Raw genomic sequence first — 217,953 nt, 5'->3', positions numbered from 1 at the left:
TTTGTGCTTACAAGTTAAAGGAAGTTAAATAGTGCATTTAATTGTAGCTACGTTATTAGTATAAGAGAATAAGCACACGTATAAGTCTTTAATTTAATAAGTTTCGCCTTTATAATTAATTTTATAAGGTCTTTTATTAATGTTTTACTAAGTCTTTTAATCGGCCTTATATAAGCTTATATTACGTAATTAAATTATTTAAGTTATTTAAGTACTTATTTACACTTATAATAGGTTATAGCTTATAATACGTGTAATTAAAATTACTAGTATTTTAAAAGCATTTAATTAGTCTATTTAAATTAATTTACTACTTATTTAAAAACCTTATTATCCTTAAGAAGTAAGTTACGAGAATTAGCGAGTAACTAGATCGCGATACCACGTATAGAGTTATAGGTGTATATATATCGCGTTTAAGCTAATAAAAATAGTAGTTTTACCCGGGTAATATTTCTATTAAGAAAGAATTATTTAATCTCTTATAAAAGGCACTTTTTAGCTACTATAAGAATAAATTTAAATAGGTATAAAGACCTAATAATATTTATATTTAGGAGAATATAAAAGAATTATAACTACGATAAAACGAACTAAAACTAAGAAAGAAATTATAAGTGAATTATAAAGATAATTTAAACCATTTAATTAAGTAAAGAGAAATTATAATAAGACGAAAATTATTATAATTAAGCTAAAAATAAAGAGTTATCTTAAAGGTCTTTAATTAAAATAAGAACGTATTTACCCTTTAAATATTAGTAGACTTATAGTTAAAAAGAAAACTCTTATTAAAACAGCTTAAATTAATTAAAAAAGAACTAAAAAGGGAAAGAATTAATTAATTAATTAAAAGAATATAATATTTCTTATAATATTCCTAGTAATTATAATCTAATAGTTAATTATAAGAAATAGTGCTATAACGTTTATTATTTTAGCTTATAAAATTATTTTTATAATAGAATTATCTTTAAAAGAGATATAAAAGGTTATTCTTAAGTTAAGTAAACTAATATAAATATCTCTTAAATATAATTAATTAAATAATTAAGAAAGATTTAAAAGAAAAGATTTTATTAATTTATTTACTATTAATTAATAAGAAGTTATTAAGAAAAACTTATATTCTTATTAATAATACTCTCTTTAAGAATTTAACTTAAAGAAAAAAGAGCTTATAATTAAAAAGCTAAATGTTTTAAGATTAATTAATTTTATTATAACTTATAATAGAAACTTATTTAAAGCTATAAGCTAATAAAACCTTACTTTATTTACTAGTATAAGCTTTAACTTTAAGAGATTTATTAAAATCCTTAAAAAAGCCTTAAGTAAATAAGAAATTTTAATTATATTTTAAAAAGCCTTTAAAGTTAAACCCTTTAATAAAAAAAATATCTTTAACTTCTTAAAGAAATTTAAGGAGAAGATAATGACCTTAATTATTTTAAAGAAAAAGTAAATAAAGATATTAAAACGTAATATTACTTCTTTTAAAAGAACGTGCGTTAAAACTCTTATAATTATTAGTAATTAAAATAAAGCTAAGAAGAAACTTCTTTTATTTTATAATATAATTAATTAAAATTAAATAAAGATTATAATAAATAAGTTAAAAAGTCTTAATACCTAGTATTTAAAAGAGATTTTTAAGACCTTTTATTAGCTATACCTTTATTAAAGCTTATAAAGTAAAGCTAAACCTTTTACGTAAATAAAATCTATCTTTTAATTAAATACCTTATATAAAGCTTTACTTAATTATTTAATTATAAGCTTTATAAATAAGAAAGAGTATTTATAAAGTAAGATTATCTTAAAAAAGTATATTATACTTTAAAGTAAGCTAAATAAGTATATATAAGCTAGGCTTAAACTTATAAATTATAACTTAATTATATTAAAATTAAGGTACTTACTTTAAGACTAAAAGTATATCTTAAAGATTATTTATAAACTAATAAGGGGTATCTTTAAGGGTAACTTAAATAATTATAAGAAGTAAAGCTTATATTAAAATAAATCTATAATTAAAAGAGTAAATAAAAATTAAAAAAAAGGTAAAAAACCTAGCTTTATTATTAATTCTTCTTTTAATTAAATAAATAAAATTATAAAGTAGCTTAAAAAGATAAAAATCGCGCTAATTAAGTAAGTTAAAAGGTAAATTAACCTAAAAGAATAACTTAAGTAACGTTAAAAGAACTTACTTTAAGAAAGTAATAAGCTTAATTAAAGTAATTAAAAATTAATTTAATTTAATTATATTTAATTTAAGGATAAAGAATTAAATAATAATAACGCTAATAATTACTTTAAAATTAATTATATTTATATAAAAGAATAATAAAAAATTTAATACTATTATTATAATAATATAAAATATTTCTTTAAGAAATACTCTTACTTAAAGTATAATTAAATGCTTAGCTTTACCTAATATAATGTAAACGCGCGCGTTCTTATAATTAATATTAAAGTATAAAAATATATTATATTATTATAACTTTTATTTTAATTTCTTATTATTAAAAGCTATATAAAAAGGCTTATTATACTTTAAGTTAAACTATTTTTAAATACGTACGTTTATATATACTTAAATTAAATAAAACGCTTTAAAAATACCCTATTAAAGAAATAAAATATACTATAAAAAGAGATTAAAATACTATAAAAGAAGTTAAAGTAAATTAATATATTTAAGTAAATACTAAAAAAGAGTAATTCTTATAATTTACCTTTAATTAAACCCTTATTTATTATAATAGTTATAATATTTAAAACGTATATAATAAAAAGCGCTTAAGCTTATAATTTTAAATTTAAAGTTAACCTTTTAGTAAACGTAAACGCGTATAAGTAAGTAAAGCTTAAAGATAATTTAAATAATACTAAGAATAAAAATAAAAAGAGTAAAATTATAACTTAAAATAATAAAGTTAAGCTAAAAACGGTTAAACTTATTAAAGATAAGGCTAATAGGTAAGTGTAAATAACGTAATTAAAGGGAATCGTTTAATTAAGAGAATTATAATATAATTACATAAAAAAACGCTCTTTAAAAAGATTAGCGTTTTATTAAAAGACTTATATTAGCTACTTTTAAGCCTTATAACTTTAATAAAAAACGAAATTAATAATCGCGTTAATAATATTAATAACGTTAGGTAATATAATAGAAAATTAATAACCCTTTTAAAGAAACCTATTAAATTCGCGAATAAAAATACTTTAAAATTAAATTAAGTGATCTTAATATTTAATATAATATTAATTATAAAGAATTATATTAAAAACGGTTAAAATATAATAAGAACCTTAAATAAAGAAAGTAATATACTTTTAATAAGTGTAAACGCGAAACTTTAAGTATTACTTATAAAAAGGCTTTAAAATATACTTAAATTAATTAATTATTAAATTAACTTTTAAGTAAACTTAATTCTATAATTTAAAGGGATTCTTAAGTATACGTAAAAGTTATTATACCTATAAGTGTAACTTAATTATAAGAGAGTATCTCTTATATATACCTTAATAAATAATAGCTTATAAGAGAATATTATTAGTATAAAGTTTACCCTTTAAATAGGTTTAAAGATATATACGCTTATAAAAAATATATTTATAACTTTATTTTCTAATAAAACTATATATATATATAAGAAGATAAGAACTTACCTTTACCTTAAAAATATATAAACTTTAATTCGTTTATATATTATATTAAATATTATTTATATTTTATTAATTTTAAGTATATTATTTATAAGACTTACTTAAATATTATTTAATTATAATAAAGAGAGTAAAGAGTTACTTATTTAATGTAAATTTAATATTATACGTATTATATTTTAAGTAGTAAGATTAATTATATAAGAAGTATCAAATATAATTAATAAAATATAATTAAAAACTTACTTACTTATAATAGAAATACTAAAATTTTTTAAACCATTTAATTTTAATAATTAAAAGGCGTTAAAAAGGTAAGAGAATATACAAGTAAAAAACCGCTATTTACCTAATATTAGAATATTAAATAGGGTTAAAATAATTAAACGTTATAAATACTATGTTAAATATAAGAAATATATAATAAAACGCTAGCTTTATTTAATTTAAGGAAGTTAAACACGTTAGAATAAGTGTTAAATAATAATTAAACAGCTATAATATAAGCTAAGATAGACCTAATAGTAGCTAAATACACTAAAAATAAGCTAACTTATTAGGCTTTTACTAGCTAAAATAAACCTAAAACATATAAAAAAGGGTTTATATTAATTAATTTATAAGCGATTAATACTATTACGTAAACTATAAATAATAAGGTAAACTTATTCTTAAATTTAAGACTTTATAAAAGTAAAGTTAAATTATTAAACGTATTTTATAATTTTATACACGTAAGTATATAAGTTAATTATTATAATTATAAACTTAACGTTATTAAAATCTTAATTAATAACTTAATTAAAAAGATTAAAGAGATAAAAATTTATAGTAAAAGAAATAATATAATAATATTAAAAAAAGTATTAAAGAAGAGAGAAAAGGGAGTTATTTACGCGTCTTTAACCTTTAATAAAGAATTTAATACTTATAATAAATTCTATAAGTTATTAAGAGAAGAACTTAAAGAAGAGTTTATTTCTTTATTTATTAAGAAAAAGAAGAAAATACTAGTTTTAATAGTTAAAAAAGTATATTAAAAATAAAGTAAGTAAATAAAGGTAATAATAAAGAAGCTTTAAAAGGCGTAAGTAATTAATCTTTAAATAAATATTATATATAAGAGAAAAGCTAATAGAGTGTAATTAAAAGATAATATTTTATTAAATAGGTTAACCTTAAAAGGTAATTATAATTAAAAAACTAAGAAATAAGAATAAGTTAAAGATTAGGTTAAAAAAGATAATAAGTACTTAAAATATATTATAAGAAGATTCTTTAAATAATTAAGAGAATTTAAAGTAAGCTAAAAGATATTTAATTAAGTGCTTAAAGAGGTTAAAAACTTCTTATAATTAAAGAAAGCTTATATTTTTAAGATTATTCTTAAAAACTATAAACTAACTTTTACGTAAAACTTATTTTATTATAGTAAAGTAAATTCTATTATTACGCTTTTTTAAGTTATTAAGGTAATTAAGTATAAAGTATAAAGAGTAAAATTAATTTTTATATTACTAGAACTTTAAGCTAAATTAATTAAATTATTAAAGAAAAAGATAAAGTATAAGTATTTAAAAGAAAGCTATAAGTTATATTAAAACCCTTACTTTTTAATAAGAAAGAAGAATAAAAAAGTGCGCTTTATTCTCTTAATAATTAATTATAATAAAATTATAATATAAGATACCTATATTTTATTAAAAGTAAATAAATTTAATAAAAGATTTAATATATATAAGATTCTCTTTATTATAAACTTACTTTTAAGCTATAATTAAATAGCTCTTATAAAAGTAAGTAAAAATATAACTATAATCTTTACGTTAATAGGTTTATTATAATTATATATATTATTATAAGAAGCTATAAACTTAATAGCTTAATTTTTAAGAATTATAGAAAGAATTTTATATAACCTTATATTAAATATATACGCTCTCTTTATAAATAATATAATAATAAGAGAACTTATAATTACTTATAATAATAAAGAGATATTATTAAGAGTAAGAAAATTTATATTAGAATATTTAATTAATATTAATAAAGTACTTATAAACTTTAAGCTAATAGGTTATATTATATTAATATTAAAATTAAAGTTTTATTATTAAATAATTATTATAATAGAATTTATTTATAAAATATATAAATAAAAGCTTATTAAAGCGAGAATACTTAAGATTTTAGAATAAAAAACGTGTAAAAATTAAAAGAATATAAGGTTCTTTTAAGGGTTAATAAATTACTATAAGGTATAAATTAAAAGATACACTTAAATAATAAGCTTAATTATTAAACTTTTAAGAAAGAATATAAAATAAAAATAAGGTAAAGCTTAATAAATAATAATAAAAACCTTAAAAGATATAATAATAAAAGCTTTTATTCTTATAATACTTAATTTCTTAAAGAATTATAAAGAGATTATATTAATAATTAATACTAGTAATATAAGATAAGAATACGCTTTATTATAAATTATTAAAGAAAAGTATTATTTAATAAAATATAAAAGTAAAACGTAAATTAAACTTAAAAAGAAGTATAATACTATAAAATAAAAGTATAAAGCTATTATTTATACTTTAAGAAAGCTTAAAATATATTTATATAATATTTACTTTATTTTAAAGATTAACTTTTAAGTTTTAGTTTATTAAATTAATAGAGTAATTAATAACGTATTAAGCTTATTAATTACTAGATAAATTAGCTATATTTTATTATTTAATTTTACAGTTAAATATATTCTTAGAGTAATTAATAGAATTATAAATAAACTCTTAAGAAAAGGGTTTAGCTTATTAAATTAAATAAATTAAGAAGTTAAAGAAGATATAAAGAATTTTATTAACCTTTATTTAAACGTATTAACGTTTAAGTTAAAAAAGTATAAAGATTACTTATTAAAATACCTTTAAATTATAAAATTTCTCTTAATTTTAAAGAGATTAATTAATCTTAAAAATAATAAATATAAAAAGTTAAGAATAAGAGTTAAGTAATTCTTTATAGAAAATAGCTAGCTTTAAAAGAAATTAATTAAAATAATAAAGAGACTAATATTAGTAATTAATAAAGCGAACTATTAATAATTAATAATTAAAAAGATCTATGAAATTATAGGCTATAAAGGTATTAAGGTAATCTATTAAGTATAGACCTCTAAATGTATTGTATTTTTTGTAGTTTTTACTATACTGTATTGTATTGTATTGTATTGTAATATATTACAATACATTACAGGATACGAATACCTATAAATGTATTATAAGGCTATAAAATATCTAATATTATAAATAAATGCTTATATAAGCATATTATATATTAAAATAAAGCTAAAAATCACGTGATTTTAGATCTTTAAAAATTAACCTTAAAATGTGGATATTAAGCGAGATATTAAGCTTTAAAGTTATGTCTTAAAATAAAAAGTAAGTAAAGCGGGGCGAATTTTCAATTGCTTATAACTTTTTAAGATAATAACTTATAGTAATAACAAGTGGGGCATTTTAAAGAGCTAATTTAGCTCTTTTTAATGATATAAAATTTTCCCTTATAACCCTTATAATTAGCCTTATAATCTTTAGTTTAAGAAAACAGGGGTTTTTTTTACTTATAATACATTTATAGGTATTTTAGTTATGTAATGTAATGTATTTAAATACAATACACGAAAATACAATACAATACAAAATACAATACACAATACACTTGTATTTACTATATTTGTAAGAGCTCTAATTAAGTAGCTAAATAATAGTATTAATAGCAAATAATATAAAATATAATTAAAGAAATAATAGTGTATTATAAAACTTACTAGTAACTTATACTATAATAACTATAAGAGATATTAATACTAGTAGCCCTTAAAAACCCTATAAGTAAAATATATATTAATACTTAATATTTACTATTTAATTATAGTTTTAATTACCTACTTAAAGCTAAGTATAATCTTATTAATTAAGTTAAAGTAAAATTAATTCGTAAAGTAAACGTATTAATAATAAGAAAGTTTTTAAATAAGATACTTATTAGATTTAAAGTTTATAGGTATATTATTTATAATAGTAACCTAAAAATATAAGATAATTTAAGGGAAGCTCTTAAGAATATTAAAGCTTATAAAATTTAAATATTTAAATATAACTTAAAAGCTAATATAATTATAAAAGCTAGGTATTAATCTTTAGCTTTAACTATATTTAAAATAAAAGAATTAGCTAGGAAATAATACTAGTATTTAATAAGAGTACTATTAGTAAATAAAACGGCTATTTAAGCTTTTTATAGGAAATCCACGTTTTATCTTATTTATAAATAAAAGCTTATATTACCTTTAAAAGTAAGTTTTTTACTTAAAGGCTAATTAAATAAAATAAAATAAAATTAAAATAAGATCTCTTTAAAGTAAGGGTATACTTATTATAATAAAAAGTAAAAGATATTATAAAAGCTAAGGAAAAAGTGTATAAGTTTAAGAGAAAATTACTTAAACGAATTAACCGCTTATAAGCTAGGTTAATTAAGAGAGATAAAGATTAATTAAATTTAAATAACCTTATACTTATTTATAACGTTTAAAAAAGCATTAATATATTTATAATTAAAAAGCTTATTATAAGATAAAATAACCCGTTTAAAATCGTTAATTATACTATTATTTTAAGGGCTTATTAAATTAAAATACTAGATAGGGTTATATTAAGTAAAATAATTTTAAGTAATTATTTAAAGAAGTTTACGCTTAATAAAAACGGTTAATAGTTCTTTATAATAAATAATTCATTATTAAGGGAATAAAAAGAGATAAACTTAAACGCTATAAAAAGTAATAAGAAGATTAAGAGACTTTACTTAAGTTAATTTACCTATAATATAAGTAATTAAATAATTAAGATTAAAGATAAGGTTAATTTAATTAAGAATTAAGTAAAGAAGCTTAAAGATAAGAAGGTAAAGGTTATACTTTCACTTAAATAATACCTATAATAGTATTTTAAGATTAAATTACCCCTTATTATAATTAAGAAAAGAGATAAGTTTATCTTAATAAATATATTAATTAATTAAAGCTAAGAATACTTATTTTAAAGATAAAACTATTATTCTTAACTATTTTATCTTAAGAAGAAAGTTATAATTAAAGTAAAAAATAAGAGACAAAAGAAGAAAGATTAATAAATATATTAATAATACTTAAGTACCCTTAAAAAGTAAGAAAACATTAATTAAGAAGAAATAAACGCTTAAAATAAGAGATAAGAGATAATACTTATATTAAATATAAGTAAGCTAATAAAAGAATTATTAAGATAACTTAAAAATCTAAGAACTTACTTTTATTTTAACTTATATAAATTAATATTAAAAATTATAAAAGTTTAATAAGAAATATATAATTTAACTTTAAAAACTATATAATTATTATATAAAACCTATATAAGTATAACCTTAATATAAGTAGTTTTAATTCTTTATAATTAAATAAAGCTTAAAAGTATTAGGTTTTAACTTAAAGATAAAAGCTATTTTATTATTATTTATAATTAATAATATTAACTATTAATAGACTTAATTATTTAATAATTAACCTTAATTATAAGTACTTAAAGCTAAAATAATTAAGGGTATAAAGAGATTAAATAATCTAATATATTATAAGAATAATTATAAGTTAAGAAGGTAATTATTAAATTAATTTATTATATTAACCTTAAAGAGAGAAGCGAATAAGCTTTATTACTTTAAGATAAAACTTCTTATTAAAAAGCTTAATATTACCTAAACCTTTTATAAATTATAATTAAAAAGAGATACTATAAAGTAAATTAAATAAGCTAAAAGAAGTAAGAGGTATTAGTATTAAAGAAAAGATAATATAAGTATTTAAGAGAGAGATAAAAGTTAATAAAATAAGATATAAATTAATTAATTATATAAAGTAAAGTTAAAGTACTAGTAAAATATAGCTTTATTTCACTTATACCTTAAATTTAACGTTCTTTTTTATCTTTTTATTAAGCTTTTTAATTACCTTATAAGTAATAGCCTTAATAAGTCTTTTATTATTATAAGAATAAGAGTAATTAATTATAATATATAAAGTATTCTTTAAAGTAATATAAGAAAAGATATTTAAATTAATATATATTTTAATAATTAAAAATAAGTAATTCTTTTTAAGAAAAGGCTTAAATAAAAAACTATAATTAAAATTATAAGGCTTATAAGCTAAGTATAAACGCTATTTATAGAAAGTAATATAAGAGCTATTTTAAGAATAATTATTATAAGACTTATATAAATATATTTTAAAGAATACGTAATTATAAAAAGAAGTTATAACGTATTCTTTAAATATAATAATAGTTTTTTTAAAGAAGTTAAAGTAATTAAAGTATAAAATATAATTTAATCTCTTATATAATAAAATAAGTAAAGTATAAACGCGCTTAAGGTAATTAATTATAGCTAAAAGAAATTAACTATTAAGATAAGCTATTTTAGTAAAAATAAGAACTATATTATAAGGCTAATAGTAGAGTGTTTTTTAGTATAAAAGATTATTATCTTTAAGCTTATTAAGAATAAACTAGCGGAAATAATTAAAGAGTTTTATCTTACTTTAATAATTAGCTTTATTTAAGGGAGCGCTCTTTAAAGGCTTTATATAAATAATTATCTTAATATATATAAGAGTATTACCTTATTTAAGGTTATATTTACTATAAACCTAGAAGTAAAAGGCGTGTTTAAGTTAAAGAAGATTAATATATACTTAAAAGAAACCTTAATTAAATAAAGAAAAGTAAAGTACCTAATAAATAATAAGAGAATTAGCTTAAAGCTTACTATTATAATCTTATTAAATCCTAATAATAATAAAGAATATAAATTTATCTTTAAGAATTATCTTTAAGATAATTAAGATAACGTTTAAAAGGTTCTTATAAATACAATAAACTTAATTACTTATAATTAAATAATTAAGGGATAAAAAAGAGAGATATTAAAAGAAGAGAGTTATAAAAGAGAAAAACTAATAGTTAAGTAATATTAAGTAAAAAACTATATAATAATTTATTATAAAGTTTAAATAAAGCACTTAAAACTATAATCTTATATATTATAAGTATAAAAAAGTGCTTTTTATATCTCTTAGGTATTTAATTTTCTTATCTTTTATATATATTAATATCTTTTCTTCTCTTTAATATAATATAGCCTTTATATCTTTTCTTCTTAAAGCTTTATAACCTTTAATATTATTATTATTAAGAGTATTATAAAGCTTTTTTACTTATTATTTCGTATAATATTAGGTTTAAGCTATTAAAGATTAAATCTTTTAGCTTACTTACCCTTTAAGTTCGCTTATAAGGTATAAGAAATCTTATAAGAAAACATTTAAGTATTAATTAAATTAAGTATTTAAGCCTTTTAAGCGTTTTTAATTAAAAGAGATACCTTTTAAGAAATTAAACTTATAGAATATTTAATTATAACCGCTTAAATATAAGTATAAGTTAACGTTATTAAATTAAAAAAGAATTAAGTGTACTTATTTTTAAAGACTAAGAACGTAACTATTATCGTATATAAAAGAAGGTACTTTATATATACTAGTAAGTTCTATATAAAAAGAGAGAAATTACTTATTAAGTAAAACCTTATTAACCTTTACCCCTTTTAATTATTATTATATTAACCCTAAAAGTAATAGAATTATAAGCGTAAAGTTTATAAGAACTTAAAAATCTTTAATAAGTATTATAAAAGATTATTACTTATATTTATAATAACGTTTAAAGAGTTATAAGATAATTACTTAATAAAAATTTATAAATTTATAGTTAAAAGTTACGTTAAGAAAGGGCTAAATTATTAATTAAATTAATTTAAACTAATAATAATAGGTTATATTATAAGAAGAGAAATTAAAAAGGTTCTTAATATTACGTTACACTTATTTATTATATAAGCTAAGTAACTTATTAAGTAAGAACTATATAAATTAATTAATAATAAGATTAAGAGACTTAATAATACTCTAGTAAATATTATATATAATATTTAATATAATTTATAGGATATTTATATATACTAAAAGAAAATACGATTCTTTATAGGGTTTATATACTTTTTAAGCTATTAAGTATACTTTATATTTAATTATAAGCGTAAAATATTATACGTATTTAACTCTCTTATAAGAGGTAAAAATTAACGTTTTAAGTAGTTTATTAAGAGATAATAATAAGTGCTTTAACTATTAAATTACCCCTATAGGTTTAATTATATTTTAGTATTATATATATTTTAAATGAAAAATTAAAAATATAATTACATGTACTTAGTATTTTTAATTAATTACTTTAAAGAACTTATAAGCTATTACTTAAATAAAATAATAAAAAAATAAGTTAAATTAAAGAATATTTATACTTAAGAAATAATAGTACTTAAAGAGAAAACCTTAATTAAAAGTAATTATAAATTATATTTAAGAGATTAATTATATATATTAAAGAAAAGTTACGTTATAAATAATAAAAGAGTAAATAAGGTCTTATAAATTTTATAAAATATAATCATAAATAAGCTTAAAGTATACCTTAAAGTAATAAGAGAGAAAGATAATAATCTTAGATTCTTAGGTTAAAGTCTTTATAAAAGTAAAGGTAAATTACATGTACTTATAATAAAAAAGAATATTATTACACTAATTAAAAGCTTTATTTTAAAAAGCACTTATATTAACTAATAAAAATATAATTATTTAAGGTTAATTAAATAAACTATAACTAATAAGAATATAATTATATTTAAAATATAATATTATATAAAAAAAACGTAGCTTAAAATTTTAAGAGAATACTTAATTACTTATAATAACCTATAATAATTAATTATTAGGTGTAAGGTTAATCTAACTATTAAATACTTTAAGGTTATAAGAGATTAAATAAATAAGAAAGTTATTAACCTTATAAAAGTCTTAAAAAAGGTTAAGAAGAATATTATTATATTAAACCTAAAAAAACCGCTTTAATAATAGAGTTTTAATAATTTTAATTAAGAGAGTAATAATAAAGAGAATAATATTTAAGGTCTTATAACTTTAAAGCCTTTAAGATTAATATTAAGAAAACTAATAAATTAACTTCTATTATTTAATATGAATTTATCTCTCTCTTTACTATTATCCTATAAAAGTTCTATTAAAGAAGAGAAAATAATAATATTAAATTAGCTTTTAATTATTAAATAACTCTTTAATTACTTAAATAACCTTAAAGAAATTAAAAAAGCTAAGAAAAAAGTAAAAATTAACGTTATACTATTAGCTATAAAAAATAAATACTTTAATTATAAAGAAAATATCTAAGAAGTAATTTTAAATATAATAACCTTTAATTAAAGTAAAGCTCTCGTAAATTAAGTAAGGTATTATTACCTCTCTTTAACTTAAAAGACTATATATAATATAACGAATCTTTTATAAGAGTATATACGAGAATAACTAGTATATAATAGGTTATTTATAAGTATAAGCTTTATAAACTTAATTTTAAAGGGATTAATATAAAAAGAGTTCTAATATAATATTATTAAATACTATTAATTATTTTAAAAGGTAACTATTAAATTTATAAAACGCTACTTTATAAGAGCCTTTAAGAGACTAGAATATTTTAACGTTATAAAGAAAGAAAAAAAGAAGATTAAGCTAATAATATTAAAGACTTTAAAGTTAAGTAAAAAGATAAAAGAGCTAGAATTATAATTAAATAATTAGTTTATAAATTAGAAAATTATATAATAGATTTACTTAATTATTATTACTTATAATTAACTTATAAAAGTAATAAGCTTTACTTATTTAAAGAGAATTTATATAATAGTATTTATACTTATAAGTTAAAGAAAGTTAAATAATACATTTAATTATAATTACGTTATTAATATAAGAGAATAAGTACACGTATAAGTCTTTAATTTAATAAGTTTTACCTTTATAATTAATTTTATAAGGTCTTTTATTAATGTTTTATTAAGTCTTTTAATTAGCCTTATATAAGCTTACGTTATATAGTTAAATTATTTAAGTTATTTAAGTACTTATTTACACTTATAATAGGCTATAGCTTATAATACGTGTAATTAGAATTACTAGTATTTTAAAAGCATTTAATTAATTTATTTAAATTAATTTACTACTTATTTGAGAACCTTACTATCCTTAAGAAGTAAGTTATAGGAATTAAAGAGTAACTAGATCGCGATACCGCGTATAGAGTTACAGGTATGTGTGTGTGTCGCGTTTAAGCTAATAAAGTAGTTATCACTAAATGCATTAATCTTAATCACCTAGATTTCTAAAACGTCGTTTATAAAGCTATTTAAAAGTTTAAAGTTTAAAATATAAAGGGAAAGAAGTCATATAAGCAATCTAGATCTAATTCTTAGGGCTAATATAAATCCTAATCTTACTTTAGGCATAATTAGGGGAAATTTCGGCCGAATTAAAACGGAGAAGCGCCTTAGCTATACGGCCTAAATCACGTTAGACTTGAACTTATATCCTGCTAATTAAGGAAAGTACCATTAAAAAGTGCTCACACTATCGCAATGTAATATGGGTCCCCGGTACTATCTATATACTTATAGATACTAAACAATACTAGGTTATAGGCGCAATTCAAGTACTCTTCTGTACCTGCGGTACCTCCCCACTCATATTTTTAAGAGAGAAAGAGGCTCAACCGAAAGCAATAAGTGCACATAATAATATGCTTCCCGGTGGGTAAATATATTTGGCAACAGACCTTCATTGTAAGGAATACATAGGCGGGTTAGGGTTACGCCCTGCGCGTAAATCATGAGGCCCGTGCGTGTCTCTCCCATGGGGGGCTATGTGCTGAGCCCTTGGCGGTCTCACCCGGGACTGATGGGATCGTCTGAGTGTAGCATTGACCGCTTGGCGACGGGCGTCTTTGCACCGGCCATTCCTCCATTCGACCAGTTCTTCTTCCATACTCCTCAAAGGTACGGGCTGCCAATGACATCTACGAGAATGTCCCGCGTCACCACGCCTTCCTCGCCGAGCACTGCACAGGAAGCGAGCACAACCACCCCCCCTTATCCCATACCATATGTCGCAGCTTCAGACCGACTCCCAGAGCCGCTGCCGACAGATGCAACCATCAGATGCTCTAGCAAAGTCCTTAAAGCCGGTTATGGTCGGCGTATTGTTCGTGTCGGCGAGCATTTCGTTGTCAAGTACGGCGTTCTCGTTAGCTTGACCGAGGGGGAGAACATGCTCTTCGTGCGGGAGACGTGCGACATCTCCGTGCCCCAGGTTTTCGCCCTCTATTCACGGATAGATCCGAGCGGGGCCAAAGTGAGTTACATCGTCATGGAGTATATACGCGGCAAATCCCTTGACAGCCGTTGGGACACCATGAGTGCTGCGGACAAGTCGAATACAAGTCAGCAGCTACGGCTCATGTTTGACAAGTTACGGAGTATTCCCTCTCCTGGATACTTTGGATGCATTGGACGGCGGCCTATGGAAGAATGCATGTTTTGGACACTCGAAGAGGACAGCGTGGATGCCATCAGTGGCCCATTTGACTCCGAAACACAGCTTAACAATGCCCTTGTGGAAAAGTATCTCTACAACAGCGGCATGCCTTCCAAGGCCAAGTTTTACCGCCGCGTCTTGCCCCTCGTGCTTTACGATCACGCGTCCGTATTTTCTCACGGGGACTTTCAGCGAAAGAATGTCCTTGTTGGAGACGACGGCAACTTGTCCCTGGTAGACTGGGAATCGGCTGGCTGGTATCCAAGCTACTGGGAGTACGCCTTGGCCATGTTTGCTTGTGGGGGCTGGCGTGATGACTGGCACGAATACGTCGCTAGCATTCTGGACGAATACCCAAACGAGTACGTGTGGTTTGATATGATGAGGAGGGAGTTGTGGTCTTGAAGGGCTCTGATCTCTGTTGAAAAACATGATTTCAAATCTAGGCCGTTTCATCGGCTTGACAGTCTCAATCCCGTTTCCTTTGTCGCACGCTGCTGAAGACCGTCATTTGCGTGACAACTATTGTCATCAGAATCATCTTGATCTTCGCATGGCAACTATAGCATGTAATAAAGTATCAATTGGTATTTTAGTACGCTATTTATATATCAATAGAATAAATTAAAAGAGCGTAGAAAATAGACTGCTCATCATGCTGTACTATGAGCCCCCAAATGCCAGTGTCTCGTTCCCATTGTCCATGTCAACACTCGTACCGTCAAGTCTCGTCCACCGGCTTTACACGGCTCGAGTCCCAGAAGCCAAGCATGACCTGACAACGATGCACTCATCGTTGGGGCCATTCACACCCTGAGGAAAGCACGCTATCTCCTCGGGCATGGTATCTCTGTGCCCACAGGATCACAAACCTTATGACCACCCGTTATGCCGTGGGTATAGCATTTGCCTGCAAAACCCAGTTAGCAAGTCCCTTTTCATCTTTCCCTATCCGGTGGGCCGTACGATCAGCGTTGCAGTAACAGTAATTGCCGATGCCCCTGTCGGGATCCGCGCTGTTCGTACCATCAACACTTTGAATTCAAAGCAAACTCTATAAAGGCTAGCCTACTTACTGATTTACGCAAATAAACTGCGACGCAACAATGCCAAACGAGAAAGTGATGAGTATTGCAGTGTCGAATTTCATCTTGAACCAGACGTCAGATGCATACAAGTATAAGACGACGATACGTGAGGAAAACTAGTCCGGTGGAGAGCCGTGTGCATTCCTAGTCTATGCTGCATAGGTAAAACGGCTTACATTGACCATCGGCCAAAGCCCAGCATCTTATAGTAAATTTACGCCCGCCACTACATCCTCACCCGGCCATGGTCGACGAGTTTGGAAACGTCATGTATTGGGGTGTACAATGCACTGTGGCCACCCTTTGTGATGACCAGACTTCAAAAACTGTTTCGTACCACAACCATGTAGCCAACCAGACACATTACAATTGCCCCAGGCTGTGGCGGGCTGGGCAGAGACGCATTATCTGTAGGCAATAAATACGTACCATGTGACCTGCAAAGGGGATCCGACTACACAAACCAACAGAATTGCCGTAAAAGGACAGCTCGTACCACCAACAAGCGTCCTCGTTTTATTGTTCAACAAGCAAATGGTATTCTATTAGCCATCGATTTCAGCTGAATCTCTCGGCTGCACGACTTGAGCTAGATCTCCATGACCTATGGTTTCTGTACTACGAGGCAGCCAAGAACACAGCCTATGACCATCCGGTCATGGATCGGCTGGCTTTCCAAGGTATTCAGGCTCGGGAACAAGGCATCCTGTCGAGGCACCGCACCAACTTTTGGGGGGTGATGCTGTGGATGGCCAAGAAGCAGTTAAGCCCGACGGCAAGAAATGAGCCGATCTACCATTTTTTGTCCAGGACATGACAGAATTTCGGGCTCAAGGCTCTGCATCCATGGGACCAAGCAACCGTGAGATTCTGGCCATGCTCCTTGCCAGACTCGGGTCTGTGGACTTGTCAGATGACAGACCCCGTGGCATGGTCCGTATTACTCTTCGGGAGACTCTCGAAACGCATCGTCCCCTCAGTAGCTTGGCGAGCTTGGCACGACGGGAGAGGGTGAGCAAGACACGTCCAAAAATAGATCCATGCAAGACTTGACAATCGAGGAGCCTCTTCCCGCGGCCAATGCTTGGCTCTTTGAATGCGGGCGGAAGCTCATGCAACTGTGTCAGCGACTCAGCGGCAGTGGAACAATTGCCCACATAACGTCGGACGGCTTTGCCTGGACAACAACGCATCGGGCGCCATTCAAAATGCAGACCTGTCTGGTTTCACAGCTGAAAGATGGTCGTTTTGGCTGCGGCGGCTGCAGGATGTTGAGCGGGACGCAACCCGAAAGGTCGACAGCAGCCTGGCAGCATTTGCGTCAAGGGTTATGGATAACATGATGCTCAGGCTGAGTGAAGCAGATTCTACAACTAGGAGGACTTTGAAAGCCTCAATCACTACGCTTGGGCACCAAGTCCACGTTCAGCAACTGGGCCGGGGCTTACCACCTCCTGCTGGGCTCTGGCCGTCGTACACAAATGCCGGAAATAAAAGTCGGCTTTATACCTCGAATATAAAAGAAAAATTGGCAGTAGAAATAAATCGGAAAAGAAAAAAGGCGGCAAAAGATTATCGTCGCATCTATGCCCAATAAAAGGAGGAATTATCAGAGAAGAGAGTGTGTGTTGAGAGTCATCGAGAGCATGAACTTCATTATAGAGTCCCGCCTGGTTGTAAGTTGCAGTCTATTCGCTAAACCACGCCTTCAAACGCCTCATGTTGCTCTCCGATATCAAAACCTGCTCAGATGGGGATCCGTCGGCATTGCGCCGGAATGCCAACCTAAGAAGTGCGCCAATCGTACATGCCGTTTCAGCCAGAACTCGTGTTCTGCCTCGACCCTCTTCTTCAATTCCAGAAACGGTCCAAAATTCCTCCCAGAAGGTGTCTTGCAGCATCGACTTGCATGCGTAGTCATGCCATCCGTCGGTTGTCAGAAACCCCGTGGTCAAGAGAAGGACGTCTAAATCCATGCCAAAAGGCATAACGGCCGCCAGAGACCAGTCGACGATGCCTACAATCTCCAACTTGTTCTCGTCGACTAGAATATTCGTCACCGAGAAGTCTCCATGTGTGAGGACCTGTGGGTAGTCCTGACCGAAGAGAGAAGGCAGGGCCTCAATGAGCTTGGGCAGCATCGAGTCTGGCAAGATGGACGATGGTAGTTGTTCCGCAAGTCGTGCTAGTCTTTTACGGATTCCGTCTTGTTTCTCGGCTTGGATTTGGTGGTCGACCGGCTGTGGAAAGGACCTAGCATCGTGCAAAGTACCTTTTTCTACGTGAGCACGGTTGCCTCTGAAGGGTTCTCGGTTTGGATAGGGGCTTACCGAGCCAGGTGCTTGATAAAGACTCCATGTTTTTCTTCTTCATCGGGGTCCATTTCAATCTGGAAGGGCAAGATTTCAAGACAGCACAAGCCTCGTAGGTAGGGCATGGAGTAGATGGATAGAGGCGGATCAGCGCCCTCGACATTTCCGTGGTAAGTCGACTCGGGTACCAGGTCACCGTGGATCTCCTTGGCAAGTCTCACCATGCCCTCGTCAAGATGGGCTCCTGGCTCCCTGAAAGATACAATCAGGTCCTGCCGTGGTCCAGAGAACCCATTGCATACGACAGTGTAGCTCATGGAGCCTGGGCTGTGCACCTGGCTGACCGTCGATGCGCCAGAAACGACTTGTGCAATTGCGTTGCATTGTACCTTGGACGGCGAGATGCGGCCATGAAAGAAGCGGTCAGTGACTTGTTGGGCCCAAGAAGCCTGCATGATTGTCAAAGAGTGTAGGTTCGGACCAAGCGTAAAAAGATCGTTTGTTGCGGTCGAGGTCAACTCACGCGAGTGGGGGTATTTATGTTTGGACGGCAGCACTTGCTGTGACCAACATGCATAAAAACCAGGCAGCAACCCCTCAACTCACTTATCCTGTTATGAAAACGATGTCAATGGTGGTGAGTCGTGACCATGCACGGACACCATATGGTCCTGGGGTGGTTTTCACGCTGCTGGTCAACCACCAACGGCCAGCAGTTTATGGCGCTGCTAAGCATTACCCAGGTATAAATCACTGCAATTATCCTCACGGTAGGTAGGGTCAAGTCACAACCTGGAATATCAATTCAGACGACCACTTTGGAAGCTTCTTTGCTCAATAGACTTGCCTCCGGTGCCTCCCTTGACCATCGAAATGGCCGCAGTTCAAATCGTCACGGCCGTGGACATCCCCGGCATTCACCATGCGCCTACCGCCCAGGATTTTGCAGAATGCCGAAATGTGTATGTTTCCACGTCACTTTCTCCACCTCCTTGGATCCCCTGTGCTCTAATCGTTACCCTGTACCAGATGTCGGCACTATTCTATTTTACACATGCAGCTCCAATAGTCTTCCTCAGCCTGAAGATCAGCCCGAGATATCCGACACGGCGTTAATGAGCTTGGGCGAGCTTTTTGTTCGTCATGGTGCCCATGATGCCTTTGGCATACATCTCCTTCATGCCCATTTTCAGATCCCTATTGATACCGCCTTGTGTGGCGCCCAAGTCAAGATCTCGGACAATTCCGAGTCCTGCTGGACCAAACCTCTTTTGGCAAAGGAGCTGGCCACAAGGACCAAACCCAGACTGAACTCCTTGTCGGGCCACAGAGCACTCTGATGATGGACACTAGCCATGTTATCGGGCTCAATCCCGTGCGTATTACCACAGGCTGGTCCTTCCGCGTCGCAGAGGATGGGATCATCTCCTGCAAAGGAAATAATGTGTATGCCCCCAAGAAGAACCACACTCATGGAGTCTTCCAGGATACGAAGCATCTTCCCACCCTGGAAGAATTAAAGGAAGTTCTTCATCAGCAAGGAATCATCGCCTAATGGTTCCCATCTTTACCCCCTTGGTATTTCTTGGACAGCCTGGACTCGACAGCGACGTTCAAGATGGGGCCATGTTGTGTTCTTTATGCGTCATAGGATGGAGAGATTAAGAGGATCAAAGTGACCCATTCAACGAGCTATGTTTTCGCCTGTTTAACTCTGCCACCGCGCACTAAGGCGACCTATGGCAGAAATACAGCAACAGTGTTCCAAAGTATCTAGTCCAATTCGATTCCACTCCTTTAGACAGATAATCAATACTCATTCGTTCTCCCCTGCACCAAGAGAAATTCACCTGGTCAGCTCTCATGATGCCTTCGTGCCCAGTGACAAGATATTCTTCTTCCACTTGTAGTTTCGCCAAGGATTAAATGAATAGTGCCGTTCACACATGCAGCATCAATGGCAAGTCTGGTTTTGCTGATTGGCCGTCTTTAAATATACAGCAAGCTCAAGTAATTTATTCTCCTAATGTAGGGTTATCTAGCCACATCTGAATCTTGATGAGAGCCGAGGTGTCGTGTCGCGTCTCTGATGTCGTATAATCCTCCATCTCGCAATCCATCCAGCCTTGGGTGCCACGGCTGCTCGACAACTTCTCCCCGATTCTGTGGGCCGAGCCAAAGTCGATCAAGACGGGCCTCCCGTCTTTTGTCACCAGGACATTTCTCGGGTTCAGGTCGTTATGAGCCCAGCCAAGTCCGTGTAGGTGATGAATTGCAGACTTTAATGATTCTATGAAGTCTGCTTTATCCTCGATAACATGACCATTCTCTAGGTAGCTGTTCAAATCGCAGGGATGTCGGTCGAGCACGATTCCAGTGATGTAACCCCGTCGTACATGGCAGCCATGGTATCTGACAATATTTGGGTGAGGTCGGCGCGCAAGCACCTCCAGTGCCTCTGCCTCTTCAGCCAACTCCTTGGCGAGGAGATGGACGACTTTGTGCTTTGAAAAGACGTCGTACAGCGCCAGCCTGGGCCGTTTAATGAAAACTTCTGGTGGGAGCTCGCCCGGCGCCTTGGTGAGGTTGAGGTCTCGCGTCCACCGCGGAAAGATTTCCTCGTCAGGAACTCGAGCAAGGGAGCGGCTGGCGTCCCGTATGTTGATGTCCGCCTTCTGTACATTCAACTGGCCGTAGTATATCATGTCGTCTTCCACAGCGGCAAACATTGTATATTGGAAGTCTCCAGTGTCCTCGTGCACTTCCTCAGACACCCAGAGAAGTTCCTCCCAACTGGCAATTTGCGGCACCATGGTGGAGGTGGGAACGGTCAAGTGGTACGGGATAAAGCAGCAACGGAGATTTGTTCTGGCAGGGCAACCAAGGGAATGGTAACCAGTCACATGTTGTGCCCACGAATTACTGTTAGAAAGTGAATGGCAATTTACTAGGTATCTCGACGACAAATATTCGAGGACGCATGACATGAATCAGCATGGCACGACCAACAAGACGCTGCCCGGCACCACTGCGAATGTCGGTTGGGCGACTTGACTTCTTGAGCCGTCTTCTTCTCACCGCTAGACTGGGGCTCGGGTTCGCGCTCATCGTTCACAGACAGCCCGTGCTCCGTGCCTGCTGCAAGTATCTTCTTCCTCACTCAAGGCTCTATTTGCGCTGGGGAGAAATCAAGTGTCTAGGACATTATGCTCAAGCCAGGAGAGTTGAAAAAAAAACCGCATAACAGGTCTTGATTGGATTGACAAAGGAGAGGATTATGTGCGTCTTCAAAAAATGTTGCCAATCTGCCAAAGTGGACGACCTCCTACAGATGGAGATGGTATTGCGGTTTATATGTCGGTGTTTTGTTACAAGAAAAGCAGCGCTTCGGTTATATAATTTAGTCATTATATCTTATGTGCTAGTACAGTCACTAGACAAAAGTCTCGATAATAACCCATTTTTACACCAAAACTTATACTTTTTAAGTATAAATAAACTAAGATTTTTATACGTAAATAAATTATTAAAAACTTTAACTTAATAAATAATTAATTAAGGTTTAAGATTATTATTTTTATATCATTTTCATTATTTTTTAAAGCATAGAAATTTAAGCTTAAAAAACGAAAGAATTAAAGATTTTAATTATACTAGGTTATAGACTTATAGAAGACTTTATAGGGGATAAAGAGACCAAAAAAATTTACTTGTATATTTAACCTTTAATTATAAGAGAAGTACTTTATTTATAAGTATAAAAATTATATATTATTATAATTATTATAAGAATCTAATATAATCTTAATTTTTATAAATTTTTATTAAAAAGTTAAGTAATAATTAATTAATAAAAGTAGTGAGTTTAGGTGTAAAATCGCTAATTATCGTGACTTTTATCTAGAGTATTAACAAGAAAACTATATTTTCAATTTTTAAAAAAGCTTAAATATTTAATAATAAATTAAATAAAATACTTGAATTATAATAATAAATACATAAATTAGCTAATATTATAACTAACTAGCTTACGTAAAAAAGTGGACTCTTTTAACTCCTAATAAGCTATAAAATTAGATTATATAATTTTATGAAAAATCACTATATTACACTATACTATAAAAACTACATTTGTAGTTTTTAAGTTCTAGGCTTATAAGAGCTTATAAAAACCCACTTTTTTATATAAGCTTATAGTATAAACTCATACTATTTATCCGTAAAACTTATAGTCTTATAAGTATTTTATTAGATTTAATATTATTTATTATATAAAAAACTACAAAAACTACAAAACTACACTACTTCTAATGCTCTGCTTTTATCCACCCACTGTATCCCCTAAAAGCAGCGAAGACTACAATTATGTAGCTGCGGGGATAAGCAACCAATTAAAAGCTTAATTTTACATGGTACCTTGATCCCTTAGTATTTGATATGATAATATAAGTACCCATAGAAATCTAATCACGAAACGCTACCTCATAAACGCTATAATCTTCACTATTATTAATGTATGTCACTTGACGTCACCAGCTGCTACCCGGGGCCCTATGGATACTGTGACCTAGTTGTAGTCTTCGCTGCTTTTAGGGGATGTAAGCTAGCCAAGTTCCTACTAGCTAGTGCCAGGCGAAACGGCTAGCGGGAGTACTCGGTCTGGTACTTTAACTCGGACATGATTCGTCATTTCGGGTCGACGAGAAGACCACCAGTTACAAGCCCCGCTTCTACCCCTCAAGTCGGCGCCGCCCGCCGCCGCTCAAGAGCTCCATCGCGGGACAGCAAACGCCCTCTCTACCCGAGGGCCGCCGCGTGGCTTCAGTCGCAATTTAAGCTGGCCAGACCCTTCTTGTCGTTTCCAAGCGTAGTACTGCGTCTTGATCTGCTCCGTACATACGCATCGCAGCCTGTCCACCATGCCGCCCACCAGTTCGTCCGTCTACCAAAACGCCGACCTGTTCAAGTTCCCCTCACGGCGGAGCGTTGTCCACAGCACCGACGGCATCGTCGCCTGCACGCAGCCGCTCGCAGCGAAATGCGGCCTCGACGTGCTTCGAGCAGGAGGCAATGCGGCTGTACGTGCGCCGTGTGTTTCTTGAGTCTTAAAAAAAAATCATCCACGTGCTGATATAAACTATAGGATGCCGCAGTCGCAGTTGGTACGCCAGTCGACACCCGCCATGACAATCGTCTAGTCTAACTGCGGAAAACATATTGCAGCCGCCGGCCTCAACATGACGGAGCCGTGCTCGACAGGCATCGGCGGCGACATGTTCATCCTCTTCTGGGACGCGTCCGCCAAGCAGGTCAAGGCCATGAACGGCTCCGGCCGCGCAGCCGCCAAGTCGACCCTCGACGCCGTCCGCAAGCGCCTCAATATCCCGGACGACAAGCCTGATGCCGAGATCCCCAAGACCAGCGCTCTGGCCGTGACGGTGCCCGGTGCAGCCGCCGGATGGGTCGACGCCGTCGAGAGGTTTGGCAGCGGCAACGTCGACATGAAGCGTGTGCTGGCGCCGGCTATTGAGCTTGGCGAGAAGGGGTTCCCTGTGCACGAGGAGGCCGCACACTATGTAAGAGAAGAAACGACACACCGTCCTTCAGACTAGGGCAAGACAATGCTGATGAGGTAATGCAGTGGGGTGCTTCCGAAGCTCGCCTCAAGCAAGCGTCGCCCAACTTTGCAGAGATGCTCAAGGTTGACCCCAGGGCCCAGGGAGGCGTCCGCGCCCCTCGCGCTGGCGAAGTCATGAAGAACCCGACCTTGGCCAGGACCTTCCGCACTCTCGCCGAGGAGGGCAAGAAGGGCTTCTATCAGGGCCGAATCGCAGAGGAGCTCGTCGCCGTTGTTCAGAGTCTGGGCGGGCTGTTGGAGCTCGACGATCTCAAGCACCACCTCGACGTGGGCAGCGAGCCCGTCGAGCCCATTTCTCTCGAGTTCCGAGGCCAGGGGACCGGCCACGACGGCGGCGGCGTGGAGCTCTGGGAACACCCTCCCAACGGCCAGGGCATCGTCGCCTTGATGGCCCTGGGCATCATCCAGGAGCTGGAGAAGCAGGGCAAGATCCCGACCTTTGGGCCGCAAGACTTCAACTCGGCCCCGTACCTGCACGCCATCATAGAAGCCCTGAGGCTGGGCTTCGCAGACGGCAGCTGGTTCGTCACGGACCCCAACGTCACCAAGGTCCCTGCCCGGGGGCTCATCTCGCAGGAATACCTCGCCGAGCGAGCCAAGCTCTTCGATCCCGCGAGGGCCGTCCTGACCCACGAGCACGGCAACCCGCCCTTTGCCTCGCCCGCCCTGTCCAGCAGCGACACGGTGTACTTTACCGTCACCGACTCGCAGGGCAACGCCGCGTCCTTTATCAACTCCAACTACGCCGGCTTCGGAACCAGCATCATCCCCAAGGGCTGCGGCTTCACCCTCCAGAACCGCGGGTCCAACTTCTCCCTCAACCCCAACCACCCCAACAAGCTGGAGCCCAGGAAGAGGCCGTACCACACAATCATCCCCGGCATGGTGACCAACCTGCACGACGGATCGCTGCACTCGTCCTTTGGCGTCATGGGCGGCTTCATGCAGCCCCAGGGCCACGTCCAGGTCCTCCTGGGGCAGCTCGTCGGCCGGCTGAACCCCCAGCAGGCTCTCGACGCCCCGAGAATCTGCATCGGCGGCGGACTCCCCGAGAGCGGCGAGGCCATTGACTGGACCGTGAATGTCGAGGAGGGCATGCCCGAGGAGACCATTGAGGGGCTGAGGAAGCTCGGCCACAAGGTAAGCGTCGTGACCGGCACGGCGAGGGGGTTGTTTGGCCGCGGGCAGATTATCCGCCACGTCGTTGACCCGGTCGACGGAACGCGCATCTGGTCTGCGGGCAGCGACATGAGGGCCGACGGTGCCGCGTATCCCCTGTAGAATTTTGCAACGTGCAAGGGGCTGAGCCGATGGTGACTATTTTGTAGAGAATGAAAAACAAATTGAGCAGCAGCTAGATTGACGGCCTCGTTTCCATGTAAACAACCTATATTCAGGTATCACAGAGGAGCAAATTCTTCCCCTTCTTCACCAGAGTAATCGTACACGGGGTTCGCCTTGGACCATCTATATCGTCACAACATGTAAACTGCTCTCTTGCTGATGAACCCTTTCTTCGCCATTTCTCGCCAGTCTATGTTACGCATCGCCCTCCATGACCAGAACGTCCTTTTCCTCGAAAAACTTGGCCAGCTCGCCGTTGGTGTGCATGGTCCGCAGGATGTCGCAGCCGCCGACAAACTCCTTGTCGACATAGAGCTGCGGAATGGTCGGCCAGTCGGAGTACTCCTTGATGCCCTCGCGCAGCTCGGCGTCCTCGAGGACGTTGAAGGCGGCAAACTTGTCGGGGTTGACGCCCTGCATGCCGAGGATTTTGATGACGGTGGCGGAGAAGCCGCACTGGGGCATCTCGGGCGTGCCCTTCATGAAGAGCACCACGGGCGCCGACGCAACCGCCTTGTCGATGGCCGAGCGGGTTGCCTCCGAGAGGAGGCGCGCCTGCAGGGGCGTCAGGGGCGAGATGGGAGCTCGGAACGGGATGGGCGCGCGGACGGCTGGGCGAGCAGCATGTCGCAGCAAGCTCTGGCGAGCGTGCGAAAGTTAGCCATGGCCGGATGCCAAAAGGGACGCAGATGGGGTTTTGCCAATGGGGGGCTCATGTACGTACGGACGCAACGCTTCGGGAAAACATGCCGACCAAGTGTCTTGCCTTGGGGAGAGGTTATTTTGCTTTGTGATGGGACGGGCGATGATGTGCTGTCGAGGGCAAAAAATGGGCGAAATCTTGCCCGGCTCTCACCCACCATTGACCAACGCCGGCGCCGGGCGTTGATGTCATGGGGGAAGGCGGAAGCTGACCAATCAGTGCTCATGTAATCAGCGCCGGTCCACCGATGCCGCCTGCCAAGTGATGAGTCTGGTTGGTGGTCAACGGTATTATCAAGCCGTTGTTGCTCTTGTCGAACAATTCATGGGCGGCGGCTAATCATTTCAACCTTGATTTTTGCGGCAATATCATTGACAGTCGTGTTGCAGCTTCTTCTCACGTCACTTGAGCTGTATATATCAACACGCACGGAGTAATCTGGCTTCAAACTTGAGGACTTGCTCACCAGGGACACCTCTCTCATTCGAGTCCAGCTCACCGTACATACACACAAGCACAACGCCATGTTGCAAGCATCAAGAAGTGGCCCCGATGCGCAGGCGGACACTCCGGCCGGAAACGTGGCCCTCGCACGCAACGACGGCAAGAAGCACCTCCTCATAGCCGTCTCCGGCTCCGTCGCCACCATCAAAATCGCCAACATCATCAACGGCCTCGCCTACCACAGCAACCTCTCCATTCGCCTGGTCCTCACCGCCTCGGCAGAGCACTTCCTCAGCGGCCAGTCCGACGAGCAGCCCACCGTCGCCGAGGTGCGGCGCCTGCCCAACGTCGATGGCATCTACACCGATTCCGCCGAGTGGACGAGGCCCTGGGCGCGCGGCGCTCCCATCCTGCACATCGAGCTGCGGAGATGGGCCGACCTGCTCATGATTGTGCCCCTGAGTGCAAACACCATGGCCAAGATGGTGGCGGGCATCTGCGACAACCTGCTGCTCAGCGTGGTGAGGGCGTGGGATCACGACGGGTCCATTGACGGCGTCAAGAAGAAGATTGTCGTCGCCGTCGCCATGAACACGGCCATGTGGAGGAACCCGCTGACGGCCAAGCACATCAAGACGCTGGAGGAGGATTGGGGCGGCCATGACGGCTGGGTCGAAGTTCTGAGGCCCGTGTCCAAGACCCTGGCCTGTAACGATGTCGGCGAGGGTGCCATGGTGAGTTGGCAGGAGATTGTGTCGGTGGCCGAGGACAGGTTGGGCCTGGAGAATACAGATGGCTTCAGGACATGACGGGGCGAGCAACTGCTAACGAGCTGAATGAGTCTATGAACATTTGCATCAATACATGGTTATGGTTCATTCTTGCAGTGTGCCGAGTGTGAGCGCTGGTGGCCAGCTGTCTGCCAGCTGCCGGTCCATCATGACTTTTTCTGCTCCATCCGGTCTCCTGCTCTCTCACACATCATCAACATGCAAATTCTACAAGAAACCAACTCTTCACCTCTTCACAACTCCGGCTCCGTCACCCCAACACACACCATGTCGCCCCCCCTTGACGACTCTCCCGAAGCAAGCTCCTCCACGGCGGCTGAAAAGGCAATTTCCACTCTCCGTGCAAGACTGCGCAGCGAAGACCCATTCCCTCCTCCCTTGCACGCCTCCGCATGCTCGGCCGCCGAGCCGTACTTGAAGAACAATGACATATACAAGCAGCTACGAGCTACCTTTTCCTCGGTGTCCGGTCGCCAAGCAGCGCCGCATCACACCCCCGATAGAGGAAACATCATCATGAACAATCTAGCGGGTAGTCATGCCAACCCCCCGCAACACTCTATGGCTCGAAAAACTAAGCATCGCAGAAACATTTGCTCGCTCCGGCGAAGAGACGTACAAGTTGGCCGTGTCCAATATCCAGACCGTCCACAAATCCATCTCCGGCCAAATCGACGCCTTTCACGCCGAATCGGCATCGGCGCTGAGCGATGCCGCCGCTCTCTACGACAACATATCGTACCCCTTGTCTAGGACGATATGCCACTCTAAAAACTTCCCACGGGGAACCATTGCGCAGCACCTGTCTGTGCTAAAGGACAAGATGAACGCCGCAGAGAAGCAGCTGGCGTCTCTGCACGCGGAGTGGATGGCGTGTGTCGACCAAGAAGCAAAGATTATGGCGGTGACGGAGGTCGACGACGATTCAGACTCGGCCAAGGAGGTCGACGCCCTGGTGCAGGAAATTGACGGCATAGTGAGGGACAAGGCTGCTGAACTCGAGCAGATGGACAAGGTGAGTGGTCTATTGGCTCGTGGGCTTCGTGCCGGGTCTAACGGGGCGGCAAAGGAATACCGTGACTTGCTGTGGAAGGAGTCGCAAAAGATGATGCAGGCCATGATGGCGGACTAGATGGTGTTGCATGCTGGCTCTATGAGGGGCCCAGATGTAAATATTGTTCGAAGCGGAAAAAATGCCAACATCATGTCTAGGTACTGGACTAAAGAGGTGGCAAGAAGTATCATGACGCGATGGGACATGTCGCACAAGATGATGAAGCTGCAATGGCAGACTGACTAGTGTTGAGGCCGAATCTTGACAGGGAGATAGTCTTTGCTGAATTAAATGCTATTATTTATTACACTGGCGCAATTGAACGGGCAGCAAGAAATATAACGTCGTGTAGCTTGCTATCCAAGTCACAAGAGACATGGGCTACGATGGCAGAACAAGCAGTATTCATGCTGAATCTTTTACGGCTAGGTGTCGTTCTCGCTCTATCAAATGCACGATACCACTCACCCTATAGTGATACCAGCCCCACCCAGCCCCCGAGAGTTAAAAAATAGCAGTCGGGGTCAATGGGGTAATGTTAGGGTTAAGGTTAAGAGTCAAGTGGGCGACGGACTGGTTAGAGTTAAAAGTGGAGCTATTATTAGAAAAGTAGTGCGACATATCATTTCATCATCCGCCTCAGCCCTACCAAGAGCGGCAAAGATGCCACGACTCATTTTGAGAGTCGTAAAGAAAGATGGTCTTGATACCGACTCCTTCATCAGACATGTAGTCCTGCCACGTCCATCGCCGACACCTCGTCTACGCAACGACCATCAATCTCAGCACAGTGCCAGGGGTGAAATCTTGATCACTGTCATTGCACATCTACCAATCATGCCATGCCACGTCCAAGCAGCCGGATATTCGCCCCAACTCCAACTATGCGAAGAACCAAAAAGAACAAAAAAAAAAAGAACCATCGTTCCAACATACTATAAAAAGACACCGCTATTCAATAAAGAAACCTATATTCCCGTGAATCGCTTCACTCTTTCTTACACCCCGTCGGGCAAACGTTGTACACGCACGGCGTTACGTTACTGCTCCTTCTCGGGAATGACGACACCCCACTCGTGCTGCTCGCGGCCGTACATGATGTCGCCGATCCACGTCTTGATCTTGGTCGTCACCTCGCCGGCCGTGCCCTCGGGCCCCATGGGGATGTTGATATCCTTGCCGCGGTGGTGGATCTGCGAAACAGGGCAGATAAAGTACTAAAAAAAAAAAGCAGCGTCAGTCATGAAATTCCACATGAAAATATCCAAAATCTCAAGGGAGGAGAGGGCTTTTCATACAGCAGTACCAGCGGCAAAGGATTCCAGAATACGCCCCTCGGCATCCGCCTCGACGAGCTCGTCAATGGTGTACTTGCGCTCCGTCACGTCAATCTCGCCGGCCATGCGCTCGCGCACAATGTCCAGGCAGCTGCGGCGCGTCACGCCGTCGAGGATCAGCTTGTCGTCGAGCGGGGCGGTGATGAGCTCCCTCTTGCCGTCCTTGCGGACCCAGACGACGAAGAAGTTGGAGGCGCCGGCCTCGGTGCACTCGCCCCGGGCGCCGTACAGCCAGAGGACCTGGTGGAAGCCGCGGCGGCGGGCGTCCTGGGTGGCCATGAGCGAAGGGCCGTAGTTGGCGCCGACCTTGGCGTAGCCGAAGCCGCCGACCCAGGCGCGCACCATGTCCTCGGGCGAGGTGTGCAGGCGCATGCCGCCGGGGGGCGAGTCCATGCGCGGCATGAAGGTGACGATGATGTAGAGCATGGCCTCGCGCGGCGCCTGGACGCCCAGCTGCGACTGGGTGCCGATGAGGGTCGGCCGGATGTAGAGGAAGTGGCCCGGCTGGTCGGCCGGCAGCCAGCGCGGGCCGTCGACCGACAGCAGCGCCACCATGAGCTTCTCCAGCTCGGCCGGCTCGAAGAGCGGCAGCGAGATGCGCCCGGCCGACATGTGCATGCGCGCGCAGTTGCGGTCCGGCCGGAACACGCGCAGCTTGCCGTCGTAGCCGCGGAACACCTTGAGGCCCTCGAAGCACTCGGTGGCGTAGTGCAGGCACGACGCCGTCGGCATCAGGCTCAGGGGCCCGTACGTCTTGAGCTCCGGCGCGCCCCAGCCCGTCGAGGCCTTCCACGTCGCCGTCACCATGTGGTCCGTGGCGATGGTCTCGTCGCCGGCGTTGGCCGTGGCCTGGTCCGGCACGGGGCGGGGAGACTTGGTCAGCGAGTAGGTGAGCTTGGAGGCGTCGAGGGGGGTCTTTTGCCCGCCGTCGCCGTTGGCCATGCTGGCCTCCTTGCGCTGGATGGCCGCGGCGGTCAGGTTGACGTCCTGCTGGGGGACGGCAGAGGGGGCCATTTTGTTGCCGATTGCTGGTGCTGTGTTGGTCTTGTTGTCGTTGTCGTTGTTGTTGTTTTTGCTGCGTGGTTGGTGGTGGTGGTGATGTCTCTGGATAAGACGACCTTTTATCCGTCCTGCCAATGTCTCAGCACAACTCCCGTTTTCAGATGTTTCCCAGCCACTCGCAACTACGAGGAAAACAAGGTCACATGAACCAATTCCACTCACAAGATATGAAGCAGTTTCCGTCCCGTCGGTGGATGAAAGAAAGAACAGCAATTTCGGCGAGTGTGCAGTGGGAAGAGGAAAGGGTAGAAGAAAAAGAATGGCGGTTTAAGAGGAGAATGAGTCAAGCCGAAAAAAGTAAGAAAAGAAGCCACACTAGCACCCGGGTATCACTATGTGTTAGTGCCGAAGGAACCGGGGTCAACCGTCCCCATCACGGCGGAGTCAACTGGGGACAATGTGTGTGGACGGCTAGCAAAGGGCGCGAGTCTCTTTATCTGCCTCTCTCTCTCTCTCTATGTCCCGCCTTTCCTTTTTGGCCTTGCATACCCCGTATACATACTTTGTTTTTTATCTTTAATTTTTTTTTTTTTTGAGCGCCGCACCCTTGTCCGCGGCATGTAGTCGACGCTTCGCCTCAGTCTCGCCAGGTGTGGGCGGTGGCCAGTACCTGCTTTTCCGTGGCACCTCCATTTCCGGATTGCTGGGGCCGAACCAAGAAACGCCTCTTCAACACCGAGCCCAACTGCAGCAAAAGATGCCACCTACACATAGCTGCAGTCGGCACTCGAAAGCCCAACAGGGAAGGGCCGAGTGCGCGTCAGGATCGAGTACGTAACGAGACGACCAAGGAATCCTGAGGAGCCGCCCCCCCGCGGCGTTCGGCAGACCCACCCGTGGCTCGCTCAATCGGGGAACAGAAGTGGCCAGGTGACTCGCTGCCAAAGCCGCAGCGTGGGCAGGCGCGATCCAGGTCCTCCGATGCCTGCCGCCCCTCGACGGGCTCCGCGAGGCCGTCAAACTCGGCTTACATGTAACATGGGCAGCATGCCAGTCCTGTTGACCTGTGCACATGGTGAGAGGGGGCCCTTCGGCCCGCGGGAGGAGCGCACATTGCAGAATTCAATTTAAAAAGGGGCGAGCTTGCCATGGTGTACAAAATAAACAATAATGCCCCCATCACCCATCCCATCTTTTCCTTCTCAACCTGTGCACCGTCGCAATCACGCTTCCGCAGCTGTGCAACGCCGGGCCGGGTCAAGCGGTGCGGAACCTCGCCGTGGAGTCGAGGAGTCGACTATCGAGGCCAGCAAAATCGACCAGCCCCACGCCGCTGCGACACATGGGGCTACCGTTTGACGCATAATGTGGTTGAAATGCTCAAATATGCAAATGTTGCCAATGCTGCCCATTTCATTGTTGTTTGTAATGGACCGAATCCCCCAGCTGCTGCCCAGTGCCACGGCACGGTGTCCGAGGCGGCATGCCATAGAGGCGGTGTGTATCATCAGCCCAACAAGCAAATACCAACTGTTTCCTGGGCGAACTTTGTCTTCCAGATGGCGCCGAGACCGCAAGGGCGTAGCTTGTCACGACGTCTCCATTGGAGGGCCCAAAGCAGGGCGGAATTGCCTCTCTACAACACCGCCGCGGATAGCCGCGCTGCCTTATCTCGATAGACATGGAACTTTGAATGGCCCACCATGATCATGCTCAGTGCACTTTGCTCACCCACCCCCATCACTGCAATCCAAACAAGCTTTACCCCACAGCCAATGCAATGCCGCTTTTAGTCATAAAGCAAAAAAGGGCACCAAAAAAAAAAGAGAGAACAAAGACATGGAGAGAAGGAGGTCGTCTTCATTCGGAACCACTCACTTAGCACAGATCATTGTCTTGGGTGGCACGAATACGTAGCTGTTGGCCAATGCAAAATGGCAAGCAGTCGCTGCATCTCCGTAGACAATTGTTTTGGTAATCGAAAACAGACTCTTGCCAACGTGACCACTATTTTACGACCACGGTTAACGTTGCCATCCAACCCCAGACCATTCATTCATTCCAAGGCTGACGATGCATGTGCGGTGGCCGAACTCTTCTCAGTTCCGCCCAGCCACCGAACATTTCCTTTCCAGCGACTGCCACATCATCACCGCCCTGCCTTCACCATCAAGTTGACGTTGCTGGCATTTTTTCCCCCTTTTCCTCTATCCGACATGCACAAGTGGCCCTGTTGAATGAAGCCGACCCCTCCTGTCACCTGCCCTTGCCTTCATGTCTGGCCTCTACGACTTTTGTTGCGAGCCATCCAACAAACGCTTGTAGTATCCTATCCGAGTACCACACAACACAAACAAACTCCGATCCAAATGCATGGGTAGCTGCATCATGTGCTGGTGATGCTTGATATCCGCGTGTGTTCTCACCGGCACCCTGCAATACGCCATATGCAGCTCGTCATCAACCGCTGCAGTTTCACAACCTGGGGGCTTACGCATTGGTACCGGTGGCACCCCCAGCACCGCTGCTCTCGGCTTCTCTGCCGCGTTGCTCCTCTTCCAATATTTCACGTTGTCTAGCCGCTGCTTCCACTTCCGCCTTGACACCTTTGGCTCGTTGTCTCGCCTCGTAACGATCTCGGCTCTTCATGATGCGTTGCACGATCTCGCCGGCATTGACTTCAGCAAAAGCATGATGCCCAATTTCCCTGTATATTCCCATTTCCTTGGGGGCAGTATACGGGTCGTACGTAAGCGGCATAAAGGCGGTCGGGCCGTGGTAGATGGCATCCGGAACGCCCCATGGAAGCGACTTCAAGTATGACTTTGTCGGTGTGAACGGGGCGCCAAACACGACAGCGTTGATATACTACCGCAAAAAGTCAGGACACTAGCAAACATAGGCGAGCACTGCGTCTCACCCCGTTGGTTATCGGGGCCACGACGAGATGGTGCATTACATACCTTGCATTGCAAGACGCAAAGACCGCGTTCAAAAATGTTCATAATTGGGTAGTTGACACCCTTCCACTGATTAATCACTTCATCGTCATGAACTCCGACAACGACAAAGGCTGGCTCGTAATCTTTGCCGCCGTCGCTCGTTCGCTTGCTCTTGGCTTCGTCAGAGAACCAACCCGACTTGCGCGCCAGTTGCTCTTCCTCGACGCCTACTTTTCGTAGAAACTCAATGTGACCACTGGAAAAGAGGTCGAATCCCCCATCTACATAAACAATACGTTGCCCTGGCCGAGGGCCGATGCCGGGGAGCAACTTATCAAATGACCCCGTCTCTTCCTCGGTATCCTCCGCCTTGGCCTGGTTTGAGGCATTCCAGAACCATACCTCAGCGCCAGGGGCCTTTGCAGTCTCATCTGTTGCGTACAGCTTCATGCGCTCCAGCATGGCTTTTCCTTGGGCTTTGCGTTCCTCGGGGCTTCCATATCCCTCCTCGCCAATGAGCATCTTTTGTAGAGAATGGATAAAGTGTGTTTTCGTGCACAGCAGCATGCGGCCAACGAGATCCGTCGTGGAGATGCCCGGAGAGCGCTTCACAACTTTGAAGCGACCGGCCTGTTTAACAAAGCGGTAGCAGTCGTTTCCGTCGCTGTCCGAAGTAATGTCATCTCCATGCACGACATATTTGCAGCCGTAGTGTGTGATATAGGGAAGTTCGGTGACGTATGGAGCATGGCCAATTGCCTTGGTGACCCAGCGACAAGCATTCGCGGCTGCTAATCTATGCCACATGTCAGAAAGTGATGTATGCCTGGAGCTGTGAATAGAGTCCACGGATGGCAAACCTCTCCTCAAGGGTCATGACCGTTGGTCCCTTGTTGGCCAGAATTTCCTCATCAGAATGGACACCGACGTACAGCTCGTCGCCGAGCTGTCTGGCTTGAACCATGGCTCCGGCATGGCCTGACAACAGCAGTTAGCCCATGAAAATGAAGGCATGCCCATTAAGAGCTTGTTTACATACCGTGGTGGAAGAAGTCCCAGCAGCCATCAACCCATATGCGGCCGTCAAACAGCTCAGGGGCAGGGTCTCCTTGCGGCTGCCCCTCCTTGCAAGCCGTGCTCATGGTGGGGTAGTAGTTGGTGGCAGTTGTGAAGAGATGGGAAAGGGGAAGAGAGGCGCCTAAAGGACGCAGACACACTTAATCGCGTCCGTTACGGCTGATAACTGGGTCCGCGGTTGGAGTCGTGGTTTTCACGTTGGGAGATATTTAGAGACGTAGTGGATTCTCGATGGCAAAACATCCATGTCTGGTCAAATTAGGACAGCGAGTTTCACATGCCAAGTTGAGATGATGGCGCGGGGCGGTAAGTAGCGCTGCGCTGATCTGGTTGGCCAGGAACGAGGGGCATATCAATGATTGTGAGTGGTCGAGGGAGGAGCTCCTTTGTATGGAGTACATGCTGCTTCTTTCTTTGGATGGACCATCACAGATTCACAGATGAGTCAGATACACATCAATTGATGACAACATGGTTGATGGGCGACAGCGGCTTACTGAAGCCACCCAGTACTGGACATCTGGAGCAGAAACGAAAAATTGTGGCAGAAGCTGTCGGCGTTAGCAGGCATAATCTGCATCTGCATCGACAGAATGCATCTGATCAGGGTCGAGTGATCCAAGGTTGGGCACGTGCATCCATGGACCATCATCCATTTCAAAACCATCTGTAGCGCTGAGACGTTAACTCGCATGGCAGGCAACGGCTGTCTGCCTTATTGATACATCATGGCTGACTCTTATCAGACATCTCCAAACGCGTAGCAACTCATCGTTTAGCCTACTCAGGAACCAAGGTGGCTTGACGGTTGGCTCCAAAAAGGCACCAAACTCCCACCTCCACGTTGCCCATCGATTGGCGCTGGCTTGCGCGTGGCCAACAACTCCCCGTCTCCTGTCCTACGCGGCAGCGCCGGTCAAGCTTCGAGGCATCAAAATATTTGACATGCGCACGCACAGCGCCGCGCCTCTCATTGTTCAATAAATACACTCCAATCGCCCCTTCGCAGAGCAGACAGCTGCATCCCGCCAGCCCGAGCATGAAGCTTTCTTCTTTCCTAATCTTGCTCGGCCCCGCATCACACACCATGGCGACATGGTCTGAGGCAAAAGGCAAGCAAATCCAGTACACGTCGGTCGCAGGCTACTTTCTTCAAGATGATCCCAAGACAAATCCAAGCGGGTTCGACTACGTACGATGTGCCTCACTCCCCTTCGTCTTGCGCAGTCACTGACTCTGCATTCACGAGCAGGCTCAGCACAACTTTGGATTGATAGACAGGACATATCCCACAGACGACAAGTTTGATCCTGAGGGTACCAAGTCGCAATGGCAGCGCTTCAGCAAATGGGTTCATTATCTCAACCATCATTGTGACAAGAGCGAAAGTATCCGCTACAAGGTGGTCTTCTTTGGCCGTCATGGTCAGGGTTACCACAACGTCGCCGAGAGCTACTACGGCACGCCCGCATGGAACGTGAGTATGCCCCTCTCCTATCAACCCGACTTGCTAGCACTTGGCATGCTGATACGTGAAATTTTCTGCCTGCCCACAGTGCTACTGGGCTGAATTGGAAGGCAACGGCACCATCACATGGGCCGATCCGTTGCTGACTCCGGATGGCTTCAAGGAAGCCGAAAAGGCCAATGGCTTCTACAAGACTCTGTACGAGCAGCAAAATATGCCGCATTTCGAGTCATACTACAGCTCCCCCTTGAAGCGATGTCTTCAGACCGCCAACACGACGTTCAGCACGTTGAAAATGCCCGCACAGCGCCCGTTCGTGCCCACTATCAAGGAATTCTTTCGCGAAGACATTAGCATTCACACATGCGACCGCCGCTCAACCAAATCTGAGATTGCCAAATTCATGCCAGGATGGAAGTTTGAAGAGGGATTCACAGAAGCTGACGAGCTATGGCGAGCGGACAAAGGAGAGACGTCGGCTCACCAGGTCGCCCGCAGCAAAGCCGTTCTCGACGACGTATTTACCAACGACGGCTCTACGTGGATCAGTGTCACGAGCCACTCTGGTGAAATTGCCGCGTTGCTCACTGCGTTAAACCATCGCGCCTTTGGCTTGTCAACGGGACAAATTATCCCGGTACTTGTCAAGGCTGAGGCGGTGCAGCCTATACCTACGTCGACTATTGCCGGGTTCACCCCCGAAGCCACGTGCAAACAGCCGCCAGTCACGAGTCTCTCGGACAAGGGCTGCGTGTGTTCCAGCACCGGTTCAGTGCCGTCGCCGACATTGTAGCTTTTGGGCATCAAAGGTGAACTCTGTGAATAGACTTTGTTTGGAGTTATCTATGTTGTCGAGAAATTACCGGTAATCTGGAGCATGATTCGGGAGCGGAGACTAATTTCTTTTCGGATCGGGAAGTATTCGCGTCTTAAGATAAAAATTCTGCATGGTCATTTCCCCGGAACTCGGCGACCTCTTTGGCTTTTACCTTGAAGGCGGGTAGGCCCTCGTAAACGAGGCGAAGAAACCAGCGAAAATGGCTCGTGTCGAACAAGAAAAAAAGCCGCATAGTGATGAATGAAACTGCCTGAAGCAAATGAGGCAACTAAAATTTGCATCTCCGATTACACACTGAAGTTTTGTTTGCAAAATGTTTAGCCCATGGCCCGGGTATTGTGACGCTATGAAACAGGGGTACGGAGTGGTGGAACAAACCAGTTGACGGCAGAGTTAATGCGCACAGTGAGAGCAGTGAGGCTTGGGACGAGCAATAGAAGTGAGGAAGATGGAAAGCTGGGGAGGTAAATACGAGAAAAGAGCGCAAAAGAATGAAGCTTATCCGTCAGGCCGGGATCCGTGTCCTCGGTGGAGGTGATATTTCATGCGTTGGGGCAGGACAAATTCGGAATCAGTTGACTAGGGACAGGGCTGAGAGATGCTAAAATTATGCTAACGTCTTCTGGGCGTCATTTCGAGAAGCATTTGGGCTTCTTTGTTATTGAGGCCTTGTCTATATGACGGAATTGGGATGTTGGAATCAATGGAGCGGCTCTCGGGCTCTCTCTCGGTTGCGCTCGATGCTCGTTCGATATTTTCACAAGACCCATACCCAACCCAACGACGGCAGTTGCCGGACACCCCCTGCAGTCGAGGAGTTTATACATACTACGGCGATGACAAGTCGTCGTGTCCCGTCTATATGCCGGGTGTGTTCGTGACGAATTTGCAATTTGCATCACTTGACGCGAGCCCAGTGTTGGTGCGGCAGCCGCTCCTCTTGCTAACGGTGCCGTCGCGTTCCGTACCAAAAAGAAAAAAAAAAGGAAAGAAAAGAAAAAGAAAAAAAGAAAACACAAAGTGACGGCGGCTCTCGGTGCGGCATCTGGCATTTCCCTGCTCTGTTACTACTACTGTCTGCCGATATAAGTCTCTCCCAACATGTAGCCTTACGAGCACGGAGTACCGACACGGCGGATCAAACCCTGACCTGGACATCCAGACCTGGCGGAGGCACACGTGGCTGAGCAGGCACGTAGAATTTTACTCGGTGCAATATCAAAGAGACTCCGTACCAGAGGGTAGGCAAACCAGAACTCCATGCTCAGGGCAGCCAATGCCACTGCTCCATCAGCCATGTCCCTTGTCCACAGTGTGCGCTTTTGTGGCGCCATCCATGTCCCATTGATTTCAAAGCTCCGCTACGGCAACTTGGGGAGGGGCGCCACCACCATGTGCCAGACTCGCTGAATCAACTCCCACGTCTCCATTCGTAGCTTCTGGCTTGCAGAACTGCTTGTCTGACATATGATATATGATCAAGGTCCCCGGCCAGATCCCGAGCTGGCATCGTCATTCCATTGCCGGTCGCATTCCACAGCACGGTTGCCGTTGGCGCCTCCTCGCTTCCTGGAACGGACTATTGGCACTCTTCAACTTTAATCGTCATCCGCTTGGACGGCCCTTCATCTAGATCCAAACCGGCCGAAACTCTAAAATAACAATACCTCGCCACAGCCGCCGCCATGCAGCGAACTACGCCGACGTCGTCGGCGACGCCTACTTTTCCTCCCTTTTCCGTCGGCATCTTCACCAACCCCAGCTCCTTCTCAAGACCAACCACGCGCGACGGCAGCATCGATCCGCTTCATCCGCCGCCGCATTCGCCGCCGCCGCCCATTCCTACATCTGGCCCCGTCAAGGAGTCTCGCAAGGCCTCGTTCTCGCGGAAGGCCTCGCTCTCCGGAAGCACGCGTCGGAGAGGCTCCTCTGTCGGCTCGACCGCTGCCTCGAATCCCAATGCCATCGTGACCGACGCTGCGGCACCGCCAGCATTGCCGGACTACGCGCTGCCCGCCGCCGCCAAGGTCCAGAGCCGTGATAGACGGGACATGGGAAGTGTCGACGACGGCGTCCGAAGTCCCGTCAGCCCAACCGGCGGCAGCAGCGGCCTCGCGAGCATGAGCAGGACAAACACCGGCGCCGGGAGCTACTTCCCGCCCCCAACCCCCGCTGGGGTTCCATCCTCGTTGAACGGCGCTGCGGCCGGCACTTGGCAGCAGAGCGAGGCGAGCATGATACACCAACAAATCACCGACGTGGCCAACAAGAGGATATCAACCCTGGACTACCTGCGAAAGGCGTATGTACAAGACGAGAAGAGACGGGGGCGATTGCCCGTGGCCACGGACAGCTAACTAACTCTCACATGCCAGGCACGAAGGCCGAGTCTACTGGTTCAACACATATCTCTTCGAGCGGTCGGACCTGTCGCGGATGCAGTGCTTCGACCCCCGAAAGCTCGCCCGCAAGGCGGCAAACTACCTCCTCCTCGGGCTCTCCATCCCCACCATCAACGACCTGTACTCGTCCACGCCGGTTGAGTTTCTGCGCTGCCTCAACTCGCTGCTGTCCGAGTTCGACTCCTTCCAACAGCTCCACGGCGACTCCTCGGCGGCCCTCGCCCGGGCCCGGCTGCCAACCATGTTTCGCCGCCCCGGGGGGAAGTCGCGGCGCTCAACGTCCGCCGCAGAGATGCACCTCGACGACTCGCACGCGTTCCCGCCCCCCGGCGGCGCGGGTGCCGGGAGCGGCGCGCCGTCCGTCATGAACTTTGCCGTCTCGGAGAGCGATCTCCTCCCCGGCGAGGAATACACGTACCTTCTGACGCCGGCGCTCCCCTTTGAGCCCGACTTTTTCGAGACGTTTGCCACGCTGTGCGACGTCTTGGTCGATTGCTACTCGCGGTTCCTGGCATTGGTTCCTACGCCGAGGGAGTGCTCTGCGCCGGTCGCAGAGCTCTTCACAAAGGTGGATTCGAAGCTGCGCAAGATTATAGTACAGGGTGTGGTGAAGGAGTTTGAAGACCATAGCAGAGGTCATGTGAAGACGGAAGTGGCCAGTATCGGCAAGGTGGTCCTGGGGGGGTTAATGTGAGAGGGAGTATAATTGTCGGGGACACTTAATCTTGGGACGGTTTACTCGTTCGTCATGGAGTTGCATGAGTTGTCTTATTTTTGTTTCAAGTGGGTGGTTAGAGTTGACCTTTTGTTTGTCTCATTCGAGTGGTTGCGCTATGTACAGGGGGCCACGGGCATAATCACTGGGAGGTAATTTCGGTGCATGGTTTTCTCTCTCTGTTTTTTTTTTTTTTTTTTTTTTTTTAATTGCAAGTACAAAAGGGACAGTATTTTCGGGCGTCTGGGTAGACAAGAAGCTCGCGAGTTAGCAGATACAGTTGGCGTCAATGTACGATATAGAAGAATACTTTATAATATACGGACTCGGTTCAAACCTGGGCAGCAGTGTACCTGGTAATGTGGTCGTTGAAAATCAACAAGTGCCCGCTGGGCGATGGAATTGCCCAACATCTATGTACTATCGCCCGGGGGGCTGCCGTCTATACATTCTAGTAACATATACAATATCGTACAAGTAATACAACGGGCAGAGTCTATGCTGGCAATTTCACTTGGCAGCAGATTTGGCTTCCTCCTCGGCAATAACCATGTCAATCTCCCTCGCGACCAACCACTCCTTGGCGGCATCCATGACGCGATCCAGGGTCTCGCCGCCGTCCAAAACATCTGGCAGGTTGTGGACGTCGAGGCCGGCCCTGTGGTCCGTACACCGGTCCTGGTTGTAGTTGTAGGTGCGGATCTTGTCGCCGCGCGTAATCTGCGTCTGCGCGAGCACGCTGTTCCTCAGTCGGGCGGCCTCGTGCATGCGCAGCTCGGCGCGCTGGCTGGCGATGCGCGAGCGCAGCAGTTTCCACGCGTCCTCGCGGTTGCGCTGCTGCGAGCGGTGGTCCTGCATGGACACGGTCGTCCCCGTGGGCAGGTGCGTCATGCGGATCGCCGACTCGGTCTTGTTGACGTGCTGGCCGCCGGCGCCGCGGGCCCGCATCGTCTCGACCTTGACCTCCTGCGGGTTCACGTAAAAGTCGCTCTCGGGGTCGTCTGCGTCTGCTTCGCCGCCGCTGCTGCTCTCGGGGAACGACGGTAGCACCCACACCGCCACGGCGCTCGTGTGAACCCGCCCTTTGCTCTCGGTGCTGGGGATCCGTTGCACGCGGTGCATGCCCGCCTCGCTGCGGAACATGTCGTACGCGCCCTGGTCTTGGATCTCGAGGATGGCTTCCTGCACGGGGTTCTCCCCTGCCGACGACGACTGGTCCCCTGCCGCGTCGGCCATTTCGTACTTGAGCACGTTTGCGCGGTAGCCCCGTCGCGTGCATAGCGCCTTGTACATTTTGAACAGGGAGTCGGTAAAGTACCGGCCCTCGAGGCCGCCTGGCCCTGGGCGGAACTCGATCATGCACGGCATATCGGCGAACGGGTGCCGCGGCGTCAAGCTGGCGGAGAGGTTCTTTTCCAGAGATCCGAGCTTCGCTTCTTCGGCTTGCAGCTCATCGCGCGCGATGGCTGCCAGGTCGGGGTCCTGTTCGTCGTCGGCCATGGCTTGGAGGTCGCGGATGGACGAGAGTGATTGCTGCCACGCCGAGAGGGCGGCGGCGACGCGGTGCAGTTCGCCTGCGCGCCGGGCCTTTTGCGAGTCGAACTGGGCGTTGAGGGATTTCTGAAGGGCTTCGTGTTCGGCGGAGAGGGCTTTGGCGCGCTGGAGGAGGCTGGGTGCCAATGTTGATGGCGTGTCTGGCTGTGGTCAGCGGACGGTTGGTTGGGTTTGCTGCTAGGGGATTTGAGGGCATTCTAAGGTACCATTGGAAGCGAAACGAGGGAATTGCCGCTGGCATGAGCGCTGGAGCATGCGTGTGCAGCTTCGGCAGACCCATGGTGCTGAGAACATGCCGTTGGCGGCGGGCTGCGAGGATGAAGGGTTTGGATGTTGGATCGAGGTGAAAGAAAACTGTCAACTGGTTGGAGCTGGAGTGGGGACCACCAGGCACGGGCCATTCAACGCAAGGCAACAGTCTCGGCTCCAACAGGGTTCGGGCTATTACACATTATTCAAGTCTAATAATTCTATGCATATGTTCTATATGCGTCTATTTTTTACTGTTTCGTGCCTTCATCCCTTTTGCTTGCCCTCCTCGCCCCTATGAGCAACAGGCCGCCCATCACCAGACAGGAGCCGCCCCAAATTTGGACGCCGAGATAGCTCCCACCATTCACTTCGATCAACTTTCCGGCCAGAGGGGGGCCCGTCAGGGCTGCAACACTGACGATTGTGAAAATCATGCCGATCCTTGTGCCGGCCTTGCTCAGGTCCTTGGTCAGTCCGGCCAGTGTGGACGGGAACATGCCCTGGATGGCGGCAGCAAAAAATCCATAGATGCACAGCCAGGCGTAGTCTGCAGCGATGTCACGCACGCCTATCCACCCAAACATGCACACGGCAGCACAGAATATCGCGGGAATAAAGGTGTTGACGGCGCCAAGGTATCGGTCGGCGATGAAGGCCGGGATGAGACGCCCCGGGATACCGACGGCGTTGATGACGAGGAGCATTGTAAACGAGGTCGACTGGGTGCCGCCCAGGACGTTGAGGGCATAGGCTCGGGCCTGACAGGGTAAGTACTTTGTTGCAAAAAACCTGGTTTCGCGAGCCGACTTACATAGTAGTAGGCAAAGTAGGCAGCCCACAGCGTGAAAAACATGCTGATGGCAAACAGGAGATATGTGCTCTCCTTGAAGGCCGCCATTTCCACAATAGGGCCCGACTTTCTCGGCGGCAGTCTTGGCTTGACCAGCAGATAGACAATGACAGACGACACCAGCACGACCAGTCCCATTGCTCTCACGGTCCATGCAAAGCCAACCTTGGGCAGAAGCTGCTGCGCCATCAGGGGAAACACCATGCCCCCGGTGGCGCCGCCGCAAGCACCAAGGGATATAGCAATGCTCTTCTTCCTAGAAAAATAGGTCGAGACATTGGCGACGGTGGGCGCAAAGACGATTCCGCACCCGAGGCCCTGGCATATCCCCTGCGCCAGAAACACCTGCCAGTACTCGTGGGCCACGCTGGTGGTGGCGATGCCCACGAGCTGAAGCAGGTTGCCAATGATGAGAGCGACCTTGTAGTAGCCGGCGTCGAAGGCCCTGCCCGCAAAGGTGCCGACCAGGAAGACGAGACAAATTTGCACGCTGCCTATCCAGGCGATTGCCGACGGGTCCATGGACAGCATCTCTGCGTAGTGAGGCTGGAAGATGCCAAAGCTAATCATGTAGCCCCATGTGTTGAAGATGATCAAGTGCCCCGCGAGCACCTGGCACCAGGCGCGGAGACCGCCATCCGGAGGCGAGGCCTGGTATGCTCTGTCGACGGTGGATATCCGGGCAATGAGGTCCTCGGGATGAACTGCTTCTTGTTTGGTGCGTGCTTCGAGTTGTGCTGGAGAGGGTGTGCCTACCACCCGGTGGTCGGATTTCGGCGACATGGCTTCTTCTTCCTCTTTGCTGCAGGACGAGGAACTCGTCCCTTTGGTCGAAATTTTATTTTTGCGCATGCATCGATACAGCCGAGGTTTGCGAGCGAATCTCTTCCGGTCCTGTTTACAAGCAGATTTAACGTACCAAAATTCAAGAACTGATCGCAGGGGCGATTCTGACAAGAAAGAAGTTCAAGAAGCAAAAAAGGGGAAAAAACGGCCCAAGAATTGCATTCTTCTTGGTCATCGTTGGGGCCGCATCGCAGGGCGTGAATGAGAGCGGCTTCGGCCGCGACTGACGGAGGTGGATGTCCGGACGATTCCCGACGATGGGGACGATGGAGACGGCCTCCTGGGAAAAATTGGACTAAACCTTGCTGCTTTGCGACTTGTTAGTGGTTGGGCCTCCCTTCTGGATACAACGGTAGCATGAAGACGGTATCCACAGAATTGGGGACGGAGAGAATCCCTCTGAAAGGTGTGGTTGACTTTTGGCACGTCAGAGTCATGGACTGGGATGAGTGTCTTGTAAGAATTGTCCATGACAAGGAGTATGACGTGGCTCTACTGATATAAAGAAGGCGCAGAACATGGCTGATTATGAGACCACGCGATATTTACGTTTCTGCTGCATTCTGGCCGTCAATGCGCTCAACGTATATCAACTCGGAACTTAGGCCGGTGTACACTAAGTACCTCGTCGGCCGATTTAGTCATGGACGGGGCCCGTCAGCGACTAAGTGGACGAGCCACTTAGTTGCCAACGGGTAGTTGATGGTTTATGCGAGTCTGATCATCTCTTCGCCTGGGAGCAGAGCAGGCCCCGTCTTCTCACCGTCAACGCACAAGACAGTAAGTAGTACTATTACGGAGTAGGTCCGTGCAATCGGATACATATCGGGTTTCCGACATCCAGTCCCTTGACCTAGTTCCAACTTCGCAGTGCGCTTGTTCGTCGCCGTGGTCGGGTTGATCTTGGCGCACATGCATCCAAAGTTGGCCATTGACATTTCTCTCACCCTCACAACAGCCTCATCTGCGCAGCCCTTTGCTTCAGATCTTCAGCCGCCAAAGTCAATCAGAGGGCGCAAATGTGGCTCCATAATGGCTGGCCATGGCCCATTTTCCATAAGCCACGCCTTTCTGCTTACAAACCGGCCGCGCTGGCTGGCCTCTTGATGCTAGTCTGTTTTTGCTGTTCGTGTTTGGTCGAATTTTGGCAAAGAATGCTGCTCGAGTGTTTATCTACATGAGAAACCCCCTCTCTCTGATTCATCCATCTCAAGTTGTGTATAGACTGTTTTCAGACGTCGGGCTCGCATCGGTGACATCGCCTCCACCAACCACATCATGGCCTACACACTTTACATCGCCAACAAACGATACTCGTCCTGGTCCATGCGGCCATGGGTGCTCCTCAAGGCGCTCGACATCCCCTTTGACGAGAAGCTGCAGCTTTTCAAGCCGGGACAGCGCCAGCCCGACTTCCTCGAGTTCTCGCCCACCGGCAAGGTCCCCTGTCTGTACGACGCCGAGCGCAAGGATGTCGCCATCTGGGACTCGCTCGCCATCTGCGAGTACCTCGCGGAGAAGCACCCGGCCGCATGGCCCAGCGACCCCGTGGCCCGGGCCTTTGCCCGGTCCGCCGCTTCGGAGATGCACTCCAGCTTCGCCGCTATTCGCGACGAGTGCTCCCTGAATGTCGCCTTGCGCATCGAGCTCGGCGAGCCAAGCGAGGGGCTCAAGCGCGATCTGGAAAGATTTACCGCCCTGTTCAACGAGGGCATCCAGAGGTTCGGCGGTCCGTTCTTGGCCGGCAACAGCTTCACGGTTGCCGACGCGTTCTATGCGCCCATTGCCTCGAGGGTCAAGACGTATGGGATTCGGCTTGATGGCGCGGCGGGGGAGTACCTGGACCGGCTGTATGAGCATCCTGCTGTGCAGGCGTGGATTCAGGAAGGCATTGCGGAGGCGGAGAGGGAGCCGAGCCATGAAGACGACTGTGTGAGGGGGCGAAAGATTTTGCAAGACTTGTGCAAATAAGTTGGTCCACGGTCAACGGTCAACGGTCGCCATTGTAATGAGATTGACAGCCCGGACTAGCGCTGACCCGAGGGCCTCCAGGGAAGTTCATGTTTTGGGAAGGGGGGATGGGACAAAACGAGCTTGGGGGTTCAAGTCGGCCACGATTTGGGCGTCGAATGGCAGCCAGATATAGTCATCAACAATACTGAAACAGCCATAATACTGGCCTAGCCAGCTGCTCCTTTGGTCGCACTACGTGGAAATCATGGACGTGATACTCAATTGCGCCGCCGTGGAGCCTGGCCTGCAGATGGGCTCGAAAGTTCCCATCAGCCGCACCGATAATCACCAACACAAACCTGATGGTGAGTCTATGGCTGTAGAGTAAGTTGTACTGCTATCAAGAATTCGTAGAAGATGCCGCGCCATGCCTCCAGATGAACTGCAACGCAAATAAAGTACGTTCCGTGGTCACGCCGGGTTGTGATGTTTTATCGTGTGAGAATTTTGTTGTACAGAGGAGATTGAAATGTTGTGCTTTGGTTGCCATTTTAGGCCTAGCGACTGGGGAAGTGGGGCAAACATGACCACTTTGGTCACAACCGTTGCCAGGTTTACATGATTTGCTCTTCAACGCAGGGTGCGAATTGTTGGTTGCAGTTCCTGTCATGACGGATTAATTATTAATCCATAGGCCTCACAGGTTTCCCCCATTTATGCCGCGCTCGAACCAACACTTCGGTGAATGTTCTTTCTGGAGTAGTCTAGATCTACTAGGCTGTCTTCTGTTGAGCGCAGCATTCGCCGGCGTACACTCTCGTAACCTCATCCAGACAGCCGACGACGGACAACGAGGCGTAGAATTACCAGTCGCCCCAGCTCTCCAGCCAGAACCTACCACTAACTCGACAGAAGTATTCTTTTGGCTCCCCGCCCCCGCTTTCGGAACGGGTTGTCCCGGCAATGGAACACCATATCTCGTCAGCCACGGCAAACATGCGGATCCCGGCTACCCTGGGGTTCTTTGCTCAAGCTCCGGAACGAAATCCGGAAAAATACGGCCAGAATGCGAACCACCAGCAGAAGAAGTGCTCCCAGCAAGCTACTAGCTTTTTCATGGACAGTGTCAAGAGGGCTCGGGAGAGAAACCAGAGGTACCAAATCTTGCTGCCAGGCACTATTTCTTTGGCCTTGGACAATGTTACCAGTCCTAATCGGCTCTTTGTGTAGACAAAGTGAGACCGAAAGAAGACTCGAGGAGCCAAACATTAGTCAAGAAAGACGACAACAGATCTGGTCCAGTAGTGGCCGGAAGGAAGGGCAATACTTGCGGTTCTTGCGCACTAAAGATAAGCCCGAGAACTACCAGACAGTCAAGGTCATTGGAAAGGGCGGGTTTGGCGAAGTGAAACTAGTGCGAAAAAAGTCAAACGGCCAAGTCTACGCATTAAAGTCTCTAATTAAAACGGAGATGCTTCAGAGGGATCAGCTAGCGCACATTCGGTCCGAGCGGGACATTTTAGCGGAAGCTGAAAGTCCGTGGGTCGTGAAGCTCTGTACTACCTTTCAGGATGCGCATTTTCTCTATATGCTCATGGAATTCCTACCGGGTGGTGATTTGATCTCAATGCTAATCAAGTACGAGGTCTTCTCAGAAGATATAACCAGGTTCTACATGGCAGAGTGCATATTAGCCATCGAGGCAGTGCACAAACTCGGCTACATCCATCGGTAGGCCAGCCTGAGCATTGTGCCCCGTCCATCACTTACACCGTTTAGAGATATCAAGCCAGATAACATCCTGCTGGACCGGGGCGGCCATGTGAAACTGACCGACTTTGGCCTGTCTACCGGCTTTCGTCGTCTGCACGACAACAGCTACTACCAGCAGCTGCTGCAGGGAAAGTCTAGCAATCCAAGAGACCAAAGCTCAATGACGATTGACCAGATTAACCTTACTGTTAGCAATCGGTCGCAGATTAACGAGTGGCGGCAGTCGAGGAGATTGATGGCATACTCTACTGTTGGAACACCGGACTATATTGCGCCTGAGATAGTCACTGGCCGCGGTTACTCATATAGCTGCGATTGGTGGTCCCTCGGCACCATCATGTACGAGTGTCTGGTGGGATGGCCTCCATTTTGCGCCGAGTGCGAGCACGACACGTACCGGAAGATTGTGAGCTGGAGGCACACTTTGTGTTTTCCCAATGATATCCAGCTTGGCCCAGCCGCTGAGAACTTGATCCGCAGGTGAGCCCTTTGAACACCGCTGGTTGCTGCTCCCGTGCTGATGGCTCAGATTGGTTTGCGATGCCGAGGACCGAATTGGCCGTGGCGGGGCGCAAGAGCTCAAGGCACACCCTTTCTTTCGGGGAGTCGAGTTTGATCATTTGCGCCGTATCAGGGCGCCGTTTGAGCCGCGGCTGACTTCCAATATCGACACGACCTACTTCCCCATTGATGAAATTGATCAGACTGATATGGCTAGCCGCCTCAAGGCCCAGGCACTGCCTGGCGTTGAAACGCCGTTGGGGGATTCGCTGGAGATGAGTTTGCCTTTTATTGGGTACACTTTCAAGCGGTTCGACACCAATTTCCAGTAAGGGATGAATGCCAGTAGCTTGCCTGTGGCATGGGGCGGGTTGTAGAGCGCTGGAACATGTTGGTATTCACTGCATGGACCTCGCCTTCAGGGTAATTGGTCAAGCCGGTCTGGATGAAATAAAATGACGGGATAATGTCAGGCCACAAGAAGAGAAGTGAGCCAAGAAGGCAGCTTATAAGCTGGGTGTGTGGCATATTCGGCCGGGGGCCGCTATTACTGGGTCATTTTGCTCTATGGTTTAGTGCTCAAACCCGATAACCACTGACAGATAGGCACAAGAAAATGAATCTGATTATCTTTCTAATCCGTAGCTTACTTGAAACTATAACAGCACCTTCACCTCTTAATTGAGTATACTATAAATGATATCGGTGTGTCACGGTCTCGGGTTTGGGTATGACGAGGCACACGGTATTTGCACAATTAGGCCCCACTTGATGCGCTACTGGCACGAGTATTGGGGTATGTTAAAGAAATGAGCTATATTATATTATACTACACAAACAAGTTTAATAAAGAAGGGCGATATGAGACAAGTACGGAGTATACGCACCTAGGTAGGCAGTTGTTTGTGCCAAATCCAGTCTCCGTATGTGGCTGAATGATGGGCGTCCAGCCCTCCTCGCTATTTCAGAGCCCATCCACGGAGCACTCCATTCTGCGCACGCCCAGACTTTACACCAAAAGTATCAGGATGTCGTCTACCGGTACTCCTTCTGGATGCCACCGAACTCAGCAAGAATATGTTGTGTCACTCCAACCGCGGACAAGATTGCTCCAATCTACGCTTGGAGCAGTCAGCTCTGGCAGGGGCTGGCTACAAAAGCCAGTTCAATGCGCTTCGTGCGTGGCATTATTGACCTTGCCAGTATGAGCGAGGGACTACCGGCCATACCAGACAACATGCAAGCCATGACGGAACTCTGCGGACTGGAAACTTGGAAACTGAAGTCGACGGCATGTACAATACCTCACAGAAGCCGATCCGAAGGCAAGCGGCGGTAGAATCCGACAAGACGGCGGCTAACGCTTTGCTCTATATCGAACCGCAGCAGTCTTGATCATTTAGATAGCGAACAAAATGGCATAGCATGCTTATTCTTTGGCTGGGCGTATATACTATGTATAGCCCTTCTCGAGAAACAAAGTATACCAGACTTTTACACCAGTACACCATCACAAAGACACGACGAGCCAGAAGCTGGGCTGACGGTAGACCTTGGCAACGCTGCTTCCAGACCCTAGGAGTCGACTGTCAGGCGCGAAAGTCAGAGAGTAGAATTGGTCTGTGTGATAAGTAAAGGAGAGATATATCCCTCGCGTTTGCAACTTCCAGATCCTGCATCACGTTGTGAGCTGCGGTCCTCCAAGGGGAAGCTTTTGCCAAGTTTAACTTTTGCCAAGGGGCAGATTCACATACCCGATCTTCTTGTCTTCGCACCCAGTTGCCGGGTACTGGCCATTAGGGCTAAAGCAAACGCTGCGAATATAAACGCCGTCTCTGATACCGCATTGGCCACAGGGGTGCACCAATGTGCAGACTGTGGTTCCGAGGTAGGCGTCAAACATCTGAGCAAGTCTGGTCACATCCGGTTGCCACTCTCGCACCATCAGGACTAAATGCGAGCAGCAGACAAAACTTGCATGTGGTATTGTGCATACCATTTCCACGTCTATGACACGACGCACATCAGAATCGAAGATGGCTCACCAGTCGGCACAGACCTTCTTCAATCCTGGTGCGATTTGCTCAATGTTGAGGTCGGCTAAGCACCAGTGGCTTGCCTCCTCTCACGAGCTGCGGTTGCTTTACCGCCATCATGCTCCACGGGTGGATTGATGGTGCGGACATGGATGTCGTGTAGCTGCTGTTGGAGCTCATCACGCTCTCGCTCATACCTAGGGCAACGGGGAGCGGAGGTACGGGTGTCAACTTTTCTTTCTTCGGTAATAGCCAGTATGTGTATGGGAGGCCGCCGGTCATCTCTCGCAACAACTTGATTGATTGGTGTTCCTTCTTCATTTCTAAAATTCGTTGCTGCAGCAATCAAATCTCGTCCACTTGCGCCCATACTGGAGGGCACCCCAAAGTTCATACTGGACGAGGACTCGAGGCTACAGTGCAATGACTGACCTTGCATTTGGCTCTCTTCATTCCGTGTTAGCTGTGTTTCAAAAGCCCTGTTGGCTCGTTCCAAGAGGTCTTTGAACCCTTTGCGGATATAGTGGCTAGCTTCGTGGGATGGGAACAAAGAAACTGTTTAACGGCTGATGGGAGCTTCACGGGCAAGCGCAAGGTTTGGCAGACGGTTGGACAGTGACAGGCCTGGTCCGGGTCTGTTGATAGGGCGGTGGGCATTGAAGAACACAGCGCGGCTTCCGGGAATCAATGAGCTAACACACTGGTTCCACGTTCCTTTTGATGCTTGGGAGCCGATGAACTATATACGATTGGTCGAGGTATGATGAAATAACCAAATTGTTTCGTAGTGATTCGCCAAATCCCGCTCACATTCCGCCACTACCAGTCCAACCTCGGGAGAAGAATAGGTAGAGCCAACTAGGCTTGACGAATGCGTGGAAAAGGCATAGGTCACGGTCATCTTGGGCTTGGAATCAGAGGGGATTTCTCAGTAAATGGTCCGCCACGTATACGTATAATCAGGATACACTTCACAGAGCACAAAGTAACAAATTGACTTCAAATTTCGAGGCGGCGCTACAACCCTACCATTGTCCCAACACGGTTTAGCGGACGGCAGGGCTCCCGGACAAGCCCCACAATGCCCCCGGCGCCCCTCTTCGCAAACTCACCTTACCCACGGAGGCCCTGATTGTCTACATGATGGGTAGTCTAGCTTGCCTCTGTTCGAAGGATTTGCGTGGAAAGCCTGAGTGAACCATAGTCTAGGCTCGAGCAGCGCCAGACACTGCCTTTACCGTCGCCGCCCTACTCTTTGTCGGCCTTCCTCAGGCTCTGCCTCGGGGATATTTTTATGTCTAGGCTCTTGATCATGTACATTAGTGGCTCTCTGCACGGACTCAGCCAATGTCGGGTACGGTTTGCATTTTGGTGTTTGTGTAGTCCGTGCGTCCTGTATATGGGGTTATTGGTTCATCTATAACACGGAATTTTGGCCACTATTAACTGACGCCAATCACGTTGTTTGTAACAAGAGATATAGAGGGAAGGGATAAGGTAGACTACTGGGCCATGTATTTGATTTTTTCCTTTCTCTCCCACTCATTATGAACCTGTTCTGACCTGCCATAACCCGTCCAACTGAACACGTTGTCCGTAGCGTATGCAAATTGCCGGGCGCCTTGGTCGTCGTTGGGGTATATTTTTGGGTAGAGGTGAGTATAAGTGGTAGACTCTAAAGTAAGCCACCAGAAAGTTGAACCTCATGAGAAGTGGTCAAGGTGAGAGTGTAGCAGCCAGACACATGTATCAGCTCCTCTTCTGATTCACGTGGTATAGGTCGCAAGACGTATACATATCTACACTATGGTCAAGTACCAGTCATGATCGTAAAGAAAAAGGCTACACATAGCTTGCACGCTATTCGATAGTGCAGCTATTGCTTGCTTTTAAGATGGGAAATAAAAGCTCCTCCTGTCCCGTTTCCACACTGGCGTTGTTGATGCCTAGACGATTTCAACGGATATAACTGGACGGACCCTTTTGGGTAAGGCTTTACGTGAACGCTATATACTCTCGGCCGTAAGCTTTGCCATGCTAGGTCGTTGTCGCATTCAGCACACCATGGCCACAGCAACATCTGGAGCGTAACTCAACATTGGCTATTTAGTGGCGTCAAGTAGCATCAATCGCTGAGTGGTTGGCCCCATTGCCTTCATGGGGTGGTTCGAATGTTCTGAGAGGACGCTGATGGTTGGTTGTTCCATAAAAGCCGGCTGGTGCCCTTTAATGTTATCCTTTAATGGCTTTAATGTCGCAACTCAGACATGTCTGGCGCAATTTTATTCACAGCCATTTGATGCCTTCCATGCCAATCCCCAGAGCATGCTGCGTCTGGGTCCCACGCTGCGCTCCCATCACCAGGCCATGACGCTTCCCATTCATCTACTCCCATCGGAACGTTTACGAGGTATACTGCACTTTGTCGCTACATGAGGTGCCTCTTCTGTCGTACGTGTGAGTGTCGACTTTCGCACCGGCTTCGGGACCAGATTCCGGGGCATAAGGAATACATGCACCGGAGGGCATCATCCTCACTGTTAGTGTGGAAGCCGGGTGCTTGGACGGATTGACGAGAGAGGCACTCAATGAAGCGGTGCATATATGGTGCCGATCTGCAACGGTACCCATCCCTCAGGGGGTTATAAGCTGAACCGAGAGGCCCCAGGGAGGTACGACAATTGGGCGTTGAACGAAATGCCGAGGGTGTTGCAGTGTGATGGTATGTTGAATACTGGTATACGGAATACCGTCACCGTCATATATATATCGCAATACAGTCTCCATCAGCAGGAGGCCTCCAATTTCGGCAGACCTGTTCAATAAATGCTAAGTGTGGTCCCAACGACTACTTTACTTCTTCTCTATTTCGACATTTATTCTATGTCGTCGGCAGCATCCCGCAGTTGCCGGATACTCTCGGCGACACACGCATGGCAAGTCCAGCGCCAGCGGGGAAAACATCTGAAGTCATTCTAGACAAGATCCGGCGATGCCCCAGGATGAACTGTGAATTCGTCCTGGCATAATTCAGGTCCAAGCCCACGACCATGAGCGGAAACGGGGCCTGGAATCGACGCCTGTCCGTCTGGCGAGCCACGAGAAAAGGCGTGGTCTCGTCGGTTTGCGCAGTTTCACATGACAAAGGCAACAAGAGCGCCAAAGTGAGGGGGTGATTGAAGCTGACATCAGCACCAAGTTTTCGGGCTCAATTACATAACGTCGACTACTCCTAGTTTCTTCCGAATTTGACCCGCGTCTCTTTTGCTTTTTGTAGCCTATAGAGCGGCGCATTTTGACTTTGCAAGGCGGTACGGCCACGGAGTTGTGCACATAAAAAAACCCGGCAAGTATGACTTCCATCAGCGGCGAATGTGACGCCAAGTTCGCCAATGTGAGGCAGCTTTTGCAGCAGCAGTTGGCTTCCGGAGACGGACTAGGCGCATCAATCTGCGTCAATATCAACGGCAAAACAGTCGTCGATATTTGGGGAGGACACGTCGACGCCGACCGCACACAGGCTTGGACAAAGGACACATTGTGCGCCGTTTGGTCAACGACAAAGTGTGTGACGAACCTCGCTGCGCTGGTATTGATTGATCGCGGGCTTCTTGGTCCAGACGAAAAGGTTGCCACGTACTGGCCGGAATTCGCGGCAAATGGAAAGGAAAACGTCGAGGTCCGGCACTTGTTGAGCCACACGTCGGGCCTGGCGGCTTGGGACAGCCCGGTCACGGCCGAGGATATCTACAATGTGCCAGACGCTGCGGCAAGGCTGGCCGGCCAGTCGCCTTGGTGGACACCGGGTACGGCTTCTGGATATCATCTCGTAAGCCAAGGCCACCTCGTGGCAGAACTCGTCAAAAGAGTCAGTGGCAAGTCGCTCAAGGAATTTGTTCGGACAGAGATTTCGGAGCCTCTCGGTGCCGACTTTCATATAGGCGCCCAAGAGAAGGATTGGGAACGAATCTGTGATGTGATTCCGCCCCCGCCGCCGTCCACACCCTCGGGGAATGTCGACATGGATGGTGTCCAGACGGCGGCGTTCATGGGTACTCCCATGAAAGCAGAGTACGCGGGGACTCCCGAATTTCGCAAGGCGGAAATGGGTGGCATGGGCGGTTTTGCAATGCTCGGTCCATCGCGGCCATCCTTTCAGTCATCAGCCTCGGTGGCTCTGTAGGTGGGAAACGACTCCTCTCGGAGAGGACAATAGATTTGATCTTCAAAGAGCAGGCCAGTGGCAACGATTTGGTTCTCCGTGTTCCAATTACGTGGGGGACTGGATTCGCTCTCCCCAATGGATCCGTGCCGAATGGATGGTTTCCAAAGGGCCGAATCTGTTACTGGGTTGGATGGGGTGGTTCCCCGGTGTCATGGACTTGGATCGGAAGATGACTATAGGCTACGCTCCTAATAAGATGGGCGAGGGGGTGGTTGGGACCGCGCGCACCGAGGCATACGTTCGCGCGATATATTCAGCATTGTCCGAATCTGGGATATCCGGCTAGACAATATAGCTAGTACTGAGCCGAGAGAGAATTTTGCTGCTGGTGGTCTATTTGAGCAAATTTCTATTGTTATGGATGTGCTAGTAACGCTGGTAGGTCGAAGGCCAACCGTCCCTCGAGGCTGCTTAGATTATACGCCTGAGCTTCGTGGGCTGTTGCGAAGATGCCATCGGCTAATAACAAGTACGGACAACGCGATTATACCATCTTATTTTTTTCTACTTCCGCAGCTAGTTAGAACTTCTCAAACAGTCAAGCTAATCCTACACAACCGCCTATTTATATAATTTCCTATTGCGGCAATTACGAATAGCAAGCGCCTTCGAAACTCAGTCTCGGTCTGACAAAGTCAAGGAGCATCGATTCCTGTAAGGGTCTCCAAGGTTATCAAATCAATTTCTTTAAATTATGCACATGATGATACATTAAAGGTGTTGTTTTTAACTTGGTTGGATAGAAATCTCCCTCTTGCAAGGCAAGGTACCGAATTGGTCAAATGAATCGTATCCAATACAAGTCTTATGCACATCACAGACGAGCTAGGTCTTGCTGGCCACGTTCTAATAACGGAATGAATAGACACAATACCAAACACCACCATCCAGCTTACCGTCACACTCTGCGGCGGTGCCAAGTGATGGGCTGACCAGCAGAAACAAATCTATGAGACCATGGATACATGATGGCCGAATATGGCAAGGCGTACAGCTGGGACAAACTCCGACTTCGGAATAGCCTTGCCGAAGAGGGGGTGCAGTGGAACTCTCCGAGGGCATCAAAAGGCAACTGTGGTCCTTTTAAGATGGAAAGGGTGGGGGAACTGTCAAAATAGGCCTTCGAGGCGTCCAACCCTTGAACTTGGCTTCTTGCCAACAGCAAAGAATTTAGTCGTAGAGGTATTGCACTAGTTACTAGTCCTTCATATGTACCTCTTGATGGCGCTCTTAAGGCGCCAGACTGTGCTCTCTCACCTCCACGGGAATTGTGCTCGGAAACTCGGCACCCGTCATAAGTTCAGCTTTGGCTAGATAACAAGGACTGAATGGCTTCTAGGTACCGATAAGGGCCGTATTCACTCGCCGCTTCAGAATGGCTTGCGCCGTACGATACGACCATTAGCCAAGGCAGTTGCTGTCAGCGTGACACTAGCCTCACCATATTTAGTGTTACCAAAGGATCTCAATGGCCTAGAGCCGTCAGGTCGGCTGAGGAATGCAGTCAAGAAGAGCGCATTATAGGACTTTTATTTAGAACAAGACGCCAAGTCCACCGAGCGTGGCCGCCCCGTCTCCCAGCCGTGTATGAGCATGTATAATTGAGATGATCCAATCTGTTGAGCATGTCCCCGAATGCGTCTGCGTTCGTATATGGTGTCCACTAGGCGTTTACTATATACAATCAACCACTACCAGTACTGACAGCATGAGAAATCAACGCTTGTCGCAACGCTGCGGCCGAATTGAGAATAATGCCCAACACCGCGGCGTACCCTGCAGTCAAGGGCACAACATCCTTCAATTCATTGACCCTCGCGATCATGAATACCACCCAGACGGCCACAAAGCTGACGACTATGATGACTGGCGCTAGATTCGCTGTAAGGGTGTCTGTAGCGGCGGGAGTCAACGTCTCAACGAAGATGAGCACAATAGGTGTAAGAAGGAAAGCGTAGGCGGCCACAAGTGCCATGCCACGATCCCAAAAACGTCTCAATTTACTCCTCATGTTGCTGAGATATCTTTTGCCCCAGACGGGCTCGTCTTTCGGGCTCCATGGACCGGCGGGAATCACCATCGGTTTCGCACCTTGAAAGCTAATCTCGGGACCAGCGAGTCGTGCGAAGTCAATCCCAGCCTTGTTCATTTCTTCAAAGAGGATCTTGTGGTCGACCCGCCGCTCGGAGGATGCGATGAAGGGGTCGTCCCGTGTCCTGATGAATTGGACCATGTAGTCGTAGTCTTGGACGGCTTTTACTGCGGTCAAGATCATGTTAGCAGCCAGCCCGCGGCTTGGGACCGACTTGTGTGTTTTCGTACTGTAGGCCTGGAGATCTTGCTCCCAGCTGGATTCCGGTTCCTGTCCTTTGTCTACCATGAAGGCTACGTGACGGATCAATTTAATTTGGAGCTTTCTCATGTGCATTCTCTGCAGCTCCGTGAAATCTACTCGGAAGCCCTTTCTGCCACGTAGGTTCTTGTCCTGGTCCCGATGAAGAACATAACGGATCCAAAAGTTCAACGAGTCTCTGTTCGATATTGGCCATACGAGGTTTGCCCGGTGATGATTGATGAGCCAGTCAAACGAGTCACTTGGCTCGTAAATATGGCGATTGTCGACATTATTGTTCGCCATTGGGAGGCACACTGTCTGTCCGGGCGTGGACGGACAGAGCGGCGTAGTTTTTAAACTAGTACAAGATAGTGGTCAAGTCTGACAACGCATCATGAGGCTGTCGGGGGGGAAAGGAGCCAGCTCGTGGGGTTCTGGGTTGAAATAGGAATGCATCAAGATGTGAAGTCACCGCCTGGGTGTGATCATCGCGCCACCGCCACGTCTCGCACCTGAGATGGAAACATCATGCGGCTTCTCGCCACTGCAAAACTTTATTTCCCATCGCAACTTCAAAAATAGAAAGAGTGAGCCAAGGCTAGAAAACATTTTCGAGGATACCTAGAGGGCTCCTGGGGTCAGCGGTCCGTCTCTTAAACCCTCCCGAATCTCTAGCTCCATCTAGTCAGTACTGTTTTCTCTTGTTCCTATTTTAATCATCCGTGGCTCTATGCAATGCGTTAAACACCCTGCGTACGCTCTTCACAAACCATTGTATTGTTCATACATCAATATGCCTGATTAAAGCGTCTGAGAGCCCGGTTCTCAGGGGAAATGCTCTAATCTTTGACGTTATGTTAGCCCCAAGCAGTCAGCAAAGCGGCCTCCAAGGTAACGTAGAGTGCAATAAACTGGGAGCCGATAGTCTGTTGGACAACGGTCCTGGTAGCAGAGCTCAAGATCAACAAGAAGCCAACCGGGAAACAGAACAGGGAGTCGGACAGGGAGCACCACGGGAAATCAAAAGGAAAATCGCAAGGATTGTCGCAAGGGTTTTCGCAAGGGAAATCCCACGGGACACAACACAGGAAGTTACGCAGGAAGTTACTCCGCGGGAAATTATACCACAGGAAGATGCACCACAGGAAGATGCACCACAGCAAGTTGCGCAGGACATTCAGCAGCCTGTCAACCAACCGGCTAACCAACAAATCCAACTCATCAGAGCCACGATGACTCGAGAGTCACGGTGGCTACAGTTGACGTTCCCAGTCGGCTCCGACCGTCTCGTGGATGAATTCTGCACCGAGGTCAACCGAAATCTGTCTATTATGCGTACAACTATAGCATCGTCTGCCTACATTCCAGATCCAGGTCCAGGCTGCCGAGTGATGTTGCCGGTGCATGGGCTCGTGCGAGTGACTCCGCCGCCGACGCCGACGCTGTATTTCGGGAGCCAGAGGGCTGCGAAGAGGTTCAAGAAGCACACCTTTGTGTTTGAGCACCCATCTGAAGATGAAGAGTCCCAAAAGGCGTTGTATATGCCTGACATGTCGATTGGTGTGTTCCGGGAGAAGTTGAGTAGTAAGGGATCAAGGGTTTGGAGCTGGTGGCCGAACCCCAACTCTCATCTTCGTTCTCGGCCGTTTCGACTTTGACCCTACTACCTACCCCAGTCACCAGCACACGGAAACCACAGCGGAGTCGGAAGCGAACCCCAGACAACACGGGGTACAGTCGGATAAAAGGGCTGGGGGGTAGAGCTAAAGTACTCGGGACGCTATGTATATATAGTTGGTAACGACCAAGTAGGCTCCGCCCAAGAGTAAACGGCCACCAATAAACTTATCCAGATTTGTACTTGTATTTAGTTTAAATAGTATATCTCGTTCATATTCTCTCAAACGTCATTCCGGGATGACGGTTAGTTGGGCCGTAACGCTCTGTATGGCATTCCCTCAACCCAACATATTGACTCCCAATACAAACGGGCCTGCCAACTCTATCCCTACTGGCCCTGGAGTCTCGGCGACCCATATTCTCGAAATAACGAGATGGTGCAAAGACACCGAGTTGGCTTGCGGGCTGCCGATCAACCTGCAGCACTTTTGCAATGGCGGCTTCATGGTTGATCACACAAGGGGACAGGTACCAGTCGACGATTTCTTTCCTGCCGCCCCGTGGCGCACTACTTCCCATAACATTCCATCACATGCTCTGCTCAGCTCAGCTCGGCAGCTTTCTGCTCCGTTTCGAGATTTGAGCGTAGTCTCTGCAAGGGGCGGGTAGAATGGGAACTGCACACAATGTCTCGTTTCCTGTGAGCAGTCGGTCGCCTACTTTATTCATTCGACTGTACATTGGAATGTCAGCTCTGGCTCTGCTGAAGACAAAGGTGAAATGTCGCAAGGAAAATGTCCCCGTACCGGAGCATATCATCTCCGTCGCGACACCTCCGTGACGCCATTACTGGGTTGCAGAAACTTTATTTTGACTTTTCAGCTAAAGGCGCCCCGGGTGCGTCAGGCAGGTTGACCAAAGGTTTATGGTATACTGCGACGTTTTTGTGGCCAAGGTATCCCCCTTTGCACGAGATTATGGTCTCCGGGCCATCTGGCATGCCTGTAGCTCCGCAAGAGACGGACCTGTCCTCGAATTCGCGGCTCTGCCGATACATAATGAAGAAGAGGTCTAGGATAGAGGCATGGCGTATAGTCCCCCGAGCAAGGCATAAAGACTCGTCAATTTAGGACAAAGTATCGGAGGTAATGACGCGCTGTTTGAACCCATGAGTACATTTCTACGCTTTTATTATCAATTCTAGTTGCAAAATACCCTAGCAATGTCTCGAAGCGAGAGCCCAGAACAGCCAGGAGTGCCAGGGGCAGTCTCACAACAGACATCAACAGAGCGGACTCCTTTGCTAGAGAAGGCTGCTTCACCAGAACCGGGCCCTTCAGAAGAACGGCCCTCTTCACCAGAGCCGGGTCCTTCACAAGAGAGGCCGCCTTCACCAGAACTGGCTCCTTTGCAAGAACGGCCTCCTTCACCAGAACCGGGTTCTTCACAAGAACAGCCTCCTCCACAAGAACGACCTCCTACACCGCGGCCAGGGCCACCAGCCCCAGACACAGTCCCAGAGTTTGAAGCTGTGCGGCCCTCCCGGACATGTGTTTGTATCAGGTGGTGCGGCTGCTATTCCCGACCCTCAGTCAGAGGGCCTCGAAAAAAGCGCCGTGGTTCTACAGACTTTGACAAATATTGGAATGCGACGCTAAGGATCTACAACGAATCAGAATGCGAACACACCCGAGAGCAAGGCTTCTATGTATTCACCTACTGGTTGGTCTGGGGCCTGGTGATTGCTCAGCTAATCATCTCGGCATTCATCACCGGCTTCACTGCATTCGCGCCGCCGCCCAGCCAACATGCTCTGAGGTCGATGGCGGACAATCTAAGCCAAATACCTATTGCGGGCCTAGGAGGTGCCACGTTTATAATTACTAGTCTTTTGAGCCTGATGAGAACAGAGCCGGAGAGAAGATGGAGGAACTCCCAAGAGTACAGAAAGGTCATTGACCTCATCACTCAGACCTCGGAAACACTCGAGTACGTCGGTTGGGTCAAGGATGTAAGAATTCCAGACTCTACAGGGACATACCAAGAGCCCACGCAGGCCAATCAACAACCTCCACAGCCTACACAGCCTACACATCGTAAGCACCGCTTTCGGCATGTAGGGGGCCTTATAGAGGACGCATTTCTAGCGTACGAAGCTGCGAAGCGGAATGTGGCTCTCAACAGACCTGGTGATTTCGGTCTGATACCTCCAAGGAGCCCCGTCAATACTGTGGAAGTATGAGGGAGTTAGTATTGCGGCCGTTCCGAAAAGGAAAGTGAAGTGAGAGAAAGCGAGAGGGAGGAAGACAAACGATGAGGAGGTGAGACTAAAAAAAGCAGATATTCATCACATTTTCTCCGACTACTGCTTTGCCGCAAATAAACATGGTGTTATTAGGCTCATGCTGCCAGGACTTGTCATGGTTCACCGCAGCTTGTCTTCTGCCTTCAGGTGCCTTGAACGGGTAGGTTCTTAGTTCAGATGTGTAGGCAATTCCTGCCACCCGATATCGTAGAGACGAGAGTTCACGCGGGTCGAGGCACAACTGGTGGATGTGGCTCAGCTACACCTGGCTGCTGAGCTCGAGTATGCGGAGAAGAGTGTGTGCAGGTAAGCAGTCTTGGATGTGAAGCCGATTCCTAATCCTACACGGATGGATCGTCTAACATTAACGGTATATGTTGGCGCTACTAGCACCTATAAAGAGGGCCACGACAAGCTTTTATAGCTTAGTTATCAGACAACAAGAACTCACAACTTTGGTGTCATTTAAATTAAATAAATATTTATATTAAATTAGAAGAGTCCACACTACATTTCTAAACAGGGCGACACCCCCTACTTCTGCCCTCTAGAGGCAACAGTAGAGTCGCCGCAAGCTCACATGGGGGCAATCTCACATGGGCACTTGGGGCTACGGGAGACCGCACAGTGCAGGCCTCATCCTCTCGACCGAGGGGAGAGGACAAGACTTCACCAGGCCCTGGCCGTGATACAGAGGAGAGGCCCATGCTTCGACCAAACAAATTCATGGGGGTCGGGACGCATCGCGAAATCCAAGCTTGGGTGCTGGGTCATCACCCTCCGAATGAGTCTGGTGGTTCGACGAATCGCGGAAAAAGAAATTTACTGGCGCCTATAACTGGATCCTAACACGGCCGACACTTAGTTATTTGCTGGAATGCCCACCCCGCACCGTGACTAACCGTCCAGATAACCAGTACACGGTTGCCAACCGCCGTTGTGAGCGGCTCATCCCGTCGGCCCCCATGATGCCTTGATTGAGCCACTAGGCTTTGTGTTGGCCTGCTCTCAATGGCATTGCCAGCAGGCCGCAGACGTTGGTCCCAGGGGTTCGCCGCGGTTCGCGCGCGCTTATATCCCATGGCCACGAAAGCGCATGTCCGAGTACTCTTAGGTCCGTTTATCTGTGCGGTCGCCTTCTCACTGGGAGTCAGGCGCGCGTGCCAAGACGGAAAAGGCCTTGCCAGCTTGGCCCTTTCGTGTATAAAGACGTGCCCTTCTTCGTGGAGGAATGACTCTAGTGCTCTTCAACTGCATCCTTCCTCCAACTAAACAAAAAATGCCTTCCGACAAAAATCGTCTGTACGTTGTCTTGTATGCCCGTGGAGGGGCACCAACCATGCCGGGACTCGAAGACACGTAAGTCACTGCAATGCCAGCGCGTCCTTCTTGTTCTGACAGTGACAGATACCACTGGGCTCTCATGGTGGGGCCAAAGACCGAGGATAAATGCAGCACAGGCGCTCGTTTCCACGCAAAAGAGAAAATGCGGTTCGTGGGCACTCCTCCAGTGCCCGAGTCTGTCTGGGAGTACGAGGAGCGGGAGAGCACCATGCTGCCAACGTCGAAGTTTCTTGTTCGCGTCATGATTGGCAAGGTCAAGGACGGAAACAGATTAGAGTCCCTCCTGAGGAACACCCCAATTCGACCCGGGGTGGAGGGGTGGAATTGTGTCGCGTGGGTGAAAGAGGCTATCGAAACGGCTCTGCGGGAAGACAGGGTCCTGGGGACCCCCAAGAATCTTGGCTGGGATTCGATTCGAGATACTGCCATGTGGTATGTCGGGCAGAAGAAGGCCGCCCATCGTTTTGACGGACAGGGGACTTTTGACCAGAACAAGGCTGCAACCTGGGATATGATTGATGGGCTTGAGCGAGCGCCTTGATGCAGGGCAAGTCAATAAATTTGTCAGAAGTCACCAAAGTATTTGCGTCGAATAGTTTCCATCTTCCACTCCTCGGGCGTGGGCGTTATAAACTGATCGACCGGATCCGCCCAAAATGGATTGTGAGGATTCACATATTTCGCAGTTGTGTACTCCCAGTACGCCGGGAACCACCCAGCCGTCTCCCAGTCCACTATTCCCACGACGGTGTCCCCACGGACCAGAATATTGAGGCTGCTCAAGTCACCGTGGGTCAGGACCAACTCATGTTCCGCCTGCCGATAAAAGGCAAAGAGCTCGGCAAGGTCAGGGAACTTGGTGCAGTCGCTGTCCCACGGAATGCCGTCGGTCAGTGCCTCGTGAAACTCGCGAACGGTAGCGTACGGGCCCCAGTAGTCCCGTGATGGCAGACGACAGTCCCAGAGAGGCCCGCCATCGATGCTGCCAACTCGTGTCCCTTCTGGGGGGGGAACGGAGCGAAGTTCCGTGATCATGCCGCGCAGTTGCTCTACTATTCGCGCTTTCGATTCCTCTGAACGGGATAACCAGCCAGCTGCAGCCATTTTTCCTTTGATGTGGCGCATGACTATGTATGATGTTCCCTCGTGGATGAAAGCGTAGTACACCTTGGGCACGGGAATGGATGTGTGTGTGCCGACGAATTGCATCGCGTAGGCTTCGGACAGGTTCCCGGCCCGTTTGGTCTTGATGCAGATATTGGAAATGTGAAAAAGGCCGGTCTGTTTTCTCCAGAGTCTTCGCAAGAGCTTGTGACGCGTTGCTTTGACAAGCAGAAGGATTAGTCTTCGGACTGCGCGTCCTGGCGTCGGCGGCGGCGGCACAGACGCCATCTGCATGTCGTCCACGATTGACTCGGAAGCTAAGCAAGGCAGCCCCGGATTATTTAAACGCGGAGACGAGTCGTCAGAGTAGCCGTCCAAGGACACCGATCCAGGGACGGACGATCAATCTTTCGTGAATGTGGACAGCTTGGAGTGGCGTAACCAATTGACTTCCTGCACAGCGACGAGAGGGGCGAGAGTCTGAGGCACGAAACGGACCGACCCACTGGACAACACGACCACGTGATAATTATGAGAGACCCTCCACTCGGCAGAGAGCTGCTCCCGAGGTGTAGAAGGTACAAGACTTGAAAAAAGCCACGTAAGTTTATATGACCATTATAGCGCATTACCAAAAAATTTCATCGTTACATTAGAGCTTTTTTTTTGTTTCACAACTGGATATTTCAAGATGCTTGAGAACCAAGTTCCAACGGCACCTCTCATTTGACTGGAGGATGCCTCTTTGGTTCTGTTCGATTTCGAGTGTCATTCGATGAGGACTTCAAATGGCCCCCAATGGTGAGCTCGCATTCCACTCCAACTGCCTTGTTTGTATGCAAGAGATAAAAACGAGACAAGAGCTGAAACTACAAAGTCTAGTCCTGCGCTTGTCAATGGACCATGGGTCGGAAATTCACCGCCTCGTTGCTTGCTCAGTTCCTTGCGATTCGGAGGCTGAGCCTAGCACCCTCGCTCAAAGATTCATCAACATGTGCCGAGTACGAGTCATCTCCCGGTGTCCTCAGAGGATTCTGCAGCCGCTGCGGCTCGTCCTTGAGTTACCGAAGCCTCAAGTATCCAGAAGTAGTCGACGTCTTCATCGGCTCCTTGGATGAGAAGTGGCTTTCTAATCATACGGCTGTGGCGAAAATACTTGCGACTCCTAGTGGATACCATGCTTGGCTTCGCAATCTCATACCGGGAATAACAGATCTTCTCAAGGGCTGTCCTGGATACGTGGAGGGAGCTTCCTCCGAGTTGAAAGCCATCACAAGTACCACTCCTTTGTAGCAATCATGACAATGCAAAACTGGAAAGATTTTGCCTTGTACCCAATATAAAAATTTCCACTTCTGTGCACAAGTACTGCTTAGTCTGCCGGGCGGCTCTCGTAGGCATGTAGCTACCTACATACTATTGTTGTCGTTTCTCGAAGAAGAAAAAAATTAAATAAACAATTTACGTCTATTGGATGATTAATTCAGCATAATGGCCACTTTTGCCGGCGCACTTGCAGCAGATAGTCCCCAGTCGCTATCACAAAGGATATTTCTTGCCTTGTAATGCTAGCATATCAGCTCTCAATCTCAACACCATAGACAACCAGGTCAACGACAGAAGCAACAAGGTCTTCTTTAAAATTAAGCTCTCTAATGCCGAGACCATTTTTCACAAAACAAAACTATTTCGGACAACTTGGTCAGAACAAGACATCACAGACAATGGTACAATGACTGATGTTGTCTTGAATGAATGACTTGATTGATCTTGACACCCTGGCGACTTTCAGCATGTATAAAAAGGGCCCCAATTTCTAGTTAGATAGCTTCAATACCAAAGAGAATTTTGCTCTTTTCTATTCGTAGCTACCCTTTTGTGATAAACATTAAAGCCTAACATGTTTTGAGTCATGGGCGGATACTTCAATTTCCACTCTGAAATCGTCTTGACTGTCCACATTGGCCGATGATCGGGCATATATCGATCCAAGTTACGAGTCATGGCTGCTATGGCTTTGTTGTTAAGGGGCACGTGGTATGAATTAATGCGAAACACCTGTGACCAGCCTTGACCCCCAGCAGTTTTCAAGCAAAGCTCCACGTTCGCAAAAGCCTGGTACATTTTCTCATTGATTTCCCTTTTCAATACTCCCGTTGGCGGATCCCAGCCGCATTTTGAAAGCACTGTTAGTCAGGAGTGAAGCCGTCAAGGTTCAGGAGCCATGTACCTTGGCCGGAGCATTCAATACGATCGCTCACACGAAACGCTTGATTATAGCCGAACCTCTTTAGGTTCTGCTGGCCCTTACTCTCGTAGACATGGTGCGTGAGTTGTGGCATGATATGATTGCGCGAGTGAGAAAAAGAAAAGTGATTGTGAATGTGTATATTAGTGGGATTATCAAATGTATTTAGTTCACCGTGGTCAGGAGCAAATGCGTGCTCTATTCAAGTACAACTTCTTTCATCCTTATCTCTATTACATGGCACACGTCATTTTGTAAAGTGTGCCGGTTCTGAGACGGCAAACTTGAGTTGAGCGCCACTTACCTCTCCTGGGTTAGGGTTTTGGTGTGACATTCGAAAATTACAAATGCCGGACTGCGTCCCAAAGCCTCTCTCGGACTAGTGCTTCGATTCGTGTTAGCAATTTGAAAGATTCCAAACCGTTGACTTCACCTTCAATAGCCCTTAGAGTCTGTGAGTTTCACTTGCATCGCTTACATGTCAAAGTCTATTGTGCCCATGTTGCCATGCGTATATTATTACATCAATCTTCAGATTCGACCCGTAATAACCTCTGACTTACGCTAATTCTCGCAAATTTGGTCAATTTTCCCTGTCTGAAGAAATGTACCAATGTTGTATTCATCCCACAAAAATTTCCAATATATTGTAGCTCGGAGCTCTTATCTTCCTAGCCAGTCGGCGACCCTCGCTACTTATCAGTGATCACAGAAGACACTCGGAAAATTTGTTGACCTACGGACACAATGGCTTATATTGTACACCAGGGATAGTACTGTAGTAGCTACCGCAGCCGGTATAGATCCTGTTATTCAGAGCTTTAGCTGCAGACTGGAGGGGAAAAACTATATAAACAGTCGCATATTCCTTAAAGTCTGCACTGAACTGAGTACATCGAAACCACCGAACTACACCGCGATCTATATCCACGAAAGGCAAATCATTTGGCTCAGACAACACGTCTCCTTGCAGGTAAATGCTTGCCCATGCCTGACCGATGCTCCTAAACAATACACTTGCTAAAACAATCTCAAGAAACCAACCATGTCTGCCGAAATTATGTTGACGGGCCTGGTGCGGGAGAGAAAATTGGAAATAAGTTTTGGTATTTGCAGGCTATACACCTTGGTGATACTGTGAAATGTTCCGGTCAAGGTGGCTGGGACGCCGACGGCAATGTTCCTGTTGAAGATGCCGCTCAACAGGTCAATAATGCATTCGAAAATATCGATCGACTCCTACAAGCTGCTGGACTCGGGGGATGGGAGGATGTCATATCAGTTCGCTCTTACCATGTAAGCATGTCGAAAACGTTGGACTTGTACGTTACACGCCTTAAACAGCGAATCCCCTGCCACAGGCCTGTTTCTACAGTTCTAGGGGTACCAGAGCTGGCTGATGCAGGAATGCTTGTTGAGAATAAAGCAGGGCCAAACCTTGAGAGTCACGTTGTTGGACGCGTTGTAAAACATGATTGCCTTGGACGTGAAGAGGATGAATAGAGGTGAATAGGATGTTTAGCTCTGAGTAATGGCGCCAAAATTTCTCTTGCGACTTTCAACTCATTCATTCCCTCGGTACTGCTAAAGTGGCCTAAGTTGCAGCCGTTGCATTACGAGCTAACTCTGTGCCCCTATCTTCTTGTTCGGTTACAAGAGAGAGCATCCAAGGAACTCTGTTTACAGATGTAGCAAGCGGGACATCTGAATACGAAAGCCTTGCAATCCCAAAGAGTCCGCCAGATATATGTGCTGATATTTCATATGGCTAACGGCGAGCCTTTATTAACCTTAATATTAGCATTACAAGCAACCGTCTCCTCTAGTTTACCTTATTATTGATCAATCCGTCTGCACCTCGGTGGTTACATGCCACACAAACGTAAATCTTGCGATAACTAGGTAGCCCGGCTATGGCTTGGATCAGCTATACAAGTATGATGATTTACTAGCTCCGTATAGCAATTTATGATGAGAACCGCGAAGACTTGCCGTATACTAATAGAATCGGCAATGCTGATGTGTTCGTGCGCAACAGCAGGAATACGCGGTACATCTTTTTCTAGCATTACCGTGCGCATTCTTGCTGTCCCATTCTGCCTGGTCTGCGTCTTCTTTCCGTTGATCAGTCCCTAGTCCTCTAGGACTGTCAACCGATTCTCAGACGGCTAGGCGACTTTGCTGTAGCAAGGACGGTTACTATGACTATGGCAGTGCCTGCTGTGAGTTATTTGACATTTTTATAGCATTGAGGAGATACTGATTGTTCTCTAGGCTCAAAGGAAAAGTGCTTCACTAGGGCTCTTCTTGATATGTATTTGGCTTTTGATGCATCCACGCAGTTATTACTTTCTCAACTTGCGAGTTGCTGCTTGATTATCTTCTTCCACTTCAGTTCTGCCTCTGAAGCATGCGTTTTGAACCCTTGGATGCCATTTGCAACTCCGCTCGAGTCGACATCCCAAACTCCACTCTCAATCAACAACATCCACCTTTCCAAGACCTCTGCCGACGGGGACCTCGTCCTTGGTCCCAAGGACACAGAGTTTCAAAGTCGATGATGGGGGACAACCCGGACGGGTGAATGAGACGCACGGTATCCACATTGTAATTGTCCAAACAGTCTGTACATAGACCAGCTCTTCGAGCAACGGCAAATTTGCCAGCGCCATAATCCTTTTCAAATGAGCTTATTTCCCAGTTGGTACTGCTACTCGAGATAGTTTCAGGAACTGCCACGTCCGGAGGAAATAGCAGGCTCGAAACTTCATCTTTGGTATAGGACTTTGAGCTCTGACGATACGAGTCGGGTGCTCTGGCAATGTGAATTTGCAGGAATGTCTCTACAGTAAAGGTAGATAGACCTGGCGCAATATACTTGAAATTGGGCCTTGGCGCTTGCGATGGCCAGTTTTTCGCAAACTTTCCAGAGTCTCAGAGCCCAAGGGAGCTAGCCTTTTATGGCTATTGGCCTCGGAAAATCTGCGGCAAGCGACTCTCAATAACAGATAAAAGGGCTTCGTCTAGGTAATTTGGCCTCCACCAGCGCACGAAAATCTGCCCTTCTTGGCTATCAAAGTAATATTTGCCCGTTTCCCAGTTTCTCAACAAAATTCTATAGAAATCTTGTAGCGGGACAGTCTCTTCTTGTCCGGGAAAGTCATGTGGTGAGTTTCTCCCCACCACAGTCGCCGTAGAGGTTGAAAAAAACTGCACTATCCATGGGGGCATCGGCGTTATGTTGACCGTACGATAGAATATAGTCAGGTTGAAACTAGTAAGTCTCATTCCAAAAATACGAGGGGTCTGGCTGGTAGAGTATATCACGAAAAAGAACACGCTCTTATCGAATAGCAGCGATTGCTCTGACTGACCCAACCTTGCCAATGATAGATGAGCAGAGAAAGGAAAGAAGCCTGAAGGCAGAATGTTTCGAGCCTGAAGGAATATTCGGGTGCACAACGCCCCCTGAGTGTATCTAGGTAGCGATTGTAGTTTGTGTGCATTGGGCACCGCTATTCGACTAGACATGTGCTACGCGGTTTTTATGGGCCGCCACGTGAAGAATATGCACATGTTTAATGCAACTATCATTATCTGTCCACGAGCTGTTGATTAGTGTTGTGAAGCCTTGGTCTTTCTCTCCAGTGTTAAGTACTTGTCTTGGCTGGACTAGCTTCAAATGCCACTTAGACTCTGAGTATTTACTGCTAGTCTGGCATCTATAACGGATAAGCTAATAGATGGGTGTGTGTTTAAGAGAGGGGAGGTCAACTCTACACAAGGTAGAGGCTAATTCTAGTTTGACACCGACTGTATTTCCATTTATATAGGCAAGTATAGTAAGTGTGGGACTGATAATAACATTCTTGTAAGTTTTAGTATATATACAATAGACTGAGTTAGTGCGACTCCAAATTCCAAAGGACAGTATATAAAAGGATTGCCACTTATTTATTGCTCTAGAGATAGTGGCGTTGAGCAACTTGGATATATTCAAATACCCATTGCCTCCGACTATGCATGCGATTCAACTCTGCATCTATTGCCCAAGATCTCATTAACAAGCACTGCTTTTTTATCCCTTGGGACAAGAACTATTCCAAGATTCCCTCTTTGACCAAACAAGCGGCGCCTTCTCCGGATGTAACATCTGAATTAACAAGACCGTTGCAGACCCCTTCTCAATAAGATCGAGGACACTCTTGCGTGCGCCCTCCAGCGTCTCCCCCTCGAAACACACAGGGTCTACGCGCCCATTGCGGAATAGCGAGGCCATAGTAGCCACAAGCTCGACCTGAGAGAACTTTCTGCCAGGACAGTCGCGCACACTTTCCGACCAGCCAATCAAGGTGCCGCGTCTCGGCTGAATAAACCGCTCCTCATCCAAGTCTCGTCCCCGCCTTGTGTCTGTGGGACAGATGATTCGGGGTCGAGTTCAGCAGCCGTCTTTGTAAAGCGAGACGGCCGCCAGGTAAGCGAGTCTGACCCCCAACATCTGGGATCAGTCTGTAATGAGGAATAAGCCAGGCATATCATGGTGTTGGGCGGAAGGACAAGTGTCTTGTCCCCGACATCTAGAGTTTGCGCCTTGTACTTCGTCCACTTGGTGACCGGAATAGGGGTATACATCCGCATGCTTTCGTAAAAGACAGCTAGACAACGCTTGATCCTAGGAAATTCCGCCGTATAGTTCCATTCTTGTGGCGGTTGGTCACCCAGCACATGATGAAGTTCCTCCGACACCCAGTCCTGCACTGCCGGGTTAGACGCCAGGAAATACACGGCAAAGGTAAAAACATAAACCGTGTCGTGTCCGGCAAAGTTGATGACGAATATGTTTCCGTAGATTTCTCGCTCCGTGAGGCCTTCGCCCTCCTTGGCATCAATAGACGCTTAGGCAAGAGACGACAAGAAGGTACGCCTGGTGCCGACGTCCGACGTGCCCTCGGCGACCTTGCGCTTCTCCGATTCGTACATTTCCGTCATGGACCTCTTAAATGCCTTGACGGCCTCGCCGAGTTGTCGCCGTTTGAAAGGCAGTCAGGGCGTGTTTGTGAAGAACTTGGGCCCCATGGCAATGAGCAGGATGCAGTTTTCCAGTATCAGCTGGAGAGAGTCCTTGTAGCTGGCCGCAAGATCTGCATGTGAGGTTTCCTCATGCCTTGGAATCATGCCTTGGAACTTGAATGACATGCCAAACCCGGCCTGGGCAAGCACGCCGAGTGACAAGCCACGGAGGTCATCAGCTGTGCTTCGAGCCAACGGACGCGATAACCAGTAACGAATGATGTCGGTTGCCTGGGATATGCTTTCGGACCAGACAACCTCGTGTGTAGCGCTCATTAAGCACGAGCCCTCATCATTATCGGATGTGTTGTTGCTCTTAACAAAGTTTCTCTCTCCCAATACATGTAGTGCGGCTACTGTCTTCCCATGTTCTTCCAGACCGTCCGAGGCGGTACAGCCACTGAGAGCGGCGTGCGGTACATTGCAGTGATGGTGCCTCAAATCGTGAACTTTGGCCTTGACGTGGGCTATTGTGTCGAATGGGGCTACTACGTGGGAAACCCCGGCTCTCCAAGGTGCTGAAACAACTGGCTGACGAACAACCAGGTGCCATACATGATTGCCGGTGGTATCATGGCCTCCTGGCCACCATCAGCCCTGCAACGCCGACGGCACAGTAGGCAGCATATTTAGTTTTGATAGGGATTGGTGTTGCCATGGCCTCACAACTACCGTACACGGCGTTACAAGTGGTTCTCGAGTACGTATTTCCCTCTCTAGTAGTCCTTCCGGCGGCAATGACTTTCTACGAAGCCGCAGTGCGCCTGTGTCCTCCACATACCAAACAAACTTGCTGCAAATTTTCTCAGCATACAGTCTATTGCAGAATAAATTTACGTATCAAGGATACACTAATGTATGAAATTGATGAAAAACAAATACCGAAAAGGGCTAAATGCACGACATTGAGCCCCTTTTATACTCTGTCCCTACCATATTTTAATATATCACGATTTTGGCGGCTACGTATTGCATTGAATGTGGACTTGGTCCTTGATTGCATCTATGTATCGAGAAATTGAGGCCTTTTTTATAGATGGAAATTGAAGACATTGAAAAGGCCACCTTTGAATTGAAAAGGCCCTTATTAAAGGTTTTTAGATAGATAGTCCAGCCGGGCTTCCTAGATTACGTGGCCTTGCGTAGCCCTGCTAGATTACGTACCCGTCGGCATAATATAAAGCATAATGGCTAGGTACTTGACCTGGTTAAGTACCTTTTGCCTCCTACTGCAGTATTCAAAGCACATGTCACTTATTCTACTCTGTTACTGAGGAGGACACTTTACACTTGCGATACATTCTAGATTCATACTTGTTTAGTTCTTGGTCGAAACACCAAGGCCCAGTGTCTGGGGGCCGGGGGAACATCAACCCGGCAGAGCACACATGTACACGTTGAACGTATCCACAGCTTAACCTCGTGTATTGATCTGGCATAGAATGTCATCAGAGGGTATGATCTTGTCCAAGTTTCTCTTCAGGACAATCTTGACAGGCACAAGGGACTCAAGCTCGTCATGACTTCTCAGCCTCGAATGATGGCGATGGTGTTGAGGGGCTTGGGGCTGCATTCTAACCTCGTTTACCCGAGGGACGCCTTGAGCCGATGGTTGTATGGGAGAAAGTATCAAATGGGAAATTATGAATATGGTATTGCTTCCTGTCGCTGTCCACAGCCGCCCTGGTTCTCCTTGCCTGTGGCACACTCCTCCTGCTGTGGCGGCCATGGATGCTCACAGTAATACCATGGATCTGGCCCTCGGGGCCCAGATGTATGTCATACTGGATACCTTTCAAGCCGGCTTTGCTCATCACCTCTTTCAAAGAATGCCTGCTAGCTTGACGACAAGTTATTGGTGATTTTCATGTCCCTCACCGGGCGAATAAGTCATGAGGAGTTGCCAGGAATAAGGTCACCTTCAACCATTCTCGGGCAACTCTCATCAACTAATTCATGAGTCGTGTAAGCTATTCCGACATTCTGGCGGCTGTAATAGATTCTAGGTGCTTTGGCTGACACAGAAGCAATAGCCAGGAGCTGCGTTGGTGATACCAACGAGCTGTACGCCGCAATCTCTCGGCCCATCAAACTTGGACAGCCTTTCCAAGGTATTCTCTGGCTGTCTGCAAGGGCCGGTTCGGAGTGAGAAGCTCGACTTTTACACCAGAAGCTACAACGGTTGCCTCTCTAGCATTAATGCTCCTGCTGGTGGCCAGGACTCCCAGGAGCATGGTGGACGCGACATTGCAGTCCCTGTTTGGCCCGCATCTTCACCAGTTCGAGCCGGAAATTGTAGACCAAGTGATGCAGTTCAATGCGCATGCTTGCATACTGTTCCAAGGAGTTGCCGACTTCTTCGGGCCTTGTGCCAGTGTGTGAGCCTCGCGACCGCATCAAGGCGCCTTTCCGGGCCTTTATCAATCTACCAGAGCAGCGGAGCTGGCAGTGCTTCGCATTCAAGCACCTCGTTAGATGGATGGATGTGCTTGAAGTCGATAATCAGTCACGAATCGGCTTATTGTTCCTATTCTTTTTCTTAGCGTGAACGCCGAGACGAAAAGCCTCACTCCCACTCCCGTATTTCTTGTACTTGGCCGCCGTCAAAACGTAGCATCTTCTTTTACTAATTATTCCATTCCTCGCGTAAGAGTATTTCCCAAAAAAAAAAAATAAATAAATAAATTAAAAAAAAAACGCTTGATACTGGTTTATCGCCTATATGGCAAAGGATGGACGTCAAGTATCTCACATCCAACAGCCCGCGGCTCGATGCAATCTTCAGCGAGACGCTACGTCAGCGGAACAACATGTTTAGCTGGCGCGTCTTCAAAGAGAAGACGGTTATCCGTGGAAAAGATTCATCCTTAAAGACTAGTTTATTAAAGCTAACGTTAAAGTCTAGGCTTTCAAGCATATGTTGGCTTAAATCTAGTAGACTTTGACCGGTATTCCCCCTATTCCAAACGCGTTTCGGTCAATGGCCACTTCCCTCAGGTATTGACAGATTACAAGAGTCTTCCATCCTGTTGATGGGGAAGTTTCTTGGTCGTCCTAGACATTCGGATTCTTTGGCCATGGCCACCAGCCACGGAGCGGCATATCGTCGTAGATTGCATTAAAATTTTGCTCAGGCTTTACTCGATTGTATACATTAATATTATTCACTGAGATATGATGGATTTGAGATTGAGAAAGAGTCTTGATACCGCGTGAGTAGACAAATAATGTTCCTTTCCATTAGGGATTCTCCGCTAGGTCAATGAGTTGGAATCTGCGAGCATGCGTGAAGCCCTAATATTGAAGCCGTGGCGCTAGCGGCTGCTATTTTGCGGTACTGCATTCCCGTGTCTGCTACCATGCTTAGGATACAAGTTCAGCTGGAGGATGTCTTGCTGGCCTTGAAGACCAATGCCAGGTACCTCGAGGACCGGAAATGTCATGGATAGTACTGGCCTGGATTTGATGGCAGCCGCCAGGCCTTACCATACTGGCTTCATTGGCTTCAACTTGTTCGCTTACAAGAACCGAGATAACACAGGCTGTACCCAACGGTAAGAATATACACCTGCATGTTCTCGAACCATTGCTAATTTTTACAGGTACAACATCCCCGAGGCACACACCGTCGTTCGTGGCACCCTTCGCCATGCTGGATTCCCAGGGTTTATCAAAGTTCTCGTCGATATGAGCATCAAGCACTGAGTGCAAGGAGAAAATTCTCAGCTAAAGTGGCATATCCTTTTGAGCAGTGTTGGGGTCCCAGCCACGTACTTGTCCCAGACGACCTCTGTTCGATGTCTTGTGCCCATACATGCCGCTATTTGTGCAAGGTCGGGCGAGTACTAGGGAAAGATGAATAAAATGTCAGTCTTTGGGTCAGAAGGGCTGGCGGATGTGTTCCTCTGGACCTGTGGCGGATAAACATGGCACTATGATATGTTGGTGTGTACTTTGCGATGGATGAATATTACGTGCATTGGATGATTGGATTGTAAAGTACCTCTCCGGGTCTTGCGAAGTACTGGTGAAGAGTGTGTATGCCTATCGCCGGCAGAGACGCTGGTGCTTACGCAACATGGGTTCTGTATTTGCCTCAACGTTTGGAATGGCAAACAATGGAGTTAGGAGCCAATCTATACCCTGTGCAACGAGGTTTAGGCATGCGCAACAGCCGTCATGGTCATCTCAGTCCTTTCGTATGGTGGCATTCGAAAGTCGCGCTTGGTGGGTGTGTCGATGCACTGGTGAATATCGGTCCAAACATCAGTGGTCGATTCTGGGACAGCCGAGCGACTCAGGTTCCCCAATGAGAGCGGTATAGAACTTGAGCTGGGACACCTGGGTATCTCAGTCTAGCGACAGGGACTCCAAAAACTTCTTCTTCCCTTCAATTTTCGTAGTTTTGATACCAAGCACTCTCCTCTGAATGTTCGAGGCGTGGTTTCCGAAATGCATTTAGCCCCTCTTCGTCCCTTTTCTCCGCCGCCGCAACTGGGCGATCGCTCAGGTCACGAGGTCATTGCAAATATCAAAGGTCGGGTGCAGCATGGAGTCAAATATCTGATGGGTAACGGGGAAAGCCCCTTTGGTGTGCAATGGCTGCCAGGCAACTTTGAAGTGTCCAGAGGTCGTCCAGATGTCTCGGACTCGCTATGTAGTATGTGGTCACGTTTAAGTAAGTAAGTTAGTGGGTCCCGTCACTAGCGACATCAGATGGCCCGCACTAGCCCTGTACGTACATTTAGCACCGCCATGTCCACATCTCCATCATCTCATCTCCATCACCATCATCTCTCACGACTGAACAATGGCGGAGCGCGGCATCCGGCAGTGCCTGCATGACATCACCGCTTATCTGGTAGTACTCATCGTCATCGCTACCCTTGCATCGCTACAGTTTGGCTTTCATCTGGTAAGTGTCGGCTTCGACTCCTTCCAGGCCCTGGACTCGTGTGGCTGCAACCGTCAACTGGTAGCCCCACGACTCCACGGCCACTCCTCCAGAGGCACCATCAGGGGACGCTCTTTGACCGCCAAACTAACTATTTCCAGGCTGAACTCAACGCACCTCAAGATGTCATTACCTGTCAGAAAAAATCCATCTCCACTGCCTCCCACGTTTCTGGCTGGATCAAAGAGGCTGCGGGCAAAGCTGACAGGTCCGGACGGCCTTCTGGCTGGCTACCAGAATGTATTCCCATGAGCGAAGCCGCCTTTGCTACCATCTCTTCCGTCTTCACCGTCGGAGGTCTCGCTGGCGCCCTGGCAGCCGGACCAGTTGCCTCCAAGCGGGGGCGACTACCTGCAATGAGAATGACGGCTTTGCTGTACATTGTGGGAGCTGCCGTCGAGGCGTTGGCCGGCAGCGTCGTCGCCATGTCTGTTGGCCGTCTTATTTCGGGCCTTGGAGCCGGAGCTTCCACAGTCATCGTGCCTCTCTACATCAGCGAGATCTCTCCTCCGGACGAGCGAGGGCTATTCGGCGCCATGACCCAAGTTTCTATCAATGTTGGCATCATCGTCACCCAGACTTTGGGCTACTTTTTGAGCTACGGCCACGCCTGGAGATGGGTTCTTGGTATTGGTGTTTGCATCGCCACGACACAGTTTCTTGGCTTATTCGTCGTTCCCGAAAGCCCTGCTTGGCTAGCTGCACATGGCGATCCTACCAAGGCCAAGGTCACGCTGCAGCGCATTCGGGGGAGCGGATCTGATATCCGCGAAGAAACCTCACATTGGGGCGCCGGTGCTGGTGGCGGTGCTGCGTCTACTCGAGAGGCAGAGGAAGAAGGTCTTTTGGGTCAGACTGATGGAACCGCGCCACTGTCTCCTACCACCTCTGGGTCGACACGACACATGGGTTTCATGGAGGTTGTCAAGGACGTAAAAACACGGCCTGCCATCATTGCGGTCGTCGGAATCATGCTAACGCAGCAGTTTTGCGGTATCAATTCCATCATTATGTATTCTGTTTCCCTGCTCGCCGATTTGCTCCCGGTTTCTTCTGCAAAGCTCACCATTATCATTTCGGCCGTCAATCTCGGCATGACCATTGCTTGTGCCCCGTTGCCAGATCGCCTAGGCCGCAAGAAGTGTTTACTCATTTCCATCGTAGGACAAGGTACGAGCTCGCTAGCCTTGGCGCTCTCCATCCTGTTTGGTGCCAAGGCCTTGTCAGCAATTGCTGTTCTTGCCTTTGTGGCCTTCTTCGCAGTCGGCCTTGGTCCAGTGCCCTTCATCATGGCGTCAGAGCTGGTGGGCCAGGAGGCTGTTGGAGCAACTCAGAGCTGGTGCCTGGCCGCCAATTACATTGCAACATTCATCGTGGCCCAGTTCTTCCCCATCATCAATGCCGCATTGAACAAGTCGTTTGGTGGAGCCGGATGGGTGTACTTCCTCTTTGCCGGACTGGCTGCGCTGGGTGCCATGTTCGTCGGTGCTCGGGTACCTGAGACGAAGGGAAAGAAGGATGCTGATGAGGTTTGGGGACGAACACGCCGTTTGGATTAATCAAGACAGCAAACCTTTTTGTTTTTCTGTTAGCGATTGATGACATTAATTTTGTATTCGAAAACTTCTAGTACAGCGTCTATTTGAAGGTTTTTGCGCCATTTATGCTCTGATGCAGTTGCATAATACCTGCCTTGACACCATCCACAATGTACAACTCCCTGGCTCTCTGCTCCCCGTATACATCTTTTGCGGTAGAACGAATAATGTCCTCTAGCCCTGCCATTCCTCCACAGCCCATGACGACACATGATATGTTGCCCGATTCAAGGAGGCCTTTGGTGGCCAGGCTCAATTTTGTCTTTACCTCTTCCGGTGAGACGGTATGAAAATCGCCTGCCGTCAAGCCCGACGTGACAACACCAGCAAACTTGTTGCTGCGACCTGTTGCGTCAACGCCCAGGAATTCATAAACGCCTTCAGATAGATGTTTCTCCCAGAACTTGCCCGTCGTCACGATCCCCCATTGCTCACCGGGCCTTAGCAGAGCCATGGCGGTCAAGATGCTGGCTTCAAAAATGCCCGTCACCGGCCCATCAAACCAATTTGACAGCTCCGGAACGAGGCTGTGGACGCTAAAACAGGCCACCAGGATGGCATCCCAGTTATTCCGTGCAAAATCTGCGGCTGGCAGCTCGCTCAACACGACTTTTGTGCTCGTCTGGATGTCTTCACTGTTGTCGATGCTAGGTGGAGCCGTGGAGCTGGCCGTCATGGAGTGCATTTCTACAGACTCGGGGAGAGTCAGCATGTCCCCTGCTCGTCCATGTTTTTTTGATGTCGGTAGCATTCATACATTGGATACGGGGGTAGATTTGGCAGCCTGCACCATGCCTCTGGTCATGACCTCGGAGGAATTGGGGTTGAGGAGTAGTATGCGCATATGAGGGGACGATTCCGAATCCATTGTTACAAAATCAGAGTATCTTGTTCCAGATCTGGATTATTTGTAGTTCATGACATCAAACGTTAAGCTGCCCGGAGATGTCACTCGCGGGGAGGTCACGTGACCCTCGCCGTCGCTGCTGAGCCACCTCTGACGACAATCGACCCGAAACCCCCACTATCCTTCCTTGGTGCTGACGACGTATTTCCATCCAGGCACTTCGAGCTGCCCACAACCACCAACTTCCTAGCTTTGGCCTCGTCAACACCCCGTCCTACTGTTGAGCTGTCGCAAAGATGGCCAACACTCCACCCATTGGTATGTTCTCCCTGTTGTTTTCACCAGCAACGAGCGTGCCGAGCCTGCTACTATGAAGCTCCGCTCTCCGGGGGAAAGCAATCGCAGCTAACGCGAGTTACTCCGCACGCCAGTCCTCGACGGCGGCACCGGCTTCCTCAAAGTTGGATATGCCGCACAGAACTTCCCCGAGCACCAGTTCCCCTCCATCGTGGGCCGGCCCATCCTGCGATCTGAAGAACGAACCGACAGCAATGTCGTCATCAAGGATATCATGTGCGGCGACGAGGCGGCCGCGGCCCGTACCATGCTCCAGATCAGCTACCCCATGGAAAACGGCATAGTCAAGAAGTGGGATGATATGCAGCACCTGTGGGACTATACGTTTTACGAGAAGCTCAAGGTGGACACGAATGGGCAGAAGATTCTGCTGACGGAGCCGCCGATGAACCCGCTGAAGAACAGAGAGCAGATGTGCGAGGTCATGTTTGACCGGTACGGGTTCGGGGGTGTCTATGTGGCTATTCAGGCTGTTTTGGCCCTGTATGCACAGGGTACGTCGTAAATGATGTGGTGAAGGCTTCATGTGGAAGGGGAGGGGTGTTTTTTTTCCTTGGTTTATTTTTACTGACTTCGCAACACAGGATTGAGCTCGGGCGTCGTTGTCGACTCTGGAGACGGCGTTACACACATTGTTCCGGTGTACGAGTCGGTTGTGCTCAACCACCTCACCAAGAGATTAGACGTGGCCGGTCGCGACGTGACCCGCAACCTCATCAAGCTGCTCCTCCGCCGCGGTTACGCTCTGAACCGGACGGCGGATTTCGAAACCGTCCGACAGATCAAGGAAAAGCTGTGCTACGTATCATACGACCTAAAACTAGACAAGCGGCTGAGCGAAGACACTACGGTCCTTGTGGAGAATTATACCCTGCCCGACGGGCGTGTTATTCGAGTGGGCAGCGAGCGATTCGAAGCCCCCGAATGTCTGTTCCAGCCTCATCTTGTGGATAGCGAATCCCCCGGGCTTGGCGAGTTTCTGTTCAACACGATCCAATCGGCCGACGTGGACATTCGCGCTTCTCTGTTCAAGGCCATTGTCTTGTCAGGGGGCAGCAGCATGTACCCCGGCCTGCCGTCAAGGCTGGAAAAGGAGCTGAAGCAGCTGTGGCTTACGAGGGCTCTGCAGGGCAACCCCGAGAGGCTGAGCAAGTTCAAGGTGCGGATAGAAGACCCGCCAAGGAGAAGACACATGGTGTTCCTTGGTGGTGCTGTGTTGGCAAACATTATGGCTGACAAGGAGAGCATGTGGGTGACCAAGGCGGAGTGGGATGAACAAGGGCCTCGGGTGCTGGAGAAGCTAGGACCGCGATAAGGTTAAAAAAAAACAAAAAATAAAGAAGAAGAAGTAGTCATTTGGCGAAGCAATAGTAGAATTGGTTGTATGGTGGCTCATGATGAGTTGAATCGTTACATAGCGCAATGAACATGGCCCTGGGTGGGAAAGATGATTGACTGCGTGAAGTGCATGTGCTGTGTGTGATGTGTGGTGCAAGTGTATGTCCAGCCCACACGAGGCTAGTTCAAGGCAGTGGTGCGGTGCCGTATTCACGATTTGGAGCTGCACGTTGAGTCAAGTCGTTTGTTATATTAGATTAAAATATAATTCAATTGAAAAACTTGTATTTAAATATTTTTAAATATTTTCAAGCTGTTATAAAAAGAAGAAGACTGTTATAATAAGCGTATTTCGTATATTTAAAGGGATAGTCGAGATGTCGAGAAATTGAAATGTTTAGATGTACTACTCCGTTCTGCGTCCTGCAAGTCGAGGATGTCGTGCATATCTTGGCATTGCTGCTTAGTCATATTAATCGGCACTTGTGCTTTTAGCGTGCGACGGTGGCAGGCGGCGGGGACATTCGGCAAAGCTGCGCTGCCACACCGAGACAAGTTGCTGCCGCACCGCGCATGCCGAATGTCGGTTGTCAAAACTTCCTTCTCGTGATATAGAGGTGGCAACTTGGACCAGATTCGCGACAGAGACAGTTCCGCTTGGGCCGACGCGCAGCACCACGGTGCCGTCTCACCTCCATGCCTGAATCGGGGATCCATGGCCGCCTCCGCTGTCGATGCCCGAGCCCTGGCAAGTCAACAAATGAGCCACTGATGATACGTACAGATTTGTTATTCACACTTGACTCCGAGGCGACTCGATCGTCTGGTATGCGGCAAAGGCAGTGATTAAAGGCAGTGATTGATTCGCCGCTCGCCACTCGCCGCTCGTCATTCGTCACGGCACGGCACGGCACGCACACGCGCACGGCACAATAAGCATTGTACGATAGACTGTTTCATCGCTTTTGGAAGCGCCCGGTCAGGCTTGTGCAAGCACCCCGGAGCCAGCTTGGCTGAGGCTGGAATACCATCACCGGCTGCGCCATCGCGAATGGTCGCGGCGCGGCGGCATCCGGCAAACTTCTGTTCGACACACTGCTCGTCTGGCCTTCTGGTTCCGTTCTGCTCAACACGGCCTGACTCGAAGCGTCCCCAAGACGACAATAGCCGGCGAGGGCGACTCGTGCGTACCCCGTTCCGTGACCCGTCCTTGTTGCTTCCCGCCACGCGGCGCTGAGTCGGCGGCATGAGCTTGACGAACCCGCCAACTGGCCCAAACGCCAACGCCATCAGTAGAAACCAGTCCCTTAAACGGAGTGTCCAGGATGCATTTGCAGGTACGTTGAAACGAATTCACTTCTCCGCGTCGTCTGCCTTTGGGCTCCATCTCCATCTCCATTCGCCCACAATTCATGGCGTCCATTGCTCCGCTGTCCCCATGCTTGTGGCGTTGGGCGAGAGAGAGCAGCCGACATTGCAAGCGCAAGGGCGCAAAGGCAAGAAGCCAAAATGAAAACATTAGAAATTAAAAATTAAAAGAAAAAGGAGGGGGGGCTTTCGGGCCGGGCGGCTCTTGTCTTAGCGTTGTCTCTTTGTTGGGCCGAGTTGCGAGAGAAGTGAGAAGTGGCATCTTGGGACTCGGGGGGCCAGACCGCTTTGCCATTTTGGCATTTTGCCCCATTCAGGCCGATTTCCCTCGGCACCTGGACCCTTCGTTCAACTTCCAGTCCATTGCCTTCGCCGCCCATTGCTTTGCGCTCTGCGTTCTGTTGTGTCCATGTTCATTGCTTTGCAGCTAGTCGGGTCCTGTTCGTCGTGAGTGAGGGACCGGGAAAAACGAGTCTCCGCGTTGAGGCACGCCTGGGCCGTCTTCGGCACTCCGACTCCATACCTCAATCACCGTTGATATATCTTGTCCTTCTCTCGCTCTCTCTCTCACCTTCACTTCTGCACTGTCCACCATCAAGCACCATGCCTCTGCGGATGCGAAATGGACCGCAGTTCCCTCACCCGTCCTCAGCGTCTTCGCTCCCGTTCAGTTCATCCTCAGCTCACCATCGCTATGCAGATACCCATGACCGCCCCGGAGCCTTCCATCCCCGGCTTCGGGTCATGGACCGGTACAGAATTGTCGGATTCATCAGCAGTGGCACATATGGGCGTGTGTATAAAGCCGTCAGCCGCGTCAGCACGGTAGCTGTTCGCACGACAACCACCCCATCAGGAGCCTCCTCCAGCAGTGCCACCGCCGGCCAGGAGGTGGCCATCAAGAAGTTCAAGCCCGACAAGGAGGGCGAGCAGATCAGCTACACGGGTATTTCACAAAGTGCCATTCGAGAAATGAGCCTCTGCAGCGAACTCCGCCACCACAACGTCATCCGCTTGGTGGAGACGCTTCTGGAGGACAAGTGCATCTTCATGGTTTTCGAGTATGCCGAGCACGACTTGTTGCAAATCATCCACCACCACACCCAGCAGCCCCGGCATCCTATCCCCCCGGCCACCATCAAGAGCATCATGTTTCAACTGCTCAACGGGTGCCAGTACCTGCACACCAACTGGGTCCTGCATCGTGATTTGAAGCCTGCCAACATCATGGTCACTTCCGGTGGCGAGGTCAAGATTGGAGATTTGGGTCTGGCCAGGCGATTCGACAAGCCGCTGCACTCTTTATTCAGCGGTGACAAGGTCGTTGTCACCATCTGGTACCGGGCGCCAGAGCTGATTCTCGGCTCATACCACTATACACCAGCCATTGATCTGTGGGCGGTGGGTTGCATTTTTGCAGAACTGCTTTCTCTTCGCCCCATCTTTAAGGGTGAGGAGGCAAAGATGGACAGTAAGAAGACGGTCCCCTTTCAGAGGAACCAAATGCAGAAAATCGTCGACATTATGGGCATTCCCACCCGCAGCAGATGGCCGCTGCTGCCCATGATGCCAGAGTTTAACCAACTCAACACATTGCAATCACCACCCTCTCACCACAGCCACCACCACCATCATCATCATCAACACCACGGCCATTCCTCCAGCAACAGTTCGACATCCAACCTCGAAAAATGGTACTACAACACTATTTCCAACGCTCCTCAAAGCGCATCGTCGGGTCCTTCATTGACATCCCTCGGCGCCGAGGGGTACAAGCTCCTCGCTGGACTCTTGGAATACGACCCGACCAAGCGACTCACGGCTGCTCAGGCACTCCAGTCTACATTCTTCACTACCGGCGACCGCGTCAATACCAACGCTTTTGAGGGCCTCAAGGTGGAATATCCCCATCGGAGAGTCAGTCAAGACGATAACGACATTCGCACAAGCAGTCTCCCCGGCACCAAGAGGAGCGGACTACCAGATGATTCGTTGTTGCGGCCTCCTAAGCGTGTCAAGGAGTAGGGCTTCCCCGTTGCGGCAATAGGAGGCGAAATCATCATGGCGACAAGTCACTAGGGGCCCTAGTGGGCGGGCTTATCTACACAGTCAATACCGATACTTCCCACGGACGGGGTTACAAGATATTAGTCCATCGTATACCGAGATATTCGCACACCAGAGATTCAAAGACATGCCTTTTTAACAGACTACATCTATATCCCCTTACAATCCGCGCCTAGGCAAGCTACGCTTGACTGGGGAGCTACCTTGGAAACTGACGGGACAGTTGCCTTTTGCACCTTGGATCACGCCAAGCGTGTTCGCTGCTCCTTTGCAGCCAGCATGGCGCCATGCGATTGCAGCTCCTGGTCCCAGCACCTGTCCATTACGCCCCAAGTATCATCCTCGGGTTCAACGTGTAGCCTACAGCAGACCAGGTAGATGCTCCATTGTAGGGCATCAATATCGCATATCCCCCCAGCTTGGGCACGATCGAAGGATCGTTCTGCAACCCCTGCTGGGCCCCTATCCAACTAGGCCTGAGGAGCCGGATATACATTTGGAACCCAATCTTGGCCCAACACCCGCACAAGCGGTCAACAAGGCGCCAATCATGGGCAATCAAGAAACAGCGTCACTGCACTGAAGAGGAGGTGTGATCAGCCCGCACGTAACGAGTATTTCGATATATTTTAATCTGACGCAACGCATTGCGTGAGCCTAAACATGGGCTTCCGAAGGGATGGTCAAGGGGGCTCAGATTCAGGCGGGCACATATACGACCTTGCAGAGCATGTCTTGAACGTGCTGCTAAACAACGGCACATTTCCACGAACCAGGCGCCTACTTAGACCGAGGGGCGTCCTAGACTGGTTGCTCCTGTTGCGTTTATTCCATGGGCGTCCTTTGCTCTAAATTTCCACCAGCCGAATCTCGTCGAATCCAACCGTGTCTACCCGAGAGCTTGTAATTTTCAAAAAGGAAGCATGTGATGAGAAGCATTTTGTAGCATAGCTTGGGTATCGGTAGCCAGTATAATAGCATCCGCAACATGTCATGAAGAATGGGTACAAACGGAGCAAATGTTTATATTTGCTTTGGTCTGCCCGTAAAGGCCGTGTTTCACATGTACACCGTGGCAGGATACGTAGAGCGGCGCGGGTTCAAAAACAATGCTTGATGAGACAGACCGTGTCACATGGTCAACTCAGACATGCAGTAGTCCGACGAATTACGTGTAGCAGACAGCCATTTCGTCACCGTTGTATTGGTTCTCCTCCCATTATTATATGTATTCATTACAACGCTCTCCGCCAACAGGGTACATGTCGCTCTTTGAATTCCACATTTCCTCCGCCCGGCTAGGGTATTCGTACAAAAGAAACAAACGGATTACATGCGACAAATAGACAAGCGCAAAAACAAAGAATTAATAATCGTGAAGGAATAGAGTACAGAGTTCTGACCAGCCCGCCGCTTGATGGATGGGGTGGGTTTGGGCACGTGCCGGTCGTCTTCCTTCTGGCATGACGAACGCCACGGTGACGATGCGTATCGCTGTGGCGTGCACTTGTGTGCCTTTGCTTCGCAGCAGGGCGCAAGGGGGGCTGCGAGTGCCGGCTCGGGCTGCTATAGATGTGATGGTCGGCGCTTGTGTAGTTGCTCCGTGGTGTTTACTTCTTTGCCGGGGCGGGAGGGCTCTTGACGTTGGTGGACAGCCAGCCTAGGCCTTCGAGGAGGCCTTCGCCGGTGGTGGCGCAGCTGGGCACGACGTACCAAGCCTTGTCTTTGATCTTGGAGAGCTCGAGGGCTTCTGTGACTTGTTTTGGGTCCATTGCTGTATCGTATTAGCTTTTTGGGTCCGCGCTTCGCTCCATCATGACTGAGGCTTGGTTTTGACTCCTTGCTTCGCCCGATCAAGTCACCATCTTGGATCGACTGCCCCTGCGCAACGTGGGCACGAGGAAAGCGTACGTACCGTCGTTGAGATCCTGCTTGTTGGCAAACACCAGCAACAAGCTGTCCTTCATTTCGCGATCGTTGATAATGCGGTGCAGTTCCTGCTTGGCCTCCTCCATGCGGCCGCGGTCCGACGAGTCGATAACAAAGATTAAGCCCTGGGTTCCTGCATCCAAGTCAGTTTGAAGTCCTATTTGGGCCTCGCTTCGCTTGAACGATGTGGGCATATATTTGGGTTTGGGGCCTCGCTGCGCTCGAACGGCGTGTGCATGTAATTCACACGCTCAGGTTTTTAGGGGCCTCGCCTAGCTCGATCGGCGTAGCATAGAGTTTACGCTCCAGGCCTTTCAAGCCTCGCTCCATCGCCGCGAAGCGATTCAGCCTCCCGGCCCCATCCCCAAGCAAACACAAACACCTCCCCCCAAAATCGAGCGCAGCGAGGAAAAGGGAAAAAAAAAGTCGAGCGCAGCGGGGAAAAGAAAGAACGTACCAGAGTAGTAGTGCCTCCACAAGGGACGAATCTTATCCTGGCCACCCACATCCCACACATTAAACTTGACATTCTTGTACGTGACCGTCTCGACGTTGAAGCCCACGGTGGGAATGGTGGTCACGTCCTGCCCCAGCTTGAGCTTGTACAAAATGGTCGTCTTGCCCGCGGCGTCGAGCCCCAGCATCAGCAGCCGCATTTCCTTGGACCCGAACAGCCGGCCCATGACCTTGGAGAGTTGTCCGCCCATGGTTGCCAGAAGGTTCCCCCTTGTCCGCAGCGTCTGTCCAGGCCGAGCAGCAAAGGAGGAAAAATAGGGAAAGCGTACAGGGCCTGTCGGGGGTATATATTCGTGGGATTTACGCACGAGCCAGCAGCCGAGGTGACGCGAGGGTTCGAAATGCGTCGCTTGAAAGCCACGAGAGAAGCACAGGAGAGGTTTGAAAGGTCGGGAAAAAGGGTCGCGAGACCAGAGGATTTTGGGTGGTTTCAGTGGCTACAATGTCCCATGTTCCTTTTTTTTGGGGGGGGGGGGGGGGAACGCGGGTACCTGACAGACCATGTAAGTATATGTACCTTTGTACCAGCCCTTATTCGGCCAGGTGGGGAGGGAGACGGAGGAGGGGGGTTGGGGGGGAGGCTGCCCCTGTCCATCAACTTTAGACTTGGATGAAACGTGCCCCATGAGAGGGAAAGGGCACGACACATGCTTTTCGCCTCATGTTGATTGCAAAAAAGACAAAAATCAATATAAACAAATGCAACGGCAATGTCACGGTCGCAGTCGCAGCCAGCCACGGCGGCGGGTTCCAAGCCCTCGGGTCAGGCGTCACGGCCTGTGCTTTCCTGCCACGGCGCCCAACATGATGATGCTCCGCACCGAGCGACGGTATCGTAGTAACTCTTGGGAATTTGCTGTTCTCTTGCCGAGAAGGCAGCGCGGTCTCGGAAGCACGTTTGCTTTGATCTGCGTCAGTTGCCTTCGGTAAACGGCTGCTGGCTGCATTCAAGATTGACTTGTCGCATGGCAAAACCTGACTTTTGACACTTTGGACCGCCTCACCAATGATTTTACATGGCCCGCCCGCATCCCGACGGCGCCAAGGTCATTGCGCAAAACGACATTAAGGACTCTCGCACGTTTCTGACGCAGGGGCAGCCACACAACAGACAGGGGTAGGTGGCCCATATCCACTTTGGAAAATGAAAGACGGCGTCAATCCGAAGTAAGGCAGATAATAAAATCTCTTTACATGCGCAGGTATACGTTTATATTTGAATATATCAAAAAATAATATAATAAGAAGAGCATTAATAATCTTACATATATATAATATTAGTTTATACTTAGTATAAACAAAATTTAATACAAGATAAACCTATTACTTGAAAGATATTCTCAAGATACTGTGGCACCTGCGCACATTCAAAGGGACACATGACTACTCCGTACCGAGTTTGGTACCTAGACCATAGACCATAGGTCACAACGTCACCAGACACTCAGACGCTGACAATGCTCGTAAAATAATGCCTTGGCTTCCTCATAGCAACTGCCCACCACGTACCCGTGACGGCCATGCCTGAGCTCCAAATAAAGCACTATGGATATCGTCCAACCTACCCCATAGACACCAGATAGACACACAAAACAATGTCCTTGCCGCCAACGCCTGCTATCACAAAAACACACCAGACCCCCCATACGCCAAAGAGACTTCGAGACCTGATCCAAGACCCGACTACTCATGCAAGAAATCTACAGATCCCGACCCAGCAAACATCACGCCCGATACTCAATCACAAACCGTCGCTCCACCTGTTGAAGTGTCGTCGAGTCGTTTTCTCCCTCAAACTTGAGAGCCACGCGCCCCTGGCTGTCCATGCTGTGAACCTCAGCCTTGTAAAATGTCGTCGTGTTGGGATACAAGGCTAAAACCACCTGCCCAGACTCCCAGTCCTTGAGGGTGCTCGCTTGGCTCTCGGGCGTGATTGGAATCATGCTGCTTGCGCTCGTCCGGTACTCCTTTTGTTTGCTTTGGTCGTCGGGCTCGATATCCAGCACCTTGTACCGCCGGCTCTTGCCTTCGCCTAGAACCTGAGCCACTTCGCCCATTATCCAGTCCGATACGCCTTCTCCGCCAGTCCTGGGCTTGAATGCCACCGCATCACCCTTAGAAAACACTACTTTGGACTTGTTGCTAGCGGCCGCCGCCGCAGCGGCAGCAGAACCGGAAGCAGTCGATCCTGAAGCTCCGCCACCATTGCCCGTTCCCGATGAGCCCTGGGGCTCTACACTGTCGGCCTTGGGAGGCATGCTGTCTCTATCTCGGTTGCTTGAGCGGTCGCCGTATTTTCGCGAGGAACCACCAATAGGACTGGGAACCGGAGAGTCCCCAGCTCCGTCAAAATCGTACAACGAAGCGGCGGCTGCTGCTGCACTGTCTCGCGCATTTCGTTTCCCCGTGGGTGCAGACGAACCGCCCTCGGCCTGCTCCTTGGCGACAATAACGGCGCGCATAATCTTGAGCTGCTCCATGACGGCCTTGATACTGGCGACGTTTGCCTCGGAGAACTTGACGCCATTGCGACACAGCTGCTCCATCTGTTTCAGTGAATCGTTGGGGATCTTTTCCGGGTCGGTGGCGCCGACTTTCTTGTCCATGTCTACCAGCTCCGAGAGGTTGTCATTCTCGGCATTGATGCCAGAGACAATCTCGGCGAGCTGACTCTTGCACGAGTCCCATATCTGGGCCTCCTCTCCGTGAGAATTGTTGCCATTGCTGCGGTTGGTCCCGCGTCCACTTCGGTTGCGTTGCGACATGATGCCACTGCCTGGACTGCCAGTGATGCCGCCTCCGCTGTTGGTGCGATTGTGGTTGCTAACCGTGTCGACAGAGTCGGAGCGAGGAGAGGGTCGATGGTAGTAAGGGCCGAGGTCTTCTCGGAGGTTGTCGAGTTCGTTGCGGCGCTGTCTCTTTTTGTCAGTCATGATGAGGTCCAATGTCAATAGCTGATCCCAATTTATGTCCGGAGCTCGGGTCCAACAATGCTCGTCTTGTAAAGCTACCGTCTCGTCTTCTTCTCCCGCCCTTTTTTTTTTCTTGTCCCTGGCGCGGCGCTGCAGGGTCAAGCCGAAGCAGACAGAGGCGAAGCAAAACGCAGCCAAGCTAAAAAGACAGCAAAGGAGGGGGCAGGAAGCGCGAAATCAAATATTTCAAACTATAGAATTTGAGACAATAGACGCTTTCTCTCTGCGGACTGCTGCAAAGTGCAAGGTGCGCACCAATGCAACTAATGGTGTAACAAGACTCGGTAGTGACTCGGCTTCAAATCGGAACGCAAAGAGCAAGCCAGCCAGCCATGCATGCAGGAACGAAGCCAAGATAAAGCGCACATGCAGGTAGAGAATGCGGATGCATTGATGCCAACGGATGCGAGTCGAGATGCAAATTGTGTGATAAAAAGGCAATTCAATCGATGCAGGAGGACACAAGATCAAAGCCAAAAGTCAAAAAGAATGGAGGCAAGAAAGAAAAAGACAGTCAACATACGTTTCGTCGATGGTAGAAAGTGAAAGCGCAAGTGGTTGGGCCTGGAGCTCGGGAGCTTGTCGATTGGTTTGTATGGATCTCGAGACTCAATCAAGCTGGGGGAGCTGCAAGTAAGACTCGGCACTCTGTTCAAATGTTGCAGTTTCCCTCGCAGTATCGTTTTCGGTCTGTCCCTGCTAGAAACGCAACCGTGGCAATGGCAACGCCGTCCAAAGCCAACGCCAGAAAATGTCACGGTAAATGACCCACGCCCTGCCAGGGCTATTGCGGAAAGAGAAAGGGCCGTCTCGCTGCTGCACTGTGATGGAGCCACGCAACTCGAATAAATCGGAGACGGAGATGGGGACGAAGATGGGGACGGAAACGCACCCCAGCTGTAGGTAGCTGTGGTTCTCGTCGTGATGGAAAGTCAAGGTCGAGACGGGGTGGCCAGGCAAGGCAAGCAAGGTCAACAAGGGGGTGCAAGGTCAGCGTTTATAGTTAAATGCTATCAGATTACTCCGTACTTTGCACGAAAGGCGCCAGCTGTCGAAAGAAAGGGTGGGAGGGGCAGCTGCAGCACCAGACACGAGGCCGAGCCCAAAAATGATGTCAAGGGATACGGCGCCCGCGTTGTACTCGGTACTTCGTGCCCTACTGACCTCAAGTCTGGTCCGCTGTCGGCCAGTGAAAAGCCTGGCACTTGACCACCAGACGCACAAAATGTCTAGGTACTCTGTACTTGCCTTGCCCACTTGTGTTCTGGGGCACCGCACGCAACTCCGCCGCCCGTCAAGTCAACACCATGACATCGTCTCAGGTCATGGTAGCAATTTCATACGGCATTATAATAATATTGTATCGTCCCTTTTGTTTTTGGCTCCTTCCATTACATCCCACCCGTCGCATCCATCAAACCTATCACAACCTCTCCCTGGCCCCTTCCACCTCACAAAACGCCTTGAATGTTATAAACTCGTCCCCGTCCGCCTCAAGCACACACTCCGCCGTCGAACCCACAAAGAAGACGTATCCTTCTCTGATCTCATGGACCGTCGGTCCCACGCTAATCTTTCCCTTGCCATTCGTGCAAATCAAAATGCTAGGTCCCTCCAGCGGCTCAAACGTAGCCTTCGCCCCCGGCCCCTTTAGCACCGCCCTGACGACAGCGAACTCGTCAATCGGCGGGTCGTACAGGTCTACCGCCGAGCCGGAGCTGTACGCCGCGCGGTTCATGGTCGCGTAGGGATAGTCCGTAGGCGTCATCTTTTGCTCGTCGATGGGCGCGTAGTTGTAGGTCAGCATGTCGACGAGCGTCGTGACATCTTTGAATTTGGGCGTAAGGCCTGCCCGGACCACATTGTCTGATGCCGCCATGCACTCGATGATGTCGCCCGACAGGTAGGCGTGGATGTCGTCCGCCACAAGGAACAGCGCCTCTCCAGCCTGCAGCTTGACAAAGTTGAGGAAGAAGAGGACAAATATGCCAATGTCCTCTCCAAACTGCCCGTGGAGACGCGTGACGAGCTCTGACAGAACCTCTCCACTGGTAGACTCGACGCCTCCCGAAGCAAACTCGGCGCCCTGCGACTTGGCCAGCCCGATCAATTTCGTGATGCCCTTGGCGACATCCTCCGCCGAAGAGGCCATCAGCGCCCCAAACGCCTTCTTCAGCACCGCCTTCTTACCACCCTCATCATTGCCCTTGACAATCTTGGCAAACTCTCCGCTCACCTCATCGCCAACCAACTCCCTCAACGGTCCTACAGTCTCTAAAAAGTGAGCAATCTCACTCAAAGGCCTAAACCCACAGAGTCCCTCAAACGGCGTAATGGCAATAGCCATTTCCGGCTTGTGATTATCATCCGGGTAGTTTTTTGGATCCCTCGCGTGTAGCTGCTCGGCGAGCTTCTTATTGGGATGGGCCTGGATGGAGAGACCCTTGTTGATAGAGAGGACTTTGAAAAGAAAGGGCAGTTTGGCACCGTACTTGGCTGACACGGATGACGAGAGGAGCTGCTGGTTCTCGGAGCAGAGTTCGAGGAGGGTTCGGCCGGTCTTGAGATCTTTGGAAGGGTTGGAGGGGTGAGTGCCCATCCAGAGCTATCAACTCCGTTAGTGCTTGTCTTATGTTCTGTAGTCGCGGCCTGCCGGCCTCATGCGTCGTACCTCTGCGTATGGCTTGTCGGCCTGGATACTCAGCTCATCCGACGGCGTGGCAGCCGCGAACCTTGCGGCGGCAGACTGGCTGCCCTTTTTGCCCCATTCGTACGAATTGACGCCGCACTGGAGGCGGAAGAGGGGGACTTGCATGCTGGTGTTGACGACGTTGGTAGCCGCGGTGGTGTTTTGACAGTGAAAGGCGCCAGAGAATGGCGTTATCAATGTTGGGTATCGAGGAGGGGGAGAAGAAAGAAAAGAAAGACCCAAAGCGAAGGAGCACGTCTAGTTCCAGAAACTTGGCAACTTGGGGACGGGTCGGGCAACATGAAGCCAAGTTGTGAAGCTTCCCCTCATCGTACCCCGCCAAGGATTGCGTCGCTAATTACTGAACGCGGCCGGCCACGTTGCCCAAATAGGAATGGGCCTCAACATTGCACCTCGACATCTGCACCCCAGAATCCGCCTTCACCGGCCTCTTTGCTTGATCCATCTTCACCAATCCGCCCCGGCGCGTCAACCCATTTTGTCAATTGGCTATTCTACCACAAGACGGGAGCTCCTGCAATACTTAGGTAGTTACATAGCCACGCCACGCCACGCCACGCCACGTCCTCAACCTTAAACCGGGCCTCGGATCTAGCTCCCATGTGACCAACACCGTGCTGTACCACATCATTTACCACAACCATCATCCATCATCGTCGTCATCACCATCATCATCCCCCACGCCTTTCCAATGTTCCGCGTGCAAGTCTTAGTAAACGACTGGGATCTCGAGTCCGCAGTCTGCTCACTTGCATGGCCCAAGGCCCAACATCCATCCGCCCAGCTCTTGCTCAGAACTCCCGCATCATGACTCCCGATATTTGCAAGCCAAAGCCCTCCTACTTCGCCATGCCGACGTCAGCTCTACACGGTTTCTTGTACAGAAGATATAGCGCCTCCTGGGAACGTGACAAAATATATGAAGGCGAGTTGACTTTGTTCGAGGGAAACCGCAACCAATGCCCCCAAGGTCCGCCACATGGCCAACTTGCAGCTGAACCGAGATGCACTCTGCCTTTTAGCGCTCAGTGAAGCGCCAGGTGATGGCGTCTTCAATAGTAGCTCGCCAATCGAGACCCATGATTTTTCGTCAGGTAAGCTGAGCGCCAGCAGGCTTGCTCAACACGCAGACTTCCTGTCCTTTTGGCTGGCTCTCAGCTTGCAAAGATCCATAGTACCTCCGACCAAATGGTACGCAAGACGCCGCCCAGCAATGAATTCGGGGTTTTTAAAATATGTAAAATCAATGGCGAGAAAACACACATTGAATCCGGGAGGCCGAGCCGACCCATCTCCCCAGATTCGATCCTGGATGACACTCTTGCTCAGCTGTGAAGGCCGGCAGAAGCGTTCCCTCGACAGTTTATGGTGCCATTTTCTGCTGGTGAAATCGTTCCGAGATACGATCCGCGACCCTGGACAAGATACTGATGGTCGTCCAGTACAGGAACGACCCCACCTTCTGGCGTGGTATCTGTGTATCGGTAGGAGAATCCCGGCAGAGAAGATCTCAACGAATTTCCCTGTCCAAATTCGTCTACCGGCGGAGCAGTAGTGTACATGTCCGTGCTACGATCCATTGAGCCTCCATGATATGAGGCCAAAGCACTGGTATCGTAACCGTGATAGTTGCTGCCACTGATATCCATGAGTCCGGAATGGTCTGTCCCATTCGAAACAGCCGATGTTCGACGGCTAATGGTGCTCTCAGAACCTGGTCTGGAGCGACTCGAGGATAAAGATGCCATCTTCTCCCCATTGCCAACGGTTGATTCAGAGTAGCAAGGAACCGCGCTGCTAAAAGAGTAACCGGCATCTCCTGCAGGCGCCTGTCGGCCTGGCGCATTGTTGTAGCCATAGCCCCCACAGGCGTCCATGTATGCCATGCTGTTGCCTCTCACTACCATTGGATTGACCGCGGAGCGATATGGTCCCATCATATACTGATGGTCATTGCCCTGCGCTCCCTGGTGAGTTGTCTCGAAATCCATGGGTTGGTCGTCGCCATATCCATTCGTCCACTCCTGGACTTGGTGATACGGCTTCGAGCCGCTGCCATAAGCCATGTCACTTTGATCTCCCAGGCTGTCTTGCCCGACAAAACTCATCATGTTATGTGTGTAGATTGACGGGCTCGCTAGAGCAGGGGATGCAATGGAATTCCGGCCGGAATACTTTCTCGACACGCTAATGTTGTACAAGCCGGTCGATCGTACACCTTGGACTTCTTGGGACGAAACCTATCCATCATGTAAGAATCATTCACCACACTGCAGATCCAGGGCAACGTACTCTGAGGAACTGACATGGCTCAACTCCAGCATTTCTACAATTGGTGCATGCGTCTCCTGTGCCATTGTCTCCGCTGCATCGAATCTTTCGCTGCCGGCAGCGTAAACACTTGTCATCGCGTTAGCCAATTATCCGTACCGTGACAAAGTCGGCCTCCCAAGCCATGTAAGCTTACCGCAACAGCAATCCGTTTTCTCTGTGAGTGTGATTCGTCCATTTTGCCGCAGTCTGTGGAATAGTTCGTCTTTGCAAAGCTTTTCTCACCCACAACAGTGGCGGGCGAGCAAGGTTGTCTCAAATTGTCTGTTCAGGTCAAGAGAAGCAACGTTGTTGCGACGACGCGGATCTTTTCGTAAGGCTTGGGGGATAAGAACACGAGGATTCAAAGAAGTAGACAAAATCAAAGCAGAGGCGTGCAACTAATGGTGCAGCGATGACGGTAGTGAGGATGATGATGATGGTGATGATGTTTTTGTTGCAAGATCAGCAGTTTGGTGTCACACATATGCTCAGCATTTGTCAAGGTCGACACAAGCTTCCGATTGTGACAGCTGCCTATGTACGTGCAGGTTAACGCACAGGGAGACGGTCGTGTGTAGTTGAAATTGACGGATATTGTCTCGGGTTGTTCAGAACAAGGGGAGAGATGATGACAGACGCAAAACGCCAAAGCGGACGAAGAGGACGAACAAAGTTTAGAGAATAGATGCCAGAGATTGTTACAACCTTTGGCAAGCAGGCTCCACGCTGTTTGAGCCAGATGTAATAAGCAGGAAGTGGCCAACTTATTGCTGAGGCGAGGAGGGAGTAGCATGGAGAGCTCGGGGTGTTGCGGCTATGCCCTGTTGTTATACGTCGGCCGTACGACGGATAAGAGGTCCTGAAAACACCCTGAGTCTGATGATAGCTTGTTTGTACCCGCCGGATCATGTCCGACGCGTCCAATGGATTCCCATCCGATTGCACAACTCCGTCATCGCCCCAGTCTCTCCGATGTTTGTCACCAATGTTGCCCAACCACGGACCGGCCCTTCCTCGAAACACCGCATCCATCAACTCGCTCAGAGGCAAATTTTACTAGCTGGTGCTTATTGCTCCCCCTGTTCATTATCTCGTTTGTCTTGACTGCAAAGGGCCTGCCGTCTCTGCTCCAAAAACAAAGTGGATTGGACACATGGTCTGTTCATCGCGGTGTTCCCGGGTGGTGGTTGACGGTTACGTACATGCGGTAGGATGGCATGTTTCTATCATATGCCACACGGCATCCAAGCATGCTTCTTTGCGGCCGCTAGGAAGTTCGGCGCCCTGCGCAATGTGAGCAAAAGCCCCGGTAGATCTAATGCATGACCCGGCAGATTGGCAGACTTAGATTTTCTCTGACATGCTAGCATGCAATCCTGGTTGCAGAAGCAACGATTCTGAGGGTGTATGAAGCAAGGTCCCGTAGGCAACATGAATCCGCCAGCAAGAAAAGATGCCGAAAGAGCGGATCATCTATCTCTTTGATACCAAGGTGAACCTTGATAAGCATTCACTCCAGCAACTTTCATGAATCTCGCTTGAGGTAATGAAAGAAGATGAGTACGTCATTACTGAGTGGTGCACCGCAAATCAGCCTTTCTACCAAATAGCGGCGTTGGTATATGCGTCTCTTCGAGACGTCTATTCGATTGCCAGTCTATTCCTTACCATAATTCCTTGAAAAATGGTTACACAGCATGCGAAGAAATCACATTGAGGGACACTGTTTGTCTGATATACACGTAGACCTTGACCTCAACAAGATGCTGCAAATTGCACTCATGATAGAGTCAGCCGCGTGACGCTCATACTGAACTTGGCTGGAGCCTGGATATTGGCAGCAACGCTAGTCCATGAGCAAACTCGGCAGATGTCAAACGCTCCTCTCTGCATCAAATGCCAGTAAGTGTCGGTGTGTCTTGAGACGCACCCTGGCTGTCCATCCACACCAAGGCTGCTTATGTGGTCACACAGACCAATGGCCCAAGCCTCATGTGCCAATGCTCTAATGCATTCTCCGTACTGGCTGAAGACCAAAACGTGGTGCCATCTTCTCTTGTCTCGCCCAAGTCATTCATTTCGTTTGCAGTGTTCTATTCTTGGTGTAACTGTTTTGACCAAGAAGGTCAGATATAGGTGACTTTTTTTTTTTTTTTTTTTTGGAGGACGTGAAATAAAGTGGCAAAAAGAGACCGCGTGAGGCGCGTCAGCGTCGTGTTCCGTAATTGATAACTGGGCGCAAAAAATACACCATGTCCAAGCTTCGTTAGACATATCATCGCCAGGGCACTCATCTTGTACGAGGTCATATCTGCATTTGCCATCGCTCTGGCACGTGCGAGCCATGCAGATGGGCCAAACACGGACGAAAAGGGTAAGAACAGAAGCTTGTCACTGCTACATAAGTACGCCATCATTGTTCCAATCGGCGTCCATGGCCACTGGACGAAGGATTGCGCCGTTGAGCTGTCGGGGTAATCCGAGAGACCTACTCGCCCAAAACGCTGAACCGGGATGAGGCTCTTGGGAACAAACACTAGCAGCCCCACACTAGGTACTGGGAAGGAATGTAGGCAAGATTGATTTCGTCTGTGCAGCAGGATTCGCTGTCCACTCGGTCTGAAGCTTTTGTTCTCCTGTCAAGGATTACTGCATGCTCGCTGTTTGCCGTTCAGAAGAAAAAAACAGTTTCTCGAGGCTAAGGGGCATGCTTCATGAAGCGACACAGACGAAGTTGAGAAAGCAGGGCCGATACCGTCATCGTACAAGCATTAGGGGTGGCGCCACCAAGGGGTGCATGGGTCGTAGCTATCCCCCTATCCAGGTTCCGCCGCCACAGCAATTTGTTCCTTCATGTAGGCAATCCTGCTGTATCAATAAGGCTAGCTGGATAGAAAGTTCGATGACCAGGGTTGTGTTCGAACCATGGAAGCAAGATCCCAGGTCAGTCTGGGCTAAAAGAAGTTCGGGAACAACAGTAGCATCCGCAGCCACCATGCAAGACACCAGGGGAAGCTTCTTACTCCCTAGGTTCGTAATTGAAAACCGGGGGGTCGAGGGTCTGCATGTATGTCATCACCGCCATTCCATTCTCGGTTAATTTTGTTCCGAAAAGACGTTGCTGGCCATCCATTGCTGCAGGCGTAACAAGCTTGGCGGCCTATTCATGCGAAACTCGATGTGAGCTGCACGCCAGGGCAGAAACATCGTGTTAACTTATTTAGCGTACGTCCTCTATCCAAACAGCTTTTAGCTACACAAGCCAGGGTTGGCCACGACTGGAGGTTTTTCCGATGCCTGTCAAAAGTCGCTAGCGGTATCCAAATTGAGATGTTGTGTCGATGTTGCCCCGGCTGGCCACCCTGATCTTGATTGTTCGCGGTATTTTGGGGTTGACGTCCTGGTACTATCAAGTTGACAGATATCGACAATATGCAGTTGGCCGCCTTGGTTATCCAGACAAGCAAGCTTACATAGGTGGATGTCCGCCGGGGCAGACTTCAAATGTGACCGTTAAATCTCTTCCATAAATTGCAGTGCTAACTCGGTCGGCTACCCCAGACTCGGTGAATCCAGGGCCCAGAGGCTATTGAGCGGCTCCGCAACTTGTCTCGGTATGATGCCGGATTCTCGCCAAATCTTCTTGGTCGCTGCATTACCGTCAACATGGCCCTTCAACACGCAGACATATTCCTGAGTATGGTAATAAATTTTGAGGTTCGTTTCTCTTAGTAAGCATTCAGTCATCCCTATGACAGGGAAGATTTTGAGTGCGGTCCCAGTGTCCCTTTGATGAATGTGCCGGACAAGCTCTACCGTGATGTCATATAGACCACTTATCCGACACGAGCATGCACTTGTTTATATTTAGACTTCAACATGCATCAGTCGGCGCACCACACGAGGGCTGAGGCTATCCGATATGGAGCAAGAACAGTACTGAACCTGCCAATAGATTGGGAAGGGCTGCTGTTTTCGGATGCCATGGGCCGCGTCTGCTCAGTCGACTAGAACAGCTGCCAGCCCTTATGCCGAAGTTTCGGAAAGACTGGGGGCCAAAACCAGCAGCCAGGGGATGATTTCGTCTGTATTTCTCGCTTGTCGGCGATTTCAAGCCGCTGGGTGGCTCAGTTTGTGAAACATTACTTGGTGCGTGGCCAAATTGCTCAGGTCCCCGACCAAAGATGCTGAGGTCACATGTGCTTTTCTTTTTTTTTTTTTTTTTTTTTTTTTTTTTCCCTTCTGCGATGTCTTTTCGATTGGTGACTGCTCGAAGTGTACAAGACACGTCACACGCCAATTTAGCATGGCGTTTGCCGTGTTTGCATTGGCGGTCAGAGAAGTAGGTCGTTCTGACCACCTTGCATGGTGCAGTGAGGCTTGCTCCAGACAATGTTCAGAGTGCGCGGAGTAGCACGAATACCACTGTTGTGATTGGGTATTGACGAGTCGAGTCCTGAGCATTCAAAATTCCCCTCGAGGAACAACATCAGATGTCGGGCAATACATCTGTTTCGTAAGACGCGCCCAATATGTATCTCTCAACTTGTAGATTCATTTCATCGCCTTGGACGATACGAGTCGTCACGTTGTTCTTTATCCTTGTCTTGGTGTTCACCTCGATCCCTATCCCTGGCTCTTTGTCTGTATCTGTCCTTGTCGTTGTACGTAGGATTTCGATCTCTACGGCCCCATTCTCTTCTGTCCCCACGACGATGGACGTCCCCCCGGCCCGGCTGCCTATCACGAGTTCGTTCTCGTGTGCGCGGGCTGCGGCTTCGAGAGCCTTGATCATTTCGCCGATCTTCTCCCACTGTTGAGGGATCCTCTCCTCGGATGTCCCTTCGTCCGCTCCGCTCATGACGTCCCTTCATCTCCTCATCACCATAAACCATGCCGTAGTTGTTTTTCTGTGGAGCGTCCACTTCAGCTCGGTATTGCCTTCTCTTTTCCAGTTCATCAACGCCGCCCCAACCACCACGCGAAGCATTTGCTCGTCGTTTGCTATTTGTGTCCTTTCTCCAAACATCGCTCAATTTACTGACACTCTGTGAGAAATCAACATGAATTCTTCGATCATCTATCAAGACGCCTTGCATTTTGAAGTAAGCGGCTTCACAAGACGCTTTGTCTTCATACTCTATGAATGCGTATTGTAAGCTGTCTCCTGTTTTAGCGTCTCGAATTACTTCGCAACTCAAGATTTTGCCAAATCGGCCAAAGATTAGCTCCAGATCTTCATCGCCAGTGACTGGATTCAACTTGCAGACAAAAAGAACATTCTCTGGCGGTTTCACCTCAGCAAATGGCAGGTCTCCCATCATTTCCAAAGTCAAGGCTTGGGCGTTGGCCTCGGTTTGACGGCGCAGGCGTTCCAGCTCAGCCTCATCTACCCCGTCATGCTCGTGCAAAGCTGCCTCGTCAGCAATCCGTACTGTTTTCAACTGAGAGTCCGTAGGTGGAGGGCTTGTGCTGGGCTCCCTTAACCCGGAAGGGTCCGGATATGGATCGTCCAGTACGACGGTGTGCTTGATTCGGATGTCGATCAAAGGATAGCCTTTATCGTCGACAATGGCTTCATTGATTTTTTCCAAGGCATCAAATCCTTCCACGACTTTGCCGAATATAGCGGCCTTGCCGTCTAAAAAATCTGTTTCTTCCCCAAGAGTAATAAGAAATTGGGAGGCGGCAATGCGCGTATCGGGGTCGGTGGAGAGTGGAACCGTGGCCATGCTAACTGTGCCGCGCTCAAGATGCTTCAGCTTCGGATGGAAAAAAGCAGGGAATGATTGCTTCGAAGGGTCTCCAGATATATAACCCCATATTGAAGAGCCTCCATCGGATTGTTTGGACAGTGGCCCTAATGGGTCGCCGGTCTGGAATGAAAAGTTCTTTTGCACAGAGTGGACTGGAGAAAAATTGTAGTATTTGACTTTGCAAAGCTTCAGGAAACTGCTCGTAGTGTTAGCAATACTTGATTAACAAAAGACCTGGGCGGGTGACGTACTTCTCACACAGCTTTGGCGCATGTTCGACCAGCAAGTCGATGACAATGTCACCAACGCTAGTCTCCAAGAGAACCGACATTTCGATGAGTGTTAGCTAGAACTGGCCAGTGCTGATGATTTTAGATGAAGCTTCTGCTGTTAGTTCCAAAACGCCGCCCATAAACAGCGGTGATGTGCATGGACGCGTCGTGCAAGAGTTTTGACGTTGAGGTGCACGTCGCCGTAGAGCTTCACACAGCAATTTCTCAAACAACTAGCTAATAATCAACAGCGGTTGCAACATCCCAAAGCTGTCGGATGTGGACCCATCTGCCGATATTCTGCCGAGAGGTGGCGGATGGTCTCACGTGATGTCTGGACAAAAGCCAACATTCAACACAAACACCTTAATGAGGAGGTACGCTTTCAAAATCAGGCTATAATATATGAGTAGATTCAATGCGAGTAGAGGAGAGATTAGTACTTGTAAGGGGATTATAGGATTTCGCGCACATATTACAGTCTTGTCACGAATACACCACTATATTAATAGGATGACATATGCCCTTAATACCAGGCTTCAGAGACAGTAGCGGATTAAATGCTGGCAGAAATCACTGTTTGAAAGGGGACTGCCGGATTTCGCGCAGATGCCACACTCTCAGTGAATGAATGGTTGGTTCTAAGCTACCATTAACATTCAAAGCCAAGCATTTCTTGGCAAGCGCCTAGCGTGCCGTCTCCAGAATTGTGTTCCACTTCTCCGTTGATGGGCAGTCAAGCCAAAACGGTGTCGTCACATTGATGTCTTGGGCGGTAGCAATCCGTCACAAACTGGGACATATTTTTTTCAAACAAAGTGACCTTTCAATTCCAAAAGTACAGATTTAGTAACCTGCATCGTAGAACACCTTACTAGGACGATGGATGCTCGCAGCAACGCAGCAGCTAATGCTGTCAGAAGCACAGGGTAGATACAGTCTGTGGCAGAATATAATTGCCCACCAAAAAGAAAACACTAGTGATATGCTGCAGTATATTATATTGTCTGGTGGGACGCGATAGCCAGGTACCTGATCTGGTTCAATACTTTTTTGCCTCCCACTGCAGTACAGGAGGAGAAACGCCATGCAAAGAATATCCTCACGACGTTATGTATCGCCATTTTGTGAGGCCTTGGTGAATGCCACTACATCGCTTTTTAACCCAAGAAGCCCTTGACCTCTGTTTCCACTGCCCATAAACGCCGTAATTGCAAACAATAAGATACCATGTAAGGGAAGCGCCAATGCGAGAAGTAGGGTATTAGCAACAATAATCAGGCAGAGAAACGTTCCAGAAGCGATTGCCACCGGCGTCCGGCAGCTTACTCCATGCAGGGAGAGCTCCTGCGTCGGCGACCTGAGCGAAGTTCCTTCTCCGTCTCCATCAATCTGGCTTGCGCCCACATGCGCATCGAGTTGTTGCCGCGCACTGCGTCACAGTTGAGGAGTTCTGTCAATGCACGTTTGATGCTCTCGTTGACGTCAAATAGGCGCTGCTCCTCAGCGGAGATGGCATGTATGGTTTCTTCGTCCAGAATTGTGCCCAGTGACCCGGGGCCAGCAGCATCTCGGCCGGTGGGGGCTCGACTGCGACCAAGTTTACATTCACCGCTCCCCGAGTATCGCCTTGGTGATGTAGATATCGACGATGTGCTAGATGATCGAGTTGAGACGCTTACGCCTGTCACTGACGCCTTCCGCGGCCGAATCTGTTGGAGGTGGCTGGAGAGCTCTTCATGCTGCTCCTGCAGAAGCATATACTTCTGCAGAGCAAAGTTGTAGGTTTGTGTCTTGGTCGAGGTCATTTTGACTGTGCGGAGAGAAAGCGTGGGGGTCGGTATGAGTGCTTCTTTTGCCTTGAAGGAGCGCAGCGGGAGCCAAGAGGATTTATTTGAATCAGACACGGAGCTCTTTATAACAAGCCCATTGAAGGTCGTCGGTCTTGGGCAACAGGCAGACGGCACCATGAGCGGGGGGTGTTCGTTGCGACGATGCAGGATGCGAGCTGCAGAAAAGGAGTCCACTCTGTTCAGCCGTTGCCAGCTCCAGGTGTAATAGCTGTCACCGTGCAGACTTCAAAATGTTGCTGGGGGCGATTGGCCAGGTGGGGGGGGGGGGGGGGGGCAATCTAATGACCTAATGTACATACAGTGGGAGGCGGGAGACGACGACTGGAGCTCGAGTGGGCATCTGAGCACAGCGTCTTCGACTCGTACTTTTGACTCGTACGGAAATTTCCTCGTTGCAAATGTTGGCAATCAACGGCTCTGGCCAATGGGGTTGATGACGGTGGCGACACTCTAGACACTTTCCACGAAACGACGGCGAGGAGAGAAGCCTAGAACGGAGCTGGAGCTGGATGGCGCTACCGCATGTTGGTATGGCGCAGGCGGCTGGGCCTTTGAGCCAGAAGACGCAGAGATGCCGAGATGCAGAGAAAATAAGCTACCTGGGCCAGATGACAAGCAATTAAAGGACATCGGACCCAGGTCGGGGGCGTACTGCCACTTGAGCAGGTTGAGATTTGGGAACACGGTAACGTTTGCCGCCAGCTGAGGTGACGAGGTGGTGAGGTGGTGGCACTGGTTGAACTGGTTGACTGGTTCGTGGTATCGTGATTTGGGTGGTATGCTTGTGGCGCCCGACTGGAACGAGACTGGTCCAGAATCAGGCCAGGGATCGTTTGGAGGGTGGAATAACCTGCCTGCCTGGGACGTAACACGTGGGACTGACGAGCAGGACTGACCGGCTGCAGGTTCTTTTGGCTTGGGTGATGAAAAGGCAGGAGGCCTGTTGGGGGACAAATCTGCAAGTGAGGTTCAGGTGACGGTGGTGACTCTGGTGAGAGTCTCAATATTTTGTACGCGCTCAGTTGAGGCGACGACGAGACTCGGAACTCAGAGGCCATTTGTTGAGATAGGTGTACTCTAACATTTGCATTGTAGTAGCGGTTCTTGATAAGTGTTGAGCGGCTCATCATGTTTTACAATATGCTGTGATACTACTCCGTATTGAAAAAAGCCTATATTGTAACGCCAGACAAGTTACGGAGTGCCTTCTCCAGGTAGAGTCCGGTGGACCCGAGCGATTGACGGCTTGATGCTGCAAACGGAAATAGCTTAGTGTGAGAGCCATGCTTAAGAGGCGGGACAACCGCACATGGGCAATTAAATCGAGACGACCAACCCTGGCACCAAACATGCCAGGAAATTATGCAATTCTGAATCATCACGGCAGGCACGGGCCACGGAAAACAGCCACAAAAGAACAGCATTTGAAGCTTTGTGTGCGTTGCAATAAGCAAACAAGACGGCTGCCATCTCCAACCAACCCGTACATACAACACGTGCTGCCATGCCGAGTACACACGTATTGCGCCAAAGTATGATGCCACAAACCTACCCTAGGTACCTAGGTAGGTACCTAGTACATCATTGTGCAAGGCTCTCTTCTCTTGGTACAGCCGACTGTCCCATTGACCGACAAGATCACCCAGCTCGTCTACTCCTTAAGAGCTGGCTGCCATTACCGCAGGCAGGCACTCATCGAGAGTGAGACGTGCCCCTGCCAACTTTTGGAAAAGCAAACTTGTACGGAGTAAGAAACAGGACATCCACATCCTGACCCACTGGAAACGCGTGTCGCCAGGGTTCCAAATGATGGGGTACGCTCATCCACGTTTTGTTTGCCAACCAGGACACGGAGGGGGCCCGTTACCCATCACGAATGAGCCTCCTTGAACAATTGATGAATATACAGTAATGACTCTGAAAACTAGCTAGTACTTGCGGAGTCGTTTGCCTACGACCGGAACAATGCCTGGCCTACGCTTGGCATCATCTCACCAACTACCTAGTAACTAACTAGTTACGGTGTATAATAAATCCTCTCGTCCCTCCTGCTTACACCCGGTGCATGACAATTCCCCCGTCCATGACTTCACACACTGTCTCGCCTCCCCACAGACCGATAGGCGCCGCTACCGTCATGAGACAGCCCCCGTCCCGCACGGCGGATGGCGTCAATCAGAACGGACCACCGCTTGCACCGTAAGTGGGAGAGGGTGATGGCAGTGATGACGCTCGCCAAAACAAATTCCATGTTTCCAACTTCCCAACTTCCTTGCTTCAATTCCTGGCTGCCACTTCCGCAGAAACTGTGGCCAAGGAAAATCCTGGGCTTCCTCCAACTAGCAGCCATGACATGGTCATCATCTTCCCATCTGTCCCATCAAGTTCTAGATACTCTGCACAAGTGTATCGCCAGCTGGTCATCGTAAAACGGGCCATTCTGCTTCGATCGAGGAGGCACATCAATGTGCAGATCCTCTACAGCCAGGTTCCGCTGTCTGCACACCTTCAGAAACGCCTGGTATGTCTCTGCATTTCGTTCGGTTGCCGATATGTACACTTGAAGGCTTGGATACATCCCAAAAAGGTCGAAAAGAGTCGCGACCAAAGCCGGCATAACACGCTCATCATACGTGATATCAGCACCCAGTACGACATCGACTGGCTGGCCACTATTCCACTTCTCATCCTCCGTGCCAACCAATGCATGTCCCCATTTGATATCCATGAGGGTGATTTTCGACGAGTCCTGGAGACTGTTGAGGAACAAATTATCCGGCAGGTTGTTAATGACGTCGTCGGATCCATCCGAAGCAATGGCGTGTCCTGCTTGCAGATGCTTCACACAGAGTATAGACGGGTATCCGGTACCGGCACCCAATTCCAGCACGCGTTTTCCCGCGACTAGGGACGGGTTTTGACACAGGTATTGTCCCAATTGTAATGCCGCCTCCCAGGTCCTGTGGCCCGTTGTACCGCCCGCGGCAATTAGGTTTCGGTTTTCGAGGAGCGTGATGCTCGGATGTGGACCGGCCGTCTCTGACTGCGTCCCACGCTCAAGCACGGACAGGTGATATGTTACATAGCACTTCTTTTGTGCTGATACAGCATCTGGTGGCATGGGAGTGGCCAGAAGTGCCGATAGTGTGTTCATGATATCGTCAGATACCGCCTTTGACCCTTTGGTCAGAACGACCATGATTATGGCTTGGTGGTGTGGGAATGGATGTAAAGCTACGAGGAGAAAACTTACATATCTATCCCAGTCATCTATTGAAGACTCTATTCGGAACACCAGCTCCTTCAAAATCTTGATGCGATATCTGTCTGGAGGGCCGACACTGCCCGTCTCATCACAGAAGATACGCTTGTAGATGTCATTCTGAACGACTTCCAAACGGAGGAATTTGTCTTGAGGATAGTCAAGAATCGGCTCCAGTTGAAGGTATTGGTAACAGAACCGATCTACCTCTTGCCTCCATGGAGGATCCATGTTAGACCAGAGTACCAGTCCATTTGTAGATGCTCAATTTAAGTTGGCAACACGTTGACGGCTTGAAAGCTCGCGTGCTTGCTCAATGGCACCCGCGCGGAGACAGTGTGGGGTTCAACATCCCAAAATGGCAATGTAATTTTCCGAAACTTGCCCGACGCATCACGTGGTTTTCCTGCGAAATTTTGTGCACCCTGTTTCTCAGGCACACACATCCTTTTTGAAAACCCCCCCACTCCAACGCACGCACAAATTGTTAGGGTTGGACCCAGTTTAAGCGATACGGGCGGCGGACGGAATTTTCGTCCTGGGTCAGATTTCGCTGGGCCAGCCCTCTCAACCACCACGGATTTGAAGTCACCACGCCCAACGCCCAGTCTCTTCTCCGTCACCACCCACAGAGACAACATCACAACACCGCAACCATGGCGGACAACGACAGCCCCGTTACTCTTCGAACTCGCAAGTTCATCCGTAACCCTTTGCTGGGTCGCAAGCAGATGGTTGTGTGAGTTTGAAAACCCCCCCTGTTCAATGGTGCCGCGCAATTTGAACGTTCGACTTCACGGGGCCCGGCGTTACTATCTGCAAATTTTCTCATGCGACAAATTCGACGACAAAACGTATCACAAAAAAAAAGATTGGTTACTACTCTAGTCAACCTGTTCAACACCCAAAACATCCCCCGACGGCTGAGAACTGAACAAAAAATTTTCATTTCATATGGGGCATGCGTAGCGCGGACGGGCATGCACATTATTTATCCGCCTATCGGCACGATGAGATTGCCAACAGACGAAGCCATCGCCCCGTGAAACCTCGACAAGACAACATTCTTGCGCGACACGACAAACGATGATCACGTAGGGAAAAGAACATGCAATGCTAATGCACCGAATAGTGACATCCTCCATCCCAGCCGGCCCAACATCTCCAAGGAGGAGCTCCGCGAGAAGCTCGGCGGCATGTACAAGGCCCAGAAGGACCAGGTCCAGGTCTTTGGCCTGCGAACCCAGTTCGGTGGCGGCAAGACCACCGGCTTCGCCCTCATCTACGACTCCCCCGAGGCCCTGAAGAAGTTTGAGCCCACCTACCGCCTTGTCCGTGTCGGCATGGCCACCAAGCCCGAGCGTGCCAGCAGACAGCAGCGTACGTCGACCGCACCCCTTGGCGTGGAAGCTGCCAGCCAGAATCCACCCTTTCTCGCCACGCAGACTCGGGCATTTTTTGTACGAGGCAAAAGACGGAACACTAGTGCTAACACCCACCCGCAGGCAAGCAGCGCAAGAACCGACAGAAGACGCTCCGTGGCACGGCAAAGGTCAAGGGTGCCAAGGCGAAGAAGGACAAATAAGCGTGACGTACATCGTTGTAAAAACGGGGGCGATGGGCGAGGCTGTATTGTGGCTGCGTCCGCGGATGTGTGGTATCAGCGTACCGCGGGGCGCTTGGATTTCTTGGGCATATGGGAAACTATGTTCACGAACCTCTGGGAACGCGTTCGGCTTTTGGGGGGGAACGGACGGGTGAGACCACGGCTTCCATGGTCTTCTCCCTTGACTACACTAGCATGAAATCAACGGTGTTTCGGTTTCGGACCAACAAAAAAAAATTACGATACATGTGGTTCACATCTTTGTGCTGCGGGTATCCCGTGTGACTTGGGGCATATTTTGTGAAGAGTGTGTGTGAATGTGTTTTTACTGGCATGGAGACTTTGTCATCTAGTGTTACTGGGCTGCGGTTGTGGTGAAGGTGGGTTTAGCACCTGACGAGATTGCACGACGGTAGGTAACATGTAACCAAATGAGGAGGAGATATTGTATTCAAACAACGCAGCATGCCGTCCAGCAGCGGGTATCACGATATCTGCGCAAGCACCAAACACCTCCCACCGACCCTGATGGGCCCAAATCCAGTCGATACACTCCCAAGCACAGTCCATGACCGGAACCAAATACACCAGACCATGCAATCGCAGAAAAAAAAATTTCATTCCTCATGACACGGCAAAAAGCCAGCAAACACGAACCCTCACATCAACCCCAGGGCAAACACGCCGGCCAAACACCCGACAACCACCCACACGGTGGCGGAATCCCTCCTCACGCCCTGGGCCTTGACAACGGGCACATGCCAGCCGCAATGCTCGTTGCCGGCAATGGTGTTGCAGGTATAATACGTGACTTGGCGGTAGCCCTGGCTGGCCAAAACGGCGTCTTGGTCCGGGGCCGGCGTCACGATGGGGGTGTAGGCCGGTGGCGCAGGAGCAGGTGCATCTCGTCGGTCGAGACGGCGAGCATCCGGGTGGCCATGTCCCTGGGGGTCGAGGCCATGTGGTTGGTGATTGTCTGCGTCGCCTGCCGCACTTGTATCATGGTTACCGTCGAGCTCGTCCCGCCTTTTGTGAGGGTCGTAGGTACCGTCTTGATGGGCTCTTTTGTACCCCGTGGGATCGGGGGGGAGGACCGGCCCATGGCGTATCCTCTTGATGGATTCCTCGACGTCCGCTTCTCTTTCCGCGTGTATGGGCAGCGACCATGAGAGGAGGATGAAGGCGGCGAGCAGCAAGACGGGCCGCCGCCACGGCGATGTGTAGGGTAGTCGTGGGGACATGGTTTTGCTCAGGCCCCGCCGGGCGGGAGAAGAGGGTTTATCTGCTCGGGTTGCACTTTGCGGAGACTCTTTTTATTTTTTTTTTATTTTTTTTATTGCTTTTCTAGGAATCTCGTGTTTGATAGTATCCTTTGATGTAGAGGCCGGTTAGCTCGGAGGGAAGGGCGTATATCGGTTCTCGGAGGTGGTATTTGGCCAGGGCTATGTGGCGTGCGGCGGTGTGGTTGCCAAGACGAGATGTATCCCTCGCACCGTTCACGCACCCAGGTGAAGAATGATCGGGGAATGCTTTGGGCAAAGGGAGGTGGTTTAGAAGCGGAACATGGAAATACGGCATGTAGGAAAACTCCCACGGTGGGTAAGTCTCTGCCCTTTTACATGTCCGAGACTTCTTCTCACGGCCGTCAGGGCTTGGGGGTTCACAAATGACTAACATTGAGGCACCGGTTCGACGTTAATCGGGGCCGTGTCTGATCACATGGCCCCCATGGGACCTTGGGAGACTTACAACCACCCTCCACCACATCAGACGACCAACTCCCTCCCCTTCTTGAAAAGAAACAGACCACTCAACGCCAACTTTTCCTACCGAGTGCTCCGACAAATCACCCCAGGCCTAGTGGTGTATTCCGCCACGACTGGCAATGCCCACCCGCGCCCAAGTTGACACGGTCATCGATTTGACTGGAGGTGATGCGCCGTCCATTTATGCTGGTGGCACCCAAATCCCCCCCACAGTCACACATTCGGGACACTCTGGACATGGACCCTGGAGAGGCACCAGCCAGCTCGACTGCACAGAGATCTGGTCCGACCGCCTAGAATTCAAATGTTTCCTTTTTGTTTGCACGAGTCGAGTCGCCAAAAGGCCAGGCGCTCACAGGTCTTTTGGGTGCAAGGACTAGCTTGTCCCGCCACAGCTGAATATGCCAAGACTTGACGGCTTGTGCTTACCCAGTGGATTTGGCCGATCCCCCGCCTTTTGGCGCCCTTCACGATCGACTTCGCTACCCAATCCAGCCGTTGTTTCGTCTTTTTACAAAACACGCAGCATCGTTTTGAGGCGGCCCTCGTCTTGTCCAACAAGTACGCCGAAAAAAAAGAGATTGATACGAGCTGGGCCAAGAGATCAAACATTCCGGTTCCTAGCAAGGGCCAGTATCGATTGTACACACACACACACACAGACACACACAAACCTGGGTCCAACACGTATCCATCCGTGAACCGACCCAGATCTCAACGGGTCCGTCCCATGTTCCAGGGCCCAGATCCATCAACCACCCGTCACTCTCACTGTTCTGGTACGCCAAGACTCAATCCTACTGTTCAAGCGTGAACCATCAACCACTCGCGATGTGTAGCCAGATTCTGAGAACAAACTGCTCGCACCTATTGTTAAACACATCTCGTGGCTGAGACACGTCGTCTGCGATACGAGTATACATGTATACTGTCAACCAACACCCGTAGCCCTATTATACACGTGGTATCCGAGAGGCCCCCAACGCCAATATGTAAAGTAATGCCTGAGCGCTCCAACCCAAGGTGACCGTCATTGACGGAAATCATTCATCCCGCGCTCCCTTCCGTACGTGGCGGCGTGGCCTGAAGAATCTTGGGCTCAATCATCTCGTCCCAGCCAATAGTCCGGTGTCCATCATCCGCCTGTTCTTCGTCCTCGTCAAAATCAGGCACCTCGAACCTATCGTATACCCTCTGGCCCTTGTCATCGAAAACCTTCTCCTTGTGCTCCCGATCCCTCAACGCCAGTCGGACTTCCAGACTAGACTCGGTACTACCGGGGAGGACCTCTCCGGTGATGGAAGCAATCACAGGCTGCCACTGTGTAGCTTTCGACATGATGCACTGCTTCCACGTAATGACCATCCCTTCCTTGGCACCGCCCTTCTCCAGCGTGGCAAGGCTGCCCATATCCTCGGGCAATGCTGGCAAATCTTTTTCAACTTCCACATCATCGACGCCGTCGCCGTTGGTGGTAGCTTCTTCTACCCCATTCACATGGTTGCCGAACGGATCCCGACTTCCTGCCGACTGCTTCTTATTTGAGTTGCTCTTTGCGCCAATTGCGTCTGCCTCTTCTCCAAACACTCCGGAGCCTTCCTCGGCATAAGAGTCGTCACAGTAGGCTTGAGATTCCCGCTTTCGTTTGCGCATAGATCCGTATTGTTGTTGGGGGTCCCATCGTTGAACAAAGGGGAATGGAGGCTCCGACAGCACCATGCCCTCATGGCAACATTCCACCGCCCGATACGTAATCTTGGATTTCCATGCGTCAGGATTAACGTCGTCCTCGCTAGGTTCCTTAGTGTCTTTGCTATCAACAACTTCGACGATTCTGGGATTATTCAAAGCCTTGACGTCTTTCATAAGGCCCTCCCTGATGCGCTCTTCGTCGGCTTTGGACTTGGGGTTCTTGAGCCCCAACGCCCCAAACAGCATTCTTCTCCCGGCCCCCATGTCCACTCGAGCACGCCGTCCTGGCGAATCGTTACTTGCGAATAACGTCTCGTTACGAGGTTCTTCTAATGTCTGTGTTGCCTTGCCGTTAGTCAAGGTCGGTTCACTTGTGGCCTCGAGGGGAGTATTCTCGGACAGGGCGTCCAATAAAGCCTCCTTCCGAGCCAGAAGCTCTGCGTTCTCCAATTCTGGCGTCCAGATTCTCTCTTGTTGACTCAAGAGCCTGGCCCGTTTCCGTCGGGCATTGCGTTTTTGTGTCCGCGAGAGGCCTTCATAAGGCGCGGTTCCCTCCCTTTTGACCAGTGCCTTCCGAGGCCTTGGGATCTCTTGTACAGGCTTAGACTCAGGCCGTGGCTCGGAATCAGATTCATCTGAATCACTTGAGCTATCATCAGATGACTCGTCACTATCGCTGTCTGAGCTCTCATCTGGAGAGTCACTGGTGTCCTCCTCATAGCTCGAATCACCCTCGTCATGCTCGTCGTCAGCGGAACCAGAACTGCTGTCGTAGCTTGTCCCTGAAGTTGACGTATCCGAGCCATTGCTGTCTACTTCCTCAATAAGAGGCTTCGAAGCTGGTCGTGGCTGACGAAAGAAAGAGGGTACTACGGGCTGCACGGGTGAGGATTCATGCTGCTCCAGGAGCCCTGTAACCATCCGGTCCATCATATCGTCAAAACTAAGGCTTGGGGCAGTCGACCGTCGTAGCGTATCATACGTCTTCCTCATATTTTGCTTTTGTCGAAAAAGCTCCTTCTCAATTGTCGAGAACGATAAAAGAGGGAATGCCATCCGAAGTACACCTAGTTGTTCTAGAGTGGCTTCGTTAGAAGTCGACTGGTTGTTGCCACTGTCTTCGTCTTCGTCTAGAAGCCGAAGCTCCTCAACTAATGCCCCTGGCGAATCGTCGACGTTAACATCGTCTTCACTATCCCCGGACGCACTCTGCTCAGTGTCCTGACCAGGTTCGAATTCATCATCTTCGCCCTCCGAGTCATTAGGATCTCCACCTCCATTGACCAAGATGGATTGCAGACGGCCGTCACGAGCTTCGTCAAGTCGAGGCGGTCCTTCCAAGAGCAGCTGCTCCGGCTCCTGTTCCTGCTCAGTCACGTCCTGGTGTTCAATTCGCGCCTTTTTGCGGGGAGGCAGCTCAAAAGCCGGCCGATCGCGAGGTGTTCGCAGCCACGGTCGCCCGAAAGCCAGCCCATCGACAAGATGCTTGCCGTCTGATGAAATCTGGTGGCGTCCGCTGAGCCGGCGTCTTCGGATGTCGTCTGTCAAAAGGGACCGGATTCTACATGTGTCATGTCAGCCGAATCCGTAATTAGTTGGTAGTTTAGGTAGTTTAGCCCGGGAAACGTACACTACATGATCCTCGTCCTTCAAAATCTGCGAAACCAGCTGGAAATGCAGACACTCGTAGCTCCCTCCCTTGTCATCTGAAAGCTCGACCGCATAGTCCTCTAGCCCCCATTCGCTGCTCTCCAATTGCACCACCTCATTGACCTGGGTCAGCAGCTTGGCAATGGTCGTGTCTGAGGAGCAAGCACACGGCCAGACGAGCTTGATTTCCGGCACGCCGTGTCGCCGGATGGCGAGGCGCAATCGGATATCTTGGGTTGACATGTTCTATCGCGGCATGGTTGCATGAAAGAGTCGAAAGAACCTATTCGAGTGGCGAGTGAAGACCAACTAGCAACCACAGCTGAGAGATGGAAATTCACAGTCAGTGTTGTCGAGCGGTTCGAAAGTGAACTAGACGTCAGGCACCAAGGGACTAGTAGTATTTGGTCGAAAATTATTGTGGGTCCGGCAGGACGTCACACTTCAGTTGACGGTAAGTAACTACTCTGTACTTGGGTGCGTAGAAACCTGGGTAGACCGCAGACAAGACATGCGGCTGGAAATCCATCCAATATCTTGTCCAGGAAACAATCTCAGACTACTCTATAAGTTTGGAGAATTGTCATGTAATTTACATGTTATGCAAAATACTCGCTATACGTGTTCAAACATGCCAGCCGATAACAACCCAACTCCGTGATGCGCGTAAAAAACTAGACATCCTTGCCAAGATTTGTTCTTTTGTCTTGTTCTACGTGGGCCGGTCCCTGTCCAGCATATGGCCCATCTTTTCAATCTACAAAACCATCAGTCAACGATCCGCCAGCAACGCGAGAGACGTGAGAACCATCCAAGCAATTCCAAAAAAAAAAAAAAAAAAAAAAAAAAAAACATACCTTTGTCTTGAGATAGCCCTCCACCTCCGGGCTCTTGAAGCCGCCCTTGCCCTTCCAGGACAGCGGCACCATGGCTACCCTCTCTTTCACAACCACCTCCCTATTCGGACCCTCGACGGCCCGAATCTTGTCAGGGTTGTTCGTCAGCAGACGTATGTGCTGCTGTCCCAAATCCAGCAGCATGGCCGTGGCCAGGCCGTAACTTCTCGCGTCGGCGGGGTGTCGCAGCAGCAGATTCGCCTCGACCGTGTCGGACCCCAGATCCTGCAAGTTGTACGCCTTTAGCTTTTCGCCCAGCCCGATACCCCGCCCTTCCTGGCGGAGGTAGATGATGATTCCGCCAGAGGTATTGCCGGGCATGCCCATCAGCCGAGCCGCCTCGTCGAGCTGCTCGCCGCAGTCACAGCGCGCCGACCAGGCCGTTTCGCCCGTATAACACTCGGAATGGATTCGCACCAGGGGCGGCTGCGAGCCCTGCCCGGGTATAGGGGGTGCTTCTTGGCCGGCATTCATGCCACTGGTCGTCCGGCCGGGGAACAATCTACCCGTGTAGGCGCCGCGGATCATTCTGTCCATTTCGGTCTCTCCCTCGCGGGGGGCATCGAGGCTCTTGCTTCGAATGTGGTTGCCAAACACAATGGCCAGGTGCTCCTTGTTGTCGACGTTGTTGGTGTACAGGTGGAGGAACATTTCCGTGCCCGTGACGGTAGGGATGCGCGCGCGGACAATGCATTGCACTTCGGGCAGCGTTTGTAGCAGCTTTGGCCTCTTGTTGCCACATCCGCCGTCGGGGATTGAGCTGTCTACCGGGACACCGCGCGGTCCGGCTCTCGTGGGCGTTTGCGTTCCAGGAGTCTGTGGTGGGGTGAAGGCGGGGGACAGCAACGACGGCGGCGGTGGTTGCGATTGCGATTGCGGCGCAAGGGCGGAATCTTGGCGGCCCTCTTGCGAGAGGGAGAGTTCGTCTACAGGTTGGTGAGGGTGTTGATCGTGGCCGCTGGACGCAGCTGCATCGACGGGCGTTGAGCGTGGCGAGTAAAACGACGGGAGATGGCTGGTCTCGCCGAGGTCGGGGGGCGTGTTGGACGGCATTGTCGGCAACGGGCGTATGGGACTCGGCCAGGCGCAAAGCCTTGGGAGCTGCGTATCTCTTCGTCTTGCCGCAGTGCTGAATTGACGCACAATCGCGCAGGTAGGGAAATGCGAGCTTAATTATGTCGTGCTTCGTGCCTCGTGGTTGTTGACTGTAAAGTGAGCGCCTGCAACGGCGGCCGGTCGGCTCAATTAGTCAGAGCCTTGGGTCCGTGATTCGACCGACCGGCAGCGTGGAGGCTTTGGAACCTCGGCGAATGATGGGAGAGGCCGTCGAGTCGTCAAATGTCAAATGTGCCATGCAGGAAATTGTGGGTCGCCGTCGTTGTCGAGCAAATTTGCTCCGTATTATGTCATCCATTGGAAATCCCCATGGGCTGCATGCACTCATTCCCTCACTTACAAACTCTCCGCGCGCCGGGGGCACAGGGCTTTCTTGTATTACACACACTCCCTGCAATCTGTCTTTTTCCAAAACGTTTGATTGATGATTCATGCAAGAGTGTAGTTATTTTATCACGGGACGAACGGCTCTATTTCAACCAAGCTTTAGCATTATCCTTGCCACTTCTGAAACGGCCCCTTTGGCATTGATTTCCCATCACATCACAATGTTTCACCGAGATGCAGGACCGAATCATGATTGATATGCAGACAACCAATCTTTTTGTTTTTTTACCCACGTCTTTTTCATCATTTACAATCTGTCTTTGGATTCTAAAGAATTATAATATGTACAATATAAATGTGTCTACAATTCTGTTTCCTTCCCAACATCCTAAGAAGGTACCTTCTTGCCAGTACCGTACTCGATGTTGACGACTTCGATGCCAGTAGGAGTGTGTTGGTCAGCAAGTTGATGAGGGCACTTTGGCTGGTTTTCACCACTATTCATGTCGAGAGTGCAGATCTCGTTCCAACCATAGTGGCTGATAGCGTCATTGATGTTGACAAGCTCGTAGTTATTGGAAAACCAGCTGCCGGGCTGCTGTTGGTGGCATTTGCTGACATAATTCATGCTGTTGGAGGCAGAGAGAGGCAACTTGCCGTCGTTGAGGAGGTCCTTGCACTGGTCGTCAGGGACGACGTCAAAGTCCATGACGATGCCGCCTCCCTGCCGAGGGTCTTCCGTGGCAGACTTGCCAAAGCCAAGGTAGTTCCAGGCGTCGTACGAGATGTCGTGCGCAGCACCAGATGAATCAATCCTGAGGAGGTTGAGGCTGCGGCCCTGGTAAGACACCTTGACGCAGAGGTCCTGGCAGGTGAAGTCATAGGGCCAGTAGGCAACACGGTTGGTGTTGATCCTGCCTCCAATCACACCGATGGAGGAAGAGTACTGTGCATGGGGGGTGACGCTGATGCCGCGGCCTTGCTTAGGGATCACTCTCTCAGCAGAGATGGCGGCGGCCAAGGCGACGATGACGGTAGCGATTGAAGAGAGCATTTTGACTGGTTCTTTTTGTGTCTCTTGACAAGAAAAAAGAAGAAGAGTATCAAAGAAGGGAATGCGAACTGTGATCTTGTGTATATGTGCAGTTGTGAGAGTATTTATAAACCACCAGGGTTGGAACTTCAAGGAATGTATATGAAATTCAGGAAAGGAATGTCTTGAACCTGTCAAAGAACCCGTAGTAGATGATGTTTGCTTGTGTCAATTTGGAAAATCTGGGAGGGAATCGATGCCATTCTTATACCTCTGGCGGCGGATAACCACCAAAGGCGGAACGTTGGTCTTGGCCAAAGGGAATCCTTTGTAAAACATCAAAGAATGACCTTGTATTCTGCCCATCTGAACAGTGGAAGAACAAGTACCACGACCATTGCCGGGACCTGAGCCGATGGGAGGGCTATTGAGCCATCCTATGAGCTTGCGACGTTGTGACGAGTTTTCCTCGATATACACGCATTGAGAAGGAACCTCCTCATAATTCTCAAGTCCTTGATCCGCTATTCCACTCCTCCACACACACTCGAGTCTATTGCCACAGTGCCCTCGTATGAATAAGGTCCTCCCCGAGTGAGGACAATGCGTCGTTCCTGAGCCACGCACACCACAGTCCGAAGTTCACATGTAGTATCGAGCCTGTGGAAACGCAATGGCTCTGTTGGTGGCGCGTTCATGGAGCATTTCAATGGGGCATGGCGTTCTTTGTCTGCGCTTGGGTCAGGCACACTCTGTGGAAGGGGGGGGAGGGGGAGCTGACAAACACGTCGTTGTGCCCTTGGAGGTGCAGCCAATCCAGCGTCCTGCAACGAGGAGGCGTCGGGTGATTGGCGTGAGCTGCAGGAACAATGCAGCCATTACGCATGTCTGTTCCTGAAGCCGCCCCTACTGCTTTTGCCATGAATCTCATGTTGCAAGTGCCGGTCAGCTGACCTAGAAAACGTGGCATCAGCTCAAGCAACCTTGTCAAATGCTATGTATGAATCCTGGCTCGCGGGGTGGCTGCTTGAATCATGATGTTGTAATGTAGTAGCAGTACTGGCTCAAGCACGTTGCACCGGATCGAAGACGTTCTCACTTCACACACGGACGTCAAATAGCGGAAAGAAAAGTGGATGAGACGGAGTCGATGAAGATTCATGGAGTTGGCATGGCGGAAAACTTTGAGTAAAAGTTGGGACCACATGACTTGGGCCATTCCATCCTTCTAGTGTCAAATCGCGGACAATCAATCGCCCACTTTGACCGCCATGCGATTTTTTCTTTTCTTTTCTTTTCTTCTTTTTTTTTCTTCCTTTCCTTTCTTTTACTTTTTTTTGGACTCTTTCTCTTGTTGGTTTGGTTAGGGCAGTGTGACTGTCGTGAACGATTGGCTTACACGTTTCCAAGGCGGAGAACTTCTTTTGATGGCGGTTAGCTTTAGCACCAGCACGCTTTGAGTGGGTACGACTCACAACAAAAAGATGATCTCGCCCAAGGCGCCCAATCGCTTTCAGCATGTGGAGGAGAACTCGACTTCAGGAGGATTTTTCCATTGCAGGTACTCGCTATTGGTGAAGCGGATTCTTTGTTTCTCCCGTTTCTTCCATGGATCTCGTCCATTCCCATTGCCGGAAGGGATATCTCTCAGGAACCGGTGTGTGCCACGCGTGGCCAACTTCCAACTTTGGTTAAGCCGTGGCCAAGAAGAAAGAGGAAGAATGCGCAATTATCTGCCAATCAGCCTTTTGGGAAATCTATTACGGTGGACCAAAGCAAGTCCCCCGTCCATGAGGAACGACTTTGGAAGCTTGATGCTTGACAGGCGCGGGTTATCCGGAGCTATGCACTCCGTCGGGTAAATTCATCGTCAGCCTGCCTGTAGGAACGAAACAAGCCGATGCAAACAACAGCCAGGGGTCTTGGCGGGAAGTCTCCATTTGCATTGATTCCTCCACCACGTTGACATGGCGTTGACAGCGCAGAAAGGCTGGGATTTTGTCCCATCAGTTGCGATGTGACTGGATAGTGCGAAGGGGAAAAAAGCTAATCAATGTCTGTGTGTCTAGACTCCGTCCCGAGAGCTCCTCTCGGGCCCTCGGCGAACCCTAGCCGGATCGACGAAGAAGACGCGATAAGCACGGACAAGTTGCCCATCCACTTGGTCTTGGGGCCCGCAGCCCAGACTGTTTGAAGGCCATCCTCGAGGCTTATTCAACCTGACGTGCTGGCCTGCCCAGGGTCATGGTGGTAAGCACGAACGGAATAGCTTGCGACTACTCTGAACTTGAGTACCATCTGCGCTTGCTTCGGCGATTAACAGTACAAGCTGTAGGGTAGCGATTGGATAGGCAACCCAATAACACGACGTGGCACCTGTGATTAGTGTCTCCTCGTCAGAAAATTCCAGATGCCCAAGTCTGATGTCGGAGGACCGCTCGGGATTTTTTACTCAACAAGTAATGGGATGAACGGATGACAGGTCTGGCGAGGGGGGACGGGAAGATGTTGAAAGATGGTTGTGCGGGGAACCGTGAGCGTGCCGACCGTTCCGCATCTTCACGATGACAGGTGGTGGTGCAGTTGGTGACGGGACCTTCCCTCGGCGAAAGCAGTACTTGCGCACCCCCATACCAGGTCAACTGGTGCTTTATTGCAAAGTCACCAGACATATTACTAGCAGAACTCATGGTGGTAGCTTTTGAATGATGGTCTTGGGATGCGCTCCGCAGAGGTGGTTCGTTGCCAGAGGCAGTTCTTGAGTCCCTAAGCCCGAAATCCTTGAAAACTGGCCAATGGTCTACTTGTAGCGGCGTGGCGCTGCCTAGCAAGCAGAGAGCCTTTTGTTTTTTCTTTCGTTGTAAAAACTGTCATTGATACAAAAATGAGGTGCAGTGCTGCTGCATGAAATTCGCACTTATGTTGCTTGCTGTCCAAGGTGCCCCACCTTCCCAGTGAGGACAATCGATAAGCAGCTTGCCCAAAAAAAATTTCTGGTACACCAAGAAATGCTGGCACCAAGCCATTCGAGCTCACTCCACCAGCCTCAACAACGCTACGCTTCGGTCAAAATGTCCGCAGCTGCATCGCCCGAACCGGCGACTCCAAATCACGAGAAGAAAATTAAGAAGGAAAAGAAAGAAAAGAAGCGCTCTCGCGAGGAAGACGTCGCGGTAGCTGAGGGCGAGAGAAAGCACAAGAGATCGAAGAGCATCACCGCCGATGCCATTGCACAAAGCGACGACATCCATAGCCACCAGGATGTGAAGAAGGACAAAAAGAAAAAGGACAAGAAACACAAGCACCGACAAGATCCCGGTGAAGAGGTAGAGGAAGCGCACAAACCCAAGGATGAAAAGAAAAAGAAGAAGCACCACAAGGAAGAGACCGAAACACCCACGCAGGTCGAGGTAAAGGCAGAATCGGGCGACGACGAATTAAAACCCGAAAAGAAAGACAAGAAAAAGAAGAAGAAACATGTCGAGGTCACTGATGAGGCCGTGGAGACTGTCATTTCGAAGAAGCCAAAGTCACATACACAACTGACCACATTTGAGGATCCCGATGCCATGGACATCGACAAGCCGTCAACTTCGGTATATCAGCCACCGGATATTCCAGCCGACCCGCTGTTCCCCTTCTTTAAACAAACTGTTTCGCTGTACGAGCCCTTGTACCCCAATGGATGGGCGCAACCCATAACTAGCTGCCAATACCAGCACCTGCAACACCTTCAGAACAAATACGTTCCCTCACTCCGGGGTGTCTTACTCAACTACCAAAACGTCGCATTGGGACCCAGGCCGGGCCGTGATGGTGCTGCCACTGATGACGAGACGCCAACGACTGTGGTTTCGCAGAACGAATACGCCGTTGGTTTTGGTTGGATCACGGCCGATGTTGAGCTCTTTGTTCCCAGTAGGGGGGCCTGGATGGAGGGCAGTGTCAATCTGCAGACCGAAGGACACATTGGCGTGGTTTGTTATGGCAAGTTCAACGCATCTGTTGAGGCCAGGCGACTGCCGCCGGCCTGGAAATGGGTATCCAATGAATCCCCCGAGGCGCACGGGTTTGAGGAGACGGCATCTGTCATCACAGCTGACGACCACGGCGTGGTCCGCCAGATCCACAGCACTGGATTCTGGGTCGACGGTAATGGAGACAGAGTCAAAGGCAAGGTTCGATTCAGAATACGCAACTTTGACGCTGGGACTAGCGGGGAGACAAGCTATCTGAGTTTGGAGGGCACCATGTTGGACAAGGACAGTGAAAAGAAGCTGGTCAAGGAAGAGGCCCGCACCGCGCAAATGAGACGCGATAAGAAGGGCGGTCGCAGAATCGAACGGCGACGAGCACCCGACTTTAGCATGACGCGGTTTGTGGATGTGCAGGCTGAGAAGGACGGTCAAGAAGCAGAAGCAGAGACTGGTGGTGAAACTGCGAAGGAGTCATAGCCGAACAGGCGTTCAAAACAAACAAAACATGAAAACAAACGTCAATAACGGCGCGGACTTGCATTTTGCATCTTGTGGCTACCTTCTTTTTTCTCCAATCTATTGTTGTGGCAATAGTGAGTGCAGGCTACTAAATGGAGTTGTGTGACATATGAGGAGCGGTTTGTAATTTCATTGATCCTGTTGACCAAATATATTCATTTACAAAAGAGAGTTTAACCAGGCATCATGTTTTAATGAGCCAAATGCACCGACTCCTTGCTAAACCGACAATCTGAATGCACCCGAGGCTGGCTTATGTCAAACAAAGGGAAAAAAAAAACAAAGGGTTTTAACACAACAGGCAAATCTAATCCCTGGCTTCGAAAGTATTATACAAAGGGATCCTCTGCGCAAAGCACAAGGGCCCCAAAAAAAGGTTCATGCAGATGATTTAACCATTGGTTCCCACGGCCGAGACAAGTCCCAGAGGTACACCTCGCCCATGTGTTCGCCGCCGTGGCCCTTGACAAAGATGTGCTGGATAAGCGGCTGGATGTACAGCGACGGGACGGCATCCCAAGCCGCGAAACAGTCTGTCCACGGCGGCTGCTGGCAAAACGCATCCACGTTTGCCCTGTATGCCTCCCAGTCGGCCGCGTGGTCATTGACAACGAGCTGGAACCGGACGCCCTGGACATCAATGACGATGCGCTGAACATGGCCCTGGTTCCCGCCGCTCAGGATCCACGAGTGGCCTCTTTGGTCGCCGCTGCACTCCCAGTCGTACCAGACCTGGGTGCCGGTCTCTGAAAAGTCGTCCAGCACCAGCCTCGAGTCGGCGTCGAAGCCGATGGAGCAGTGCTGCGCAGAAATGCCGGGCGCCGGGGGAAGGAGCACGTCGCAGCAGTTGGCGTCGGTGCCGAGCACGAAGCTCCCCCGTCGAAGAGGCTCCTGGCTGAAACAGAGCTGAATGGCCCTCTGGGGCGCTCGTCCCGACACTTGGGACAGCTTCGAGGACAGAGGGCCGGACGAGGAGGTGGGTATGGTTCGGGCCATGTTGGCGGGGAGATGTGTTGCTTTGTCGGCGCTCGTGCCGCGTGCCGTTGGTACCAGCCAGGCGATGATGTCTCGGAAGTTGCTGTTGTTGCTCATTGTGACCAAGGCGGGTAATTGTATTATAAGTATATGTTTGAAATAAAAAAGAAGAGGAGGGTGGAAATGTTGTTTTGATTAAGCGTATTATACAGCATGCAATGGGCAGCCCATGAAGATGATGGCTTGACTGGGCGATGTTAGATGGACCTTCAAAAGGAGAAGAAGGCAGGCTGTATCTGTTTTTTAACAAGAGAAACGAACGATTTCTGTTTCGAACAGTAATATACAAGTCTATAAAGCATTTTAGAAAAGACACTGCAAGATGGTTCGAGATGCCGCTGCTTTATAAGATGGTGTCGATGGCGGCAGTGGACAAGGGTCATCTACGCGACGGAGACGGACGGTTGCGTAGGACAACGCAGCCAACCACCTGGGCGCTGCCAGGGACACTCCCTAGAGGCGCGACGCAGAGGGTTCCTCTACGCGCCGACCGCGTCGAACAAGTTCGCGGTTAGGCGTCAAGGTCGACAGCTGGGATTCCGGGCATTGATGCGTGAATGCGTGAATGGCAGGTGGGCAGCGCGCGTGGTTTTTGGCGCGTTTAGGGCACCTGGGCCAATCGACTTCAAACATTGAATGCTGTCAAAGGGATTGACGTTGGTAACTCTTGAGCGTTTGTGTCTTCCAGGCTGTGAACTCTTGGTCTTTGGTTTCAATGTTGGCACACGATGCCTTTGCTGGATTCTTCCATCTCATACCTTTGCGTGAATATAGCCAACGATAAGCAGAGCTTTTCGTCAGGACAAACACCCTTTGCGTTTCAGTCGCCGTAGCTGACCCATCGGACACGCTGCCAGCAAATCCCAGTACAGAGACACCAAGCCCTCTTGCTCGGCCGTCAAGACTGGTCCAGATTTGGTCTACGACACGGGTCACATTTATGTATTTGATTCCGCCAAAATCAAGTAGCTGTTGAGACACGGGGCGCATTGTTAGCATGTTGTGGAGGCAAGCGCCAAGTATGTTGCCTGAAATATGTGGCCACACTTTCTCAACACCAGGCCGGCCTTCAGCCGACCGAGCACAAACATACCAACAACGACACAGAGTCAATTGAATCACAAAAATGGTTTCCGACGCAGCTACAGAGACGCGGGGTATGTTAATCTATTGACTCTTACCATCCAGTCGCACAATCACTGCCTGGGCGAGCTTACTAACTGACATTCTCAGCCGCTACCCGCGAGGAGATGCGAGATGCCCGACTGCCGCTAGCCTACAGAGATAGCTGCGCTCATCTCCTAATCCCGCTGAACAAGTGCCGAAAAGAGACATGGTATGCGCCATGGAAGTGCTCTGTAGGTCTCTACCGATCCGTGGCGACGCGAGATGCTTGGGCTCTGGAGCCACGGGGTTTGCTAATCCGAACGCACAGGACGAGAGGCATAGCTACGAAAAGTGCCAGTACGTCGAGTTCAAGAAGCGAGTGGCCAAGATGGACGAGCTGCGAGAGTCGAAAGGCGGCGAGCGGACAAACTAAGCCAACGGGAGGAGCGATTGGTATCGCGAGGGAGATACTTGTATATATGCTGTATGGGGAAGGAACAGAAAAAAAGACATTTGACAGCCTGTAAAACTTTGAGAACAGAAATGTGAGATATTATCGCGGCGTCACAACGCTAGAGCGAAGGTGGTTGATGGGCTGGAAGACAATTGCGGCTGCCGTCTCCGATCCCGTTGGACACGCGTGCCCAAGGCCATTGACATATGCATCAAGTATCTTGAGCTAACATAGGTTCGGTTGAAATTCGTACGAGATTTGCGACAGCGGGGAATACTTTCGTTTCAACATAGCGAACTGGACGAGGAAATATTTGACTCATGGCGGAGCCTAGGCACGGGAACAAGAGGATGGAAGTGGCGGCCTGTCAACCTGCGATTGGTACTTTCGGAAAAGGATTTTGACCTGAATACTTATGAGATTCTTGTTTCTTCTTTTGAGCCTGCTTCAACGTTCGTTTGACAATACATACAAAACAATAACAACGCTGCAGTTTGACTAAGATAACGCTGGGTCTAGGTTTACAACCATATCTGTCCGAAAAAAATCGTTAAAGGCGAGCCGGTATTTGCGTCAACGACGTCTTCCAAGCCTTGGGAGATTGCCGATGTCGCAAATGCTCATGGGACGATACAGTCTCTGCGGATAGCAGGGCATCAGAGCGAAGTTGAAGTCTTTGTGCTGGTGGAATTGGGTTGCCTACCCAAGGTTAAAAAGTTCACATTCGATGTCCTCTATATTTGTCATCAAGTGGTAAATGCTAATTGCAACAGTGTACAGAAGACGAGTATGAGATTCGTGGTCTGATGGCGCTATTTTGTCACCTAGTCCTGCCGTCACTCGAATTCTATAGCTGCACCATTGCTTCCGATCTAGTCAATAAGAGAGATGAGGACTGTGTCAAGTTTGAACATGCTCCAGGACAAATCGATCTATGCAATGCGGTTTCAAGAAACAAGTCCACCTTGCAACCAATTTCGAGAGCTGGTCTTTGCAATTTTCTGTGGTGCAGAGGCAGGCCGAAAGAACAAGCTCGGCGAAATCTTTCGTTTACTTTGCGCCCAGTCTCCGTACAGGCGCAAAGTACGTGACAGATACGTATACCTGTACATTTTGAGAGCCACCGTAATACAGGAAGGTATTCAACCTTGATGGACAACACCCGAAGCCGAACCGGGATCCTCCAGACGATACAACTGGACTGAAAGACGTGGATACGCGGGCGGGTGAATTGTGGGCAAATGGAACCATTGCAAAGAGCTTGTCCAAGTTAATAGGCGTATTACGTACGACGAACAAAGTCTCGTCAAGGGGTAGCGATTACACGCTCCACGAACTGTGGGTGAAGATATTATCCACTAATATTTTGGTCTGTTCAAAGGCAGAGAGATGCGGGGAGACAATAGCTATTAACTTACTAACTGTTCGGTACAGCGGTGGCGATCCCCGACGGCTTCCGTCATTGACGACATCTGCACTTTGAGATGCTAACGTGCCACCCCACAACATCGTCAGCCCCCCATTTTCGTCACATCCACAACGACGCGATTAATGTAAGAGCCCTTTTTTTAACATTTAATAACTTCATTAAATTAAGCTCTTTTAACCTTAAATTTACATTATAGCCCCTACTAATATCGCTTATAAGAATAGAATTAAAGCTGCTATTAAAGACGTTAATTCCGGCCTTTTAGAGGTTTAAGTAGCCTAAGATTATAGCCTTTCTTAAATATTCCTTTATAATTAACTTCGCGGTTATTAACTAATTTAAGAGGCTAAGGTAGGCTCTTAATAATTATTATAAAGATAAGAGAAAGACCTAGTAAATTAAATTCTATATAAGAAAGAAGCTAATAAGCTACCTAGCTATTATAACGTTTAAGCTATTATATAGGTTATTATAGCTTAAGGTAATAATAGTAATTTAATTAAAAAGTATTAGGTTAACCGCTTTCTTTAACGTAATTTAAAGGTTAAAATAAAGGTATTATAAGGTATTAAGTTTAAAAGAACCCTTAACGTAATAAAAGATTAAATATAAGCTTTTTATAATCTTTTTAATCATTTAATTAAGGTTTAATTAGTTAGGTTAACCTAAATTTATAACTTTAACGAAACTAGTATTATAAAAGAGGATTTTAAGGCTAATAAAGTTATTAAAAGTAGCCTTATTAAATATTTAATAAGAATAATAGGGTCTTCTTATAAGTAAGCTTTAATTCTTAAATGTATAAGTGCTATAAGTTACTATATTAAGCTTATAGTTATCTTAAAAGGCTTAAAGCTTTAAGGGTAATAATTTCTTAACTATTTTTTATATTAGGCTTTTACTTATAATATTTTTAATTAAACTAATACTTAAATTATAATAAAATAGTTTAAAGAGGTCTTTTTACTAGAAATAACGCTTAAAAACCTCTTCTTATAGCGTATTCTCGTTTTAAATAGCGTTAGGCTATATATTTTAATTAAATTAATGTATATAGCTTATATTAATCGTATATAGCTTCTTTTTCTTCTAGTAAAGATATTATATATTACCTAGCTATTAAATATAAGCGTTTTTAGGCCCTTAAAAACCTACTATTATTAATAGTAAGCTAGTATTATTAATTTTAATATCTCGTTACCACGGTAAAAACAGCGATTTATTTAAGCCTACAAGAAAGCTTCTAAGAAGGCCTTTATAGTGATAAATATTTAAGCCGGATTTTAAGCTACTAGCATTTTTCCTATTAATATTAAAAGAGCTCTTTAATCTATTATTAAAGATAATAGTAAAAACGAGCTTATAACATTAAAAAAGTAAAAAATTAATAAATAATAGGTTTAATAGACACCTTATAATAGTAAAGAGATTTAAGCTTAAGTAAATATATTACGCTATAACCTTAATAGCATTAATCGCGAATATTAAACGTTAGCCTTAAAGGCTAGCTATAGCTTTAATTAAAAGAATAGCCTTATTATAACCTTATCCGCTAAAAATAAATATCTTAAAGCTAAATTTAACGCTTTAAAGCCTATTAGCTAGAAGGCTATTAAAAAAGACCTTAATTAAGCCTTTACTATTATCTCTAATATCGTTAAAGCTAAAGCTAAAGCTAACTATATAGCAGCTCTTTATAAAGAACATTACAGCTATATAATTAAAGAAGATGCCCTTAAAATTACAGGTATAGATTAGTTTTATATGGAATTTACGTTCTAGCTGTAAATAGCTAATATATACCCTTTTCGTTGAAAAATGCCTTAATTTTAATGTGTTATAATAGAGCCCTAAATATAATGAAAATGGGGGGCTGACAATGTTATGGGGTGACACGTTATCGCTCTAACGGCGAGCCGTAACACAATTTCCAGCTTTCCTCGTTTGCCGTGATACCAACCCGCTTGCAGTCGTGTAACCAAAATACAGATCAACACCAGCCTCCCGTTATGTCTCCAGATGTTGTCTCGTAACGCATTGGCCCAGTCGTAGATACCTCGGCTCAACCCGCACCTCGACCCCATCTCCAACTTAACCTCCCATCGACTACTTACACCTAGACCTCTAAATATATTATATTATATTATATTATATTATATTATATAATAAATGTATTATAAGGCTATAAAATATTTAATATTATAATATAATATAATATAATATAGTATAATAAAAAATATAAAAAATATAATACATTTAAAGGTTTAGCTATAAGACTTTTAATATAGCCCTTTATAACTTAAAGAAATATTAGTACTTAATTATAGTGTAAATTACTAGGGAAATTCATGTACCCCTAAAATATAGGCTTTTAATTAGCTATAATCCTTATCCCGTAACCTTATTAGAGCCTTAACTGCTCTAAGGGAATATATTAATCCACTAATCGATATCCCAGGGCCACCTTGCCGCTATACACGGCTACGTTAGAAACCCTATAAAAGGTAATTCTAAAGACTTTTACTAGAACATTATTCGAATAAGACGAATATAAATAACAGCTAAAGCAATCTTAAATCTCTTATAAGATATCTGCTATTAGGTGAGAAGGCTACTAATATAACCGAGCGGGTGTGTTTCTTAAGCGTCTATTAATAGCTACCTATCGCTATATTCTAGAGCTAAATAGCCTTCTCGCCTAACGCTAAGGCTAGCGTCTTACTATTAGGCGAGAACGCTACTAGTATAATAATATCTCTAGGTCTTTGTAGCGTTTACTAGTAGCTACGTATTATTATATCTTAGAGCTAAATAGTCTTATTATTTAACGTTAAGACTAGCTATAAGGCGTTATATTTATAAGAAATCTAAGAAAATTTTATATTAATCGCTTTAATAATATATCTCGCGTAATTTAACAGTAATTTTAAGTTAAATAACATATAATAATTACTTTTACTTTAATTACTTTTACTAAGACCCACCTAAAAAATTGGCTAGCAGGCCCAGAGCTCTAGGGTAGGGGAAAATTGAGCCGGCATGTATTATAGCCGTAATATAATACACCGCAGAAAAATCAGGATAATAGGTTAAGGATAGGCGAAAGCGGATGATTAGTACCTGTAACCTACACGAGAAGAAATACGCCTTATATTATGCCGGGGTATAAGGCGGGGAAGGCTTTACGGATGCAAGTGGGTTTTTCTTCCCCTGAGGGTTTTCCTACTTGAAATACGGGTTGATGTACTAGAATAGCTTTAAAAAAGAGCTCTAGCGTATTCGATATATACATACATACTTTTACTAAGAAAAGAATTTTTACTTAACATAAAGCTTTATAAGAAATAATAATAAAGTTATATAAATAAAAGGGGAAGTAAAATTCTTAAGAGAATTAAATTTCACGTAATACATTAATTACTATAATATACACGTATTAATTACTATACTCACTATAATTATTCTAGCAAAATAACCTCAACCGTACGCCCTACTCAACAAGTCGCGCCTGTTTAACGCGTTTGCCATCCATCCGGCTGTTCTGGCGCTTAATAACTACTTCCTGGAGCCCAGGTACCTGCTACATGCGTTTCATAGTATTAAGATTCGGCCGGGGGAGGAGGCGCAGAAGTTACACCATGACAATAATTTTATTAGTGTGCTGAGGCCGCATAATCCGTTTAGTACTGTGAGTTGACATTCATCGGCATCACAGAAGCACAGACAGACACAGACATTACCACCATGACCATCAGCAGCAGCACTAATACCACTAACACCCAACACAGTTCAATACAATCACATCCCAGAACCCCCATCACATTATCAGTTCCGCTAACAACAAAGTCCATCATGGTCGCCCTAGACGACTACACGCCCACCAACGGCGCCACCGTCATCATCCCCTCCTCGCACACGCTGGGCCCCTCCGCGCCGAGCCCCTCCGAGGCGGTGCCCGTGGTGATGCCCGCCGGCAGCGTCGTCTACTTCCTCGGCACGGCGTGGCACGGCGGCGGCAAGAACACCTCTGACGGGGATAGGCTCGCGCTGACGGTGCAGTACTGCCAGCCGTGGATAAGGCCGTTTGAGAACCAGCTATGAGTCCATCTATTCGCCGCTGTATGCATGAGCGCTGTATGCATACGACTAATCCGATTTGGTCGGGGACCCCATATCCCACACCCCTTAGTGTGTTCTGCACACAAAAAAATGGCTGTGCAACGTGTCATTTAAAATGCGCTTAGTAACGGGTTTAAAATTCAATGGCATCGAGCGGCAGCAGCATTAAAAGGGCCCAATTCGTTTAAAAACGCGATTTCCGGTGTTTTATTCAAAATGCACACATTCTATCGGGCCGGCTATTAATCCGGGCCATCTAGGGGGTTATCGCGACGATAATTTCCTCCTCTGCAATTGACGCCTGTGACGGGCTGCTTCTAGCAACTTATACGTTTGTTGATCTTGTTGCCCTATTAATTACAGCATTTCTAGAACGAATTAATGACTGTGAGCCGCCTCTATTATTGCTTTATGTCCTTGGCTGCGATTGCCCTTCAATTTCAGCCAAGGAGAGAAAAATTTGCTGTGGCTGCCTTATTGTACGCTGCCAAAAACCCCGCACATCGCGATGCCCTCAATTAGGTCATAACCCAACGCGAAAAAAACGCGAAAATACTAAAAGATCACGATTTCCATTTAATTACACGTAAATTACGTACGAGGGTGTGGTAGCCTGGATGTGTGTGTATTATCCTGCGGGGCGATATGGGTTACAGCGCTCATGCATACAGCGGCGAATAGATGGACTCCCAGCTATTGGCGGTGGAGCAATTGCAGGCCCTGAAAAGGGCCTTGCGTATTGCGATGGAACATGAACCTCTTCGGAGGTTTGCGTTTGACACTTTGTTCGGCAATGCCAGAAGGACCCCGGTAAGCCTTTCCAGTTGGGATGACGGACGGTTCCACAACAACCCCGGTACCCTCGCCTTAGTCCAGCTAGGGACCCCTCTTGCAATCTATTGGACCTCCGGGTCCATTTAGCCTTTCTCGTCTCGTGCCTTTAGGGCTATTATTATTCTTATTCGGGCTCTATACGCATGAGTCGCCCTCTAGCAGTTGGGCCAGAAAACCGACGAACCCCTCTTGCAATCCATTATGTCTTATTAGTATAACCATCACTCTTTCCTTCTAGTCCACTGCATACTGAAGAATATCCTTCCAACACTTATTTAAATTTTACATCTTTTCGGTTCATTTGATAGATGATCGTCATGGCTATCTCAACGAAAACCTACGTGCACTTGGGCTTACCGAAAAAACTCTTACGGCTCACGATCACTCCAAAGACAATCCCTGGGACCCTCTCCCAGCCCACATGACGAAATCCTCATGTTCAGACTAGTCCTCACCAGAGACCTTGGCTGGAGTTAGCCGTTGCGCGTCTGATCAGTACAGGCGATGCTAAAGCCCGAAACGGCTCGAGCAGCCCCTTCATAATATGGCTATCCTTCCAGTTCGTCTTTTTCATTGTCATACTTCTATATTACTGCTCTCTTGCACTTAGTGTCTACGAAACCCCGAGTGGTGCTTTTACAAGCCTTCTCGTATTGGATATATCACACACTATTCAGAAATATTCGAGGATATTCGCGCATAATTTACGCAGATACGAGGATTCGCAATCAATGGTTAGGAGAACTTCCACGACAGCTTGAATGGGGTCATACGGTTAACAGGGGCGATGTTGAGGACGATGCCGAGGAAACTGAACGAGAGATTGGAGATGATTGCATTGATTTATTGAAGGGCTACAACCATCCGAGATGCCTCCTTTTATACACAAAATGCCTCCACCCCAGCTCGGGCTCGAAACTCCCAACAACACATCCAGGCTTATCAAGTTTGGGATCTCAAAGCCCTGTATTTAACGAGTCCCCATCCAACAAGAGCCCCTTCGCACTATATCTATCCGTCCTCTCCATCTTCTCCAATGTCAAACTTCTGTATAACTGCCCTGCTGCACCTGGTGCCTACGGAGCCCCGTATGGTGCTTCTGCAAGTCCTCTTGCTCTGTCTTGGTCCTTGACATGGGAACCTAGCAGTTTGAAGAACGCTGGAAATGCTTCTCGGGAGAACGCCAAGGTCAACGCTGCAGATGTCTGGGATACGCTCGGAGACGACGTGGCTACCCTGAATGGTGATTTGGTTGGCTGTGTTGGATGGTACGAAGTCCTCCATTGAAGGATTGGATTCGTTTTGCCTTGAGTCAATGGTGGCGATTGGTTCTGACTAGTATTCGCTTGGTGTGGGTTGGACAATTATATTGGGCTTAAGCGACAGAATGTTACAGTGTAGTTATCGTTTATATAGATGGGGGATGTTATTGTTGGGATTCCTCAGATGTGTGGTTGGATAAATTTCATTTTGTTTTTTAGAGCAGGTTTCTTGATTATAGAATATACAAACTAGCATCTTTACGCTAAACGCCGTTATCGCTGTCATCTTTAGCATCATGTTAGGATATCACGATACATCAGCAGATGTGGGTGAACCATGACTACACGTCTATGAAGGCGGCGACGACATCCTAGAGCTTTCATTCTATTCATAAGATGCGAAATCCATCTCTCGATAATCTGCTGGCCTAGTGTCTATTTCCATATCGACCTCATTGCTCTCCATAGCTTGTAGGCCATTATGGCCGAGTGTGACAAGGGCTTGTATTGCAAGGGCTTGGAGAAAGGACTCAATTCAAAGATGATCTCCTTTTCAGTCTCATCCTTCGTCCCTGAGGGCTTCCATTTATACCGTTGGCTTCCTACGAGCCTAAGGCCTCAATACCTCCCTCGTGACCATGTTGGGTAACCAATATCCGGCCAAACATCATGACCAACACCGTCTAGGACTAACACTCATCACGGGAGCCTTTGGGCGGTCCGTGCCGAACATGGCGAGGGGTCCCGGGTGACCTCCTTGTGACACCGAGCGAGCATTAAAGCAAGAACACAAAGGGCTGGGAAGTAGAGATACACTCAGTAGCGGAAACAGCTTTCATTCACAGAGCTAAATGATAGAATTGGTGCTTTATTAAAGTAGTCTATAGATGCTTTAAGTCCTCATAGCGAGATTTTACCATCAAATATTGCGTCAACTCTCCTCCGCCTACCGGCTTATATCCCGAAATCGCGCAAGGGCGACAATCGCTATGCCCATAAGGCTTGCAGTGATGACTCAAATCAATCTCATAATCCCATGGTGTGCAAGGTCCTTAGTTTTTCTTTTGATTTGCCGTTTCAGCGTCCCTCGCGCACAAGAGCGCATACTTCTCAGGGTCGTTTTCTTTGGCCCAATTCATGCATTCCTCTTTCGCAATTTCCTTGAAACATGGCCACTTTGCAATCAACTCCATTGTTGACATGAGAACTGCCAAGATGTAGAGAACCAGAAAACTGATGGGGTGGGCTTCTGTTTTATTTGGTAGTCTCCAATCTTCAAGACACCTGATTCCAGTGTCTATGGTCATGTAGGCCGTGAAACGCACGAACCAACGGAATACTCGTGGACGGAAGAGGCAGTAGCGGACTTTGGCGAAAAATCCCAATGAAGGAGGGATGTATGTTGTGGTATCAAAGACTATGAGCGCGAAAGCGCACCAGCCAAGGGCTGCGATATTGGAAAAGATGCGCATGATGTGTGATGGGTTGGTGGTATGTGGTCGTGCGTCGTGCGCGGTGTCTTGCTCGTTTGGATATTTTAAAGTAAACATTCGAGAATATGGGCATGTGAGAATATGAGTGTGTATATGTGTGAGTGCTTGGATGCTGGAATAATTAAATAATTGAATGATTAAATGCTAAGTGCTTGAGTGCTTGAGTCTAATTATGATTGTTCTGCTAAGTGTTAATGCTGCTCCAAAGGCGGGCACCTTCAAGCTTTATACCCCAGGAAAATGAAAAAGAATCGATTAGAAACCACGTGTTGCAGCTCGTAACTTTACCTGTCGAACCTAGTGCCAGCTCGTCTGGCGCCGGCGTCTTTCTATATGCGACGATGCGCGCTATACTGCGCCATTAGTGTTAAACAACATGCCACGGCCGTACTAGAAAATGTCTGGTGTCCGAGGCTACATTGTATGCATCCGCTAATGACCCGTCCTAGTACACTTATGCTTTGGGTTCGTCGATGTTTGGAAGCGTCGAAAGCAGACGGAGCTGGTTGCGAAACTATGAGATGATGGATTTCATGCTAACACGTTGAATCTATAATCCGCTTCTTTGTCCTTGTTTAATTTAATAGTATAAATGTGTAATAAATAAATCTCAAGGTGCCTGGGTAGAAGACGTCGACTTTATCTTGTCCTTGCGATCATGTGTGATTAAGAGATTGTGGAATAAAGGACTTGGCCCTGCATGTACTTGTCGTAACTACGCACTAAATAATCCCTCAAGATAACTTTGCTATCCTTTGGGCCTTGTTACTAGATTTAACCTTAATCGAACGTACTACTTGCAGTAGCAGACACAACCACGCTTCCCAAGGCGGCGTAAACCTCTTACATAACAAAGGTTATAGTTATAATTACGCCATTATCAGGTACATACGACCATAGCCGCTAGTAAAGATCACGATCCCGTCCGATCTCGCACGATAACCTAGCGAGCGCTGGATTAGTAGTTGGGTCGGTGACGACCAGCGAATACCCGGTGTTGTATGTTTCTTTTTGCTTTGCCCTTAAAATTTATAGATTCACCTGGCTAACAATTTATAGGCAAGAGAAACTGCCCTACATAACAACACATACGACCGGTCATAGCCGCAAGCAAAGCTTTGGATCCCGTCAAGCTCTTCTCCGGGGTTTCAATGCCTCCAGATATAAATGAGTGTGTCTCTATTTTTAGAGGATATGGTGTCCGTTTTTAGAGGACAGAGAACCGAGAGCTGGTGTGGGAGGATTACGGTTTGCCACCGTACTTTACGTTAATGCGTCTCTGGTTGCCGCACATCATGCAACCCCCGCTGATCCTTGACGAGGCATTGATCAGCTACATGTCGTCAAGATCGGGCAGGTAACACGTGGATGTAGCGTATCAGAGCGATAAGGGATATTTACTTTAGCTCACTTTAATGGGAGCGATGTCCTGTGGCTAAAGCGTCCGCGAGCCGCGGGCCGGTCAGGTCCAACTTGCATTTCCGTCAACGTGCAGAGGACGTGGTTGGCATTGAGTTTGCCATGCGTGTTGGTACTCCGTACTATTGCCCTTCCAGGCAGAAATCGCTTCAGCGCGTATTCCAACCAATCACCCACAAGCATAGCCTGACATAGACCCAAATCCCTGATGTTGTCCACGAAAAGTTCAACAATGACTTGGGCGTTTCGACTTCCTGCGCTATGCAGCCGATAGCCTGGCAGGAGGAACCCGAGGTACCCCTAATACCTACGTCTTTAGATACTAACCGTCTTTATGCTCTCTTTTTTAAGTATAAACAGCTCGTTAAGGGAAGGAGGCACCACGTGAAGGCGGGCTCTCTAGAAGGTACGAATCTGTGTAAGCTAAAGTATCTTACCTAACTTGTAATCGATTTATAGATGATAAACTTTCTTGCTTTAATTAACCTAAAACACGCTAGATTAGTATTTCGCGCCTCACTAGGAACATTACCTGTGAGCAGTAACGAGGAATCTTAAAGCGTAAGATCTAGCAGCAGACGATAGCCACTTCACGTAGCGCTTCGCATATAAAAGCTGCGCTGGCTAACAGTGTTTATAAATACGAATACATGTAACTGGAAGAAGCACGTCAAGTATTAAATGGGTCCTTTGAAGTAGTATCTCACATCCCGTCGGCCCCGTCGCCAACCTTGCTCCGAATCGCCTCAACGAGATTCCGGGACAAGCTCTTGTCCCGAAAATCAGGTCATTGCGAAAGCTCCGCCGCGACGTATAATCGGATATCGGCGTTGACGGACTCCTTGTCAAGTGCTAAGCAGTTTTCCTCGCCTATCAACGAGGGGATGTTACGGATGAACTCGGGTTTAGGCCGACCGGTACAAATCAGCTGGATATTGCCTGTCCCAAGGGCTCGTTCGAGGGCTTAAAGCAAAAAGGGCTGAATTTAATAATGATCTTGTAGGATGTTAAAGGTTCTTAGTTTTTCTAAGCTATAAGGTAGGGGGAAATTATCTTATATATATAAAAGAAATAGCTTATACTTAATATACCTTATAATTCTTAATAATAAAAAGCTTTTAATTCTTACTTAATTTATATAATATTAACTCTCTTCTTTTATAAGCTTAATCTTAAGTAATATAAGGTTATTTATACTCTTTAATTATAAGGCTTATTAGAATTATTTAGCTTATATTATTATAATAAGAGCTTAATACTTTTATTTAAGAAGTACTTATAAGGTTTTTAGGTTTAATACTTTTTTATTAATTAATCTTTTTATTTAATTAAGTACTTAATTGTTAGAATAAACCTAGGATATAGGACGATTAGGTAAGAAATTAGAAAAGAACTCTATTCTTAGGTCTCTTAATAATATAAGACTAAAACTTATTTAAATTATTTAATATTTAAACTAATTCTTTTATACTTATTTATTAAGGGTTTTAACCTTAATTTATACTCGCTTTTTACGTGATAATACTTATAAGATTTAAACTAGAATTAATAGGGATTTATACCTTATTTTAATATATAAGTAAACTTAATTTAGTCTCTCTTTATAGGTAACTTCTTATACGTAATATTTAATTTAATCCCTCTTTATAGGTAACTTTATATACGCGTTATAATTATCTCCCCCTTTTAGTATAATTATCCTTAATTATTATTAATATAAATAAGCTTTAAAGGTATATTATTCTTATTAAAACCTAATAGAAAAAAGAGTAATAATATTATTCTTTTTAAGTTCTTATAGTTTTATTTTTATTCTTATATTTTAAGGCGCTATTTTAAGGTCTTATACCTTTATTTTATTAGGTTATAATTATTACTCTTAGTCGCTTAATTATAACGTTTACCCTATTAATACGTGTTACTTTTACTCGTTTTTATTTTTAATAAAGCTTTTAATTAAGGTCTAGTATTTTTTAAGGAAAAGCTTTATAGGTTCTTTTCTTTATTTTAATAGGTGTAATTATCTTAAGAGTTAACTTATAAATTTAAGGTAAGGGTAATTATAAGTTTATTATAGTATAAATTTTTAGTTTTATCTCTTATTTTTTTCTTTTTTATTTTAATCTTATCTCTTTTCTCTTTCTCTCTTTAATAGCTTTATTTCTTATTATTTAAGTATAAATTCTTCTTTTAGCTTTTATATATTCTATATTCTTATTATACTTAATTACCACCTAATATTTACGCTTATAATTTATATACGTTTTTTAGCTTATAGATTATAATAATACTTATTAAGCTTAAATTTTAAATATATACTTAATATAATACTTTATTTACATTTTCCTTTAATATAATAAAGTATTAACGTTATAAGTTATACTTTTAACTTAAAGTTATATTTAGACCTCTAAATGTATTGTATTTTTTGTATTTTTTACTATACTGTATTGTATTGTATTATAATGTAATATATTACAATACATTACAAGATTAGAATACCTATAAATGTATTATAAGGCTATAAAATATTTAATATTATAAATAAATGCTTATATAAGCATATTATATATTAAAATAAAGCTAAAAATCACGTGATTTTGAATCTTTCAAAATTAACCTTAAAATGTGGATATTAAGCGAGATATTAAGCTTTAAAGTTATGTCTTAAAATAAAAAGTAAGTAAAGCGGGGCGAATTTTCAATTGCTTATAACTTTTTAATGTAGTAACTTATAATAGTAAAAAGTGGGGCATTTTAAAGAGCTGATTTAGCTCTTTTAAATGATATAAAATTTCTTCTTATAACCCTTATAATTAGCCTTATAATTTTAAGTTAAAAAAACAAGGGTCTTTTTTCCTTAAAATACATTTATAGGTATTTTACTAATGTAATGTAATGTATTTAAATACAATACACGAAAATACAATACAATACAAAATACAATACACAATACACTTGTATTTACTATATTCGTAAGAGCTCTGGTTATATTAACGTTATAATTAATTAATCGTTTTATTATTAGGTTAATAATAGTTTATTTAAGTGCGTTAAACTAGAATATATTTTATTATAATTAATAAAACTTTAACGCGAATTATAAGTATATATTTATTAATTTTAACTTGTTTTTAGCTTAAATTTTACTATTAATATTATTATTAGGTTTCTTATATTAACTCTTATTACTTTTAGTTACGTTTTATCTTACCTTTTTAATTATTATATTTAAATACAATTATTTTAATTTATATAACGTAGTATATTATTAAGGGCCTTCTTATAGTATTTTAACTTAGCTTTCTTCGCGCTCTTCTTTACTTTTTCTAATACGTACTTTTACATTTAACTTTTATTTTAAATTATAATTAATTTAAGTATAAGTTACGTTTTTATACTCTTATACTTAAAAAAGCGCGTTTAATTTAACGGTAATACGTATTAATATTCCCCGCTTATTTTATAAGTATATATTTTCTAATAAAGCGAATTTAACCTAGAATTAAATTACCTTTTTAAATAATTCTATTAAATAAAGTAAATAGTTTATTATTATTCTCTTAGATTTTAATTTTAACGTGATTTTTTAAAGAACGTTATAATTATTATAAATATTATATTATTCTTAAAGCTATTAATTATTATACTTACGGTTTTATTAGGTTAAACTTTAGCTTATAACCCCTTTAAAACTTTAATTAAATATAAGGCCTTAAAGGGAAATATTATTTAAGTGTTTAATATTAAATTAAAGCGAGTTTTCGCTTAAAAGACTTTATATTAACTTAACTTTACGCTTATTAACGTTATTATTTAAGCTTAAATAGTTTAAATAATAAGAGGTAAGTTTAGCTTATCTTATAAGAGTAATAGCGTAATATTAAAGATTTAAGCTTACGTTAAAGCTTAATAAAAAGATTTTAATATACGTAGTAATAATTAATAGTATTATTATTATATAACCTAATACTTAAATAAGTATTTACCTAAAATTAATTTTAATTTTAACTTTACTCTCTTAATTAAAATTAAGCTACGTTATATTTACTTTATTAAAAGGGTTAAGAATAATTATAATTATTATACCTTTTAAGAAGATCTTTATATTCGCGTAAGTATTAAATTTAATTTCTTCTTAATTTTATTATTAATTAAAGATAAATATTACGTGGCTTTATAGCTAGAAATTTATTTAACTTAATTTAAGTCTTAAAGTTTATTTAAGCTACCTTTTTAAAGGAATAGCTTATAAGTAATTTTAATTATAATTATAATATTTATATAAAGATCTTTACCCTTTTACTTTAACTTATATTTAAGTTTTTATTAACTTAAAAGACTTATTAAAGTAATTATAACTTATCTTTAAGTAATAAGTTACGTAATATTATAGGTAATTCTTAGGTTTACACTTTCTTAAGATTATTTTTAACTTAAATTATAGGGTCTTTTTATTTATATAAAAAAGGCTAATAAAATTAGGTTTAAATTAAAAAAGTAATTCTTACTTTTAGCTAATATTATACGTATAAGATTTAAATTTAATTTCTTTAGAATTTTCTTATTAACCTTTCTTATTTTAAAGTATTAAGCGTTATTTTAAATATACTCTTAAGCGTATTTTTTATCTTCTTTTTAAGAATATTTATTATTACCTTTAATACACTACTCTAATAAATTTTTATAATAGCTTAATTTTATACTTAAAGGGATTTAAAGGTACTAAAAAGGCTTAATAGGTTATAAAAAGGTTTTTAATTAAGCTAAAATAAAATAGTATTATTAAGGGTTTTAAGAAGAAAAAGGCTTATAAGAGCGCTAATTTTAATATTAAGGCTTAATTATTTAATACCTAATTTCTTCGTTTTAAATCTAATATAGCCTAGAATATTTAGCCTATTTTAAAGGGAGATAAGCTTTAATATTATACTTCTTACTTATATTATTTAGCTAGTTTAATTAACATTTATTTCTTATACTTTTTTAAGCTAATCTCTCTTTTAAGGTTCTTACGTAATTTCGTTTCTTTTTATAACTAAAAGTAACGTAATATAATTACGTATAATATTAGGTGTATTTATAAGGTCTTTACTATTAAGCTATTAATTATACTTATATAGCTATCCCTTTTACTTTATAAGGTAATATAATTAAGCTCTCTTTTAAATATAGTCTTTAATACTTTTTATCTTTTATTTATTCTTATTATTTTTTAGCTTTAATATTAGAAGTGTTTTTAACTTATTTATAGTACTCTTACGCTAGTATTATTATTCTAGTAAGCTTATATAAAAGATATTATAGAGTTTCTTATATTAGATTAAAAGTATTAAATAATATACTTACTATTTAACTTAATTAAGAATTTAAAAAGAGTTAATATACTTTAAAATTAATTTATTTTTTTTATACTTAAATCTTATATTCTTAGTTTAAAGTAATATTAAACTTTTATTTTAAAATTATATTAGTTTATATTTATTATTATAGTATTTTACCTAAAATATTATTACTTACTTTTAATATTCTTTTATTTTTTATTTTACTTAAAGCATTTTTTTAACTTAATTTCTTACTTTTAATACCCTCTCTCTTATAATATTATCCCTAATATTATAGTATATATAAGGCTTAAACCCTATTAAAAGTTAATTTAATAAGGTATTAGTTATTAAATTAATAGTATTATTATACGTAAACTATATTATAGGTAATAGAAGTAATTAATATAATTAATTCTTTATTATAAAAGCTTAAAGATAATATTCTAGTATTTAATTAACGCGTTTTATTTATTCGTTTATTTAAGGGTAATATATAATAAAGAGTTATCTTTAAATTTTTATTAAATAATATAGATTTAATTAAAAATAACTAGTAAATAAGAATTCTCTATTAAATATAATTTTAGTAGAGATATTATAAGTGTATTTAACCTATTTATAAAATAACGTTACTAGTTTACTAGCTATAATTATATCTAATACTAGGTAAAATAGCGAGTACTTCGTATAATAATCTACTATTACTAGGATAATATTAACGTTTTATTTATAATATTAGGTGTTTAATAATTCTATTATAAAGTCTATTAATAATTTAGCTTATAAGCCTTAAGAAATTAATAGTAATTTTAGTTTATTATAGGGTTAATACCTTTATACTATAGTTCTTTAATATATTATATAAGACTTCACGTAATCTTTTACATTTATATTTATATATATTTAATAGAACTTTCTTTTTAATAGCTTAGCTATTCTTTTTATATTAAAGTGCTTAGCTAATAGGTTATTATAATATAGCTTAAGTAATTCTTTCTAATAGCCTTATTTAATAGAATTTATACACGTTATTAATATATTAAGATTCCTTAATTATTTAAGTGTTATTTATTAATTAAATCTTAATTAAAACGAATTCTTATATATTTAGCTTTTATTTAAGAATCTTTTTTTTACGTATTTAAGATTATATCTCTTAAAGGCGTATTTACGTTTATTTTATAAGGGTTTTCTCGTTCTATAATATTCTAGATTTTCTTTTAAAGTAAGGGTAATTATAACCTATCTTTTAGTTTTAGGTTAAATTAGTAGCTTAAGGGGAGTAAATTCTCTTATATAAGTATCTTATTACGCTTACTAGATTCTATAAAGACTCGCGAACTTTCTTTTAATAAAGGCTTTTTATTATATCTCTCTTAATTAAGTGCTTTATTTAAAAATAATAAATTATATTTTTATACTTAAATAAATCTAATAAGCGCTTTATTTACCTATATTATCTTTATATAAATTTCTCTAAGAATTATAAAATTTTTACGCGATTTTTTCGCGTAGTTTAGCTGTTTTAATAGCGTATTAGTAGAGTTTCTTTTTCTTACTTAATACTTAATTATAAAGTTAAAAGGGGTTAAGTATAAATACTATTAGAATTATCTCTTATTTAGTTACTTATTACTTATAAACGTTTATAGGTTATAATAGTCTATTAAAACCTTAATTAGCTTTATTATACTATTTATATAATATTATTAATATTCAAATGCGTTTTTAATTACTAGTATCTTCTAATTAAGCGTGTTATAATAGGTCTTTATATCTTATAATTTTCGCGATTAAAAGGTAATAGGGTACTATTTTTTATTATCTTTAAATTATAATAGAATTACTATAATTATAAAGATTAATATATTCGTTTTAATTTAAGTTTACTAATTAGAATTAAAATATTATAATAATAAAGCTTTTATAAAGGCGTTTTTTAAGGCGTAAAACGCTTTTATTTTCTTTTAATTAAGTTTTATACTCTTTAATTTTCGCTTATTTTTACTCTCTTTTAATAAAGCTATTAGTAGAGCTATTACGCGAGAGTATACTTTAATAAAGTATTAATAAAAGTTATAAAACCTTAAGAGTACTTATATATTATAAAAACTTTTAGGTTTTAATTAAAACGTAATAGTTTTAATTTAAGCGAGATCTATAAAAATCCCTTTTACTAATAAGATAAACCCTAGAAATTTCACTTAAAGTTAAAAGAATTTATACTTAAATAATTTAACGTATAACCTTACGTTTCTTATTTATTTTAATACTTATATTAGGTGTTTTTTATGTTTCTTCTTTATCTTAAAGAATACTAAGATATTATTAAGGTATATAATATAAATAATATTATTTAGGCCTTATAGCGCTTAATTTATATAACTTTAAAATGTAATAGGTACGTTAATTAACTTAAAAGGTATTACTAAGTATTTAAAATACTTGTATTATATTTAAAAAGCGGTTTTTTATTTATTCCCTTTCTTAATTTTAATTTAATAGTAAGCTTTCTTAATATTTAGTTTTAAGAATACCTTAACTCCTTATATTTAATTTAATATCTTAGTAATTAAAGAGAGTAAATATTAGTTCTTAATATTAACTTTATTTAATTTTTAATAGTTTACGTAAAGGTAAAGTATTTTATTCTTTTTTAATATAAATAAAATTAATGCTTTTATTAAGCTTTTAAAGTGTTAAATTTAACTTACCTTTAGGTTTTTATTTAAATAATCTTATAACGTTATTAGCTTCTTTAATAAAAGTAAGTATATAGGTTTATATAAAGGTAATTCTCCTTTTACTAGGTTAATCGTATAATTAATTAGGTAATATAATAGTAGTTCTTTTACCTTCTTATCTTTAAAAACGTTAATATATTCCTATAATATTAGTAATAAAAGCGTTACTTTTAAAAAGAGTTTAGTATTATTTTCTTATAGTAATATTACCTCTTTTACCTTAAATATAGTGAAAACGTATACGTAATTTTACGCTTTTCTTTTAAACTTATATATTAGAATTACCTTATATTTACTTTTCTTTATATTATATTATTATTATTATAACCTTACGTTTATAGTAATATTCTCGTTTTTAAGAGCTAGTATTTTAAGTAAAAGAAGATTTTTACTTATATCTAGTATTATATAATAGATTTAAGTGAACTTTCTTTATTTCCCTTATAAATTTATAAGAGCTAAGAGTACTTTTTATACTCTTAGCTTTTATAAATAAATATTATTAGGTACTTTAAGGCTTAATAAGATCTTATTTAAGCGGTGTAATTCTATATATTATATTAGGGTAATATTAATTAAATTCGCTTTAACTCTAGTATTTAAAATTACTTTAATAAGTATTAATTTTTATTCTTAAATTATAGCTTATATTATAAGGCTAGCTTTTACTTAAATATAATCTTTATTAATTATAAACTAGGTATTATTTACAATTAATTCTCTTTTTTTATAGTATTCTTCTTATTTTCTCTTTTCTTATCTTAAGTTTTTATATTATTAATCTTTTCTCTCTTAAAGTATTTATTTTAAAGATATTTATTATTATTATACTTTTAGTAGGTAAAATTCTTTTTCTCTTTACTATTAGCTTTCTTTTTATTTTTATTTTAGAATAAGTTTTAATATAAGAAACGCTTTTAATTAAGTTCTAAGAATCTTTTTTAATTGCTTTCTCTTTTAAGAGAAGAGTCTTTAAGGTTTCTTTAAAGCGCTTTAAAGAGCCTCTTATTTAAGTTCTTATTTTAAGGTTACTTATTATTTCGCTTACCTTTTATATTATTCTAAAAATAAGTAATAAGAGCTATAATTTTCTTTTAAGTTTTTAGTATACTTAATATATATATTTTAATATAATTTTAAAGGTAAAGGTAAAGTTTTATAAAGAGGTTAAGTGCTTATTATACCTTTAAAACGTAAGGGAAGTACTTTTTTAATAAGTTTAAGTATACGTAAAAGTCTTAAGAAAATTAATCTTCTCTTTAATATATACCTTTTAATTATTATACTATAATTATATTTTAATTAATAGAATCTTAAATAAGATTTAAGGTTTATACTTTAAATTTTTTTTAGTTAATATTTACGTTTAAATTACACGCTTTTACTTTCTTAATATATTAGTTCTATTAAAAATAATATTCGTTTTTTATTTATGTAATTATATATAAGATTTAAAAGTAATTCTTCTTAAACTTTCTTAAAGTACCCTTAAAAGTATATTAAAGGTTATTTAATTAATTATCTCTTTTTCTCTAATTTATATTAAGAGATAACTTAAAGAGATTCTTAATTTAAATCTTTAAACCTTAATCTTCTTTTAAGAAGAAAAAGTCTTATTATTTTAAGAATCTTCTCTTATTATTTAAAGATAAGTCTTAAAGTAACTCTTACTTTTAAGCTTTAAGTTCTTAAATTCGCTTAAGTTTATATAAGTACTTCTTTAATTACGCCTTTTACACGATTATAATAGAGTACTTAATAAGAGTTAAAAGGGTAAATAATTTACGTGTAAAGAATATAATAAGTATCTTTTTTTTTAGTATATTATTATATAACGTATAGCTTTATTCTTAAGTTCTTATTATCTTTTTAAAGGTAATTATATAAAGAAGTTTTAGGAATTATTAAAATAAACCTAAAATATAGAATAATTAAGTAAGAAATTAAAAAAGAACTTTATTCTTAAGTCTTTTAATAATATAAGATTAAAACTTATTTAAATTATTTAATATTTAAATTAATTCTTTCATACTTATTTATTAAGGGTTTTAGCTTTAATTTATACTCGCTTTTCACGTAATAATACTTATAGAATTTAAAGTAGAATTAATAGGGATTTATACCCTATTTTAGTATATAAGTAAACCTAATTTAGTCCCTCTTTACAGGTAACTCCCTATACGCGGTGCCCAATTCGGTCCCTCTTTATAGGTGACTCCGTGTGCGCGTTACATTAATATTATTATTATTAATTTATTAAAAGTTCTTAATTACTTTTACTTAATAATTTTTATTTACCTTAATAAATAACGTATTTTATAATTAAAAGTTTCTTAAATATTATTTATATAAAACAGCTTAATTAAGAAGACGTAAAAGAAGTTATAAATTCTTAAAAAAGCTAGTAAGTATAATAGCTAGAGTTTCTAAGAGATAAACTAGTTAAAGTTTATATTAGTAGAACTATTAGAGTAGTTAATCTAAGCGATTAAGCATTATATTAATAATAGGTTATAAACTATAATTAAGTAATGAAAGTTAAAGAGTTATAAGTTAAGCTTAAGTTAATATAATAAATATAATAAAAGCTAAGAAGCTAAAGTTTATTTATAAAGCGAAATTAAAGGAATTCTTATATACTATTACAATTACTTGTTCTTTACGTAAGTAACGTAATTACTTACGCTTTTATTAATTATAATTACTTATACTACTTACTTTATTAATAGTAAGTACCTTACTATTAATTTATTATATTAACTATTAGTTTATAGTTTACCTTACTTATACCCTTTATAATATATATAATTAGCTTAACTTATAGTCTATTACTTATATATTATTAAATTATAATATAATATTCTCTCTTTTATAATCTTATTCTTAAAATCTAAGTTTTATCTTATAAATAGTTTTATATTTCTTCTTCTTTTATTAATAGATATTCTCTTTCTTTCTTATCTTTTATAATATTCTTTATAATATTATATTTAATTCTTTTTAAAAGTTAGGACTTAAATCAATTTCTATGCGTTATTAGTTTACCTTAAAGTCAAACAGGATATTGTCGGATCCTTTGCAGAACTCTCCATCTGCGAATGCCAGCCAGCTGGCAGCGTCTTCCAGTCAAGAATCGGCAACTCCAGAAAAGTCCGCATCGTTGACTGGTCATGATGTTCAGGCCCAACCCAGACCGGATAGTGCGCCAAAGAACCGAGACCCCGGAACAGATGGTGCGCGAGAGGCCGAGTCACGAGAGAATTACAATGAAATGCTTGATATGTCAAGGCAATTAAGAGATGGTCAACAACGCATTGAGAATGCGATAACTGGAAAGAACAGTCTGAACCACCAAATTCGCGAAATCGCTACAATGGAGAAATGCCTCAGATGATAGCACTGAGTTTGGCATCTCACCAAAATCTTCTATTGGAAGCCAGCTTTTGAATTCCCTAAGAATAGATGGAGAAAAAGTCGTTGAGATTGCACGAAATGAAGAGGGTCGCGCAACCTTATTCGTCATGGTGTTAGACCTTTCACAGGCTTGCAAGGTCCTCCAGAAATGGGTGACAGAACCTAGTGCATATGCTTCTCCATGGAATCCCGGCTTACTAACCAACGAGACAAATTTGAAGCTACAAATTGTCAACGAAGAGAACATTGAATCCTGGTCTAATACTTGGACTACGCGTTAATGGACGATCCATTCGACTATGAACGGTCACCACCAAAGGTACTATCACAAACTAATCTAGACCTATAGGGCTTTTTACAGGCTGACAAGCTTTTTTTGCAGTATCCTTATCGCGAATCACGCGATTCGTTTAGCAGCAGTATTATGAGTGGCATTATTACGTGGGTAACTCATCCTGCCTTGAGTGTATGACGAATGTAACATATCGTCCAGGCAAATCGATGTGATAACCCTGCGAGAGTACTATATTTTGACACCATTCAAGCAATTATTTGTTTTGCCCGAGGAACGGGTTTCTCCGATAAGGGAGGCCCTGTATTTCTGGATGGGCATGTCTCGGAATGGCGCGAGAGAGATCTCCTCAGTAGATGCCGGATGAGACGCCTCACTAATAGGAGGATATTCTTTTCCTCACGTCTTTTCGAAACCAAAGATGTCTTTTTTGGAGTATTTATACACTATATGCGCAGCTTCATTTCCGTTAAAGAATTCAATGAAGCGAAAGGCAGCCGGGTTGATAGGCTTTAATGTCAAAGAAAATCTGTTCAGTTCAAAGGGTTCTATGAAGATGATGTCCTCCAGCTAACGGAAAGAAGATACTCACTCGCTTCAAGTATTCTTCCAATCCAGCGTCCTTGTGGAAATTTCACACTTGTCACACTGATTGACTTACTACCAGGCAAGGAAAATGGGGTGTGGGTGCACACTCCGTCGCAGCTTGTGTACTACCCCGGCTACCGTCAACAGCCTTGGGAACGATACGGCCTTTTACCATCAGGGCTTTACACTGGCATATAAATATTTCAGCTACAGCTGTGCAGCTTCATCTACTCCTGGAAGCGGGATTGGAATGAAACAGTAGCCAAGATCGACACGATGGTCTCAGTTAAGGCAAGCATTCATACGACTTGCACAGTTTTTACGGTATTGGGCTAACAACGATACAAGTTTAGAGTTTTATACAATGACGAGCGACTTAAAGAGCTTGTACTACAAACAAATTCTAATACGTTAGTGTACTTTAAAGTGATGAAGATACTAAGTCTTTTTCCTAGGCTCAGTTCGAGCTGCTCCATAGTATCTTGAAGACTTCTACCGTAACGCTCGAAAGCCGAATATATCCCCAGACTATTGGCGAGAGAAAGTACATCGCTACAGAGAATCTAAACAGATTCTGGACTATTATAATTGGAATATTGTGAGACAGCGACAAAAAGACGCCACAGAGAGAATAATAACAAAACTAGAACGGGCTAAACATGAAGTCCAGGGCTTAATGGATGGAGTAAGTTCTACGCCCGCTAAAACGTCTGGAGTAACTCTATAACTTACACGACAGATCCTAGCTCTATAGCGTACAATCGGTCATAGAGGCCTAAAAGAGCCAAGTTCTGAACAAATACTTATTTGACTTTAAATTTTTTACAATTCTATCCCTATTACCTACATTTATCGCAGTAAGCTTTAAGCTGTTTCACATGGCTAGTTATTCGTAAGGCTCATAAACTCGTTAGACGTTCTTCAGCAACAGCATGTTTAATTCAGCTCGAAGTGGCGACTAACTTTCAACCAGTGGCCCTCCTTCCAATGACGCTCAGACTCGGAAATTTCGTATTGTCTTTGCAATAGTATCTCTAGCTACGTATGCGGCTGCAGGCCTCATGCTTCTTGGGGCTCATGTCAATGGAGGGGCCATGTCAAGACGGTCAAACAGACTGGACATTAAGTGAATTCTTTTCTAAATGTAATCTTGGGTTCAAAAGGCAATGCCGAGGATGGCGATAATAAAGGCTATTCGTCCTGGAGCGGGAGAATCTCACGACGTAGTCGGTTACTTGGAGTCGTCCAGAGGATTTAGCGACCGACTAGATGGCTAACTTCAGGCCCGCGCTCTCGCCTTCTAAGCTATTTATTGGGTTGTCCAAATGCCTCACACGATTCAGAGATGACATTGGTCAGGTTCGCGGACCAGATGCTCTCAAAGCCAACCCAAACATCGGACGGGTCGCCGTGACGGACCGAGGAAAGTGCAGACATAACCTGGGTAAGCCCGAGGACGGTGTTATAGTCGGTGTCGGGGTTGCCACAGGCGAGCTTGAGGCAGTGGCAACGGCAGTGGAGGAAGAGAGGGCCGCGACAGCAGAAAAAAAAAAGCTTAAAAGACAGCACCAAGTCGTAACTAGGTTGTTGAACCTGGCCATCACTCTACCATTTATACCAGCCCTAGAATTCTAACACCTATACCGTATGTATCTTTATATAAGTTCCTCTATAAAGGCCCAAAGGGTAATATTACCTTAATTTCCAGGTAGCTTAGGAAAGAACTATAATACACCTTAAGTAAAGGACTATTAGATTATAAGATGTGATCTACGGTCTTAGAAGAATAAAATAGATTAAATGTTTATGCCTTTTATTTAAGTTAGATAAAGATAGGCTTCGCCGCCTTTAAGGCTCTGTCTTTTAGCTAACTACGTAGAATTTGTAGACACGGTATTTTCTTAACACATCTAAAGAAATGAATCTTTAAGTTTAATGTAAATGTAAGTGCTAAGTGTTATTATATTCCATCTTTATTTTAGCCTTCGCAGAGTATTAATAAGAAAACTATATTTTTAATTTTTAAAAAAGCTTAAATAATTAATAATAAATCTAATAAAATACTTAAATTATAATAATAAATACATAAATTAATTAATATTATAACTAATTAACTTATATAAAAAAGTGGGTTCTTTTAGCTTATTATAAGCTTAAAAACTAATTTATATAATTTTCTAAAAATATATTATATTATATTATATTATAAAAACTATAAAATCTAGTTTTAAAGTTTTAAGCTTATAAGAGTATATAAGAACTTACTTTTTAATATTAGCTTATAATTTTACATTAATATTAGTTATTCGTAAAACTTATATTTCTATAAGTATTTTATTAGATTTAATATTATTTATTATATTAGAAATAGAGTATTAATAAGAAAACTATATTTTCATTTTTTAAAAAAGCTTAAATAATTAATAATAAATCTAATAAAATACTTGAATTATAATAATAAATATATAAATTAGCTAATATTATAACTAATTAGCTTATATAAAAAAGTGGGTTCTTCTAGCTTATTATAAGCTTAAAAACTAGGTTATATAATTCTCTAAAAACACACTATACTATACTATACTATAAAAACTATATTTTATAGTTTTTAAAGTTTTAAGCTTATAATAGTATATAAGGACTTAATTTTTTTATTATAAGCTTATAATTTTAAATTTATATTAATTATTTATAAAGCTTATAATTCTATAAGTATTTTATTAGATTTAATATAATTTTTTATATTTAAAACTATAAAAACTATAAAACTATAAAACTATACTACAGTTAATACTCTAATTAGAAATTATAAAAACTATAAAACTATAAAACTATACTATAGTTAATACTCTAAATATAGTATATAATACACTTGTATTTATTATATTTATAAGAGCTCTAATCTTTCTAACTATACCTATTCTCTAATACTTAGTATTCTTAAAATAAAGCTTATTCACGCCTATATAATTTTAACGAATTAACACTTAATTTACACTACTTAAGGGCACGCTTAACTCTTTCTTTATACTCTATAAGATCTCCTCTATAAATCTTTATTATAGGTGTACTAAGAATTCGAATTATTATAACGTTTTCTAGAGATTTTAAGAATAAATAAGCTTAACTTTACTAAGGTAAATTAGATATAATTTAACTTAGTAGACTCACTTCTCTTAGTTATATTCTCTAGAAAAAGTATTATTAAAGTATATAGGGAACTCGTTATTCTTCTATATATAAGGGTTATAGCTGCTAAATTAATAGAAATTTTAATAGTCTCTTATTATAGGGCCTAATAATTACATCTTTAACGCTATTAATATACAATTATATTCCGTTAGTTTATAACCTTATAACACGCTTAATTTAGGTTAGGGTTTATTATTTAACTCTTACTAAGTTATACTATGCTTTATTATAAATTTATAATCTCCTAGTGTATCCTTCACCTAACTAAATGTAAACTTTGCGATTCCCTGCTTAACGGGAATATATACCCATTTCAAGGACTTTTGCCTAATAGGCTATAACGACCTGTGTTAATCTAAGCGACTACTAAGGGGCATCTCCCTACTAGAGTGTAAAAGGTCTACGGGTACCCGTGTAGGTTACTTACTCGTAGGTTTTAGGTAGGTATAAATAGGAAAAAAAGACTTAAATAAATTTATAAGAGAAAATAAAGTACTTATAATTATTTATTAAGAATATTAAGTGTTTTTAAATACTTAAATAAAACTTATATAACTTACTTTCTTTATATTAAATTATAATAATTATTATTATTAATTAAGTATTAAAGTATTATATTTTACTTTATATAATACTTATATAAGTATAACTTAAAACCTTTATTATTATTAATTAATACTTTATAAGAGTTTATTAAGTTATATCTTATCTTTTTATTTAAATATATTAATTTTTATATTATTTATATTAAGTATATTATTATTTAATATAAGAATATTTAACTTATTTATTACTTTAATCTTTTAAAATAAATATAATTAATTTAAGAGTATATTTAAGTACATTTATTAAGTTTTACCTTATCTTTTTATTTTAAGATATTAATCTTTATATTATTTACGTTAAGTATATTATTATTTAATTTAAAAATACTTAAATTACTTATTATCTTTAAGGTAAATATAATTACTTTAAAAGTATATTTATTAAGTTATATAATAATTAATTATAATAATTATGTTATTATATTTCTCTTTATTATAATAACTCTCTTTTAATTAATTAAATATTTCTTTTAACTTATATATATAATATAATAAATATTAAATACTTTATATATTATTTCTTTTATATATAAGTATTTTAAGCTAATATTAAATTAATTAAGTAGAAGTTTTTTAACGTAAAACTTATTAAAGTTAAAGTTAAACTTAATAATTAAGCTTTAATTTAATCTCTTAAATATATAATAATAATTAATATATTAAGTATATTAAAAGAAGTATTATTTTTATTTTATACTTTAAGATTTATACTTTAATTAATTTCTTAATATTTAACTTTAATTATTAAGTTAAAGAGCTTTAAAATATCTTTAAAAGATCATAATATTTTATTATATATAATTAATAAAAAAGAGAAGTTATATAATATTTAACTTAAAATATTAAAGCTTTTTATTTATTATATATATAGCTTATTCTCTTTAAGTTAATTTATATATTAAGTAAGTAATTTTTTATTTATATTATAATTAGCTTAATTTAAGTAATAAATATAAAATAAATACTTATGTTAATATTATACTTATTTAATAAAAGATAGCTTATATTATTAGGCTTATTTAATATATTTAAGTATTTAAGTACCTTTTATAGCTTATATAAGCGTTATTATTATATTATTATTAGAGTATTAATATTTAAAAAGTAATCTTTTAATAATAATAGCTATTAATTACTCTTATAATTATAAATTAATATAAAAAAAGGGTTTATTAATATCTTAATTAATAAATAATATTAATTATAATAATTAATATTATAATAAATACTTTAAAAGCGCTTTAATAATATAATACTTAATTAAATAATAAGGTAATTTTAAGCTATTCTTAAAAGATTTTAATATAAAAGTTACTTTAAAATTTATTATTAAAAGCTATAAATATCTTTTAATATATTCTAATATTTATAAAAAAAAGCCTAATAAATAATATAAGAATACTTAAAGTTTATTACTTTTATTTATAAAATATAATATTATTAATAAAAATAATTATTAAAAATAATTTATAAAATAATTATATCTTTTAAGAGTTAAAGTTAAAGATTTTAATAAATAACTTACTTATAATATATAATTATTAATAAGTTTTATTATAGCTTTAATAATATATTTTTATATACTCTTATATAAATATCTTTTAATAATATAACTTAATTATATTACTTAATTATTTAAGAAATAATAAGCTTAAATACGCTTATTAATATTAATTTATATACTTAATATTAATTAAAATAAGTAAAGCTATAATAATATATATATTTTTATTTTTATATAAAAGAGTATTATACTTATTAGCCTTCTTTTTTATATTATTTATTACTTATTATAAAATTATATATAAGACTTTAAATAAGCTAGAATTTTATATATTAACTCAACTTTATATAATCTTTTAAGTAATATTAAAATATTAATATATAAATTATATTATATTTTAAGAGTTTAAAAGTATTAAATTATTATTATAACTTATAAAATTTATAAGCTATAAAAAATTACGTTAATATTAATAAGATAATTAACTTATTTTTAGTTTTTATTATTAAATTTACTCTCTTAAAAAGTTATATTAATATTAAGAAAAGTATTAATTAATTAATAAAGCTTATAAGCTTATAATAATATTAAAGTAATTAAATTTTATTAAGTAATAATATTACGTATTAATTATAATAAAGTATACTTTAAGTATAAGTTATCTTATATATTTATAAAAGCTACTTATATCTTATTACTTTAAGAAAAATATAAGGTAAGATTTTAAATTTATAAAAGTATTAATAAAAATAATTAATAAAAATATTAGATTTATAATAATAAAATATATAAGAGTATAAATAAATATCTTATATCTTAAGAATAATAATTAATATTAAATTTATATATATTTTACTTATACTTTTAGTAATATTTAAAAGATAACTCTTAAGGTTATTATTAAACTTAATAATTTTCTTTATTTTAAGCTTATAAGTATTATTTTAATAATTTATACTCTTTTTAATTATTATTATTTTAATAATATAAATAATCTCTTTAATAATAAAATTTAAAATATATATAATATAATAAATAAAGTAAATCTTAGATTATTATTATTTAAAAGAAATATATTATAAAATAGCTTTAAAAAGGCACTTTAACTTAAGGTAAAAGCTATTATTATTAATAATAAATTTAACTTTCTTTAATAAGTAATATAATTATAAATTATTTTATTAAAGGTAATAAATAATCTCTTAGCTTTACTTTTCTTTAAATATATTCTTAAATATATTAATTAAATTAAAAATAATTATTTAAAGATCTTACTTTATATTAATAAAGTATTATAATATATTAAGTATTATTTAAGTTTAAATATTTTTAGTTTAATTATTAATTATTAATAATATTTATAATTCTTTTATAATATATTATAAAAGAGATTATTATATTAATATAATATAATTATAAATATATTTTATTATTAATAAAGTATTAAAATTATAATACTTAAGTAAAGAAATTTAAGAATATTATTAAAAGTAAGGTTTATAATAATATTTATAATTAAGTATATTTAAGTAATAAAACTAATAACTTCTTTTATATTTACTAGTATTATTTTAATATTTTAACCTATATATTAATTAATAAAATTAATATATATAAATGATATATTACTTACCTTAAATTCTTATTTTATATCTTTAAAAGAGTTTAATAGATAATTAATTTTATAAAACTTAACTTTAATAAGATATTTTAATATAATAAATATATTATTATTAATTTAAGAAGTAAATAAGTAAGTAAGTATAATATAATAATAATTATATATAACTTTTAATATATTATTTAATTATTATATATCTTATATAAAGAACTTTTATATATAAAATTAATAAAAGAATTAAAATATTCTTCTTATAATTAAGCTTAATAATAAACGTATTAAATAAGTAATTATTTATTATTAATAGAATTTAATTATTAATTATTAAGTTATAAAGTTTAACTATTAAATAAGATCTTTTAAATTATATAAAAGATAATTAATATTTATAATTCTATTTAAGTTAATATTTAATAGGTAAATTATTAATAATAAAGAAAAGAAGAATAAATACTTTTAAATATTATTATTAAGATTAAAATTTATAATAAAAAGAAATAATAAAAAAGATTTAATTTTAAAGCTTCAATAAAGAGATAATAAGTAAAAATAATATATAAAATTTTTATTAAATAAAAATAAGCGTGTAACTTATAATAAGGTAATTAATAGATAATTTTATATAAAATTTTCTTATTTTAAAACCACGTGTTTTTATTTTTTATCTTTTTTTACTTTTAAGTTCTTATTTATTAAATATAAAATAATAATTTTACTTATATAAGCATTAATTAACTTAAGTAACGTATAAGTGAGTATTATATATTATATTTCTTATTCTTTTAATTATTTAAAATAAGTTTAATTATAAAGTAAAAGATTAAAATATAATATTATATAATAAAATTTAAGTTAATATTAAATTATAAAATCTATTAATAACGCTTAAAAGATAAGTAAAATATTATATATAAGTTTACCTTATATATTTATTTAATAAATAAATACTAATATTTCTTTTTTTAATAAAACCTATAATAAATCTTCTTAAAAAGGTATATTAAAAGACTAATATTATAATTAAGTTTATTTTAATATATTATTAAGAGAATTATATACTTAATTAATTCTATAATAAAGTTTTTTATAATAATAATAATATATATAATTTATAATATATTAAAATTATATAATATAATAATTATTACTTATATAATTAAGTTAAATCTTTAATAATAAGTAACTTAAAAAGAGAAAAGAGTTATTTACAGACCTCTAAATGTATTGTATTTTTTGTTTTTTTTACTATACTATATTGTATTGTATTATAATGTAATATATTACAATACATTATAAGATTAGAATACCTATAAATGTATTATAAGGCTATAAAATATTTAATATTATAAATAAATGCTTACATAAGCATATTATATATTCAAATAAAGCTAAAAATCACGTGATTTTAAATCTTTAAAAATTTACCTTAAAATGTGGATATTAAGCGAGATATTAAGCTTTAAAGCTATGTCTTAAAATAAAAAGTAAGTAAAGCGAAGCGAATTTTCAATTGCTTATAACTTCTTAATGTGGTAACTTATAATAGTAAAAAGAGGGGCATTTTAAAGAGCTGATTTAGCTCTTTTAAATAATATAAAACTTTTCCTTATAACCCTTATAATTAGCCTTATATTTTTAAGTTAAAAAAACAAGGGTCTTTTTTCCTTAAAATACATTTATAGGTATTTTACTAATGTAATGTAATGTACTTAAATACAATACACGAAAATATAATACAATACAAAATATAATACATAATACACTTGTATTTACTATATTTATAAGAGCTCTAGTTATTTATATTACGTATAATATTTTATATTACTTATAAGTTATAATCTTATAAGATAATATAAGCTAAGAGTTATTAAGTTTATACTATTAAAAAGTTAAGCTAATAATTAATTATTAAAATTAATTAATAAAAATATACTTATAATTTATTTATTATCTTTAATATTTTTATTTTATAATATTATTAAGAATTTTTTAAATCTTTACCTTTAAATTAATATTTAAAATAACTTTTTTATTTTATTTTTTAAGTATTTAATACTTTATATTCTTTAATTCTTTTAAGAGTTACTTAAAGCTTTTAATTACTTTAATAATTTAATTATTAAATATAATAAACTAAAAATAAGCTAAATTAAGTAAATTCTTTTACTTTAAGAACGTAAAGAGTTAAGTTATATGAAAATAATATATATAATTTTAATTATAAATATTATAAATTATATTAATTTTATTTAATTATTAATATAAATAATATAAGCAATTAATTTATACGATTAAAAACTTTTAATAAATTCTATAATATTACTTAAAAATAATTAATAAAAATAATTATAATAATTAATTATTAAAAGTAAATCTCTTATTATACTTAATATTATTAACTTAACTTATATAGTATTTTTTTATAATATAAGCAAGTAATAAAGTATTAAACTAGTAACTTTATTAAATTAAATACCTTTAAAGTATTAAGTTATAAAAGGTATATAAAATTAATAATATTAAATATTTATTAAAATATTTAATATAAAGAAAAACTTATATAATATTAAATTATTTATACTTTAAAATAATAATCTCTCTCTTATAATTAAGTAAGTATATATAAAATTATTAAATTTTAAATTAAATCATCTTTAGTATTTTAATAATTATATTACGTATAAGCTTAAATATAATATAATTATTATTTTAAATTAATATTAATAATATTAATAAAATAATATTAATAAATACTAGAATAGCTATAATAGCTTTAGGGTATTTAAATAAATAAATAAATATTAATAAAACTTACCCTAATTTTTTTAATTTAAATATCTTAAAAGCTTATTTTTATCTCTTAAATATTTACTTTTAAAATACTTTTATTAGAATTTCTTATTATATTTATATAATTTATAGTATTATTATTAATATTCTTTTAATTTAAATTCTTATTATTTTTATTTTACGTTAATTTAATAAGTATTATATTATAACTTTAATTTAAACATAATTACTTCTTTATATTAAATTAATTAATATAAATAATTATTATAATTAAATAATACTTATTATTTTACTTAAACGTATTACTTAATTTCTTCTTTAAAAGTATTATATATTACTTTTAATACTTTCTTATACTTTATAATATTACGTAATTTTTTTAATTTATAATATTACGTAATTTTTTTAATTTATAATATTACTTAATAAGTATAATATTTCGCTTATTTTCTTATTTATACTTAATAAAGGTTAATTATAATTAACGTTCTTTTACTTACTTTATATATATATTTTATAAAAGCTTAAACTTAACTTTATATTTTTTATTACTTAAATTAAAAGATTAACTTAATAAGTAAAAATAATTAATATAATTATATATATATTATTATAAAAAATATTATAATTAATTATAATTATAACGTTAAATTAATGTAATATTACGTTAAAATAAAACCCTAAAAAAAAGAATTTATATAATTATAAGTATAACTATTAAAAATAATTAATAAAATTTATATTTTATAATAAAAATAATATAAAAAGATATATTAAAAGTAATAAAATAATATATAAAAAGTTAAAATATATAAAATCTAATAATAAAGTAAATATAAAAGTAAAGTAAATTATATACTTATAAGCTTTACTTTTAATATAACTTTTATTAACTATTAAAATTTCTTAATTACTCTCTTTTTTTTTTCTTATTACTTTTTATTATTTATTTTTTTTTACTTATAATTACTTTAATAAGTATTTTTATTAATTCTTTTTATTAAATATTTTTAATAATAATATTATAAAGTATTTTAAGTAAAAATATAATAATTATATATAATTAATTTGAAAAGATATTAAATAAAAGGTTATTTAATAAAGTAATTTTAATTAAAAGATTATATTACTTTAAATTTAATAATAAGTATATATAATTATTATAAATAATTATTATAACTTTAACTTTAAATTAATTATAATACTTTAAAAAATCTAATATTATTAAAGAGATACTTTACTTATTATTTTAAGAGTATTATTTTAACGCTTAATAAAAGAGATTATTAATAATATAAGTACCTTTATTTCTTATTAAAATCTTAATATAATTTAAGCCTTATAAGAGTTAATTAAAATAATATTAATTTAAATATTAATTAATATATAAATTATATATATATTTAATTACTTATTTACTTATTATACTTAATTATAAATATTTTAAGTTAATATATAAAGTATATTATAATTATACTTGAAAACTTTTATACTTTATATAATATATTAAATATCTTTTAAAAGTAAAATATTATCTTTTTATAAGATTATATAAAAGGTTTATATAATTATATTTATTTATAATAATTATTTATATTAATTATTTTATAAGTAATTATAATAGTTTATAATAAGATAAAAAATTTAAAAATATAATTTATATAAAATATTTATTATTAAATAAAAAATAAAAATAAAAAGAAAAATTAAATAATATTAAAAGAGAAGAAATACTTAAACTTATACGTATAAAAGAAAATAAAAAGGTAATAATTAAGTATAAGAAATATTAAGAATAAAAGAAAAAGAAAAAAAAGAGAAAAGAAAAGAAGATAATAATTAATTTTATTAACTCTTTAATTAACTCTTTAAATTTTAATAATTAAAGTTATATTAAATATTAAAAGATAATACTTTAAACTTAAAACTTATCATAATATAATTAAATATTAAAGAGTTAATATTAATTATTATAATTAATTATTATAATTAATTTAAGAAAATTAATTTATATTATTATATTATATTATTATATATTTTATAAGTATTTATAAGATACTTATCTTTTTCTTAAATTACTTATAATATACTTAAATTACTTATATAATTCAGCCGAAGGCTGACTCTACATTAATCCATAAGTTTTCCGAATAATGAGGGTTTGGTGCAGGCTTGACAAATAAGTTTCTATTGGTCCAAATTTTGTATGGGAAATCGCGAAAGAAGGCTGGATTGGTTGGTGGCTCTAGAAAAGTGGGTAAAGGACAGCCACCGTCTGTCGGTGCTTCTTTGTTTACTTCTCTGTTTACAATCGTTTACAATCGTTTACAATCGTTTACAATCGCTAAATTTGCCCAGCGATCTGTTCGTTTGCTTGGCCAGCAGCCTTTCTTCCATTATTGAAACAGATGTACCGCATGGTTGGGTATGGATTATGATTCTAGGGGTAATATTAGTCCTAGATCTGAATTGGCAGTCCATTGCCCGTCTTGCGACCGAACAAAATCACCAAGTAATTTCGTTAGCAGGAGGAAATCTGCCAATCCAACTACAACCTGTCTGGAATGCCGGGACCACCGCAATTCCGAGGTAACTGACACCATTGATATACTATATATGCCTCCCTAACCTGATCAAGCGTGCCAGGTCCAAAGGTGCCGTCCTTGCATTGAGAAAGCTGGCTGTCCGTCCTACCTCAGCTGAGAGATCTGCCCCGAAAAGAACCGACAGAGACGCTGGCCTATCGCCTCCTAACCAGAGATCTGGAACCCAACCTACATCGCCAGAGAAGCTACGGCAACAACATACAGCTAGGAGTTTGTTCGGAGAGCCAGGCAGCCAGCCGCAGATAGTGCTGGGGACGCCGATCCCACCAACCCAAGCGAGCTCGCGGCTCTTCCGGGCTCTAGCTCCCTCACCGCCTGTGCCGCCCTCGACCGATCCTGTCGCCTCACATTCTGATCCATCTACTGTCCGAAGCAGCACGACTGGTGTGGACTACTCTTACCTGGCTGTTAGGTTCCACAAGGGCGGGAAGGACTCGCAAGATGATGCCTCCAAGGCCGGCGCCAGGGCCAAGCAGGCCACTATTCGGCGCGACCATCGTTCACGACGCCGTGCAGGGGAGGCTGTGTCACTAACTCCCACAATCTCTCAACTCGGCGTCTTTGAAGGTTCTGATGGTCCTGGAGAAGGTATCCTTGTGCTGTGGTCCCGGCAGTTTGTTCAAGCTAACCACGGAACGTAGCTGGGAGTCAAGATCGACTACAGGCAAATGAGCTCCCAGATGGGGATGGAATGACCAAGGAAGCGGATGACAGGGGACAGTTCTCTGAATCTGATGTTGACGTCGAGGACTATTTCAACTTGCTGCTTTCACCTGCTCGACCACGGAAGTACCTCGAACACCTAGGGGTAGAGTCTGATTCCGATCTAGGGGACGAAGACGGGAACGATAATAGCAATGCCTTGGACGAAAGCCCTCTTCGCTATTGCTCGCGGCAGCCTTCCAGAAAGTCAGGGCCTCGTCGCCGTGCTCGCCGTGGTCCTGCCCCTGGTACAGGAGGGCGGCCAAAAAAATCTCAAAGGCAAACTCGATCGTCGGGGCCGCCACGACGGTACCGGAGTCCAGTGATGATTCCACCTGAAGAATCGGCCGTATTTCACGCACAAGATCCGGTGTGGAATGGGGACCTGGACGCTTGCGCCTTGACCTGTCGTGATAAAGCAATCCTCCGTGAGTTCTGGACAAAGCTGGACAATGACCAAATGCAATTTTGTGGTCGATGTCAAGAGCGTTGGTTCCAGATGAAGATCGATTCTGATGGCATTTGTGCGCGTTGCTGTCGAAAGGATGATAAACGCGGCCCTGAAGAGCCGTACTTCTTCTCTGTGGACAACCAGTTGGATTTTGGCTCCGTACCGACTCAATTGCCTCAGCTTACACCTACTGAAGAGTCTTTAATAGGCCGTGTTCACGTCCACGTGAATATTATGCTTGTGCGGGGCCAGCAGTACAAATATCGGGGACATGTTGTTCACTTTCTCCGCGAGGTTGGCTTGGTGTACAACCAACTCCCGCTTTTGCCGCGGGAGTTGAACACTGTATTACTCCGTCCTTCCAATACGTCGTCCCATGCAAACCTTAGCCGGCAATTCACCCGCCAGTTCCGTGTACGCCGCCAGCCAGTTGCCATATGGCTTAACTACCTCCGGCGCCATCATCCTGGCTATCGATGCATCGTCATCGACGAAGAGCGGCTGAGTCAATTGCCTCAAGATGGCAATGTCCTGGACGACATCCCCCAGAGCCAGGTGGAGGCTGCCGAAGTTGGACCCGAGGAAGATGAGGAGGCAGAACCGGACCTGGAGGACGAGGCTGCGGTGCCGGACCTTTTGGCCAAGGACACGGAGCTCGATGCTCTGCGGTCTATTCTTGCCGGAGAACCAGAAGCTGAACCAAGGCTTTCCACAAGCTTCCAGGAGCAGGTGCAGCACGAGCTGCAGCTTCCGAATATACGGCGCACACCCATTAATGAGTTCAATCGCTCTCATGCCCTACTCTCCTTAGCTTTTCCCTGCCTCTTTCCTGACGGGAGAGCCGACTTTGTTGAGCCTCGGCTACGGTCAATCGACTACAAGGACTACATCGAGCACGCGATGCGCTGGCATGACGGGCGTTTTGCACGCCACCCGACCTTCCGCTTCGTCGCCTTCAATACTCTGATGCGGTCACAGGCCCGTGCACGGTCCAAATTCTTCGTGAAGCAACACGATGGTAGTCATGAACCGCTCACACGGGAGCAGCTTGTTCAGGCACTGGAGCACAGCGAGGACCCTGAGGCGCAGGTGCTAATCAACTCAATCACAAGACATGCGGTACCTATTCGCGGCACGCGCCCCTTCTGGAACAGGAAGAGGCAGGACCTCGAGGCCTATGCCTACAACCTTGGATGTCCTGGTGCATTCATCACATTCAGCCCGGCAGATTTACACTGGCGGAGTCTCTACCAGCACATGCCCCGATATGATGAATGGCTGGCTGCGTCCGAGTCCGAGAGGATGGGTCTCTCGCGCCAACTTTTGCGTCAGAATCCTCACATTGCTGCTTTCCATTTCTACCGCCGATACTGTTTCTTTCGAGATATCGTGTTAAGCAAGAAGTTCAACATTACGGATTACTGGGATCGGTATGAATGGCAAGGGCGTGGCAGTCCGCACAACCATGGCCTGTACTGGATGGAGAATTGCCCAAGAGTCGACATGGTGGATGAAGCCGCTCGTGATGTTTTTGCACGCACGTGGGGATTCCACATCACTGCCATTAATCCTGAGCCGACTAGGACTATGCCCCAGGGTGAGGGTAACCCCCTGAGCGTAGATCCACTGAGTACAGAACTGACATTCCTGCGTCTCTCACAAATCGTCAACCGCTGCCAGCGCCACAGATGCAATACCACATACTGCTTACGCGTAAGGAAGAGAACCGTTGATCTGGCGAGGGATATGGAAGGCGCTGCTGCAGATATCGAGGCGGCCAATGCGGCCAATCCAGAGCGGGAGTGTCGTTTTGACTTTCCTCGTGCCTTGCGGGAGCTGGCCGCAGTGATCAGGAAGGAAGGCAAGTCGTACTATGTCTTCGAGGCGGCGCGGAATGACAACCTCATGAATCACTTCAATCCCGCCATTATACTAGGCTGGCTAGCCAATATCGACATATCTCCTTGCACCAGCCTACAGGCGGTTATTACGTACGCTGCCAAGTATTGCAGCAAATCTGAGAAGAAGACTGAGCCTTACTGTAAGCTTGCAGACCAGGTTTTGCCGCACACGGCACACCTTCAGCCGCTATTATCCTTCTCCTCTCGCCTGATGAATAAGCTGATTGCCGAGAGAGATTACTCGGCGCAGGAGATTTCCCATCTTCTCCTTAACATTCCTCTGCAGGAAGGCACGCGGATGGTGGTCTCTGTCGACTGCCGTCCTTTGGAGCAACATGCACGTTCGTATCGCGTGGATGAAGATGTCAACGAGACCGTCGGCAGCTACAGGAGGTATCTCGAGAGAAATGACCAGCACGAGGATGCAACTTACCTCGAGTACCTGCAATCGTATAATCTCAAGACGTGGAGGAGACTCGCTGCCAACGCGAAGAAGAGAGTCCTGTCTTACTTTCCTCGATACAGGTCCGTGGAGGCATCTCCCCAGTTTGGTGACTTCTGCCGTGTTAAATTGATGATGGCTCATCCGCATCGCTCTCCAGAGGAGTTGCTCACCGTGGGCGGGCAGCGGTTCGATTCCTTCGCGGCTGCGTACAGGTTTTGCAGAGAGCAGCACCGTGACACCCATGCGGACGATCATTATGGGGAGCCAGATACAAATGAATTGAGGGCTGAGGACGACGAATTTGAGCTTGAGGTCCATGAAGAGCCCATTGTGGATGAAGACTGGCATGAACTCGCCCGCATGCTTCCCGACCGCCCGCTGGAGGAAGAGGATATCGACATGCTCGGCCGCCGAGACATCGACATCAATTATGATTGGACCCCTCACGTTGGACGGTATACTGATGACGGTATTCTCAAGGGCGACTACTGGAAGCAACGCAAGGCGGCAAACCGCCTTGACCTTGATGTGGATCATCAGCCCTTGGAAGCTCGAGATTCCCTAAACCGGGATCAGCGCTTAGTATACGATACCGTGATGGACCACTTCCTGAATCAGGAACCCTCTCAGTTGCTGCTCCATGTGGATGGTGGAGGTGGTACCGGGAAGTCATACCTCATTAATTTGCTCTCCGCGCACCTCCAAGCCGCTGCTGCCGGGAGAGGGACACCTGTTTGGCGTGCCGCGCCCACTGGCGTCGCGGGAAATCAGATATCGGGCACTACTTTGCACTCCCTGTTACACCTTCCAATCAACAAGGACTTCAAGCCCCTCTCGCCCACTGACATGGCCCAGCTCCAGAAGAAGCTGAAGGACATCAACTACCTGATCATCGATGAGAAGAGCATGCTGGGACTGCGACAGCTTTCTTGGATCGATGACCGCCTGCGCGAGGCGTTCCCGAGTAGGAATGAGGAGTTCTTTGGTAGTCTTAACATCCTTCTGGTTGGCGACTTCTTCCAGCTTCCACCCGTGCTACAGAAGCCGCTCTATTACGATAAAGAGGTGCAGGGAGTGGAGATCAAAGGCAGGAACGCATATAGACGCTTCGATAAATCAGTCTTCTTGAAGGTTGTCCAACGGCAACGGGGCGACGATCAGAAGGCGTTTCGCACAGCTCTCGAGGAATTGCGGCTCCTCCAACTGTCAGTCGAGTCCTGGAAACTCCTTTCCGGTCGAGTACAGGCGAAGCTAGATGATCTGGAGGTCGCCAGGTTCGCCAACGCCTTGCGAGTATACGCCACGAAAGATAGGGTGAACGAATATAACCACTACCACCTCGACCGCCTCGGCCGGCCAGTCATTCAGGTCAAGGCTAAGAATGTCGGCCTTGGCGCGGCTGCGGCGCCTGATGACAAGGCGGGCAACCTTGCGAAGCAGATCCCTATATGCATTGGCGCCCGTCTGATGCTGACATCTAACCTTTGGCAGCCAGTTGGTCTCTGCAACGGCGCTCGCGGTACCGTTTACGATATCGGCTGGGCACCGGGGGCTGACCCAGTCCAAGACCCTCCCTGTGTTATCATGATGGAGTTTGACAAGTACAGTGGACCTGTGTTCCTGACCACCGCTGATGGCAGAAAGATTGTCCCGATTCTCCCAGTAGACAGGGACTTCCTCATCGGAAGCACTCTCTGCACTCGCACGCAGTTTCCCCTGATCGTATGCTACGCCATTACGGTTCACAAGTCGCAGAGCATCACTGAAGATGTCATCGTGACAGATCTCTCCTGTCGGGACTTTCAGACTGGTTTAAGCTACGTAGCTGTCTCTCGCGTAAAAACGCTCCAGGGCTTGATGCTGGATGCGCCCTTTGATCGTGGTCACCTGTTTTACGAGTCTCCACCAGAGGGTATGAAGATGAAGATGAGGGATGAGCGGCATAGAAGACGACAGGTCCTTACACGGAATCCATATAGGTCAGACCACGGCTCTGCATAACTAGATAGCTAGCTAAATGTAATGGCTTAATAGTTGCTTGGCCCAAGGACTCCCAGCCTTCGGATGATCGTACCCCTTGCACCCACAGCTCTAACGTGCAAGGGGTGGCGTAGTATTTTAAAATAAGTAGCTTACGAATAACCTAAGAAAAACTTAAATACCTACGGGTACCCACGGGTACCCGTTTTTACACTCTACTCCCCACGTTCGCTTCTATACTCGCCACGCGATTTAAAGATTACTGCACAGCATTCAGTCGACTCCGCAAGATTGCATTCCGTCTCTGCCCGGCCTTTACAGATGACGAGCGGAACATACTAATGGAAGGGAATCTTGCCGCTGTTGACCGCTACACGTCCAAATAAGACATAACTAACATGTATTGGAAGAGACAGACTACGTACAGTAAGACAACAATAAGCGCAGACCACTCCTGTTATCCAACCCAACCATGGTTTCAAACACACCCGCCTACGTCTTGAGAGATCCGGAATAGATGTGGTCTGAGTGCCACAGCTCACCACTCTCCCAGAGACAGCCACCACCATCTTTGGCAGCTGTTCAGGACAGAATACCCCATGCACATGTAGCTTGCGGAAGAGCTGCCTCGGCCGCGACCTCGGCCAAAACAAAACGACGCCAGTCCGTTAGCCACAGACGACGGTCGAGGGCGGCTTGGGCGGCGGCGATGGTGACGTGGCGGGCTGGGGCGACTTCTTTCCTGGCTGCGTCAAGGGGCCGCGTTGTGGCCTGTCAAATCATGTCAGCAGCTCATCAAAAGAGGCATCAAGATGATTGAATCAGAGGAATGGGCAAGTTTCTCACATTTTGGCGAGCATGTGAATACCAGCGAGAAGAAGAGCATCGAGCTGGCAGTGGGCAAGGGTATTTGGAGTCTTCATCATGCACCGACTGTAACGACAGCAGGAGCATCACAGGCATGTATATTCAGGCAGTGGCATCTGTCAATCTACTGGCAATCCAGGAAATAACACCTAGAGCAGTCCTGGGCTTGGGAACTTGCTCCGGACGACGATGGAGCACCTTTCCGCGGTGTCCTGGATAAGTAGGCCGAAACATCCGGAATCGGCTGAAACCAAGACTCAATCATTGCACAAGTCTTCTACATTGTGACGGTAATGGTAATGACGATGGCGATGGTGAAGATCTCTGTAAGGTAAGGATAGGAACTGAGACCCCCATATTGGAAGCTACCTCAACGCTAGTACGAAGAGACCCTCGCTTGAAATGACCTGCTCTCTCGCCTCTTGTGTGCCCAATGATGCTGACAATCTCACGCCCGCAAACCATGTTCGCTGAGGATTTGCCGCAGCGAGACAGGCCTAACAACCTCAGTCGAGAGTCCCAGATGGAGGATGGCATCGCCGTGGCATCGAATCACATCTGGATCGATCGAAGAGGTTTGTACGACGACCCTGCCATGGCGATGCCGGCGGGCGACCATGTCCCAGGCTTCCGTGGCCGCGACCCCTGGAGAAAAGTCCGACGTGCCCCGTACCGTCATGATGACCGACTGCCCGTTTCGAGCCCTCTGGTAGCGAAAGAGCATTGCCACACCCCGTCTTCCATTCCACAACTCCATCGTGTCAAGTCTCGGCATCTTGAGCGCGGCGGCAGCGGCGTCTCGGAGCATGTTGTTAATCTCCGAGGTGTCGGCATCGTGAGTGAGGACGCTCGAAGTGAGCACCAGAGAAGTGAGTTTCTCCCACTTCCATGAATCTCGACGCGCTGCGAAGAAGAAACCAGCGTCGACCATGAAAGAGGCGGATAGCGTCGTGAGGTGCAGGCTGACGTTGGCAAGTTTCTGGCTCACGGCCGGGTCCGGTTCCCGAAGAGTGGGAGGCTGCGTAAATCTTTCCGGGTATGACTCGTTGAAGTTCTCGAATATGACCAGCTTGCTCAATTTGGTCGAGGAAAAAGACTCAATCAGCGTCTGGGTGCCTGTCGTGTGGTCGGTCAGCGGCTGTGTTGACTCGCCCAGGGGTTAAGCAGGCACTTGCGTCTATCGGTAAAGACCTGAATTCTCTCCCACTCCCTCCAGGGCTCGTAGCAAAGCTCCTTCATGTTGGGGAAACGCGTGAGCATGTTGGCGAGCGCAACCGGCTTCCATCTTCGGCGGGTCTGCTGGCGAAGGAGAACGACGCCGACGACGGGTACGAGGGGGAGACTCCGCCACCACTGCATCTCGGGTTCTTCGTCGTCGAAAGGCCCATCGGCCATGATCTCTTCGAAGGTCTGCTCGATGGCGGGCCAGCCAGGAGCAACGACCTGTCGCCCGGCAACCCAGCCATGAGCTGGGTCATTGATCAGGGTCGTTTCTTGTTCGTGTCCACGGGGAGACGAGCACTCGCCGAGGCTGGTATCTGAGCGGAAGCTGAGGTATTTAAACCAGTGCTGGTTGTCACTGGGCGAGTACACACTGATGTCGAGCATCAAATCGCCGCGAGGCTCCCACGCGGCAAGTGTCGTGAACAAGCTTTCAAAGGCATCTGCGATGAATTGGTCGTCCAGGCCCCAAAATGCCAGGTCAGTGTTATGACAGCGTGTGCAATCGTACTGCGTCAGTTCCACGCGGAACCAGACGTAGCGAATCTGGCTTCTCTTTCGGAACAGAATAGCTCGAGAGTTGGGGTCTGCGAGGCGCGGTACTGTCAGACTGATCTCGGCAAAGTTGAGCGGCTCGATAATGGCGTGCCAGTCTCGGGAAACGGTGGCGAGCCGGCTGCATCTCCCGCCGAGAACTGGCAGAAGACGAATGATGTTGTTTTGGATCTCGGGAGGTAGACAACGCCAGGAGGTTCTGTTGCTAGACATGTTGCATTAGGCGTGCAGAAGCTTACGTATGAAGATGGTTGGTGTGGATTGAGAAGGATGTGATGGGATGAAATGGCTCCAAGTTTGAGACGTGCGTTTCGGAATTGAAGATGTTTTGCCAGCAGGGGCAGGCTCCCTTTTTATGCTTGATCTCGAGGAACACGCAGCATATGCATGATGCATTTTAACTTTTCATTCCATGAAAGTGAAGCGCCGACATGTGGTGCCACACGTCACTAACAGGCTTGGTTGCCTGCCCATGGCATTTTAGTTTTACGAAAGAGACCTCTGCCCACTGTAGCCTAGAGTTTATTTAACCAGACGAATAGAAAAAGACCAGACTTGTTCCTGCCGACTTGTAGCCGCAAAGGCGAAAGAACAAGGTTTAGGTCTCTTGGTAGATGCCACTCTGCCTTGCCGGCCCAAGACGTCGTCTCCAAGCAACTAACACCTTTCATCAACACAATCTTGTCCGGCTAGGTATCGTTTAGTTCCCCACGATTCCTCGTGCGTTGGACATTTATAATTCACACTCTAGCCTGGAGCACTGAGGTATGCTAGATCAAGGGCATCTAGTAAACAGGCAAACAAGACATTCGCTCCCGTGTTAGGCCTTTCTACCTTGACATTCCTTCCGGCCCAAGTCTGTCCAACCGTGCCATCTGCCTGACCAGGTACCCTTCTCCAGCAGGTTGCCTTTGGCGTTGCGCGCATACACGCGAATGCCATCAGCTCCCATGTACATGGCTCCGGGCGAGCCCACAATGTTTCCGCCCAGGTTGGTCCAATATGCCCGCAGGCGGCCTCCCCTAGTAGACTGCTCGACTAATTGGTAGCGGTGATTGCGTGCGTAGACGCGGATCTCTCCAGGACCGAGATATATGGCCGACGGCGAGCTGCTGATTTGGCCGCCTATAGTCTTCCACTCCTGCCACTCCCCGTTCGTAAAGGCCTTTTCTATGAGCTGGCCGAGCCTGTTCCGTGCGTAGATGCGAATGCCCTCCTCGTCTTTCATCCAGATGGCTGAAGGGTCGTCCACAATGTGTCCTCCGATTTCTTTCCAAGCCTGCCATTTCCCGTCATAGTAAGCGGTTTCCACAAGTCTGCCGGTCATGCCGCGTGCGTAGACGCGGATGCCGTGGTCTCCAAGGTAGATGGCTGAAGGGGCACCGGCAATCTCTCCGCCCAGGTCTTTCCACGGCTGCCACTGACCGGCGTAGTAGCCCGATTCCACAAGGTGATTGTCCTTGCTCCGTGCGTAGACACGGACATCTCCCTCCTGGATAAATACCGCAGCAGGCTCGCTGGCAATGTAGCCCCCTCGGCTGGTCCAATGCTCCCACCACTGACTGTTCTCCCAGCCCTTCACAATGAGGTCGCCCTGTCTGCCGCGTGCAAAGATGCGGATTCCCTGCGATCCAAAGTAGTTGGCAGAAGGACGGCTATAGTCGCTAACTCCACATTGCTGGCGCAGTAGCATTTCCTGGGCTTGCCTGCATTCGCCTTTTATTTTGACAGCAAGTGTTAACAACGGTTCCATATGCTGGGGCAAACGCAGCCTTTATACATACTATTCTCACCAGGCAGTGATCTCTTGAACTGGAAAAAGTCCCAGGAAGAGCCCAGAGCCGCACCTAGAGCGACAGAGCAATCAAGCCCATCAAAGTCGCCCTCCATCACACGCTGCTCGGCTCCCGCCAGATCAACCGCCACGGCAGCCGTTGGGGACTCAATCTGGCTCTGGTATCCATGGCGTAGCCGTAGTTGTAGCTCGTCTAAAAGGTCATACTGGACGTCCCTTTCCACCGAGTTTTCAACCATGTACAGCCAACGAGTCCATTCTAGCGATTCGCCCCTCTCTGCTTGGGCGTGCATCTGCAGCGCAGTGATTATTGTTCCGGTCCTGCCGTGCCCAAAGCCACACCAAACAAGCGTGCTTGCTCGATGGGCGCGGAAAGCATGCCAGGCTTGTTCGACCTGGTCCATGGAGGGAGCGTGGTAGTCGGGAATAGGTAGCGCCGTGTAAACGATTCCATGCTGCTCAAGGGCATGCCTAATAGCCGGGCTATTGGCCTGACTATTAAGAGAGATGACGTGCGTGATGCCATATTTCTGGAGACATCGAATAGTGTCTTCGGATATTTTCAGGTCCTCGTCTTCATTGACATAGTAGGGAGCAGAGGAGCGATAAAGCCCGTCTCTATAGTCCAGGCGAGCCACTACCTTTTCAAACCGTGCCAGTCCGCCGCAGTCTGGAATAGACTGACCAACTTCCCCAAGGGTCACCCCTTGAACAGCTGTGACGCCCGCAAGAAGGACTGCAAGAGCCTTGTAAAGAAGCGTCATAGCTTAGTCAAGGTGTTGAAACGACCTTGGGCGCTGAATAAAATGATGAAGAGGAAAAGAATAGGCTGTACGTGAATGTCTTGGTTGTGCTTGAGTGCGGCAAGACGCAGGAGACGTGGTCATCCAATATCTCTTTATATATTATGTACCTGGTTGGTATGTTTGCTCGTCTTTGTTATTACTCTGCAATTTTTACAACTCAAGCCTTGTAGCCATACCGGGCGAATATCGGGCAACTCTAAATGCCTGGTGCCTACTTCGCTGTAGCTTGTATGTCTTCCGAGACGACGTGCATGGGTTAATTACTCGAGTGCATTATTACTATAAACTGATGGTACTTGTATTATCATCAGTCGATCCCCCTAGTTGATTCTATGCAGACTGTGAATTGAGCCGCCATGTAGCCCTCTGGACAACCACAATATGCACATCCCTGCTTTCACGTTGACCATGATTCATGAGTCAGACTATGGCCCACTACAATACCGCTTCGCGACTCACCGGCCTCACCGCTCGGGTTGTCAATATTTCACAAGCATGGGACCTGTAAAATGGATGCGCAGTGATGCCGTATCTTCTACGTGACAAAATCATTATATATACGATTACATTGCGACGGGGTGCCTGGTAGTTTCCCCCATGTGAGATCCTGCTATATTCTCACTTGTTATAGTTTATAAAGGACGGCGAGCTACCTGAAGGAATTCAGGTGGTTAGGGAATCGAAATGAAGCATGATAGACTGATGACGTAGGTGCCTGTCGCCAAGGCCAGCCCATTTCATATTGGAAAAGAAACACATCTATTTCGGGTCTTGGTTTGACCACCTTTGGGACATTTATAATATATCGGCAATTATATTATAACAGGATTTAGAAATGCTTAGTGTAGTTGTACTAGGTAAAATAAACCTCTAAGCAGACGATGACGGATACCACTCACCCATACTCGTCTGCGGCCTTGCCGATGGATATCAGCGCCTTGGGCAGGGAGACCTCGAGACAGACTACAGCCTCTAAACAGTACGGCTCATTGTTCTGGCACTATGGGATAACACGGACTCTGCTGCCTTTGCGGCGGGCATAGAGGATCAGGAACTGTAACTAGCCCCCGCAGCTTTGCGTGGCGGCCAGCAGTGTTACAGGTTCCAGACGGGCATATGGACTGCAAAGTTGAGTTATACCCGCGTGCCCATGAGGACACAGACCTAGCTCGACTTCTCCTGGTATGTGGTCAAGTCCCGGCCAGGATGGCAAGCCTTGCCATGTTCGCGAAGCGCCTGACGTTGATTGTATTATCGCGTGTCGCCTGAATAGTCGCACTCAAAAATGATGTGCTCATGTTTGTCGCATATATGAGTCTAAAGTCTCCCGTTCACTTACGATAAACTCGCACCCGTGCCAGATGCAGGGCCCCGCGCCATTTCCAATATAAATACCTGAGCCAAAACTATCACACCAATCCCTAGGTCCAGAGATGAGTGGCACTCTCAGAAATTCTACATCCAACTACCTCTGCATTTCGACACTTTTGCGGGAAGACTAGCCAAGGGGATTAGTGACAGGTCAAGCAAAAAAAGAAAGGAAATTAAAAAAGTAACATACAACACCGGGTATTCGCTGGTCGTCACCGACCCAACTACTAATCCAGCGCTCGCTAGGTTATTGAGGGAGATCGGACGGGATCCTAAGCTTTGCTTGCGGCTATGGTCGTATGTGTCACGTAGAGCAGTTTCTCTTGCCTATAAATCGTACAACACCGGGTATTCGCTAGTCGTCACTAACCCAACTACTGTTATCGTGCGAGATCGGACGGGATACCGCGTCCGAAATGTGAACTTGCCCGACCTTTACCTAAGGCTGTGATTCCCGGAATTAGGGCCAAAAAATTAAGGTTAACTTTTTGACCCTAGTTAATACATGCTCTACTAATTTAAAGTGGGAATATTACTTTATACCGTCTCACAGTGATTTTTTTAGGCTTATGTGTCTTAAGTCTCCTTGTAAGGTAGGTTATTTGGTATTCGCCGTATCGCGAGCCTTAAATTATCGCCGTATTGCGAGCCTCAAATTATTGCCGTATCGCGAGCCCAGAGCATTAACTATAGTGTAGTTTTATAGTTTTATAGTTTTTATAGTTTTAAATATAAAAACTTATATTAAATCTAATGAAATACTTATAAGATTATAAGTTTTACAAATAAATAGTATAAATCTTATACTATAAGCTAATATAAGAAGTGGGTCCTTATAAGCTCTTATAAGCCTAGAACTATAAAAACTATAAAATGTAGTTTTTATAGTATAATATAGTGTAGTGTGTTTTTAGAAAATTATATAATCTAGTTTTTAAGCTTATAATAAGCTAAAAGAACCTACTTTTTATGTGAGTTAATTGGTTATAATATTAGCTAATTTATGTATTTATTATTATAATTCAAGTATTTTATTAGATTTATTATTAATTATATAAGCTTTTTTAAAAAAATGAAAATGTAGTTTTCTTATTAATGCTCTACGCGAGCCTTAAATTATTTTCGCCGTATTACGAGCCTCAAATTATCGCTGTATTATAAGCCTTAAATTATTATTATTATTATTCGATTAATAAGCTTATTTTATTTAAAGAAGAATATTAGTTACTTTAATTACAGAAATTAGCGTAAAGCTACTATTAACCTTTTATTATATTTTTTTAAAAAAGATTTCACGTGAATCTTAATAATTAAGCCTTTTATAGGTATTAAAGCTACCCCTATTTAAAGTATTAGAAGTAGTATAGTTTTATAATTTTATAGTTTTTATAGTTTTTCATATAATAAATAATATTAAATCTAATAAAATACTTATAATGTGTAGTGGTATTTATACTTACAAGTTAAAGAAAGTTAAATAGTGCATTTAATTATAGCTGTATTACTAGTATAAGCAGAGCATTAACTATAGTGTAGTTTTATAGTTTTATAGTTTTTATAGTTTAAAATATAAAAAATTATATTAAATCTAATAAAATACTTATAGAATTATAAGTTTTACAGATAACTAGTATAAATTCTAAATTATAAGCTAATATTAAAAAGTGGGTTCTTTTATAGTATTATAAGCTTAAAACTTTAAAAACTACATTTTATAGTTTTTATAATATAGTATAGTATAATGTGTTTTTAGAAAATTATATAATCTAGTTTTTAAGCTTATAATAAGCTAGAAGGACCCACCTTTTAATATAAGCTAATTAGTTATAATATTAGCTAATTTATGTATTTATTATTATAATTTAAGTATTTTATTAGATTTATTATTAATTATTTAAGCTTTTTTAAAAAATGAAAATATAGTTTTCTTATTAATACTCTAAGTATAAGAGAGTAAACACACGCTTAAGTCTTTAATTTTATAAGTTTTATCTTTATAATAAGTTTATAAGATCTTTTACTAATATTTTATTAAGTTATTTAATTAGCCTTACTATAGCTTATAATACGTGTAATTAAAATTACAAGTATTTTAAAAGCATTTAATTACTCTATTTAAATTAATTTATTACTTATTTAAGAACCTTATTAGCCTTAAAAAGTAAGTTATAAGAATTAAAAAGTAATTAAATTATAATATTATATATAAAGTTATTAGTATATATATATATATTTTATTTAAATTAATAAAAATAATAGTTTCGCTTAAATAATATTTTTATTAAAAAAGAATTATTTAATCTCTTATAAAAGATACTTTTTAGCTATTATAAAAACGAATTTAAATAAGTATAAAAGCCTAATAATATTTACGTTTAAAAAAATATAAAAGAATTATAATTATAATAAAATAAATTAAAACTAAGAAAGAAATTATAAGTAAATTATAAAGATAATTTAAATTATTTAATTAAGTAAAAAGAAATTATAATAAGATAAAGATTATTATAATAAAGTTAAAGAAAAAGAAGTTATTTTAAAGGTTTTTAATTAAAATAAAAATATACTTACTCTTTAAATATTAATAAACTTATAATTAAAAAGAAAACTTTTATTAAAATAACTTAAATTAATTAAAAAAGAATTAAAAAGAGAAAGAATTAATTAATTAATTAAAAGAATATAATATTTCTTATAGTATTTTTAATAATTATAATCTTATAATTAATTATAAGAAATAATATTATAACGTTTATTATTTTAGCTTATTTATTTATTTATTCAAGTACTCTAAAGCTATTATAGCTATTCTAGTACTTTTACATGTAATTTAAGTGGGAAAACCCTTTATATAGAAAGAAAAACCCCCTCGCTTTTATTCTAAGTTATCCCTACCCTACTATAACCTATAATTATATAAGGCGTATTCTAGATCGTGTAAGTTAAAGGTACCTATTAGGCTAGCTATTCTAGTAGCGGTTTATTAAAGCGTGTATAGTAGAGGTTTAAGCTAAGTTTAGGTTAGCTTTAGTACGCTAGCTAGGTAATTGTCTTAGTATTTAAGTGTTTAAGGCTATCACGTAGTTTCCTTTAAGTGTTATATTATATCGTATTATTTTAGGCCTAGCGTAACGCCGTATCCCAAATATTCCTAGTATAATTAGTATATTATAGTAAACTTTACTTTATCCTTACTTTTAGAGCTGCCTAGCTAGGCTTAGCTAGCTACCGCTAGCTATTTAAGGCCTACCGTAGCCTTTGTAAGAGCTTCGAACTAAGCTGCTAATTTTCCTTCCTTTCTTTCTTCTTTAAACCCTTAATTTTCGTACGTATAGCCTCTTTTTATAGCCTTTATATTTTAGCTTATAAAATTATCTTTGTAATAGAATTATCTTTAAAAGAGATATAAAAGCTTATTTTTAAGTTAAGTAAACTAATATAAATATTTCTTAAATATAATTAATTAAATAATTAAAAAGAATTTAAAAGAAAAGATTTTATTAATTTATTTATTATTAATTAATAAAAAGTTATTAAAAAGAACTTATATTCTTATTAATAATACTTTTTTTAAGAATTTAACTTAAAGAAAAAAAAAGCTTATAATTAAAAAGCTAAACGTTTTAAGATTAATTAATTTTATTATAACTTATAATAAAAACTTATTTAAAGTTATAAGCTAATAAAATCTTATTTTATTTATTAATATAAGCTTTAACTTTAAGAGATTTATTAAAATTCTTAAAAAAGCTTTAAGTAAATAAGAAATTTTAATTATATTTTAAAAAGCCTTTAAAGTTAAACTTTTTAATAAAAAGAATATCTTTAACTTCTTAAAGAAATTTAAGAAGAAAATAATTACCTTAATTATTTTAAAGAAAAAGTAAATAAAAATATTAAAATAAAATATTACTTTTCTTAAAAGAATATATATTAAAACTTTTATAATTATTAATATATAATAAAGTTAAAAAGAAACTTCTCTTATAATATAATATAATTAATTAAAATTAAATAAAAACTATAATAAATAAGCTAAAAGTTTTAATATTTAATAATTAAGAGAGATTTTTAAGACTTTTTATTAATTATACCTTTATTAAAGCTTATAAAGTAAAGTTAAATCTTTTACGTAAATAAAATTTATCTTTTAATTAAATATTTTATATAAAGCTTTACTTAATTATTTAATTATAAGCTTTATAAATAAAAAAGAGTATTTATAAAGTAAAATTATCTTAAAAAAATATTTTATACTTTTAAGTAAGTTAAATAAGTATATATAAGTTAAGCTTAAACTTATAAATTATAACTTAATTATATTAAAATTAAAATTCTTACTTTAAAATTAAAGATATATCTTAAAGATTATTTATAAATTAATAAAAGATATTTTTAAGAGTAACTTAAATAATTATAAAAAGTAAAGTTTATATTAAAATAAATTTATAATTATAAAAGTAAATAAAAATTAAAAAAAGAGTAAAGAACTTAACTTTATTATTAATTCTTCTTTTAATTAAATAAATAAAATTAAAAAGTAACTTAAAGAGATAAAAATTACGTTAATTAAGTAAATTAAAAGATAAATTAACTTAAAAAAATAAGTTAAGTAATATTAAAAGAACTTATTTTAAGAAAGTAATAAGCTTAATTAAAATAATTAAAAATTAATTTAATTTAATTATATTTAATTTAAGAATAAAGAATTAAATAATAATAATATTAATAATTACTTTAAAGTTAATTATATTTATATAAAAGAATATTAAAAGATTTAATATTATTATTATAATAATATAAAGTATTTCTTTAAGAAATACCTTTACTTAAAGTATAATTAAATACTTAGCTTTATTTTATATAATATAAATATATATATTCTTATAATTAATATAAAAGTATAAAAATATATTATATTATTATAACTTTTATTTTAATTTCTTATTATTAAAAGTTATATAAAAAAGCTTATTATACTTTAAGTTAAATTATTTTTAAATATATATATTTATATATACTTAAATTATATAAAGTACTTTAAAGATACTTTATTAAAGAAATAAAATATATTATAAAAAAAGATTAAAATATTATAAAAGAAGTTAAAGTAAATTAATATATTTAAGTAAATATTAAAAAAAAGTAATTCTTATAATTTATCTTTAATTAAACTCTTATTTATTATAATAATTATAATATTTAAAATATATATAATAAAAAGTATTTAAGCTTATAGTTTTAAATTTAAAGTTAACCTTTTAATAAACGTAAATATATATAAGTAAGTAAAGCTTAAAAATAATTAAAATAATACTAAGAATAAAAATAAAAAGAGTAAAATTATAACTTAAAATAATAAAGTTAAGCTAAAAATAATTAAACTTATTAAAGATAAGGCTAATAAGTAAGCGTAAATAATATAATTAAAGGGAAACTATTTAATTAAAAGAATTATAATATAATTATACGAAGAAACGCTCTTTAAAAAGATTAATATTCTACTAAAAGACTTATATTAATTACTTTTAAGCCTTATAACTTTAATAAGAAATAAAATTAATAATTATATTAATAGTATTAATAATATTAGGTAATATAATAAAAAATTAATAACTCTTTTAAAGAAATCTATTAAATTTACGAATAAAAATACTTTAAAATTAAATTAAGTAATTTTAATACTTAATATAATATTAATTATAAAGAATTACATTAAAAATAATTAAAACGTAATAAAAACCTTAAATAAAGAAAATAATATACTCTTAATAAGTGTAAACGTAAAGCTTTAAGTATTACTTATAAAAAGGCTTTAAAATATACTTAAATTAATTAATTATTAAATTAACTTTTAAGTAAACTTAATTTTATAACTTAAAGGAATTTTTAAGTATACGTAAAAGTTATTATACTTATAAGTATAACTTAATTATAAGAGAGTATCTCTTATACGTGTCTTAATAAATAATAACTTATAAGAAAATATTATTAATATAGATTTTACTCTTTAAGTAAATTTAAAGTATATTTATAATCTTATTTTCTAATAAAATTATATATATATATAAGAAGATAAGAACTTACCTTTACCTTAAAAATATATAAACTTTAATTTATTTATATATTACGTTAAATATTATTTATATTTTATTAATTTTAAATATATTATTTATAAAACTTACTTAAATATTATTTAATTATAATAAAGAGAGTAAAAAGTTACTTATTTAATATAAATTTTATATTATACGTATTATATTTTAAGTAATAGAATTAATTATATAAAAAGTATTAAATATAATTAATAAAATATAATTAAAAACTTACTTACTTATAATAAAAACATTAAAATTTTTTAAACTATTTAATTCTAGTAATTAAAAGATATTAAAAAGATAAGAGAATACGTAAGTAAAAAACTATTATTTACCTAATATTAGAGTATTAAATAAAGTTAAATATAATTAAATATTACTTATAATATATTAAATATAAAAAATATATAATAAAACGTTAGCTTTATTTAATTTAAGTAAGTTAAATATATTAAAATAAGTGTTAAATAATAATTAAATAGCTATAATATAAGCTAAAATAAATCTAATAATAGTTAAATATATTAAAGATAAGTTAATTTACTTAAATTTTAATAATTGAAATAAACTTAAGATATATAAAAAAGAGTTTATATTAATTAATTTATAAGTAATTAATATTATTATATAAACTATAAATAATAAGGTAAACTTATTCTTAAATTTAAGACTTTATAAAAGTAAGGTTAAACTATTAAATATATTTTATAGTTTTATATACGTAAATATATAACTTAATTATTATAATTATAAACCTAATATTATTAAAATCTTAATTAATAACTTAATTAAAAAGACTAAAAAGATAAGAATCTATAATTAAAGAAATAATATAATAATATTAAAGAAGATATTAAGAGAGAGAGAAAAGAGAGTTATTTACGTGTTTTTAGCCTTTAATAAAGAAGTTAATACTTATAATAAATTTTATAAGCTATTAAGAGAAGAATTTAAAGAAGAGTTTATTTCTTTATTTATTAAGAAAAAGAAGAAAATACTAGTTTTAATAGTTAAGAAAGTATATTAAAAATAAAGTAAGTAAATAAAGGTAATAGTAAAGAAGCTTTAAAAGATAGGGGTAATTAATCTTTAAGTAAATATTATATATAAGAGAAAAGCTAATAAAGTATAATTAAAAGATAATATTTTATTAAATAAATTAACTTTAAAAGGTAATTATAATTAAGAAACTAAGAAATAAAAGTAAGTTAAAAACTAAATTAAAAAAGATAATAAGTACTTAAAATATATTATAAGAAGATTCTTTAAATAATTAAGGGGATTTAAAGTAAGTTAAAAGATATTTAATTAAGTGCTTAAAAAGGTTAAAAACTTCTTATAATTAAAGAAAGCTTATATTTTTAAGACTATTTCTAAAAACTATAAATTAGCTTTTATATAAGACTTATTTTATTATAATAAAGTAAATTCTATTATAATACTCTTTTAAGTTATTAAGGTAATTAAATATAAAGTATAAAGAGTAAAATTAATTTTTATATTATTAAAACTTTAAGTTAAATTAATTAAATTATTAAAGAAAAAGATAAAGTATAAGTATTTAAAAGAAAGCTATAAGTTATATTAAAATTCTTACTTTCTTATAAAAAAGAAGAATAAAGAAGTACGCTTTATTCTCTTAATAATTAATTATAATAAGATTATAATATAAGATACTTATATCTTATTAAAAGTGAATAAATTTAATAAAAGATTTAATATATATAAGATTCTCTTTATTATAAACTTACTTTTAAGCTATAATTAAGTAGCTCTTATAAAAGTAAGTAAGAATATAATTATAATCTTTACGTTAATAGGTTTATTATAATTATATATATTATTATAAGAAGCTATAAACTTAATAGCTTAATTTCTAAGAATTATAAAAAGAATTCTATCTAACCTTATACTAGATATATATATCTCTTTTATAAATAATTTAATAGTAAGAGAACCTATAATTACTTATAATAATAAAAAGATACTATTAAAAGTAAGAAAATTTATATTAAAATATTTAATTAATATTAATAAAGTACTTATAAACTTTAAGCTAATAGGTTATATTATATTAATATTAAAATTAAAGTTCTATTATTAAATAGCTATTATAATAGAATTTATTTATAAAATATATAAATAAAAGCCTATTAAAGTAAGAATACTTAAGATTCTAAAATAAAAAACGTATAAAGATTAAAAGAATATAAGGTTCTTTTAAGAGTTAATAAACTATTATAAGATATAAATTAAAAGATACACTTAAATAATAAACTTAATTATTAAACTATTAAAGAAGAATATAAAATAAAAATAAGGTAAAGCTTAATAAATAATAATAAAAACCTTAAAAAATATAATAATAAAAGCTTTTATTCTTATAATACTTAATCTCTTAAAGGATTATAAAGAGATTATATTTATAATTAATATTAATAATATAAAATAAAGATACGCTTTATTATAAATTATTAAAGGGAAATACTATTTAATAAAATATAAAAGTAAAACGTAAATAAAACCTAAAAAAAAGTATAATACTATAAAATAAAAGTATAAAGCTATTATTTATACTTTAAGAAAGCTTAAAATATATTTATATAATATTTACTTTATTTTAAAGATTAACTTATAAGTTTTAATTTATTAAATTAATAAAATAATTAATAATATATTAAGTTTATTAATTATTAAATAAATTAATTATATTTTATTATTTAATTTTATAGTTAAATATATTCTTAAAGTAATTAATAGAATTATAAATAAACTCTTAAGAAAAGAGCCTAGCCTATTAAATTAAATAAATTAAAAAGTTAAAGGAAATATAAAGGATTTTATTAACCTTTATTTAAACGTATTAGTATTTAAGTTAAAGAAACGTAAAGATTACTTATTAAAATACCTTTAAATTATAAAATTTCTCTTAACTTTAAAAAGATTAATTAATCTTAAGAATAATAAATATAAAAAGCTAAGAATAAAGGTTAAGTAATTCTTTATAGAAAATAACTAGCTTTAAAAGAGACTAACTAAAATAATAAAAGAACTAGTATTAATAAATAATAAATTTAACTATTAGTAATTAATAATTAAGAAGATTTATAAAACTATAAGTTATAAAGGTACTAAGGTAATTTATTAAGTAGTTAAGTAATAGTATTAATAGTAAATAATATAAAATATAATTAAAGAAATAATCAGAGCTCTTACAAATATAGTAAATACAAGTGTATTATGTATTGTATTTTGTATTGTATTGTATTTTCGTGTATTGTATTTAAATACATTACATTACATAACTAAAATACCTATAAATGTATTATAAGTAAAAAAAACCCCTGTTTTTTTAAACTTAAGATTATAAGGCTAATTATAAGGGTTTTAAGGGAAAGTTTTATATTATTTAAAAGAGCTAAATTAGCTCTTTAAAATGCCCCACTTTTTACTACTATAAGTTATTATCTCAAAAAGTTATGAGCAATTGAAAATTCGCCCTACTTTACTTACTTTTTATTTTAAGACATAACTCTAAAGCTTAATATCTCGCTTGATATCCACATTTTAAGGTTAATTTTTAAAGATTTAGAATCACGTGATTTTTAGCTTTATTTTAATATATAATATGCTTATGTAATCATTTATTTCTATTATTAGATATTTTATAGCCTTATAATACATTTATAGGTATTCTTATCTTGTAATGTATTGTAATATATTACAATACAATACATTACAATACAGTATAGTAAAAAATACAAAAAATACAATACATTTAGAGGTCTGGAAATAATAACGTATTATAAAGCTTACTAGTAATTCGTATTATAGTAATTATAAGAGATATTAATACTAATAGTCTTTAAAAACCCTATAAGTAAAATATATATTAACACTTAATATTTATTATTTAATTATAGTTTTAATTACTTACTTAAAGCTAAATATAATCTTATTAATTAAGTTAAAGTAAAATTAATTTATAAAGTAAATGTATTAATAATAAGAAAGTTTTTAAATAAAATACTTATTAGATTTAAAGTTTATAAGTATATTATTTATAATAATAGCTTAAAAATATAAGATAATTTAAGAGAAGCTCTTAAGAATATTAAAGCTTATAGAATTTAAATATTTAAATATAACTTAAAAGCTAATATAATTATAAAAGCTAAGTATTAATCTTTAGCTTTAATTATATTTAAAATAAAAGAATTAGCTAGAAAATAATACTAATATTTAATAAGAGTATTACTAGTAAATAAAATAGTTATTTAAGCTTTTTATAGGAAATTCACGTTTTATTTTATTTATAAATAAAAGCTTATATTACCTTTAAAAGTTAAGTTTTTTACTTAAAGGCTAATTAAATAAAATAAAATAAAATTAAAATTAAATCTCTTTAAAGTAAAAGTATACTTATTATAATAGAAAGTAAAAAACGTTATAAAAGTTAAGAAAAAGGTATATAAGTTTAAAAGAAAATTAATTAAATAAACTAACCGCTTATAAGTTAAGTTAATTAAAAGAGATAAAGATTAATTAAATTTAAATAATTTTATTCTTATTTATAACGTTTAAAGAAGTATTAATATATTTATAATTAAAAAACTTATTATAAAATAAAATAACTTATTTAAAATTATTAATTACGTTATTATTTTAAGAGCTTATTAAATTAAAATACTAGATAAGGTTATATTAAATAAAATAATTTTAAGTAATTATTTAAAGAAGTTTACGCCTAATAAAAACGGTTAATAATTCTTTATAATAAATAATTAGCTATTAAAAGAATAAAAAGAGATAAACTTAAATACTATAAAAAGTAATAAGAAAATTAAAAGACTTTACTTAAGTTAATTTACTTATAATATAAGTAATTAAATAATTAAGATTAAAGATAAGGTTAATTTAATTAAAGATTAAGTAAAAAAGCTTAAAGATAAAAAGGTAAAGGTTATACTTTTACTTAAATAATACTTATAATAGTATCTTAAAATTAAATTACCTTTTATTATAACTAAAAAAAGAGATAAGTTTATTTTAATAAATATATTAATTAATTAAAGCTAAGAATCCTTATTTTAAAGATAAAACTATTATTTTTAATTATTTTATTTTAAGAAAAAAGCTATAATTAAAGTAAAAGATAAGAGTTAAAAGGAGAAAAATTAATAAATATATTAATAATATTTAAGTACTCTTAAAAAGTAAGAAAACGTTAATTAAAGAAAAAATAAACGCTTAAAATAAAAGATAAGAGATAATACTTATATTAAATATAAGTAAGTTAATAAAAGAATTATTAAAATAACTTAAAAACCTAAGAATTTACCTTTATTTTAACTTATATAAATTAATATTAAAAATTATAAAAGTTTAATAAGAAATATATAATTTTACTTTAAAAACTATATAATTATTATATAAGACTTATATAAGTATAATTTTAATACAAGTAGTTTCAATTCTTTATAATTAAATAAAGCTTAAAAGTATTAGGTTTTAGCTTAAAAATAAAAGCTATTTTATTATTATTTATAATTAATAATATTAATTATTAATAAACTTAATTATTTAATAATTAACCTTAATTATAAGTACTTAAAGCTAAAATAATTAAGGGTATAAAAAGATTAAATAATCTAGTATATTATAAGAATAATTATAAGTTAAAAAGATAATTATTAAATTAATTTATTATATTAATTATAAAGAGAGAAGCGAATAAGCTTTATTACTTTAAGATAAAACTTTTTATTAAAAAGCCTAATATTACCTAAATCTCTTATAAATTATAACTAATAAAAGGTATTATAAAGTAAATTAAATAAGCTAAAAGAAGTAAAAGATATTAATATTAAGAAAAGATAATATAAGTACTTTAAAGAGAGATAAAAGTTAATAAAATAAAATATAAATTAATTAATTATATAAAGTAAAGTTAAAGTACTAGTAAAATATAGCTTATTTTACTTATACCTTAAATTTAACGTTTTTCTTTATCTTTTTATTAAGTTTTTTAATTACTTTATAAGTAATAGCTTTAATAAGTCTTTTATTATTATAAGAATAAGAGTAATTAATTATAATACGTAAAGTATTCTTTAAAGTAATATAAAAAAAGATATTTAAATTAATATATACCTTAATAATTAAAGATAAGTAATTTTTTCTAAGAAAAGGCTTAAATAAAAAACTATAATTAAAATTATAAGGCTTATAAGCTAAGTATAAATATTATTTATAAAAAGTAATATAAAAGTTATTTTAAACGTAATTATTATAAGACTTATATAAATATATTTTAAAGAATATATGATTATAAAAAGAAGTTATAATATATTCTTTAAATATAATAATAGTTTTCTTAAAGAAGTTAAAGTAATTAAAGTATAAAATATAATTTAATCTCTTATATAATAATATAAGTAAAGTATAAACGCGCTTAAGGTAATTAATTATAATTAAGAGAAATTAATTATTTAAATAAGCTATTTTAATAGGAATAAGAATTATATTATAAGGCTAATAATAAAGTGTTTTCTAGTATAAAAGATTATTATCTTTAAGCTTATTAAAAATAAACTAATAAAAATAATTAAAGGGTTTTATCTTACCTTAATAGCTAGCTTTATTTAAAAGAGTACCCTTTAAAGGCTTTATATAAATAGTTATCTTAGTATATATAAAAGTATTATCTTATTTAAGGTTATATTTACTATAAACCTAAAAGTAAAAGGCGTATTTAAGTTAAAGAAGATTAATATATACTAAAGAAACTTTACTTAAATAAAGAAAAAGTAAAGTATTTAATAAATAATAAAAGAATTAGCTTAAAGCTTATTATTATAATTTTATTAGATTTTAATAATAATAAAAAATATAAATTTATCTTTAAGAATTATCTTTAAGATAATTAAAATAACGTTTAAAAGGTTCTTATAAATATAATAAACTTAATTACTTATAATTAAATAATTCAGGGATAAAAAAGAGAGATATTAAAAGAAAAGAGTTATAAAAGAGAGAAATTAATAGTTAAGTAATATTAAGTAAGAAATTATATAATAATTTATTATAAAGTTTAAATAAAGCACTTAAAACTATAATATTATATATTATAGGTATAAAAAAGTACTCTTTATACCTTTTAAGTATTTAATTTTCTTATCTTTTATATATATTAATATCTTTTCTTCTCTTTAATATAATATAACCTTTATATCTTTTCTTTTTAAAGCTTTATAACTCTTAATATTATTATTATTAAAAGTATTATAAAGCTTTTTTACTTATTATTTTATATAATATTAGGTTTAAGCTATTAAAAACTAAATCTTTTAACTTACTTATTATTTAAGTTTTACTTATAAGGTATAAGAAACCTTATAAGAAGATATTTAAGTATTAATTAAATTAAGTATTTAAACTTTTTAAGCGTTTTTAATTAAGAAAGATATCTTTAAAGAAATTAAACTTATAAAGTATTTAATTATAATTACTTAAATATAAGTATAAGCTAATATTATTAAACTAAAAAAGAATTAAGTATACTTATTTTTAAAAACTAAGAATATAATTATTATTATATATAAAAGAATATACTTTATATATACTAATAAGTTTCATATAAAAAGAGAGAAACTACTTATTAAGTAAAATCTTATTAATCTTTATCTCTTTTAATTACTATTATATTAACCTTAAAAGTAATAGAATTATAAGCGTAAAGTTTATAAGAACTTAAAAATCCTTAATAAGTATTATAAAGAACTATTACTTATATTTATAATAGTATTTAAAGAGTTATAAAATAATTACTTAATAGAAATTTATAGATTTATAGTTAAAAGTTATATTAAAAAAGAGCTAAACTATTAATTAAATTAATTTAAACTAATAATAATAGGTTATATTATAAGAAGAGAAATTAAAAAGATTCTTAACGTTATATTATATTTACTTATTATATAAGCTAAGTAATTAATTAAGTAAAAACTATATAAATTAATTAATAATAAGATTAAATGACTTAATAATATACTAATAAATATTATATATAATATTTAATATAATTTATAGGATATTTATATATATTAAAAGAAAATATAATTCTTTATAAAGTTTATATACTTTTAAAGCTATTAAATATACTTTATATTTAATTATAAGCGTAAAATATTATACGTATTTAACTCTCTTATAAGAGGTAAAAACTAATATTTTAAGTAATTTATTAAGAGATAATAATAAATGCTTTAACTATTAAATTACCCTTATAAGCTTAATTATATTCTAGTATTATATATATTATAAATCAAAGACTGAAAATATAATTATATATACCTAGTATTTTTTAATTAATTACTTTAAAGAACTTATAAGCTATTACTTAAATAAAATAGTAGGAAAATAAGTTAAATTAAAGAATATTTATATTTAAGAAATAATAATACTTAAAGAGAAAACCTTAATTAAAAGTAATTATAAGTTATATTTAAGAGATTAATTATATTTATTAAAAGAGAGCTATATTATAAATAATAAAAGAGTAAATAAGATTTTATAAATTCTATAAAATATAGCTATAAATAAGCTTAAAGTATACCTTAAATTCTTAAATTAAAGTCTTTATATTATACTTATAATAAAGAAGAATATTATTACTTTAATTAAAGGCTTTATTTTAAAAAACACTTATATTAATTAATAAAGATATAATTATTTAAGATTAATTAAATAAACTATAATTAATAAGAATATAATTATATTTAAAATATAATATTATATAAAAAAAACATAGCTTAAAATTTTAAGAGAATACTTAATTACTTATAATAACCTATAATAATTAATTATTAAGTGTAAGGTTAATATAATTATTAAATACTTTAAGGTTATAAGAGATTAAATAAATAAGAAAGTTATTAATCTTATAAAAGTTTTAAGAAAGGTAAAGAAGAATATTATTACGTTAAACTTAAAAAAGATACCTTAATAATATAGTTTTAATAACTTTAATTAAAAGAGTAATAATAAAAAGAATAATATTTAAGGTTTTATAACTTTAAAGCCTTTAAAATTAATATTAAGGAAATTAATAAATTAACTTTTATTATTTAATATTAGTTTATCTTTTTCTTTATTATTATTTTATAAGAGCTTTATTAAAGAAAAGAAAATAATAATATTAAATTAGCTTTTAACTATTAAATAACTCTTTAATTACTTAAAAAACCTTAAAGAAATTAAAAAGGCTAAGAAAGAAGTAAAAATTAGCGTTATATTATTAACTATAAAAAATAAATACTCTAATTATAAAGAAAATATTTAAGAGATAATTTTAAATATAATAACCTTTAATTAAAGTAAGGCTCTTATAAATTAAGTAAGGTATTATTACCTCCCTTTAACTTAAAAGATTATATATAATATAATAAACCTTTTATAAGAGTATATTTAAAAATAATTAATATATAATAAATTACTTATAAGTATAAGTTTTATAAACTTAATTTTAAAAGAATTAATACGAAAAGAGTTTTAATATAATATTATTAAATACTATTAATTATTTTAAGAGGTAACTATTAAATCTATAAGATACTACTTTATAAGAGCCTTTAAGAGACTAGAATATTTTAATATTATAAAGAAAAAAAAAGGAGATTAAGCTAATAATATTAAAGACTTTAAAGTTAAGTAAAAAGATAAAGAGACTAGAATTATAATTAAATAATTAATTTATAAATTAAAGAATTATATAATAAATTTACTTAATTATTATTACTTATTATTAACTTATAAAAGTAATAGGCTTTACTTATTTAAGAAGAATTTATATAATAGTATTTATACTTATAAGTTAAAGAAAGTTAAATAATATATTTAATTATAATTATATTATTAATATAAGAGAATAAGTATACGTATAAGTCTTTAATTTAATAAGTTTTACCTTTATAATTAATTTTATAAAGTCTTTTATTAATATTTTATTAAGTCTTTTAATTAACCTTATATAAGCTTATATTATATAATTAAATTATTTAAGTTATTTAATTACTCGTTTATACTTATAGTAAACTATAGCTTATAATACGTGTAATTAAAATTACTAGTATTTTAAAAGCATTTAATTACTCTATTTAAATTAATTTATTACTTATTTAAGAACCTTATTATTCTTAAGAAGTAAGTTATAGAAATTAAAAAGTAATTAGATCGTAATACCACGTATAGAGTTATAGATGTGTGTGTATGTATCGCGTTTAGGCTAATAAAGTATATTATACCGTTATATTAACTAGGCTTATAATTATTATAAAAAAGAATATACTTTAACTAAATAGTAATTATACCCCCTTACATTCCGTTAATAGTAAATATAGCGTAATTATACGGCGACGATTTATAATATCTTTATAGAGCTAAGACACACATAGAAATTATTAAGGGAACGATAATATATTTACCCTAGGCTAAGCCTCGATTTAGAACAGATATTTTCGGGGCTAGTATTAGTGTAAAGCATTACACGTCGCGTGTAAAGCTAGTTATATGGTTAACTCTATAAGGAGAATTAGAAGTTAGGTAGCTAAAGTAGGGGTAGCGGTGTTATAATTAGAGTGTAATGGTAGCTTAGGTTCTAAGGCATAGTAGGTCTGTTTCTTAGAAAGTAAGTTAGGTTAAATGCTATAAAGTAGCTTTTAAGTAGTATTATAATAAGGCTATTAAGAGTATAACTCTTAATAGTAAAACTATTACTTAAATTAATTAATAGAGAATTAAACTATTTAACTATAAAAATACTTTCTTCTTAAGTATTCGTTTATCTCTTTATTATAGTCTTAAATCGATTAGCTTAACTATTAATCCCTTTAAACCTTAATTAATTAACTTAAGGTTTAGTTAGTTTAATTCTTCTTAGTTAATATATTTAAATATTAACCTCTTTAATTACCTCTTAAATTACGTAGCTAGTTACGTACCCTTACCTTCTTCTTATACCTATAAGTCGTGCCTATTTTAGCTAGTATAGTCTCGTCTTATATTTTATATAGTGTTATTTATAATATTATACCTCTTTTTTATTAGTCTTATTCTTAAAGCTATTAAAATAAGCTAGCTTAAGTGTTATATATTTTCTTTCTTCTATTATTATATACTATTATATTAATTAATTATATCTTAAAATAGCGGTTTAAAGCTTTATTTACTTCTTCTCTTTACTAAAATAACCTGCTTTTTATAATAATTAATAATTTATCTTTATTCTTTATAAAGGCTTACGCTTATTACGCTTATATAGGACTTCCTTAATATAAAGCCTTTATTTTTAATTTAAGTTATTATATAAAGTGTATAGTAGATAAGTAAGGGAATTATAATATTATAGAGGTAACCCCTTAATAGCTTTATAGTATTATAAATTAATATTATAAGCTTAAAAGGGAGCTTAAAGAAGCTAAAACGCGTGCCTTAATTAAGAATTAAAAGGTCTTACGTTTATAAAAATAAAAGAAATTATAGTTTAAGAAAATAATACGTGTAATTACGCGTGGTATTAATAACGTTAAAGAGTTAAAACGTATAAAATATAAGAAAGCGAAATAGCTTTAAAAAACTATAAGAGTTCTTCTTACTTCTTTTAAGAATCTAGATTTTATTTTAGTTTATTTCTTAAATACTAAATTTAATATTAAGTTATTAAATAATACTTAAAAGATTAATTAAAATACGTTTCTTAGAAATAAAACTATTTAAGTAACGTTAAGTAGTTTATAAGATTTTTAATTAATTTTTAGGTGTTTTTAGAGTTTAAATATCCCTTTTATTTAATAAGATAAGAATAATTCTTTATGTCTCCTTATACTTTAAGTATTCGTTTAACTTTATATTCGTTAATATCTTTTATTTTAATATTTATAGTAATTATAAATTTATTTAATACTTTCTCTAATAGTAATATATAAAATATAAGATAGATTCTTATTTTATTTAATAATAATAGTTTATAGTTAATATTTAAGATTTTTCGTTTAATAAGAAATAATTTAATCTTCTTTTAATTAAGTTTATTATTAGGTTACTTAGTTTTAATATTTTTATAACTAAGGTATACTTTATATCCCTTCTCTAAGATTAGCGTTAATAATCTCTTTTTATTCGCGTAATATTTTATTTAGTTCTATAAAAATATTTATTTCTATTATAAGTGTTTTTATATTTTTATTATAGTTATTATATACGTTATAGCTATTAGCGCGTTTATATTCTATATTATATATATTTTAATAATAGGGTTAAATTTATAATTTACCCTAAATAATAATATCTTTATATTATTAATCTTAAAGCTATTATAAGCCTATTATACTAATAGTAGCTATTCTACCTAATTATTCGATTAGTAATTAATATAGCTTCGTAGATATTATTCGAGTATTTAATTTAAGATTTTCATTTATTTATTTAATTATAGGTAAAATACTATTAATAAGCTTTATTTAATCTTTATAGTTTCTATAAGGCATTTTTAAAAGTTTAAGGCAAATAATTTATTATAATTTAATATAAGCTTTATTAATAATTTATATTATGTAATAATTATTTTAAAGAATATATACGCTAAGTCCTTAATATTACTTAATTTCTTATATAGAATATAGTAAGCGTATTTTATAAGTTTATTTATAATAACTAGAATACTATTATAAGCTACTTCTATTATAGGTTCTTTTAACTTTAGTAGTTTAATAATAAAGTCTATTATAATAGTTTACTATACTCTTTTAAGTAGTAATATTAGTTATAATTCTTCGTATAATACGTATTACGCTAATTTTACTTTATTACACGTATTATATTTCTTAATAACTTCTTATACTATTTTTCTACTTTTTAAAAAGTTATATAATCTTTTTAACCTATTAATTATTTTCCTTATACCCTAATATTCGTATAATAGGTACTTATATATTTCCTTAATAAGCTATTCTTAAAGTATATTAAGAATATACTACTATTTATTATATAAGAAGGTCTTACCTTTCTTAAATAAATACGTTTTCGTTTCTTAATTATTTAAATAGCTATTATTATTAATATATAATATAATTTAATACATTTATATTTTATTTAGCTTAACTTATTAGGTTATATTAATTTCTCGGGTACCTAGTATAAGGTTTTTATTCTTAATAGCGCGTAATAAGAGTATATTACTTACTTACTTATTTAATTTTAAGTTCTCTCTTTAATTAAGCGCGTTTACTCTTTTATTTTTAAATTCTTTATAGTATATAATTTTAAAGTTATAATTTATAAGGGTTTTATATTATTTAATCTATTATTTATTTAAATTCTTTATAGTTAAGAATAATATAAGATTCTTATAATTAATATAAACCTTAATTTAATACTTTACTTTTATAAGATAATATCTTTATTCTTTAAAGCACTTAATAATAGCTATAAGTTCTTTATTATAAATCCTATAATTAAGTTTAGGTTTATAGAGTTTCTTTAAGAAGAATATAATTAAGTATAATTTTCCTTAATTATCTTATTATTTAAGCTATTTACCTAATATAAAGTTTAAGGCGTTTATTTTAAGCTTATAAGGTTTATTTTAATTAAATACTTTTAATATAAGTTTTAATATAATTAAATCTTTTATCTTTTAGAATACTATAGCTTTTAGTTTATTCTATTAAAAGCTAACTTCTTTCTTTATTAGGTTTATAAGAGATTATAAAATGTCTTTATATTTACTTAAAAACTTACGGTAAAAGTTTATAAATACTATAAATTCTTTAACTTCTTTTAAATTCTTTAATATAAGCTATTTTTTAATAGTTTTAATCTTATTTAAGCTTATTTATATTTCTTTATATATAAGCACGTACCTTAAAAAGTGTATAGTATTCTAATAGAACTAGTATTTTAAGGCTTTAATTAAGAGTTTATTATTCTATAAAGTTTATAGTACCTTATATATATATCATTTATATTTCTTAAGGGTATTTAAATAAATAAGAATATTATTAAGGTATATAACTATAAATACTCCTAGTTATTTTCGTAAGATTATATTAATTATTCTTTAAAAGGTTACTAGTATATTAGTAAGCCTAAAAGGTATTACTAAATATTTATAGTATTCTCTATTAGTTTAAAATACTATTATTTACTTATAGCCTTCTTTTATTCGTATAAGGTTATAAGCTTCTTTTAAGTCAAGTATAATAAACTATTTAGCTTTTTTAACTTCATCTTTAATTTCTATTATAAGTAGTAATAGGTATTAATTCTTAATTATAATCTTATTTAAGTATTAAAAATTAATGTATAATTATAGTTTCTTATTCTTCTTTAATACCTATAGAATTAAGTATTTTACTAAAAACTTTAATAGTTATATATATCCCTTTTATAATATATCCTTTAAATACTTCTTAAGCGCCTTATCTTACTTAAGGTTCTAAGAATAAATTTTATTAAACGTTAATTTAATATTAGGTTAAAGTTTAATCTTATAATTCTAGTATAAATACTCTAGTAGTTTTATTTTTAGCTCTTCGCTAAATAGCTTACTATACTTTAAGTATTTCTTAGAAATCTCCGTTATCTTAGCTTTTAGCTCTTTAATAATTACATATATTCTTAAAGGCTTATTATAATTTAAATAAGATGCTCTTTATAAGCTGCTTTTAGCTTTATAATCGTATTCTAGTAAATCCTATTAAAGTTAACTAGTTCTTTAATTAACTTATAAATTACTCGCTTATAACTAGGGTATCCCTAATATAATATTATGTTTTAAGATTACTATAATATCTAGTGTAACTTAGTATTTTATACCTTATATATTAATTAAAAGCTACGTAACTTTTATATTAATTACTTTTTAGCTATACTTTACTATAGTTCCTTTTATAATTATAAGTTAATAGGGCTTATCTTTAGGTATTTAAGGTAATTATAATTTATTAATAAGATTTAATAAGATAAAATTTTCTTATACTTTACTATTAATTATTACTTAAATCTTTCATTCTATTATAATTATATTAATTATAAGGTATACTATACAATTAATATTTATAGTATATAAAGACCTATTAGATCTCTATTAAGGAATTAATTTTAATTATAATAATAGCTATTATTTTCTAATTTATTAATTCTATTCTTATATTATTCTTTAGCGCGTTATTTTAGGCGCTATTATTAGCGGTTATCTTTTAACGCATTATTAAAGCTTTCTTAATAATCGCTTAATCTATTATTTATATTAATTAAACTTAAGTTAAGTAAGTTACTTATAGTTATATAATTCCCTTTCTTCTTATATTATAAGATTATAGCTTAGATAGTATATATATTATTCTTAGTATAATATAATTTTTCGTTTAATATCTTAGAATTAGTTTATTATAATTTTAGTTATATTATAAGGGTTATTCTCCTTCTCTTTTATTTTTATAGAAACTATTTACTACCTTACTTACTATTAAGGTGCATGTAATAATTATTATTATAATAGAAGGTTTAATTAAGGAGTTTATATTTAACTTTAAGTTTATCTTTTTTAATTAAATAACTTTCTTCTTTTTCAATTAATTCTAGTAAAGGTTCGCTTTTTAGTAAGAGCGTTTAGTATTTCTAAAAGTTATTAAGTATTAATTAGGTTTTAAATTCCTAATCTTTATTTAAACTAATATTATTTATTAACGTATAGTTTTCTTTATTACTTATTATACTAAGATTTCGCGTAGGTAAGTCTTTTTAATTTATAGTATAAAGCTTCTTACCTTTAAGAATTAGCTTTTATAGCTTTTTTAGGGCTTTATATTTATTTATAAAGTATTTAGTCTTACTATAATTATAATAAGTCTTCCCCTTTTCCTTATTTATAGCGTTAAGTTCTATAGGTTTAACGTAATACTTATATACTATTAATATTTAATGTAACTTATTATTATTAGGTTTATTAAACCTAGTATATAATTTAAATTTCCTATAACTTTTTTTATAATATTACTTATTTAAACGATTATTTACCTTAATAATTATTTTAATAAAGTTATTAAATAACTTAAGCTAATTTTCTTAATAAATGTTATTCTTTACTTCTTCTTTAAGTTCTTAATAAAAGACTTTTATTTTAGGTTTAATATTTTAATTAAGTTTTACTATAATACGTTTAAATTCCCTAGTATAATAAGCTATAAATTTGGTTTACTTAAGTTAAGTAAGTTATTATATAGCTTTCTTATACTTATTAGAATTTTTAAATGTAATAAGAAGTTATTCTTTAAAGGTTTTATAATTAAAGAAAATATAAATAACTTTTACTTTAGCTTTAATACTATACTTAAGATATACGTAAAGAGTTAACTCCTATTATTTTATTACTTTTCTAGTTAAGAGGTTACTAATATAAAGAATCTATAACTTAAGTATTATATAAATTTTCTTATTAACTTAAAGGTAAGCTTAAGCTTATATAAGAAAGTTTCTTATATTACCCTTATAATTATTATATAATTTAAGCTTAAGGAATTTTAGTATATTATTATTATTAATAAAGAATATAAGTGTAAGATTTTAAACTACTATAAGTTTCTCTTCTTATACCTTAAGTTTTTTATAGAGATTATTCTATTAATTAAAAAGCTATTAATTTTACTTTTTAAGCTTAGTAATCTTATTATAAAGATACTTTATTATCTTCTTAAGGTTAATAGTCTTTTTACTTAAAGTAAATATCTTAAAAGTTATTACTACTTAAAGTTTTAAGGTAACTTATTAAATAGAATTAATTAAAATATAATAATAGCTTAAATTCTAAGGTATAATAGGTTTATTTCTTAGAAAGTAAGTTAAGTTAAATACTATAAAGTAGCTTTTTAAGTAATATTATAATAAGGCTATTAAAAGTATAACTCTTAATAATAAAACTATTACTTAAATTAATTAATAGAGAACTAGACTATTTAACTATAGGAATACTTTCTTCTTAAGTATTCGTTTATCTCTTTATTATAGTCCTAGATTAATTAGCTTAACTATTAATCCCTTTAAACCTTAATTAATTAGCTTAAGATTTAATTAATTTAATTCTCTTTAGTTAATATATTTAAATATTAACCTCTTTAATTACCTCTTAGGTTACGTAGCTAGTTACGTGCCCTTACCTTCTTCTTATACCCACGGGTCGTGCCTGTCCTAGCTGGTGCGGTCCCGTCCCGTGTCTTGTACAGTGTCGTTCGTAACAACTATAAAAACTATAAAATATAGTTTTTTAAGTTTTAAGCTTATAATACTATATAAGAACCCACTTTTTTTAATATTAGCTTATAGGATTTATACTAATTATTCGTAAAACTTATAATTCCATAAGTATTTTATTAGATTTAATATAATTTCTTATATTTAAAACTATAAAAACTATAAAACTATAAAACTACACTATAGTTAATACTCTGCGGGCCCTAACCACCTTACAAACTTAACGGACTACCTCTACTAACTACTACTAGACTAGTAGTACTAGTAAGCACAATACAAACAGGTATTTATTACCGTAAATTCATTTGGTTAAGCAATAGAGAGCCTTGCTAGCTTAATACTGCGAGACTAATCCTTTCGCTTATAATTATTACGTTTCTTATTATCTTTAAATAAAGATTTTTTTACATCTTACTTTTCTAAAATAATTAAGGTAAAAAGCTTAAATAGAAAGATAAACCTAACCCTTAAACCTCAACCTAAACCCACACATGAAATCACTAAGCGCCTAAGCTAACGCGAAAGTCGATCCACACATGATACATCCACGTGAGCTAATCATGCGCAAGCCAGCGAGGTACCGCGCAATGACATGGAAATCTTGTTAATTTCTTTCCCCGGGACAGCGTTGGCATGTGGAGCAATCATTCTGCGTATGCTTTCAACAGAGAAAATAGCCAAGACTTGAACTGGACATTCATTTAACTTGCAAGGCAGATTAATGCCTTGCGTAATTGGTAAGCACCAAGAATTGAATTGCATCCTCCGAGTTTGAGGTCGACGTCGAGTATATCCTATTAAACCATTGTGTTAGCCTTCGAAATTAACGCAACAGAAAGCTACAAGGCAGTCGACTTACAATGCTAGATCTAATGTCCGCCGCGAATAAAACCATAAATAATCCATTATACCACTGTGAGACGGGTAAAGTTATAATAGGTTCCATATCGGCTCCGCCAGAACGCTGGTCAAAGATACTCCGCAACCGCTGATGGTAACCTGCAACCCAAACGCCCAACTGCCTGTTGGCAGCCACACTATTTCCGGTAGCGGTCTTCGTTTCTATTGAGATTGGAGCGGGCAGTCGACGTAGCGGCTCATATATCGTCTGATTTATAGTCGCACACTCAGGTAGTTGAGAATCCAGGAATTTATCGATAAGGGCTGATAGTTCGTTGTCGGGGTGGAGGACCAGGGCGTAATCGACCATGATGTGAACGAAGCTCTGCGCCACACATCCAGTCCTGGTACTGGAAACGCTGGAAATTGTAGATGAGGTTTCATCGTCGAAAGCTGTCTCTTTCCACGGCGGGCGGAACGCCTTAGCAATTTGAGCCGACGAAGTTACCTCGACGCCTACAGAAGGAATGTCTTCGAGTAAAAGTTCGAGAAATAGGAAGTGAACCATGGTGTTAAAGGCGGCCTCTAAGCGGCGTATATTAGCGGACTCGATAGCCTTGGCAACAAGTTTCTTTATATTCTTGTATAGTTTCTCAGCATTCTCGGACCCCAGACATGAAGGGACTTCGTCCGATTCCCACATGAAGGGCCGCGTCTCTTCATCGAAGTAACGGGAATCCTTCAATGCTCGCGGTAAAATGCCCTCTTTGTTTGATACCGCAAATAGATCTTCATACAGCTGTCTTATATCCGCAGGGAGCTGGTTTGCGCTTGCTTTTTTTACGTCCACTGGGCGTTCCAAGCCCAAGAGACTTGTCGCAGTCTTGACTCTTTTTGTTGGGGAAGAAGCGTGTCTTAACCTTTGCGACCGTTTCGTTGGCGACGGTGTTCTTCGGATAAGTGGGCGCGCCGGGAATCGAGTGGCGCGGGCTTCGGAGGCAGGAAGAAGAAATGAGGACGCAGTGGCGGATGTTTCAAGTTCAACTGAAAAGCAGTCGCCAGAATCTGCTATGAACAATTGAGACATGGTTGATCGACTTTTAGCTGCTGGTGGTCACGGTGTCGCATCGGGATCGTCACCCCCGGCCTCTAGAGCGTGGGCACCTTGCTTGTTATTGTTCATCTGATTAGAGTGTAGCAGGACATCCAGCTGACGGTAGTCAATAACCGGCGTGACAATATCCTTTAGCCACTCGTTAACACTCTTATTTCTCATGTCGCCAAATCCCTCGATTTTGTCACGTTAACAGCACGTAAACCTTGATGTTGGTAGGTATGCAGTATCCCTATGAACGGTGCGTAGAAAGAGGCAAGGTGGTACAGAGGGCCTTAGTGGTTCGCACGGTAACGACAATGTCCACCACATTATTAGACAGGTTGGTCGGATTATGTCATCCACGTGATCCACCTACACGTGACAAGCTGCCAGGATAACCTGAGATGCAACGCATCAAAGACGGCACCATGTAAGCGAACCCGATATTCGTCTAATATAGTGATGCGACTTGGTAGTATAATATTTTAATTTACTTAAGTAACTTATAAAAAGATTATATATAAAAAGTTTATAAGGTATTAATAAAACTTTACGTAATAAAGTTATTGGAAGTTCGCTATGTAGCTTAACTAGTTAATAGTTAGCCTAATTATATAGATTTCGGTTAATATAAGCTAAGGTACATAAATTAGTATTCAAATGAAATTAAAAAAATTTTAGGTAAAATTAATTAATAGTGTTAATTAATACTATAAATAACGGTTAGAATAATAGTTAATTTATAGGATAGACGGTTAAACGAAACGGTTAATTGGGATAGTATAAAAAGTATAAAATAAATTACATGTAAATAAATATATAATATTACTTATACATCTATTTATAAATTACACGATACTACTAGTATAAGTTATTTAAACCTAGGTATAACCCCCGCTTAAATTAATAGGTAAACCCACTTTTTCTATATTAAATTTACTTTCTAAACCGTGCTAGTATCGTTTAGCACTATTTTACACTATACAGTAGATTTTTAGATCGTCTGCTAGGCAGTCCGAAATTCCTGCACGTGCATACCCCTCTAGGGGGTCTACTACTAATATGTAGTTAACTGGTATCTTAGTGGAAGGCCGGTGCCGGCGCCCTGCGCTCCTCTATATTTTAAGGCAATTACAGTTGGTCCCGGTAATTCCGAAAAACGCCTACTTTTACACTAAAACTTACACTTTTTAAAAATTTATATTAAATTATATATATAAATAAAATTATTTATAAAATTAATTTAAAATAAAGGATTACTTAGAAATTACTTATATAATTTTTTTATATTTTTTATGATTTTATTTAAGAAATTATATTAACATAAAATTAAATTAATAGATTTTTTAAGAAATTTATATGTAAATTAATAAAACTTATTTTTAAACTTAAATAATTTAATAAAAAAATAATAAGATTTATATAAAAATTATATATATAATTTTTAAGTAATTAATAATTTAAATATTTATAAATTATATTTTTAATATATTATTTAAAAAAATTATATGTTTTTAAAAAGTATTAGTTTTAGTGTAAAAGTAAGCGTTTTTCGGAATTACTACGAACCCACTATAAACTTCGAAGAAGGGCTTAACGGGATCGTAATCTTTATTGTCGGCTATAGTCGTATATGCTAGACATGTAGTTAATCCTACTTATAAACTGTTTGCTTGGTAGATTTATAAAATTTCAGAGCAGCAAAAAAACATACAACACCGGGTATTCGCTGGTCGTCACCGACCCAACTACTAATCCAGCGCTCGCCAGGTTATCGTGCGAGATCGGACGGGATCGTGAGTTTTACTGGCGGCTGTGGTCGTATGTGCTAGGAGCGGCTACTATCTTAAATCTTATAGTGGGGGATTATAATAGCAAGAATGCTAATGGCTTCTTATCGGCATCTTTCAGAGTAATAAGTTGCACTCACTATCATATTGATATGTATCTACCACTGTGTAAGCCGAACGAAATCACTTGACAAGAATATTCCCTGCCTTTAGTCCGTCCATGACTGTTTTTTCACCCATAATGTGCTTGGAATACATGGGCGAAGCATGTTTACTCTCGTTCCAAATTATAATTCGAGACACCATACGAAAATTAAGTCTCTAAAAGAGATATATAATGCCCCTAACACTATTACTCCATAGTCAACTTTACCAAGCTCACTAGAAATGCTATTTTCCGTACCTACGCGCCTCTCGTCCTATTGCCGACAGTCTCAATAAGCAATCCTTGGCATGCATTAACCGTGAAAGAGAGAAAAAGAGAAAACAAGACTTGAACGCGAGCCCAATGTCCCTTAAAGCCGGGTTTTTCAGTGGGCTGCCAATCACTCCCAGGGCTCGGGCGATCGTGTCGGTCAAGATTTCTCATGGCCAAGTCGTTACTAAGGCGGCAAAGACATCTGTATCCTACTCTAGAATGGGGTTGATCCAAAACCCGAAGATATCAACAAGAGGACTTTACTTTGGCTGACTACAAGGCATGAGAATAAGAGCAGGGAAAATGTGACTGTTCGCTATTATTATTCTACCACTGAATGTGAAGACAAGAAGTAGGGCCTCGGTGCGCTATTGCCTCCCCTGTTCTCGCATGCAATTGTAGCACTTGAAATTGACATACAAGTGTCAGAACTAGTTCTAGAACCAGGTGAACGACTTTCCCGTGTAATAGTACCCATGGCCTGTAGATCGGGCTCTATTTGCCAAAGTCGCAATAAATTAAAGAAAGAAGTTGAGTATTTTTGAACACGATAGGATAGGTTACATCGTTAATGGTCTTTAGCCTAGCACTAAAAATCCCCTGTATTTATAGTAGGCTGGGAATAGAGCATTAACAAGAAAACTATATTTTTAATTTTTAAAAAAGCTTAAATAATTAATAATAAATCTAATAAAATACTTAAATTATAATAATAAATATATAAATTAATTAATATTATAACTAATTAGCTTATATAAAAAAGTGGGTTCTTTTAGCTTATTATAAGCTTAAAAACTAGATTATATAATTTTTTAAAAATACACTATATTATACTATACTATAAAAACTATAAAATATAGTTTTTTAAGTTTTAAGCTTATAATACTATATTAAGACCCACGTTTTTTAATATTAGCTTTTCATATAGAATTTATATTAGTTATTCGTTAAACTTATAATTCTATAAGTATTTTATTAGATTTAATATAATTTTTTATATTTAAAACTATAAAAACTATAAAACTATAAAACTACACTACAGTTAATGCTCTGGCTGGGAACCCTATAACCCGAATTACAGGTGGTTTTAAATTTAATACAGCGCTCGTTACAGCCTAGCACTTAATACAAGCACCTGATACAGATTTATCACAGAGGTTATAAAAGGGTATCTTTCGTATTACAGGGTACTACTAGCTAAAACACAATTAAAATAACCTTATTAAACTAACTAAATATAGTTAAATATTTAGAAACTAAATATCTAATATTTTCTAATATTCTAGTTATATATAGAGGTAAAATTCCCGTCTAGATCGTTTAAAAGAATAAGCTTAAATACACTCTTTTATCTATCTTTTATTATATACCTTTTCTAGCTAGCTCTTTAATAATATTATAAAATAATAATATCTTGAAAACCCTTAAAGAATTAGGCCTATATTAACTAAAAAAAGACCCTTATATCTATAAAGATAATTAGGGTATAATTAGAGCATTAACTATAGTATAGTTTTATAGTTTTATAGTTTTTATAGTTTCTAATATAATAAATTATATTAAATCTAATAAAATACTTATAGAATTATAAGTTTTACGAATAAATAGTATTAACTTTATACTATTAGCTAATATAAAAAAGTGGGTTCTAATATACTCTTATAAGCTTAAAACTTAAGAAACTATAAAATATAGTTTTTATAGTATAGTATAATATAGTAAGTTATTAGAAAATTATATAATCTAGTTTTTAAGCTTATATTTAGCTAAAAGAACCTACTTTTTTATATAAGCTAATTAGTTATAATATTAGCTACTTTATATATTTATTATTATAATTTAAGTATTTTATTAAATTTATTATTAAATATTTAAGCTTTCTTAAAAATTAAAAATGTAGTTTTCTTATTAATACTCTAATAAGAACCTACTTTTTTATATAAGCTAATTAGTTATAATATTAGCTACTTTATATATTTATTATTATAATTTAAGTATTTTATTAAATTTATTATTAAATATTTAAGCTTTCTTAAAAATTAAAAATGTAGTTTTCTTATTAATACTCTAATAAGAACCTACTTTTTTTAATATTAGCTTATAATTTTATATTAATATTAATTATTCGTAAAACTTATAATTCTATAAGTATTTTATTAGATTTAATATTATTTATTATATTAGAAACTATAAAAACTATAAAACTATAAAACTATAAAACTATAAAACTATAAAACTATAAAACTACACCACAGTCAATGCTCTGATCCAGAACCTCACGATTCCCAGAATAAAGGTGCATTAGACCGATGTATTAGAAGAGATTCTTGGAATGGCGCTAGAGCATTGTGTGCTGACGATGGTCCAAGGTCTTCCGTACAAGTTGCAATAGCAGCCTCGTTTGGTTCTGGAAACGACGACTCTGCTATGGGCGGTATTCCAAATCTGTTAAAAGATGTATTTTCTAGTGCAAGAGGCAAGATTTAATTCAGGACTTGAGGCCGAATGCCTGTGGGATTTAACCTGTCTCTTGGCGGATTCTCCGCCAAATTCGACGATGCTCGCCTGTGTGATCTCAAAGACACGGGGCGCGTCGCACTTTTCACACGTCGGCGCGAGCCGGCGTTTGCCTTAGTCATAGCTTCGTTGAGCACTCTCTCCAACTCTGGCCGTAAAAGAACCCATCGGTCCTTTGTCGATTGACCCGCTTTGCAATTATGATAAAGATATTTGCCTCCAAGATGAAACGTTATAGAACAGATGCAGGTCCAGTCACACATGTAATCTGACCTTTCTCGTTAGAGAAATACTGGACGGGGAACGGGCTCCATACGCGTAGCATAGTGTTGGACAAGTTCTTGTTTCATTCTGAAGGCTCCGTGATCACAAGTCTTGCACGGACACTTCCAGACCTTCAGCCGCTTCGCGGGGGTCTTCTTTTCTGGAGGAGTTGTGGAATGATCCGAATCAGCATCGGTTCCAACATTGTCGTCTAGCTCCGCAAAGTAGTGCGAAAGTGATCTATTGATGAGACGGTTGAATTGGGACTGTTGAGGTTGTCAGTCAGGGTCAGAAGTCTTCCGGCGGAAAAACGGTCATTTCGTACCAAATGTAGCTGGATATGGTTCATAAGAGCCGTTTGAGAGAGCATCTCTTCGGAGCAGACATCACAATTAGTGAGATGCAGTTGGGCCATTGTAGCAACAAAGCACGATAGCACTTATCGCAGCATCCACACATCACGATATTGGTGAGTACCTGAACTGAAGAGCACAGGACCTCGGAGGCGGAAAATCTATGTATGATGAAGAGCGGGTTGTGACGAAAAGAAACCTGCTCAGAGCGCTGTTCTGTTGAAATCTGTCTCTGAGCTGTTGCCTGGCGTGAGTGCCAAGAATTCTTCACCGGACATGTAGGAGATACATAGTGTTATCACATGGTGCAATCTGCGGTCTAACTTACTAATTAGGAGCATACTGGTCGACTCTCCCGTGCGCCTCAGGAGCAGATGCGTCACCTAAGTAACCCTCTATAATGGCAGTGAGAGTAGCATTGGATTGGCAGAAATGCCCTCCATGTGCGGCCTAATGGTGCAGGTGCGTCGCTTTCTGTTGCAGATGCGTCATCCTCAGGTGCAGGTGCGTCGCTCCTCGATTGCAGATGTGTTCAAGTCATTGGTGCAGCTCAGCGAGCGGACCACGCCGAGCTTCTTGTAATCGAAGCTAGCATTATTCCGCCTCACTATGTAATGGCTGACCGTCATTGATGTCTCATGCGTGTTGCTGCAGCCCACATTCGATTGGACACGGTATGAGTCGCGAGTTTCCTGTTGGTTCTGTAGTAACGGTGGACGACCAACCTGCAGCATCCCTCATAAGCCCTAATACCAAAGCGTGTTACGGTGAATCAACCCTTATTAATTGTCGGTCTGTACATCATGCTATCGTCCAAAGTGCGGGAGAGAGACTTGGGTAGGCAACAGAGTGCCGGAAGAGATGACTGCTACACAGTCAAGGCTATGAAAGATTAGCGAGATGACTGTTGGAGAGGTATTAGAAAGGCACATAGCAACGCAATAGGCTACAAATGGATGGCGGGTTAGCTGAATAACTGAACTTGGGCGGGACATTTCACAGCAAGGAGGGCGGAGCAGGCAATACCCGATGAGAGGGTGAGAAACTCTGGCCAATGGGAGTCAAGAAACTTGGAGTCCGATTTTCTTCTCCGTCTAGAAGAGCCTTCGCCCGTAATGCGGTTGGTGAGGGTATGGTGTGCATTTGTGCTAACATGCAGCCTAGGGTGTAAAAGGTCCACGGGTACCCGTGTGGGTTGCTTACCCGTAAGCTTTAGGTAGGTATAAGTAAGAAAAAAAGACTTAAATAAACTTATAAGGGAAAATAAGTTACTTATAATTATTTATTAAAAATATTACGTATTTTTAAGTACTTAAATAAGACTTATATAACTTATTTTATACTTTAAAAACTTAAGACTTATTATAAATATAATTAAATATTAAAGAGTTAATATTAATTATTATAATTAATTATTATAATTAATTTATTTATTTAATTTACATTATTATATTATATTATTATACGTTTATAAGTATTTATAGGGTACTTATCTTTATATTAGGTTACTTGTAGTATACCTAAACCACTTATATAATAAAATAGGTAGCCTATAAATAACCCAAGAAAAACTTAGATACCCACGGGTGCCCACGGGTACCCCTTTTTACACTCTAATGCAGCCAGCCTGCAGTACAGTACAGAGCTCCCCACTAACCCCTTTAGTTGTGTTAAGGCTGTACTTTGGTTTCTAGCCCCACCACACCCCATCTCGCAGCTGGTCAGTGGTGATTGCGGGTGACTTCAGTACACACCCCAGCTAGCGAACGATAAGGCGGCCCAAATGGCTGCAATGGCAATATATAAAGCCATTAACACATGCTCACATCCAATCTCAAAGTGAACTTTCTCATCACCATTTTGTTTCAAGCATATGAGATATTGTCATACATTAACTCCATTACAGTGTGTGCACTTGTTAGCAATGCCTTTAAGTCTCTATGGTCAGTGTAACAATCCTGTGTACTGCGATTAAACAGACATTAAACGAGGAGACGCGTGTCCCAAATGTGGCCATATTCGCCAATGAAAGTGTAGGTGGGCTTTATCGTGACTATACTCGGTTTTAGTTGACCTGAATTCTACTAGTATCCCTATCCTTCGGTGGTCGACGTTGAAAGGATTGGTTAAGCACGCATGTCCGCTCAACTGAGTTAGAGAGAATGTGAAGGCAACGCGATTCATTCATTATAGCTGCGTTAGGTAGACTTTTTCCGTACGATCTAGCACGGTATCAAATGACAGTGCCCTTCCCTCTTCAAAAAATTGCATACACAAGCCAATGTCTCCAAGTATGCTTCCGAAAGTTTCCGAAAGTCTTGGTGACGCACTCATGCCCATTTCCGTGCAAGCAACATCTCCTACATATTGTTTCCCTTCTTCATTCAAGTCTAGGGTCGCTTGTTGTGGATTGAACGAGGCGTACATGTTCATCCGCGCTGCAAAAACCTCAATGGGGGCTGTATGTGCAAATTCCCAATCAATCACTCCCACAACCTCGAAGCTATCATCTAACAGGAGGTTATGCATGAGAAAATCGGGGTGCACAATAGGATAGGTACGGGAGCTTCTGGCGGCCATAAGAGTTTCGGTCGTTAATTTCAGTCGCTGCGGGAAGGATTTGGTGGCCCGAATTAATTTTGGGTCCTTGAGTTGATGTATGTTTTTGAAGCTTGCGTTGTGCGTCGTCCAAGCTAAGAAATAGTCCGCCATTAAGTCAAAAGGTCCTTTGAAGCCAAATTGAGCTGGGAGCGGGCCAATATCGATATCACCATTGGATTTCAATACAAGAGAACCAAGCTTGTCCAAGGTGGCATTTGCTAGTTTGCACTGGAGAGGTCAGCAGAGGCAAATGAAGCTTAAGGGGGTAAATAACCTGTATAGACGCTATCGACTTGCGTAACTTGATGCGTTGTTCTTCAGTAAGAACGTTTGGGCCACCAAGGTCATAGAGCATATTGCCTTCGATGCATTCCATTAATAGGTAAGGCAATCCGACAGGGTTTTTCTCTAGGCCTGTGTTGTAGGCAAACACTCTCGGGACGGGGATATCGGTGGACTGCGAAATAAATTCATGGTTGCGATCTCGCTTTCCATTGTAAACTGTTTCTCGCTCGTCCACCAGCTGGAGTCAGGTTCCGGGACTGGTGGACCACATATGATTGGGATGCGTGCCAGCCACAGCTCGCCCCGCTCTGTGAGCTTGATTCGGCGAACAATGTGACGACCACCAGCGTGAAAGTTTCCTTCATAGACACTTGTCTGATCTCCACTGAGTTGTTTTGTGATGTCAAGCAAAGCGTCCCATTCCGTGTGGCCGTATGTATTATTGGATTGTTTATCGTTATGCTGCCCTGTCCATCGGAAGATAAAGGACGATGTCCGCCGTTGCGAATTGGTGGTATTCGAAACGGATCCAAGTGGCTCGTAGGATTTAAACGGGTTCCCGTGATCAAACCACGCCTTCGAAGTGTTGGCTGGTAAGTCTGGGCCAGAACCCGAGTGCAGAATTCGCGAACAAGAACATTCCGAAGATTCGGGAGGATCCCCGGACATAGTCGACCAGTCGTCAGAGCTGTTGTATGCGTAGCCGCTCTGCGTTTTGCCCTTTTTCTTCACGTGGGTTTCGGAGATGCTGGCTCTATGGATGGGAGACGAGAGGGCGTTGGGAGGCGTTCAAGAAGACTTGAAAGCTAGTAGTGACATATGTACGACGGAAAAGAGCTGGCGATGAGAGATCAAGTCGAAGAGCGCACAATGAAGAGTGTTTAGTAAGTGGGGAAGAATTCAGGCAGGAAGAGGAGGAGGTTCAACAAGCAATCTTTATCTACCTGAAAGTAGGGTGTAAAAGGTCTACGGGTACTCGTGTAGGTTACTTACCCGTGAGCTTTAGGTAGGTATAGGTAAAAAAAAAGACTTAAATAAATTTATAAGGGAAAATAAGATACTTATAATTATTTATTAAGAATATTAAGTGTTTTTAAATACTTAAATAAAACTTATATAACTTACTTTATACTTTGAACTTAAAACTTATTATAAATATAATTAAATATTAAAGAGTTAATATTAATTATTATAATTAAATATTAAAGAGTTAATATTAATTATTATAATTAATTATTATAATTAATTTAAAAAAATTAATTTATATTATTATATTATATTATTATACGCTTATAGGTATTTATAAGGTATTTATCTTTATATTAGATTACTTATAATATATCTTAATTACCTATATAATAAAATAGGTAGCCTATAAATAATCTAAGAAAAACTTAGATACCCACGGGTACCTACGGGTACCCGTTTTTACACTCTACCTGGAAGCGAGTTTCCCTGAATTCTAAATTTGAGCCCTTAGGCAGCAACGATAGAGTTAACTCGAATGTAAAGCGGGGTAGCTTCTACTTAACACTGCAAATCCAACGCAAGTTAAACGCGTCGCAAAAAAGTACTTAATAAAAGGGTTCCATTTATTTAACACATCGGTTATTATAACTATATATATTATTCTATTATGTGGGATAAAAAGTACAAGTTACACTAGTATATATTATAGGTGGTATAAGCTTTAATATACACTTTACCTATTAATTTAATTAAAGTAATTATAATTAATTATAAAAATAAATACCTTTTTTTAATATAATTATAAAAGCTTGTTTATTAAAAGTTAATATATATATCTTATTACTCTTATTAAAATCTTATAAAAAAAAGAGTAATAATTAATAACTATTAACGTAATATTCTTTATTAATATTATTCTTTTAAGTAATAGTTTTCTTCTTTTTCTCTTTCTTTTATCTTAAGCTAATAAACTTAATTTACTTCTTTATCTTTAATTATAATAACGCTTTTATTCTTAATTTTTCTTTTTAAGAGTTTAATTAACCTTTATTATATCTTTTTATATAAGCTCTTATATCTTATAATATTAAATTTAAATATACTTAATTTACTTATAAATTTTAACGTTATTAAAGATTATTATAACGTTATTATTATTAATCAATAATTATAATAGTATTTACTCTTTATATATTTCTCTTATTAAGCCTTTTAAATATATAACTTTTAATCTTATATTAAAGAGCTTAATATACTTAAATTTAATACTTAATATAGCTATTATACTTTACTTTTTACTCTTTTAATTAATAATAGTATTAATTAATAAAAAGATATAATAGTTTATAAATTTCAAGTTACTTTTATCTTATATTTACTTAATATTAAAGTAGCTTATAATTTATTAATTACTATTATTATTAAATTATAATAATAGATTAAGTGTATATTTAATATAATATAACACTTACTTTATTATAAATAAGTACTTTATTAATAAATGTATTATAAATCTATTAAGCTTTATTATTAAGTAAGTTAAATTAATATTATAAATATTAACGTTTTAAGAATATATTAAAATAATTACGTTATAGCGAGGCGAGAATAACCTAAAATAGAAGCGAGGGGGTTTTTCTTCCCATATAAAGGGTTTTCCTACTCGAACTATATATAGAAGTACTAGAATAGCTTATAATAGCTTTAGGGTACCTAAATAAATAAATAAAATAATTACTTATTATTCTTATTATATTTCTTACTCTTTTTATAAAGTTTTAATACTTTAAAGATATTTATAAGCGTATATTAAAGCTTTACGTTATTTATCTTTAAATACTTAAGTAATCTTTTTAAGTATAATTATTATAATAATAAGAGAGTTCTCTTCTTATAATCTCTTATTATAATTATACTTAAAAAGAATATTAATATACTAAAATTAATTATCTTAAATTTATTTAATAACTTACTCTTTACTTTTATAATAGCTTTCTTCTTTAAATTAAATAATAATAGGTTATTTATATAAGTATTTATAATAATATTATTCTTAATAAATATAACCTTATTATATTAAAATTATTTAAACTTATAAGAGATTAATTTAATAAAAAGTATTTTAAATTACATTTTAAAAGCTTATTTTAAGTTATATAATATTTTCTTTAACTATTAAACTTTATTAAATTTCTTAAAATTATTTAAAAGCTTAATATAAATTATTTTATTTACGTAATTATATAAGAAGATAATCTTTAAGTTTATGTATTTAATCTCTTAATTTAAGAGTATAATTAAGGTAAATAATAAATAATAAATCTTTTATTAAACTATTAAAATAAAGATTTTATTATAATTAATATTATACTTTTATTTAAAGCTTTAAATTACGTATTAAGCCTTATAGTATTTAATTTTATTACGTAAACTTAATTTAACTTTAAATACTTACTTATTAATTAATACGTATAAATTATTTATTTTACTTTCTTTATTATAGATTTTATTTTCTTTAAAGGTATTAACTTTATTTATAATAATTAAAGCTCTTACTATGTAGCGGTATTTATGCTTATAAGTTAGAGGAAGTTAGATAGTGCATTTAATCGTAGCCACGTTATTAGTATAAGAGGATAGGCACACGTATAAGTCTTTAATTTAATAAGTTTCGCCTTTATAATTAAGTTTATTATTATAAACGACACTGCACGAGAGACGAGACGGGACCGCACTAGCTAGGACAAGTATAACCCGTAGGTATAAGAAGAAGGTAAGGGCATGTAATTAGCTACGTAACTGAAAAGGCGATTAAAGAGGTTAATATTTAAACGTATTAATTAAAGAGAATTAAATTAATTAAATCTTAAGCTAATTAATTAAGGTTTAAAGGGATTAATAGCCAAGCTAATTAATTTAAAACTATAATAAAGAAATAAACGGGTACTTAAAAAGAAGGTATTCTATTATAATTAGGTAATTTAATTCTCTATTAATTAATTTAAGTAATAGTTTTACTATTAAGAGTTATACTCTTAATAGCCTTATTATAATATTACTTAAAAGCTACTTTATAGCATTTAACTTAACTTACTTTTTAAGAAATAAACCTATTATACCTTAAAACCTAAGCTACTATTATATTTTAATTCATTTTATTTAATAAGTTACCTTAAAACTTTAAGTAATAATAACTTCTAAGATATTTACTTTAAGCGAAAAGACTATTAATATTAGAGAGATAATAAAGTACCTTTATAATAAGATAACTAAAATAAAGAAGTAAAATTAATAGCTTTTTAAACGATAAAATAACCTTTATAAAAAGATTAATAAGTAAGAAGAGAAACTTATAATAGTTTATAAAACTATACCTATAACCCCTATAAATACTTATAATATACTAAAATTTCTTAAACTAGAATTATATAATAATTATAAGAGAGATATAAGAAACTTTCTTATATAAGCTTAAGCTTACCTTTAAGTTAATAAGAAAATCTATAAGACGCTTAAGTCGTAGATCCTTTATATTAGTAACCTCTTAATTAAAAAGGTAATAGAATAATAGAAGCTAACTCTTTACGTATATTTTAAGTATAGCGTTAAAGTTAAAGTAAAAGTTATTTATATTTTCTTTAATTATAAAACCTTTAAAGAATAACTTCTTATTACATTTAAAAATCCTAATAAGTATAAGAAAGCTATATAATAACTTACTTAACTTAAGTAAATTAAATTTATAGCTTATTATATTAGGGAGTTTAAACGTATTATAGTAAAACTTAATTAAAATATTAAACCTAAAATAAAAGTTTTCTATTAAGAACTTAAAGAAAAAGTAAAGAATAATATTTATTAAGAAAATTATTTTAAGCTATTTAATAACTTTATTAAAATAATTATTAAGGTAAATAATTATTTATATAAACGATATTAAGAAAGAGGTAATAAGAATTACTAATTCTATACTAAGTATAATAAAGCTAATAGTAGTAAACTATAATAAACCTCTACTATATACGAATATTACGCTAGACTTATAAAACTTAATACTACGAATAAGAAAAAAAGGAAGACTTATTATAATTATAGTAAGACTAAACACTTTATAAATAAATATAAAGCCTTAAAAAAGCTATAAAAGCTAATCTTTAAAGGTAAGAAGCTTTATACTATAAATTAAGAAAACTTACCTACGCGAAATCTTAGTATAATAAGTAATAAAGAAAATTACACGTTAATAAATAATATTAGTTTAAATAAAGATTAAAAATTTAAAACCTAACTAATACCTAATAACTTTTAGGAATATTAAACGCTCTTATTAAAAAGTAAACCTTTATTAGAACTAATTTAAGAAGAAGAAAATTATTTAATTAAAAAAAATAAACTTAAAGTTAAATATAAACTTCTTAATTAAACCTTCTATTATAATAATAATTACTACACGTATCTTAGTAGTAAGTAAGGTAATAAATAGTTTTTATAAGAATAAAAGAAAAGAAAAATAACCCTTATAATATAACTAAAATTATAATAAACCGATTTTAAGATATTAAACGAAAAATTATATTATACTAAGAATAACGTATATATTACCTAAACTATAATCTTATAATATAAGGATAAAGAGAATTATATAACTATAAGTAACTCGCTTAGCTTAAGTTTAATTAATATAAATAATAGGTTAAGCGATTACTAAGAAAGCTTTAATAATACGTTAAAAGATAACCGCTAATAATAGCGCTTAAAATAACGCGTTAAAGAATAATATAAGAATAAAATTAATAAATTAAAAAACAATAGCTATTATTATAATTAAAATTAATTTCTTAACAGAGATTTAATAGGTCTTTATATACTATAAATATTAGTAGTATAATATACCTTATAATTAATATAATTATAATAGAATAAAAGATTTAAGTAATAATTAATAGTAAAGTATAAGAAAATTTTATCTCGCTAAATCTTATTAATAAATTACAATTACCTTAAACACTTAAAAATAAGCTCTATTAACTTATAATTATAAAAGAAACTATAGTAAAGTATAGCTAAAAAGTAATTAATATAAAAGTAGTGTAACTTCTCGTTAATATATAAGATATAAAATACTAGGTTATATTAAATATTATAATAATCTTAAAATATAATATTATATTAGGGATACTTTAATTATAAGCGAGTAATTTACGAGTTAATTAAAGAACCAATTAACTTTAATAGAATATACTAAAATACAATTATAAAGCTTAGAGTAGCCTATAAAAGGCACCTTATTTAAACTATAATAGGCCTTTAAAAATATATGTAATTATTAAAGAGCTAAAAGCTAAGATAATAGAGATTTTTAAGGAATACTTAAAGTATAATAAGCTATTTAGTAGAGAGCTAAAAATAGAATTACTAGAGTATTTACGCTAAAACTATAAGATTAAACTCTAGCCTAGTATTAAATTAACGTTTAATAAGATTTATTCTTAGAACCTTAAGTAAAATAAGGTGCTTAAGGAGTATTTAAAGGATATATTATAAAAGGGATATATAAGACTATTAAAGTCTTTAATAGAATACTTAATCTTATAGGTATTAAAGAAAAATAAGAAACTATAATTATATATTAATTACTAATACTTAAATAAGATTATAATTAAGAATTAATACCTATTATTACTTATAATAGAAATTAAAGATAAAGTTAAAAAAGCTAGATAGTTTATTATACTTAACTTAAAAGAAGCTTATAACCTTATACGAATAAAAGAAAGCTATAAGTAAATAATAGCATTCTAAACTAGTAAAGAATACTATAAATATCTAATAATACCTTTTAGGCTTATTAACGTACTAGTAACCTTTTAAAGAATAATTAATATAATCTTATAAAAATAACTAAAAGTATTTATAGTTATATACCTTAATAATATTCTTATTTATTTAAATACCCTTAAGAAATATAAATAACATATATATAAGGTACTATAAACTCTATAGAATAATAAACTCTTAATTAAAGCCTTAAAATACTAGTTCTACTAGAATACTATACACTTTTTAGGGTATATACTTATATATAAAGAAATATAAATAAGCTTAAATAAAATTAAAACTATTAAGAAATAGCTTATATTAAAGAATCTAAAAGAAGTTAAAGGATTTATAGTATTTATAAACTTTTACTATAAGTTCTTAAGCGAATTTAAAGACATTTTATAATCTCTTATAAACCTAATAAAAAAAGAAGTTAGCTTTTAATAGAATAAACTAAAAGCTATAGCATTTTAAAAGATAAAAGATTTAATTACATTAGAACCTATATTAAAAGCACTTAATTAAAATAAACCTTATAAGCTTAAAATAAACGCCTTAAACTTTATACTAAGCGAATAGCTTAAGTAATAAGATAATTAAGGAAAACTATATTTAATTATATTCTTCTTAAAGAAACTTTATAAACTTAAACTTAATTATAGGATTTATAATAAAGAACTTATAATTATTATTAAGTGCTTTAAAGAATAAAGATACTACCTTATAAAAGTAAAGTATTAAATTAAGGTTTATATTAATTATAAGAATCTTATATCGTTTTTAACTATAAAGGATTTACATAAATAATAGATTAAATAGTATAAAACCCTTATAAATTATAACTTTAAAATTATATACTATAAAGAATTTAAAAATAAAAGAGTAAACGCGCTTAATTAAAGAGAGAACTTAAAATTAAATAAGCAAGTAAGTAATATACCCCTATTACGCGTTACTAAAAATAGAAACCTTATATTAGGTACCTAAAAAATTAATATAATATAGTAAGTTAAGCTAAATAAAATATAAATGTATTAGATTATATTATATATTAATAATAATAGTTATTTAAATAATTAAAAATGAAAACGTATTTATTTAAGAAAGGTAAGACCTTCTTATATAATAAATAATAGTATATTTCTAGTACACTTTAAGAGTAGCTTATTAAGGAAATATATAAGCACCTATTACACGAATATTAGGGTATAAGAAAAATAATTAATAGGCTAAGAAAATTATATAACTTTTTAAAAAGTAAAAAAATAATATAAGAAGTTATTAAGAAATACGACACGTGTAATAAAGTAAAATTAGCGTAACACGCATTATATAAAGAATTATAACTAATATTACTACCTAAAAGAGTATAATAAACTATTATAATAGACTTTATTATTAAACTATTAAAGTTAAAAGAACATATAATAGGAGTAGCTTATAATAGCATTTTAGTTATTATAAATAAACTTATAAAATACGCCTACTATATTCTATATAAGAAATTAAGTAATACTAAGAACTTAGCGTATATATTCTTTAAAATAGTTATTATATAATATAAATTACTAATAAAGCTTATATTAGATTACGATAAATTATTTACCTTAAACTTTTAGAAATACCTTATAGAAACTATAAAGATTAAATAAAGCTTATTAATAGTATTTCACTTATAATTAAATAGGTAAATAGAAATCTTAAATTAAATACTTGAATAATATTTACGAAGCTATATTAACTATTAATAGAATACTTAGGTAAAATAGCTACTATTAGTATAATAAGCTTATAATAGCTTTAAGATTAATAAATTAAAGATATTATTATTTAGGGTAAATTACAGATTTAACCCTATTATTCAAATATATACGATATAAAATATAAACGCGCTAGTAGCTATAATATATATAATAATTATAATAGAAATATAAAAATACTTATAATAGAAATAAATATTTTTATAGAACCAAATAAAATACTATGCGAATAAAAAGAGATTACTAGCGCTAATTCTAAAGAAGAGATATAAAGTATATCTTATTTATAAAAACATTAAAACTAAATAATTTAGTAATAAACTTAACTAAAAGAAGATTGAATTATTTCTTATTAAACGGAAAATCTTAAATACTAACTATAAACTATTATTACCTAATAGAATAAGAATTTATCTTATATTTTATATATTATTATTAGAGAAAGCATTAAATAAATCTATAATTACTATAAATATTATAATAAAAGATATTAACGAATATAAAGTTAAATAAATACTTAAAGTATAAGGGAATATAAAGAATTATTATTATCTTATTAAATAAAAGGGATATTTAAACTCTAAAAACACCTAGAAACTAGCTAAAAACCTTATAAACTACTTAACGTTACTTAAATAGTTTTATTTCTAAGAAACGTATTCTAATTAATCTCTTAAGCACCGCCTAATAACTTAATATTAAACTTAATATCTAAGAAATAAATTAAAGTAGAATTTAAATCCTTAAAAGAAGTAAAAAGAACCCCTATAATCTTTTAAAGCTATTTCGCTTCTTTATATTTCATACGCTTTAACTCTTTAATATTATTAATACCACGTGTAATTACACGTATTATTTTCTTAAACTTTAATTTCTTTTATTTCTATAAACGTAAGACCCTTTAATTCTTAGTTAAGGCACGCTTTTTAGCTTCTTTAAGCTCTCTCTTAAGCTTATAATATTAATTTATAATACTATAAAGCTATTAAGAGGTTACCCCCGTAATATTATAATTCCCTTACTTATTTATTATACACTTTATATAATAACTTAAATTAAAAACGAAAGCTTTATATTAAGGAAATTCTATATAAGCGTAATAAGTATAAGCCTTTATAAGGGATAAAAATAAATTATTAATTATTATAGAAAAAAGATTATTCTAGTAAAGAGAAGAAGCAAATAAAGCTTTAAACTATTATTTTAAGATATAATTAGTTAATATAATAGTATATAATAATAAAAGAAGAAAAATACACGATACTTAGCCGGCCTATTTTAATAGCCTTAAGGATAAGACTAATAAAGAAGAGGTATAATATTATAAATAATACTATATAAGAGATAAGATAAAATCGTACTAGCTAAAATAAGTATAACCTATAAGTATAAGAAGAAGATAAGGGCACGTAACTAGCTACGTAACCTAAAAGGCGATTAAAGAGGTTAATATTTAAACGTATTAACTAGAAAGAATTAAACTAACTAAACCTTAAGCTAGTTAATTAGGGTTTAAAGGGATTAATAGTTAAGCTAATTAATCTAAAACTATAATAGAGAAATAAATAGGTACTTAAAAAGAAGGTATTCTATTATAATTAGGTAATTTAATTCTCTATTAATTAATCTAAGTAATAGTTTTACTATTAAGAGTTATACTCTTAATAGCCTTATTATAATACTACTTAAAAGCTACTCTATAGCATTTAACCTAACTTACTTTCTAAGAAATAAACCTACTATGCCTTAGAACCTAAGCTACCATTACATTTATAAGATCTTTTACTAATGTTTTATTAAGTTATTTAATCGGCCTTATATAAGCCTACGCTATATAACTAAATTATTTAAGTTATTTAATTACTTATTTACACTTATAATAGGCTATAGCCTATAATACGTGTAATTAGAACTATAAGTATTTTAAAAGCATTTAATTACTTTATTTGAATTAATTTACTGCTTATTTAAGGACCTTACTAGCCTTAAGAAGTAAGTTACAAGAATTAGAAAGTAACTAGATCGCGATACCGCGTATAGAGTTACTAGTGTGGGTGTGTGTCGCGTTTGGGCCAACAAATTACAAATATAACAACTAAGTGGGCTAGCCAGTTAGTTAACCATAAAATTCTAGGACACATTTTTCATTTATTAGATAATTTAGAACCGTTATTATAACTCTAGCGCCTGCATAAAACGTTTAGGGAGCTATATAATCGAGTCTACCCCGAGCTAATACATTAGTTCTCCGTTACATAAATTCTAGCAGGTTAATAGGCGGTTAAATAAAGTGTAAAGACCCTTAAACTAGAAGCGCCCTTCTTCTTAAGCCGCGTCTATAAACACTATATCCCTATTAATTAGGCTATAATAGATTAAACGTAAATAATTAGGTATTCGCTTGCACGAGATCTAAATACTTCTCGTTACGTAGACTCTATTAGGGTTAAAGGGAGATAGTAAAGAGAGGTAATTTTTGCGGTTAACACTATAGCAGAGGGTTTAGTCAAGGACTCGAGGGTGGAGCACGAGTGGAGCAATCCCCTTAACCTCCACTCTAACTTTTAAGGTCTAGGTAGTAAGAGATTACTTATAAAGTTATAATAGCTACCTATTCCAATTAATAGGGATAAGAACCTAGCTAGGGTTTAGAGTATTAACTGTAGTATAGTTTTATAGTTTTATAGTTTTTATAGTTTTAGATATAAAAAATTATATTAAATCTAATAAAATACTTCTAGAATTATAAGTTTTACAAATAATTAATATAAATTTTATATTATAAGCTAATATTAAAAAAAGTGGGTTCTTATATAGTATTATAAGCTTAAAACTTAAAAAACTACATTTTATAGTTTTTATAGTATAGTATGGTATAATATGTTTTTAGAAAATTATATAATCTAATTTTTAAGCTTATAATAAGCTAAAGAACCTAGGAGGTAGGCACGTAGTATTTATGCTACTCTTTATAAGCAGATTTTAATACGCTTTAAATAGAGACTTGCTAGCATAAACGTTATATCCCGTGTATAAACCTCCTATATAATACACTCTAATATTATTAAATTATAATAAGCACTCATAGTATTATTATCCACATGTGGGCCGCATGTCTAATATTAATATATTCAAGGCTTATCGGATTGGTTGGTCCTAAGATATTAAAACACGAGTTTCATGGTTATTACCTAGACTCCTGTTCGGCTAAATCTCTCCCTTGCATGCATCTTTTCTTATATATAGCTCTCCACAGCTACCAACTGTATCGAGAGATCAACAGCTTCTACTCAAAAATCTAAAAGAATAACCCTTGTCTTTTCTCACTTACCTCACCCACATCGGCCATATCAGAGGACAGACAGGACACTCCCACGAGGAACGACGATTCGTGGGTGTGGCATTAAAATAATAGCACGCTGCTTGAGGTGTCAAGGTGCTTGTTCAAAAGGCTCGAGTGTTTATGAGCTAAGCATCGCTCAATTGGCACCTCCAGTCAAGATCAAGTCGCTCGTTCGAGGCAACAGTCATTCGCATCACACGGTTACACGAGGGCTACGGTCACGGGATCTAGTGCAGAAGACCCTTAATAACTTCTTGTATTCAAAGAGGTCAATGAGGCCCTGAGGAAAACCAAGGACCTTTAATACCAAAGATTGTTATTAGATGAATTGAGTCATGTTGCTCCAAGCCTTTAGCCCTTGCCGCAGTATACTACTATCTACCAGCCGGCTATACTACAATACATATGTAGGTTTGTATTATTCTGCTCTAAAATACAGAGTCTCGTTTTGTCCAAGATACTATAAAACTGTGCCGTATGACAGAATGCGTGATGCCGGCACTGTGCTCAAGGAGTCCGTCACGCACGCAAAAACAGATGCACATAACAACCCACGACATGACTACACTCGACCCTGTTCGCGCAGGCCTTGTCCCTCACACGTATCACGAGTTAATACCGGGATACAAGATGACACAACTGATAAGCAAGGATAGGATCATCCCACGGCCGATACACTTTGGGGCAGAAAACCCGAGTCTGGACATATGCAAGCAACAGCGCACCAGGGGTCAGAGCTAATAGGATATTAAGGGGTTATTATTACGGAGAACATGTGGGGTGAATAAAGTCTAGTACCTTATTTTTATTAAATAAAAATTTTATATATAAAAAAATAATTAATTAATTTTAAATATAATATAAAATAAAAAATAATTTTTAATATAAATAAAATAATATAAGCTTATTTAATATTATTAATAAAAATCTTAATAAATTTAAGCTTAAATACCTTAAAATAATACTTAAAAAGCTAAAATAAATTTTTTAAGAATTTTACTTTACTTTTATTATTAATAAAAAGTTATATTATTAAATATTAATTATAATAAAAAAAGTTTTTAAATACTTAATTATATAATATAAGTATTTTAAAGGCTTTAAAGATTTTATTAAAAACTTATAATATTTTATAAGTTTATATAAAGCTTAAAAAATAAAAAAAATTAATTTTATAGCTTTTTAAATCTTTTAAAGGTTATATATTTATTTATTTATTTAAATACCCTAAAGCTATTATAAGCTATTCTAGTACTTTTACATGTAATTTAAGTAAGAAAACCCTTTATATAAAAAGAAAAACCCCCTTACTTTTATTTTAAGTTATTTTTACCTTACTATAACCTATAATTATATAAAGTGTATTTTAGATTATATAAGTTAAAGGTATTTATTAAGCTAGCTATTTTAATAGTAGTTTATTAAAGCGTATATAATAGTAAGTTTAAGCTAAGTTTAAGTTAACTTTAATATACTAATTAAATAATTATTTTAATATTTAGGTATTTAAGGCTATTACGTAATTTTCTTTAAGTATTATATTATATTATATTATTTTAAGCTTAATATAATATTATACTTTAAATATATCTAGTATAATTAATATATTATAATAAACTTTACTTTATTCTTACTTTTAAGGCTATTTAACTAGGCTTAATTAATTATTATTAGCTATTTAAGGCTTATTATAGCTTTTATAAAAGCTTTAAATTAAGCTATTAATTTTCCTTTCTTTCTTTCTTCTTTAAACCCTTAATTTTTATATATATAATCTCTTTTTATAGCCTTTAATATTAAGCTAGTCTTATAATAGCTCTTTATTCTCTTTATAAGCTTATTAAAGCTATACTTACATTAACTTATTTTTTAAGTGTTTCTTAAATAAATTTAATTAATACGCGTTATTTTTTAAGCTTTTTCTTATCTCTTATAGCTTTTATAAGCTTTTTTTGATTTAAGATAAGTTTTTATTTAATATTAATTTAATATTAAGCGTCTTTCTCTCTTATTTTATTTATTATTTTTAATTATATATTAATTTATTTTACTTTATATATTTACTTAACTTTAGCTTAATTTTAATATCTTTTTATTAATATCTTATAAAAACCTAGTGTTTTTAAAATAATTATACTTAATATTACTTTTAAAATACGTTTTATTTAATTAATTAACTTTAATTTAATAATAGTATTAACTTAATTATAAAAGAATAGCTCTTTTAAGAGTAAAATACTTACACTTATTTAAGAGAAAAAAGCTATTAAGTAAAAGGTTATTATAAGTACTTTTATTTTACTTTAATTTAATATTATATTAATATTTATATAAATTAACGCTTAACGTTAAATTCTATACTTACTTTATATAACTTAAGTTATTTTTAACGTAAAGAAAGGTTAAGCTTATCTTTATTATATTATTTTTAATAAGATTATTTTTATACTTTAACTTTAACTTAACTTTATTAACTTTTATAAGATTTAATATTATTATTTATTTTAATTATTAGGTTTATAATTACTTTTACTTAAAGGTAAGTTAAGTTTAATTTAACTTTAACTTATAATCTTATTATTCTTATATATTAATTAATACTTTATAGATTTTTATTAATATTAAGACTTATTTAATTTTACTTTAGCTTTAAAATAAGTTTATTAAGCTTATTAATACTTTTAAGCCTTAAATATATACCTTTATTTATACTCTTAACTTTAACTTTAATTTAATTCTAGTTTTTAGCTTAATTAAAGGCTAATATAATTATTCTTTAAAAACTATATAATAAGCTTAAAAGTAAAGCTATTATTAGCTTAGCTTTAATTATTTATAATAATAATAATTATAAGAAGTTATTAGCTATTATAAAGCGTATTATTAAGTTAATATTAGCTTTAAATATTACCTAAAAGTAATAAATAATTTATTATAATAATTACTTATTATTATAAAGAAAGCTATTATAATTAATAATAGTATTAATTTATCTTTAATATATTTTCTTTATTATTTTTTTATATTATTATTTATAATCTTATTAAAGTTAATACTTACTAAAGAATTATAATTTAAGTGTAAGTAATTTAATAAAGATATTAAGTAATAAGTAAAGTATTATTCGCTTATTTTTAAGCTTATCTTTATTATTTAAGAGAGAGAATACTTTAAATAAAATAACGTAATAAATTAATATTTAAATTATATAATTTAATTAAGTTCTTTTATTATTATACTATTAAGTTAGGTTTAACTTTAAACTATAATTTATTATTATAATAAATTAAGTTTCTTTTATTTAATTATTTTTTATATATTAAACTTTAATATTACCTTAACTTAAGTTTAACTTTACCTTACTCTTAGCGTTATTTTTAGCTTATATAGCTTATCTTTTTATAAGTAATAT

The 217,953-nt window shown here is 39.5% G+C and overlaps 58 protein-coding genes across 61 annotated transcripts; 25 read left to right on the top strand and 33 right to left on the bottom strand.

Moving 5' to 3' along the window:
* Positions 1–14,605: 14,605 nt before the first annotated feature.
* Positions 14,606–15,948, top strand: J3458_016858 (uncharacterized protein; the record flags this gene model as incomplete). Its single annotated transcript, XM_007811016.2, has 1 exon — positions 14,606–15,948. The coding sequence occupies one exon, from the start codon at positions 14,606–14,608 to the stop codon at positions 15,689–15,691; it is 1,086 nt and encodes a 361-aa protein (XP_007809207.2). The 3' UTR covers positions 15,692–15,948.
* Positions 15,949–17,815: 1,867 nt separating this feature from the next.
* J3458_016857 (uncharacterized protein) lies at positions 17,816–19,165 on the bottom strand. The gene is made up of 2 exons (XM_007811015.2): positions 18,705–19,165; positions 17,816–18,646 (listed from the first exon to the last, which is right to left on the bottom strand). Exons 1-2 carry the CDS (start codon positions 18,847–18,849, stop codon positions 18,063–18,065), a joined length of 729 nt encoding a protein of 242 aa, XP_007809206.2. The 5' UTR covers positions 18,850–19,165; the 3' UTR covers positions 17,816–18,062.
* A 403-nt stretch (positions 19,166–19,568) lies between these two features.
* J3458_016856 (uncharacterized protein) lies at positions 19,569–20,151 on the top strand. The gene is made up of 2 exons (XM_066121028.1): positions 19,569–19,648; positions 19,716–20,151. Exons 1-2 carry the CDS (start codon positions 19,609–19,611, stop codon positions 20,024–20,026), a joined length of 351 nt encoding a protein of 116 aa, XP_065973960.1. The 5' UTR covers positions 19,569–19,608; the 3' UTR covers positions 20,027–20,151.
* Positions 20,152–20,701: 550 nt separating this feature from the next.
* On the bottom strand, positions 20,702–21,499 carry J3458_016855 (uncharacterized protein; the record flags this gene model as incomplete). Its single annotated transcript, XM_007811013.1, has 1 exon — positions 20,702–21,499. The coding sequence occupies one exon, from the start codon at positions 21,497–21,499 to the stop codon at positions 20,702–20,704; it is 798 nt and encodes a 265-aa protein (XP_007809204.1).
* Positions 21,500–23,104: 1,605 nt separating this feature from the next.
* J3458_016854 (uncharacterized protein) lies at positions 23,105–25,605 on the top strand (the record flags this gene model as incomplete). Its single annotated transcript, XM_007811012.2, has 4 exons — positions 23,105–23,764; positions 23,830–23,848; positions 23,910–24,262; positions 24,328–25,605. The coding sequence occupies exons 1-4, from the start codon at positions 23,606–23,608 to the stop codon at positions 25,603–25,605; spliced, it is 1,809 nt and encodes a 602-aa protein (XP_007809203.2). The 5' UTR covers positions 23,105–23,605.
* Positions 25,606–25,863: 258 nt separating this feature from the next.
* Positions 25,864–26,416, bottom strand: GRX5 (monothiol glutaredoxin grx5; the record flags this gene model as incomplete). The annotated part of the gene is made up of 2 exons (XM_066121027.1): positions 25,864–26,307; positions 26,393–26,416. 2 exons carry the CDS (start codon positions 26,414–26,416, stop codon positions 25,864–25,866), a joined length of 468 nt encoding a protein of 155 aa, XP_065973959.1.
* Positions 26,417–26,895: 479 nt separating this feature from the next.
* Positions 26,896–27,624, top strand: J3458_016852 (uncharacterized protein; the record flags this gene model as incomplete). The annotated part of the gene is made up of 1 exon (XM_066121026.1): positions 26,896–27,624. The coding sequence occupies one exon, from the start codon at positions 26,896–26,898 to the stop codon at positions 27,622–27,624; it is 729 nt and encodes a 242-aa protein (XP_065973958.1).
* Positions 27,625–28,144: 520 nt separating this feature from the next.
* J3458_016851 (uncharacterized protein) lies at positions 28,145–28,738 on the top strand (the record flags this gene model as incomplete). The annotated part of the gene is made up of 2 exons (XM_066121025.1): positions 28,145–28,621; positions 28,676–28,738. The coding sequence occupies 2 exons, from the start codon at positions 28,145–28,147 to the stop codon at positions 28,736–28,738; spliced, it is 540 nt and encodes a 179-aa protein (XP_065973957.1).
* A 499-nt stretch (positions 28,739–29,237) lies between these two features.
* Positions 29,238–31,913, bottom strand: J3458_016850 (uncharacterized protein). Of its 2 annotated transcripts, none has more exons than XM_066121023.1 (2): positions 29,959–31,913; positions 29,238–29,877 (listed from the first exon to the last, which is right to left on the bottom strand). In XM_066121023.1, exons 1-2 carry the CDS (start codon positions 31,009–31,011, stop codon positions 29,701–29,703), a joined length of 1,230 nt encoding a protein of 409 aa, XP_065973955.1. In that variant the 5' UTR covers positions 31,012–31,913; the 3' UTR covers positions 29,238–29,700. The 2 variants fall into 2 exon arrangements, with proteins under 2 accessions (XP_065973955.1, XP_065973956.1); XM_066121024.1 differs by having other exon boundaries at positions 29,240–31,127; positions 31,222–31,913.
* Positions 31,914–32,308: 395 nt separating this feature from the next.
* MUQ1_1 (choline phosphate cytidylyltransferase) lies at positions 32,309–35,249 on the bottom strand. The gene is made up of 4 exons (XM_007811008.2): positions 34,981–35,249; positions 34,802–34,919; positions 33,963–34,737; positions 32,309–33,867 (listed from the first exon to the last, which is right to left on the bottom strand). The coding sequence occupies exons 1-4, from the start codon at positions 35,081–35,083 to the stop codon at positions 33,490–33,492; spliced, it is 1,374 nt and encodes a 457-aa protein (XP_007809199.2). The 5' UTR covers positions 35,084–35,249; the 3' UTR covers positions 32,309–33,489.
* An 808-nt stretch (positions 35,250–36,057) lies between these two features.
* Positions 36,058–37,279, top strand: PMU1_1 (phosphoglycerate mutase; the record flags this gene model as incomplete). Its single annotated transcript, XM_007811007.2, has 3 exons — positions 36,058–36,210; positions 36,271–36,495; positions 36,575–37,279. The coding sequence occupies 3 exons, from the start codon at positions 36,058–36,060 to the stop codon at positions 37,277–37,279; spliced, it is 1,083 nt and encodes a 360-aa protein (XP_007809198.2).
* A 1,450-nt stretch (positions 37,280–38,729) lies between these two features.
* J3458_016847 (uncharacterized protein) lies at positions 38,730–40,765 on the top strand. The gene is made up of 2 exons (XM_066121022.1): positions 38,730–39,626; positions 39,700–40,765. Exons 1-2 carry the CDS (start codon positions 39,010–39,012, stop codon positions 40,418–40,420), a joined length of 1,338 nt encoding a protein of 445 aa, XP_065973954.1. The 5' UTR covers positions 38,730–39,009; the 3' UTR covers positions 40,421–40,765.
* Positions 40,766–42,296, bottom strand: MRF1_1 (Peptide chain release factor 1, mitochondrial). Its single transcript, XM_066121021.1, has one exon. The coding sequence runs from the start codon at positions 41,939–41,941 to the stop codon at positions 40,952–40,954; it is 990 nt and encodes a 329-aa protein (XP_065973953.1). The 5' UTR covers positions 41,942–42,296; the 3' UTR covers positions 40,766–40,951.
* Positions 42,297–42,414: 118 nt separating this feature from the next.
* Positions 42,415–44,197, bottom strand: J3458_016845 (uncharacterized protein). The gene is made up of 2 exons (XM_007811005.2): positions 43,059–44,197; positions 42,415–43,005 (listed from the first exon to the last, which is right to left on the bottom strand). The coding sequence occupies exons 1-2, from the start codon at positions 43,947–43,949 to the stop codon at positions 42,496–42,498; spliced, it is 1,401 nt and encodes a 466-aa protein (XP_007809196.2). The 5' UTR covers positions 43,950–44,197; the 3' UTR covers positions 42,415–42,495.
* A 1,024-nt stretch (positions 44,198–45,221) lies between these two features.
* Positions 45,222–45,914, top strand: J3458_016844 (uncharacterized protein; the record flags this gene model as incomplete). The annotated part of the gene is made up of 1 exon (XM_007811004.1): positions 45,222–45,914. One exon carries the CDS (start codon positions 45,222–45,224, stop codon positions 45,912–45,914), a length of 693 nt encoding a protein of 230 aa, XP_007809195.1.
* A 643-nt stretch (positions 45,915–46,557) lies between these two features.
* On the top strand, positions 46,558–48,915 carry CBK1_2 (Serine/threonine-protein kinase). Of its 3 annotated transcripts, XM_007811003.2 has the most exons (4): positions 46,699–47,050; positions 47,127–47,627; positions 47,676–48,149; positions 48,199–48,915. In XM_007811003.2, exons 1-4 carry the CDS (start codon positions 46,860–46,862, stop codon positions 48,500–48,502), a joined length of 1,470 nt encoding a protein of 489 aa, XP_007809194.2. In that variant the 5' UTR covers positions 46,699–46,859; the 3' UTR covers positions 48,503–48,915. The 3 variants fall into 3 exon arrangements, with proteins under 3 accessions (XP_065973951.1, XP_065973952.1, XP_007809194.2); XM_066121019.1 differs by having other exon boundaries at positions 46,558–47,627; XM_066121020.1 differs by having other exon boundaries at positions 46,558–47,627; positions 47,676–48,915.
* A 4,576-nt stretch (positions 48,916–53,491) lies between these two features.
* Positions 53,492–55,598, top strand: J3458_016842 (uncharacterized protein). The gene is made up of 2 exons (XM_007811001.2): positions 53,492–55,085; positions 55,175–55,598. Exon 1 carries the CDS (start codon positions 53,559–53,561, stop codon positions 54,387–54,389), a length of 831 nt encoding a protein of 276 aa, XP_007809192.2. The 5' UTR covers positions 53,492–53,558; the 3' UTR covers positions 54,390–55,085; positions 55,175–55,598.
* Positions 55,599–56,115: 517 nt separating this feature from the next.
* On the bottom strand, positions 56,116–57,069 carry J3458_016841 (uncharacterized protein; the record flags this gene model as incomplete). Its single annotated transcript, XM_066121018.1, has 2 exons — positions 56,116–56,690; positions 56,754–57,069. 2 exons carry the CDS (start codon positions 57,067–57,069, stop codon positions 56,116–56,118), a joined length of 891 nt encoding a protein of 296 aa, XP_065973950.1.
* A 551-nt stretch (positions 57,070–57,620) lies between these two features.
* On the top strand, positions 57,621–58,424 carry J3458_016840 (uncharacterized protein; the record flags this gene model as incomplete). The annotated part of the gene is made up of 1 exon (XM_007810999.2): positions 57,621–58,424. The coding sequence occupies one exon, from the start codon at positions 57,621–57,623 to the stop codon at positions 58,422–58,424; it is 804 nt and encodes a 267-aa protein (XP_007809190.1).
* A 1,184-nt stretch (positions 58,425–59,608) lies between these two features.
* J3458_016839 (uncharacterized protein) lies at positions 59,609–60,628 on the top strand (the record flags this gene model as incomplete). The annotated part of the gene is made up of 1 exon (XM_007810998.2): positions 59,609–60,628. One exon carries the CDS (start codon positions 59,609–59,611, stop codon positions 60,626–60,628), a length of 1,020 nt encoding a protein of 339 aa, XP_007809189.2.
* Positions 60,629–62,030: 1,402 nt separating this feature from the next.
* J3458_016838 (uncharacterized protein) lies at positions 62,031–62,576 on the top strand (the record flags this gene model as incomplete). Its single annotated transcript, XM_007810997.2, has 2 exons — positions 62,031–62,050; positions 62,099–62,576. The coding sequence occupies 2 exons, from the start codon at positions 62,031–62,033 to the stop codon at positions 62,574–62,576; spliced, it is 498 nt and encodes a 165-aa protein (XP_007809188.2).
* A 23-nt stretch (positions 62,577–62,599) lies between these two features.
* J3458_016837 (uncharacterized protein) lies at positions 62,600–63,433 on the bottom strand (the record flags this gene model as incomplete). Its single annotated transcript, XM_066121017.1, has 1 exon — positions 62,600–63,433. One exon carries the CDS (start codon positions 63,431–63,433, stop codon positions 62,600–62,602), a length of 834 nt encoding a protein of 277 aa, XP_065973949.1.
* Positions 63,434–64,042: 609 nt separating this feature from the next.
* Positions 64,043–64,432, top strand: J3458_016836 (uncharacterized protein; the record flags this gene model as incomplete). The annotated part of the gene is made up of 1 exon (XM_007810996.1): positions 64,043–64,432. The coding sequence occupies one exon, from the start codon at positions 64,043–64,045 to the stop codon at positions 64,430–64,432; it is 390 nt and encodes a 129-aa protein (XP_007809187.1).
* A 5,302-nt stretch (positions 64,433–69,734) lies between these two features.
* On the bottom strand, positions 69,735–70,376 carry J3458_016835 (uncharacterized protein; the record flags this gene model as incomplete). The annotated part of the gene is made up of 2 exons (XM_066121016.1): positions 69,735–70,265; positions 70,323–70,376. 2 exons carry the CDS (start codon positions 70,374–70,376, stop codon positions 69,735–69,737), a joined length of 585 nt encoding a protein of 194 aa, XP_065973948.1.
* Positions 70,377–70,430: 54 nt separating this feature from the next.
* J3458_016834 (uncharacterized protein) lies at positions 70,431–70,733 on the bottom strand (the record flags this gene model as incomplete). Its single annotated transcript, XM_007810995.2, has 1 exon — positions 70,431–70,733. The coding sequence occupies one exon, from the start codon at positions 70,731–70,733 to the stop codon at positions 70,431–70,433; it is 303 nt and encodes a 100-aa protein (XP_007809186.2).
* A 3,165-nt stretch (positions 70,734–73,898) lies between these two features.
* On the top strand, positions 73,899–74,162 carry LYS9_2 (saccharopine dehydrogenase (NADP+, L-glutamate-forming); the record flags this gene model as incomplete). Its single annotated transcript, XM_066121015.1, has 2 exons — positions 73,899–74,011; positions 74,060–74,162. The coding sequence occupies 2 exons, from the start codon at positions 73,899–73,901 to the stop codon at positions 74,160–74,162; spliced, it is 216 nt and encodes a 71-aa protein (XP_065973947.1).
* A 1,084-nt stretch (positions 74,163–75,246) lies between these two features.
* On the top strand, positions 75,247–77,913 carry HGT20 (Belongs to the major facilitator superfamily). The gene is made up of 2 exons (XM_007810994.2): positions 75,247–75,372; positions 75,513–77,913. The coding sequence occupies exons 1-2, from the start codon at positions 75,268–75,270 to the stop codon at positions 76,968–76,970; spliced, it is 1,563 nt and encodes a 520-aa protein (XP_007809185.2). The 5' UTR covers positions 75,247–75,267; the 3' UTR covers positions 76,971–77,913.
* On the bottom strand, positions 77,006–77,913 carry J3458_016831 (uncharacterized protein). The gene is made up of 2 exons (XM_066121014.1): positions 77,767–77,913; positions 77,006–77,703 (listed from the first exon to the last, which is right to left on the bottom strand). The coding sequence occupies exons 1-2, from the start codon at positions 77,875–77,877 to the stop codon at positions 77,050–77,052; spliced, it is 765 nt and encodes a 254-aa protein (XP_065973946.1). The 5' UTR covers positions 77,878–77,913; the 3' UTR covers positions 77,006–77,049.
* Positions 77,914–78,059: 146 nt separating this feature from the next.
* ARP2_3 (Arp2/3 complex subunit, actin nucleation center) lies at positions 78,060–79,794 on the top strand. Its single transcript, XM_007810992.2, has 3 exons — positions 78,060–78,174; positions 78,288–78,707; positions 78,798–79,794. The coding sequence occupies exons 1-3, from the start codon at positions 78,153–78,155 to the stop codon at positions 79,526–79,528; spliced, it is 1,173 nt and encodes a 390-aa protein (XP_007809183.2). The 5' UTR covers positions 78,060–78,152; the 3' UTR covers positions 79,529–79,794.
* Positions 79,795–79,897: 103 nt separating this feature from the next.
* Positions 79,898–82,944, top strand: SSN3 (cyclin-dependent protein kinase; the record flags this gene model as incomplete). The annotated part of the gene is made up of 2 exons (XM_066121012.1): positions 79,898–80,888; positions 81,620–82,944. The coding sequence occupies exons 1-2, from the start codon at positions 80,798–80,800 to the stop codon at positions 82,942–82,944; spliced, it is 1,416 nt and encodes a 471-aa protein (XP_065973944.1). The 5' UTR covers positions 79,898–80,797.
* J3458_016829 (uncharacterized protein) lies at positions 79,912–80,268 on the bottom strand (the record flags this gene model as incomplete). The annotated part of the gene is made up of 1 exon (XM_066121013.1): positions 79,912–80,268. One exon carries the CDS (start codon positions 80,266–80,268, stop codon positions 79,912–79,914), a length of 357 nt encoding a protein of 118 aa, XP_065973945.1.
* Positions 82,945–84,786: 1,842 nt separating the features above from the next.
* Positions 84,787–85,880, bottom strand: ARF6 (ADP-ribosylation factor, Arf Arf6). The gene is made up of 2 exons (XM_007810990.2): positions 85,373–85,880; positions 84,787–85,048 (listed from the first exon to the last, which is right to left on the bottom strand). The coding sequence occupies exons 1-2, from the start codon at positions 85,620–85,622 to the stop codon at positions 84,840–84,842; spliced, it is 459 nt and encodes a 152-aa protein (XP_007809181.2). The 5' UTR covers positions 85,623–85,880; the 3' UTR covers positions 84,787–84,839.
* An 888-nt stretch (positions 85,881–86,768) lies between these two features.
* J3458_016826 (uncharacterized protein) lies at positions 86,769–89,389 on the bottom strand. Its single transcript, XM_007810989.2, has 2 exons — positions 88,927–89,389; positions 86,769–88,343 (listed from the first exon to the last, which is right to left on the bottom strand). The coding sequence occupies exon 2, from the start codon at positions 88,194–88,196 to the stop codon at positions 87,156–87,158; it is 1,041 nt and encodes a 346-aa protein (XP_007809180.2). The 5' UTR covers positions 88,197–88,343; positions 88,927–89,389; the 3' UTR covers positions 86,769–87,155.
* Positions 89,390–89,826: 437 nt separating this feature from the next.
* On the bottom strand, positions 89,827–91,218 carry PMI1 (Mannose-6-phosphate isomerase; the record flags this gene model as incomplete). Its single annotated transcript, XM_007810988.1, has 2 exons — positions 89,827–91,008; positions 91,075–91,218. The coding sequence occupies 2 exons, from the start codon at positions 91,216–91,218 to the stop codon at positions 89,827–89,829; spliced, it is 1,326 nt and encodes a 441-aa protein (XP_007809179.1).
* Positions 91,219–92,438: 1,220 nt separating this feature from the next.
* On the bottom strand, positions 92,439–93,622 carry J3458_016824 (uncharacterized protein; the record flags this gene model as incomplete). Its single annotated transcript, XM_066121011.1, has 3 exons — positions 92,439–93,353; positions 93,406–93,513; positions 93,581–93,622. The coding sequence occupies 3 exons, from the start codon at positions 93,620–93,622 to the stop codon at positions 92,439–92,441; spliced, it is 1,065 nt and encodes a 354-aa protein (XP_065973943.1).
* Positions 93,623–93,975: 353 nt separating this feature from the next.
* J3458_016823 (uncharacterized protein) lies at positions 93,976–94,458 on the bottom strand (the record flags this gene model as incomplete). Its single annotated transcript, XM_066121010.1, has 1 exon — positions 93,976–94,458. The coding sequence occupies one exon, from the start codon at positions 94,456–94,458 to the stop codon at positions 93,976–93,978; it is 483 nt and encodes a 160-aa protein (XP_065973942.1).
* Positions 94,459–97,985: 3,527 nt separating this feature from the next.
* Positions 97,986–99,513, bottom strand: cyp6_1 (Peptidyl-prolyl cis-trans isomerase-like 4; the record flags this gene model as incomplete). Its single annotated transcript, XM_007810986.1, has 2 exons — positions 97,986–99,378; positions 99,434–99,513. The coding sequence occupies 2 exons, from the start codon at positions 99,511–99,513 to the stop codon at positions 97,986–97,988; spliced, it is 1,473 nt and encodes a 490-aa protein (XP_007809177.1).
* Positions 99,514–100,779: 1,266 nt separating this feature from the next.
* J3458_016821 (uncharacterized protein) lies at positions 100,780–101,424 on the bottom strand (the record flags this gene model as incomplete). The annotated part of the gene is made up of 1 exon (XM_007810985.2): positions 100,780–101,424. One exon carries the CDS (start codon positions 101,422–101,424, stop codon positions 100,780–100,782), a length of 645 nt encoding a protein of 214 aa, XP_007809176.2.
* Positions 101,425–102,966: 1,542 nt separating this feature from the next.
* Positions 102,967–104,902, bottom strand: J3458_016820 (uncharacterized protein). Its single transcript, XM_066121009.1, has one exon. It carries the CDS (start codon positions 104,798–104,800, stop codon positions 103,688–103,690), a length of 1,113 nt encoding a protein of 370 aa, XP_065973941.1. The 5' UTR covers positions 104,801–104,902; the 3' UTR covers positions 102,967–103,687.
* A 106-nt stretch (positions 104,903–105,008) lies between these two features.
* J3458_016819 (40S ribosomal protein eS24) lies at positions 105,009–106,417 on the top strand. Its single transcript, XM_007810983.2, has 3 exons — positions 105,009–105,308; positions 105,702–105,949; positions 106,075–106,417. The coding sequence occupies exons 1-3, from the start codon at positions 105,226–105,228 to the stop codon at positions 106,152–106,154; spliced, it is 411 nt and encodes a 136-aa protein (XP_007809174.1). The 5' UTR covers positions 105,009–105,225; the 3' UTR covers positions 106,155–106,417.
* On the bottom strand, positions 105,009–107,416 carry J3458_016818 (uncharacterized protein; the record flags this gene model as incomplete). The annotated part of the gene is made up of 1 exon (XM_007810982.2): positions 105,009–107,416. One exon carries the CDS (start codon positions 107,414–107,416, stop codon positions 106,835–106,837), a length of 582 nt encoding a protein of 193 aa, XP_007809173.2. The 3' UTR covers positions 105,009–106,834.
* A 756-nt stretch (positions 107,417–108,172) lies between these two features.
* On the bottom strand, positions 108,173–111,630 carry J3458_016817 (uncharacterized protein). The gene is made up of 2 exons (XM_066121008.1): positions 111,264–111,630; positions 108,173–111,194 (listed from the first exon to the last, which is right to left on the bottom strand). Exons 1-2 carry the CDS (start codon positions 111,524–111,526, stop codon positions 108,989–108,991), a joined length of 2,469 nt encoding a protein of 822 aa, XP_065973940.1. The 5' UTR covers positions 111,527–111,630; the 3' UTR covers positions 108,173–108,988.
* Positions 111,631–111,690: 60 nt separating this feature from the next.
* On the bottom strand, positions 111,691–113,411 carry RIB1_1 (GTP cyclohydrolase II). The gene is made up of 2 exons (XM_066121007.1): positions 112,141–113,411; positions 111,691–112,040 (listed from the first exon to the last, which is right to left on the bottom strand). Exons 1-2 carry the CDS (start codon positions 113,230–113,232, stop codon positions 111,996–111,998), a joined length of 1,137 nt encoding a protein of 378 aa, XP_065973939.1. The 5' UTR covers positions 113,233–113,411; the 3' UTR covers positions 111,691–111,995.
* A 599-nt stretch (positions 113,412–114,010) lies between these two features.
* On the bottom strand, positions 114,011–114,676 carry J3458_016815 (uncharacterized protein; the record flags this gene model as incomplete). The annotated part of the gene is made up of 1 exon (XM_007810981.2): positions 114,011–114,676. The coding sequence occupies one exon, from the start codon at positions 114,674–114,676 to the stop codon at positions 114,011–114,013; it is 666 nt and encodes a 221-aa protein (XP_007809172.2).
* Positions 114,677–117,726: 3,050 nt separating this feature from the next.
* J3458_016814 (uncharacterized protein) lies at positions 117,727–119,109 on the top strand (the record flags this gene model as incomplete). Its single annotated transcript, XM_007810980.2, has 1 exon — positions 117,727–119,109. The coding sequence occupies one exon, from the start codon at positions 117,727–117,729 to the stop codon at positions 119,107–119,109; it is 1,383 nt and encodes a 460-aa protein (XP_007809171.2).
* A 420-nt stretch (positions 119,110–119,529) lies between these two features.
* On the bottom strand, positions 119,530–120,243 carry J3458_016813 (uncharacterized protein; the record flags this gene model as incomplete). Its single annotated transcript, XM_007810979.2, has 1 exon — positions 119,530–120,243. The coding sequence occupies one exon, from the start codon at positions 120,241–120,243 to the stop codon at positions 119,530–119,532; it is 714 nt and encodes a 237-aa protein (XP_007809170.2).
* Positions 120,244–120,380: 137 nt separating this feature from the next.
* J3458_016812 (uncharacterized protein) lies at positions 120,381–120,701 on the top strand (the record flags this gene model as incomplete). The annotated part of the gene is made up of 1 exon (XM_066121006.1): positions 120,381–120,701. The coding sequence occupies one exon, from the start codon at positions 120,381–120,383 to the stop codon at positions 120,699–120,701; it is 321 nt and encodes a 106-aa protein (XP_065973938.1).
* A 611-nt stretch (positions 120,702–121,312) lies between these two features.
* Positions 121,313–121,726, top strand: J3458_016811 (uncharacterized protein; the record flags this gene model as incomplete). The annotated part of the gene is made up of 3 exons (XM_007810978.1): positions 121,313–121,343; positions 121,420–121,544; positions 121,622–121,726. The coding sequence occupies 3 exons, from the start codon at positions 121,313–121,315 to the stop codon at positions 121,724–121,726; spliced, it is 261 nt and encodes an 86-aa protein (XP_007809169.1).
* A 5,287-nt stretch (positions 121,727–127,013) lies between these two features.
* Positions 127,014–127,332, top strand: J3458_016810 (uncharacterized protein). The gene has a single exon (XM_007808794.2). The coding sequence runs from the start codon at positions 127,029–127,031 to the stop codon at positions 127,275–127,277; it is 249 nt and encodes an 82-aa protein (XP_007806985.2). The 5' UTR covers positions 127,014–127,028; the 3' UTR covers positions 127,278–127,332.
* A 1,341-nt stretch (positions 127,333–128,673) lies between these two features.
* On the top strand, positions 128,674–129,416 carry J3458_016809 (uncharacterized protein; the record flags this gene model as incomplete). The annotated part of the gene is made up of 3 exons (XM_066121005.1): positions 128,674–128,688; positions 128,740–128,779; positions 128,842–129,416. 3 exons carry the CDS (start codon positions 128,674–128,676, stop codon positions 129,414–129,416), a joined length of 630 nt encoding a protein of 209 aa, XP_065973937.1.
* A 1,019-nt stretch (positions 129,417–130,435) lies between these two features.
* Positions 130,436–131,046, bottom strand: J3458_016808 (uncharacterized protein). The gene has a single exon (XM_066121004.1). It carries the CDS (start codon positions 130,939–130,941, stop codon positions 130,444–130,446), a length of 498 nt encoding a protein of 165 aa, XP_065973936.1. The 5' UTR covers positions 130,942–131,046; the 3' UTR covers positions 130,436–130,443.
* Positions 131,047–163,765: 32,719 nt separating this feature from the next.
* J3458_016807 (uncharacterized protein) lies at positions 163,766–164,358 on the top strand (the record flags this gene model as incomplete). Its single annotated transcript, XM_066121003.1, has 2 exons — positions 163,766–164,201; positions 164,309–164,358. 2 exons carry the CDS (start codon positions 163,766–163,768, stop codon positions 164,356–164,358), a joined length of 486 nt encoding a protein of 161 aa, XP_065973935.1.
* A 105-nt stretch (positions 164,359–164,463) lies between these two features.
* J3458_016806 (uncharacterized protein) lies at positions 164,464–165,321 on the bottom strand (the record flags this gene model as incomplete). The annotated part of the gene is made up of 1 exon (XM_066121002.1): positions 164,464–165,321. The coding sequence occupies one exon, from the start codon at positions 165,319–165,321 to the stop codon at positions 164,464–164,466; it is 858 nt and encodes a 285-aa protein (XP_065973934.1).
* A 607-nt stretch (positions 165,322–165,928) lies between these two features.
* Positions 165,929–167,667, bottom strand: J3458_016805 (uncharacterized protein; the record flags this gene model as incomplete). Its single annotated transcript, XM_007817974.2, has 2 exons — positions 165,929–166,824; positions 166,893–167,667. 2 exons carry the CDS (start codon positions 167,665–167,667, stop codon positions 165,929–165,931), a joined length of 1,671 nt encoding a protein of 556 aa, XP_007816165.2.
* Positions 167,668–192,859: 25,192 nt separating this feature from the next.
* Positions 192,860–194,846, bottom strand: J3458_016804 (uncharacterized protein). Its single transcript, XM_007817490.2, has 2 exons — positions 193,345–194,846; positions 192,860–193,279 (listed from the first exon to the last, which is right to left on the bottom strand). The coding sequence occupies exons 1-2, from the start codon at positions 194,410–194,412 to the stop codon at positions 193,187–193,189; spliced, it is 1,161 nt and encodes a 386-aa protein (XP_007815681.2). The 5' UTR covers positions 194,413–194,846; the 3' UTR covers positions 192,860–193,186.
* Positions 194,847–199,427: 4,581 nt separating this feature from the next.
* J3458_016803 (uncharacterized protein) lies at positions 199,428–199,825 on the bottom strand (the record flags this gene model as incomplete). Its single annotated transcript, XM_066121001.1, has 2 exons — positions 199,428–199,676; positions 199,736–199,825. The coding sequence occupies 2 exons, from the start codon at positions 199,823–199,825 to the stop codon at positions 199,428–199,430; spliced, it is 339 nt and encodes a 112-aa protein (XP_065973933.1).
* Positions 199,826–201,950: 2,125 nt separating this feature from the next.
* Positions 201,951–202,761, bottom strand: J3458_016802 (uncharacterized protein; the record flags this gene model as incomplete). The annotated part of the gene is made up of 2 exons (XM_007817491.2): positions 202,639–202,761; positions 201,951–202,592 (listed from the first exon to the last, which is right to left on the bottom strand). The coding sequence occupies exons 1-2, from the start codon at positions 202,738–202,740 to the stop codon at positions 201,951–201,953; spliced, it is 744 nt and encodes a 247-aa protein (XP_007815682.2). The 5' UTR covers positions 202,741–202,761.
* A 34-nt stretch (positions 202,762–202,795) lies between these two features.
* Positions 202,796–203,318, bottom strand: J3458_016801 (uncharacterized protein; the record flags this gene model as incomplete). The annotated part of the gene is made up of 1 exon (XM_066121000.1): positions 202,796–203,318. A coding segment is annotated over one exon (523 nt), but the record flags the coding sequence as incomplete, so codon positions are not given.
* Between the last annotated feature and the right edge of the window lie 14,635 nt (positions 203,319–217,953).

This window comes from Metarhizium acridum (genome assembly GCF_019434415.1).
Source record: "Metarhizium acridum strain ARSEF 324 chromosome Unknown scaffold_405, whole genome shotgun sequence".
In the NCBI taxonomy this organism is placed as follows: domain Eukaryota; kingdom Fungi; phylum Ascomycota; class Sordariomycetes; order Hypocreales; family Clavicipitaceae; genus Metarhizium; species Metarhizium acridum.
Note: the sequence above shows the minus strand (reverse complement) of the source record. Positions and strands in the feature narration are given on the sequence as shown.

Excerpts from the sequence above, each read along its gene's own strand:
- ARP2_3 (XM_007810992.2), top strand. The coding sequence starts at position 78,153 with ATGGCCAACACTCCACCCATTG. Across the intron at positions 78,175-78,287 it reads GGCCAACACTCCACCCATTG|TCCTCGACGGCGGCACCGGC; the intron begins GTATGTTCTCCC and ends TCCGCACGCCAG. Across the intron at positions 78,708-78,797 it reads TTTGGCCCTGTATGCACAGG|GATTGAGCTCGGGCGTCGTT; the intron begins GTACGTCGTAAA and ends TTCGCAACACAG.
- J3458_016804 (XM_007817490.2), bottom strand. The coding sequence starts at position 194,412 with ATGTCTCAATTGTTCATAGCAGATTCTGGCGACTGCTTTTCAGTTGAA. Across the intron at positions 193,280-193,344 it reads CGGACATTAGATCTAGCATT|GATATACTCGACGTCGACCT; the intron begins GTAAGTCGACTG and ends ATGGTTTAATAG.
- HGT20 (XM_007810994.2), top strand. The coding sequence starts at position 75,268 with ATGGCGGAGCGCGGCATCCGGCAGTGCCTGCATGACATCACCGCTTAT. Across the intron at positions 75,373-75,512 it reads TACAGTTTGGCTTTCATCTG|GCTGAACTCAACGCACCTCA; the intron begins GTAAGTGTCGGC and ends AACTATTTCCAG.
- J3458_016817 (XM_066121008.1), bottom strand. The coding sequence starts at position 111,526 with ATGTCAACCCAAGATATCCGATTGCGCCTCGCCATCCGGCGACACGGC. Across the intron at positions 111,195-111,263 it reads AAGGACGAGGATCATGTAGT|AATCCGGTCCCTTTTGACAG; the intron begins GTACGTTTCCCG and ends TGACACATGTAG.
- J3458_016847 (XM_066121022.1), top strand. The coding sequence starts at position 39,010 with ATGCAGCGAACTACGCCGACGTCGTCGGCGACGCCTACTTTTCCTCCC. Across the intron at positions 39,627-39,699 it reads CTGGACTACCTGCGAAAGGC|GCACGAAGGCCGAGTCTACT; the intron begins GTATGTACAAGA and ends CTCACATGCCAG.
- J3458_016826 (XM_007810989.2), bottom strand. The coding sequence starts at position 88,196 with ATGTCGCAACGCAACCGAAGTGGACGCGGGACCAACCGCAGCAATGGC.
- J3458_016856 (XM_066121028.1), top strand. The coding sequence starts at position 19,609 with ATGCGCCTACCGCCCAGGATTTTGCAGAATGCCGAAATGT. Across the intron at positions 19,649-19,715 it reads TTTGCAGAATGCCGAAATGT|ATGTCGGCACTATTCTATTT; the intron begins GTATGTTTCCAC and ends ACCCTGTACCAG.
- J3458_016842 (XM_007811001.2), top strand. The coding sequence starts at position 53,559 with ATGACTTCCATCAGCGGCGAATGTGACGCCAAGTTCGCCAATGTGAGG.
- J3458_016819 (XM_007810983.2), top strand. The coding sequence starts at position 105,226 with ATGGCGGACAACGACAGCCCCGTTACTCTTCGAACTCGCAAGTTCATC. Across the intron at positions 105,309-105,701 it reads GGTCGCAAGCAGATGGTTGT|TGACATCCTCCATCCCAGCC; the intron begins GTGAGTTTGAAA and ends TGCACCGAATAG. Across the intron at positions 105,950-106,074 it reads GCGTGCCAGCAGACAGCAGC|GCAAGCAGCGCAAGAACCGA; the intron begins GTACGTCGACCG and ends ACCCACCCGCAG.
- RIB1_1 (XM_066121007.1), bottom strand. The coding sequence starts at position 113,232 with ATGCCGTCCAACACGCCCCCCGACCTCGGCGAGACCAGCCATCTCCCG. Across the intron at positions 112,041-112,140 it reads AGGGCTATCTCAAGACAAAG|ATTGAAAAGATGGGCCATAT; the intron begins GTATGTTTTTTT and ends ATGGTTTTGTAG.
- J3458_016845 (XM_007811005.2), bottom strand. The coding sequence starts at position 43,949 with ATGCGCAAAAATAAAATTTCGACCAAAGGGACGAGTTCCTCGTCCTGC. Across the intron at positions 43,006-43,058 it reads CCTACTTTGCCTACTACTAT|GCCCGAGCCTATGCCCTCAA; the intron begins GTAAGTCGGCTC and ends TTACCCTGTCAG.
- J3458_016857 (XM_007811015.2), bottom strand. The coding sequence starts at position 18,849 with ATGTCGAGGGCGCTGATCCGCCTCTATCCATCTACTCCATGCCCTACC. Across the intron at positions 18,647-18,704 it reads TTTATCAAGCACCTGGCTCG|GTACTTTGCACGATGCTAGG; the intron begins GTAAGCCCCTAT and ends ACGTAGAAAAAG.
- MUQ1_1 (XM_007811008.2), bottom strand. The coding sequence starts at position 35,083 with ATGAGCACGGCTTGCAAGGAGGGGCAGCCGCAAGGAGACCCTGCCCCT. Across the intron at positions 34,738-34,801 it reads GTCATGACCCTTGAGGAGAG|ATTAGCAGCCGCGAATGCTT; the intron begins GTTTGCCATCCG and ends CATGTGGCATAG. Across the intron at positions 33,868-33,962 it reads TTTGCGTCTTGCAATGCAAG|TATATCAACGCTGTCGTGTT; the intron begins GTATGTAATGCA and ends TTTTTGCGGTAG.
- J3458_016820 (XM_066121009.1), bottom strand. The coding sequence starts at position 104,800 with ATGGATCCTCCATGGAGGCAAGAGGTAGATCGGTTCTGTTACCAATAC.
- J3458_016850 (XM_066121023.1), bottom strand. The coding sequence starts at position 31,011 with ATGGCCCCCTCTGCCGTCCCCCAGCAGGACGTCAACCTGACCGCCGCG. Across the intron at positions 29,878-29,958 it reads CCTTTGCCGCTGGTACTGCT|TACTTTATCTGCCCTGTTTC; the intron begins GTATGAAAAGCC and ends TTTTTTTTTTAG.
- CBK1_2 (XM_007811003.2), top strand. The coding sequence starts at position 46,860 with ATGGAACACCATATCTCGTCAGCCACGGCAAACATGCGGATCCCGGCT. Across the intron at positions 47,628-47,675 it reads AAACTCGGCTACATCCATCG|AGATATCAAGCCAGATAACA; the intron begins GTAGGCCAGCCT and ends TACACCGTTTAG. Across the intron at positions 48,150-48,198 it reads GCTGAGAACTTGATCCGCAG|ATTGGTTTGCGATGCCGAGG; the intron begins GTGAGCCCTTTG and ends CTGATGGCTCAG.
- ARF6 (XM_007810990.2), bottom strand. The coding sequence starts at position 85,622 with ATGGGCGGACAACTCTCCAAGGTCATGGGCCGGCTGTTCGGGTCCAAG. Across the intron at positions 85,049-85,372 it reads GTGGAGGCACTACTACTCTG|GAACCCAGGGCTTAATCTTT; the intron begins GTACGTTCTTTC and ends ACTTGGATGCAG.
- J3458_016831 (XM_066121014.1), bottom strand. The coding sequence starts at position 77,877 with ATGGATTCGGAATCGTCCCCTCATATGCGCATACTACTCCTCAACCCC. Across the intron at positions 77,704-77,766 it reads AATCTACCCCCGTATCCAAT|TCTGTAGAAATGCACTCCAT; the intron begins GTATGAATGCTA and ends ACTCTCCCCGAG.
- MRF1_1 (XM_066121021.1), bottom strand. The coding sequence starts at position 41,941 with ATGGCCGACGACGAACAGGACCCCGACCTGGCAGCCATCGCGCGCGAT.
- J3458_016808 (XM_066121004.1), bottom strand. The coding sequence starts at position 130,941 with ATGTTTACTTTAAAATATCCAAACGAGCAAGACACCGCGCACGACGCA.
- J3458_016810 (XM_007808794.2), top strand. The coding sequence starts at position 127,029 with ATGGTCGCCCTAGACGACTACACGCCCACCAACGGCGCCACCGTCATC.